Below are 288,358 nucleotides of genomic sequence, written 5' to 3'. Positions count from 1 at the left end.
ATTTCAGGGCGGCCGTGGGATGCGGCTGGCAGGGGCTGGATGGGGCCGGCTCTGCGGTCCCCCCGGAAATCTGTGGAGCTCAGGTCTCGGCAGGACTGAGATGCTGAGTGGCTGCTCCCAGCCAGGGCTCGCTGCTGTGCCCCCAGAGCTGTGCGCCCTCCTCCCGGCTTGGCCCGGCCTCCGGAGCCGCCGCGGCTGTGTCCCGGCGCGGGTGGGTGCGTGGCCTGCTGTCGCTGGGCCCCGCGGGGAGGCACGGCTGAGCCTGCGGCAGCGCAGCGGGGCCGCTGTGTCCCAAGGCGCGTTCGCATTGTTTGCGTCCCTTGTGCGGGCCCAGCCTGCAGGAAAGGGGGGCTTTAGGGTCCTTTTAGGGGGCACAGTTACTGACTGGGCATAGCTGCTGAAGTTGCCTCCTCGTGGCCCCGCCGGATACCCTTTGTGGTAACAAAGTCGACTTCTGCCCCAGTGTGAGAGAGGCGAAATGGCCCTCCCTATCCCTTGGAGTCGCCACCCAGCGCTGGTCTCACGGCCTTGCTGAAACAAAATTATTGGCACGGTTATTTTGCTGTTGCCCAGGGCCTTGTACACCGGCTTGAGTTGGACACAGTTGGCAGTTTGGGAGAGACCTAGCTGCTGACTTTTACTACCTTCACTTGAACTGTGACTTGTTGTTATTTTTCCGGTTATTGTGATGGTGCAATCAATGGCTTTGTGATTTATATTGATAGCCACTCAGACTGACCCCTTGGATTTGAGGGTCAGAGGTGCCGAAGGTCCATCTTTACCCTCTGTGCCCAGGGAAGAGGGTTTCAATCTGGTACATTTGCAGTTTGTAAACTGTGTTTGCTCGTGTGGTTGGAGTCCATCTGGGAGCTGTTTGGGAGGGTTTGGCAGAGCTCCCTGAGCCACATGAGACCTTGCCATTTGGGCTGGCTCGGGATGATTCTGAGTGTGTAGCCAGAGGCAGTGAAGAGCCTAAAACACCTGGGGCTCTTCCTGGGACCAGTGAGGGTGGAACACCAGTTAGGACTCCTGCTGTGTTCATCCCTGACAAAAATCCATCTTGTCCACGCTGTGCTACCCAGTTTACTCGGATGCTGGGGTTGATTGACCATCTTAAGAGGACCCATGGGCAGAAAAGGGTCATCTTTAAATGCTCTAAATGTGGTAAACAAAATCTTAAATGCTACAGTATTGCTTTTCACGTCTCACAATGCAAAGGGAAGGTGCATGTGGCTCCAAGGGGTGAGTGGATCTGTGAGGTGTGCCAGCGAGGTTTTTCTACCAAGATTGGCCTGGGCCAACACAAGAGGTTAATGCATCCTCTTGTGAGGAATTTGGAACAGATTGTTGCCTCCCATCCCAAGGAATCATCAGCGAGGGGAGCCCACAAGAAGGTGTGGACTGAGGAGGAAGAGGCTCTTCTGGTGCAACTGGTGGAGAGGTTTGCCGGTAGCAGAAATATCCAAGTCCATTTTTCATGTACCTTCTCACAGTCACACTGTGTCAAACACAGTCTATACTATTTGTCTATACTGACACAGCATTTTAGTCTCTTTGTCCTTTTATACAACTGCCCACAGCATATGCTGCTCTAATCCTTTCAAAGCACTTTGTGAAGATAGTGAAGGCACTCGGGGATAATCTCTGTGAAGCCACTAAATTGGTCACCACTAAAGCACTGAGGGACATGAAACTAGGCTCCTGTAATCTGCAGAGGGAGCCTTTCTCTCATTTGGAAGCAGGGTCACCTGCAGACCCTCCAAACAAACCACAGCAGTTTGCAAAGCCTCTGTTCTTCACTGCAGGATGCCACCAGAAGAAGGAGAAAACTGCAAGCCGATCAAGGTATTAATCACTCCCAGTGTGTGAAGACTGGGGTGAGGGGAAAAATAATAATCAAAAAGGATACTTAACCACTTTGCTACTCCAGATGAAGTAATTTAGACTCAAGTTTTTAGTTATGACTACAACCTGATTGTTGAGAGAGTCCATTTCTAAACTACAATCATTGGTACCTCAGAAAAGACTAAAAGTATTCCTGGCTGACTCAAATCCCATGCACTTCAACAAAACAAGATCCCATTTTTCAACAGTATGGGAAAAATCCCACATCATACTTGGAGCTTACTCCAGGACTGGAGGGTCCTTAGCAGTCTAAAAATATGATCCAAAGTACTTACATTTTTTTTCAACCTGTACTGGAAATTACCTTCCCTTCTTTTTAAATTAACAACTATCCTGCTGGTCAAGTAAATTAATAGATTATTTTTTCTGCTTTTTTAAAGTCACATTCTCAGGCGATGACACCTCCCTGTTTGTTTTTTTTCACTGCGCCATTTTTTAATTTGTGTGTGATTTTTCCCGAATTTCATTTTAACTAAAATTCCACTCATCTTCAGTGAAGAAAAAACAGATGAAAGTACAGCTATGTAAGCAACATATCAGTATGGTGTGGGCGTGCCTGTGAGCCTGTAGGTTATGTGGTGTCACCTTATTTTAAAGGAAGTTTTCTCTTTTGTCAGATACACACTCTTCATTAGAGATTTTTGCACAAAGCAGTAATGAGGATTCAAGGAAGTCTTCTGTCTTTTGCTGGCCACAGGTTCACAGGCTGTATTAATAGATAGGATTAGTGAAGAAGAATAGGTCAGAAGGCTGCAAAGCTCCTGTCCCTTGAGATTTCCTTCTTTAGATCATTAGTCTTATTGAGAGCTCCCTTGAATACAGGGAGCAGAAACTGAGGAAAAGGCTGGAACCATTTTATTCAACAAGACATTCTGGGGAAGGGTGATTTCTGTATCAGAAACTCCACTGAAAATGTCTGTCCAGTTCTCTGCACAGGCACCCTGGAGGAACAACAACATCAGTTTTCTCACCAGAGAGGCAGCTGTAACAGAACAAGGAGAGACTATCATAGGTTTCTACCTGTTGGCTTTAGGTAGGTATTTGGCTTGGGTGTGAAAGGAAACTCTTAAATAGATGTTGTTGAACCCAAACTGATTCATTTGGGTTTTATCCCTAAAGGAACAGGATGGTAGAAAATGTAACTTTTTTTCAGCAATTGTAAGATCAGAGAAGTACATTTTGCTTTTGTTGAAAAGAGATTTATAATCAATGCAGAAATCTTGAGGAAAAATATATTGTCAAGCCTGTAAACTTTCAACTAATGTTCATTAAGCTTAATATGTGGGAAGATAAAAGAAGTATCTTATCAGAAGTATTCCATGTTTTCTTGTGGTTTAGTAGCACTGAATAAATGTTCCCTGATTTTCAGAGTTAGGGCTGTTGACAGTCAGTTGGCATCCTACAATTATCTTCTGGAAAGACACAAAATATATTTTGTGGTTCTTAACTTTAATTGTTTGTATTGTTCTTGCTTTAAATGCTGGATGCATATAGAAATTGACTTCTTCAAATAGGATCTAAGAAAGATCTAAGTACAAGAACCTTATCCTGTGTTAGCAGTCACAATCCCAAGTGTTTCTTTTAATTCTGCTGGAGGACAGCTAATCGTAAGTATATAACAGGGATTTGAAAATGGTACTCAGCATAAATGCACTCTGATACCACTGTAATTTTGGGTTGTTTGTTTAAATATTATCTATTTTGGGCAGACTTATTGCCAAACAGAAGGAAACTTTAAGAAAGTTCAAAGAGTGCAATCATGCTAGGCAATAAAAAATTTCAACTGTAGGACCTTACAGAAAAATAGAGGAAAATTTAACTTTTATTTAATCTGCTCTTCTAAATAGCATGTACAAAAATGTTTCTATTTTTAAATTATTTGCCTAGCTGATTTTTTTATTCTTAACTTATTACATATTTCAATTCACTTATTAGCCCTCTGATTACATTTGACAAAGGCTTGTGGAAGGTAAAATATTAAATGCTAAGTATTTTAAAATGTTTGCATGAGACTTTCTTATTTTTATCTCTAGAAATTAAGGAAAGTTGTGCTTAGAACAAAAACAGTGATTCTAGTAGAAATATATATGGCTTCTGTCTTAGGAGAGTGGTTGTAAGGTAAATCAGAGGTATTCCAATTTATCCCCATTCTGTTCACATATGTGTATCCCCTCATGAATGGCTGGGAAATGTCTGCACCATCAGCTGAAGAGTTAAGCAATTGCACTTAGGACTAGAAAGAACACCTTAGGTCAGCAAGGCCAGTCCCCTACAGAGACAATGTATAATCCCATTTACACAGCTATTATGCTCCCTCATATAACAGGCTAGGGGTTTTTTGGTGTTGTAATCACTCTTCCGATTGCAAGTGTGTTCCTGATTTTGTTTCTCTCTTGGATGGGAGCCTTCACCTAAGTTCTTAGCTAAAGTGATCACAACAACTTTATACAAATTTTGGTCATTCCTTTCAATTGAAATAAACTTTTGCTTGCAAATGACACCCTATGGCCAATCTATGTTCCTGAAGGAACAATCATACCTTGAACTCTACCTCTGTATTCCTATATTAAGCAATTGAGGGAATTTTATTTATTTATCTCCTCTCATAAGATCTTTTCCCCTGTCATCTCAGCAGCCTTATAGCCAGGACTGAATACAGCATCCAAGCAGGGTCTTGCCATCGCTAGTCACATTCATATTTACACTCTATCAACTCTACTGTACTGATCCCTCCCAGTATTGATTCTGCATCACACTGGTGGTTCAGACTTCTTCCATCAGTAAACCAGCAGAGATGTTCTCCTCCTCTGCTTCCTGGTAGTGATCTTACATCTTCCATCAAATATCTAGGTGTCTGAGCCTTTGGGCTATTGGGGTTTGATTTCTTCTGATCCTTCAGCCAAGCTTACAAGTGCTTTGCACATCACAGCTGCTGTTATTGAAACTTACCTCAAGATTCAAAATTTAAGTTCCTTTTCTTGCAGAGTATGTACAACCAGCAGAAGCACTACTCCAAGTTAAGTAGTGTAGATCTGGTTAAAATTGATGGATGTAGGTATACTTTTGGAAATGATAACTTTTGAAAAAATCTGTTAGTTATACATGAATCTGGAAAGTCCTAATTTCTTTTCTCCTCAAAGGTCTACTGTCACAGTTCTGCAAGCACTAACCACAGCAATTTATAGTTATTAGTTTTATGTACACCAATTACTCATTCTACCCCGGGAGCTGTGATGTGACAGAACAAGTTCTCTGTCATACAAACACCCCCTCTGGCAGCAGAGAAAAAAGGCCAGTCCATGTGCTAGCTTCCTGTACCTCTAGTGCTTTAGGGCTCTGGCAAGACTGTCTATATTGGCAGGAGTCTACGGACACTTCCATACACAAAACCCCAAAGATGTTCATATTTGATACTCTTGGGTTTTTGATGTCTTGGAAAATGGCTTCAGTGATTACACTTCTGTAGTTACCGAGTATTTTCTTCTCTTTTGAATTTAAATATGGCAGTGCAGCTTCTTGCAAATTCTGATGTACTTTTCCAAAACCAAGGAGATGTATGTGATTGGTAGTAGCATTTATCCAGAAGATGGGGTTCCTCTGAATCTCTTCACCTTCGCAGGATAAAGTCCTAAAAACCTAACTATATTTGGCCAAGTCTTCCCACGGTCACTTATCTTGACAGAGGTCATGAATATCCAAGAGCCGTGGTCTAACACCTTTTGCTGAGATAAGACCTCTGTGTGTCTCCTCCTGGAGATTCTCACAGGTGACAGGTAGCACAGCTGTCATTTGTGACAGACAGGACACTGATGTATGCATTGTATGTGGTACAGCAGCCAGGCCATTTTGGGTCCAGGTGAGGGCCTCTTCAGCACCCTGCATGGGAGCCTCAGTGCTGACACCACGAGCAAACCAGCAGGAAGCATGTGGTGAATTTTGCAAATGCTGATGGACATTGAGATCACAGCGCTCCTTCTTGACACCCAAGCCACTGTTCCATCATTCTTCTTGTTAATGCTGTGGCCAGGGGATCAGCAAAGTGGGAGGAAGGTGCAATGCCCATTTGACAGCAGTGATCCCCTCTTAGAGGGACTGTGTGAGTGATAGCAACCGCTGTGTTACCCTGTGCTAGGTCACCTGCGTCAGCATCCTCTTTCTGAAGGCAGCAGTCTCCTCCAATCCTTCCCTTCCATGAGCTCAAAACTGTCTCCAACAGACAGGTGAAAGCTTGTCCTGCTGCTGGGATTACATCTGACCCCTTTTTGCCTATGCCATAAGTGGTGCCGTACTGTGGAAAATCCTTGTACAGTTTAAATTATGAGGCACAATTTAAAAGCACTGCCCACTACTGCTGGCTTCTAGACATAGGGAAAAAATATAAATCATTTTTTGCTTCATAATTATTAACAGAAACTCCTAAATTGGGGTTTTTTTCTGCATTTATGCATAATTTGCTCTCTGTTTGCTTCCTCTCGTTTCACTCTTAACTGGACCTGTTAGAGTAAATACAAGGCATAAAAGGAAATTTTATGTCAATAGGAGAGAGTATTAATTAGAGGTCAAATTCTGGGTTTTTTTGTGAGTGCTTCCATCAGAAAGGCATGCTGAGTGCATTACCAATCTCATCAGTACAGACCACAAGATCCAAACATGCCTTTAAAAGGCACACACTTCCGAATGGTAATAGTAAACTGTTACTTGACAAGTGACAGAATGAGTGTTATTTTGGGATTTTGTTTGACAGATAAATCTGAGAAGGTGGGAAAGGAAACAAGCTATTCAAGGAACATTCATACCCAAAATGATTGCATTTATTGAACAAATAATCTGTCCATGCTTTGTCAAGACTAAAACAAGATGACTCTTTTCCTTCCTGCCAGAACTGGCAATATGCCCTGGACAGGATGTTGTGTGTGTATAATTGGCAGCAAAGACTGAAAACAGAGTAGGGTCACTTCACAGTTGCAATAGTTAATGACAGCTTTGCAAATTCTCTGGATTTTATCACTGCTTTAATTAAAGTTTTCTGGGCAGAAAATCTTTTGCAGCAAGCCTCTTCTGATAGGCATTTATGCTTGTGGATGTGTAGTTGTGTAACTGATTTCATTCATGCCTGCCCTGCATTAAGATGCTCAATCCAATTTCTGTTCTAGAGGAAGGTTATTTGCTGAGGAAAGAGCTTAGTTTGTCTTGTGACACTGAGCCTCACCTTTTGCTCTCACTTCTTGAGTTCTTCTGCTTAAGGTTTCATATATATTTTAAACTGTGTATGGCTGAGTTGTAACACTCATTCTTCTATTTCAGTCTTGCCAGGTTTAACGAGTAAAGGCCATGCAACAATGTCTAATAAGAGCAAGTCTAAGTAGAAAGCATAATAGCCTATTTTGGCTGGGCAGGGGTAAACTAATCTATGGGAAATGTGGATGACCAGCTCAGAGCTATCAATTCACTTTTGCCAAATTTAGTTCTTCAACAACATTAACAATGAAACTGCATGCAGCCTCAGGTGCTTATTGCTTGTTCAAGGACCATCTCAGGTACATGAGAAAAAAATAGGGCGTGTCTGAACGCACAGAATGGAGTGATTTGCCAGAAATACTTTTAAAATTACAATGTATTTTTTGATATTCTTAGAGTTAATCAATCTCAGTGTTCTTAGTTGCTTTCTGCAGAAAGATTTTTCAGTCTCCTTAGTCACTCTTTCTGGCTACTTTTCTGGTGCTTTCTTTGCGTGGGCTGGTGGGCATCACTCTGACACAGGAGTTTGTGAATAGCTGAAGGGCTGCCAAGCAAGCTGACTTTCACCAGCTTGCTTGGCAGCTCTTCTGTTCCTCTGTAAGAAGTCATGGATAACAGCACTAACCTCCCTTGTGGAGTGCTTTTGACATTTGTGCATTAAAATGCTCTCTTAGAGAGTGTTATTCCAGGAGAAGGATTACTACTGAATTATATAGGAGCAAACAACATTTTTAATACTGCTCTCCATCCTATTCCTCCTACCTCACAATGTTTGCAAAACTACTGATATATTTGCATTTTATCTGTGTATTTTGCCATGTCAGAAGATCTAGCACCTCTCTGATGAGCAACTCAAGTCAGACTGTGCTCATGGGAAGGATGTTGTGATCCCTCTCTGAACCTTATGCTAGGTGGCAGTGCTCAATTTCTACCTAGCTGCTATTTTTTTTCCTCTCTCGCCACATTTTGACCTCAGTTGAAATCTGTCTTTTTTCCCCAGGATTGCCTTATTATGCTGGGTTTGGATTTTGGGGTTGGTTTGGGTTTTTTCCTGCATACTGTTATGAGTGGATATTAGTGACAGTTTGCTAAGGATGGAATAAGTTCCCTCAGTTGTTTTTTTTTGCTAGCTTCTGTTTTACTGAGATGACACCTGGTAACATGGAGACACTTCAACGTTCAGAGGTTTCCTTCTGGACTCTTGATCTACCTCTGATGTCCCCTGAGGCACACACCACCTGAAATGCAGTTGAGGAGATCTCTGCCCTCACTGAGAGTGTCAGTGCTATTGCTCTGCTTGCCTTAAATTTTCATCCTCCTTCCCTGTTATGCTGTCAGGATTTGGGGGAGGAAGAGAGAGGGGTTGTTTGGTTTGAGCCGTTCTTTTAGCTGAGGTGATTTTCTGTTTTGTGGTGGTCTCTTTTGGTTTTTTAAGTCAGTCAATACAGGCAGCAGCCCAGATTAGCACGTGTATCTGATGGCACAGAGATTCAGTGTCCATACTCACTACTCCAGCTGACAGCACCTTTATGTGACCACTGATTTTGTTATTGCATGCTTTACCAAGAATTTATTTTCTTCCTTTTTTTTTTTTTTTTTAATCCAAATTAATATGGTCTACTACCCAGACTGACCATTTTAAAGACTGGATATGCCAGTGCAGGTTCTCCACTGCTTTGCTTAAAAGGACTGTGCCTACCTGCAGAAATCATACTCACTCTATAACCTTATCTCCCTCAATGTATCCCTCGTCTCCAACTTCAGTTTGTGAATGTAATTCCCAAAAATTATCACAAGTCCTCTGCCTGTCTCACCTCTCATTGCTCTAAAATGTGCAATGTTGTTTGATGTGATGTTTTGTTCAAGTTCTTCCTTAAGACACTTTAACTGAAAACTTCCTTACCCTTCAGGCTAGAGGGAGTTTGCTTTGTATATTCCCAGGAAGGGAGGTGTCTGACACTGTGAGGGTAGACCTCCTATCCATTAAAATGCACTGGTAAAATTTTGCTATTTACAAAGGAGGTGCCATTTTATTTTGTCTGCCATTTTAGCACTATGTCTTCATACGGACAGGGGAAAATATTTCATACCTACTGCCTTGATTACTATTTAACCTGGCAGAGGGTAGAACCAACAAATACAGACAAAACAACTCACATATTTGCGTTTCAAGCTATCCTCATTAATTCCCAAAGCCTTCCTTCCCTAGTGCCCTGCTCTGCCTATTTATAATACCTAGACTCAAACAAAAGTCACAAAATCCCTGAGTTGAAGTGCATGCAGTTGTTCAAAACAAGACTTGATTAAGAAACATTGTCACCTAGTGGCCAGAACAAGATATATTTATTATTGCTGATCTTGTAACAAGGTATACATAGAATGTATGTGTGTATCTCAGTGTATCATTGCACCAGTGATTATTTCCGGTAATACCATGGCTGACATTCCAGCTCTTCCCAGTTCAAATACTCTCCACATGTGCATTCACTAAAAAAGGTAGAGCAGCAGCAGCTTGGCAATGCTGCAAAGAGAAACTATTGAAAGTATATTGTTCTGCAGAAGAAGCAGTTCATAGAGCCATACAGAGGTTGTCCCATCAACCACCTCCCTCCCACTCCAAAGTGCCCAGAGCACCTCACTGGGAGGTATCTGCCCAGTCTCTTTCTTTACAGAACAAGTACCTTGTTCTTTGGCATTTCAGCTCCTGAGACTCCCACATGGCCTGGAGATGGAGAGGCAATTTCCTCCTCACCCTTCCTAGCCACAGCAGCCTGGCAGTGAAGGGCTGGATTCTTGACATTGAAGTGGTGCTTCCCGGAGGAAGGCAGCTGCCCTCTTGCTACAACATTAAACCTATCAGCCATCTTTCATCACGCAGACTCCTTTGAATATCCAGAGATGCTGTGCAGAGCCATCACGTCACATATCTCTTTATTGTGTTTGTTCATCTCTTGCTGAGTCGATATACAGCAGCCTTATTCTGGGGTATCTACTGTTTGTGCCTGGGCAGAGGGCTGTGGGTCCACTCTTTTCTCCCTCTCCTGGGAATATTGTAACCTGGCATAAGCCACCAGGTGTTGCATTCCTTACCCTGTTGTAGGCAGCAGACACTCAAAAGGGGTCATGTCTTGCTCTGCCTTGCCAAAGTGAAGCAAAGCCACCAATGTCAGAAGTGGCAGAGCTGGTTTGTGGGATAGAAGCAGGAGCCAGCGGAGGACCAGGTGCTGCCTGACCTGCTGCTCAGCCCTCCACCCTCTTAACTGGCTAAGCCATATTTTCAACACTGAACCTGACACTTATCAATATCCTTTCAGTTAAAAGTCATTAATCTCTGCACATCTATGTAATTTCAAAAAGTGGGATGCAAGCCACTAGGGTCTTGCGCTGATGGGCAGAGCAATAGCTGTGGACATTTGAAAACTCTAGGTCTCTCTAGCAGAGTAAGTGTCTGACTTTCAACAGCTTTACAGTTATCTCCCTTGTGTTTTGCTCACATACTTAGACATATACAGGTCTGACATCTCTGTTCCTGGAGAGTAAGAGAGAATGCAACTTTCTATAAAATTAAATAAAAGAGACTTTGAAGTTCTATTCCAAATATTCTCTTCATATAGATTATCATGTGCATTACTGAAAAATATTCCCCTCTGGGACAGACTTTGCTGCAAGGAGATCCTAGATTGTTCTAAGAGAAGAAACCTAGTTGTATTAGCTGCACTTTTCTAAGGAGAACTGATAAAGCAGCCCTCTGGCTACATGTGTGAACTTTCTGTATCCATTATTGTATATGAGGAACTTAACAGCTGTAGATTTTGGCAGATTGTTTGTAGTCTCTTCTCCATTCTACCAATCTTTCTTCCTTCCTATTTTCCCAGGTGTAACACTTACAAGTTTCATCTATCCACTTAAGGAAAAAAACTTCAGGGAAAAAATCCACTTCGGCCCCTTAAATGGTGCATCTTCAGTAGGTGTAGCAGCAGCTCTTTGTCTTTGTTCTGTTTTATTGCTGCACTCAATTACTTGCTCCTACTACTGAAATGCACCCAGCTGCTCAAAAAGGTTTCATGCATAGTTTTCTAGTGGATAATCTGGTTTAATATACCTCCAGTGGAACAAAAGGAAATTTTAGAAGATATGTCATACATTTACACACTCTACAGCTTCTTTATTTGCTTTTTGATTTCATAGAATAATAGAATGGACTGAGTTGGAAAGGACCTTAAAGATCATCAAGTTCCATGGATATAATTTTTTTTTTCCAGGTTGGTTGTCTTGGTTTGGAAACAGCATTGTGATTTTTGTCCTGTATAAACAAAGACATTTTCTGCAGCCTACCGACTACCTCACATTTAACTTGGCAGTGTCAGATGCCAGTATCTCTGTGTTTGGTTATTCACGGGGCATCATTGAAATCTTCAATGTCTTCAGAGATGATGGATTCATTATCACGTCAATATGGACTTGCCAGGTAAGACTGGATTACATTTATTTAATCTGACAAAATTAATCTGACTCAAGGGGTGTAGCTATTTCTGTGGGTGTGCTGTATATAAATAACAAGACAGCACCCAAAGCATGAAAGAAGGTAGTCACAAGCCTTTCAAAAGGAGTGTGTTCTCTTTTGTTACACCTCTAAATCTATGCATTTGATTGGTGCTTCACCAATTTTCCATGGGTTTTTTTTCCTATGTATTCGCAACAGTTATTACTAGTTTGGTGGTTTTTATGTCATGTCAGAGCTCACACTCATGTTGGAAAATCAAGGCATAGGCTGTGCTTGTCTTCAGATCACCTGAAGCCAACCTGCTTGTTGCTTTAAGATAAATGCTAAAGTGCCAGTGTCGACTCCTGCTTGACAAGGTGTGTAGAGCAAAGCCTCCACAGAGCATTTGGGCATAACCATACGTTTTAGCGTGCAATGTTTTGCACTAACTCAGTTGCAACTTTTTAATCACTTTTCTAAACTCTTGGTTGATTCATTGCCTGTGGTAGAATGAGTGATTTAACTTTATGATGCAGTCATAATCTTGGAGGCAGCTCTTTGTTGGAGTATTCAGAAAAAGTTATTACTGTTCATTCCGAAACATACCTGTGTGGGCAGAATATAAATGCACCCCATGGACAGACAGGCACAAAGCTGGCTCCCTGGTGCATTCAGTAACATCTGTGAGAAAGATTATACTCTGTTTCATCAGGGAATCAAAAATCTGAAAATGACAGGATAGCCTACGGCAAGGTATAAGAAAGATCATGATGAAGGAAAAGGGAGAGAAAAATAATCCTCTTTTCTTGGAGGCTTGGTTTTTTGGGGTTTTTTAAGGAGGAAGTTGAGCTGTTGTGCCACACAGATGAAAGAACATTTACAGGTCATGTCCCCTCCATTTCAATGAAAAAGTTCTATTTATGCAGAGAGGAAGACTTCCTGTAGGAGACTGATTAACCTAGGAGCTGTAACTTAATCTAAAAAATTATTATTTTATTGTTTAAAATGTATCTCTATAGTCCATTGGCAGAAAACAATTCATCAAAATGAAGCTAATTATTTCCTCAGCAAAATCGCACTTTCTCTGATGAGATGACCTACAGTTGCAGTCTAAGGTCTGTTAAACAGAAACTCTGAATTCTTCATTAATGGAAAACTTTGAAGTCATCAGATAAATGAACATATACCTGAAAACTGTAAGATTCACACCCATATTCAGAATTAAACAGATGCATATTTTCCCCACTCTTTCAAGGAAGGTTGGAGCTATGACTAAGAAAGGAAAGGTAAAATCTGCATCTCCAGGTTCTGTTTTAGCTTTGTTGCAGATTTCCTGTGTACGACAGGGTAAGCCATTTAGTGTGAAATCCTGACCCTAGGTCAGTGGCGTAACTTAATGCTTATAACTCACAAGGCTGAAAGAAGTAACATTGAATGACCTTTCTGCATTCCTGCTCCAAGCTCTTTCAGAGCCCTGTCTGTACTGTAGCTCCTTTTTTTGGGCTGTAGAAAACAACACACAGAGGAATTGGCAAGGCATGGCACACTGTCTCTCATCTTGGTTTGCATGGGAACTTCTGTCAGCAGACTTACAAATTTCTTTTATTGTGCTTTTGCCTGGGAATACCTCTTTGGCTAACTTGGAGCTAATAAATCTTGTTATGATGATCCAATTTTTTTTTTAATTTAAAAATATTGGGATAGAGGGATGCTTGAACTTTGTGAGATGGATGTGTGCTTAATCTTGCTGTACTTGAACTGCCATTTCAAGGCAAGGAATGGTCCATACCATTTTTAGAGTACCCAGATATTTTGTTGGTCAGTCTGTGTTTAGTAGTAGGGTTTGTATCTTCTTCTTTTAATCAGTATTCATTTGTAAAGTTTGGATATCAAGCAAAGTTTTAAGGTATTGGGATCCAAGGACTTTGAGCAGGACACTAATAATGCATTGGCTTTTCTTAACACACTGATGTGCAAAGCATTAAAGTTTCTACCTTGGTAGTCCTCTGTAAGCTCTAGAGAGTAACACACACAAATCATTTCAAATTTGAATTTATGCTGTTATTAATACTAATTAAAATAAATGGTAGTCTGGAAAAGTCAATTTGTACTTTGAATTAAGTTTGGATTTGTTGTGGCTTGTTGAGTGGTCAAGCTGGTTACGGATTGTTGAGAGAACATCATGTAGGATTCCTGTTTCCATCAAGATTTTGTTCTGTCTTGGGGAATCTCAAAAACATGTGTAAACCCTGACATCCATCTTCTTGATTAATAAACTTGACAAAACAGAAGCCAGTGATGAAAAATAGGTTATGGAAATAGAGTGGCTGGATTCTAATAAGAATATTGTGCAGAAATAGCAGGAAGCTTCTGTGCATAAAAAAAAGATGTGAAATCATCTGTGTGTGTAGGCAGCCAGCACAAAGGTAATTCTGAAAATGTTTAATATAGAACAGCAATAGTGTTTGATTGGTGTAGTCTGAATTTGTAGTTATAGAAGGGGTCTTAACAGCAGAAATAGAGAGAATATGAGGAGTGAAATAGGTGGAACACGAGGAATGAGGACCTTTGTGCCATGAGGGTAAAGCCCATGCTTTCTGTCAGGACCGGCTGAAGTCGGTGTCTCTGGCTCTCCTCATGCACTCAGGCTCCTCTGCAAGTAGCTGGGGTGGCACTTTGCATACATGAGCATGGCTCTTTCCTTAGCATGGCCCATGTGTTTTCCCTTACTTGGTTTATTTTGCTGAGTCCAGAGGATAGCCTTATTTGGTTTTCTGTCATTGTCTGGTTCACTACACATTTGCTCCTATTGATCAGTTTCTGCTGTCAGGAACGCTTAGGAAAATTTTATTTTCCCAAGCTAGCCTGTCATTTCTGTTTATGAAGAAATTTCATGAGCTCACCTCACTTAATCCACCTAACTATTTTGTTTTCCTCTGACTCGGGTCTCCTGTGCCCTCAGGTAACATTTTTCAACATTAAGGTTCACCATCCTTGGCTGCCACAGTTGAAGGGAGTGGGGGAAAGACAGACAAAGAGTACTTCTCTCAAAACAGCCTGGTTTTTGAAAACTCTCTGTAACAAAAGATGTATCTCCAGCTACCAGGACAATCTCACTGCATACCTGCTGAAAAGGACAGAGAGGAGTTCTCCTGTTCTCCTCTTCTCTATGGAAGAAACAACACTTTTCTTTCTCATGCCAAACATTATTTTTTGAGTCTGACAGGGCTCTTCTCTCAAGAATGAGGTTACATGGATACATCTGTATCCAAATGCTGCCTCTGCTGAATGCTCCGTACAAATACAGTTTTCCAGTAGCGGCTTTTGGAATCTGTTTTCACTTTTATACCTCTGCTCTACCACTGTCTCTTTCCTGAAATGGACAGAGGAAGGATAGTCCATCTCTGGCACATTCAATTTTTTAGCCTCTCCTAATATGATCAGTAAGTAAACTGGTTCATATGGTGAATTTTAGGTCAGGGAATGTAACCCAGTGACCAAGAGCCATCTGTTTCCCTATTGACCATATTCCTAATGAAAAGCTATCTCAGAATATATTTTTGTCATTCACATATTTTTTTATTTGTATGTTCTGCTGAACCAGAAGTTGCAGTGAAATCTGTAAGTAACATTGTGTGCAAATGTTCATGTAGGAAGTAGAGAAATACTCATTCTCAACAGGCAAACATGGCTTCTTCTGAACTTTATTTATCAAGTGATAGAAAGTTTTTCTTGTATTTTTCAATCACGTGGCAAATACAACAAAAGATGCAGATTTCAGGAGGCCTCTAAATGCAGGGAAAGGATTATAACCTATCTGAACTCCATAGATACATTGCAGTCATGTCTGAAAACAAGAATGGACTATGGAGTGCCTTAGAATTTGAAATCCTTCATAATCCTGGTACTTCAGGTTAAATTTGTTTCCAGTAGTTCACTTTTCTAATTTTTTAATGATTTTTGATAATGCAGTTTGGTTATTTAAACATTAATTTTTCAAACACTTAAAGCTTTTACTATGAGCATCAAGAAAAATGACTGTTCTTACCATGTGCTCATCCTGTTGACATAGGCTTCTTTTAAAACACATTTCTTATTTCTGACCGTTTTTAACATGTAAGATGTGTCTGGGCAGTGCACCCCAGAGCTCCAGATCACAGACATACCCCCTGTCCCTGACATGCTGACTGACACCGTTACCACAGATGCACTCACCTCACTGTCAGCCTAGGTATTCCCAGTCCATCTGGCCAGCCAGATGGTGCCAGAGCATCCCCAGCAGATCTGTCTCTGCACAGAAACATCCTCTGGAGCAGCCATTTTTTAAAAAAAAGTTCCACTTTGAGGTCTTAGTGAGCACCAGGGTAGCTTGTGTGACAGGATCCAGCTGACACTGACTCTGTCCCTGCAGCCTACTCTCACCATCACATGGGCCAGCCTTTAAGGACCTGCCTTCAGCCTCACAAAGCTGCTTCCTGTTGAGCAGAATAAAAAAGGTACTGAGGGGAGCAGAAGAGAGAGAAATTACTTCATTTCATCCTGTGGCTGGGTTTACTACAAAGCAGGGAGGAAATCTGGTTTTGAATCCTGCAGTGCTTCCATGCTTCAAACAGCGCTTCTTTACTCCTGTCTGGCGTACCCTGCACAGGAGCCCGTGGCAATGTGGTGGTCAGCAGTAAGCCCCACACTGCACACAGGTATCGCTCTATTCTGTGAGCCCTAATACGCTCATGCACAGTTTGCCTGACAGCACCAGATCTCTAGAGTATGTGCATCCCAAAAGGACATGGTGTGGCCAGGAAGTCAAAGTTATCTGGATTTAGTGTGTATGCATTGAGGAGTAAGTGGCCCACAGATGTCTTGGATTTCTTGCGCTTTAGCAGATTTTCCAGATTGTGATGGGTAACTGATCAAGTTGCCATCTGAAATCCCAGATAGATAGGGATGTCTAAGAAAAGCTAAATTAGATGTGCAACATCCCTGTTTTAACAATGTGCTATTGGATAAGGAGGGTTCCCTTCCCTCCAATGGATGTCTTACACTAATGTAGGGAACCTCTTTTAGTCTCTAGCCCCAGTATTTGTTTGCTTTAGCAATTGCTGGGCACCCCCTTATAATGAATAGTCCTGGGTCTGTGTTCCAAAATGAATCCAGCTCTCCCACACAGTCCATGGAGGTAAAGGGGGAATGGGTCAGCAATCCCTCTGCTTTTCACAGTGACACTGATAATTTTTGAAAGGTCTTACACAGTTAAGGGAAGGAAATGGCTGTGAATACCAAGGAATTTCAATCTTTTGTGTTGAGTAGTTAAATAGGAAAAATCAAGCAGAGAGTGAAACATGTCCATCCCCTTGTTCTGTTGGCTTCCTTACGAGCCTCATTTGCTCACCAGCTTTGCCACCTCCCATCTAGGAGCAGAGCTCAGAGCCACAACCCTCCTCTCTCCAGGCAAGTGACCAAAGCCTGCAAAGCTGAGCACATTGGCCCTTGCCCCTTTTTGGAGATTCAGCTTCCAGCCACTCCCTCTTGCTAGCACTTAAGTAACTCCAGTATTTTGGGTGTTATTAAATATCTAGGGCTCTCTCATGGTATTCTGAGAAGAAATGATGTCCATCTTTTGTAAAAACTAGAACTGAATATCTGAAATACCAAAAAGAAAATTGCAACAGTAGGAAATGCTGAGAAAAGTATGACGAAAACACATGAGCTCCTTTCTGAATTTTTGAGGGCAGGGCTTTTAATCTTGAATAAATTATTTTGTGTTTTATTAATAGCATTTCCTCTCTCAGAACATGCATTTATGTCTTTTCCTATGTGTAGATTGTAAAATATTGCTAAATCTTGTCTGAGGAGGAAACAGAGGATTAATACTTTCTTCTTTTAACAAAATCTTCTGTAAATTGTCTGATAAATCAAAAACCCTAAAGGCATTTATGGTCTTATAAACATAAGAGTGAATTTGGAGCACATTGATTTCTATCCATTTAATATAACTCATCAAACAAACCAATTGTTTACATAGCTAGACTATTGACTCTCTTGACTTGGTTAGTGATTTTATGTGTTTTATAAATACCAAGAAAGTGTTTACACATTACTTTGGGTGGAGTGGTACTCCCTCACATTCTGGGGAGATGAGAGACCACAGTAGCTCCACAGTCCATGTGAAGTCCAGTAATAAAAGCAATGCCAGATGGGACGGGCCAAAATTAAAACCTCACAAGTTTTCTTTTTACTGCCTTCCCAGTACAGCTGCTGGGGAGATTACTGAGGACAGACAGCCACTACTGCTAAATGTCTGTACACATTGTTTGTCAGGCTTGTTCCAGCTTAACCCCCCATTCACATTTCTCCATCATCCATTAATTTTTTCCCTTCACTTTTTCTGAAACAAATTCATATCTCAATTATGAACACTGGAATGTATCCTCATTCTTGTTTCTTTGCCTACCTGAGATTTGGATACTGAAATATAAAGTTGCAGAGGTAGTAGTCTTCCCTGTTTCTTTATTTCTGATCTGCCTTCATATAATCTAAAGAGTGTACACACTGCAGTCAAAGAGGTAAAGGCAACTCGTGTAGACATCTGTGAACTGAATTTTAATGAGAAAAATACTTCATCTGCAGGGAAGGGGGGAAAGACTGCCTTTGCACAAACAGAATCATTAGCAACGTAGAAGATCATTTCAGTGTAACTAATGTGACTTCAGGGAAGTTCCGCCAGTTTTCATTAGTCATGAATTCTCCTTCATTTTCCTCTAAATGAGTATTTCTGCAGTCAATTGCAACTAATTAGATAAGTTATATGTTTGGTAGTGAAGATTTATGAATCCCAAACTATCTGTTTCCTTGCTTAACAAGTCTGATGTAGCCCCTGCTGTGACACCCAAGCACTGTGTCAAACCACACACTGCTGCCTGGATTGGGCATCCGTTGCCTGAGAGTGATCCTACAGAACCAGGAATTTACAAAGCCTAAGCTTTGATTTCTGTACTTGCTTTTCCTCCCAGAGGGCCTTGAAAGACCCTTTTCTTGAATCTCTGTGTGGAAAATAGTAGCCTTCAACATCCTTCTGTGCTGATGTCTAAGATATTAAATGTTTTCTTTCAAAAAATACTGTCCATTACTCCTTCATCATTCAAGATCTTCTCACTATAGGGCTGATCAAATAATATTCTTCTGACTTCTCTCTCCATGCTACATCCTCTCACTGGCTTTTAAGCAAAATTTCATATGAAATTAAAATACCGCACTGATACATTTTGTGAATACCTTATATAGTTCTATCTCACATGTACTCATCTTCTCTATCACAAACATTTATTCCATTAAGTGAGTACACTGATAGTACTTAGGAAGCAAATCAGGTCCTGGCCTAGATCTTGTGCTGAGTGAATCAATGACAAGATGACTGCTGCTTGCAATGGGCTGTATATGACAGGATATCCAGGACTTCCACACCACTGTCCCTGCAGAAAGGGATGGTGTTGCATCTGGTGGGTTTCGAGATCGCTCATTAAGGCCAAGAATAAACTGTATTTTTTATACTTCTTTCCGTGCTCTCCCTGATCTACTAGGGCTCCTTGGAAATTCTTGTGACTCTCCTGTTGTTTTGGTACAGGATCCATAGGGGACAGGAGTGTTAACCTAAGAGGAGATCTGCTAGTAGCCATGCAGCTTTTTCAGGTTTTCAGGAAGATAACATGTTCCTGTCTTGGCCACTTAAGGTCGAGCTGGTACCATCACTAACCTGCCCTGCCTTTTCCCTAGGACCTTCCTGAGCACAAGAACAAGTTAAATTCTAGGCATTCAGACAGCAGTCAGAGATGTCCTTGTATAAACCTGAGGGTGGCTACGTAAGCAGATTGCTTCTTGTTGGGAAGCAGTGCAGGGTTGTACTTCGGAGAATGTTTAGGGTCACTTGTAGTCTCTGGGCTGTCCTGGCAAAGTCCATGAACATTGGTACCTCTGATTCCCTTGAGGTGTGTAAACCTCAAGAAACATTTAATATGATATTCTGAAACAGAAAAGAAAATACTTTAAAATTTTTTTTAATCTGATGTGCATGGATTTCAGTCATCTACAAGCCACAAAGCCAAGCCTGGCCTTCTATGTTAATGTAAAGATGAGACAGGTGACTCTTCTTTTATCTATGTATTTGTTTGTTTGTATTAATGGTGATGATGACAACGAACAAGTAGACTCTGAATTAACATCACTACAGTGGAGAGGAGTTTTGGCTCAGGCCCACTGAAATTTACAGTGTAGCACTCATGTTCCCAAAGGGCAATGCTACATTTCCTATCCAGTGCTTCTTAATTTCCCTCTACACTAATTCAAAGAAAGACAATGGCAATTCAGCATTTAACCTGAAGATGGGAATCTTTCCATTGTGTCTAAATCATCTGGTGGTATGAGCTACATGCTCCCTGTTTATTCTTCATGGGGAGGCATGAGAGGCATAAAACCTGCCATGATCCCATGGCATCTACCCAGAGCTAGAAAGCAGGTGAGTTCCCAAGCATTTGGAGATGGAGTATCTGAAGCAAGATTATTATCTGATGAGGCTGTGTAATGAAATTCTGCATCAATTTCTATCTATTCATTAAATGCTGTGCCTTCAAGGGCATCCCCACCAATGGTGGGGTTGTTGCATTCATAGATGTGCTCCTTGATAGGGGCAGGAGTAGAAATTGTGGCCTGAGAGGCTGCAACTGCAGTAGCTAAAGGTCAGCCCAAAGTAAGTATACCTTGAACCTCAATTGATTAACCTGATAGATGAAACTGAATTCCCCAGGTTCACTAAAGCCAAAACTTGACCTGCATACAGTAATAGTGGCACTGAACATCCATTAACTATATAGTATAATTAGCATAATTACATATCTGGACACATAATAGTATGGTCTAAATACTGCATTCATATTTTTCTATCTTTAAAATATATGCCAGCCACAGAAAGATTGAATCACTTTGTGAGTGGAAAATACAGAATGTTTAATGCTCTCACTTAATGGTTTAAACTCTCTAATCCTGTAGCATATCAGTTCTCATTGTTTACTTATACATGGAGGGGCATTTGTGTCAGAGCCCTCCAATGACTTGGGTTGATGCCATCACCTCTAAGCATAGCCACCCTCGAAGCCTGCTGAGACATTTTAAAAGGCAGAAAGCAAACATACCAGAACAATGTCTCATGAGCAAAAGATGTTGTGGGAACTGTAGTAAATGGTAAGTCTCTTTCAGCTCCTGTATCGAAGAAAATCTCAAAGAAACTATCTGAGTGCTTTAGGAACACTATGCATTGTGTGTTTTAAGTAGTCTTTTGTGAAGACTAATTTTGATTATTGAACTCAGTAGTCCTTCTAGAACCTCTGTGAATACAGAGTTACTGTAGTCCAGTTGACACATAATAGTATATTTGAGAGATGGGCGAATTACTTTGTCATCAGACTCAAGTGGAATATTTTTGCACTTACTTCAAACTTTAAGAAATTGTTAAATTTAAAATTAAGTTTTTAATTTTAAAATATCTATTGCAAGGTACCTATAATTGCTTTTACAAATGTGTTTCTTGAAGATTGATGTAAGTGCTTTTACATTTCTTGATGTTGAATGAGGTTTATTGCCATTATCTAATTACATTATGATCTCAGAATAATCTGATTTGTATTTTAAAAAAACAGTAATTCTGAGAGAGCTTATTGTGGCAACTTTAAGTATATGATGTGGGCAAATAATCCCTGTTTGAAGTTTATGCTTTTCTTTATATATTCATTATCTCATTTTCAGTAGAAGAAAAATACAGGGTGCTGTGGTTCTGAAGGAAAGCAAATGGACTTTGGGAAATTGCAACAGATTTACCAGTTGGCCAGAGGAGGGAGTGATGCAGCCTTTTTGGCTGGTGAGATCAATGTTTTGGCCCAGAGTGAAAAGTAATAGCTATTTTGGCAATCTGCTTTTGTGCAATTAAACCTTGATTAATCCAATATTATGAACAATAGGTTATATTTTACTCTGCTTTTAATGAAGACAACCTTTATGAATCAGTGGGGATTCATAAGTTTTAAGGTAGTAAAAGTGAGGCACACCCTAGCTCACAGCTAAATATTTCATAGTGCACTGGGGATTCCTAACTCTCTCTGTGTTGAAGTAAATGAATTTGCATGCAGTAGGAGCTCTATGTATTGTGGGCTGTAAATAGTGCTCCAAGAGCATTAGTGAGATTTAAAGTCAGGCACAAGTACAAAGCAGAAAAAAACCACAATTTTTTTCTTCAGTTTTCTTAGCTTCCAGGCAGCATAAAGATAATGAGCACCTTCCATGCATATCTGTATAGCCAAGGGAGCAATGCTGGTAGAGCACTGAGAAAAAGCTTTTAAAATTGCTAATCTACTTCTGCTTCTTAATGGGCAAAAAGGAAAGCTGGTGTATTAAAATTATCATGCAATCAACTTTGTGTTTATGTCAGAATTCATTACTGCCTGTTAACACTGCTGCTACTTGATCATAATTAATAATAGGAAGGAAAAAATTGCATTAAACAAAAATGGAAGAAGTATTATGACTATGGAAGGAAGGAGCTGGCTGGGGGGTAGAATAAAAGGAAAACCAGAACTGTGTAAGGGGAAGAACATCAATCTTCCAAAGTAATGAAATGTTATTTACTATTCTAGTATTTCCTTGGCTGTCATTACATATATCTTTAAAGATGCAGAAAACAAATATCACATCTTTTTGTAACATGCAGGTATTGATCTCTGTCTACAGAAATTGGGACTATGTTAAAGCAGTTTTTCTGCTGTTACCTACTTGGGTGCCTAGCAGTTGCCTTGCTACCTACAGTCAGTGCTGTCTGTTCAAGAGCAGAAAAAGTAGCAGAGATCTTTCTTCCAAATCTAGTAGGTGTAAGCTTGAAGTAAATTGGCTATATCTAGAGGAAGATCCCTTGTTTTCTTCTGAGGACATATGTCTAAGTGACAATGATATAAAAGTGTTGCAGCATTGACAAACTTGCTGGGAAATGGTTTATGCATAGTAGGCCCTGAAAACCACTTCTTGCCAACAAAAGTTTGGGGCAAGAGTGGTCTGAGCATCATGCTCCTAAAGCAGCCTGTTGGATGGTCTCTTGTGGTTAAATGTTCCAGATGCTGCAGCTCCTATGGGCTGTTCTGCAGTTTGAGAGCTACCATTTACCTCCTTTATTCATTTCATCCAAGCTCTTGCCATCCCAGAGCTCCCTCTGCTTCACAACGTTTTCCACTGTCACTGTTCCCAAGCCACCAAGCCTGTGGCCAGCATGGGAGCAGTGATAGCTGCCCTGGGAGGCTGCTGCCACTTAGCCACTTACAATCCATTTGGCCCTGGTAACATCTCTGGTGGTAGCCCCTACACCTGCAGAAGGTCTGATGAAATGTTGGTATTAAATAGTATGCAAACAAGGTGTGGTACTGATAATGGCTCAATCCTATGAACTATGTTGATTTAGATAAAACTGCATTTTTATTTTTTTTTTAGCAAGACACCACTCCAAAGAAAACATTTAGGCTTTTCTTTCTTAGACCCACCTTCCTCCCTTGTAAGTGTGCTCAAAGGTTGTTTGAACTGATCACTTGATATAGTTGTCTCTCTTTGGTCTGACATCAAGGAGGGTAGGAGGGTGGAGGGTGAAAAAGGAGGGGAGAAAAATGGTCACATCTGCCAGTGATAAAACAAACAGATCTATTTCAGAAAAACTCCCCTGCTTTTAACATAGGCCTATGATACACAGTGAGAAGCCTGTTCTGCTCTTTTAGTATTCAATCCCATAGCTCTTTAGGCTTAATTTCAAAGTGTTTATTTGCATCCTTGTTGATTAATTTCAAAGTGTTGAATTTGCATCCTTTCTAATAACAAGTGCAATTCCTTAAGATTTTGGTCATTGTGTTTTCTGCATCTATGAAGCATCGTTAGAGCAAATGGAGAGGTGGCAGCTGTTTGCACCAATAAGGACAATGAAATGCAGAGAAATGCAGAAATACATTTACATATCCAGGTATTTCACCAACATCCACGGCACACAGCAGGCCAGATTCAGCCAAGTGCAGCTTCTAGCAAGTAGCTGAAGCATCCAAGAAAATCTGTTTTAAACATGGTTGCATTCATACACCAAGCATGAGCTGACTGTAATCAGAGTACAGGTGAGTATAGATTCTTATAGTAGCAAGCCTTGCATGTGTTTAAAATGTGGTAGGTCTGTAAAAGATGGCAATAAGAAGTATATAGAGTCAATATGAGGACACTAGTAGCAAGAAAAAGCACCAGTGACAGAAGCGGTGAAGCTGTCCTTTTTCTAACCCTTCACCCAATTTAATATACAATCTGCCAGGGTCTTAGATTTAAGCCTGGATTAAAGCCCCAGATTCAGTGCTGGGATAAACTGAATTCCGCAGGATTTGTGCCCATTCATACAAAGACAGAGTTTGTTCCTGTAGAATAATGATGTGCCTTTCCACCAAAAATTTCAGTATTTTAATGCCAAGTCACTGTCCAGAGATGCTTAATATTCCTGCTTCACTAGGTGTAAAACTGGCACCTCCAAGAGCTCCTCTGCTCTGGACAGTTTAATATATCGTTGCAAGATTCCAAAAAACTAAGGGACTGGCTGTCAGCATTTTGTCTGGATCATTTCCCAGCCACAGAGTGCTCCCTAGCAGATGGCTGCATCCATGTCCACTACACCCAACAGAACTTCCTGGTTATACCCACTCCTGAAGCTCACAGAGCTGTGGCCGTCCCGGGATGTGGCTGAGGCACTGATGCCAGCAGGAGCCATAGATCTGCACGGTTCTGCCTGTGTCACAGGGAGGGGATGAGGATCAGGGCTTCAGAAATAGCAGGAACCAGCAATACCAGACATTGAGACTCAATGTACTGCATCTATTAAGATTTTGGGGTCCAATTAAAAAAAAAAAATCTTTTTTTTTTTACTCTGCCAACCCTTCACCTACTACATTCTTCCCTCTTTGGCCTAAATTTCTTAGGATCAGTTTACATGTTTGTTCTGTATAAGCAGGGCAGCTGTATCCAGGGCATTTTTGCCTGTTCAGGGCTTTTCTTCTTTCCAGTTCAAAGTTTTTCTCCTTCATTTAACAAGTCATTTAAGGGAAGCATAGATGTAAGGGTGTGCTTGTTTGCTTATTGTATGTACATGACAGAGCACTTATATAATTTCTGAACATTTACTTGCTCACTGATCCTATAGAAGATAACTGCACCTGACATTTTGCATTTCCCTGCTAGTTGGGTTTCTAGAAAAACTTTCAAGTTCATTAACATGAAAATGACAGAAGAAATTCCAGTTGTTCTTTTCCCCCTCAACTCTCTGCAGTAACAGAACATCTTGTACTGCTTTGTTTTTCAGGTTGATGGCTTCCTGACACTTCTCTTTGGCCTGGCTAGCATTAATACCCTTACAGTGATCAGTGTGACACGCTATATCAAGGGCTGCCATCCTGAGAGAGGTAAGGAATAAAGGCAAGTCCAGCTCTGCCTTCATTGAACCTGGTGCAAATCCATGCTTCTCTCAGTCACTATTATCAGTCAGGCTGGCTATACTAAATATAAATTAAACACATTGAAAACCAGGACATAATATAGTCATTTACATTACAAACATGTTCTCATAGAATCCTTCAGGGTTGACTTCAGTAAGAGCCAAATTATTACAAATGTGCTTAGGTCACCATAGGTAAATTCATCCTTGTGCCAAAGATATCCCAGGTACTGCTGACCCTCTGTATTCCTCAAAATGTTACTCATTATAAGTTATACAAGCTCCTAAGTTATACATCCTGGTCTGGATCTCATTGAAAAATATTCACTCTTCTATGAGTTGAAGTTTGAGAAGTTTCTGGTCAGGGATCAGATCAATTTTCATGCCTTTGTTGCAAGTGGCTTGCACCATCTTTCGGGCAGGAACCTATCAATGTCTGCAGGGAAAGCATGTGTAAGTACATGGGCTGCATCAGATGAGGTTTTCTCTTTACTAGTACAAGGAGTATTTGCTGTGATAAGAACTTCTGCAGGGAGGTAATTTTTTCCACAGAAAGTTCTTGTGCAGTTTGGTGCAATGATAGACTTGTTGAAGTTAACTCCTGCTGGAGCTGATAGAGTTTGGCTGTGATGTAATCCTACATCTTCTATTCATTGCCTGTTAAGAAGTCATATTTAAAACCCACATTTTCTCTTTTGTGAAGCTCTACCACATATCCATCTGATGGTGTGCATAATTCATGTTTGAATCTCAAGTAAATTTGAGCAAGTACCCAGTACAACGTTACAGAAATGTTGAGGAAAAGAAATTGGTGGATGCATAAATATTTCCCACATAAATGAAGAAATAACCACTGTGCATGGCAACAGCAGGACAGATTATATCTTTTGTATCAAATGGTTTATACAGGCTGGGCTATCTTCTCCTTTTTAACAGGCAAAAACCTTGATGTGAGTAAGAAAATCCCCTGAATTTAGATTTATCTTGTTAATTTCTATGTAAAATACAACTGTATCCTGCATTTTACAAAATTGCAAAGCATAAGTCTAACACAGAATTCACTAATTCCACAGCACTCATTGTCTCCTGCTTAGAAAACATTCATTTCACTCTTCAGTGGGAACACGAGACTGACAGATGCTTTCAAAATCAAACTTTTCTTATGAATATGCATTTTTCTATTCTATTTTTTTTTAATAGCTGTTGTACTTATTAGTTGGTGGTATAGGAGTGCATTTGGATTTCAGAGATATGTTTGCCTTTCCAAGTACTGTTTTCTGACCCAGGCATGCCATTGCAGGTCACTGCATCAGCAACAGCAGCATGTCGGTGGCTCTGGTTCTCATTTGGGTGGCCGCTTTCTTCTGGTCCGCAGCTCCATTGCTTGGCTGGGGCAGTTATACAGGTAACAGGTATCTCTCAGTTGTACTTACTTGGCACCTTTCCACTTAACAAAGATAAACTTACCTTTCTTTCTTGCTGTTTGTGATAAACCAGACCAATTATCAGTGGAACTGAGGAAATCATTCATTGTGCGTGACGTAGGCGCAGAGCGTTGTCTGCTTTGCTATCAGCAATAAGAGATTTTTTTTGAAGATATCACAGGAAAGACTTGGACCAAGTGCATATTGCCTATGGAAAAAGAGAGGCCAGAAATACTTGGCATGATTAATCATGTGAAATAAAGAAAACTATCAAAAGACATCCTTCAAAATCTGTCAAGTTTAGGAAACTAGCAAAGAACACAAGTTCCAGCAAGTTAAACTTGAAACTATAATAAGATAAGCCAGAAAGATTTGGCAAAACAATTTGTTGAAAATATGAAAACTTACATAGCAAAGGAACTCAAAGGTGTTGGAAAGTTTGTGAGTCCAAGAAAGAATTAGGGTGCAAGATAAGGCCATATCAAAAAAGGAGGGTGAGGAAAAAAAGGGAAAAATTTGTGTAGGGAACACTGCAGAAATTCAGTGGCCAAGAAAGTAGAAAGACCAAAACATTTCTTCAAGGGGGAAAGATGGAGAAATTGCCTCAATTTAAGCCTGTAAGAATTCAACAAACCAAATATCTGGGACCAAATGGTAAAGATACAGAAGTCCCAACAACTGAAATCATGTGATGACATTGTCCAGCAGTTACCCATCTGAATTCTGTAAGCCACTTCATTCTTTGAGAAGTCATGAAATCTATGGAGACTTACTGAAGGAGCTATGTGCATATATTCTCTTATTTACTAAGTATGTAAGCTTTGAGATATCTCTGGACCCTTGAAGTATGGGTGTGAGAAAAGCAGCCATTCCTATGCTTGGTTAAATGTTCTATCTTTACAAACCAAAATATTCCCAAGATATTAGGCTCAATAGACCTTTGGTTTGAGACAAATTCAAACTGTTTATTAGACTGAGTTTTATGTCATATTTTTGCACTCTGGACTGTAATAAACTTGGTTGGTTTTGGCTGGTAATTTTCTGTGTATCTTCTGGTGATCTGTTTTCTTTTTACATTAATCCACCAGCTCTTCATTTATAGGGAGACTTCTGATGTCTGGTTTTGGCCTTAAACTGGAGCCAGGGACTTTTGGAGCAACACTACTTTGTCAGGACATTCAAGTGCCTCCATGGACTCTGTTTGAATTCAATTCCTTGACAGTGGTTTTCAAGACTGCTTCTAGGACTGCTTTCCCCTGCTGAGACTCACAGCAATTTTGAGTTACTGGGCTGTCTCTAAACACGCCTCCAGTGAGGGCACCCACAAAGATGTGGGAGCCCAGCAGCAGGCACCAGCAGAGCACAGCACATTACAGCTGGCTGCCTTGGGCCTTTCACTGCCACACAGTATCTTCAGGGGCCCCCAGGACCCCACCAATTTTTGGGAAAGCCACTTGTTTTTGTCCCTGTAGAGGGGGAAAACATAGCTCTGAATTCTGACTTGTAGAAAATATGCTGGATTTTCTTTTCCTGTCATCTGAAGGCTGGTTTCATTTTTCAGGTAAAAGTTTTCAAAAGCAGAAACCCAGAATTAAGCCAGATTTTATGGTTATATTTTTTGAATCTTGAGGTCTACTGACGAAAAAGCCAAAGGAGAGAAATATCTATTTCTATTACAGAACACATTCAGACAGCAACTTTTGGAACTTTTGGTGATAAAAATACTGAGCTCTTTTTGATTCTCATTTTGATGAGAATCACAAAAGAGATTTTAAGCTTTTGCTCATTTAATTCCTCCTGTTTAAATCTCCTATCACCTGTGAAGAATTAAGGGAATTTTTTTTCTTCAAAATTATCACTGGATATTAAGGAGAGATCTGCTGCTAAATCATGTAGTCTTCACCTGTATTGTACCTCCGGGACCTGTTAATACTTGACTTTCCTTAATTTTGATTCATGATTATTTATTTGTAATTTAATTTGTTGCCATAGCCGTCAGAAAAAAAAAAAAGCACAGCTTTTTCCACTTAAAAAGAAAAATACGCAATTCACAATCTATACAAAAACCTCTAAGGTTATAGAATTCTAGTTTTCTATGAGGATATCATTGCAAACACATCAGGAGACCTAAACAAGTCAACTGTAATTCATAAAAGTGTTCGAGCCAGAGACTACACATTGTTCCCACTGCCTTTTCCTTAAGCCCCGCTCAGCTAGTGTCTCACTCACTGTGGTAGACCCTGCAATGTGCCTGACATCATTTTTAAACATCTGCATCTCTGTGTTGCAGGATTATGTGTTTCCCATTTATCAAAAGGTCTCATATCTTTCTAAGTATTTATATGTTCTGTCTTTTCATAATCTTTATCATTAGCTGTATCAATTTAGTCTCATGGCTCACACTGCAGTAGAAGTTCCATTACCTCAAGAAGCCTCAATTTTTTTTATTTCCTGCTTAGTTATGTAAGTAGTGATTTTTTACATTTGGCATATTGTCTATGGAATGTCTTGTTATGCTGTTACAGAGCTCTTATGTACAAGATAATGTTCACGTGTGCAATATGTACAGAGTACTTATCACTCAAGGATGAAAAACATTTTTTTTTTAATAAAGTGCCACAGTTTTCTATCCTAAACCAACAGTTTGTGCATTATGGATTTACACTGGGAGTACAAACTCGACAGAATGATAATACACATTAAAATTTGTTACGGTCTAAATGGTTTTGAAAAATTGTTTATGTAGGAAGTAATGTTACGTCTCATTAAATCAGAAAGATCAATTCTGTAGTGCTTAACAGAAGAAAAATACAGCATTTTAACTAATAAATTATTTGCTCAAAAGCAGAACAATATTCTAAAAATGCTAACCAACTTATTCTTGATTTCCAGATCGCATGTATGGCACATGTGAGATAGACTGGGCAAAAGCCAACTTCTCTACAATCTACAAGTCCTACATCGTCTCCATTTTTATCTGCTGTTTTTTCCTGCCTGTCACAGTCATGGTCTTCTCATATGTGTCGATCATCAACACAGTCAAACTGAGCCATGCCTTGACAGGACTGGGTGATCCCACAGACAGACAGAGGAGAATAGAGAGGGATGTCACCAGGGTGAGTTTGGATTTCATATCAGGTGGGATTTATCTCAATGAAATCTGTCTTTCCAAAAATTGCTCTCAACTAGAACAGAAGAGAATAAAACCAATCAATTGCATTTCAGTTCTTTATAACTCTAGTGACAGAGTCTGAAGTCAGTGAAGAATACAAGGTTTGTTTAAAATTTGTACTGCATCAATTGGTTAATATTGGTGCTACATCACATTTGAAAAGTGATCTAAATATAATTGGAGTGGGTCATACAGCACAAACCCCAAAAATTTGGTTTGGCATATGCTCTTTCCTTTCAGAAGTTTCATTACTTCTGAGCATACTCAGAATTTAGAGTGGAGATTTCAGTTTACTCACTGTTAAGTCTACCTGAAACCCTCTGTATACATATAAACATATGGGAATGCAGCTATTTTTGTTCTGTTAGATGAGGCATTTCTCAACCACACCACCATGCCAAAATTCCGTATGTAGCTCCTAGGTCTTCCTGACTGCATCAAAGCAAACCATTTGCTTGTCCATATTCTCCTATAAGCCATAGCTTCAGGGCAATCCAGACCTTTCCCTTCCAGCCAAGTGTTCAAGTTACTATTCTAAGTGTTTTTCTCCCCAGATGTAGTCTTCCAAAATAGATTTAACATTATTCTTCTTCTGTCTTTTAGGTTTCTATTGTCATTTGCACAGCCTTCATTATTGCATGGTCACCATATGCCGTCATCTCTATATGGTCTGCCTATGGTCACCCTGTGCCCAACCTTACCAGCATCCTTGCCAGTTTGTTTGCTAAGTCTGCTAGTTTCTACAATCCCATTATATACTTTGGAATGAGCTCCAAATTTCGAAGGGACATTTTCATCTTGTTCCATTGTGCCAAGGAAGTCAAGGACCCTGTGAAGCTCAAACGTTTCAAAAACCTCAAACCGAAGCAGCCACAGCCTTCTCAGAAAGAAGAGAAGTATGCACCAGAAATGCACCCTGCACCAAGCCCTGATTCCGGGGTGGGAAGCCCAACCAACACCCCGCCTCCAGCAAAGAGGGAAGTGTATTTTGGTGTTTTTGATACACCATCCAATAACCCCAATATTGAATGTGATAGATTGTAAGTTTTGTGGCTGCTTAATACACACACACACACGTTGTGTTCAGGAAGACCCTCTACAGAGCATTGCTTGAGTAATTTACTGATTCCCGTTCCATCTGTTTCTTGCTATAGCACTGATGACTATACAACTCAAGCAAATCAGATGGTAAAGGGATATTTTCCTTCTATGTAGGTACAAAATGCTCCAAAGAAAATTAAAATGTGGGCAGCACACCCAGTGCCAGAAACACTTGATTTTCACATGCATGCAGGAAAAGAAAGACTGACTTCAGAAGATTAGGCATTAGCTAGCAAAATTAACTAATCATTTCCTATCCAAATTTTATCAATTCTGGACTGCATTTCCAAGTATGTCTTTTGCTCCTTAACAGTCACAGACATATATGATTGTTTTAACTCTGTGGTACTTCACAGCCATGGCTGTAGGAGAAGATTGGCCCTGCAGAGATTGCTGTGGAGCTGCTACAGCTCCAAAGGCTGCAAGGTGGTGGAAAAAGCCCTGCTCCTCCTGCAGGGTATCCAGGTGTGCCCACCTTAGGGCTCCCAGGCCACACAGGCACCTCATGGGAGTGTGTCTGATCACAGGATCAGACAATACATTGTGTTGGAAGGAACCTTATACATCAGCTCATTCCAACCCCCATGCCATGGGCAGGGGCACCTTCCACTAGACCAGGTCACTCAGAGCCCCTTCCAGCCTGGCCTCGAATGCTTCCATGGATGGAGCACCCACAGTTCCCTGGGCAACCTGTTGCAGTGTGAAGAACTTCAGTGAGGAATTTCTTCCTAATATCTAATATAAACCTACTGTCTTCCAGTTTAAAGCCTTTCCCCCTTGTCCTATCACTTGTAAAAAGTTCCTGACATCTTTCTTGTAGGCTCCCCTTTCGTTCTGGAAGGCTGCTGTGTTTCCCGAAAGCCTTCTCCAGACTAAAGAGTCCCAGGTCTCTGCCTGTCTTCATGGATCGCCTTCATAGGCCATCCCCTGGTGGCCTGTGCCTGACTCTGTGTGTGTCTATGCAAGGACTAGGAGTTGTAATTATTGAAAATACTGGTCTGGTGTTTTCTAGTCACTGTAGTCTGAGCAGTGGCTTCATATTTTCCTCATTGGATTGCAGAACTATTTCCACCCCCACTGACCTTCCTGGTGAGCAGGGCCTGACTGTGGCATTCTGATTCAGGAAAGCTAATTTAATTTTACTGATCTGTCTCCAAAGTGATTGTTTTTCTACCTTCCTCTGAAGGTGGACCAAGAGATGTACAGGTAATGAAACCAAAGCTGACTTAGGTTTTAAGAGTACTGATGAGGTGTGGCATTGGAGCTATTTACAAAATATAATCCAACACTTCACTTTTGCTTCTAAAGAAAGTGTTGTTACCTGCCTATGGGTGAAAAGTGACTTTTTTTAAACCCAACTAAGTAGCAATTAAGGATAATGATTTAAACAGCTATCCTGTAGGCCTGAATCAGTTGCCAGACTACCGGATGTTACAATATCCAGTTATATCACCAAGTTTATTTTACAGAATCAAAATGAGAAGGTATGTTTTCATAATTCCCCATCTTGTAAATTAACTGCACACTCTATGTTAGCCATGGAAATTGCGGGTTCATTTAGTGCCATTTGCAACTTAAACAGGGAAAAAATAAAAAAGAAAAAACAGCAACACTCTTTGCTAACCTCTGGTGTTTACGAACTTTTGAAATCTTGCTGTCTGGGTGTGCTGAAATGCAGTTGTTTTGCAAAAATATGCTCTTCCAGATGCATTTCTTGGAAAAGTTGCTAAGAGAGCCCACCTCCATTCCCCTCCCTTACTCTGTTTGTTTTGAGAAAAATAATCTGTGTTTTGACGTTAAAAACAAATAAACAATATATAAGCAGCACTGGGGAACTGTGCTGTCTTTCATGGCCATAGATCTGAACTACAAGAGTCTTCATTTTTGTGGAAAAAAATTTGGATATGGTTGCTATTTCATTACCATAAATAATTAAAAGCAAATGAGTAAATAGTTTTCTTCCAGATAGAAGTGCGTGCTGTAACTGCAGAAATAGATGAAATTGATTAGTGAGAAATCCTGTACCAGCTGGATAAAGCCAGGCTGGGCTAACCAAAGCTAGCACACTGTTTTGAAAGCTGCTAAGTGTAGCACAAAACCCACCTTAGTAAGCATGATGGACTGAGACTCCTCACTGCTGACAGTGCTTAGATTTTGCTCCACAGAGAGGCAGCAGTGCCATGCAGCCCTGTTGCATTCCCAGAGACACCCACAGCCACAGGTGTGCCAGACACCTGCCCAGAGGCACTCTGTGACTGTAGGTGCCAGCCTGGCTTGTCATCTCTATTTCTGCTAATTTACAGATACCTAGAGAAAATTGCAAAAATGCTGTTGATCTGCAGGATTCAGACTTGGACATAGAAAGGTGTGGAACAGGCGAGGAGGAAGGCAGAGCACGAGACCATTTCCACAACTGTCCCCAAACTCCAGCTGAAATCTCTAGTAGTTCATACACCATTGAGCACATATGGTGGGGTTAGACTGGGGGAAGAGGAGGGAATAAAAAAAAAAAAAAAAGCCATAATAGGAGCAGAGCAGAGGAAAAATATAAAAGGGGGGAAACCAGATGAGCAGGGGAGCAAGAGGACAGGAGTCAAAGGATATGTACCTGCTGAAAGACAACTAGAAACAGACAGCACAGAAAAAGCCTTTACTGTACTGCCCAAGACCTCTCTCCTACAAGGCCTAAAGCTCCAGTCCTTTGTGGATACATGGTGATACCACAGGATTGCACAGCTGTAGAGCAGACCAGCTGGTTTCACAGGTTTCACAGAGTGTCTTTGCAGACACTAGCCTGTGCTTCAGATTCAGCAACAGCTGGAGCACATATGTCAAGTTAATCAAGTAAAAAAATCTTCCAGCCCTAAAGCATCAGTGCCCTGTAGCTGCACCCACAACACCAGCAAGGGGCTAAAGGCAGAAAAAAGGTCCAGAATCCATTACTGGAGTGCATGTAAGGGAATGCACATCAGCATTTTAAGTGTGGGAATCAACACAAATCCATTTGTAAAACACTTTTCCTGTGTCCTGGACTTCCTCCCCTTGTCTCTGGTCCCTCATGTGCCCAAACAAGGCTGGTCCCTGCTGCTGCTGCATCCACAGCCTGCTGAGCCAATGCTGCCACTCAGGAAGGAGGAAAGAGCTTGGTGACCTGAGACAGGCAGCAAGGGGTACGTATGCTGGAAAGGGTGTGAGGTTTCATGACTTTTACTTAGCAAGAATGAAGAACAAACAACATAGTCCCAGAGTCAAATCACTTTTCCCCATAACCTTGCTGCTCCTCACAGCCTCAGATTCTCAGATTTTCTTTTACAGCTGGTGATTTTTAGCAGCAGAGATTTGAGAAGGCTGTTGTCTTGACTGATATTCTTGTGGAAAGGAGGCTCCTCTGGAAAACTGCAGGTTTGAAAGCTCTCCATCTGAGATGGTCTTACAAGGGAGGTCCTATTTCAATGTGGTTTGTATTGAATGGCTTAGTGCCAGCCTGCACAAATGAGATCTCATGTCTATTGCTAGTGTCCAAATGGTCTCTTGTCATGAGATAGGAGAACAATATTTAGGTCTCTCTCCCGTTGGCATAGAAATTCCGGCCTGTAGGCTCCTTCTGTCTCTCTTGATCAGCCCTGGATTCTACTGTGAGATTTTGTAATTGTTGGGGTTGTTTTCATGTATGGCACACCAAAACAATAGCACCTCTGACAGAAGGTAGTAGGCCAACCAATTCTACCATTTTTGAAGGATGCTGTCAGCATTTTCTGGCTTGTTCCAGCAGGATCTGAGACAGAGATCTTATCCTAGATGCAAGTAAGCCACCCCAAATTTCCTTGCTAGTTGTTCATTTTCCACTTCTGTAATCGTAGCCTTTTTGACATTGCTGAAACACCCTGGCAAAAATGATGTGCATAATGAAGTCACCTTGAAAAATGCTTGAAGCCCTTAAGTCAACCTTTAAATTATGCCTTTAGCTACTCTACATATTAATCTCCAACCATTTTCCAACTGTTTTGATTAGCTATTGATTAGTACACTCAGCAGGTGAGTTCCTAATGGCTACATAATTCGTGTGTATCAAAATCTCATCAGATCTTACTTGATTACTTCTTATTATCAATATTATTCATAAATATCAACACATCAGTATTATACCAAAATCACAGCAGTTATTAATCATGAAGTGCAGTTATTAATACTCACATGTACAACCTGGCCTTGCAAGTGGATTACCAACATCCCTGTCACAGACACAACCCTTTCACTGGGGCTACAGAGTTCAAACAATTAAGTTAATTCAGGATTACTTCTATTCAACTTCCACATTTAAAAATAGCCTCTTCTGGACTGGGGAGAGGAAAAAAATTTATGGTAATCCTGTGTTTATTTATGCCAAGAAAACCTCTTGGGCCTACATTTCCCCTGCTAGCATTTTTGCCAAGCTGAAAACCCTTCAGGATGTTGGCACATTGAAATACATAAGAGCATTTCTTAATAGCTTTGACATTCCTAATGCAAACATGAATAACTTGAGTGTGTAGTTGGAGAGAGTGGGATAGCCTACTCCAGTCCAGTCCCTGTTCTCAGTGCTGTTGTGCATTTTTATCTAATGACTCATGTAAAAGTATCTCTTGTAGCAGAGACCAGAAAACAAGAAACCCTTCATCCCCCCTTAAGACAGTGATTTTATTACAGTGTGAACTTGCACCCCCTTGCTGGCTCTCTCTTCACCCCACAAGTTTTTCATTCTTGGCTGCACAGACTGACACAAGAAGAGAGATCCAAAGTGTGCCCATCCAAGCATGGCCCATGGTTTAGCACTTTCCTCAGAGGAGACAGATAGAGACAAAACCCTTTCCTGAGGACAGGGTTCAACGAGAACATTGTTCTACTGCTACCCTGGTGAATAGTTTCACCTTGGGCACTAACAAAAAGGGTCGGTAACACAGCCTTGGCTCTGTTTTCAAAACACCCTGGGAAACCAGATATTCTTGCAATGCTGTGTTTGTCCCTCTGCCTACCTCTCAAATTGATGAGGGCATGGAGTCCAAACCTTCTTAGTAAATCAACAAATGCAGAGGATTTTTGCAAGCGCTTCAGGAACTCTGCAGACCAAAGTGAAGGTGCCTGCAGGGTAAATTGGCTCTGTGGTTTGTTTTGGTCTGGAGTGCCTAATACCCATCTGCAGTAAAGACTCCCTAATCCCTTCCTGCATTGATGGTGAAGGAATATGAAAAGCTACAATCTTGTGCAGTTGGGGAAAAAAACCTGTAAGGTCCTCATGACCAGCGTATATTCCTGCTTCCTGGGAGATGGCAACCAGGTGATTCCAGATGCAGCAGGCTAAAACTGAAAACGTGTTCTCCAGAAGAATGGAGTAAGGGTACTCGTGGATACAAATATCCACAGATCCTGCAAGGAACTTTGTGCCTGGAAGACTCTTGAAGAGCTTCATATACCCAGACTCAGATTAAAAGAGGTAAGTGAATTGCATTGAGTGCAGGAGAGAGCAGAAGCTTGTCCCAGGATTTTCTTTATAGTTTTGAGTACCAACATAGGTATTTAACACATATTTCTTAAAGGACTTTCTTTTCTGGGTTGGATTAGTTCTGTATCATCATAAAAGAGAAGCACAACTGAAAATGTCTTGGTCTGCAGGAGAAGCACAAGAATAAATATAAGATTCAAAGACTGTCCAATAGTACTAGAGTAGGAACACTGATCAATAAGAAAATTACTAAATGAAATTTAATAAGCCTATTGCTAATAGAGAAAACAGGGCCACACTGAATAATAAAAATAAAAAAAGAACTACCAGCTGTCTGTGCCAATAATCATCTTCTTTGATGCTCAGTGAATGAGACAAAAGCCCTCTGGGGATAACAAACATACAGCATTTAATTATGTAATAGGATGTAACCTAGTAAAAGGAGAGTGGAAGGACTTAAAAAATCACTGCAATAAATACTCTCCCTGGCTGATATCTGACAGCCTTCTGTAGCCTTTGACACTGTACACCAGCCAGCCTGGCTGCTGGAAAGAACCACTGCTAGAGCAAATCTGGGATGGTCCTGGAGGGTGTGGCCAGAGGCACCTCTGCTGGGTCCAGCACAAGGTCACTGCAAGCTGCCCGAGCACAAGGCACCTCTGCGTGTCACAGCTGCCACAGTATTTGCAAAACAGAGTGTGAAGTCAAGAATAATGTCTGGCAGCACAAGTGAGAGCATGAGCATCTCTTTGTGATGTGACCTGGCAAAGCCTTATCATGTGCCAAAGACAAATTTCTGATGGATTCATATCACATTAATGTTCATACAGTGAATTGGGAGAATTCAGGGCATATTTTGCACCACTGGTAAATTGCTGTGGGAAATGAACAACACTAGCTACTCTGAGAACAAGCTAGCCAGTCATGAAATAACATGCAGTCTGTACAAGAATTTAAAGGGAATAGAAAATGAGCTTTAGCTCATCCTTAACTGATAGCATGTTACCTGACAATCTAGCCATCAGCTTCCTTAGCTGAAAGGCAGTCAAGTACATCAGCATTATTGTGTGTCCTATCAGAAAAAAATCATCCCAGGCAAAGGACTTGTTCAAGAATTTGAAAGCTTAAGTTCTTAGCTTCAGAGATGAGAGCCATATCTGCCCACAGTTTGGAGGAGTTGGTGCCAGACCATTCCACATCATTGAGTCATACACTTTGGAAAGTGGATACACCTTATTCTTTGAAAGATGGTACACATTCTTTACAAGGAAGTCCTAAGTATTTTGACTTCTGAAGGAAATCAGAGCTTTTACAAGAGATGAAGCACATGAACTCAGGAAGTCTGAGAAAATGTGACTTTTAGGGGGCTGTGAGAAAAAAACCTGGCTAGCACTAGGATAACTAGACAGGTTATGCTGATAAACAATCTGAAAAGCTTGACATCAGACATTAGAGCAGATAAGAGGAAGACTCTATCAACTCCTGGGCTGCAGCACACTTGAGTCTTTCTCAGGTTAGTTTAGACCTCCTGTTTGCTTATGCCCCACTCACTGGCTCTCTGTAATGGTTTGTGGTGTCCACTCACATCTCTGTTGATTCACCATGACCTGAGGAGAAGCAGCACGGCAGTTCCCCATTTCCAGTCTAACAGAAATTCCATGTTTCAAGTTTCATGATTTCAACTTGTTTTATTGGCACATCCCATAATAACCCACTATCGGCAGGTGCTTTGGCAACAGATGGGGAGGAGCACAGACAACAGTCAGAAAGTTAGCAGAGGTGAATACACCACCAAAACACTTCCTAATAAGGGCAATTTTTGCTGAATACTTTTTCTCACCCAACCTACTATGAGAATGGAGCGTCACCATGGAATAGCAAAACATGGGGAGCTCCCACAAGGTTCACTCTCACGTGGTCTTGTACAAAGAGCTCTTTAAGCATTTACCATGCTAGCAGGAAGAGTCTAGTGCATGAACCAAAAAAAAAAAAAACCACAAAAAAAACCAACAACAACAACAACAAAAAAAAAACCAAACAAAAAGAAAAAACCAAAAAAAAAACCAACAACCCACTATTGAGAGTAATCTCTCTGAACTCCTCCTGCAAAGATGCCATGGATTTTGGGGTTTTCTCCCCTTTACAAGTGTATGCAATAGAAATGAAGCTAACAACACCAGTTATATTGCCACAATCTATTCCTGCAATTATATTTCTGGCCTTATAAAATTATAGTCTCCAAATAAGACCCACTCAGTGAATCTGCTCAATAACCTAAAGACTTTTCCCTAATGCTTCCATCTGCAAAATCTGCTACAGAGTTTCACCCAGCAAGTTCAGTTGTAGTTCAGTGGGCACAGTCAGGTCTAAGGATGCTAAACATATGGTCTCCCAACTGTAGATCCCAAAGGTTTTGATGAAGATGACATGCCTCATCTGCCTCTAATTCTGAAGAACTGGATTGCTTTCTGAGAATATACCCAAAGAACTTCTGCCATAAAAAAACTCTGTCTTGTTTTTTAATATAGTAAGCAAAGTAGAAACTAGCTATTATATGGGCAGTTGCAGTCATTAAAGATGTTTAAATTATTTTCCCTGCTTAATCATAACAGTAGGTTTACCTCATCTGTTGGACTCCCAGACCTACAGCATCTCACTGACCTACCTAACCTTCAAAGCACAGAAGTGTCCTGCCACCCTTACCTACAAATTAAAATAGGAAGCCCCCATTTTGAACTGAGCATTTTCATTTGTCAGGTTAAGGTCAACACAGCAAAGACATCTTTTACAGACATCCCACATGAAAACCAGCTCATTCCTGTTGGTCTGTAAATCCCTGTATTAGCACAGGTTGCAAACAGAGGATGAACGACCAGATCAGGTAGCAAGGGGACATGCTTCCCATCTCTGGCTGCCATCCAAGTATCCTTCCATGACACCTGGGTAAAGCCAGCAAGGATTAAGTACTCTCAGCAGGACCAGGAAACTGGCCTTGTCTCTGTAACTGGCCTCCCCCTTCAGCACTGCTCTTTGATTTACTCACAATTATTTTAAGCTTTGTTAACCGGACGTGGTCAATTTGACTTCCTCAGCAAAAAGCTTAAAAAACAAATAATCCAATTAATGGAAGAAGCAGAGTGTAAAAGGGTTTTGAAAAGGTTGAAACAGCCAAGAGGAGCAGCTGGCACATCCTTGGTGGGATATTTCCCTACAAACAAGGGCACACAGAAACCCCTTTTTAGCACAGCAGAGACAGCAGTGTGGCTTCCTCTTTGAACCTCGCAGTCCTCATCACTGGGGCTCAAAACCAATACAACAGAGCCCTGTGTGCCATGCAGACATGCAGACCTGCAGTTAAATTAACTCCAGGGGCAATTGCTAACAATTGTTAGTGCTGCCTACTTCCGATCCTATGATGACATCTCAGCAAGGGCTTATATAAAACTTCTCTCTGGCTCATCAACCCAGCTTTCACTAGGCAGCAAAAAAGAAATGTCAGAAGTTATTTAAGAGTATATCTTTAGCTCTGAAATGAGTGTTTGTGCTTTAGCTGAGGTGGGAGAGGGGAGTGGGAAGAGGAAGATTGAGAAGTGTTCATGGTTATTCATATGGCAACCATGGAGAATATGTGTAGGGCTATTCATTTGAAATGTTGCCTTTGATAATGGCATTCAGCTGCAGAAATCCCTAAATATCACTTAGAGAGAGAAAGAACTCCTCTGCTTGCCTGGAAGAATGAAAATTCAGGGCTTTGGTTCAAATTTCTTGTACCACTTCTCCAAGCCTCAGCCTCACTGTGTAAACTCTTGTGATAAAATAGCTGTGTGACTACAACAAACCTCACCATGGACACCTTTTTTCAGGAAGAGTCACCACAGATATTAACCCTAGAAAATCCATGATGAAATTACTCCCAGCCCCAAGTAACAACTCAGTGTTGGTGTTTATGGCCACAGCAATATCAGAAAATAACCAGGCCTGAAAGATTTGTTGTTGATGAATTGAGGAAAAAGCTGTTGGTCTTGTCCATTTGCTCCTGACACACCCAAGCAGCCAGGATCATGCCTGCAGCCTCCCTACATCTTCTTCTCACAGTACTGAAGGAAGGAGAAATACAGGGCATCAGAGAGGAAACATCCCCTCTCCTTCATGTCCTTGTTTACATGTTTGTCTGTCCCTGGGAGCAGGGGGAGAAAAGGTCATCCCTTTATCCTAGAGATATGAGACAGAAATCATATTCCCTTGTAAGCAAGAGCAAAATGATTAATTGCAACTTGCAAAGACTTCATCCACATAGTCTTAAGATGAGGCCAAGTGATTGAACATGTGAAATGTTGAGAAAGGAGAACACCAAGGCCAAGAGCTTGGGTGCTGCAGGATAAGGTTAGTCTCTCTTATTGTGCATAAAACTGTTCCCAAACTTTTTGAAGTTTTGTAGATTAGAAACAATAACCACTCTGACAGCAGTAAATTAGACACCCTCCATCAACAGTTTATGGCATAGAACATGCACATACCACTCCACTCTCCCACTGATGGGGTGCCTGAGACAGCCCTTAGTCCAACCAGTTGATTTCCACTCTGCAAAATAGCTGATGGTAGAAGTGAGGATGGTGCAATGTCTTCTGAAATGCCAGCCCAAGTACTAACATCTAGTTCCTAACTTCCATCTTTTTCATACCAACTGACCCTGTAGATGCTCACATGCACTGTCACAATTTCATCCAGATGAAACACCAAAGACATTACAAAATGTTTTTAAAAACCTCTTCAAATAATAGAAAATAAAGAGAGAGAGAAACAAATGAAATCTAACATTTGTACCAGTTTCCTTCAGGTGCTGCTGAGCTCTTGATCGCTCACTTTCTGAGCACTTCTTGTTTGTATGCCTTAATTTGCGTGAACCACTGTTGTAGAAGAGCAGACATGATGATGGAAAAATACACTATGCAGATGTCTTTTGAATTCAGTTTATCTCTTGTCTTTAATTTCTTGGATCCTTAGCAGACATCACCCTGATTTTGTGCCCCAACTCTGTGACCTTAAGAAAAAGTTTAGCCTCGGAAATATGGAACAAACTAAGCAGGGATTTTACTCAGAACTAGCTAGGCACAGTTGTTTGGCAAAATGCATCACTCACAGTAACTCTAATTCCTTCCCCCACCCCTGCATGTGAAAAGAAACAAATGAAACAACAGACTTTAGAAAACCCCAATTAGTTTCCACAAATTAACACTATTTATTTATTGCATACAAATCAGGACTTGTTTCAATTTTCTTACTCATTCTTGTAAACTGACTTTTTTCTAGATGATAAAATGCATTCACTCATTGGAGAAAAAAAAATTTAAAAGCAAGCTGTAAAGCATTAATTTTCTGAAGACCAAAGAAATTCACTTTAGAGCAGCAGAATCTTTAAAACGTAATTTCCAAAAAGATTAGTGTCTGCTTAGCTGGACTAGAATAGTTGGATGGAAACAATTGTAGTTAGCACTTGCAGGTTCTTTTCTGGCTTTCTCATGCACTGCCACGAAGGAGACTAAGTGAGCCTCTGATGGTCTCCTGTCAGGTAACTCCTGTAAGTAGTGATCCAGGGTATATATAGATAAGCTATCCTAATCCACAGCAGTGACAGCTGGATAGCAGAAAGTCCGTGAGGAGGACATGTGAAAGGGGAGCTCATCAAACACAGCAGGGGCTGTACACAGAACTACCACACCAGAAGCCTCAGCAGCTGCTATTTACAGCTCACCTGGGCTGGCAGCAGCAGCCTCCCTGCTCCAACACACTGGAGCAAACAGCCAGGGCAGTCAGGGAGCTATAACACAGGCTAGCATGTAATATTTCACATTGCAGCTGGCACAGCTCGGTTTCCTACTGTATTAGCTCACTCAGGAAGGGAACACCATTTTAGGCATCTCTGCAGGCCTGACACCTCCTTCTCTTATACTGGTGTGAATCAGGACTGTCTCCTCTGTGCCCCCTGCAAGTGCATTGCACAAACACAACATGCCAGATGTTTTGGACCATAAATGTCTTTCACTTTATGGTAAGGGACTTACAGAAACCACCACTAGCACTGAACAGCTTAGGATAAACTCACCATGCAGAGCTCAAAGCAGCTTTGGGATACTGCTTTTGTGAGCTGTCAGTGGAGACACAAAATAGTTGAACCAGGACCTGGACACACCAAGGCATGGCTGTGGCTGTGACTCACTAAAATTAACACAACAGAGGCCTCACTCAGCCTGGACCTTACTTTTCCCTGGCCTTCTGCCTGGGGCTCACAACCCCTACTGGGATGCAACAAAAACAGCCATTAGATTTTGCAAACAGAAGACCAAGCACTGATCCCAGCATACATCAGGGTGTTGAAGGGCTGAGGATGAAGCAGCAGGAAATCTTTCCCTTTTGCCTGGTCCTGAGCTGCTTGTTCCCCAGCAAATGCATTTTCACAGCATGTGTCTTCAGAATCCTGAATGACAAGGTGGCCTTTTCATAGCCCTTCTAGGACTGGGTCACCAACCTGGTGGATGAGGTCTTTGTGGATGTGGTCTCTCCAGACTTCAATGAAGTGTTTGACACTGTCTCCCACAACATCCCCCTAAAAAAACTGGCTGCTCATGTCTTGGACAGGTGGACTCTTTGATGGGTAAAATACTAGCTGGATGGCCAGGCTCAGAGATTCGTGGTCAATGGAGTCAAATCCACTTGGCAGCCAGTCACTAGTGGTGCTCCCCCGGGCTCAGTTTTGGGGCTGGTCCCATTTAACATCTGCACTGCTGATCTGGACATGGGGATTGAGTGCACCTTCAGTAAATATCCAGATGACTCTAAGTTGGCTGGGAATGTTGATCTGCTTGAGGGTAGGAAGCCTTTGCAGAGACCTGCATAGACTTGATCAATGGGCTGAGCACAACTGCAGGAGGTTCAGTAAGGTGAAGTGCTGGGTCTGCGCTTTGCTCACAACAACCCCCTGCAGCACTACAGGCTGGGGGAAGAATGGCTTGAGGACTGCTCTGCAGAAAGGAACTTGGAGGTACTGGTTTACAGCTGGCTGAACATGAGCCAGCATGTGCCCACGTGGCCAAGAAGGCCAGTGGCATCCTGGCATGTTTCAAGAACAGTGAGGCCAGCAGGAATGGGAAAGTGGTCATCGCCCTGTCCTCAGTGTTGGTGAGGCTGCACTGTGTTCAGTTCTGGGCCCCTCACTTTATAAAGGATGTTGAGGTGCTGGAGCATGTCCAGCAAAGGGACAGAAGGCTTGTAAAAGGACTAGAAAATATGTCTTATGAGGAACAGCTGAGAGAGCTGAGTTTGTTTCATCTTGAAAAGGCTCAGGTGGGATCCCATCACTCTCTACAAATACCTGAAAGAAGACTGTCGTGAGCTGGGAGCCCGTTTCTTCTACCATGCCTGCAGTGAGAGGACCAGAGGGAATGGCTCTAAACTGATACAGTGGAGATCCAGGTGTGATATCAGAAAAAAATATTTTGATTTTTTAGGGTAGTAAAGCATTGGAATAGGTTGCCCAGGGAAGAGGTAAAGTCACCATGCCTGGAGGTGTTTCAGAGGCCTGGGTGGTGGTCTAGCAGTTTAAGGATTACGGTGATAGTGTCAGGTGGACAGCTGGACTTGCTGATCTTAAAGGTCTCTTTCAATATTGAATCTTCTTTGATTCTATGATTCTATTAATGTCTGTGGGATTGTGGACATCCCTCATAGGGCTGATAAGCCTGGAACCTGTCTGCAACATGCTTTTCCTTTTTTTTTTTTGGATTAAAAATAGCCAATCATCATAGAATAGATTGGGTGAAAAGGGACATTTAAGCATCATTTACTCTAATCCCCCTACATTGAGAAGAGAAATTTTCAGGTCAATCAAGTTGCTTAGAGCCCCATCCAGTCTGACCTTGAATGTTTCCAGGGATGGGGCATCCACCACCTCTCCGGGCAACTTGTTCTGGTGTTTTACCCCCCTCATTATAAAAAAACTTCTTCATTTTATTAAATTTCAATCAAGATTTCTTCAGTTTAAAATGTCTACCCCTTCACCTATTGCAACAAATACTGCTAAAATGTCTGTCCCTGTCTTACTTGTAGTACAGAAAGTACTGAAAATACCTTCTCAGACTTGGTTCTGTAAGCTCTGCGCATCTCAGATTTCATTTCTGTAAAAGCTGTTTGCCTTTTTTGTTTCTTCTGATACTTTTAAAGAAGATGCACGGGATTTAAGTTTCTCTCTCCCAAAACTATTTTTCACTTTCTTTCATTGTTGCAGGTAGAAAATGTCAATTATTGAAATACTTGGAAAGCATTTACAGTAGTTTTCACAGTATAAAATACTCTGAGGAGTTAGCAGGCATAAAATGTAGAGACTTTCCTCTTACAATTCTTTGGGAGATTTAATGCTGGCAATTATAAGAATGCAAATGGTGTTTCCAGCTGAACTGTGCTTGTGACTAAGCAATTTATTGGAAGTAATTTACTTGATTTGGTGATCAAAACACAGAGCTCACCTTATGATAAATGGTTGTGTCACTGGAGGTGAGGACTGGAGAACAGAGCTTATTCAGACAGATTTATTCTTCTAATAAGATTGGAAGAGTTTTTCCTTTCTTTTACATGTAACAAAAGAGCAATATTTCTTCTCAAGGCTTGATTTCAGAGAAGGATTTAAAATTTCATTACAAATTTGTGTGGCCCTCAAAAGCATCATAGAAGAAAGATCATTCTCTTTGCTATTCTATTTCTACATTACTGAGTTTGTAGTTAATTGAATTGCTACTGCGTTGAGTAATGTTTATGCAGACTGTCTCTCTTCTGCTTTTTGAGTGGAAATTGATCATGAAATATAGCTGGCATATAAAAAGCATAGATACAGACTACTGCACTGCAGAAACTTGTGTCTACATCTTCTGTTCCTTAGGGAACACCTCATCCCTCTCTCTGGCTGGAAATGTATTGCTCTGTAGGGCTGGAAAATTGATGCGTGGGAAAAAATAGTGAAAATGAGCAGCAGAAAGGGGCACAGGCTGCATTCCCCAACCCTGACCCCTTTGCACATCTATAGCAATAAAACCTTGGTCACAAATATCCTGAGGGGGAGGAAGGGAGGTGGGTTTCCTGCCTGCATCCCTGCCTGCTCAGCTGCCCTGGGCAGAAAAAAGCCTTTCCAATGTCAGGCTGGTTCACACACAGCAGGATAATTTTTTGGATGGTTTTAGTGACTGAGAGCAGTCTGGAGCTTCAATACCCTTACAGTATTGTTCACAGCAATGAACAGCTTGGTGGTGACTGGTTAAAGAAACAGAGGAAACACTCTCTTTCATCCTGCTGGAAGTGAAAGGAGGACAGGGGCAGGACAGGGATGCTGGGAAGGAAAAGTGCTGGTGTTTTTGCCAGTCTGCTGGGGTCTGTGTGCCCAGGGAGGCCCTTGCATCACTCCATATCCTCCTTGTACCTAGATCAAGTGCACCCCCAGCACCTTCCTCCTGCCCCATCCTTCCAGTAGGACCCCAGCTTTCCCTTCCTATTACTCCCACTCTGCCAGCCTCCAGCACCAGGACCCTAGGGTCTCACTCCTTTCTTTCCCAATTCAATTCAGCCGTGCTGAAACACGGGACATTCTACCTCCAAATGCATACCACCTTCCAGTGATGCTGTTGCTGGTACCTGGAACCGCATAAAAAGAGATTCATATGGGTGCAACACCATCCAGGGGTTAAGGGAGCCTGTGTATTCCCACCCTGGCACAAGCCCACTTAACTGGGAGAGAACAGTCTTAAGCCTTACATGGCAAGCCTGTGCACAGGGTCACATGCAGAAGGGCTTTTCATGAGCTCTGGCAAATAACAGTAAAGAAAATACATTAATCCACCCACTAAACACCCTGGCAGTTCTGGCCCTGCTGCATGTTTGGACACTGCTGCTTGCCAGGGCAGCACTCTAATTTCTGCATGTTGCCTCCACAAACAACCTGAGTTTTGAACACTCTTCAGCGCCAAGAGCCAAAGCTGGAGGAGACAAGGGTAAGGGCACCACAGAGGGGATGCATTCAGTTGCTGGGAGGCAGCCATGAGCTCTCTACTGTGAAGTGGCTTTTACTGGCATCACCTATTTGCTCTGACACCTGATGAGCATAAACAGAAAATGCATCAGGAAAATAGTCAGGAAAACAGGCAGAAGACTGTTACTGGGTTTACATTTTCCAGGCCTGATTTACAGTGAATAATTGAGTTTTAGTGCCCAGGTAAGTGGCACTGGGATGCAGAGTGAGACCTGGTATTCTTGGCAAACAGAATTAACAGTGGCAATGATAGCACGTGGCTTGCACTAGAAGAGGGCAGACAGGGAAAGCATGCTCAAAAAATCATTTGTATTTTCTGAGGGCTCTGGTCCTCAGCTGCAAACTTCAACACTGAATCCAGCAGTGCTGAGGCTTTTGATTAACAAAGAGAACTCTCCTGAATACATGATTTTACTCCTCATAAAAGAAATCTTATATGGTTTTATATGAGGGAGTCAAGCAAATAAACATATCCCACTTAACCCGGGAAGACTCAGTCCCTACCTACACTCATTCTGGATGAGCAAAATCCATATGCTGCACTTCATACAGACCCAGTTCTGTTCAGTCATGGTACACTTCTGTCTGCAATAACTGCAAGTTCTGCTCAAAAAAATCCTACCTAAAATTGATTTCCATTGTGGCAGCATTTTGGTGTCGGAAAGCAGTGTGGAGAGATACAAACATCACAGTCTACCTCCATAATGTCACAGCTTTTAAAGCTGCTTACACCTCTTCAGATCCAAAGGTCTGTGGACACAATCAGGGCAAGCTCCTCTTCAGTACAACCCTTGGCATTTCCTGATCCCAAATGTGATGGAGGCTTTTCCAGCCCCTGCATTTACTGTTCACTTTGGTTATGTTTCAACATAGCATTTGTGGCAACCTCTGTTCTAAATCAGGCATTGGGAATATGGGTCATGGGAAGTATGGGTAGATTCAGCTGCATGGTGAAAATAATTAAGGTTTCTTGATGCTCATGATAGCTCTGTGTTGCACTTCAAGTGCCAAGTGCATCCTTCACCTGTTTTCTTTTTTCCTATAGAGATATATCTTGAATTAATTAAAGGAAAGCAGTGTCTGAGAATTACTTCTTTCTGCTACAGTCCAAGAACTATAAGCAAATGCACCAGACTTGTTGGTCCTAACTAGGATTGTCTGCATGTCCACAGTTAATGCAGTACATGTTAAAATGCTCTGAGTGTACAAACACTGAACAGAGAGTAGTGACTTCTGAGTTTGCTCAACTGCCTTACTAGATTCTCCTTCCAAGACCAAGCTAACTTTTTCTTATGTCTTTCGATAACTGTAGAGGTTGGAAAGGTTGAAAGTTTCTAAAATTGACCGCCCAGAGCTTTAAAAAAATCCCAACAATCGAAACCCATGACAGTTAAAATGGTCACTGTTCAACTGGAAAGACTCAAGCTCTTCACATATCAAGCACAGAAAAAGGGTCCCTTTCCCATTCCCCACAACAAATCTTCCTTGAAGCCTGTGAGCCTGCCCAGTTGGGATAGGGATAGCAGGCTCCCAGCACCCCATTGTCCTGCTATATGCTGCAGAAGACACAGGGTAAGGAGTTTATCAGGTCTGTCTTGAACCCGGCAAACCTAACAGGGCTGATTTTGTTATCTTTGGTCACTTTTTTTCAGTCTGAGGCACACAAAGACTTGGGACTTACTGACAGAGCCCAGCTTTTCCACAGTCTCAGGAAGCACGGCCTTTGCCATCTTCTCTGAGAAACACACAGTGTGGTTTTCATATATACACACTGTAAGTTTGGTATACATCCATTTAGCCAAGCATGCCAACATTATGCATTCATTTGGTCCATGAGGTCTCCTCATTCATTAAAAAGTAAAAACAGAGCCCTGGCTACCCAATTGCTCTAATTATTTAAAGATGTTTCTGACGCTGGCAAGAGCTACAGCACACATAATTCAGCCTCCCTACCTTTCTCAAAAAGTAGACAAACACATCAATGTATTTTATATAAGCCTTACAGGACATTGGTTGTTTTATTTACCTCAGGCCCATTTCAATATAAGTGCTTTAAGAAGCTAAATCCAAACAATGTTAACTCCCTAGTTGCCTTGCCATCCCAATTATACTTTTAACTTCCTACTCTGTTCTCTCTGATTTTTTTTTTTTTCAGGTGTAAATGGTTTTTAAGAAGAATTTGCCTTAAGTTTAATAATGCATAAGTTAAGATTTTATTTAATGGAGTTTGAGAAATGTGGGAAAACTGCAGAATTTGAACTCCACTTACTAGGAGTTAACACTAACATGTGCAACCATGCTCTCTTTGAACAGAGCCAGCACTGCCAGGCTGTGCGTGACATCTTGGGCTGTTGTAAGATTCTGCTCTCTGATTCCTGTGGTAGTATTTGGTTGAAAAGGCTCGAGGGTAATTGCTTGAGAGCAGAAAACTTTTTCCTTTCCCTTTAAGCACCTGGATGGGATTAGATGTGACATGGCTACATGTTGTCTTGCAGGAATCATTTAATTTGCCTGTTTTCTGTCCTTGTATGCGGAGTCAGGACTGCCTTACTAAGCCCACACCGATCAGCTGAGCAGATATATTCAGCACTTTCTGTGTAATGAACACAAGCCAGTTAGTTCAGTCTTGGGTCTTACATATTTCCTAGTCATAACCTGGAGAGCAAATGATTTCATGGTTTTAGAAGAGTGGCCACAGCCTCATGCCAGACGAGCAATGTGCGCCTTGGGTCCCCCAAGTGGGACAAAGATCTGGCATGTGAGAAACTCTCTACCTTGGGTAGTGGGAAAATATTCCCAGACAAAGTTTGGATTTCTCTAAAAATTACGCAGGCATATCTTGTTTTATAGCATACCTGAAGAGTATTTTCTTTGCCTATGCCTACAGCAGTGGAGCCAGAAATTCCTCCCGAGTGTTGGGGAGATGAACAGAATGGGTTGGGCTGCAGCACACACCTGCTCCACAGGACCTATATGCTTGTCAGCCCTTTGCACAGACCTCTTGGAAGCAATTTATGGCCTTTGAAATCACCATCCTCTGCTCTCACTTAGATTTTGACCTACTCTGTGAACCTACTACACAGTAAAACTTCTCTCTTCCTCTTTCAACAAAAGCTTGACCTATTCACGTGAGTCACTACAGAAAGGCCAGCTATGATCAAAAGATAATGGACCAAGTCAGTAATGAACTTGGACTGAATTTAGACATGTAAGCACAAGAAGTGCAAAACTACAGCTTTCTCTGATGGTTCCCTCCCAGTAGCCTCTTCTCAGATCAGGGGCCATGCCAGTTGGTGAGAATCAAACCCAGAAGATGTGAGTTTAATTGCATTTCAAAATAGGGCAGGCTTTCCCTATTTCATTTACCCGTGAATGATTTCCTGCAGAAAGAGGGAAGCATGAGGAAACTTACATTTTTGTGTTGGCTGAAATATGTAAGTCCACTAGTTATGTTATTAAAAAAAAAGTTTTGTTAAAAATTATTTGAGTCAGATTTTAAAGAGGATTAGATTAAGTGCAGTGAGCTTCCCCTCAGTGAAGTCAGATTTTCAGCTGCTACCACCTAGCTGTTATCCAAAGCAATGGGTAACAAACACTGTATACCTTGAAAATTCTGCATGACAGATGATCTCAAAATGCAGATTTATTTAAGGGTCTGCGACTAAGGTCCATCAGCAAGTGTCTAGTCTTCCAGGTTGCTGCTACCTCTGAAAATACCAAACTTCCTTACTGAGTCTTGGCCAGATTATCTCCTCTGTCAGAGCTAACACTGCCTACATACATCATATCTCTCTTTCTGCTGGTTTATCTTCCAGAGTGAAGGTAATATCTGAGTAGGTCACTACATTTTCTTCAAAAACTAAAGAACCTTCTCAACTCTCTTTGACTCTCTGGTCTTATTCACTGGCTGCTTCAGGGGACAGATGAGAGGTCTGCTTTGTTTTGCTTTCAGGCTTTGTTTCAATGGATCATGATAAATCCTGCTTTAACTAACATGCACATGAAAATAGAGCACAGTAAAACTTAAAAACTACTACCACAAATACTACTAAGAGTTAGCTGAAAACTAAGTGAGGTGGAGGCCTCAGACTGGAAGCAATGGTGGAACACATGAACACATATAGATAGGGAGTGCTTGTCCATCCCCTAGACAATCATGTTCAATACCTTTTGTCTTCAAATTAGTGGCTTCCTGACTGCACAGCCATCTCTTTTGCAAACAAATCTTTCCCTGTGGCAAATCCCAGTACCAAAGTAGAGCCATTCAATATGATCTACCTCTTGTTTTTGCTCTTTGTGTTGTCAGCTCTTGGGTGGCTGGAAATTGCCTCTGTCAGGAAAGAGCACAGGCAGCGACACTCAGAAATGTAGTGATAAAAAGAGACAGTCAGTGCCCTCCTCAGTCTTTTGTTTTGATACTCCTCAGTTCTCCATTACAATCGATAATGAGAGGCTGAATACCCTGAATAATAACAAACCAGATAGTTTTCTTTTTCTGCCTACTCAGTGTTTCTGCTCCACAGTTCCTGGGATGCTCATTTCCAGGATGCCAGGTTAGCTCTCAGGCAGCAATGCAGAAATGTGCCACCCAACTGGCAGCATTCTTGACCCTGAGCCAGGAGTGGAGCCATCAAGGCTGGGAGAGTAAGGTGGGTGCAGAGTGGACAGGGCTGCACCATTGCTGTGTTTCTGGAAGCAACAAAGCTGTGCTCTCACACCACTGCATTTGAGCAAAGTCCTGCCAGGACCACACTGGCTCTTTGCCCGTGGTATAATTTACCCACAAATAAGATAATTCATCCATAGAAAATGAAAAGTGGATATATCAGCTGTTTCTTTTGTAAAACTGCCACCCTGCAGCAACAACAAAGAAGCATGACCTTGGTCATGCACTGCTGCTCTTGCTTTGACGCCTTGTCGACAACGTTCCACATGCCAACAGCTACAACCCTCAGTAAGCTGACGCGGGCAGCAGAAGCTGAGCCTCGGGAGGACTTTTTGCCTGTACCAGTCATCCCAATCCTCTGCTGTGCCTGGTTTCTCAGCTCCATCACTCAACACCTGTCCAGCTAGTTTGATGCAGTCCTGTTGCAGGTGCCTGTGCCACCCAGCCATGGTTTGGTTTGCCAGAAGCTCGGTCTTCAGTCCTCTCACTTGCACTGGTTTGAGATCAAGATTCTTTGGTAACCCACTGACCTGAGACTGTAAAGCAGTACAGGCAAATCCACATCTACATAGATTCCCATGGATTTCTGAAAATAAGCTGCTGGAATGGAAAGTAAGTGGCTAAAGATCAGTGAAGGTCTGTGCCCAAAGATTTTTGATATACCAGCATCTGCAGGTAAGGAGTTGTCATGGAGACTTCAGTCTTTCACCAGGCACTGGGAAGTGGCACATACTCACTTAGCAACAGAACACCAGTATTTAGATAATTGTCCCCTTGTATCTATATGCCTTTAAACTTGTAGTCCTTAAGGTCTCAGTCTTTTGTCCCTCATTATCTGAATAATTAAACCTCACAAAGCCTTATTAAAAAGGTGATGATATCCTGAAATTGTTAACTTTAATTAATAAGACTTGGGGCAGTGGGGGTTGGTGTTTCAGGTTTTTTCAGTAGATCTTCTAGGTAGAACTGCTAACAGATTTGCTGTCTGAAGAGGCTTTTTGCCTCTTTTTGCCTCTCCACTGCATCCTGCTTTGCACGGACTCACCATGGCAAGCCAGAGCTCCTGTATTAAGAGAATCAAATGAATTATGAATCATTGTATCTTAGCATCACAGTTGGAGCTTGTTGATAAACTATTCCTTTTAATATGCTGAGCTGTTACATAGTTTCTGCAGGTACTGGAGTAGATATTTACAAGTAACAGGTAATCACCTCCCCTTTGAACTAAACACAGGTAGGATCCTGTTAAATCAGGAATTATAAGTCTTTCTAATGTGTGTTTTGAAGTCAATCTCCTGTATTTATGCTAGATTTTTTTTCATCCATAATGACCTTAGATTAAACAGTGTATACTCACCCATGGATATTATCTATACACTTCCAAATACCTAGATGGAATTGCAAGTTATAATTTACATTCTAGTATCCTGGAATAAGATACCAGCACTTGCTGTGATAATCCCATAAATGCTATGCTCTTGATTATCTTAATACATTTTTCTTCTTAAAGTTACCCAAGAATTTTAGATCTGCATACAGATACCTAAAGAAACTAGTCCTTCTGTATATCTCATTTGGCCAGGTGACACTTAAAAAGTACCAGTTTATTAGCCTTTGAGAGCATTTTATTAAATTCTTACATCCAACTTCATCAGAAAGAACCCCCATGCCATACTTCTACTTCTCTGTGCCCAGACTTGCAGAGTTATTCTGTCACTAATCCTCTGTCTTCAGGGAAACTGCTGGGGGAATACGATGCTATTCACATAAGTAAATGCATCACAGTCTGTCTCTTCAAAAGATATTTTTTCTCTTTAAACCTGATCTGCCTCTAACTAATCTGGTAGCTATAGTCTTTAAGGCTGTGTGGTTTACTCTCATCTACTAGTTCTAGTCATTTCAGTACAGTGGTGAACTGCACGGGGAGACTGAAAAAAAAGAGCCACAACATCAGTTCAGTAAAGCTTCACTTCCCAAAAGAGAAAAACTTGACAAATCTGACAGGCTAGTGCAAAAAGAGCATAGAAATCCCTACCAAAAATATGTGGGAGGGAACGTATATTTAAAATAGGACCGCCTAATTCAGCTGCTAAATCAGTGTAAGGAGCTCTGTAGTCTGTGTGTGAGGGAGGGAGAGGGAAAGACAGAGCGAGAGAGACAGAGAGGGAGACAGGAGCAGAGGGAGGAAGGGGGGGGAGAGAGAGAGCAATGTGCCTTTCACAGAGCTTGGAGCTTGATGGGAATGTTTGATTAGCTCCTCTCTGAAAGAAAAAAGGTGTCCAGGCCTCCCTCTGCTGCCTGCCTCTCCTTCTCTAGAATAATGTTGGCTGGAGTTTGGGATACAGAAAAGCTTGGAAAAAAACTCACTTTCATACTGTGTGGAGAAAAGGAATAAAAAGTTGCACACCTCAAGCAAGGTAATTCTGATGTTGTTTTTCTGCTATATTTACTTGAGGGGGGAGGGGGAAGTTGTGTTTTTTTGCCTGTTGATAATAGTTAAATATTTTCAGTGCTGAGAAACTGTAGGGACGTAATGTTTTATTTAGCATTCCAGCTGTGTGCTTAGGATCAAAGACCTAAGAAGATGAAGACAAAAATGTAGAATGAAACTGTACTTTACTCATATATACTTCATAAAGTATTTATGAAAGCATTAAGCCCCTACTGTTAAAGTGGACACATATACTCACTGCCTGAACAGCAAGGGCTTAAGTATGTGATAAAGAATGATGTATATAAGCCACACACCAATAGACATTTATTCAAGGCTTCTGTTCAAACAGTTTGTGATAGACAATGCAACTTGTTTCTCAGTTTAAAACTGTTTTGGTTTCAAGGCTTTTTCACAAAGTCTTTTGATCAATAGGAAGGTGTGTGTTGTATCATTAATAAACACTACCTGACACCGGGGAACTCTAATCTCCAAGGCACAGAATGGAAAATGGTATTATTCCAGTGATGTGTGTTTCTGTGGTGTGAACTCTCTTGGTAATGGATAGACACAGATGTATGAACAGTACAGTAGCCTACACTCCATACATCCTTTTGTGCTGAGTGCTTGTTTCGGTGGTGAGGCTCCAAAAATGAATAGCATTGTCAAGCCTGCCACAGCCACTCAGCTCTCTGCAGAGAGATTAGAGTCTTGATAAGTCTCTTCAAAATGTGATTTCTCTCCAACCAGTACAAACATGAACCAGATGCCCCAAGCTAAATATCAACTCTAGTTAATATTTTGTTCCTAGAGTTTATGGGAACTACACCACATTCAGAGCAAAAAGCAAAATTACACATTACAGAGGCAAGTCCTCCTTAGAGCACACTGTTTTTTCTCTAACCTCTCCAAAATTTAAACAAAACATCAAAACAAGAAAACACACACAGAGAAAATTTTGTTTAGATTTCTTTTAAAATACATTTTACTGAGAAAAGCCATGGAGTTGTTTATAGCTAGTGTTTTCCTATATACATCCTGAAGTTAAAAACACTTTGCATTTGTCTACACTCAAAGAAAATCTGTTTTTCTCTGTTACCATATTCTTCAGACTTTATTCAGTCCATCTCTTGAATGAAAGTCATGGCTGTAAGACTGATCTCTTTCAGATATGCATAGAGAGCTCAAGCAAAAATAACTAACTGCACTACAAACACATTGATTTTCAAATACTAAGTTAGTATCTTATATTAAACAAATTTACTTTGCTTGCACGTTTTACTTAATCCTTTGAGTTGCTGGGGTTGCTCTCACTGGGATGACAAAAAGGACTTCTTGTCTTTTAGTTATTCAGTACATAAAAAGTAGGTTTTTTTAAGAAGAAACTTTGAATGCACTGCCAATACTGTGTTTCCACTGTAGTAGTAATATTATGTTCTTAACTTCGTCTTTAATTGTTCTTTTACTGAATGTAAGACACTGCTTTCCCCAGTGGTATAATTGCAGCTCTTACCACTGACTGGTTGAACCAAGCAGTTTTACTGGCTACACCAGGTTTCCTCATACTTGGAATGTAAGAAAGATACTCCTCTTGGATTCTCTTTTGTCTAATAAGGATAAGAGCCTACAAAAGCCTCTCCTTTAGAGGAGGCATTAACGAGGTGTTCCCTTTTCACCTAGTTACTGACTTTCACAGAAGTAGTAGGAAATTAATCATTACATTCATTTTTGTCAAAATTAATTGGAGTATTTCTAAAAGGGCACTACCTGAGCCACAGTGTGAACACAGAAGCTGAAAAACAGGCCAATTACTTCATGTGAAATGTCAGAATTATTTATTATTTCTGGCCATTGCTTCTTAGAAAACATTGCTAAAAATAAACCTGATGTTTATGTAACAATGGCATCAAAAACTTGACTGTATCTGGTCTGCCTGGAGAATTTTGAACTTTTTCCTTTCCCCCCCTGGAATAAAGCTCTAGTCAGAGAACACTTCACGTGGCATCCCAAATTTCTCTGGCCAAGCTGTGGCACCCTCACAGTGCCTCACAGTGCCTCAGCACCCTCACAGTGAAGAATTTCTTCCTAATATCTAATCTAAATCTATTCTCTTTCAGTTTAAGTGTTGATAGGTAAGTCATTTAAGGCACCTGGTTGAAATGAGCAAGAAAAGGTGATAACTCAGTTTACTACCTGCAACTCTGATTGTATTCCTGAACAAAGCCAGTGCTGTGGCACTTGTAGACATGAACTGCTCCTGCAATGGGACGGGCAGGGGCCAGAGCAGCGAGGTGTGTGTTGGCCCGTTGCAATTGGCTGGGGTGGCAGTGTCTTTTCTGCATGGGTAATGAAAAACAAAAGTCTGGAATTCCTGGCAGTCCTGGAGGGATGTTCTGGCCCCCCCTGAAGCTCTGGGTCCACACCAGGACTCCTCCAGCCTGCTGCAGCATCAGCTGAGGTTTAGGTTTCTCGTTCAGGGCTCAGGGAGTGGACACTGAACATATAATATGTCCTTCCCTCTGAAAACCTATCCATCTTACAGATTCCATTAATCTGTGTTGAAAAACAGAAACGCAGAATCGCAAAACTGATGGTTTGAGGTTTGATTTTTTAAATAAAAGAAAAATAATAATCATAGCATGTCTTGTACAGAAAGCAGGGAGGATGCAGCTACAGTAGTCACAGATCTGCCCTCCACATCTTTTTCTTGCGGAGTAGATTTTTAAGTCCAGAGTCGGAGAGAGAAATAGGTGCTTAACACCTACTTAGAGCACTTCAATTCCTCTTTTGAACTTGCCGGGGCACAAGGAGCCCCCTTGTCCCAGCGCTGCCTGGGGAGCCTGTGCTAGAGCTCAGCTGGGACCTGGGACAATGCAGCCCCTGTTCTGGGCCCGGCTGTCGCACAGAGACTATAATTATCTCTCTTCTAATGACCAGCCAGGCAAGATAACAGTTTTCATGCTATGTTTAGAAAACAATGTCTTACTACAAATTGACGGTTCATTCGTCCGTAAAAGAGCCTCTCTAACAGTCCTAAAGCAGCTGCCAGTCTTTTGCATCCCAGTTCCTTTATTTGCTGCACATTTCCCTCTCGGAAAACCTGGGTAAATGCTGCACAGGCAGCGCAGCTTCCCACTGCCACACAAGAGGCCCAGAAAGGCGCAGAAATGCCCAGAAAAGCTGTGATTGTTTAGATTGTATCTCTGTCAGTAAATTAAACTCTGCCTGTCTGTCTTGCCGGAGCCTGCACCGCCCTCATGAACTCTCTAAGCCCCCTGGGCAAAGGGGCTGCAGGCAGCGCTGGGAGCGCAGGGCGGGAGTAGAAGTGCTGCGCGCTGACTCGTGATGGTGCCCGGTGGAAAGCAAGCTGATGTGTGAAGGGACTTGTTCAGATACAACGGGAGCATGTGTTACTGATGAAGTTTTCTTCCAGCACTGTGGCCCATAGACACGTCAGGATCTACTGAAATTCCGTAGGCTCCAAAGGCATCTGTGGGGTAGCTGTACTGGCCAGCTGTGATTGCGGCTTGTGTGGGTGTAGCTGCCCCTTGCAAACATCGGGAGCTGCCAGGTTTGGGCAGTCCTGGCAGCATGGCACTCATGGGCTAGCTACCCAAGTATTTGCTCTAGGCTCTGCAAACATTCTGCGCCTAACTCTGTTCTGGGGCAGCTCTACATTTAATGCTGTCTGAGGGCTGCTACCACATCCTCTGCAGGTGCCCTGCCAGCAGAGAACAGAGCCCATTACCTCGTTCTGCCGCCAGCTCACCCTCATCTCTCTTGCCATCTTCTCTGTTCTCCTCTCCAACAGGACTTAGCTGGGTTGCCTTGGGCTGCCTTTCCCCTTTGGACTCATTTTTCAGTGACTGAGGCCTGAAAAAAAAAACAAACAGAAAGTGTTGCTCAGAAAGAAAATTTCCCAATGGCTAGGAAGCATGAATATTTTTCCTGAAAATTCATGTTAATAAAAAAAAAAAAAAAAAAAAAAAAAAAAAAAAAAAAAAAAAAAAAAAAACACAACCAAAACCAACCAAATAAAAACAACCACAAAAACAACAACAACAAAAAAAAAAACAACAACAAAAAAAAAAAAAAAAACAACAAAACCACAAAACAAACTACCATCTGCAGCTTTTTCCTTCCCTTTTTAAGTAGAACATCCAAATCTATATCTCATTTCCCAAACTGGAAACACATTCCCATTCAGAAGAGTGTTTATAACCATCTCTGGCCTATTCAAATTATCTAGGTTTAAGCAGTTCTTAACATCATTCTTGCTGTAGTGGCTGAACTGACTTCCTAGCACCCATGAAGTCCATCCCATCTTTGTTTTATCTCCAGAACTTCAGAGTGCATTAAGAGGTCAGTGGCACATTAAGAACACAATCTGTGTCAGTGATCCTTAATGCACCTCATTCAACCGAGCGTCCCACAGACACAGATATAAAAAATACATTCAGCTTGCATTTGCAAACTGTTGCTCAGCCTATCACCTTATAAAATATCTTTGTAAATGTAACACACGTAACACAGCAGCCAGCAGTCCTTCAGCTGGCAGCTTGTTTCATATGAAAAAGGCACATAATTGCCAAGTGACAGTTACACACGCGCCAAAATTTTCGGCAAGATTCTGAATGTTCTTGTGTAGCTTCATGCAGTCCTTTAATGTCCCCACCAGGATGATCTGGGGATTTCCAACACCTTCAGGATTGTACACAAAACTGTGGAAATTTTTACCCCTCAAAAATCACTCATTTACAGAGATGTTTGGACACGGCCATGTTTGTGCCTCTCGATCTCCCTGCCAGGTTCCTTTAGGGACTCAGAAGGCTCCATTCTTTCTTGTTTCCCCCAAATACATCATTTACCCTTCAGCCCATAGAACAGGGCTGAGACATAGAGGAAAGCTGGCAGCAGGGCTGTGTATTCTGGCTGTAGAGAACTTCAGTGAGTCAGAGCTACAAAAGGGTAAGGACTCCCTGACTACAGGGATATTTTCACAGCTGCCAGCCAGCTGAGGATGATGGGAGTCCATCCTGATTGCCTTGGTGGGAGCCCATCCTTCTCACCTTTTTTGCAATGCATCTTCAACACTTGAAAATTTGGTCCTTCTGGGCTTGGTTGAAGAAGTTTTAGGACATGAAGCATAGGAAGAAAGAGGCTATTTGGAAATGAGGGAGCATGGGAAGGAGAGGAGGAGTCCAGATGAGAGGAGTGAGAGGTTAGAGAAGTTTAGAGCGGTTCCAAGGGAGCAACCTCGTACAAATGTTATAAGAGCAAATATTGACATCACATAAGTCATAAAAGCCTGCTTGCACCCTGTTGGAGAAAGCTTTTCCATCAAAGTACACCTCAAAATAGGTAGTAATTTGGGACAGAAACTCAGTCTTCCGTTGTCTACATCTTCTATTTTTGTTGGTGAAATCTGTATGTAGAAAGAAATACATAGGTTAGGCAATAATTAGATTTGAAGTAGAAGCTCATATGGTAATCTCCTAAAGCCAAAGTTCAAAATTCCTGAGCATGGAAGTAGATTATGCAATGCTGAGGACTGTAGGCTTAGTTTGTTTTCAAAACAAAAGACCACAAATTGCAAGTTCCTGCTCCCAGTCCAAGTGGTTTCCCTTCTTGATCTTGGTCTCAGAAACAGAATCCTGTGATCCATCTCTATGCAAAGCAGCAGGTTTTAAAATACTCTAATATGCAAAATTAGTAAAACAGTGTTAGCCTGGTTCTGAGACACATTTCTCAGCCATTTCTGGCTGCACCTACACTGTCACAGTATCCAGGACTGGGCTCTGAAGGCCACTTTCTCTGCCACCATGTTTTCTAGCTTTTCATTTTCCCTCCAGGGCACTCAGATACTGAGGAATGTAGTTTTGGAAGCTTAGCTATTCCTCATGCTGTCCACATGACCCATATGTTAGAGAGACCACTCCTGCCAGTTGCTAAGGGCTGCCAACACACATGCCATAAGGCTGCACAGCTTGGCCCTTACTGTGTCATGTCTCTCACCAGTACCTCCACCAACAGCATGTCTTCAGGAAACCAGCACAACCCCTAATAGCCTCATTTATAATGCTGGCACTCATTGAAATCCATAGCTCACTTTCCTCCCAAAAGCAGCTTGGAGCCCTGAGATGTCTTCTTCAGTCATCAAAAAAATGGAAATGTTACTCACAGGTCCACAGTTTTCAAACTGCTCCCCAGAACAGCCCTGTCAGGTGAGAGACATCAGCCTGAGTGCCCCTGTTGGGTTGCAGGTGGGCTGCAGACCAGCACCAGCTGGGAGGGATACAGCTGGAGCAGTCCGTAGCAAAGCCAAAGCAGCAATGACCACTGCCTGGGGAGGGTAATGGGCAGGGTGGCCATGCAGAACGTCTTGGGATGTGGGGTCGGGCATCCTGGCCCACAGCAGCTGACCCTGCAAGGAGACAAGCCATTTGGAGGTCCCAATAAAGCAGCAGTAGAAAGATGACTGAGGGGCAGAAGGTGGTTTGGGGCTGTTTTCTGATTTGCCTTCGGTAGCAACCTCCCTTGTTGCACAGGTTGTTTTTTTCTAAACTAAAGGTATCAGAAAGATATTTAACTGAGAAGGCTTGGAGAAAACACTTCCAAATAGACGTAATGCAGTTAGGAAGAAATAATATTTTTTGAAAAGTACAAAATATATAAGGGAAAATGTTATGCTGTGCAAGGAGCATGAGACTATCATTTTTAAGAGATTGCAAAACTGAAACTAATTTTTTAACTTCAGTTTACTGGAGTCACCACAGAAGTGAATTTCAGCTTGGTTTTTCAAAATGCTTTCTACAGCATTCCCATGCTTCCCAATTTGCTGAAGACCTTTCGTGAAAGATGCTTCCTTGATAAAGTTGTCATTACTAGCCATCAATGAATTTCATCACTTCCTGCCTTACTTCAAAGAAGTGCCAAATGCCAGGGTAGTTCCAGATTTATTTTTTTTAATTACAAATGTTTTCTGAATCCTTATCCAACCAGTCCTTGGCTTTGGCATGGGATATCACTAGTAATACAAACAGTAGGAGATGCTGGATCAATAAAAGTTTTCTGCGAGCTGTTACAAAAAATTTACTAGCATGCTTAAGGATGAGTTTGGTTTTTGATCTAGACATACAATTCACTTTTGTAGTAAAGGGTTATGTGTAGCTTTAAGCAGAGAGTAAACATCCTACAGTTTCTCTAAATTTCTGCTTCTAAGTTTCCACCTAAAAAAAAATGTTGTTTTGTTTGAACATGCTACAGAAATTCCAAAACCATCCTCAGGGTTATGTGCAGTTTTTTCAGTGCCTTTAACAGAAATTCTTTGCTTTTAGACTAAATATGTACCTTCAGGGGAATTCTGACACACGACACTAATTCTTAGTTTGCAGGCAGCACAATAGCATGGTTACTCAGTGCTCTTTATTGTGCATCCAATCTGAGAAACCATGTATTGCACTTTAAAAAGTCACTTTGACTTGTTTAAACCATTTGCTGGAAATATAAAATGGCACATTTTCTAAAAAAAAAAAAAAGGAAAGAAATGTGGCCACAAATCTAAATCCCATGCTACAAAGCTAGCACAGCCCTCCGGCACTGCTGAATTTCAAGTATTTTTCCCTGCGCTCTATTTCTTGGGAAAATGGCAGTGCCAGAGGTTGGTGGCACCTGGCTAGGGTCTGAATGATGTTAAGCAGAAGTAGTGGTCAAAATAGAAAAGCAGATAAAGTTTGCCTGAGAGTGAGTGGGGCAGATACGTGAGCAGACAAAAGCCATGGTGGCGGGGAGAACAGAGGGAGGAAGTTTTCTGGACAGGGATTCACAGGTTTAAGCTAACAGCAATTCTCAATGAGGCATGAAAGCTGTGCATCAAAATGAAAAATTAAAGAAAAATACATTAGCAGAAACCAGGAAAGTACAGTGTAATGGTCCCCAACGAAATCATAATCCAGACAGTCCAAATTATATTTTCTCTGTGGGTGGGTGACATATTCTAAATGTATCTCTTTTTTTGCTGGAAGGGGCAGGTCAGACCAACATAATTGATGGTTTTCTTGCTGAGACAGATGAAAGTGTATAATCATTGCAATTTTATTTAAGCTCTGAGAAAGGTCTGGCAAGTTAAATCACACTGTAGTCTTAAATAAATTACTTTCTCCTGAAAGAACTCTGTGGAATGTAGAGAAGTCATCATCACTGTTACTTCAACCTTATGTTTTAATTTCAGGGTATTGCATGAATACAAAATGAGTACTGCAGAGCTGCTTGCATGTTTCTATTTGTCTCTAAATTTCTTGGTATATCATCTCTTCATTATACCTACCTGAATGAGAGCTATTTTGAACTGAATTCCTCTTGCCAACCTGCATACAAACATTTGTTCAACCACCTCAGAAAAAAATTACTCCTGTGCCCAAGGTGCAACTTAGGCGAAATTCAGACCCCTGAATCCACCCATACCTCACTTCAATGACTTGAGAGTGACTTGATAGGTACCCCACAAGAGGTTACTGGCTACCAGCAGTCCCCACGGCCCTCTTGTGAGTCAGAAACCTCACAAAGCAGAGCAGGCACCATTTAAAACATTATCTCGCAGCCACAAAAATCAAAGTCTTGCCATAAGAAGCAAGTGGTGAGGGATAATCAAGGATAACTGTCCATGGCCTCAGAGAGGCCTCATCACAAAAGAAGTCCCCCATCATCAGACTCCAGGGCACAAAAGGTTGGGAGACCCCAATTTTCTGTGACTAAGACCCCTGTGCAACCACTAATTACGAACATGGGGTCAGAAAGAAAGCAAGTAAGGAGGGGGCCAACTTGCCACTTGCCTGGGAGCAGAGGAGAGCCAGAGTCTCCCTTCCTCCTCCTCCCCACCTGAATGTGCAAACCATGGGGCTGCAGCAAGGAGTGGCTGCCCTGGAGGTGGGGAACCACCACTCCCCCGCTGTCCCCAGGCCCAGGGACTCCTTTAATAGTGGTTCCTTTGTTCGTTTTACTAAACACTCAACTGCTGAATGTGTGACACACACTCCTTCTTACAACCCCTCCACTACACAGCAAAGACCTGCAGCCACAGAAGCCTGGCTTTCCTTGTCAGCTTTCTGAGACACAGGGTAATTAGGCAGAGTGTACTACAGTGCTCTGAAGCTCAGCTCTACTTCCAGGAAGCATTTTTGGGTTCTTCCATATATGAAAGAAATATGAAAGGTGAGCGTTCCCTCACCTTTTCTCATAGCAGGTGATGAAGTCTATGATATTTTAAAATTCCTGGATGCATATATTCTATTTCAGACCACACAGTAAAGTCTATCCTCCCATGCAGACAAGCTCACCTCACAAAATAGCGCTTTGGATCTTACATTTTGTGACCTGGCCTGGTAAACCTACAGGTCAGTCTAAGCCTCTGAAATGAACTATAGCTATCAATTCAACCTTTCTGCCTCAGCAAAATTCAGTACCTCCTGTTTTTCAAAAAACATCCACTTACGTACTTTTTTTTATGTACAGACTTTCAGAGCAATGCAGTGTGCTGAGGGTACCTAACTTCGTCCCTCTGACAAGAAACGGGGTGAAACGAAATCACATGTGGCAAGTGCTGGTCACATCACCCTGTGTGCTCCAAAACAAACAGTTCTTGCACTACCCAACAAGGTACAATGCCATGGGTACAGAGTATGAGCATGAAACAAAGAAAGGGTTAAACAATAATAAAAAAAATTTAAAAAGCTGCAACAACAACAACAACAACAACAAATCTAAAATGTTTTCCTCTAGAAGATGATGATCAGCTCTTGTTTATCCGAGCCAGTTTAGCACACCTACACCAAGCCCACTTGATTTTCCCATAAAGGGCACATATTTAACTCAACCCACAGTGCTTTGAGATCCTGCTGCTAACTCCACGCTACTTGCTCAGATAGATTTCAAACAAAGTCCATTTCTGTTTTTCTTTATGGTGCAGTGTTGCTGAAAAATTAGAACCCCCTGAAAAGGGAAACAATGACACACACTATTGTGGTACAAAGAGAGTATACAAATTAATTTCTGTGGCACAGGAGATTACAGGAGATAAACTGCTTACTCCTGCAAAGCACATGGTCCAAGCAAAGAATTTCAGCTTGCATGTGGAATGGACAGCAGTGCCTGACACCAAAAACCAAGAACTTATAATCTGCACTTCCTCCAGAAAATGTTACAGTTTGCCATACAGTGACACTTATGTGCATTTAAACCATCTGTTTGTTTGTAGTATTTAGCAGCTCTCCCAGATCTTTATGAAAGTCAAATTGCTAATAAAAGGTCAGTATAAAAATTTTACTTTATACACAGAAAGATTAGCTTGCTAATGGTGTCTCTTCACTAACTTCAAGAGTTTTCAAGTGTTTGTGGTCAGGAAAAAGTAATCAATCTTTTTTCAAATAAGACTTTGATTTTGAAAGGTAAAATATCAGCTGCACTGGGAAACACAGAAGGAGATACTCCTTACTACCTTTGTACTTAGCAGAAATTGAAGCACCTGTTCATATAATGCATATGTAATAGCTTCTCTGGCATAAAGGTAACTTCTGTTATGACAGTCTGAAAGATTCAGATGGGAAAAGGTACTCTGATAAACAGAGATCCAGCATACAGTTTAGGAGATTTAATAGTGTGTAGTCACAACTTCCCAGTTCTGACTGGGACTGTAAATACTGCCTTAACAGAAATCTGATTAGGAGAAGTCTCAGGAAAACTCATGCTCCAGACTACTACAAAGTAGGAACTTTTCAGTTTGTTTTAATGGGATCTATTCATTTTGTAAAGGAACAGAAAAGGTACAGCTTTGTATTTAATAGCAAAGTTTCATTCTTGATCTACAGATAAAACATCCCCAAACCTCTCAGTGGATCTACACAGAGTAAAAAGTCTGTCGTAAGCATGGATTGGAGCCCTGCTTTCCCTTCCTTTCCCAGAGGAACAAAAAAACCCACTGCTTTTTTTTTCCAAGCTGTTGCTCTCTTTACCAGTGCGAAGGAGCAGATGCCACGCTAGTGCACAGTAGAGGAGATCTCACACAGCTTAAATCAGGTGACACCCTCGGCCCCAAACACAATGAACGCACGCAGACTTCCCCCTACAGAAAGCCTGCAGCTTCTGTGCCTGATACTTAATAGTCAGCAATGTAAATCCTCCCGTGCATTCCCCCATGTGACAGCCCAAGGTCTGAGGGCCGGGACCACCCCTTGGAATACTGTCACCAGAGCTGTGTCACAGGATGTCTGTGCATTTCTCCTGACATGCCAGAAATTTCTATGCCTAACATAGAAAATATGATAGTGGCAGGACCAAGTTTCTTTACTATTAAAATTTGTTTCCATGAGCCAAAGTACTACCACCAAAGATACAGAGTCCATAATAAGATGTTTTTCTGTTTAGCTGTGACAACAAAGCTGTTAAGTAAATCTAACAGCTTGTCTAAATGCTTCCAGTATCTTCCTTGTTGATAAACATCTGTTATTGTAGGCTAAAGTGTCTGCTGAACTCTGCTGAACCCCTGACAGGCTTTAAGTCTTAAATCCTTTTAGATTTACTGGCTTCTTTCCACAGTGAATTCATAATAATTTAGGAACAAAAGCTCACTTTCTGTTGCCTTGAAGAGAAATGCCTACCAGCCAACTAGGTCGAGAATGCAGCTGCAGCCAAGCCTAGGGTCCTGCTACCCAAGAGGACTGGGATGGCTCTTGGGGTGGCTGGCCATGCCCTGGGGACAGCAGGGCCTTCAGGAAGCAGTGGGAAGTGGGAAGTCTTGTGCAGCCCTGGCAATATAAGTGGTTACATGTTCTGTAAGACAGGAAAAGTTAGGCAGTGTTGGACTTTCCCCACACAACCCGCAGCAGCCCACCCATGAAGCCAGATTTTACATGGATGCTTTACCATCTCAGACCTCTTCTACTCTAATTAAACTGGTGATGAAAAACATTTCAGCACCAAGCCAAATACTGTCAGGAAAAATTCACACAGACCTCTTGGACTTTAAATAAAAATGCCAATGCTGAATTTGTTCATTGCAAATTTTGGGAATGCTCATATTAAGATGTCTTTTGCAAAGTCTAAGCCAGTGTTGGTACAATCTTAAATGGTGCATGGTAGTTCTGCAAGTGAATTACAACTCTTATTCTGCCTCTTCTTTTTCTGTGGTTGACCTAAAGTGAGGATTCATTGAAGGGGAGCAATTGTTTAATACCCCTGAAGTGTTAGTGGGTTGTAACATAAAAGGGAGGAGAAAAGCATCTGAGCTAAGTTTCTCTGAGCACTCTTCTACATCTTGGTGCTATTTCTTTTAATAGTTTCACAGTAGAAACAAAATTCAGTAAATGCTTAAAATGGATTTTTTTTGTTCCAAAAGATGGGCAACTCTTTTTAATAGAAACTAACCCTGAGAGCTGAATATCACCAACTAACTGCTCTTGCTGATATGGCTTGTACGGCCTGGGGTCACCCCCACTGCACTGCCCACCGTTCTTCAGAAAGACACAGTGACTGTGTCGAGCCACGTTCCATAGCCCCCAGATTCAATTCAGTGGCTTCTGAGAAACCTCTGCCACTTTCAGCTTCAGCAGCCAAGCAGGAAACGTTTTCAGGGAGATCACCAAGGAAAGACATTGTGCTGTTAGGAAGTGACACCGTTAGTATGTCCTGGCTCTTGAAGTTCTCCAACTGTAGCACAGAAATAAGAATCAGAGGTGGATCTGCCCTATGTAAAAAGAGTTATAAATTATATAGACCCAGAACTGGCTGAACTCAGTTTAGATTAGCATACTATTTTAGTCATCCTCGTTCATAGCATGTGGCTTGCTTGAAAAAGAAGAGCAATTAAAGTAAAAATATGGAAACATTTTATATGAAGACAGAATGCAGATTTTTTCTCTTATTCTCGTGTATCTGCCTTGTTCTCTAAATTGCTTTCTGGGGTTACCAAAGCCCTGCTTCTGAGAATATTAATTACTATGTGAAAACAGATGAAATCTGCCATTTTTCCAGGAAGCAGATATCTTGCTTTGCCTAGTCATATGTAGCTTTAGCATTCTTATTTAACATTCATATTTTCTTTCTGGATTGCTAGCTCTTTTGGGTTTTGGTTTTTTTTTTTAAACAAATCTTGCCACTTGTAAGCATGTATAAGTTTCTCTAAAGATCAAGTTTATTTTGATCCTTGATATTCTCCCTTTCAGACTTTTTACTCTATTTATCAAACATTATGTAGTACTTTAATGACTATGATTAACTATGAGTGCCCAACACAAGAGTCCCTCAACAATCATGAAATAATAGCAAAAGCAGCAGGTGATGCTCAGGAGGGGCTGAGAGGGGTTATCTCTAACAAGTTTGAATTCTTGTAGCCTGGCCAAGAACTTCAGGGATGGCAGGGGTCATGAACCATATATGCAGACCCAGAAAAAATGTTTTCCAGATGTTCTGACAGAATCCTCGTAATCTCAGGTGCTCACATGCATGTACACACACACATATCCTCAGAAAATGAAAGAAACCAGTAATTTGGCTCACAAATGATGGAACAATTGTAAAATACTTCACGCAACATCTTTCAGGAGTAAATGGATTTGTTTGTGTTCCCCATATCTATGTGAGATAACCTGGTGTGCTTTGATGTGCAGAAAATATGATTCTGTGATTATTTCTTAGAAGAGCAGTGAACAGATTTGAACAGATGTCAGAACAGGTCCATGCCCATCATGCCCTCTCCTGACACTGGCTTCTGAAATAAGTGTGTGAAATCTTGGTTTCTGGAGCAAAAGACACGTTTTGGAGAGAAATAAAAATTAGTCCGTGGGAGTGTGATAGCCCAAACACCACTTCCTCTGGGGATATCAGTTGTTCTAAAAAGTGTAATAAGAGGATGCAGCATATAAGGACTGTGAAAGGTTAAAGAAGAGCACACAGTCCCTCTGCCCCCACCATTCCAGTGTCCTCTGCAATACCTCCAAATGCAGCCTGATGTGTTTCTCTTTTCCTTTTCAGAGATCCTTAGCGACGCATCCAGATTTTGCTTCACTCACCATGAAGGCCACAGTCCTTGCAACCTTCTTAGGTAAGAACAGCTGATGTGCTGCAGTGAGTAGGGTCTGTGCTCTCCCATCCTGGATGCCCAGTGACTACTGACTAATTCTCTTCCCTTTGGACTCCATGGCTGATGAAGCTCTCAGTGGCAGGTGTAAGCCTTGGCACAGCTTTTCAGATACAGGCTACAAAAAATATTGACTTTGGCATAGAAAAAAATATTAATTACTAGCAGAGATCTCTAAGTATATGACCAGTCACATGCAGTCCATATCAGGTGGGCCTGAAAAGTGTCTGTAATGTAAAGCTTCCCTCTAAAGAAAAATCATCTGTTTCAATTCTCCCTTTTCTTGATATTTCAATGAACAAGATGGTACCAAAAGGTTATAAATGTGTCTTATTTTCTTTCCCCGGCAGTCAGACAGGATCTCACTTTTTGGGAACATGTAGAAACTCCAGAACTTGCAATTCATCTTACATGAATACTCTGGTTGTGACATTCCCAGGCAGTATTCCCTCTAGCTGTTATCCTCAAGTCTGTCAGGACAGTTGTTCTTAGTTCAAATTACAGCAATTTGTGTACTTCTTCTACATAAATTGCCAGATTACTTTCCCTACATTAGATTGTGCTGCAACATTCCAAGTAGTTGAGATATTGCACTTTATTTTCCACTCATGCATTCCTTTTTTTTTAGCTAACTACACTTTTGCCGTGGTTACACAACTGCACCAGTGACAAAAGACCCAAATGCTGCACCTGTGCACTGTCACTTCAGACAGTGTGAGACTGCTTTAACTTTTGAGCGAGTTCTAGGTGTGATTAAGCCTACAGACTCTCTGCAATCAGTCTAGGGGAGAAGAGCATAAAAGAAGGAAATTACTTCTATTGCATATTCTAGTAAGATTAGTTTAATGAAGGATAAAAGGATTAGCTGACACATCACAGAGAGTTCCAATTCCCTTTGAAAGCTCAGAGAAGGGAAAGGTGAATAGGAAAGTCAAGGTATTTGTAATGAAGTTATCAATTACCCATAATACAATGCTTATAAAATAAGCACAGAGAATAAAGAGATTTTGTATGTCATCACTTAGCAAGTAAACATAACATGGTAAGCTACATGCATATATTGGGATGTAACTTTTAATGTGACAGCATATGTCTCTTTTACGCTTTTCAAATCATAATCCTGCTTTACTAAAGAAAAGGAGTGCCCTTGCTGGGACGTGCCACCCTAGAATGTCACACAGCCTGTAATGCTGCCCAGAATCTCTCACCTGCTGCCACCAGTGAGTGAAATGTCACAATACAAAATTACAGAATAGCCTTCCCAAATGATTATTAAGACGAATCTTTGGCTCCTGAACTTCACAGTTGCTTTATGCACAGAGCACATTGTTTCATTAACATCCCCATCACACCAATTGCAAAAAGTTCCCACGGCTTGTGGAAATATTTTTGTGGTTTTCTGGACCCCATGGACTCCGTGGCATCTTTACATAGCTAGTTGCATAGATGAATGTGTGAACTGAACTGATCTTTAATCCCCTTCAGAGAAGTTCCCCACAGCAGATGCCATCTTGACTGCAAAGTTAACACCAAGCAGAAAACTAGATGTGACTGAGAATATTCCTATTTCAGGTTTTCAACCTGTTGATTCAAATTTGAGAAATCTCATGCAGAGGAGCTTGTGGTGACTGATGCTGATAGTCCACATTTTTTCCTGATACTGCGTTTATTTGTTCTAGGTGTGTTTCTTACATGTACGTACACAGCCAAGGAAGCCACAAAGAAGACAAAAAAGGCTAAGCTATGTAAGTGGTCTCAGTAGAATTTTTGGCTGTTTTACAGCAGACATGTCCGGTGCATAAGAAAGGTGCAAAGTGAGATTATATTCTGGCAACTCTTCACAATTGTCTAGAGTCAATGGCATAATACCTTAGCTAAAACATTCTTTTAATGAAAACAAATCATTGAGTAAAGTGTGTGCCACTTAACATTTATAATGGGAAAATTTTGTAATTCACTGCTAAAATGTATCTTCATAGGTCATTAGGTACCACACAAGGATCAAAGCAAGCACTAAGGTTTTCACAGAGAGACACAGACATAAATATGTGAAATGGACCAGCTGTAACACAAAGCGCATGGAGCTGATTAGTGTGAGACAAGAGGTGCATCTCTGTGCACGAGGATGTTTAACTTTCAGCTACTCTGCTGCAGGAGCATTTCTGTCCACAGATTATTTTGCTCATGTAGCTGACAAACAAGCCTGCTGCGAGGTTGTAAATGCACACTTAAATCCCTTGTTTAAAGTAAATTGTACCCAGCAGAAAGTTTTAAAAATTAAGGCAACATAATGGGCTGTGACTTCAGCCTGACATAAAGATGGAACGGAGCTACATGAGCACAGCAGGAGGCTTGGGAAGCATCCCCACCCCCTCCTTCCCACGTGTTAACCACAGGCTGGGTGACTACACTTCTTTCTCTCTCCAGCAAAGTGTCATAACAGATATTTCCTTCAGAGAAGCAAACACTGAAGGTCAGAAATACCCACAGGCCCCCTTATTCCATCCTTAGTTACTGCCACGTCCCTTGGTATAGGGGTCATTATGTGTTCTGTTGTAGAGGGAGAAGACACAGATGTCTTGTATCCCAAAACCATTGATATGAAGGCTTGGGAGGAGGGCATCCCCGTCACTCAGTTACTCACCATTTCATGACAAGTTCTCTCAGCCATGAAAGCATTCAATCTGACTTTACCAAGATTTTGCACTCACAGATGTACCCCAGATTGATTGTGATGTCAAGGCGGGGAAGATAATCAATCCAGAATTCATTGCAAAATGCCCTCCTGGATGTCAAGATGTAAAACACCGTGTTTACGGCACGGACATTTATGCTTCTTTTTCCAGTATCTGCAATGCTGCAATTCACAGGTGAGTGAGTTGAAGTGAGTGAGGCACTCAGACAAAACTGTCATTTCAGTGCAGGGAGCTTTGACTTTTCAAATTCTTTACAGCTCCCACTTGTAGGTTTGATTGCAGGCTGCTGTAGAAAACCTGAGAGAAAGTCCATGTGTGATGGCATGGATCCATTCTTACAAAGTGCTGTCAATCCTGTATTCCTATAGAAATTAGTTGTGTTTGAAGAAGTTTCTCAACCTTTGGAGAAGTGTCTTGAGATTCCCAGATCTCTCATTCGTGCATAACAAACTACTATTGTACTATTATTATTCAAGTGGAAGATAGAGATGGAGCTGCTAATACTAATAAATCTTCAGTAAAAATAGGCATATCACCAGTGATGAATACATATAACTCACATACTTCTGGGATTGGTTTGGTTCTCTGGGTTTGAATTTAATTGCCCTTGACTTCAAAGACTGAGTAATGTGCTTTCCTGCTACATAAAAGGACACTGCACAAGGAAATGAGTAACATAAATTTTGCAGCAAAAGTTTTTCAGAGTTTTATTAGCATTGCAAAAATGTGCATAAAATTCTAACGGAGAATAACTGCACGACCAATACCCACTGCAGCTGGAGGTGGGATGCGCAGGCAGGATGCATCCAGCTGAAAATGCAGCCAGAAGTTCTAAAACCTGATTGACGACTTAGTTTGGAGTTATTTGAGCTACTGCTGTGCTTTCGCTTCTGTGAAATACCTGGTGTGTCGGGCAGAGTGGGGTGGTTAAGGCTTTGGGACTTCCCCCTCGCCTCCGCCCCGCTCAGTGCCCCGGCTGCGGGGCTGTGTGTGCCCTGCGCTGCCACCTCCTGGCTGCGGCTCTGCCCTCGCTGCGGAGGTGACTGCCAGGGGACGGCTTTCTAGCCGCAATTCCTCCCTCACATACTAGTGCACAGCGGGAATTGTCTCGGCATGCAGAATTAGTCCCAAAGGGAAGTTAAAAAATACCGGCAGCAACACTGCAATCTCCCTGCAGCCTGGCTGGCTATATTGCTACAGTGAGGGCTTCAGTTTTTCTCATTTGACAGCTGGCTTTGGCTTTGTTTGCTTGCAATTCCACAGACAGTGAATTTCTTCTCCATACATTTATTTTAACAGCAGCTTCTCACAATTACCGCGGCAAAATACGCTTCTAACATACTCTTCAATCCCGCTTGCAGTACTTATTTTCCTGCCTGATTATTACTGCCAGCCCTACAATTCCCCTGCAGGTGCAGCTGCTTCCCGGTTGACCTGCTGTCCAGGCTACATACACTGAAGGCTTTCTGTTTGTCTCGAGGTACATGTTATAGTGTGTGTTAAACACCATTTGATGTGCACCACACCTGGAGTCTGCCAGGTTTTCTACGGTTTCCAGCAATATTGTGTCCAGTTTACTCCAGGCTGAGGTCAGAAACGTGCTTGGATTTTTGCAGAAAACAGATACCGAGGCTCAAAGAAAACACATTCTGTCACGTGGTTGGCCTGAAAATTCCTCTGAGGACCTCTGCTTGTATCTTGAGTCATTCAATCAAGCTTGCAGGAATTGTAAAGAAGGCAGTAGCTTTTTCTTGTGTGCAACTAGGTCAAGCTTAAACAGGGAACCAGCAGATCAGTGGGAAGAGCAAACAGATCCTGACAGCACTTTGCAACAAACTGCTCTTCTTTATGTGGAAGGAGCACAAATATTTCTTAGCGGCAGGCTTAGTAGTAACATCACAGCCCCACCACCACCCCCGGTTTAAAGGTAAAAGAATCACTTCATACCTCTTGCATTGTAGAACAGTTTTGAAGGGTTTTGTGGAGTTTCTACCCTCAGACACTATGTTTCCTCCTTGCAGTGGTATAATTGACAACACAGGTGGGAAGGTTCTTGTCCAGAAAGTCGCCGGGCACTCTGGTTACCGCGGGAGCTTCTCCAATGGTGTCCGGTCCCTGTCACTGCCACGCTGGAGGGAGTCCTTCCTGGTGTCAGGTACCATTCTGGGGTGGGGCACTCCCCACCACTGATTGCTGAGCAGCAGTGGGCAGAGGGGGAAGCAGCCTCTCGTTTTACACACCTGGTTAACCACCATGAGCCCACCCCAACAGCTTTGGCAGGAATGGGGCATTTGAGACACTTCTTGTTCTGGGCTTCCCCTGTAGCCTGCAAAGAGACCTGCACCCTGCCAGGGGTGTGCTCAGCCCAGCCCAGTGCAGGAGGTGATGGCTACTCTGGACTGAGCCTTGGAAGGCACCTTAATTCCAGCTGTTGATGCATAAAATCTCCTGCTCTTCACCCTGGTAAGCAGTGCTGCTGAGGGAACTGAAAGGCCTTTTGGCCATTTGAAACATCCTCACCCTGCACCTGAATTTGTGTCTCCTGAAATGACTTGGGATTATGTCAAACCCCATGTAGCCCTACTGTATATATGCAAACCTTATATTAAGCCATTTGACTGGTGCATCCCAAGTATGTCAGGAACTCTCTCCACCTCTGTTAGCCAAATAGTTTTGATATCTAATCAGTGCAGGTAAATCCACCTTGCTTTAATGCTCATTCTTTTTTCCTCCCCATAGTATATATAGGAACTCACTTGCATTTACCAACTAAATTCAAAGATTTTAAAAGGGTTTTTTTTGCAAATTAGATCCCCTTTACACCAGCTTCGGATTATCTTACACCTACCACTCACTCTACCTTTGTGAAAGAGGGTTTGCTTGACCTTGCTTTACATAAAAATTCTAAATCTAACTTCTCGATACATTGGGCCAGTTCTTGCTGGTCTTGCACTTTTGGAGGTTTAAGATCGGTACAACCAATTGATGTTAGTTAACTGCACCATTTCTGGAAAAATCAACAGCTCAAGCAACTGAACAGCTACTAAAAATAATGTTCTTTTCATGTGAAAATCTGTAGACAGCAAAAGAGGTCTCAGAAACTGACCAAAACAAACTGTCATCCTAATTTTGCATTCATGTGTTTGGATGCACTTTTTTACAGCAGTCTGCCATGGGTATACCATATTATGAGAAGGATTTATTTTGGATGAGTAGGAATTTCCTGGAATAGCTGAATTGCTACTTGTACTTGTTGCAGTTTTTTTCTCCAACAAACAGCACATTGTAATTCTGGTACATAAGTGGGAAATAGGATTTTTTTTTCACTTCAGCAGCTGGTCAGTTGTCATCCGCTAAAAGTGTAGAAATTCTTCCATGAGACTGTAGGAATTTTTTATTTATGATAAAACGTCTATTCTTAATTAATGAGACACTATAAAAGAAGATACAAGAGAAAGTTACAAGAGTGTTTCAAAGAAACGCTGGGTATGTGTAGGCAGGATGAGATTTGTCCCTTGTGCACTTAATTCTATGCACACTGAGTGCTCTCACTCATGACAGTAGATCTCTTAATTTATCAACTCAAATGGAAATAGCTCAAATATAAATGTCACGTATCATATAACATACATTCTGTATTTTATATATGAACAGGAAGAAAACTTTCACTATCCCTACTGAAATGAGAAATTTAGAATTTCAGAGAAATTTAGAATGCTAAAACCAGGAAGGCTATGCTACTCATCTCAGCAGCCTGAGGCTGAGTGCATACAGATCTTCTCAGAAAGAGAGGAGTTGGGGATGGATTTTTTATGATTATGAGTCATAAGAAGCCAGAGCTGCTTAAAGCATTGCCCAATAAAAATATAAAGTCACCTAAGGCATTAATTTCAGGGCAGCTTTAGACCTTTAGAACTGAGTCTCCTATTCTCCAGCTGAATTCTCTTTCATCACAGCAGACCTATGTGCAATACTGTGCCCTGGAAATGTGCCAACAGCTTATTCCTAGTTAGGATATTGTCACCGAGTTTGTGGTGTTTAAATTGTGAATGAACGTCCACACAAAAGAGCAGGGAAGAGGAATCCTTGGGGGACCCAGGGAATACAGTGGCATGATTTAGGGGCAGTGGAGTAGGAGGTCTGTCCTCTGCCATTAAAGCAGCCAGCACACCAGGAGGTATGCGCACGCTTTGGTATTCACTTTCAAGCACTGAAATGCCTTGGCACTCAGCTGAATGACTCCATTCAGTTTAGTGGGAGTTTTGCAGCTAGTGGGTTAAGAAAATAGTCCTGAACTTCTGGGTTTGCTAGTCACAAATAAGTGTGAGAGGGTGAACAGCCACTGCACTATAGCAGCCACCATGCCACAGCTTGTATTTCAATGGCCAAAGCTGATGTTTTCAGCCCACATGAAAACACATTTTTAAGTATGTTAAGCAAACTCCAACCTAGATGTAACTTTTTTCCAATAGTGAAAAAGACATATTAACATTGCCCCAGAGAACAGGGCCACATTAGGGTCAGGCCTCAGGCCTATGTATGGGTCACAAATGGGATGCAAATTGCTGTTGATCAAAAATCCCAGAATCCAGCCTCCCCTCCTTAGCCGGTGTATTTTCACAGCAGCAGGCTTCAGGTTTGCATTAGAAATCAGTTTAGCACAGAAATATACCAAATTAAGATCAGATTATCATGCTATTGCTGCATCCATGTATCAACTGCTCATACTGAAAACCCATTCTCTGTTTGGGATAAAGGAAAGCATATAAAAATCATCTGTGATCCTGTAACTTTACTGTCTTTCTACCAAATTAGCAGATCTCCCTAGTCTTTACTGGCTCTTGATCCCAGTTTTATCTCAGAGAGAAGTGGGTGTGAAAACCTGCTGCCCTTTACTTCAGCCAGCTTCTGTGAGAGAAGCCCAGAAGGCGAGAAGGAAGCTCTTTCCAGTTTGTCCACTCATGCTAACTTACCAGCTCTGCTCTTTGGTGGATGAGTGTTGACCTTAGTGGAGCTGCTCTCAGCTGATATCACAGTAAATGAGAAATGGAATAGCTTTTTACATCATCACCTCATCAGTAACTCTACCTTCTTTATCTGTGGTTTTGTAATGACATCTGAAATTTCAGAGAAGAGCAAAACAAAGGAGATAAAGACATGAAAAGGGACAAAAGACAGGGACTCTCCAGCTCCATGGACATCTCTGCTCATTAGAGTTCCTCTAGCATGTACCTGTCTTTGTGTGCCATTGATGCCTTGGAGTGGCCACCCAGAGGCTAGACAGAGTCAAGAGAATAAAGTAGGTATTTATTAAAGGCCTTCAATAGATACACTTTGGGCAGTGCAAAAGCCTTGCACAGGCTATACCCCAGATGGATGACAGTCCCCAGTTTCTAAGTTTGCTCTATTTGCATGTCAGAGGTTAATTGTCCAATTATAGCTTCAGGTAATGAAGTCATATTCCCTGGGTTTGCTTCCTCCCGATTCACTTTTGTTTGTGCTTTCTGGGGCCTGAGGCAGAAGGTATCCTTGATTCTCAGGCCTGGAAGGATTGTTTTACTTGACAAAACTGTGAAGGAATTATATGGAGTTCAGAGTTATACACTAATTCAATGCAGGATCTGAAAAATATGAAACCTAAAAACTTAAGGTATCACCATCACAGGAGAAACAGTCCCCAGTTCCCAGGAGTGGCTCAGTCTGCAGGAATTAATTCTGTTCAGTGCTGTTGGTCTCTGTATTAATCACCCGGGATGACAACTGACATGCTTGCAGTGCCATATGTACCTCCTTAAAGAATCCCCCAAGAGAATAGAGGAGAGGTCACCATGACTCAGGTTTTGCAGGAGGTGGAGGTAGGACTCCCCAGAGGTGGTCCAGATACGTGACACAGCACAGCATCTCATAGAGACAGTCACCAGGGTCCGGAAGACCTACATCCCTCAACTCCTAGAGGCCAAAGCAGTATTCCCTGCTGGGCTTTTCTGCAACACTTTTCATTCAGTGATGTATGTGATTGTAAAAACTGTCCCAAGAGATGGAATTGCATGGCCACACGTACCAACAGAGATGGCGTCTGCTCTGGCACTAAAAAGATTTGTGGTTTAAAGCTTAATTGGGAAACGTACCTCATTGTTTCAAGACGGGACTCTCATTTTAGATCTAAATATAGGTACCATATGTTCCCACACACAAGCACAGCCTTCTCTCACTGTTATTACTGCAAAAGACTCTTGCCAGAAATGGCATCTTGCAGAAGTGAGGTCAGAGAAGAATGCTGTGTGCGTGATGAAATGAATCCCACATCAAACATGCTTTCCAAGTCAACTGCATAGTCAGGCATTGGAGAAGGCTGCCTAGGGAAGCTGGGGGTTTAATTAAAAGTTGTACAGATGTCTTTCAGGAATTGTACCCTTGTGCCCAATATCATTTGAGAGCAAAAGAATGAACTAACTGGCCTCTGCAAATCCTCCCCAGTACTGTGTTTTCATGCTTTCTAACTCCTTTTTTATGATTCTGGATTTAGGCACCAGTATTTTTAGTGGTATGGTTTTGAGATTCTGCCATCAGATGAAAGAAATCTTCATGAAAATGAATTGGGAAGTAAAGAAGAGGGGTCTAATTCTGGATGCCTATGTTAGATGAGAAATTTATCAAGAAAACTTAGAATATTTTGTGATGCCTTCTAATACATACTTTTTTGTAGAGGGCAAGCCAAGAAAAGGTGTGACATATCCATCAACTCTTGAATATTCTTCTTCAAAAAGTACAGCTGTTAAATCAGGCAAGTATTTGTGACTGACTATCCCTTACATCCTTTCACAACTATCTATCATAGCTCAGTTGTATAACACAAAGACATAACTATTCAGAGGCAGAAGTTCATGTATCCATTAGTATGTCATCCAAATCACTCATGGTATTTTTTTATCTTAAGCATATGGAAATCATCTCAGACAATTTCTATTTTTTGGTCATGCCATGTTTCACAGACTTCCGTTTCCAAATAGTTTCCCCCTTGCTTTAGATCTGTTACTGAGTATGATGGTGTACTGGTTATATGCAAGCATTTGATGTTATACGTGTTGTTTTCCCCTAATGCTACTCATGTTATCTCTTGGGATAGTCAGTGCTGAGAGTATAATATTATATAGTAATATAATACAAATGAAAGAGATGGTAATGCACAGCAGCTTAACTAAGAATGCTACAATAAAGAAATACTTTGTATAATCATTTTAGTCAGCATCCTACTCTGTAAGACTCAGATCAGTTTAAATAATTTAGTTGTTTGAAGAGGGCTTTGATCAAGTTTCACACTGGTGGGTTGTGCACATGGATTACCTCTGTCACTGAAATGACACTTGGTTTTGCTCCCTGTGACAGCTATGTAAGGTTCAGACTCTTCCTTGGGAATGCAAACAAAAAGGAAATTAATGTCCCATACTGCAGTGCACTTCCCTTACACAGTCCTTTTGCTGATTGCTGAGCCTGAGCCTTCCTGGGCATATCCACTGCAAGCTGTGCTATAAGGAAATGTGCTGTATATTTTCCATGAACTCAAATGCCTGGCATTGGGTGCATTTATCCAAGACCACAGAGAGGTTACTTGGAGACCTCCTCTTCTCCTGAAAAGGTCATCAAGTTCAACTCAGCACTGCCATGTCCATCATAACCATGGTCCTTAAGTGCCACATCTACATGTCTTTCAAATATCTCCAGGGATGGTAACTTCATCACTTCCCTGGAAAGCCTGCTCCAATACTTGACAACACTTTCTGTGAAGAAATTCTGTCTAATATCCAGTCTAAACCTCCCTTGGAGCAACCTGAGGCCATTTTCCCTTGACTGACCCCCACCTCACTACAACCTCTTTTCAGATACTTGTAGAGAGCCATTAAGTCCCCTCTGAGCCTTGGGGTTTGTTTTTTTCCAGGCTAGAACAACTGCATTCCCTCAGCTGCTCCTCATAAGACTTGTGCTCCAGCCCCTTCACCAGCTTCGTTGCCCTTCATCTTTATATTTTCCTTAAACAAAAGCCAATTTAAATCTCAAAGCTGTAGTTGTTCAGACCAAATATGTGCAGCTCAATTCCATGCCTTTACTTTGTAATACCTTTGAATTTACAATAAAATAGGTACAGATTTGTATATTTCTTGATCACATATGCAGAAATTACTTGACCCAAATATTATGCTCTGCTAGAAGGGAGGGCAATACCTTAGGAATCTTGCCTTTCTCTGAGAAACGTTTGTTAAATCACAGCTCATCATTCCCAGCTGTACCACACTTGAAATATCAGCCCAAACATTTCAGAGCAGACCAGAGACAATCACAGCCAGGACTGAGCTCAGCAGGCTGTAAGCAATGGTCTCTCCACCAGTGCCAAAAGCCACGTAATATAAGAATCAGTGTAGAAATTAAGAACATCATCAGTCAGGGTTCTGTCACACAAACAAAATACCAGGAGCTTGTTCCTGCAGCAACCCAAGACACAAGTCTTCACTTTGTTCCTGAATCAAATAGTGTGAATGAAATGCCAGGATTCTAGCAACAGAGACAGTGCATTCATGCAGAGAAAGGCCAGGATTATCAGAGGAGCAAGCAACTGTTATATCAAATCCAATGTCACTGCCTGATTTTGCCCATCCTTGTCCCACAGGTAGCAAAGAGATCCATTGTAAGCAATCTATCTTCCTCAAGCCCTACTTGGCGCTATCAGCCCTCCTTAGATCTGCCACCTCAACTCAGCCATCTCAGCTGTTCTCTGTTGGAAACAGCTTGTCTTTAAGATAAAAGTCTCTGTAATACACACCCTGGGCCATTTTGTGAAAGAGAATTTCCTACTTACTTTTTGATATTAAAAAAGCTACGTTTTTCTTTTAATTTTAGTTACAGAGACCACACTGTTCACTTTGATACTTAAGTCCATTATCTGCAGGAGGCAAAAGCAGTCCTTTAAGTATTACACTCACTGCTGTCAGATTAACAAAAAATCCTGCTTCATACCTGATCAGCTGTCAGAGATGCAATTTTAGTCCTCATCCCAGAGATGCCAGAGATTCATAGTCCCTGACATTTCTTTAAATGCTCCTGGTGGTTACAGTGCTTCTCAAATTCTGGGCACGGCAAGAAAAGCCTTCCCAAAATTGTAACTCTTCACAGCTGATCAAAACTATTAAAAGATGTTTAGAAAAAACAGTACAAAATTTTAGGAAAACATTAACACTGCAGTAAATTCTCAAACAGTTTGATGCTGCCAAAAGAGCTAGAGAATAAAAAAAAAAAAAAAAAAAAAAAAAAGGGAAGAAGAAAATCCTCCAGTACTCAGTCAGATAAAAAAGCAGTAAATAAACTATAATATGTATTCCAAGTATGTTCATGTCGCTGGGCCTCAGAAATAAAAAAAAGAACAAAAAATCTCCCTTTTCCTTCTAAGCCAGTCCATGGCATTCAGGATTTGGCCCCATAATGATCTCAAAATGTCAGGCAAGAAAGAAATACATCTGAACATGAATTAGTGACTGAAATATTGCACATTAGCAAGTATTTCCCAAACAACATACACACATCATGACCCTGGTTCTCAGAACATGCTACTACTCAGAGGAAAAAAATATGATGCATTAAATCTTATGAGTATGGGCTTATTGGTGGCAAACCCCCACACTTCTTGCTCACTTCAGAAATTCTGTTGATACTGACAGGAGCTTTTGGGCTGTAAAAATGCCAAAGTTTGGCATGAAAGATAGGGGGTGACTGCTCCCTTGTAGTCGCTTTTTCCCGGCAGGTGATAAAGCTCTGATTTGACTGCCAAACCTACCTAATTGAATGTGACAGGATGCCTTCCTTTGGGGACTGAAAATCTCTAAATGGGAGACTTGAAATTATTTTCTTTACAGAGCTGCCTTTTCTAATGTGCTCAATTTTGCTTCAGAGCCTAAAAAACCAGAGCAAGACCTTAAAGGTATGAAGAGTGCAGACACCGCTAACACATCAGAAAAAGCATCAGATCAAGGTAAGGGCTGGGGATCTTGGTGCTCTTTACATTATCCAACCCACCTAATCTGCCTGCACGTGCTTACAGGGAGCATTTTGACACTGGTTACACAGACAGCTTTACCTCCCCCATCCAACCTCCTCTCCACAGCCCCTTTCCCACCAAACCAAACTGAAATGGAGCTTGAAGGGCTTCTGCTAATTCAGAGAAGAGGGCACCCACAGAGTTTAATTTCTGCTTGTGCTTTTCATGAGCTCAGGTTTTGTGAACTTGAAAATCTTACATTATGGTTCTTGGCAATCTCCTATGCAGAGCACGTGCCCTGCAAACCCTTTGAAGATACTGTGAAAGAGATGGGTACCCTGCCTGCAGGAGCACTGGGAACAGCTTCCTCTTGTGTTAAAGGATCCACGAGAAACCCAGCCAACATGCACCAAGGCAACATCTTTTCTTTGCTCTTACTGTGCTGCTTCCTCAGGTTTTCTGCTAATGCTAATAGCTTCCAGCTTCCTTGCTCCTCACAGACTGGGGTATAAAGCTGGCCAGTGTGCCTGCTCCCTACTCCAGCAGCACAGGATCACAGGGGAAGACTCACTGTGCCCTCTATTTTCTTTCTTTTAGCACAGTTTCATGGAGCAGTGCACTGTTCAGCCCAAAAAGGGCCATTCATGCTGATTTTTTCAGCTGAGTTGTTTTGTTTTTCTTCTGAGTCCTCTTCCAGCATTATTCCATTAAAACTGTCTGAGATCTGAGTTTTTCACTGCCTAGCATTAGGTGATAATTAATCCACCAGACAGTGTCACAATGATGCCTTCCAAGAGGAGAACATCCAGAAATAGCAGTAGAACACAAGCTTGTGTTGTGCAGCAGTGAATAGATTGTGCACCATTCCCTTTCAATGTAAACAGCGTGTCAGGCCATCCCCAGGGCTATCGGCAGCGAGGAAAGGAACAGGACCAAGGTTAACATGGAATATATTTAGGGCAGTTTTTTTGTAGCTAGATGGAAAAGATAGCACTGAAGAACCTTTTTTGAGAAAATTACTTGGAAGAATCCAAGCTTGTTGACTATTTTTATAAGGGTATTTAGGATGTATATTTTGCAACTAGAATTGTCACTGTTCTCACAACAGATGATACATTTTAAAAGTAGTAGCAACTGTGAGATGAGTCAATCTTAGAGGAGATTGGCACCTTCCAGGTGGTGATCTTCCCCCCTCTCCTCAGCCAAAGCCCTGAGGCTCCCTATTCTGGCTCTGACCCTCTCCCCCAAATCATCTTTATCTAAATGTTGTCTTTCTGTCAAAAACATTTCAGTGCTGCAATTTTTTTCTGGTCTATGACTCAGATTGGCCATCTTAACTACCAGATGCCAGCTGATTTCCATTTATATGGACCTTCTAAGTGCTTAATTACACTGAGAAAAGACGATGCCAAAACAGAACCTGCAACTGGCTGGTTGAACCATTTCATAGGTCTGAGACATCTGCCAGTTTGATAAGTGTTCCTGGCCAAAGCAGAAAAGTGTAGGGGGAGCATTAATGCTGCAACAGGCTGCTGTCAGCACCCTCTGAGAGCAGAGCGTCACGCAGGCACCTGCACTACACATCCACAATGAAGGCACTAATGGCTCCACAGATGAGGGTGCTTGTAGGCATCCTGAAGAGAATGCCAGTTTCTGGATGACTTAAACATTGAGTGCTGCTGCTGACACTTCCATACATGTCACACATCCAGCCACAGCGACATGTCAATGTTCCTACAGGGGACACAGCCCACAAAGAGCATCAGACGACTCCGGTGCCGACGCCAGCCACACAAATGGCCACCACAACCCCCACACCGACAACCGCGATGACAGATCCTTCCACCACAGTGCCACAGCCAACCACAACACCTGCAGCAACCAGAACCACAGCAGCTCCAGCCAAGACTAGACCTGGACTGCACAGGGTCAGAGATATGGGTCAGTAGCACGGATGTTTGCATTGCTCTCCTTTGGACTGACAGCTCTCCTAAAATTTAAGGAACAAGATATACAGCTGGATATACCATGATTTACAGGATCATGAGTTCAGTAATTCAATATAGAAACACTAGGAGTGGAACAAAAAATATGTAAGTCCATCAGACCAATTCATGTGGGAGTAAGCTCTCCATCCCCAAATGCTGTGATGATTTTCAGGTATAGAAGTCAATAAATAATTCTTTGATTCTCACATCTAGACTGAGAGATCAACAGATAGGTGAAGATTCGTTTTAGAATTAATTTTGTGATAACTTTCAATAGATTAAGTCTGCAATATACCTCTTGTAACACCTTTTGAATTTTTGAGATTAAAACACTGTGAAGGAATTCTCATCCTTTTTTTGCACATCTGTTTTCCTTAATCTTTCCTTCTTCATTTATTGTTATTCATTAGCATTGTGAAGATCCACTTCAATAGCTAAAAATTAAAATCTCTTTTTTTTAGGTTCTAGCAGTGTCCACCCAGCGTATGCATCTGTGGTAGCTGCAGCAGCAAGTAAGTATGGTGAAGTAAGTAAGTATGCCACAAGGCATGCAACACAGTGTGTTTTAGGGCAGCAATGATTCAATAAACTTTCAAGCTTCAGCAAGCTTAATGACTGAATCCAAGTCTGGATTTATACTGAAAAAACAGATGCTTGTCCTAAATGTCAAAGATGCTGATCACCCGCAGTTCTGAGGAAGCATTTCTAGTGAGTATCTGCCCATTTCAGCTGTGACAAAAGCTGGGCTTTGCAAAACTTGGGACAAAGATTTTGCTGTTTGAATCGTGTTTTCCTATTACTTCCTTCTGTCATACTCTTTGAAAGGGAGGCTTGATTTAGTTGTCAAATACACGATGCAGAGGGCTGCTGAGCCGTGTAAGCTTAGGGCTGAAAGCTCTGAAATGCTGACATACATTAAAGCACTCTTCTCTCAAAAATCCCGGGCTGTGGTTCTGAGCCTGGCACACATGTGATGTTATTCCTGGCTTGCCACTTGTTATTGACAGCAGAATGGTGGCTGCTCAGAGCTCTGCATCTCAGTTCAGGAGCCTGCTGCCAGTCCAGCCCCCAGCCTGCAATGCAAGTATATAGAGGTGTTTTTCCATACACTGTGCAATTGCTCAGCTGTGCCATCAAGAAAAGGAGAATATTTTTAACTGTTTGAAAGGTTCTGAGCATGGGGATATGATTGCTTTTGAGTGAAAAGGGAGCTGGGCTATCATTAGCTTTCATGCTCCATAGCTATTTCTGAGTGCTTTCAACTCAGCCTTCCTCTCACATTACTGCAGTCATACCCAGTGCCAAGTAATTCACAGCCAAGAACATGGCAGGGCAAGTATCTTGGGTAATTCAGGTCTTGAGGGGAAGCACAATTAAGTAAAATTTAGTTGTGAGTGCAGAATAAAGGCAGGGGCTGGAGGGGTTAATCTTATCAAGTCAAATGTGCAGGTAGGTATGAGCATGGCAGGATTTACAGAAGTGACCACACGATTCATAAGGGTTTAAATTCTGTGGAAATCTGCATCATTCAGTTCCTAATGTGCCTGCCAACTTGGTTCTGCTTGTTGCTTTCTTTTCTATTTCCTATTCCCACAGGCTGAGCACAGAGGAGGACTTTATTGTCTTTACTAGCAATTAGGAAACCCTGTTTGAGGTTCCCCAGTCAGGAAGATTTGCGTGTTGAGAGTAAGGTTTTGGCAAAACTGAAATCAGTGGGAAGGTTGTATTTGTTTTAATAAGACAAGTAATTTAGTAAAAAATTGAAAACAATCCCCCCCCCACCAAAAAAAAAAAAAAAAAAATCAACCAAGGACCCCAAAACAAAATCTTCACTAATTTTCCAATGTTTTCAGTGGTCACTTAATTTAATTTGGATCCATCTTTCTTCACAATTTTCTTTACTAAAGTTCTAAGCATAAATTAATTCCCAAAATATTAAAGTGATCACAGCTAAGAACAGGTTATTGTGAGCTGGAGTGGTAGAGACCCACTTGTGATTTCACAGACTTCATTTCTAGGATTATGTCCAGCATGTCAGTACCTGTATTCCTGAATTCTCCTGACCCCTTCTTGATTCCGAAAGAGAAGAGCTGGATAAATTAAAAATATAAAAAGTCCTAAATTGGTATACAGTTTTGATGTCATGACCACACATAAATCAGTTTTCTCTGTCTGAGAAGCCTTTAGGGCCCACTGCTATTATTCAGGCCAGAGTTTCTGATTGTTGATATTAACCAGAGCTTGGCTTGCCTGAACAGAATCAGATGTTCTCCTGTCCATCCTGGCTCACAGACACTCACAGATCTATCTCTCACTGTGCATTGGTAGTTTGCCTGCAAAAGACACGTCAAAAGTGAACGGCTATGAAACAGAGCACAGTCAGAATGAACACACCGCTTCCATTTCCAGCCACTGGCACTGGCAATAGTTCACAGGAGCAAAAGAAAAGCAGGATTTTTAGAGCATGAGATTTAGATTAGAGCATGAGAGCAGGGGCAAAATTGCTGCCCTAGTTCTTGCTGTTCTTTCCCCTTTATCTTCTGCTTGTCAAAGACAGAGTAACATAAAAAATAATGGAGACTCTGCTCCACTGCCAGACCCCTGCTTCAAGGACTTGATGTGCCAAAACCGCTAAATGAAAAAACACTGATGTGACTAGTGTGCCATATGACAGCTGGTTCCTGCCTGCCTTACTAGGGCTTCTGCCTCTGTCCAACAGCAGTTAACCCTGCACACTCCCAAGGGCCGCAAGCTCACCTGTTCTCTCCCAGCCCAGCTCTTCAAGCAATCTTCTCTTGCACAGCAGCTTGGAACCCAGATGAGGCTTGGGTCTAAATCCAGTGCTTCTGTGAACACTGCAATCATAAATCATGTCATGATCCTTGGTGCCATGTTGAAGCACTGCGCTGGCAGCCAAGCATCAGCAGCAATTGCCAGGGCATCATCAGGTGAGGTGCTTTCCTGCCCTCTGTGTCCAGATGGGGTCAATGGCTGCATCTATTTTCTGTTTTCAAACAGGGACTCTAAGCTGGGCACTGCCTACCATGGTACACTACACAGATTTCATCCCCTGCTGTGACTTAATAGGGCAGTAAACAGAAAAGTACTGAAAGGACATGAGACAGTGGTAGTGTAAGTGCTGGAGAGGGCATCGAAAGCTCTTCTCCAGCAGGAAGACCAGTAGGGCTCATGCCTTCAGGAAGCACTGGACAAACATTCCATCCTGGCACCAGGGAGAACAGCTGGTGTTTATTTTTGGATGCTGCCTTTCTTCACAACTTATCCCTGACTACTTTACCCATCAAGGGTGCTGACCAAGGTGCAGATGGCCAGGCATATTTTGCGCACAGAGTGGCTCCTTTTCTTGTCAAATCAGTTCTCATTATTCACAAGGTTCACTCTAAACTGCACTTAAACCACTGCTCTCATCATTTCCTGCCTCCATGCTTCCCTGCTCACCACAGAACTTGCCAACCAAGGTTTCTTTGCTCCACTACTTTGATTTTTGACACAGTTCTTGGAGTTTGCCTGGGACTGTCTGTCTCCAGTTTGTTACAGACTTCTCCTAGTCCTGCTCGGCCTCTAGCTTTCACAGAGCCCTGTTCTAATGAACACATATTCATTCCCATGCCACAGCCTCACTGGCATCCCAGATTTGAAGGAAGAACAAGCCTTGCAACCTGGAAGTGCAGTTCCAACTTTTCCTCCTCTACCACCACCATGTTTGCCCCAGCCAACAAAAGCATGGCAGGAGGCAACTTACTGCAGGGATGGGGGTAATGTGCCTTTGGGAGGCACAGCAGGAGGGAGCAGCTCCATGGCCCAGCAAAGTCAAAAGGTGCACAGAGAGAAATCCACATTGGTAGCATCAAATTAAAATTTAAAAGTGGCATAAAATACTTGGATACTGAGGTAATCTCTCCTTTACCCTCTTGTACTCTGTTTCCACTGACCTTGTAAAGAGTGATAGGTACGCATTGGGGCTCAGTCGTGGCAAACGTGAGACAAGGGCAGCTCTGAGACCCAGAGTTAATTTTCTACCACCACTTTGGCACATACTGATCTCCTGTGTGTAAATCCTGTCCTGCACAATCCCATACAACACTGACTGCTGCACGCACAAATTTTTCCCTCCAAAATCTGAACACTCAGCCCAGTATAGCTGTTGTCCATCTGGAGCCTTACAAGCTTAGAGTTTAAAAGCCTTGCCAGTTTTGGCAGATGAGCCCATTACTTCCATAAACAGGATCTCTTTGGCATCTGGAGTTTACAAGGTCTCTCAGGACAGCTCCTAGAAATCCCATCAAATGGCTTCTAGTGGCCTGGAAGGTTCAAGTTTGGGTCAAACTCAAGCTACTTACTGTCACCTAATTTTGCAATGTCAAGCTTCCAAGGAGCAGCAATTCCTGTTTTCTGAGACAACCATTCAAAATGGTCTCATTGATGACATCTTATTGATAAAATAACCTCCTGGGCCCACACTCTGTGCCAGTGTTCACAGAGTCTGGTAGAACATTCCCACTGATTTCACCAGGCTTTCAAAATAATCTTTCTGGGAAAACTAATGAATAAAGGCTTGTTAAAGGATAAGTTTGTTAAGAGGCTTCTTAAGAATAATTAATGAAATGAAAGGCATGATTAAAGACATGGTTTTCATCTGCAAATGATTTGAGCCTTTAGTATTTTTGAACAATGGGAATTTAATAACCCAATCACCTTTAAAAAACCCCTTTGTGTAGAAGACACGTCAGACTCATGAATTCTCCCACATTATCTTTCCATTGTCTCATTACTTACGGTCTGCCTGCTTGCTCATATGCACCTAATCTCTGCAGAAAGAGTACTATCTGGTCTGGGGGGTTGTTTTGGGGTTAAAACCTTCCTCACACAACCAGGACAATTGTATGGTACTGAAATAGAGATAAACACAGATCACCAGTGTGAGTGGGAGAAAGAAAATTACAAAGGAGAGCAAATCACAGAGGTAACTGCAGATCTTTTAAATGCAGACCAGAGACTTGTAGAAGTAATATCCATAACTAAAGGGAACAGACAGATCTGTATGACAGACAGAGCAAGACAGCCCTTTTTTAAGCAGGCTCAAAATATATCTAAGAAAGTCTATTAATGACAACTCTATATATGAACCATTAATTCTGACAGCTATAAAGTGAGACTCAGTGAAAAAGCTAGGAAGCAGTAGTAGTGAACCAAACATGGTGTAATAAATCACACTTTTCCACTTTGATGTCTACTTAGGACAGGTTCAGGCCGCAAAAGGAAGAGGACAGAATACAGGTATGTTTTAATTTAACAACAACCAGTAGATTTGTACTGCTCAAATGCTAGAAAACCTTGCGTTTAAGTTCCATGTGCTAACCAATATAATATTTTAAAGCATTCAGGGGCACTTCCACCTCTGCAAGTAACAGGAATAGTTTACGACACAATACAGGTAAAGGCATTACAATCCTCCTCTATTTCCTCCCCACAGACATTTTTACCACTTACATCTACCAAGTCATGTAGTAACACACTGTTTTTCCCTCCTAACCATGTTCATAGCAGGCTGCAGTGAGAGGAGATATCACAGTGGTCATTGTGTGACAATAATGTAACTTTAAAGAAAAAAAGTAAACGAGATTGATTAAAAATGGAATCGTCAAAAAAAGCAGTCAAAAATAATTTATAGATGTCTTTTATAACATTTGCTGTTGCAAAATGAGAGGTGAACATTGTGTCTGTGTAAGTTTGCAGGACTAAGGCCTGACCCAGTTCACAGGCCCCAAGCACAGTCAGCATCCCAGGACCCAGTGCCAGTTGTTCCAGAGGACCAGCTGATAGCTGCACTGTGCAGCACCTACTAACACTTAAACTCTTTTGCCAGCCTCTTTCAGCCCTTTAAAATTAATTCAAAGTTTCCATCTTCCTTTTCTGTGTGGTTTGAAAATGTGCAGAAAGACAATGTGGGGCCACTGCATCCCTTGTGATGATGCTTCTCTCTCCTCACCCACTGGATCTATTTAACCTCTTGCCTCTTTGTCTGATCACGCAGGTCCTCAGCGCCAAGAGCCTGTTGCCACCTTCCAGAGGGCTGCCAGCTCTCCAGTCCACCTGGGTGAGCAAGACTGCTAGCAGCAGATTTTCCACTCTCTTTAACAGTTTTAGCAACCACAAATTAGCATGTGTACTGCACATTGTTTTCCTGCATCCTGGAGGAGGACCAGGGCAAGACTCCTGCACTGAACACCAACTAGCAGCTTCCTGAAAGGGAAAGGCAAAGCAAAGCTCAGTCACAGGTGACCTGTTGTTTCAGGTCATGGGAATCAACATATACAAAGTGTTTTCAGTTTTTCTAATTGGTTAGTCAAAACAGAAAACAAACAACCAGCTCTGTGCAGCCTTTCAGGTCTTTAGTAGAGCTAGATCTTCTGTTCCTGTGGTTCCCAGAAACCTCTAGGCTGACAGTGAAAGTAGAGGTTGCTTTTAATATTGAGGGTAGAAACATCACCTGTACTGTTCTCTCTTCCTGGAAGTGCAATTGACCCTTCCCCAACAAGCAGCCCAGTGAACAGGCACTTTACAAGGCCTACAACAACTTCCCAGGGGCTCCAGAGCTCTCAGGACACCTACCAAACACTAACTCTCCCATGATGGACAGCAGAGTTTCTCAGAGACAGATTTTGTCTGGGAGCACCCAGGGTGGGGCATGGGATGGGAGCTGGGTTGCAGCAAGGCATGCAGGGCTGCACCAAGTCCCCACAAAGTCCCCCTGCAAGCCCACAAAGTCCCCACAAGAGCAGCAGGGCAGGTCCAGCAGTGGTTCCCAGGATGACCCAACAGCCCGGGCTGCCAGGCAAGTCCCCAGCCATGAGGCAGGTCTGACCAGCTGAGGCAGGGCACCAGGTAAGGGAGGCAAGGTCTGGGTCGAGATAGCATGGCACAAACCTAGGCACAGGTACAAGGAGCAAAGGAGAGGGTGTGCACCTCTGTGCTGACCCATGGATGATTCCCACAGCCCTGGCCAAGGCAAGTGCTGCCCTGTACCAGTGCTGACCTCCTACATGGGCAGCCAAACCCACTGGGGAGGGAGAAACTGCAGCAGATGAAGGCAGCCCTGAGGGCTTTGGTGAGAACTGGGAATCACAGGAGGAATATTATGGCAGGGAAGAGCCAAGTGGTCATTCACATTGAGGTTAGGGGATGTTATTATGCAGGATATGTTATTATTTTTCCAGATAATTCCAGCCAAGTAATCTCACCCAGCAGTCTCCTGGTCAAAATGATAATTTGTAGTTGACCTAGTTGCAGCATATTTAAAATATACTTGTCCTAAGATGTACTCCATTCCCTCACTTTTCTACTCCTCCTCATTTCAATCTTCTTCTCTTCTTTCTGTTTTCCATTTGTGTTTGTCTTTTTTCATACCTTTTCAGCCATACCAAAGGATTGCTAATTCCCAAGCTAGCCAAATCTTTGCCAGAAAAACAGGAGAATACTGCTGAGTCTTACTTAAATCAAAGACAGTATTTGACCGCATCTATTTGCTTAAGGTGCCTTAAGGTCACCTTAAAGTGGATAAAAGGCACAAATTTTCCATCATAAATTATTCTGCTTTCTTCACCACAGAACAAGAAGGAAAAGAAATACAAACACATATTTGCTGTATTCCCAGTATGTCCTGATCCTTTTTTTAGTTCAGAAAGTGGCAGCTCAGATGTGTTGCTTTCCAGCAGCAAACTTTTCTAACAATCAAAGGAAAATTCCTGAAGAAGTCCTTGCTTTGGGGTAGCTGGCTGCAAATATGCAAAATATACAGCTTTTTGAGAGACCTGTTTATCCAGGTAAAAGCTTTATTTCTTGCATATTGTCCTGGACACAAAGGCAAGTGGTTCTTGATCCCACCAAGAGTGTGCCAGCAGTAGAGATCAGTTCTGAGAGTTTGGCCATGATGTCGAGGAACTTCCTCTCATCAGTTCAGGCTGCCAGAAAAGTGTGCTAGGAAAATGCCTTTGCCAACACACTTGTGTTACTTGTGCAATGCACATTAACTCCCTTGAAATCCCATACTCACTTAGTCTTGAGTTTTCAAGAGTGTTTCTCAAGGCAATTATACTGAATAGTTTTGGTGGTATCTTTCTTTTTTTTTAAATGAGATCAGTCTTGAAATATCTTAAAAATCAACCCTTTTTTTAATGGGCATCTTCAAGTGAGGGAAAAAAAAAAGCCCTAGTTATAAAAATTATCATTTCACTTTCAGATATACATTTCATGGACAGCTTTCTTCATTATGTGTCCACTACAATATGCAAGAAATAGAGCCTCTTCCTGGAGAAACAAGTCTCTCAAATATTTTGCATATTTGCAGCCAGCTACCCCAAATCCTTGGGATAGCTCTTGTCTTCTTGGTATTTATCTTGTCATTAAGATAGTAAACTACCACAGAATGTTCTAAATGGGTGAAGAAGATTGGTTGAAGAAAAATCAGACATCTCCTACCCACAGGGATTTGGACAGACTAGAGTACCTGTGGACATCTGAGCTGAAGTTGTTAATTGTTAATCTAGAAAAACCTCACCATTGGTCCTACTGATAGAAACCAGTCTTTTTCAGCATCTGCTTGTCTTTCTGAAAAGCATCTGTCTGTCTTTTGTAAGCAGTCAGAGATGTTAAAGAAGCCTGGTTTCTGAGGATGATCCCTGACAATGAGGTGGCAGCAGAAACAAACCTGTGACACGTGAGATGAGCACATTCCATTGCTCTGGTCCTTCAGCTCACATCCCTACATAGGAAGAAGAGAAAAGAGGGCAAATCTTTGTGCAGCTCCTCAGCTGATTCCATTTGCCATACAGCTTCGACTGCTTTAAACAGGTTTGCCACTGCAACTCACAGAGCACCATCTTTGTACAGAAGACTCGAGAAGTGCAGGGCCTTCTTCATAATTTGCTCTTTGTCTGCTTTTTCTTTTCAGCTGGTCAGGATGAAAAGCAGCCTCATATGAATCTTCCTTTCTCACAGTCACTGGGTGCTCCTCCAGCCTGGGAGGGGGAAGCACACTTTTGCAGATTACTCACAAACTGGTTTAATTGAAATTTGCTCTTCTCAGTGACAGCATTCAGGAGACATGTTGGCCACTTTGATAACAAATGAGCATCAGCTCTTCTCTGTGGGTAGAGTCCTGTTCTCTGCAACCATCACCCCTAGCTCCTGTTGGTGCTGTTTGCTCATGGCTCTGCTGAAGGATGTACAAAACTGGCAAACAACACTGCCAGAATATAGGAATATTCCTCTTGGTTTTCCCCTTGTTTCTTTTCCATTACCTGCCCTTCCTTTACTCGATTTCTCCTCCTAAGCAAAATCACAAAATAACTTCTGTGTGCTTCATGATTGACTTAGCCCTTTGTTGTCCTCAGTTTTTTAAACCTTCATGGGGTGTTTAAGTAGTGCTCAGCATAAGGGGGGAAATCACCCTAGCAATGGAACATGGCAGGGTTCCTCCTACCCCAAGGAGACCACACACTTCATTCAGCCATCAGACTCATCCAACAAGTCTTCCTCCCAAAGAGAAGCTGACAGCTCCTCATGGGAAAGGCAATCTAAGGACAAGGTCACTGCTCTCTAGGCTGGAGGATACTGGCAAGCCTACGCACAACTTTGTTGAAGCCTACATTGTAGTTCACCCACTGGCTCTAGTCAAGAGCACACCAGCTTTGTGCAGCTTATTGGGTCTTCAATAGAGTTAAATCTTTTCTTCCTGGGATTCCCAGGAACTGTTTCTGTCCTAGTCAGATGCAAGGACATTCATCTGGCTGCAACCCAGAGCAAAACATCACTTTTGGGAACATCTTTCAGCAGGTTCCAAAAACAAAGACATTTTGGGGTTTATTTATAAGGGCAGCAATTTTGATGAAGGTATCTATGCCTAATAAGCGAAAAGCAATTTTTAGACAATTTCTGTGTGTTTTGGTGCGCTGAAGGGATAGAGAAATCTGTAGGTGAGAGGTCCTCACAGATTTTCAGTGAAAAACAATTTAAACAAAAAAAATATACTGCAGTCTGTGCCTCAGTATCAGTGCAATTTACAGGAACAAGACCAAAACATATTTAAAACCTTAAAAAAGTTTAGTGCTGTGAGGGCAGTGATACAAGGCTCCTAATTAAGGCTTGAAATGTGCACGTGAAAGTTCCCAGGTTTACTGATTTCTTCAGTTCCTAAATTAATTTAAGTTATTGTCTGACTGACCTCTCTATATTGAGTCAGAACTGTGTGATCTCGAGTATTTGCACTACTATCAATAAAAGTTGTTTTTTTTTCTCTTTCATGTGTGAAAGCAATGGAAATAGACTCATGGAAATCTGGACTGAGCCTTTTTGACACAGGTAAATATTAAAAGCATCTGGTAACTAGTCTGGGAATAAGTGGTTTCCATCACACACGGGTAAAGCTAAATCTATTTATTCATCAGGCCCATGACACTGGTGGTAACAATCTCATTTTAAGAAGTAATTACAGCATTTTAAATTGTAAATAAGGTATGTTGTTTCCATCTTAGCAAATTATTCTGTGCTTTCATCACTTTTGAGTTTCTGCTTGAAGCAGGAGCAGAAGAGAGGAGCTCTGGAGAGATTTGGCAGCTACACTACAGGAAAGGGATTCTAGCTACTGAAATCCATTTGTAAATGAGAAGGTATTTTGGGAATGCCACAGCTGAGATCACAGTTTAGAGCTGCAGTAAGTGAGGAACATGACAGATTATCCTGATGTCAATGTACTTAGGGAAGACATTCAGATAAGAAAAGGAAGGTTTGTGTCAAATGTAAAGAATAATGAACATTGATGAAATTTTCTGACATTTTATCCTTCAAAAATGACAATATGGAGATAAGAATATTTTATGAGTACTGGTAAAGGAAAAAAAAACCCTACATTTGTAAGGCTCTCTCTAGTAGTAACAAGACCAAGATTTGTGCAACCCTTAATCAGGAGCAGTTTCCAACTGCAGATTTAACAGCTCCCTCTCCTCGGGAACATTAAAAGCAGACTGCACAAGATACAGACCAATTCATGACGTGGTACTCTCCCTCTTACCAAGGGCCTCACCATCCAATACAAGAGGTCTTTCCCACCACGGGTTTTGATGCTGGAGAGGGCTGTGCTGGTGGCCCTTGTAAAGGCCATTCCCTTAAATATTCTTCTTACTTCAAAGCCACTAGTGTGCTTATTCAGGAAAAGCTGCAACACGAGGGCCAGGGTGCAGAGGGATATTTTGAGGCAGAAAACGACAGATTGCATTACATGCAATGAAAGGTTGGGCATGGGGGAAGGGATGTTGTATTAATAGTTTCTCAGCAACTGAAATGCCAGCATAGACTAGTGTGATAAAGTCTGATGAATTCAGATTGTCACTTCAAAGGAGTGGTTTCTGGCGTGGATGTAATCACTGCTGTCTTACTTAAATGAATGGGAAGTTTAATCAGTATGGACAGCTGTGACAATCAGTGAAGGGAACTTTAATTAGCATGGAGTAGACTGCCCATGCAGCAAGTTGAAATTCCCATGGCAATACCAACAATAAAATGGACTGGCAGAACAGGGAGGCCCATAGAGACTGACCACCTCCCCAATTAGTTGGGGAAGAGTATTTGGTGGGTGACCACATCGTTCCACTGTGCACAAATCAGCCAGCTGGCCCACAACCTTCAAGAACTGATCATTGCAGTGGCAAATAAAAATGAAAAATGCTGCGCTGCCTACACTTGAGTTTTCCATGCTGACAAAGCTAATGTCAGCTGTATGCCTGGAAAAAGAATATGGATTTTACAGGATGAAGTTAAATGCATGAGGCAAATAGCTATCTATGAATTATCCTTCATCCTTCCTTCTATCCTTCATATAGACTTTAGTTGCTAAAATGGATGGCACATGTTAATTTCTAATTTCACTACACTGTTAAATCCACCTACTTTCTGTTCTGAAAATAAGGCAAGGTGGGGGGGAAATGCGCATATGGGATACCAAGCTGGCACATGTGAGGTACGCAGTGTGCAGGCTGCAGGATGAAGCGTGGCTTTGGTCTGTTGCTGAGGAACTATTATGTGTCTGTGTAATTAAAGCCTGTACTGGAATATACACAGTCAGGAAGGCAGGCCGATGACTATTTCAGGTTTAAAAAAAAAAGCCAATAATTTTCATCCATGTGGTTGACAAAGAGAGCTGTGCATGGCCAAGTCATGTTTCCTTTAATTTCCTTTAATTTAATCAGATAAACTAACCATAAACTTGCACAAGACTTGCCTTCCTTCAAAGGCAGGTTTGGTTTGTGTCAGCAAGACCTTCAGGCTTGAGAGAGGTCAGAAATGTTTCCTGCAGCAGATATCACTGGATGGAACTGTTTAGTGACCCCCCTGTTCCACATCATTTTTTCTCAGTCAGGAACAGGTGGCCAGCCTCAGGCAGTGCTGCCCCAGCATCACCATTCTACCTCTCCCTGCTGGTGTTTCCCCTATCAAAATGGGCTCTCATGGGCAAATACACAACACCAGGTGCACTCTTCCCTGTTCCCTGCCTGGGAGCTCATCTCCTGGGTGCGAGACAAGAGGCACAAGCCAGCAAAGTGCTGGACAACAGCTCCAGCCATAAGAGATGAAGCCAGTCAGAGCTTGGCTTGCCAGCCTGCTTTTGACTGCATCCAGCCTGCTCTGGCACAAGAGGGCCAGCTCCACTAACTGTGGGAGAGAGGCTTTTCTGTCACAAGAGTCAGTGCCAGGATGGGTGGAGAGCTCCTATTCCCAGTCCAGAAAGTATCCTGTCCAAAGTTTGGGCAGGAGCACAGGGAAGAGGCACGTGGGTCTGCAGGCACTGCAGGCACCACATACACAGTGACAAAAAGCAGCACCAGCCCTGGAGCTCTCCTAACCTGACCAGACATAGCAGCGAAATTCTCAAACAAAGCACACAAAGCAATCACCAACTCTTGCTGTAGACAAAGTAGGGCAACTCTCTGTGCTCTTTGCCTGCTTCAATCACAGGCAGCACCGTGGGCTCCCATACAAGGCCAAGCCCAGTGTTCCAGCTAGCTCCACATCCTGACTCTACCAACAGGCAACAGCAGATGCCTGGGGACAAGCAAAGCAGAGGGAAATCACTGCTTTGGTGCTGCTGTTAGCAGCTCTGTTTGGTCCCTGCAGTAGAAACTTTCTGCACTGGCAGCTGAATTTCAAACTGAGAAGCCAAAGCACCCCTGTCTGGTACAGATGCTGCCGTGTGCTGAAGCCTCCCAGCAGGGGTCAGGTACCAATCAAATCAGTTTTACACCAGGTCCTGCATACTCAGACTTAATACAAACATGGTCCCTGGCCCAAAACTATGTGCAGCTTGCAGCATGCAGCTAGAAGGACTAAAAAATGTTGTATTTGAAAGTTATGAGAGGTTAAATTTTAGACTTAACTGGAAAAGAAATAGGAGTGGTTACAGAGTGGGATGGAGCTGGTACTTCCCTCCATTTCCTTCACAGTACTCTGCCTTATTATGGCTTGGCCCTTAATACCTTCAGCAACCAACTTTGGCTGTTACATCTCCCATCATATTTAGGTGATGATCTTCCCTGAGGTCCCTTTATTCCCCTTTCCCACTGATGCTCTCATGCTTGGCTTGCTCATGGTTGGCTGCTGTGGAGAGACAAACTCTGTAGCACCTAGTAATTTCTCATACTTTTCTTTTCTTTATAAAGCTCACACTTTCTAAAATTATACTTTCACTGTGTCTCTGAAGTCAGTAATCTTTCCTCAACTTACTTGGTGATGAAGATTTTAAGGAAGTCTTCCTCCTACTTCTCTTAAAAAATCTAACATGCAGTTTACAAAAATAATAAGCTATTCTGCTGTTCTTTAGACCAACAGCTTTCTTGATGAGTGTTCAGTTTGTAGCTTGTCTGATCATTGCTGTCTCTTCTGAGGATTATCCCAGCTAAATCCCCTTAATCCTGTCATGCTGTACTGAAAAGACACAGCTCTTTGCCCTTGCTTGGAAGGAAGATGCTGGACTGTGGGAGAGTCTTGTCGGACATTCAAGTCATGAGTGAAGTTCAGCATTTTTAGACCTTTTGATGCCAGCCTGATGGTGTCCTGTGAGTCAGTACCTTTCACAAGGACATCAACTCATCTTTTCAAGGCTGCTACCACCCAAATACTTCACTAGAATCCCCTAGTGACTCATGACACTTTCCCGTGACTTAACCATAGCTCTGTTACTCTGCTTCTTTTGTGCTTTGCACCTGAGCAGCTGTGGCTTCCATTGCTTCCTCAGCTGTAATGAGCTGGAGTCAGCTGCTGCCTGTGCTTTTCTCTCCAGACAGAAAAAAATGTGATAAATCTGTTGCTTATCCACTTCAGACATTGTGCAGCTCATTATAAGGCACAGTGAGCCAGTGGGGTGGCATTGCTGGTTTTCAGGAAAAGATTGTTGGGAGTCACCATCCCACACCGTGGCCACCAGCCTCTGCTCCTGAGGAGCCCACTACTTGTGCATGATGCTCCCAAGCCCTTGCAGTTAGGGAACTGACTCCCAAAGGGGAGCACCTCAAAGCAGGTACTAGGAGTGATTTTGGTGACATTCCTAGAAATGTCTCTGCTCTTGTTTTACCCCAGGAGTGTTGTAGATAAAAAAAGGTAAGCTCCAAGGGTGTCCTCCCCACCCCCATTCTCCTCCCACATCAATCCTCAGGCCAGGGGGTCTCTGCAGGGACCCTGTTGCCCATTTCCTTAAAGAGCAATGGCAGCCACCAAGCACATATTGATAGATCCTTTCCTTTCTCTGTTTAGGCTTCAGTTCAAAGGAAGAATTGAATCCAAAGCCGCTGGAATCCATCTCCCAGGGGAATCAGAGTATGTACTTCAGAATTAACTTCATAATTAAGCGACATTATTAATTACATACTGCTAGAATGCATTCAAATTAAATAGCAAAAGGTAAGTTTTCAAGAAAGCCTAAGAAAATCCAGGAGCGCATTTTTCCCTTGCAGAGAAAAAGTGAGCAGTCTCTGCTGACCCCTCATACACAGACTTGGTTTTTGCTTCTACAGGGAAGGAAATAACAGCCAAAATTTAGCTTACCTTGGCAGTGAGGTGGTGGCTGCTCCCTACCACCTCTTCCCAGGCAGTATCAGCTCCAGCCTCCCAGCAGAGCTTCTTCACTCAGGTACTTTGGTGGCAGAGGACAGCAATCCAGTGTGCTGCAGAGCAGGCTCCCATGGCTATACTGTGTGCAGGCACCCTTCCTTCAGCAGTGGGTGGGAGGGAAGGACACCACCTGAGAAAGGGACCCAACGCCTGCCACAGCCAGGAGAGAGACGATGCAGAGGAATCATCAAGGACCACCCAAGTTCAGAGAAGAAAATGCAGGTTCCCCTGCTCTGAAATCTTGTATAGCCAGATTTAAAAGGCAGATTTACCCATTGTTTCATCTTTAGTTGAGGCCCAAAGTAGCAGAAGAAAAAGAAAGCAAGTTCTTAGTGGAGAGACTGGGTCACTTGCCACCTCTTCATTAGAAACCACCCCAAAGAGAGGGTTCACCCTTCCAACAGTGCCTGGGTCATCTCTTGCCCATCCTTGTGCAGCTGAACACTGTCTGAACTCTTTACAGTAACTACTGAACCAAATATCTATGTATTCCCAGGCATTCCTCTTAATATTTAAAGAATTCTTTTCCCTGTCAAAGATGTCAAATACACCTGAAACTGATACAGAAATACGGGAAAGAAGAAGAAGAAGGGAAGGCTGTGCCCTATAGACCCCATTGCCCTGCAGAACAGCAGAGCTTGGTGCAGTGGAGACACCAGCAAGGACAGCTGTGTTTCCAGCAGTTAAACTGAAATAAGCCACACCAGAAACAAAATTTCTATCCCACTGATATCTCTAGGACCATAAAAGTCCCATTTCAGATCTTGCCTCCCTGCAAATCAGAAAGTGCTCACCTCCCTGTGAAGCACCTTAGCCTGTGCTCTTGCAGTGTCCCTCTCATGTCCCAGCACCGAATCGAAATCCTCCCCAGAAACCAAGTCTGTCTATAAGTGTATGTAAATCTTTGCCTGCCCAGACCCTGCTGGCTAACAAACTGCCCACTTTCCACATATAGATCTCATGAACTAGTTCCCTTTGAAGGACAAGAAATTCAGGAAAACTTGGCTGTTAATTGAGGTATTTGTTGTGGGTTCCCGACCTTGCCTCACGATCTGCTGCGAGCAGACACGGTTCTCAGTCACGCTCCTGTAATTCAGCATTATTAGAATTAGAAAAAAGAGACAGCTATGGGAGAAAAAATTGAAGGTAATGAGATGGGAGGCAGTTGCATAAGCCACTAAGAACAATTGGTGCTTTGTAGCCTTCGGGCTACCTAATGATTAAAACACAGTAGTTTGAACAGTCTGATTGGTTGGAGGCATTATCAGAGGGAAATCAAGAGATGGGGATGACCCAGATGCTGGAGGGGGAAAATGTTAATTAGCGCTCTAGTTAAGCCAAATTTTGATCCCACTCCGGTCGCAGACCAAAGTTGAATGTTTCACCACTAACTTGCAGAAATGTGAAAGCAGGTTGGCAGACATGAAGACAGCATTTGCAGCACAAAGATGAGGTTCATCTGTGTGATTAAAGGGAAGAGTTTGTTTGGGTACAGACATACCTTTTACAAAACATATTGCTTTCAGCCCAGAGAGGAAACACACAACAGCACGCTGCTGCTGCTGCAGGCACGGGTACAAGGCTACAACAACATGCAAAAGTACAGCCCCCACTAGGTCTGAACATCCCAAGCAAAATCATCATCCTTGATGTTAGCTCCAGCCCAGAAGGAAACTGATGAACAATTCTCATTCAGAAGTGCAGAGCTGTCAGGATTATTGCCAGTAATCCTGGATTGCATTCACCTTGAAGAGACCCCACAGTGTCCTTCCCCTGAGGCACATCCCAGGCATCACACATTTCAGGAACTTCCCTCCCTTCTGAGACACGTTAACACAGTAACTGTTCCTGTTATGTCTATTATATCAATTAAGTCCACAAGAGTGTCACCAAGGAAATCCCCCTTAGTTTGTGCTCTGCAGGTGGCCAGACCACAAAATCCAAGCACCATGGCTGGTTTTACAAACTCCCATCACCTCTGGGCTGCAAATAAAGTGCACTGAGCCCAAGACATGGCTCTGAGGACACAGCATCTACAACTCAGCTTGCTCCTGTGGGGCTGACCTCCCTGGCCCCCAAAATGCAGTGCTCCCAGACTGACTTTTGTGAAAAGATTCTTGCCCTTTTGTCACACAAACTTAGATGTTGTATGGGACAAAGTCATGCCAAGAACTGTGTTTACCAGCCAGTAAGACAGACTTTGAGCTGCCAACTGTGACTTGTCCTTATCAGAGGCTTTTTGTACAGTTTGCACAGCAGGACAAGTCATTGGATGCAGAGATTTTAGGCCGCCTTGCTGCTTGCAAGAAGCACAGCAATCAGAAAGGACTAAAAATATCTTCCATGTTTCTTTATCTCTCCTCAGATTGCAAGGTTGATTTATCCTTCTTAATGGATGGGAGCTGGAGCATTGGCAAACGCCGCTTTCAGCTCCAGAAGCGGTTCCTTGGTAACATGGCTCAAGCCCTTGGCATCGGCAGCGCTGGTCCTCTGATGGGCATTGTTCAGTACGGGTAAGAGTTTCCCAGACATTCCCATTGCCACAGGGCATGACTGCACACTCTGGCAGCTGTAGCTCTAAGCTGATATGTGCTAAGGCCTCACTCCAGCTAGTACTCAGGAGCCAGGTAGCACAGATCAGCCCTATGGCTTTTGTGTTGTATGTGAAGCAAAACACTGACATTTGCTCTAATTTCTTCTTTTAGTGATGACCCTTCCACAGAATTTAACTTAAAAACTTATGCCAACTCCAAGGATCTAAGGAATGCCATTGAGAAAATTCAACAGAAAGGAGGACTTTCCAATGTTGGTAGGTGATGGGGCTGCTTGCACTTCCTCTACTCAGGGAGGGCTTCAGAGCCTGGGCTATAGCAAGCCCACACCTCCTCACAGAATACAGAGGCTGGGACCAAACAGTGCTTAGTGCTAGGGCCAGGCTGGTGAGGGAGCATTGCTCCCACCATGACCTGCATGTGTTGTTCCCAGGCCCTTCAAATCCATCACAAGTTGACGGGACATACAAGCAGTTCCCAACAACACTTTGGGGATCCTTGATAACCCAGCTCATCACCCCCAGCCTCTCTGGGGCATAGGGAGGGGGTTCAGTGCAGGAGGGCTCGGGAAGCACTAGCACCAGTAGCAGTGATCTCCCTTCCTGCTCACACAGCCACAGAAACTGCCTTCCCCAGCTCTCTGCAGCCTCCAACACTTGAGTCAGCTCTCTGCATACTATTTCATGGGATATTATCAGATAGAGTGCTTCCAGATCTGTAACTCCTCCTCAACTCCTCTTCTATTACAGGAAAGGCACTTTCATTTGTTAACAAAAACTTCTTTCTGGATGCTAATGGAAACCGAGGTGGAGCACCCAATGTGGTTGTAGTGGTGGTGGATGGGTGGCCGACCGACCGGGTGGAAGAGGCCTCCAGGCTGGCCAGAGAATCAGGGATCAACATTTTCTTTGTCACTGTTGAAGCAGCTGCTCAAAGTGAAAAGCAGAATGTTATTGAACCGAACTTTGTGGACAAGGTAATTTGTGGGCTGAGTCTGACCAGGACTGAGTCTGAGCATTTGACCAGGCTGAGTCTGACTAAACTTTCCAACCTACTTCATTCAGGGCATTTCCCTTTCCTTCTTATCACTTATGGTTATTTCTTTTCCTTCTTGTACATACTGTCTTGAGTTTTTCTGTACAAAAACCAGGCAGTAATGCTGACGTCAGAAAGGGGATGAAGTCAGTAAGTTCTGGTTTGAGGTACATCATCGAGCAAATGGCTTTTGACCGACTAAACCTTAGCACACACCAGCAGTTGTACTGAGATGAACGGATTTCCAAATACACAGTATTTGGAAAATGACAAAGTACAACTGCAGCTTGAGCAATTTTGAATTGTTTTTTCCACAAACCTCTTGCTGTGCATCTCCCACTAGGGAAAGGGTGAGGAGCCCTGTCAACCTAATGTTAATGTTGCATTTACAAACAGGTCCCACACAAGCAAAGGTTGGCACAGTCCCAACGTAAGCACATCCTAGTTTTTCAGCTATACTGGATAACTCAAACATTCTCTTTTCACTGTTGATGAAGGCTATTTTTCAGTTACTTGTTTCTGCTGCTATGGACTTCCTGGTAGCACTTGGGAAAAGGGTAAATCCCTGCCATATGCTAAAAAAAAAAAGAGAATGCAAGCTTTGATTGATTTGTATTTGGCATCAACACTAGCTGTCTGATAACAGTGCTTCAGAACAAGATGGTACCCAGGTTCTCTCAGGGCAGGAGATACCTACCAAGTGGGAGACCAGGCTGGGCCAAGGAAACATGGTTGAGTTATCTGGTATTTTCAGAAAACAGATTCCCATCTGAGCTGGGTTGCTCTGCCATGAAATAATCTCCAATGAGTTTCAGAGCTGCTCCAAAGAGTTGCTCTGGTCAGCATATAATTGGATTGTAACCTCATTTGCATGTAATGTTTTTAAAAGAACAAAGCTACAGCAAGTCTCTGCAAACCTGCCAGTGACACAGCAGAAGCGAGAGTAGAGTGGGCTCAGAACAGCAAGGTAAGGAGAGAATGGTGGCTTGATACTGCTGCATCATAACACTAAAATTGAAGAGAGACAGTAAGAACAAATGAGAGCAGGACACCATGAGGAGCCCAGACTGGAGGGAACTGTAACTCCCTTGAAGCTGTTAGGCTTTATGCAAGTCAAGACAAGTGCCTTGGTCTTTTAAAATAGTCAGATACACACACCATTACAAAGCTGATAGATAAAGCCTGGCTAAACAAAATATTGTCACGCAGAGAACTGAGGAATTGGCCTTTAAGAAGCACTAAAGCCAAAGACAATTTGATCCAGCCTGTTTGCATCACTCCCCTCCTTGCCCCACCCTTCCCCTCCTCCACCCCTTGACTTTTCCCATGTCCTCTTGTGCCAGCCCTACTTCCTACCCACACTTACCTGATGCCCATTAACCCTACGGAAGCCTCCCACAGATCTGGCCCTCATGAGTATTTACTTACAAAAGCTAATGGGTTTGGTTTTGTTTTTTTTTACTATTTGGCAGAGCCAACACAATGAGCCTGGGTTTTCTTTGCTTAGAAGGGTATGAACCAAGCTATCCTCAGCTTAAGCCCCAAGTTTCACTTCAAAGCAGTAGGGTTTGTCAGCAGGCAAAACTTTCTTTCTTGTCCTGAATGATGGGAGCTGAAGTTGCTACCTGGCAAACACACAGGCTCCTGTAATGTCCATGGGAGCCATGCTAAGAGCAGCTCTGTGACTTGGATGCTTTTCCCACGAACAATGTGACTTACATACAAAAGCCTGACAGGTGGCAAACTTGCTTATCACAGTTTTTTTACTACTATAATATCAGCTCTATCCCACAGTTAAAAAAAAAAAAAAGCAGGAAAAACTGTCACATTACACAAGTATCTTTGATGTTACGCTGACATCATTTCCCAGGGAAGCAGATGGTGATTGCAGGAGAGGCCATTTCAGACTCCAACACTGCTCTTCCCAGGAGCCTATATTTACAATTTAGCTACATACCCTAGCAGGAACAGGCAGACTGAATTTCCATTGCGTTTATCCTCGTGTTGCCTTGCAGGCAGTGTGCAGGACAAGTGGTTTCTATTCCATCAACGTGCCCAGCTGGTTCAGCCTGCACAAGGTGGTGCAGCCCCTGGTGAAGCGGGTGTGTGATACCGATCGGCTGGCTTGCAGCAAGACGTGCCTCAATGCTGCCGACATCGGCTTCGTGATCGACGGCTCCAGCAGCGTCGGCACCGGCAACTTCCGCACGGTTCTCCAGTTTGTGGCCAACATCAGCAAGGAGTTTGAGATTTCGGACACCGACACGCGCATCGGAGCCGTGCAGTACACCTACGAGCAGAGGCTGGAGTTCAGCTTTGACAAGTACAGCACGAAGCAGGACGTGCTGAACGCCATCAAAAGGATCAGTTACTGGAGTGGGGGCACCAGCACGGGAGCAGCCATCAGCTACGCCTCAGAGCAGCTGTTCAGCAAGTCCAAACCCAACAAAAGGAAGATCATGATTCTCATCACAGATGGCAGGTCTTACGATGATGTCAGTGTGCCAGCCATGGCAGCTCACCAAAATGGTAAGGTCTTCTGTTACTGCCTGCTCTCCCCTCATGTCTCAGCACTTATCCAGGTCAGATAAATGCAGTTTGCTATAATTTGAAGGCACTGGATGAAACCTTATGAAGCAAGAGTAGTACTTTTCTCTGGGTTCCCACTGAGTTCCAACAAGATCAGCATCTGTTTAATAGCTGAATAAGGAACTTCAGAAAAAAACCCTTATAAATCATCACAAATGCAGCAATGTCTAGGAGATCTCAAACTACATTTGCAGTATTGGTCTTAAATTAGATTTACTACAATAAAAACTTTCATGCTTTTTCTAAACTTTGGGTTTCTTTCCAGGGGTCATCGCTTATTCCATTGGAGTTGCTTGGGCAGCCCCAGATGAACTGGAAGCCATTGCATCAGACCCTGCTAAGGAGCATTCCTTCTTTGTGGATGAATTTGACAACCTCTACCGCTATGTTAATCAGCTCATCCAAAACATTTGCACAGAGTTTAATTCCCAGCCACGGAACTGATGGACTCAAGAAGGCAGGACCCTTGGGTGCTGTGCTGAAGGCATGACAAGTGTCACAAAAAATAATGTCAGTCCTCAGTTCAAGAAGCACTGGAAGTGTTTACCTCTGGCACTTTCCAGTCAGCAAGGTTGATTGCAGCTCTGTCCCTATGCATGATAATGCTCTGTGTGTAGACTGTTGATTTTTTTTTTTTCGTTGTGGGCATCAGAAACTCTGATTTAGATGGATAGCAGAAGAGGCAGTGAACATGGAGGAAATAACTGCAGCTGTTTGAAGAGCTGCTTCCAGCATAGAGCCCCAGCTTGCCCAGTTCTCACCTTTGGACACACGCAAGTTCCTTAAAATGTGCCACCTGCTCCCTGAAGTGACCAGGTCCCTTCAGGGAGTGGCCAAGGTGCTGAGCTGCTGTGGTAGAAACACCTCATGTGGCACTGCCCACCAAATGACACACAGATCAGGGCTCAAATACCAGATGGAGGGGGAACACAATTTGAGTACCTTCTTAAAAGCAGGTACTCTCTCCATACTGCTGTCTTGAAATTAAACTTCAGCTAGTGTCAACTCAGGCACTGGGATTTATCCAAACCCTGAGAAACTGGAAAGCGAAGGGAAAGGTTCAAATCCCAGGACCCTACAACTCTGCCTCCTTTACAACCCTACAACCCCAATAAAGCCTCAAATCCACAAGGCAGCCAACATGCAGGAACTGGAACCTAGCCTCCCACAACACTGCATTAATTACTTGATCTTCAGAGGTGTCTTTTCCCCTTGGCTTCATCCTTCACTCTTGGATGGTTCAAGGCCTGCAGGACCACAGGAGTGTTGCCAGGACACAGGAGACTCTTTGAGAAAAAACTGTGGGTTCAAGTTGCTCACAATCATGAAAGCATTTAAGACCCATCACTCTGTCATTAAACCAACACTCAGAAGTGCAGTCTCTAGTGTCAGGAGAGCTATTCAAGAGCTATTAACACGATTTAAGAGGGAATCATCTGAAGTTCTGTATTATACACTGGGAAAAGCAGAATTTCAAGCACTTACAGATACCGTCCCTCAAATTTAGGACTGGCTTTTCTTTTATAGACTGATTTCAAAATGCACCTATTACAGCCTTGGATCTGTCAGAGCACACAGCGGTTTCTTAAGTGGAGAACTACCCATGTCACTAGTCAGTGCAGGAGGAGGGACACACTAGGAGGACCAAAATAATTGCACTCTATTTAGGAAGCAGCAGTTGCTGGTTATGTTCCATCCAGTATCATTAAAGAAAATACGTTCATTAAGCAAAGTTATCAAAGGAGCCAATAAAAACATGAGTGTTCACACTCCTTACAGCAATCAAAGCCATGCTGTGCCAGGCTTGTGGAACTAACAGGAAAGGGAAAGAAATTAAAACTCAGATTTGCCATATTACTTGCAAATCAGGCTCTTAACAGCATTTATAGTTTTAATAACCATGAACCAAGATATTTATTAGCCACATAAATTCTAATTGAATTGCCATAAGGGAAACTCATTTTATCAGCAAAAGTAGCACTATTTTTTAAATCATTATGTTTGGAAATATGACTGAAGTAGCTTATAACCTGTCAACTAAGTAAGCATAACTCAAATTAATGAAAACAGCAGATTCTGCATGATCCCCCTGGTGGAGTAACATAAGCCAGGCTGGGGTCCTCTCAAGAGGTTATCAAAACCAATTTTGGATGAAACACAGTGAAAGTTCATCGCTTCCCCTTAGAAGAAACATTAAGTTCCAGCTTTAACTGAGTATCATCAATTCAACCATTCTACCCAGACTGAAAGCACAGGACACTGTCCACAAATATATTTGTATGCAGAGTTTTTACCACTAATCTCTGCTCCTGCACTCCACAGCAACAGCTTTTGGCTTGAAAAAATTATTAAGGACAGAGAGTTAGGCATGAGGCATGAGCAGAGCAACTCCTGACATCCCCCTTCTCCTGACCCAGCTCCTCACTACCCTTCTGCAGAACACATCTTCCTCTGTCAACATAGGACATTACATGGCCTGGACAAAACTCAAAGCCATAAACTGAATTTACTGGGGACTTCAGTTCAGACACCAGATTTATTGTCTGAAAAGCTGTTTGTTTGGGGCTTGATTTGGGGCTGCCTGAGAAAAAGGCCTAATATCCTAACTTAGACTTACTCTTAATACTGTGGTTTAATTTTTAATGCAGCAGCTAACCACCATACTGAATATCCTCTTGCAGCACCAAAGACTGGTACCCTGCAGAGACTCCTCAGTGCTTCACTTGTGCAGTGACGGCCGAGACATTAGGAGCAGCTAGAGCATATATGCTCTTTAGGATGTGCTAAGGGATATATGCATATGGGATATAATTTTTTCCTAAAGCTTAAAGTTTAAGCAATGACATTAAGCTTTCAAATGCTTTTTCACAGCAAAGTTGCACAGCTATCTTTTGTCAAGCATTTATAAGGGACACTTCAGGGTTTATTGTTCAAATGGTTTATCTTAAGTTTACAGAACAACTATGGTGCTTGTTTTTCAATGTGCATTTTCATTTACTTCTTGGGAGGATCCTGAAATTGTCAAAACTCAAATTGAGAAAGTGGTTTAATCCAACTCTCGTGTAAACTTAGATGTTCTACTCATAAGCACCATAAACTTAAGTGGAAGCCTCAAAATTTTGAAGAATACACCCTTCCATGCAATCACAGAACACACTCCTCTTCACCTTTACCTTTCATAGCAATCAAATCACTTGCTGCCTACTAAAGGCTTGAAATACTGTTTGATTGAAAAAACAAGGTAACTTACATATACAGATAAATGTTCAAAGGGGCATATTTGTTTGAAGAAAGCAGAATTCCTTCTGTAACATATACAAGCTATTTTGAGTTATCAACATAAGTTGCTATATCTTTTGCAATAAAATTGTCTTAAAGGCACATGCAGTGCATGTCATCTCATATGGGGTTAACAAATAAACAGCAAATACAGCCCATGACATTTTAGTTTCTGAAACACAGCTGAGGTTATTACTACATTAGGGAAGACTTAGCAAGGTTGGCAAAGCCCTGGGTGTTTCGGTGTTGTCTTTTTACGTGCTCAGATGAAAAGGATCCTTAGAGTGAGCTACCACAAAATTACCTGTCAGAGGCATCAGTCAACTGAAGCAAAGCCTAATGACTGAAGGGCATCAAAATTATATGTACTTTTCAAGGTCTGCAAGATCATGTCTTATTTGGAACCAGACTTCCTTTGGAAGCTGAAAAAAACCCCCACAGGCTCTACACACTTTCTAGATGTGGGACTGAATCAAAAGAGGATCTAGATGTCCGGTCACTTGATGCTGGGTCACTTAGCTTCAGGTGTCTGACCAGTTCAGTGGAACCTGCTGTCTGGCAGAGGCATGCCCATGAGAAGAGATGGGAGCTGTCCAAACTAGTCACTGAGTACACAGTCTAGAGGGTGTTGTCTCATCACCCTCTCCCTAAGAAATAAGCTTCTTTGCAAGAAGTTGGGCTGGTGGCTTATCAGTGCACAGCAATCACAATGCAGAACACCCACCTGGAAATACCTACTGATGTCCATGCTCTGGAAGCCTTGGCAGAGCTCAGTTTCAGCATCTCTTGCCAACTCCAGCATTAGCCACTCATTTTCAGTGAGCCACCAAATTAAATTAAGCATTCAGCCATCTCTTCTGAGAGAAGAAACTCCAAGTCCTGTTTCCCCAAAGCAGGACACAGCATTTCTGCTGTCACTGTGCCATCCTGCAGAGAAGGTATCGTCCACAGTGTGCACCTCCTGCTCCTCAGCTGCTGCTGTTTGCTGGTTTGGCAAGAGGAGAATTTCTCCATGGCTGCTGCTGACAGGAGGGCAGACAAGGTTCCCCTTCCTCCTTGCACTCCTTCCCTCACGGCTCTCCAGTACACAGGGGGAACCATACCAGTAAACAGGAAAAGCTCTGGAGTTAAGCATCTGGCCAGGATCAACCCAATCTAAATATATTTGGGGATTCAACACCCTACCTGTAACCCCACAGCAAATCATCCACATCATCTATTTAGAAAATCAAAGCAAGCAGTAGGTACTATCAGAAATATGGCCTAGACACCAAATTTAAGTCACTTTTCTGTGGTATACGTACCTTAAATTACTTCATGGTTGAACAAAACCACTATAATTCTGCTAGCTATTTTGTTCTCTCCATGAGCAACATTATGGAAACAACTTGATCCCTTCTCTTTTCTCTTCCCAACTCATTCTGAGACATCTTCGACAGTATAAGGCCATTGACATTTGCTAATTCACCTACATATTGAAAATATTACAAATGCACATCCATGCAGCTGAATGCTTCGAATTCCTCAAAATAATCATTTTTCCTTGTTAAACTGGGGGAGGAAGGGGGATGAGGGTTTTAGCACTGTGTCAGCAACACTGCTCACAATCAACTGTCAGTCTTACTGAACAGCAAGAAACATTCTGTTTTCCCTAACACCAGTTTAACCCATTCTCTGATTTCTAATGAGAACTCTGGTAGTGCAGTTCAAGAATTCCAGCACTCATAGAAATTACTTCTTTTTAAGTGCAAGAAATTGTAGAAGTTCCACCGTATCATCAAATATACTGACTTTACTCACATGCAAATCATCATGGGGCCATGTCATAGGCAAACCCATAAGCATGTTAAGAATGCCTCCCCCATGTGAGGGTCGCTCATATGTTATTCCCTAAATCTTCTTTCCCCCTCAGGAATCTTCTAGAGGCATTCACACTGGCATGAATGAAATTGTACTGTCAATTCATAAAGCTAATCCTCCTTTCCTGTGAGGCAGGAAGATGAGTAGGACCAAATCAGGCTATTTTACACCTATCAAGAAAAGATGAGAACTTCACTTACCCACCCACAAGCTCAGAAAAAACAGGATGGGCTCACTGACAACAACTTGTTCTGTGCAGGTCTGTGTAGGTTCTCCTGCCACCCGCTCACAGTGCCGTTCTGAGCACCTTCCTGCAGAGACACAGCCGCCATCTGTGATGTGTGGTTTGCTCTTCCTCATCCTCTCCCCAAGGGCAGAACCACACGTTTATTTTTACAGTGAATGAACGCTGTCCTTGGGAAGGGCCACGTGTCTGGCTGTGAACAACGCCTGCTGACAGCCTAGCTCCTGCAGAACTGCACCCACTCTGCATGTCTGCTCACCCCACATTCACCCCCACACAGGGAACACGTGTCTCGGCACATGGAAGGATGTGGGGTGTCAATAGAGCCAAGCTGGCATAGCAGTACGAAACCAAGACATATGGAGAACAGAAAAACCAAGGCACTCCTGTGAACAGTAACACGCTGCACAGTTCAGTAGGAATTTCACATGGAGTTACCTCAAGCCCCTCCAAACAAGTCTACTTGTTTTATTCTTAATGCACTTCCCCCTCCTAGCACTCACTCCAAAACCACACGTCTCTTGTGATAAAATGCAGAATTATGAACACAATGCAAAATGTTGAAAAATAGTATTTATTAGCACCCAATTTACATAATTATATGGTACAAATGACACTTGCTGCTGCAACATTAAATAAAGCTGCTCTTAAAAACCATTGCTTATTTCTGGAAGTCCGTGTGATTTTGCTCAGCACAGAATGCGGGTACAGTACACAGATACCCCACTTCACTACTGTCATACCAACACAAATACCTGCATGGTTGCCTCAATGGGGTCTCATTTTAAACGGCACACTAACATAAGCAGATCTATATAATTTTAAATGACAAAATATTTATCTGACTTATTCAGGCAAGTGAATGTAGCTTTAAATATAACCTATCCAAGAAGTTTCACAAAATATGAATTGCTGTGAAAAAGAGAAAATTCAGGGCTGCACTTGAGAAGCTCAAAATTACACTGGCATATTTCAAAATAATCTCCCTCTGAATTTTCTATCTTTGCCATTTTAGATATTTATCCAGCATTTTAAACTACTGAGTTTTAGTAAGAAGTTTAATACTAAGTTTCTGAATAAGCATTTCCATTTAAAGCAAAAATTTATACTTGTAATAATAAACGCTAAACAAATCTTTGGAGATTGAACCACTTTCATTTTTCTCATGTCCCATAATTAATAAGCCTTTTCAAAATCATGAAATATATTACATTTATGGATGCTTACTCCCAAGAAAACTATTTCCTTCATAAATTAGAAAACAGATTTTCTCACTCAAAATAACATTCACTTTTGTACAACAGTTGCATTTAAACAAGGTAATTTTGGTGGTACTGCAATTCTGACACAGCCTTGTACTGAGCCATACACAAAAGACTGACAAGTAGACTATTACTCAACAAGTAGGTACTTCTTATTTGGATCCAAAATTCTGCAAGACACTTGAAGCCCAACATTGTTTCAAAGTAGTCATTCAAAACTGGCATATAAAATCATAACCTAGCCATAGTTCTGCAGGGGAATCTTAATTTCCTTAAGCTGTTTGTATATCAGCCACAGTAGCCTTTTCATATCAACAATCTGCCATGGAAGTGACCCAAAACAGAAGGGAAGCCACTGTAATTACTAACATGTTAGTGGTTATCACCTATAGTAACTTCTCCTAAAGAGAGCTGTCAGGTATCTCTAAGTTCTAGCAGAAAAGAAAAAAGTGTATTAATATAATTAACAACAACAACAAAAAATTCCAGCTACAGTCCACATGGCAAAGAAATTTGTCTTTTTCAACCTGACAGTTAACTGAAGATAATTATGCAAAATACAATGCAAAGCTGACAAATGTCAACAGAGAACCTTACAGCAACAAAAGTCATCTCATCGTGGAGTTCCTTCTACAAGTTTTTTCATATGCAGTATTCAAGGAAAACATATCACAAGACTGCTTTTCAGTTTGCCTGGACTATAAAGATACAAGAAATCATTAGCTAACATGCTCAGTTTACATTTCCAAAAGAAGTGCTAACGCATATGAGACAGTTTTCAAAACTGATGCACATTTGCAAATGTCCAGCTGCAAGGAAACAATTCTAGGAGCCATAGATCTGAAAACAAGCTACATTTGAAAGCACTGTATCTTGATGATAGGAAGCATAAAAAAATAAATTTTAATGGAAAAATACTAGCTTGAAGTCCATCATTTATCCCTTATACAATGTATTTGGCTGCTTTTCACAAGTAATCGAAAAATAATGACAATATTTGGCTTGGCAATAAGTTTTCCTTTCCCTTTCAGAATAGTACAAATCCAGCAGTATAAATCTTTTCTCAACACCACAATCTAATATGCTGGTGTGAGGACCGAGGGTTACTCAAAATAGCCAGGAAGTAATTTTGGGAGCCTGCAATTCAAACTTAAGGGAACCAAAGAAGACTGGCCTGGAGGACCACGTCAATACAAGGCTTTGAGCAGCTTAGAAACACATGCATGGGGTATGGTTTAAACACTGGTGTGATCTTCCAGGATCACAGCAGGGCTTGGCAGCATGAGCAGGGCAAAAGTAGTCTAATACAATCTACACGTAGGCATGAAGAAGTTGGGCTAAGAATATAATATTGTTAAAATGCCTTTTTAGCTCAGCCATAGTTTGGATTTTGTAGTCTAACAAGAAGTCTCTCCTGACAACAAACCAGATGAGCTCCACAAATTATACTATCAACTGGATTTATGACTTCTGTAGTGGAAGCCACATTCTCAAAAATATCTTAAATGATACACCAATTCATAAGCTTCCACAACTGACTACAGAGCAGCAAAACCAACTCAGAAGGCAGGCTAAGAGAAAACACACCAAAATTAAATAAACTGGGTGTAAGGAGGTACAAATCAGCCTTTTGGTGGTGAGAGGGCTAGGGTGAGGCTGAAGCTCAACCACCCTTCAAAAAACCACTCCAAGAGAAAAATCAAAGTCCTTCACGACACTTATCCTGCAGTAAGAGCTCACTGTAGATGAGATTTTAACATTCTCAGAAAATGTATCCTAAAGGAAAATTTAAGTGGAAAGATAAAAAGCACATACCAAAAGGACAGATAACCCACACAGGTATGTTCATTAGCACAGGCACAGACATTTTTTTAAAGGTCAAATTTCTAATCATCCTCCCTCCTAGGAACATTCCCACCAGCTAAACAAGAGCGTTTGCCTGAACAAGGACTATTTACGCAAGAGTCATCCTAGTACTTCCCCACCCTCCCCAGGAGTTGATCATTTGCTCTTCTCTATTTAACACTATCTTTCACAAAGGGGTTATTTTTGGTAAAACACCCTGACATAACCGGATGGAGCAGCACTGCTGTCCCTCAGTTTCTCTGCTCAGTAGGAACGTGGCAGAGGCTTTCCGTGGCAGTTTACAGGCAAATCATTTCCATAACTCTGTCTCTAAGTTACAGACACTGCTGATGCAAGAGTCAAGACTGTTCACTTATTGTTACTCTCTTCATCTAAGCATGTTATCAGATTCACATAAAATATTCTCAACACCTTCATGTCCTTATGGAAAAAAGGAGCTTCATGAAACATCTAAGCATTTTTTCCAAGAAAATCTTTTTATCCTCTCAGTCACTCAACAGTAACAACTATGCTAAGCATCTCTATGATGCTCATGAGCAGCAGTTGCCCAAGAAAACTCATATTGCCATGCCAAAGATTGCCACATCTTATACAAATCAATTTACCACATGGAAGAGGTTAACTATTATATTCTGATTTCTTCCATTTCTCACAGTGTAGTCCAAACCAACTTCCACTAAACAGCCACAAATTTCAGCACAGGACAACCACAATGGCTGCATTTTCTTCCTTAATGCATCTCAGGTTGACTAGGTATTTCACACAGGCACCAAGCAGGCTCTTGGATACCTGGGACAGTCAGTCTGCAAACACACTGTCAAGCCACAGCCTGCAAATGTTTCCAAATACTTGAAAGGCATTAGTAAAACCAAGACTTGATTATGTGATAGTTATGCCCGCTTTTCAACTGTGTGTTTTCACACTTCTGCCCATCAAACACTGCTCAAAGAATACATGAAATTGATGCTCCCCAAAATTACACTGTTAAAACCTAAGGAGGCAGAGAAAGGCAACACATCTGTGATCCAACGCATGTACTGAAAAGGTAGTGCAACTAAGTCCTTTATCTATCATACATTTATTCAAAAGAACAAATCTCTGGTTACTTTAAATTCACAACTGAACAACAGTGTTGTATGACCTAATCACAAAGCTGTATGGTGAATACCACACACTTATTCAACCAAATTGTATGGGACTGCTTTAACATGACGTTATTTGAAAATACACGTCCTAAAATAATAGGTTACAGTACATGGCACATAGTTCTAAAGGCTTCTTGCTAAAGAACATATTTTATCAAAATAAAGATGAATGAGATGAAAGTAGCAAATCTTTTATGTGGAAGTTTTTTCTCTGAGGCCCAAAAATAAATGCAGAAACTAGGATTTTGTAAGAGTGACACAATATATCTAGAACTTCTTCCAAGTTACTCCAAATAATTCTGTGCAAGTGTTTTGGTAACTGAATCAAATATGTGAAAGCAAGCAGCCCAGTGAAGTAAATTAGAGTAAAAGTGAGAGTATTTAAACTAGTGGACCAACTTGCAACATACAGAAGGACTGAAAATTCTCCCATTAAATTAGTTAGTAAAACCAAAATCATTAGCACAGGCTAACATACACAAAAAATTATATGAGCTAACCATTAAAAAATTACCATGTAAATTACATATGGGAAAAATAGTAATGGTAAAATGCTATATACTGATATTGCAGAAAAATGTTTTTTTCAAGAATAAGCCTTGGGTCCAGTTTTGTTTGTTTGTTTACACTTTGAATAAACATATGTATCACACTAATGAAAGTTACTAATTACACTGAACCAGGAAGAACTGAACAGAAAAGGGGAACAAATAAAAATAATTCAGTGCCCTCAGAGGTCAGAAGTTCAAAACTTGTAAGACCCAGGATAGTCATGAAACAGGAATTAAGTCTCTAGCTGCAAAAGAATCATAACATACTAAAAGTTAAGAAGAAACTTGAAAAGCAGCAATGCTCAAATGTTATTTAAAGAAGTTGTAATAAATAAAGAAATACTATTTAATTTAAGTTTGTCAGACATCAAAAGCTTGGTCTTCCTACACAAAAGCATCACGTTAGAGAGGATAAACCCAACCAAATAACAACCACACTTAACAGATGACCCTCAAACTAGTCCAACAAATCAATCATGTGGAATGGTGGTATGGACACCAATATCTGGAGAATTGAGCTTAAAGGATGAAAACAAGAAAATGTTGTGCAAAAAAAAAAGCAGACTAAAAAAATAGCTTGAAGAAAGCAGAAAGGAATGAAAATATACAGATGGAACCAGTGTGTGCATGGAGGTTCCAAATTACAAAGATTATGAAGAATACGTAAAATGGCACAAAAGATGGCTTGGAATACTGGCATGAAGTTACAAAAAAGAGCTACTAAATATTACATAAATCCTCCTGCCAGTGAGATGTAATAATTGAAATAATCTTTAAAAGGAAGCCTAATTGTTTTAGAACATATAAAATCTCACTGGCCAAGACAATATTAGAATGCACAAGTCTACAACCCCACTTTAGCAAGCAGATGGACTAGATAACCTAAATAATTTTTTCAACCTTATCTCCTACGATGATGCTCAGAAGATCTGACAGGCTCATGCACAATACCCTGCAGTCCTACAAGTATGTGAGCAAGTACAGTAAAAAGACATTGACATCAATTATGAAGACAAGCACAAAAATATATATATTCCACAACCTCTTCGTAAGGCTACATTTGTTTTGTTTTGTTTTGTAAAGGCACCTCATCCTCTAGCTATTGCCAGCTTTTAAAAAAATCACTTTTCTGTTTGAGCAAGAGCTCAATAGTGAGAAGGAAACATCTTTCAATTCACATTTGAACAGCCACTTCTTACATTCCAATTGTAATCAGAATGACAGTCTTTAAAAACAAGCATGCTGGCCTATTAGTTTTTATGTACAGCAATTTAAACAATTGTGACTACATATTGTATTGTGTAAGCAAAAACACAACATTCATTTCATACTCACACCATTATCCTTTGTATACACAAACTCAAGAGAACTCTTAATACTAAAACATTAAAATGCACCCATGGAGTCTTCCCTTACTAGACACATTTAATACATGTTTACAATATATATACACATATATAATATACATAACTTTTAGAATTTTTCAAATAAATTTTTGTAATTTTCTCTTCAAAAAGAAATAAAATAATGACACTGAAAGAATATGAGTCAAGTACACAAAACTCTCACAAAGTTGAATGCTCAGTTTTGCAGCCAAGTTTCCTCCTTTTCATCATAACCAAAACATTTTATAAAAACTAAATAATCTGTATTATTATTGTAGTAATCTGTTTCATGGCAAAAGTTCTAATCTTATCTAAGGAAATATATTGCATATCAATATCATGAAGTGACATATGTGAATATTCTGAGCAATAAAAGGTATTCCAGAATATTTTAGCAGTACATATAATGTCTAGCAGGCTCAAACAGCACAGGTCAACCTTTTATTCTATATAATATACTTGCTTTAAACTCTGAGATCAACTTCAAATGTGGTCCCATCCCCAAATGGCACTCTCAAAACAACATAGTCAAACCTCATGTTGATATCGTTCAATGACTCCTGCTTACGAAGTGTCAGTTTAAATGTAAGGATTTATTTATCCGTTTCCAGTCTTAACCTCAGATTGGTATATGAAGAGTTGCACTGGGTTCTTTCCTACTCATATCAGCACCAGAAGTCAACTCCAGCAGAAATTCTGCTTTCCATTCCCATCACAGAAAAACACCAACTTCATGCTTATGAATAGTGATAATTCTGATGATGACACATAACAGAAAAGAACCCACTCACCTTCCTTTAAGAAGGGATAAAAAGACGAACAGATTGGATTAAGTAATTTGTCAAATCAACAGAGAAGCTCTGAATAGATAAACAAAGCACATCTGTTGAATAACTACAAGAAGCGCTCATTCTTCAGGTAACCCAATCAATGGCACATACATCCAGTGAAGCGGACAAGGTAGAAAGTTCCTCAAATGGTGCAGCTGGGAAATATCTACTAGCAGTAGCAGAATCTCTAAAACTGATGGAGTTTTGTACAGTTTCCACCTATTCCACTAAAAGGACTCATACGAAGCATCAGATTTAATCTTCAAACAAAGTATTCCACTGTTATCCGTAATGCCCAGAATGATACCCTTTTTAGCAGGAACAGAAAGAGGAGACGAACGTTTGAGAGCTAAAATTGTAGGACAGCTTCTTTAGAAAGCTTTGTGATAATTTCTTGTGCCCAGTCTCCAAGAATAAACAGCATTAAAATCTGAATAAGTTAAATTTGCTATTACAGTATACACAGACCACGTCAGTCTGTTGTTAATTGGGATTTAGACTAAAGGCTCAGTTTCTAGCCATATGCTAATACAGTCTTAAAAAAATTATATAAATTTTTTTGCAAACAAAATATTTACTGAGAAACATGGAAGATGTAACAGAAACTTTACAGGATTTTAATGTATGTTAGTAATTTGCCTTCCTTTAATTGCATTTATCTTAGGCTAGCAGCCAGGTGGCTGAGATTAACTATCTGCTACTGCTCTCTGAACAAGATCTACTTTATTCATACACCAAAGGGATGACAAAGTGCCTCTCACATGATACAGCAAAGAGCATGTGAACTGACTTTAAATCACTTTTCCAGGTGATTTGAGTACATTAAGATTCTTCAATGAGAAGCATCCTTGGAAGTTTCCCTCTTTTCCTACTCCCTGATGCAATTAGACCCCTTCTTTCCAGTACTCCATTTTATTAATAGAGAATACGTAGACCTAGTTTCACCCAAGGCCTGCCTGGACGAAAATTCACACCCTCTAAATAAAAGCTTTTTTTTTTTTTTAAACTATCTGAAACTGAGAGATTCCAAGCTCTCAGCACCAGCTGAGCTCACAGAAACCAGACCAAACGTCAATTTAGAAAACAGCACCCTGCAAAACTACACACTTACAAACATTCTCTGAATTATAGGGCAAGATAAAACAACTCATGCCCTCCTCTTCTCTTTTGTGCAGCTGGTTAAATATATACAAAGCTAAAGTTGAATGGGAAGCACTCTGTCATACAAACACTTTAGCCAGGGCATCTGCTCCTGCACTGGCAATATAACACTTAGATGGGTGGAAAGCCACATCATGAATGGACTCATCAAATTTTTTGCGATGGGCAGTAAATTCTTGGATGCAGGTCTTGCTTTCAAGATTCCACAAGCGAATCGAGCAGTCATGGCCTAAATAAAGAGAAAACAGTTTTCTTTATAATTTGCATGCCTGCCACCATTATGAGAAAAAGAAAATGAAATCTGAATGTACTTACTGCCAGACATCAAATACAAGCCATTAGGATCAACAGCTAAACTTGTAACTGCATCTAAGTGAGCTACCATGGAGTGGATCAGTTTTCCTTTGAAAGAAAAAAATTATTTAGGTTATTTTCTGCAGTTACTGTCTGTATTCACTGCTTATCACCCTACCACAGCTGATATAAACACATGAGATCTTGTCTTATGACTGAATCATTAAAAATATACAAGTCAGTATTTTAATGTTTACAGTTCCCAAGAACCACATTAGCAGTATCACCAGGTTTATGAGACCTTTGCTTTAAGCTGACACTGAAATCACTGTGCATTTTTAATATCTGCCTCTTAAGTGTATTAATTGCATTCCCAGGTAAGATCTTGAATGGGTAGGAAGGTAGGGGTTGAGCATACTAGAAGCAATGAATATAGACTACATGGGAATAGGGGATAGTGTTAGTTGTCTCAGAGAGAATTAATCTTTTATCACAGCTTATTATAATCACAGCAATAATGTCATGTTAAAAATAAGAACTCATGGGTCAAATGTGGCAGAGGTCTAGGAAGCACTAAAGGAGTGCCAGAGGTTCCTGCTCTCAAGAGCAAAATAATACAGACAATCAACAGAAGAAACATAAACATAAGAACATGAAGATTTTGAAAAATATGCCTTTTACGTTAAATATTAATAAACCCCATACACAGGGTGTTCTAAAAGAATGGACAGAGAGATCCAAGTTGCTTCTCACTTTGCCAACAAAGCTTTAAGTGAGCTGGCAATCTTTATACTCTATTGGTGATGAGAGATTTCTGCTTCAGAGGCTATCCAATTCTTGACTTCCCTCAGCATTTGTGTGAATAATATTGATCACAACAAAATTTGGAATACATTAGATATTACAAAATGGCTATGGCTAAGACCTGCTGGAAAGATGCATACCTGTGTTGTTGTCATAGAATTTGATGTGTCTGTCTTCATGAGCAGTGATACTAATTGGAAGAGTTGGATGGCTGATCACTCTATTTATCTGGCAGGAAGAACTGACTGCTAAGAAAAAACCCACACATATCAATATAAGTAAGTTGCTAAGTTCTTTCAAAGACTGCTACTAAGAAATAAATATGTAATCAATCCAATCTAAAATACTTCTTACATACATATCCTGGCAACTCGCAGCTAGCACCTTATGTTATGCACTTCCCTCTAAAACACTTTCCAAACTACACAAGAAGAGACTTACATAAAACATATGTATGCCAAATAAGGTCCAGCTTTTGGACATGGTTTTAGATAGGCACATCAGGCAAAAATGTGAAACCAAAAACTGAGTGAAAACACCTCATTCACACATTCCTCCTCTTGCCAAGTCAAACTTTCTTTGTAACATACAGGACAGGTAAATAAACACTGCAGGCAATATGTCTGAAGCAAACAAAATCTACCTCTTATTATCTGATATGTATGTATTGAAATTATTATTGAAAAAAAGGATGCTAGACTATTCATAGGAGAGCAAATTTCCTCGCCTTCAGTAACTCTGAAACAGCATGTATATATATATATATAGATATATATATGCACAGAGAGAAAAAAAGTATAGGAATTTTCTGGTTAGAAATCCAGGCACTGGTATGATGCACAGGTTAATGCAAGAGGTGTCTTAAAAGGCATAGGTTATGAAAAAACCCACAAACATCAAAATACAGATATTGTCTTTCATGTTGACTGTATTTAGCTAAACTGCTTCCAAAGAATATTCACATAATTTAATCCAAATTCTTACTAAAACAAACAAAATAGAAGATTCCATTCCTATTAAAAAGGTAAAGATTCATTTTAACACCTTTCTATAAAAATCTGAACCATAAAGCAGTGTCAGCATCCACAGGACACTTAGAAATTATGAAAGTTTAAACTCAGGAAAAAAACTCCACATTCCTAAAAATAAACATCCCTAAAATTACTAAAAGCACATGAACCTTCATCACAGCCAGCCATCCTCACAGTTTGAAAATGCCAAGCAGAGGCTTATACTGAGCAGAAGAGTCCCTAAATTGTGTGGTAGGGCATTTCAGGTGACATTTTCCTCTTGTCTAGTTCTTGTAGAAATAAGAATTTATTTCTTGAAAATGCATGTAAGCTTTATAGTACTGTTACATAACTAAAGATACTAAACAGGGACTGCTGGTTGCCATACCAGGGTCTTGTTTTCCTAAAGGAACATAACAGAATTACAGCAAGGAGTAGGTGAAAAAAATAGAAGGGAGAAAGGAAGGGAAGAAGAAAGGTGGCTTCCACTGAATTGCTTTAACTAATTTAGAACTGGTTTTTTAGACAGGAACAAAGATGTGGGTTAAAAGAAGAAATCCAGCCCAGTAAGGACTAACCTAAAGAAGAGATATGGCACTTTCCATTAGCTCTTATAAAATTACAGTCATTTCAATATTTAAAAAAACAAGCAAATCCAACAAGAATGACTCAGTCCTTTTAAAAAACATAATTAAATAGCAGAATTCAGTGACATAAATCCCTAAGAGTGAGGGAAGAAATATCAACATTTTAAAAGACTCAATGTTCTACCATTGTGGCCTGAATATGAAATCTTATGCTTCAGCTCATTCTGGTCTTTTGTAAAGTCAGGGTAAAATAATGTACTGATAGCAGGCTCTTCACAGTATGCCCTAAAACTTCTAGTATTGGTTGCTGCCATGACCCAAGGCATTATATGGATCACAAGGAGACCTTGTGAATTAATACTCTTTCACTGGAGCTTTGCTTTTCTCCTTCACTGAAAATTTCACCTAAAGCCCAAATCCAAATGAGCCAAGAGAGCAATAAAATTTAGAAGATGGACACCTCTGAGAAAAAATAAAAAATAATTGACATACACTCATAATTTTTAAATAAATTTAACATTAAATTGTTCTGATATTGCCTCTTTTTTGCAATTTTGGACTGAAGAGAAAATGGATATATTGAATCTGCAAAAATCACAAAGCCATATTTAAGAAACTTGTGCTTTTTTCATGCTATAATCCCTTGAAGAGGAATTCAGAGTGTGAGCTTGTTTCTGTCTTATTTCAGAAGTATGCACATTCTTCTGCTACTGCAATACCCGTGAGGTCTGTTGTAGTAGTAACAATTTACTGTTATATCTCAGAACACAGCTTCTAACATAAACTGTCTTTTAATTTCTCATTACACTGCCTAATTCTTTGGAAACATTGAAAAGATTATCAACAGTATCCATCTTAAACAACCAATTTTTTTTTCCTTTGGTTGATTGGGGCTTTAGATACATACTATTATCCACACTGGACTCCAGGGTAAGAATTCGCTGCCGTGTCTCCATGTTAAAAATGCTAGTGTGTCCACTGTTAAATGATGCTACCATGAGGCTTGGGTCACTGCTCACAAGGTCTACTGATGAAGGGATTCCCATTTCTAGAAAACAATGTAGAGAAGATATAGTTAGTGAAAAGAAAATAAAAAAATAATTAAATGAAAAAATTCTTACAAAAAAAGCACTTCAACACCAAAAGGACCACAATTATCAACGGAAATGTTGCATTCTAAAATATAAATTATGCCAATCTAAACAGCTTTCTCTGTATGATAACTATTTTAACCCTATTTTTTGGACATGTGTATCAATGACTTTCTTTACTAGGATGCTGTATCTGGAACTGCAGCTGAGCAGAAATCTACTTTAAAATTAAGAAAGCAAGAACTACCTGGCCCCTTTTCCTTCCTTTAACTGTAACAGCAATTCTCAAAGAAATAACTCCACCAAATTCCATTGCTTCGAGTAAAAGGACATGAAATTGAAGTCTACAACAAGTGACATGACAGATAATAACTTAGACAAAATCAGAGCTTAATAAAAACACCACAGTTCTCCAGGTGCAGATTTTACACACTGGAACTGCCATCATGTACAGTTATATAAATACATTATAAACTTGCATTTCAAAGCTCCTGCCTATTGTGGTATATATTTGATCTCCTTATACTGTAGCTATCTGCACACTACAGGACAGAAGGTCAAATCAGCAAAGCTTGGGCATACGATATATTCCTTAGGACTTTTCTATTCAAATGTCCTGTTCACCACCTGCTATGTGAAAGAACAACACCAGTTGCAACAGACGTCAGGAGGAGGAAGAAAAGATACAGAGTGAGAAACTGAATTTTAAGCAACCTAATATTGGATCATAGATTCAGATAACACAGGAATACCATCACATCCCTGTAAACTCTCTAAAGATTCATGGGAGAAATACCTTTCTGAGACACAGGACCTCAGGAATATTTCTCAGGAATGGCAGTAGTTACCTACAAGTACTTGAAAACAAGCCAAAAAGGACTGGTGTGAGAAGAAAACACATTGTTTCTCAAGTGACCTTTTCTACCACTGCCATGTATGCTTATCTGCAGCATCCGGGTAAGCCTACAATGGTTAATCTGAATGACTTGAATAATGAGTGATGGATATTTTAGGGGGTTTGTTCAAGGTTATCAATAAGCCATAGGAAAACTGAGTTTTCAGTCTTTGGATTTCACAACTGGGCTTAATTCCAGTTTAGAATACAAAAAACAGTCCTAATATTAGGGCTATTATATTGCCTCTGTGAGGGAAGACTACTCCTCCTTCCCCTTAGTTTAATAATTAAAAACACAACAACTCACAGTTACAAACTCCAAAACTCTACCAGGAAGTTTTCAAAGCAGGCAGATAGGCAAGCTGGCAATAAGAAGCCTGCGTACCTTTAGAAACTACCTTTAGTTTTGCTAAAACTAAAACACACAGAATGTTTCTATTTTGCTCAGTCTGTTTCAACTAACAAGCAATGGCATATCTGACCAGCTTTACACTGTAATTTGACATGTCCATTCAGCTGTGACAAGGTTTATTTTGTCTCCAAGTTTTTCTGAAGAGACATGGAACTGTCTCAGCTCATGGGCTGTCTTTAATGACTATCATCTGTAAGAGAGTTTGGCCATGTCAATGAGCTTGTTCTGGAGCACTCTGACTCAGACAGACAGCAACTTCCAGAAATTAGATTCTAAGCATTTGGATTTTCACTTGCGCATGACATTTCAGTAACTAACTCTAAGGGAATTTTTTTTTTTTCAACTAGCACAGTTTAGAATCACTAGTTATTGTTATTTAGTTGATCTGCAAACTCAGAAATTCAATTGGAATCTCTGTGTTAGAGGCACAAGGAACAAATCTGCAAGGTTCAATGACACTGGCCTGAGATGAAACACTGGTTACTCCAAACTTCCACTGAGGAAGAAAGGGCTTTTTATTCTGGACAAACCAAAAGCAAGGGCCTGGTGGAAACTCAAGTTTGATTGTGAATTATGGAGTTAATACACTATCCTCCACGATGCTAGCAACATCAGCAGATCATCTGCAGCAGTTGGCTTTCAGATGTAACTAACTGTCCTCTTGAATGCAAGCATATATTCAGCTAACGTCAGAGAAGGGTCACAAAATTTACTCTTCCCAAAAGCATTCATAAAGACACAAAACTCAGAAAGAAGCACAAGAAGTATTTCTATCCAGTAGCCAAAATTATGTCAGTCTGAACAGTGATGCTCATGAACTTCAGGGTAGGGCAATTTTCTGTACCTTGATTATCATTAAAGATATTGAGAGCTGGAGCAATTTCTGTAGCTTTCCATAAACGTATAGTGCCGTCTGCTGAGCAGGACAGCAAACGCTGGTGAGCTCCACTGTAAACCAGACCCCACACTGCATCAGTATGGCCAACAAAAGCACCTCTTAGAACAGAAGGATCTGTGAAAGAAACACAACAAAACGCATTTCAAAACAAAATCTGAATTAAGTCAATAGCTGTATCTTAGCCTGTGTTTAGGCACCAACCTCTGGAAGATAATTGATAAAAAATCCCAAGATCAATTACATCATATCAATATAGAAGTCTTAATTATTCTGGCATTAAGATGCTGGAATTTCAGCAGCATATATGACATTCAATTACCCACTTTACAGCTAAAGGGACAAAACAATGCTTCAGCAGAAGGGACAGTACTGACTTTGGCAAAACACTCTTCATCGTTAAAATTCACTTTCAAACAGCCATTAATGCCACAGCAGTCCCTTTTATGCAGAAGTTAGCTTTGAGGCCAACTGCATCTGAAGCTACCACACATGCAAAATAAATCATAAAATCCAGACACAAGGCTGACATCCACTTAAATCTAGTGAATTTCACCGAACTGGGCCGTTTTAGCTGTTTCCAGCCAACATTAACAGCTTTGGTCTCAGACTATAAAACCTTTTTATCTCAGCTCCACAGAAATTTGTCAAAGAAAAGAACACTAAAATACACATTTCCTATACTTTCCAATTGATCAGGTTTAGTCCTGTACTTCTAAAACCTGTACTTTAGACTAGCTGTTTCTAAAAACTATGATGAGACCAAGGCCTTTTTAAAGAAAATGACATTTTATCTTGCCATCAAGCAGTATCAGCATTAAAACAAAAGGTTACTTAAGTAATTGAAGATAACATTCAATTTACTGTTTTAAATTCTCAGAGAAGCATTATCTACAAATTATACTATTTTAGTGACATAACATTACGGTCACTAAACTTATCATTCCACTGCTGCGTGAGACAGCAACGTACCATAAGAGTCATAGGGGTCAATGTTTGGGTTGGTTGTGTTCCAGCCATGGATGAGGCCATCTGTTCCCCCACTGTAGCACTGTTCACCATTACTGCTCATCACCACACAGAGCACCGGTCCACTGGAAGAAACAAACACTGACTCTTAACATTTTCATTACATGCAATGCAGTGTCAATCTTAGGAATTTCTATGTTAGATACAATTCACTTGCTGTATGGATTGCAACAAACATTCTCATAATGAAATCATATTTCTACTAGACTACAAGACTTCCAATAAAAATTCCCTCCACAATATCTGGTAACACAACTGCAATCAGGACAATTAATCATTATGCACATGAAATGTGAAAAACATCACAATTTAAACTCTAGGATTTTATATTTCACATAAACAGATTTTTTTTTCTTTTCAAAAGATTTAAGGCTCTTTCATGAAATCATCTCAGTAGATTTAAATTCACTGCATTCATTCTTCTTCAGTTGCATTCCACATATGCAAGTATGTGTCAAAAAGGCAAAAGCTGCAATGATGAACAGAACACCTAAACAAATTTGAACCGTATCATTTGTAGGACTTTCATTTTAAAATTGTGGTGTATCTGACTTCAGACATAAGTAACTATTCAGAAGGAAGAAGAACACATGCAGATATTTTAAACAACATAGGAACTAAGAGTGTCACATGAAACCAGTAGCTTATAAGGTGGAAATTACTTTTTTTAAAAATTCTGTTTCTGTTTAAAAATCTTATTTTTCTCAAAATATGACAGTATTTCTCAGGGAATACTTACTTATGTGCTCGGAAGGTATATATTGGCTCTACATCAAGAGAAGCACTCCTAAACAAAGTATGAAAAAAATGTTAACATGTATACCATCTTATACAATGCTTCACAAAAATTTGCCAGAATCACTAAATTCTTAAAATCCCTGCTACATCTTTTGCAGTGTTTCTCCCACAACTTCCTCTCCCAACATGACTTTTCACAGATCTAGGAACTATTTGCAGTCCTTCAAAACGTGACAGGATTGGTTGTTCGGATTTTTGTTTAAAGACCTTCAAGGTAGTTCACAGACCCATCAACCAAGTAGCTAGGTACATCAATGGAGCAGGAGTGGAGAGACATTAGCTTCACATGAAATGTATCATTAATTGTTCCTGTTGGAGCAAAGGAGTTTTGGACTCAAAGTTTTACTATCAACACTGAAGTGCTTCAGAATTTGCTGCTCTGGAGTTTATCAATCCAAGGGAGGACTGTGTTATGCCCAGTTCTCCTCAAAGGCGTGACGTACTCCCTTAACCACATCAGCCCCACTACAAATTTCCTCTGATTTCCTCAAATTCCCAGCAATTTGCAAGACAGTTTACAAAGGAACCTGGCAACTTCTCAGAGTTTCAGGCTGCTACACATGTATATGCATGTATGTGTATACATACATATGCATTTATATATATAAATGCATCCTATACATTTATATACACATGCAAGCACACTAACAGGCCGCATCCAAGTATTTTCACTAGTAAATTAATTTGTCATGTTATCTACAAGGAAAATATAAAAAAGTGAATGGTTTTCATCTTCACAAACAAAACACATTCACAAACACACATGGATTTTTTCTGGCATTCTTTAGGCACCTCCACCCTTCTCTGAGAGCTTGTTTTCCTAGTCTTAAATTCAGGGAACTCTTTCCATTAACTGCAAGGTCCATTAAGTGAAGCAGTATCTAGGTTTTGGTTTTCCTTCATAAATCAAAATTGTTTTTGAAGAAAATAAAGAAAAAGTCTTACTTTTTTGCTGGGGCTGTTTTTTGTAAATTCCACATTTTTAATGTATGGTCCTCTGAAGCTGTTATTAAGACTGGTTCAACTGGATGAAAAGCGAGACCTCTTATTCCATCAAAGTGACTTCTTAACGTAAACTTGGGGTTCCAAGTCTTTCTCAATGCATCCTTATTGTTGGCTATCTAATAAAAAAAAAATGCCAAACTTGTAATTAAGCTGGAAGGCACAACAAAAGGAAGAAATCAAAAATTTAGTTTGGCATTTTCAGAAGATATCAAATTAAATCCTCACCCACTTTTCACAATAACCTGCTCTCAAACAACAGTCCACTTAACACTAACCAGACACTTCAAAATGAGACCCAAGGTAGACATATTCCATACAAGTAATGTCATGTTCACAGTGATAAAGTCTATGCAGATCTAAAATACTCTCATGTCTGTCAAATTACACACTTCAAAAGCACTGACACTTCAACGAATTCAATTAAGTATTTAAAATTTGATCTATGGCTCATTCACTTACAAAGTTAGGACTGAGTCACCAAGGTGCAGTCCCTGAATTCCCAAAGTACTACTGACATAACACCTCTAAAGAAAAGATCTGAGAGAAACAGAGAAGTCTCTAGAAGCACAGAAAGGAACATAACCTAACTTATCCAGCTAAGGCAACACAAGCTCTGTAATAACGCATGACAAGTAAAGTTTGCCAGAGTAGGAAAAAAAAGGCAAGAAGGACTTGGCTACACACTAAGAATCTAACTGGCAGGCAATAAGGTATTGTATATATAGACACAATTATTTGGCAATTAATGCATTTAAGAAGATCCAAAAAGAAAGCTTTTTAATAAAGTAAGTTACTTAAATATTGCTCCTCTGAACAAATATTGACACAAAATGCTGAACAGATTTTTTCGCTATCAGTCAACAATGTCATGAGTTAAATTTACCTTTCCATAACCACTGCTGATGGTCATCATGGAAAACCAAGAAAACAAACAATTGTACTGATGTTTATCATGTTGAAATCTAAAGATAATTCCAATTAATTTGTATCTTTAACTGCAAAGATGAGAAAACTGTTTTGAGCCACTTCAAGAAACATTTTATCTTGGGGACTGGGGGTGAAAGAGGAGGTTTAAGAACAGAATTGCTTTTTCTTAAGCTTTGTTACATCTGCATTTAACAAAAAAATATACATAAATTAAAAGGTTCTATAGATTTTAAACTAGGAGAAAGGAGCCACAAAAACAGCAGGTTTAGTCCCATCATATTTCTTAGTAATGACATATTGCCTTGCTCAGGGAGACAAGTCAGTTTCTTTGCCAGTTTACTGAGCCAAGTTGGCTCCGTGAAGGAACAGACAAATGCTCGAGCTGGTACAAGGATGGGGCAGGACTGCACAGTTAGCAGCTCTGGCAGGTTTTCTGAGGACTGGCCAAGAAAGTCTCAGCAAAAAGGGTACAAGATGTACAGATATCTGGAGAGGAATTTGGTTGCCTCAACATAAGCACCTAATGCCAATCAGGTGATGGAGGGAACCTGCCTGCCCTCCAACTGCCATACCAGCAGCACAGGTTCTGTGCCACATCTGCAAAAGCCACAAAGACACCTCAGATGGCCTAACAGTGAATTCCAGTCCTGGCAGGATAAAATTCTCCATTTGCTTGTCTTTCATTCAAAAATGTCCTTCCAAAAGGAGTCCAAGATGGGCACTTCATAAACTGGAAAGGAGATGGAAGGCAGTCCCAGCGAGCAGACCAGCGGCAGAGGTGGAAACAGACTCCAGCCCTGACACATCACCCACCTGGCTGCACCACATCACTCTACCCACCAGTCTGGCAAGCTCTCAGGCTGGTTACTCACACTGCTGACAACCTCCTTCTGTCTCTCCCCACCATGGTACAACAGCTACAGAGGTAACCCAAAGCCTGAAAAGCAGTTTGGGGGGATGCCAACCCTAAAATTAGCACCTGATCTGGATTTGCCACTTATAATAATATTTGTGTCCATACAAAATTGAAAATGAATTGAAAACAAACTGAAAACTAAAGACAGCAATGACAGGTACTTCTCTTGTTGCAACACATCAAACAAGGGCCTACTGCAAAGTCCAAAACCTCCAAATCAGTACTTAACATTAAATGCAATGATTTTGCAGCTCACTTACTCTTATCTAAAATGTATTATAATTTTATGAAGATGATTAATCTATCCAGAAGACTAGCGGGAAAAAACCAGCCAAAGTGAACATTTGTCAAGAATGTGTAAAGGAAAGAAAAAGAAAAGGCAAACTTAAGTGTATTGGCTAGCAATCTGGAAAATTTAATCTTGTTAGATACTCTAAAAACCAATATACAAAAGAAAAAAAATTTTCTTTCAAGTAATAAATTAATAATCTTCATAATCAAGTGAAAATCATTCTTCAATTTACAGTCAAAGCACTATGTAAAAAACTGAAACCACGAAATGAGGTAGGCTAATGCTGCCATTTTTTAGAAGAAAATAATCCAGCAAAAATGTCAGTGAGATGCAAAGGACCAAAAATGGGAAAAGTGTCTGCTACTCTTGAAAGCAAATATATTCAAGGATTTATTCACGTGATCTTTCAACTTAATTCTCCGTATGATTCAAAACTGACACTTAAAAATAAATACTAAGCTTTCACTAATCATACCTGACTCACATTTGGCAGCCAGATGTATGAAATAGTCCAAAATAAAAACATTATCCGTAAGCTAAACTTACAATAAAACTTGAAAGAGGAACACCAGCCTTTCATTTTGCTTCAATAAAGTGCACAGTAACCAGAGCAAATAGTTTTGTAAATGGTTTTTTTTAATTGTCAGCACTAGAAAAAGGTAAGAGTCGAGGTAACCATGACTATGAATTCCTGATCACAGGACTTCATACAGGCATTGGACAAATGAACAAATAGAAGTTAGTATTCTCTACCATGCAGGAAAGGATTGGAGTGGATAAAGAAGTGCTACTCCATAAATGAAAGCTGTTAGTTCAGGAGACAGAGACATGAACAAACACAAGATTTATATAGACATTTGCACAATGAAGTCAAGCAATGAAAGCATCTTGTACAGATGGGTTAGCTTTGTTATGTTCTCTGAATTTAAAATCCAGCCTTGGTTTTTTAGGAGTACCTGTAACAGAAATTTATTTGTACATTACCGTACTCCTTTGTGAAGACATAGTTAGGGACAATTAGTTCTTAAAAACATTAGGAACTGAGCCAAATTAGGAGATAATACTGAAATACTGAATATTAGCAAAAGTGCTCTGCATTCATTGCAATACTGATGACTCATAACATATCACATGTTCAGAAACTTGCTGTAGTGGTAGGGCACATGTTTGCAGTGGCACTCTCAAAATGTGTCTAAGCTTTTATTAACTATGTATTTCATTGTTTTACAGATACATACAGGGGTAGAACTTCAAAGTGAGGACTTGCATCTTATGTCCGAAGTCTCAGACTTAATTAGTGATGGGAAAACCCCAGATAATGATTATTTAAGAATCAGATTTACTGAAGGGTAGGATTCTTCCCCATCAGAGAATTAAAAATTATCTCTGAAATCCCTCAACTTTGACACAGCTGGGCAATGCTACAGCAAGATTAATCTGAAGCTGACAGATCACAAAAGAGCAGATGATTAAATTAATACCTCAGGTATCTTTTCCCAAGAAATGAGAAATACAGAAAAAAATTGCATACAATTGAAAAGATGCAATTTTAAGAAAGATATTTTTTTCCTGAACAGTGCAAGAAAAATAAGGTTACACACACAGCCAGAGAAGTGCTGTCCACAAAACCTTCCTAAGAGTTCTGGTCTGGTTTCCTGTTTGAAATGAAACTATTGCCCACACCAGGTAATGTAAACCATAGCTCTGCACCAGCCAAGTTTTAAATACCTCCCAGGTGAGAAGATTCCACTGTTTCTCTGAGCAAGAAAAACTGTTTCAGCTACTATGTAACTTTCTCCCCCAGTGTCTTACCTGAACCTCCCGAGCCATTATTTGCTGTTTTCTCCTGCCTTAATACCTGGCACTAGGGAGAAGCCTGGCTCTGTCCTCCTTACAAGCACCCTTCTAATACCTGCAGGCTGCTATTCAAGCACTCTTCAGCCTCCTAACAGCTGAGCAAGACCAGCTCCCTTAACATCTACTCATCAGTCAGAAGCTACTGGACTGTCTTCAATTTCTCTACAACCCTTTTTGAAGTGGAGTGGCCCAAAACTGCAAACAGCCTGTGTAAAAGGGACATAAACATCTCTCAATCTGCTGGCCATGATGCTCCTAATTTTGCTCAGTCACTGGGGTTACATGTGCCCAGATGTACCACTATCACTAACTTGCTTTCAACTACTTGCACTACATGGCAGGCAAATGAGAGGGGCTTGCAAAGAGCTTGAACGCTGCTGTGTATGGGAAGGACTCCTTTGCCAAGTAAAATTTGTGACATCCTCTGGCAACATAATTTTAACTGGATAACGTTTTCTGCTGAGTCTACACACAAGTAACTTGCATCTGCCTTCAACAAGACAGAAGGGCGTTGAGTTACCATTAATAACCACTTACATCGTAAGTCAGCGAATCTGCCTCATTTGCTACAGTAAGGCCTGCCAGTTCTCCAAGACCCAGTTCATTTTCAAGGGCTTCATCTGTTCCCATAATGAAAGATTTCCCAGAGGATGGAGGGAATGTTAAAGCTTCCACTGCAAGAAAACAAAACAGACAAAAAAAATCTGAAACATGGATTTATGCTACACTGTACAATAAAGCACATTTTACACTTTCAGAACGCTACATATCTGTCAAGTAGCCGAGGGCAAAAAGATCCACAGAGATGCATAGAATAACAGCTATTCTAAAGATAATCACTGTACTTACCAATAAACAGCACCCTCTGAACACACCTACACTTGAGGTGTGTGCGACTCCAGACAGTAAATGGAGCCAGCCACGGGCAGGGAGGGTGTGCTACCATTAATCCATATGAAGTGCACGAGTAACACAGAAAACACCTTCCCCAACTCAACTACAAAATATAGCAAATAGATGCTGAAGAAGCAACAAAAATGTAAATAAAAACAGCTGATGGGAGTAGCCTAAATCAAAGCCCTTCAAGCACTGCTTTTTGAATAGGTTTCTTAGTTATTACCTTTTCATCACAAACACCTTTGACCTCCTCCACCCCAAAGTCTATACTACAGTTCTCTTCTCCTGTCTTTTGAACTCACAATGCAACATTTCACTCAACACACAATATGTACAGGATACCAAATTTGAAAACTCACAAGAATAAAAAAATGTATGCCCAAAATATGGTGCCTCAGCTTTATAAAGAAATACACAGCTAACATTAATACTGAACTCAGACTGGTAACAATCAGCTTTCCTTTTTTTTGTGAGAATCCATTTGAGTCTCTGAATTAAAAAACACACAACTGAAAGGACATGAAAATAGAGCTCTGCTAATACAGCTCTCAGTACATGTGAGAAAAGTTGGAAAGGGAACATTCAACAAAAAATTCTTCCACTTCACAAAGCGTTGCTAAGTTACCCCTTTCTTTCATGAAGAAAATCACTGAGCATGAAGGAAGCAGAACTACTGAGATCTTTGGTAGCTATTCCCCACACCAGGGCTTTTGACGCATCTTAATTATAACTTGGCCGACCTACTTTTTCCCTCTCACTGAAAGACTGCTAAGTGGAACTCATGTTTTGCACATTTTTCAAAACACATATTTACCATTTTAATAGAGCACATTACATGACAGAATCATAGAATGGTTTGGGTTGGAAAGGACCTTACAGATCGTCATGTTCCAGCCCCCTGCCATGGGCAGGGACACCTTCCACTTGATGGGATTTTTCAAAGCACCATCCAACCTGGCATTGAACACTTCCAGGGACAGGACATCCACAGCTTCTCTGGATAACTGGTTCAGTGTCTCACTACCCTCACAGGAAAAAATTTCTTCCTAATATCCAATCTACACCTCCCCTCTTTTCAGTCAAAAACCATTCTCCTTTGTGCTGTCACTACATGCCCACGTAAGAAGTCCCTTTCCAGCTCTCCTGCAGGCTCCCTTAAGGTACTGGAAGGCTGCCATATTTGACAAATTAATATGACTTCATATACTGTATGTTATTATGCTCTATATTATAGCAATTCAAATATTGAATCAAATAGATGACTCAGCATTTTCCAGACTTAATAGTAGTGCTTCATTACAAAGATGCATGAGTGGCTCTCCATACTTGGACTAACCCTATGAGAATTTTTCCTAATTTTTGGAATACATTATGGAAAGTAATACACTGGCAAGCTGCAAGTTGTTTTGTATGATTCACTACACAATCATGCTTCACTACACATGCTTTTGAAAGCTATAGTAAGGCATCTGTGTTTACCTGCACAGCCTCTATCTTTGCACTTTGGAAAAAAGGGCATGCTTGTGTGTGTGTATGTATACATGCATACATTTAAAATTATGTCAATGGGGAAAAAAAATGATGCTCTTATGTCCTCAGAGTTTCTGGTCCACACTTGTCTACCAGGCTTGAGCACAAACAAAAGCAAGTTTTGGGATGGTCATATTACAAAGCCACTAAGTGCAAACTATTTTTTCCATCATGCTCAAAGATATTCAGCCAAGACTTGAACTTAAGTAGGTGTCTTGACCTTACTAGTAGTAACCATAATGGAGGAATGGGAAGGAATGTCATTTATTACGCCTGAAACTTGCAATACTGAATCAGAATTTGTAAAGTGCTTGGAAAGTCAGAGAGGATAATTCTCAAGAAGTAACTATGAACATCCACCCTCTACAAAGGGGTATGCACTTTTTTAATATTTACCTTCATCCGTCCTGTTTATCTCATGTTCAATGAGCCTTGAACTACTGGGCCTAGAAGAAGGTGCAACAGATGGCTGTAATGAAGGGAGATCATCAACATCTCTCAAGTTTGCAAGCATATCTTGCAGCTTTGACCTGTTGGGCCCTAACCAGAAAAAAACAAAAAATTAAAGGGTTTAGGCATAGTTCACGATGACACTCCTTATATCAGATATGCTACAGCAGCACATGCAACAATGGATCCTACCTTGCATTATGACATTACCACAGAAAAACTAATGAGCACTTATTTCAGCAGTAACTAATCATCCAGCATGAAATGAATTTCAAGAAGAAAGTGATAGAAGCAGCTGAGAATTGTGAACGCACAATTTTCCCCATATGTATGGACTCATAGTGCTACTTGTATGGGATGCTGAAGAATGCCGCCAACTGAGTCACACTTTAGATAATTAGAATATTTACTTTGCTAAAACAATAGGTGACATCCATGAATATTTTAGAATTTGTGCATCAGGTACTTTGTGCAGCATATTCTTATGACAACATTATAATTTAAATTTATTTGTGCAGTAGTGTAGTATCGTGAACTATATAATCCGAAACGTTATATTAAAATAAAAATGCAACTGGATTCACTGGCCTACTTCCTGAAGCTACATATGGTGAAGACCCATGCCCTTCTTGACACTTACCTGTGCTTTGCTCCATCATTTTCCCACATCCCTGTTTTGACTGTTTTATATAGGACTGAGGCTGAAACATATCTTCGGTAGTTTTTCCTGTTGTAAGTTTAATTAAGAATGGGAAAATGTCTTACCCATAGTCCATTATGTTTTTTCCTAGACCAGTAAATAATACAGCTATTTTCAAGCAGCTTTAACACAGTAGTGTACTCTAATATATGTATTCTCTCATAAAACCATTCTATGATTCTATTCTCTTATTACTTCACAGGAATGTTTACTACAGCCTTGCAAAATCATGAGTTTACTAATGCAGTTGCAAATGCTACTTTGTCCACCCTAACCATAATGACTGATAATACACTAGATTGTATTTAACTTGTCTGTCACCAAAATATTATTCAATCCAGAAAAACACTAAGAAGGATTTTGCAAGATTGTTTTACTATAATATCTGCTTTATAAAACCAGTATTTTACTTAGTAGCAGTTCAGTGGCTAAGCACCATATATGATGAAATTAAAGTCATAGAAACAAACTTTGTAAAATTTAATGTTATTTAGTTCCTTCTTTTTTCTCCAGACAGCATCCCTCACATTCTTCTTCACTATGCGCAATACTATGAATAACTGAAAACAGGCTCTGATTCTTCCTGATTTTTCTGCATTGATGCCCCTCCAATGATGGTTTGTCCATGGAAAGATGCTTAATTTAACTGCTACAGTAAACCACTTTGTCTCCCAAGATCAAACCAATCAAATCAATCCAAAAGGTACTGAGCATCAGTTATCTTCATGAAGGAGCACTGGATGTCCAAGTGCTGCCTTTCCATCATGATTTTTTATCATAATGATATAAAACATATTCCAATAATGTCTGCATCTGTATTAAAAATTAAATTTTATCATCAAAAATAAAAAGAAAACAGCTGTTCAAGAACAGAATTTCAACACATGGATTAAATAATTTCTGCTAGACTAACACCACAGCTATTTACCCTGAACTACATAACATGTCTGTATATTTTAAAAATAACAGACAAGTCACAAAAATCACTTTCACTGTAATCATATACTGGCATGCCCTGTCTATCTTAAACCTTAAAGAAATTTAGAATCAATTTTGTTAAACATGAACACTTTGGTTAGCCAGCTCAGCTTCTTGTCAGACTTGCAATTAACTTCCAGTAAATTAAATTATTCCAAAGATGACAAAATATCACTTGAGAAATTTAAAGCATGGTAATTATTTATCTTTATTTTGTTTTTAATTTGGAAAAAAGGAGATGTTTAGTTTTTGTATTTTCATGACATAATTTCAGCCACATAACCAACTGCTGAGCAGCAGCTAATGAGAATATCAATGCAAAAAGTAATAAAACAAGGCAGCCTCAGCACGAGGGTCTGACATATTTACATCATTATTCATATCTCTTTTGAAGTGAGAATTTCCTTGGTATTCATAAGCATCTTGCCACAAAGGGAGAAACATCCCTGAAATTTCTTACCAGGCTACATGCAATATTATTAATATACATCTTTCACACATGAATTCTCAATATGGCTAGGTATTTGAAACACAGTCATGGATACAGTGTTTCATTTTAAACTCTCCATCTGAGTTCAAAAAATTTTATGGCTTACCTAGCAAAACCCATTGATTTTACAAAACATATATCTGTATTTCAAGAAATGTAACAAAAAAAATACAGGGCTAGAAACTGTATTTCAGATACTGTTCACAGGTGATTTTTTTTAAATAAAAATACCCAACTTTTTTGAAGGCTAGTCCCAGAGGTATGAAAGTCAATAAATAAATCCTGTGATTTACAAATAAACTGATGGTCATAGTTGCTTCCTATTTCGAGCCCTGCATAACAAATTATGATTACAGCATGACTTTCATGTTGTGAATGTCAAGTATAAACAGGGGTAGAAATTAACCTGTTTTCTCCCACTGTCATCTAATAGGATACTCAAGAGAGTTTCCAGTTTGGTTTCTTTCTTTGTTTATTTATATACCAGACTTTAACTCTTCCTGTGAAACTGGCACGTTTCCAGCTAAGAAAGGATTCTGAAGTCTTCTGTATTAAAGTGTGAAGTATTAAAACAATGCCTTTTACAATTTACGTATCTGAATAACAAAAGTACAAAACATGCTCAAAGCAAGAATTTTTAACTAACCCAACACTTGGTTGGAAGAAGTTATATCTAATCCAACTATTTATCAGGTAACTTGATCGTCTGTATTAATTTCAACCCCTGAGAACTGGTGAACAGGAAAGCAGTCAGGAGCAGCAAAGTAAAAGAGTAAGTAATTTTAGGAAAACATTGAAAGAGAGATAGAATTAAGGGTGTGAAAGATGTGAGATTTATGATTTTAAGGTGCAATGTTTTCCACTTACTCTTCACCCCCTTTTTCCCCTTGCGCTCCTTTTTGTATTGTTCCTTGAGTTTGGTTATAACTCCCTGGTCGACATTCCAGGCTTCAGGCATGAGACACTGGTCTTCCTTTTCTAAACAAAGTGAAACAAATGAAACATCCTTTTTCAATAATGTCACCAAGTGATCTCCACTGAAGGAGGCAACAGCTGCTGTCAACGTTTGTCTTTTATTTTAAACAGACAGAAATAGCACCAAGCTTGTGAAAGCTGTAAAACTGCTACTCACATTCCACTTCCGTTTGCTCAGAATGTTCTTTTAAAAAATTGAGATGAAATTTCACACGTTTAATTCCCATAACCAAACACATAGCTGTCCATAAATGTAAGCAACATTTACTTTACAATTAATCAGGACACATTTTTCATCTTTTTCTTTCCTCCAGGGAAAGAATTATTATATCTAGAAGAAACAGCTATGTTACTCGTCAACATAACTTTACAACTCAGATGTTGTGTTACTGCATTTCAAATTCTCATTTTATTATTTTTGTGCTATGTTGTCATTTACACAAAGCAGTAGCACATTTAAATAATTTTGGAACATAATATTCATGTCATCATGGTTTAAATAAACCCTTAGAGAACTCAAGCCATGAAACTTCACAAAAAGGTGAAGGCTTGAGGTAGTAATCTTTGGAAAAAAAAAGTACAAAACATTTCAGCATACCTAATGAAAAAAATCTCCGCATTTTGGTTTGGATTTGTTTTTTTCCTAAACATCTCCCTCAAACTGCTTCCTCTGTGACACGATACAGAATAGAAGAATCCTTCCAATTCTACAGTATTTAGAGATTTTGAGTAAAACATGTTACGTGAGTTCAAATCCCCCAAACAATTTTTCTGTATCAGGAGGCTGTCCTGAGGCAGCTTAGAAAAATAATTCATGAGAGGAGGGGAGGTAATACAGCTCTTCCTCATATATATTTTCTCATATTTATTTCCTCATATTTTATTTTATGACCATTACAGCTCCAAAATCTTTGAAATGCATTATCTTTTTGCTTTAATTTTCTCATTAAATTCTTAACCTTATTATTTAAAGATTAATTCCTTTCAGACGAAGTTTGCTTTCTACATCAATAAGCTATTCTAGATCTTTCAAAATACAAACAATAATAAACTTATCCTCAGACTAAGCTGCAGAACTTAAATGTATGTAGAGGAAGCACAACATTATCAATCACAGTCTGAAGGAGTCACTATGACTGGCCAGAAGACAAAAACCACACATAGGTTATTAATGTGACTGACTTGTCATAAATGAATAATGCTAAAAAAGACCTAGGGATCCTTTATCAACATCAAATTCAACAGGATTCAGCAACATAATACTGCAGCAAAAGCAACCAACAATATCCTGGGCTATATTAACAAGAATGTAACCAAGAGGGTGAAGGGAGTGACTGTTCCCCTGTGTCAGGCACTTGTGAGACCATAATTTGGACTACTGTATCCAAGACAATATTTTTAATGCTGAGAAACCTTTTAGGTAGAGTCCTAAGTACCTATTATTGGTGTAGAGTAGCAAGTCTAAGGGAGCCACTAAGACTGTTCAGGCAGCCGGAGCAGATGAGCTTCAAGGAGGGGCTGAGACTACTGTGAGAGTTCAGTGATGCCAAAAAAAGGCATCTTATTGTGGCTTCTAACTACCAGATGTACAGATGTAGAGAAAACAGAGTCTGACTCTGCTCAGACTTGCACCACCGAGAGAGAAGATACTTTTTAAGGCGCTCTCTCACTCCTTTGAACCCTTCAGTCATGATCCTAAACTCATGGAGTGTCAGATTAACTTAAGACAAACTTTAGCAGTTTAAGTCTTTCAAGAAAAGCTATGAAAATAAGCATTAGTAAGCTGAAAGAGACTCTAAAATAGATTGTATATGGGCTAAGTCATGTCCTCTTAATACATATACCTCAATTACCACTAATTAGCAAGAATTGCATAAAGAATTCAAAAAATATATAAGAAAATCATACTTCAGAGAAACAAGTATCTAGTCTTTCTGGAGTTAGGTTAAAAGTTTTAATCATGCTTTTCCTCCCTGGCAAGACAAGACTTTTTTTCCCTCCTCCAGCAAAAGAAAAAAGTTTAAATAGATTTTATTAGGTTGTTGCCAGGAAAACATCCAATATATTAATTTTCTGCAGCCTGTCCCAGCATGCTTCCCACATGTCCCACAAATACTATTTAACTTCAGAAGTGGATCCTGCACTACGGCTATTCAAGTGCTTAATAGCTTAAAAATTACCAGAAAACATTTGAGGACCTTTCAAGCCAAATAGGTTCAACAGATTACCGTAACTGAACAGTAATACTTGGAACCCAAAATGAAGAAGGAATTTCCTCTGTTGCTGCTGTCCCTCACTACAACGTCACTCTACTGTACTACATTTAACAGTTTCACTTAAGCTGACCTAAGTGATTTACAACAGCAGTTCCTTGAAGAAGCTAAGTCTTACATAGTTACCATAAACGACACAGGCTGTGAAAGAAGTAATCGAAAAACATGAACACCTCCAACTCAAAAAAAACCCCTTTTGCATTTCTGGAAATGAAAGGACTACTTTTAATAACAATTCATTTTAAATGTTGACTTCTGCTCACTTGCACTCAGCTGTCATTAACAAAAGCAAAAATAAACCAGAATTGTGAATTTGAGAACAAAAAGCTCCTGCTGGCATACTGACTTTTTGATGACACAAGCAACAGCTGCACTGACCCTGTATAAATGGATAAAATTTTAGTATTAAAGAGCAGCATCCAATTTTTTTTAAGAGCAGTATTTCTAGATTTGTTTGGCGAATGACTGCTGATATCTAATGATGAGCAGATACTGACTGCTCTACCTAATGATATTACAACATCCTCTTAAGCAGAGACTACACCACACTGAACAGTAACTTGGAGTCCAGCCAGGAGATGGACATGGCTTCAGCGAAATAGAGCATCTTGGAGATGCTCATATGAGAGCCACAGCTACCATGGCTTATCGGTCTGTCACAGCTGCAGCTCCATACAAAACTCAATTATTTCCCATCATCTTCAATAGCTCCATGTCCACCTATCCTTAAGACTTTCCACAGCAGCTTAAGTAGGAATCAACTTCCCATCAAGATATTTAACCAGTTCTCTTCTTTCTCCCCTTCTCTATACTGAGGATTTAGGCAGAATGATTATGTCCACATAAAGTGGAGATGGTGGCAATCCAGGTTGCAGGACATGAACCTCTAAGGACAGGGAGCAGTTTGGGAAATGTCTCTCTATGACTAGTGAGCCTAAAGATACATTATTCTGCTAAATTATAAAAGAAAGTTTGAGCAGCTGAAGAGTTCATATTAACTAAATTACTAATCTACAATAAGAGTACAACTCATTTGGATTTTATGACTCACATTACTCTCTGCATCAAAGTGGGAGAAAGCAAAGATGACAAAATAACTTTCATATCATAACTATAAAATACAGCTTTATCAGAGCCCTTCATGTGTATGGGTCACTGAAAAATACATTGAAATACCACTCATAAAATTTAAATTCTATCTGCCTTAGAATTAATGAAAAGGAAAAATGACCCGAGGCAGAAACCTTGAAGAATCTTTATACTGAAGCAGTTCACAGAAAAAAATGAGAATATTATATCAAGAGGACTTCAGTCTACCAATTATTTACCAATAATAAAATAGAAATAGAAATAGTAGAAATAATCAAAAGATGTTGTGATCCTGACAGAGATCTCATTCAATGGACTGATCAGTCACAGTATGTTTTTAGCAGACTTTTTCTTTTTCTCCTGGTATGATCCATCAAATTTCCTTACCCCAGTCTGTTCCATCTCCTGAACTTCTCGATTCCCCATCACCATCATCTGAGGTAACCAAAAAGTCAAACTCTTTCAAAGCTTCTTCTGTATCTCTGTCTTCACTGCTGTCAGATAGCACTCTTTTCCTTACAATCTGAAGGGTCAAAAAGTACAGGGAAAAAATGCTGAATTAAGTTACAAACACATTTTTAATCCAAGCAGTACTGTCTTGTCCTCTATGCAAAATCCAAACAGGAAGTTGAAGAGGAAGCAGAAAAGTACACATTAATAAGCAAATCTGGAATAGTACAGAGACTTTGTTCAAACTTCTAAGTGAAAATGAAACTTGTGTGTAACTCTTGTTTCCTGTGACCATCAATAATCAATCACGTGGATAATGAACCTACACTCATCTACACCACTACTGTCTTTTTCTTTAATATAATGTACAAACTGTCTCTTAAAACATTTCTGAAAAATACATAAAACACACGAACAAAAACTCAAGAATGTCACAGAAAAGACTTCAGTAAAACCAAACTCACTTTGCTTCTCTGAAAATACCTAACTTTCAATTCTGAAATCTTTCTCTATGTGGACCAAGACTCAACTCCAGGAAACAAATAAACCAACCCCAAACCCCACAACTGACAAGAGCTGATTTTCTTAGACTTTGTAAGTCATTCCATCCTGAATGCTTTCTCAGATGTTATTGCTACTTAAAAATGTTGCTTTTCATTTTTAAACTGCATTTTCATGTCAGATTCAAAAGCAAATTCTGGTAAAAGAAAAATATATATGATTCAATGAAGAATTTCATGCTAAGTTTTCCACAAAAAATTTACTTTTCCCTCAATAATCAAAACAAACTAGATTCTCTGCAGTTATTTGACCAAATGGTAAGCTGATGCCAGGATACATTAAAACCGTACCACAATTTTTACTTCTACAGAAATTTTCTATTAAGAAATTTTCTATTAGAAATTTTCTATTAAGTAATTTTCTATTTACTTTAATCACTATGTTTTGACATAGATCCTTGCTAAGGGTCAGTCTGTAAAGACTCCAATACATAGTCCCACATCCCACAGCTCATGAGGATGACTGATTGTATTTCCTCTAAATACAGAGAGACAATTTCTAAACCTGAAGCAATTCTAAACTTCAAGCTTCATTTCTTCAGCAGGCTTAGTGAACATACTGTATTACACAAGACTTAACAGAAGAGTCTCAGACATTAGTTCACAGTCCATGAATGACAGGAAAGATCTGAAAAGATCCCCTTTAAAAATGCCATAAAACTAATTGTTTTTTTGGTATTAATTCGTAAAACTGACCATAAAAACAATCACATCCATCATCTCTTATCTGCTTCAATTTTTAGGAAACACAATTCACTGAATAAATGTTAATTTTAAAGAAGAGTACTGATTGCATGTATCTATGTGATCACATGAATAAATCATACAGCAAAGTATAGATCACGAGTGAGGTTAAGGCATTTGACTGAACAAACAAAAAATTTCTTAACTACATTAGAGCTCTTCCAGTTACACCTCTTTTTTCCACAAGCTATAAATACAAATGTATTTCAGTTTTGTAATCTAAGACAATTTTTTACAAGTAACGGTAAGTATCACTAATTTTTAATAAATATTCAAGAATAATTATTGACATGCAATGCTATAAACAATACCTTCAAACTAAGCTGAGAACTGTAAAAAAGGACATTGATACCTTAAAAATCGTGTTCCAGTATATTTCAAAAATACTCGTCAGTATGGAATAGTAAAGAGACAATTTTAGAAAAATTTAATCTAACTTAGAGCAATAAAGATGGCAAAGCATAACTTGTATGCAAAAACTTAGAAATGCATATATAATTCCTCTTATGCACACATGCTTGGACAGAACATCATAAAGATGCATTAATGATTTGCATGTGTACATACACAGTCATATACTTTGCTTATAGGCACCTCATTAATCTCACTTTTTCTGTTCTTCGTAACTTTTTCAATTATTTTTTCCACTCACTGTTGCAGTATCAATGATTGTTTTCTCTCTTCCTTCAATATCTTCTTCATCTTCCTCATCACTAAAGTCTGCAGCTGCATTTTCAAGAAATTTGAAGGTCTCTAGCAGAGAGGCAGAGTCAGTCAATTCAGGTTTCCTAAACAACAACAACAATCACCATCATGAGAGAAAGAAATCACAATGAAGTCTCTTTTGCAATTACTAAGCTGTTCTGTATTATTATGCCCAACAACATACAGGAATAAAATAAGCCTACAAGTAAAAACAGACTGTTAACAGCTAAAATTCTTGTGGCTAAAGAACTAAACAATAGACATAAAGTGTATTATTAGGATCAACAATTATTCTTACTATGGCTGCCATTACTAGAACAGAGACTTCAATTTTTTATTCAAAAAGCATTTTAAAGCAATATTCATCTGACACATGCCCAAAACAACATTAATACTGCTATGCCATTACTGAAAGCCTCAGCAACAAGGACATGAGCCACAGCTACCAAGCTGGGCTCCCACATGTACATCAGGGTACAGGAAAACTTTGCTATTGCTAGCTGATGTTCCTCATCTTGCTGCAAACACCGAACTCTAGACCTATCATTCATTAGCTTTTAAGACATGATAAATATGCCACTATAAAAGGATATAATGGGAAAATTTAATTGAAGACTAAATAATACTTGAATTTACATTAAACAAATAAGGAAATGGATGAAGATTGAGTAAAATTATGACTGTGCTGGCAGAAATTTAGGCAGTGCCTCAGAACAGGAAGCATAAGGGTTACTATATTAACAAACGAAAAGGAATAATCCAAGAAACAGGACTGTAACAATTACTGAAACTCTAACAAAAGTACAGATTAAGCAGTCCTAAAATTATCAACAGGATCTGTGTTTTTTATGCAGAAGACGTACTTCTCCATCAATACCTGAAAGATACAGTGAACAAAATTCATTCATTTTGAATTGTTACAATTCCTCTCAGTTAAACCTGGTACATTCTTTAGATGGCTTTGAAGCAGTGAAGACAAGCTTTACTGTTTTCTTACCTTTACTCAGTAGACAGTTTTGCATAGTTCATCACTAAATGCACGACATCTTGATTCTCACAACCATTGAAACAGCAGAAGTCTCCCCCTCTCTCTTTTCAGAATTGTAGCTCTAAATTGTCTTATGCACTCACCCTTAGTACCAGCAAGTGCCTTCCTTCTGCTAACCTTTTGAAAAGGTTCAATCAGCTAACACACCTATACAGTAAGGCCTTGTAATCCCCCTGCAGTGTGAACACCTGATCATCCATCCATCACCCACTTACTCCAGTGTTTCGTCATAGCGCTTTCCAAAGGTCTATTACAGGAAGCATCCAAGGGCAAAAGCTTTGATGTGTAGTAAGGCATGATAAGCAGCACACTTCCTTCTTTGCAAAGTCTCTGCTCAAGCAGTTCTATGCTTACATGACAACAATCAGCAGAAGTGGCTTCTTCATAGCCCCAGCATATCTGCATTTCATTAAGACAATTTGCTACTCTACTTTTTTTTTTTTTCATTTACTCACCATTATCAGCCAAAAATACCAATAGAGATTTCACTTGACATTAGAAATTCTGCATACACAGCAGCCTCCTAATGTACATAATATACCTCAATGTACATTATGTTTTCATGGTCACCGTTGTATCCAAGAATATTACTTCCACTTTTCCAGATCTTAACTAAGATCTAAGAACAATCTTAAGCATGTTTCAAATTATCCCTGCTTCCAGCAATATTGTGACCTTCATTTCTATGACAAACCTGAAAACACCCTGTAATATTTTTATTTTTCCTAAAGTAATCACTACTTTGGCAACCTGTAACACCTTATGAATCTGCAGTAACAATGTACATTTTCACAGAAATTCTATGGTACGGTTGCCTTGCTGTTTCCAACAGAAAAGTCTTGGTAAGAAAACACTTGTAACATGCTTCATTTGACTAACTTCTTGACTTTCAGCAAATTCTCAGAGTCTGTGTCTACTTTTATTTGACTAAATCATCCAACCACAACTATTTCTGATTTTTTTCCTCTGTATTTTGCCATGTAAAAATCTGCCATGTAAAAACACTATGGCTGATATCTGTAATAGCAATTATCAGACATACTCCAGATAAACAGCAATATATGAAGTAATACCAAACATGGAATATAAAATTTTAATTAAGAGACCTTACTACTAAGAAACAGATAGCCTTCTATAGGTCCAAGTATTTGCAGCAAATCATACCAGACTTGGCTCTGTACTCATTTGCTCTTAAACCTGGCTCTCTCACACTGCAGTTCAAAGTGACTACCAAAAGAGGTTGTAGCTTTTTTTTTATTAACTGCTCTGATTTAAACTATCTTATTAATTATTACACTTTTTAGTGGGCAGGATATATATATATATATATATATATATATATATATATATATATATATACACACACACATAATAATGTATCTGCATTTACATGGGGAGCAGGGGTAAATGGGCATCTCAAGCACTGGGAAACATGGTAGCTTATTTATCATGTATTTCAAAACTCCTGCACAGTACAGAAATGTACAGTCAGCATAGTGCCACAGAAGATTATTTGTGCTAAAACACAACTTCCAATAAATAATTCTTAAAAACCAAAAAGGAAAACAGAAGAGACAGAATATTTAAACTATCCAAGGGTTCTACAGGGAGATAGTTTCAAGCTGACAGACAGGCTGATTTCCCATACTGTACCCCAATAAACTTTAGCTGTCAAATAAAAGGTGATTTAATAATTTGAGCTATTTGTCATCCTTTAGCAGTATATTAACATAATGCATTTTGGATAATGCTGTCAGCATGAATACTTTGGAGAAACATAAAATGTATTGAAGAAAAATGTCTGGCCTTAGCTAATTTATGCTATGTACTGTGATGGATATTTCAAGCTTGCTTGCTTCATTAATTTTCCATCTCTTTTTTTTCATTTTTTCTCTTAGAGGGTCATTCACAAAGCAACTTAAAAAAGCAGAAGGGTAAAAAATATACTCAGAGATAGGGTAGTAAAATAAATAATTTTAAATTCCATTTTAGAAAAAGAAACACAATTTGATATTTCCAGGGCTTGTGTAGCTTTGAATATTTTTTTAAAAAATCAATGAGTGAAAACAATAGAATCAAGCTCGGAAATTGTGGACTGATACAAACTGTGGTATTACAAGTACAAGTGAGGCAAGCTTCAGGGCCTGTCGCATATAAAGAGAGACTAAAAACCCTAAAAGGGTCTCAACAAGGACAATTCCTCTTTTCTGGACTGTCCCATATCACAACATATTTAAGGAAGAACATAATTTTCAAAGTACAAGAACTTCGGTGCAGCTTTTTCCTTCCTCCTCAGCCATACTGTCTAAAGAAAACCAGCTGGGGAAGAATGAACCAGAACCCCCAGACAGCAGGAGAAGCTATGGAACCTGCCAAAGCAGAAAGCACAGAGCAGCCAGACTGTGGCAGGGCCTTCTCAACCCTGTGCTCCTCAGCTGCTTGTTCTGAATCTCCTTCCCACTGCTCCTTCCTCAGTTGGACTCTGTAATATCACTCTTGCATGCCTTTCTCTCCAGCACTTAACTTTGTCTTCTTTTCTTGAAGGTCTCATCCCAGGTGACTCAGCACTTCCTAACCAACCAACCCAACACAAATAATTTAAACAGTATCGTATCTTCTATCCCATACTGTTAACTCTGTCCATTGCATCCTCCTTTCCAGGAGCCTTATCCAGGGAGACAGGCAGTTCTTTGGGGCAGAGATATTACCCTGCCACTCCTGCCTACCCACAATTAGGTACAACAGGACTAACTGCTTCTCATGGGCATAACAATAAGTACTGCCAGAAGGTAACTGTAGCTAGACTAATGCTGCTGGGTTTTCCATCTCACTACAACAGATGGGCAGTGCACAGATTTTGTGAATATCACTCCTGAAACAGGACACTTCTGGTCCCCAAAGGTAAGAAATGTCTTCCTGTTTAAAACACAAAATTCTTGTTACAAATGGGATGGTAACTGAAGTACCCCTTAAAAATATCAAGTATCCCTTGAAATAACATGAAACTGAAATCATGTAAGTATTTTCCTCCTCAGGAGAAGCTGACAGAATTCTGAGAAGCTGTGATGGCTGTGAAATTCTGATGCCAATTTGTATTTTACAGGCTGTTCAATTATTCAAATTTGTGTTAACCCCTCGGCCCCTTTAAGACTAAAAATAATAATATCTTCCCATGAAATTGAAAAAATACAATTTGTGGATATTCCACATACACTATTTAAATAAAGCAAGCCTGGCTTTGCTGGGCTCTGCAGGCCATAACACCAACTCTTCCTTTTTTGCCCACCAGTGACATGCCTTGAGACAAGCATTTTGTGTAAAAAAACAGTTGGTTCTGACAGTGAAATATTGCCAGCTTTAAAAAATGCATAGTTCAGACTGAACATATTTGCTTTCAACATTTAATATTTGTGATCTCAATATAAATCCTATCTCTTAGTGAGTGAAATGCAGAAGCCATAACCTACAGGCAAGGTGAAGTTCTTTTGTGGAAACTTGAACAGCATGCTGATGATACCTTTCCAGTTCCCAGAGTGATCCAAAACATTTCAAATTGCAAAGTCAAGTTTAACTTAGACTAAAGTCACATTATAGACTTGTATTTTCTTTGTAACTAACACACTCTGTATTTCTATCATTACCTTCTCTTTTGTGGATAATAACCCTGGAAAGTCTGTGGTGATGTCCAGAGAGAGTCTCCCTGGACTTCTCCCATGACCTGTCTAATCACAAGGCTATTAACTGCCTCAGTCCTACTCACAGCCTCAAAGGAAAGAGTAGAGGCCTTTTTTGTTTGTTTATTTTATCCAAGACATACACAAGTTATCTTAAATAAAACCAGGATTTTATTGATAAATTCAGAAGCAGGAAGAAATACCACAATAAAGTTAAATAAATACAAGTTCAGCTTAGGCTGAGAAATGTTCCTGGGAGCTTGTGCAGCTGGAAAGAACCTGTTGTGACCCAGGATGTAGAGCTGTTCTACCATACTCTTTCTTAAGCCATTTTCTTTGGTTCAGTTTTCTACAACTATCAAAACAGCTACTGCACAGTCTTCATAAGTTTTATTAATTCCCCACAGAATTTAGTTATCACATTTTAAAACAGTTTTCAATGTGGCTAGTTAAATTCTATCAAACTGTACTCATTAAATAAATGCATGCAAATTCAATGAGTGCCTTTAAGAACAGTTCATTAGATGTTCAACACTGTAAAATGTTTCATAATGCAGCACAGAAAATATCAAAATCATTTATAAAACTACAGAACAATTAAAATCATCAACATTTACACACAATGAACACAGGCCAGGCTAACAGTCTGTCACAACCTTTGAAATCTCCTATGAAGTCACACCACACAAAGCAAGAACTAGTTGCAATATGTATTACAACTGCTCAGCAACACTTACAAAATGGTTTGCATAGAAGTTGGAATCGCAAAGGAATGACATTTAAAAAGCAAGGACCATTTCTCTTGCCAAATCTAGTCAGCTAACTATAATATATCAAGCAAATAAGTTTCATAAGAGTAAAAAATACCCTAATATTTGAGGTACCAGAGTAACTTTTATTTCTCCATTCACCTCCCCTCTCTTTGCTTCTCTCTCTCTCCAACTGCACAACTTCTGTCTCTTTCTCCTCATTCTTTCTGTACTGTGAGTCTTATGTGACATTTCCAAAAACCACCTCTCAAACTCTTAAGCCCCAGAATGGTGCCAATTAAAAGTGTGGTCCATTTGTACTTCTTTCTTCACAAAAAACCCCAATTTATCTACTTTTTTTTCTGCTTTAGTGCATCTGTTGAAAGTGTCCAGATCTGGCCTAAATCAGGTACCTTTGAAATGCCTGTTAGGTCACTGCAAGATGGAGGCAAGGAGAAACAGAAAAAACATGAAAAAAAATCCAAAATCTATTTGCTTTATTCCCTTCACTGTTTTTTTTTTTCCTTTTTGTAATTCAACATCTACTTGCATACTATCTTGGAAATCTTTCTTATGGCAGCTATTACCTCAGGTTTATAAATTCAGAGGTATTTTCCCAAATAAACCATTTTATAAGCTAGTCAACAAACCACATTCATCAGCCAGTATGCAGCATTTTCATTACTTGGGCCAGTGTTAATAGGATTTAGAGATGCAAAAGAGTTATTAAGGTCTTCTGGCATACAAAGATGTTCATTCACTCAAGTGTCAGTTGGAACGACTTGTATATCAGAAAGATAAAGTTTTCAAAATTTTAAATTTCTGAAAAGGTCTTCAGATTTGCTCTCAAATGCTGAGGTTTGATGCCATTTTGCTCATGTAAAGTATAGGCAGTGGAAGCCCTTGGCCGTTCAGTAAGAAAAGAAAAGGCAGCAGGTAAGTTTCAGAGAGAGACTGATACATCACACAGGACCATTTTTCTTTAAGAAGTTTCTATTGGCTATTTATAGTTCTAATGATCAAACCCTTATCAAGAACTAATCTATACCATTTTTATATATAGACATTCCTATCTATGCATATATATATATATACACACATAAGTTTGGTATAGCCTCATTCCTTTCCAGTTCTATTCCTTTATTATATTTGCTTCCATTCATACTAAATGGTAGTCAAACACACACCTTCAAGCAGGTAAACTAATTGGACTTTTTAGGTTTCACTCAGTAAGATAAAGCTACTAAAAATGAGGTAATAAATGAACTAAAGAAACTTAAGTACTCTCATGTTTTCAAGGCTACAAGCTACATTTGCAGGCAGCTTTCATTTCTGTTTCAGTTTGTTGGGGGAAAGCACCCATTCCTCTCACTGTAAGTGTTAGGAACTTAAACCATTATTATGAGGTTATTATTTTAGTCCAGTCATGCCAAGAGGTACTTATCTTTTGAAATGCAAGTGAGCTGATTGAAGAAACTGAAAACTGATTCCCTTTTAAATTCCATGAAATAAGTGAAAACAGGACTACATCTAGCTCACGTTATCATATTAACATTTCATTTATGGATTCAAAATCTTGCAGGGTGCATTCAAAATCCACATGATGTCTTTCTTGAGTGCTAAAGTTTTCAAGAGGATCTGTACATCAGCAAATAAATAGGCAATGTAAGAATACATGTCTGGCCAAACATGCAGCAGCTAGTAACACAAAGTCTGAGGCTACTTCACCTAAGGATGAAGAGAAGCTGATTTGGCTTAAAACAGAGTCAGACAACAGTAGTGTGTTCATCACTGTACCAAAGGAAGGGGAATTTCTCTGATGTAACTGCAAAAATTTAGGATATACAAAACTAAGCTAGAGGTTATGAGGAACCGGAAATTTTAGCAATTTTCTAAAATAACTAGAGCCTAGCAGAATTCAAGTTACATATCCTCTGCTGCAAATAAATATAATTGTATTAAGTATTTGCACTACATTAACCATCATTGCTTCTACATACCAAAGCAAACATCAGCTTCACAATAATCACCCCAAACATTCTCACTGGCCTTTCCCATAAAAAGGCTCAACTCAATGTTGGCATCCCAAACACTGAGTGTCCAAACCTCAGCTGTTGAAATAGGTATAAAGGACAGACAACAAGATAAAACTCATATAATAGGCAAATGCTGCTGTAACAACTTAAAAATCTGTAAAAGCTGTAGTAAGCTGAACAGAGGAAAAACATCCTCCATACCTATCATGACATATACACTTCAAACATGCCTGAGGTCAGAGGAAAAATGCCAGGAATTATGTTTAAAACAATCAAAGGCATAAAAAATATTAAAAAATAAACCAAGTGTGGGTTTCCACTGTGCCCAGTACAGTCAGAAAAAGCCACAGAGGTATTTCTGAGGAAGGCTGAATAGCAGCAAAAAGCACTATGCACAGATGAATACACTTACACAAAAACTGTGCTAAAATCTGACTGTGTTGAGAAGTAGATCAGCTCTTCCATTTTTTCCCTGGAATTTTTTGCAATACTAATTTATTTTGTGCTCCAGCACTTTCATTTCACTAAGAAAGTCTTGGTTGACAATTAAACAAATAATGAAAACATAAAGGAAGTTTTGTTTCCTATTGCCATTACTCCCTCTCTCCTCTCAAAGAAATAAACATACGGCAGCATAAAAGCATCAAATACCATCTCTTTCCTTTCTTTGGAATTTATCACAAGTGTTCAATTGTACAGAAGGCAGTTGAGCCTTCTGTTCTTTCTGCAATTTACACTGCTGTATGGAGAAATCTTTAAGGAAATTAAAAGCTAGTGTGCCTTCCATTTTTCTATTCTGGTAATGCATCATTAAATCCATACTCCTTCTGTTTTTCACGGTACCATTTCCCTTCTATTGTACATTACTTTCATCACATTCACCCACATTCTTTCCAAACTCCTAGTGATTTGTCTTTATCGTTTCCTATTCCTAAAGTTTCTCTTTACTCCAGTCCTGTACTCTGCTTCTCACATTTTTCACTCCATGTAAACAGTTTTCTAAAACACAGACTTCAAATGCACAGATTCAACTGGGTACATGTTATACAGTTCTTCCAAGACCAAACAGACCAAAAATGCTATGAGCTGTCTTTTCTCACTTCAACAGAGGTGTACTCCTTGCTGGACTACATCCATTTTCATGCGTTAATTTCTGCCCAGTGCTCTGCTCCTCAAATGTAACTAAAACATCTTCAGGATGACCAGTTTCCTCAGACTTGTGAGCAAATATTTGACATTAATGTTCATTATATGTTTTGTACAGGAAAATCTGTGAAACTGCACTGGCTTGAGCAGTTCACAGGCTTCTCTGGTGACAGACAGCAAGGCTTTCTCCTATGAAGTGTTTCATTGTACCCATACAGTCACTGAGAGTCTTCAGTCTGCATCTTAGTATGCAACTGTCCCAATGTCTCATAGTCCTGGAAAACACTCACATATGTCCTTAAACTTCCTGGAATTGCACTAAGGTTTTGTTTGGTTTCTTGTTCTTCCAACTTCTCACCATAACTTTCCTCTTCTACCACTACCAAACTGCAGACACTTGTTCACTGCACTCCTTCCAACTGTAAAAGCCTGCTGCAGCTCAATTCCATTTTTCACTTTACATGCACACAAGGAATAACAAGACGCTGCTAAAGGAAGCGCCAGTCCTTTTGCCCTCATAGTAAACAGCCTAGCACTGGTGAGGTTGCTTCAAAGGATGCACCTTCCTCAACTGTAAGCCAGAATTCAGCTGAGTCACCTAAATTTTTCCTAGTTCTGCCAACCAGCTAGGAAAGCGTTGAATTAGGATTTCAAACACTCACTAAAAATTTCATTTGAGTTCAGGAGTAGCATCCTGAGTTCAGAAGCAACATCCATGTGCCTTAGACCGGTGTCTATTCAATGCTGTACTATTCAAAGAGAAGCTGCTCTATACAGGCTGAAGTTATGCTGGCATTACATGAGGCAAGGTAACAGGTAATTATGAGCTTATTTCTCATTTTGCATCTACCACAAAACTGCACTTTGAAACTTCAGAGGTAAGTAATGATGCAGCTGGAAGAAGGTGAACAGTGCCAGACGTCACAGAAACAGTGAGGTAGCACAAGATGAAATAGCTGTTAAATAACACGCAGTCTCTGCCAGGAAGCAAACCACAGAATGCTTCCTGAAAGAAAAATTCAAAGAGGTGGTCTGCAAGTGTGATTGAAGCACCCAGAAGTATCACAGCATTGAGAGGTAGTCCTGTACTTAGACTGATCACAGAATTCTAGTAAAATCCTGACTTTTTTCCTTCCAGTGAGGGAGATCTCAGTGGACATCCAGAAATTCAAAATCACCCAGGCTCAACATGACCATGTTGAAAAAAAAAACCTGGAAAATTTTTCACTGTAAAGCCCTGGAGTCCCTTCTTGTTCATTATGTTATCAAAACACTTCCCTAAGCTCTATAAGGCAGTCTGCCATCTCAGGCATCACAAGCAAGAACAGTTTTTCAAAGTGTACAGCTGACCAGCCCTGCAGCTGACAAGCTAGTACAGCCACAATGGAAGAGAATCCATTTTTCTCCATCAGTGAATATCCTCAGCCACGGGGTAAAGTACAAAGTGTTAAACCTAATGTCAGATCTATCCCAAAACCAAGCAGATAGGAAAGAAATGCAAATATATCCAAAACTGCTATATTAAAACCCCTGCCCCAGTATTTCATCCACCAAGTAACTATCTTATATACATATCCACCTTCTTCAAAACTATGTAAATACACATAAATAAATTTTGAAATGTAAGAGGAGAAGCTTTATTTACACACTTCCCCTTCACCAGAAATCAAACCAGAACTGTTATTGCAAGCTATCAAGCATTCCTTGTTCTCCAAAACAAAGCTGATGTACATAAATGACATGACTTGTCAACTATGTAGCAACACAATATATTTTAGTAGCTTGCAGGTTTTCTAACACATTAAAGTTTTCCATATCACAGCATTATATTTAATTACATAACAATGAACTTCTGCCCTTATGTAACTTGTTGGCCTGAAGTTGCTGCAGCTATCAGGAGGGTATAATGAAATCTTACAAATGCTTTCTAGAAGATAGGATGCACATATGACAGTATTAGGCCTTAGAAAATAAAGGTCTTGAATTTTGCTCCATGAATATAGAAAAGGAAAAAAGAGTGAGGATTTCTAAGGAAAGCTGTGCTACTACTGGAAACAGCTACCTCATCTACTGTTCCTACAATTCTGCATAATTTTCATTATTTTTCCAATTTTGCAACTACAGTATCTTAAACAAGAATGAACAGATTGTTTTTCTGAAGCCTTTTGAGTTAAGTTTAACTTACTTTTTTTTCTTTTTTAACACTGCATGAAAAAGAGAAGAAAATGGAAAAAACGCCTCTAAAGTTTTAACATTACTTAAGAAGTAAGAACAAGCTTTTACTGTATTTGACTGACTTTCCATAGTATTAGAAATATTAAAACACAGAAGTTAGTGCCTTACACTTCAGTCACATTTACGTATGTCAGTAGAAAGCAAAAAAACTTTTAGGACTCAGAATGTATTGAGTGATTCTGTTTTTCAGATGTAGCAAAAAAATTCCTTTTCTTATATAGATTATCAGGTCATAGTCAGCACAGACCAGAAGAGCAAAGCCTGTAACCTACACAATAAAGTGTCCACCAATACAAACAAACCATTAACCTGAAACAACACTTATTTCTAAACACGTAGTAATCATATCTCAAAACGGGCTTGATTTGAGTTAGTGCTGCCATCGAACTGGAAAAAAAAAATAATGGTGCTTTTAAGATGTGAATCTAAAGAATTACTTCCATACTTATTGCTTAATATAATAAAATTAGTTAGAATTGCTCTAATCTCAAACTAGGAAAAAACCCTGAAATCTTCTCAGTAAACAAAAATTTTGTTCAACAGCACTAAGTGCATTTATGCAGAATTATAACAAACTCATCTTGATGCTTACCCGATCATTGCGTTTTCTTTAATCTGGCCCTCTGTGCCATTTACCATTGGCTCTTGATTTCTGTTTTCTTTTTCTGAAGCATCACTTGAGAGGCCCAATAAAGCTCGCACTCGTTTTGATTTCACATCCAATATCGTGTCGGTGTACCCCACTTCTTGTAGATACCTGAAGGAAGAGAACTCATGCTAATCTCTTCTGCACTTGTCACTTCTGCAAAACATGAAATTCCTCCCTGAACTTCTCCCTGAACTCATCCTCAATCCCTCAGCTTAGCAATGACTGAACTTCTCCCTGAACTCATCCTCAATCCCTAAGCTTAGCAAACTATGGTGCTGAGCAAGTGAAACATGCTTGTAAATCATCCTGTACCAGCTGCAGAGGGATCGCCTCTTGCAGTACCAGCCTCTACAGTCACTGAGAAAAAAAAAAAATCAGAGAGCCTAGCAGTCAGAGGTTATACAATACGTTATTCATTCATTTACTAAAATGGATGGAAAAGCACTTTCAATTAAAATATTTACTACTGCTTTATAAAAATCACCACACTTGCATGCACAAGCGTGGTCATTTTATTCTTTGACACATGGAAACTAGATACAAGAAGTAGCAGATATGTTCCTTATGTAAACATTATTAGAAGCCTAGAAAACCTAAATCCTTTAGCTGTGGCTATTAATAAGAGCTGTTATTTATGACGGACTAGGCTTGATAAAATCTGTCTTGCCTTTCCTTTATTCCGCAATGGATCTGCTAAAATTTATCTTCCATATAAAGACTGAACAGCAAAAATCATTGTATGAAAATCTCACAGCCCAAAGTTGGCTCTGTAGTTTTAAAGCTGGCTCTTTCACCAATATGCCATGTTGCCCTTGAGAGAAACAGGAGGGAAATAACGATTTAAAAAAGAAAAAGTAAAAATTGGTTTGTGTCCTTCGCTCTAGAACATGGAGGTAATAGCAGTGAATTGATTAAACTGTCAATACTCTAGACAACTCTGAAGAAGAGAAATACTGTTTTACAGTGACAGCTGTTACAAATCAGGGACATGCACCTTTCCTCCAAGAGCATTCTCCTCCAATTATTTAATATCATTCATATAACCCCATTAGGAGAGAAATACTGATTGTTGGCTACAGAAAAATCAAACAAGTCACCTATGCAAAACAGAGTCTGTCAGTAATATGCACTCTATATTCAGCAGTGTGTCACTCTTGTATGAACTGTGCTGAGATGGAATGACTCGTCTTCAAAATCACTGATCCAAGTTAAAACCACTCTATTTACACTTATTCAACATGCAGGCAAAGATTTGAGCTCTTGCAAAAGAGAAGCCTGCACAAGCCATCCAACCAAGCCAAATTTAACTTTTGTATAACTCCTTGGAAAAAGGTCTTTTAATATAAGTTCCAGACCATCCTTACTGTCTCAGTTCCCTCTCATTTAATCCTCTGTAACACACCAAATATCATGGCAATTAATTTAGTTACTATGATCACAATTCAAAAATTAATTTAGATTAAGAGACATTTGTTTCATTGACATGAAAGGAGAATTAGAAAACATCTACTCTAACCTTCTGGATGCTAGTCTTTTCTGCAACTTAAGCAAGCCAAAATAAAACTTTTCCTTCTCCAATGCCAGCTGTTTTTATTTTACACAGCTCTTAGCAGAATTACTTGTGTCTTTTACTTTTTAATTGCAATTGTCATGACCCACTGTTCTCCCAAGCAGATTGGCTTATTATATTCCATGAAAGAAAAGTAAATGAGATCAGGTGTTTGTGACTTGACAAGGCTTCTCATCTGAAGTTATAAAATATTAAAAATTTTTAAAACCCAAGGAAAAGTAGTGCAGAAGCTCAATTAACTTCATCACACACACTAACTTTTCTTTCAGTAAAATACAACTGAAAAAATATCAAATACCATCACTATCATATTTCATTAGCAGATTCTTTCTTTGAATTCAGTATTTGAGTCCTTTTGTCAATACTTACTGTCTTAACAGCTGTCGTCCTTGTTTCCATATTAGCTGGCTGTTCTGTTGTGGCTGAATCTCTGTCTCATTCCCTTCATCTGAAAAAGATTATTTTATTACATTTTTTTTCTTTTTCCTATTTGCATAAAAGATGCCCATCTACTTGAAAAGACAAACGTGATCTGCCTTAAAATGATTAGGAATGGTTTAATACCAAAATTCAAAGTGCAAATAATGTAGGGAGAAAAAAATGCACACAGCACATAACTGTAGTACTATATACACATAAAAGATTTCCAGGTACATCCTACTCTATGAGAGCAAGTTCTGCTAGTCCTAACTCCTAAGCAGTCCTACTCTATGAGAGCAAGTTCCTAACTCCTTTAGGGGCAGATAATGACAGTCAGTCTGCAATCAAATTTTTGCTTTGGCCTTCCAAGATAATTGCTGCTCACATTAAGTCTGAATACAAATATCTTTAACTGCTAACTGCAGCACAATATTGGTTACAACTTCCCAAGTTTTGAATATGTGACAGTTCAACATAAATCAACAGATCTGCTTACATCAATTTAATCCTTATTTGCATTAGTTTGGTAGAAACAAACAAACAATAGGGGCTACTTTTTAACCTGAAAAGTTGTTGAAAAGTTTTCAGCACATTTTCCTCAACCATAAATTTGTAACCAAATGTTACTACTCGAGGAAAATCTACAAAAAAAAAATCATGCGGCTGTTCTCTTAAAAAACTATCAGAATGCTGGCAACCAACAGCTACACGTTTATTCCATATATAGCTTCACACCACATGATGGTGGGTTTTTTCCTCTCCTCAAGGAGATGCATATGCTTCCCAAGATAAAATGTCTTGGTTTATTAACTATGAAAGCCTCTACAAAACTTTAAAACCTTGTGGTTGAAACACCAAAGGATGAACAAACTTCCTGTGTAAACAAGACTTAAGAACCAGAAAAACCTGTGGTATACTCCTATGAGTAACTTGTTATGTGACATGGGAAAGCTATTATTCTCAGCAGGAAGTCATTTACCTTTAAACAACTCAATTAATACTACACAAAAAAGCCCCACAAACTACCCAAAGAAGCTATCAAATACTTATCAGAATTCACATGCAAGGAGAGACAAATCAATTTTAGATATCTCATATTCACAAATCTATTTAATAGCAACCACAAGAAATAATCAAATGCACAATCATTTTCCAATGACAACTGGACACAGCTGGATCCAATGCACAGCTACCAATGCAAGGCTCGGTCTATAATTATTAAAACATGACTGAGGTAAATCTGCCTGAAAATTCCTTTTGAAAGCAAAACCCGTTCTTCTGAAGGCACTGTTAAGTATATCCAGAGGCAAGAATTCTCTTGTGCTTAGTCTCCTCAAAAGTGATGACTGCTACCAGTAGCAGTGGTTTACAGGTAAGAGTGAAGAGACTTGCATTATGAGGAAATTATAGCAGAAGATATAGTATATATAGTACAAATAGACAAACCGGATAAATATTTTTAAAGTATCCCTTTACCAGGAAAATGAAATCTTTATTCTAAAATTGTGTTACAGACTCACCAAGAGATCATAAAGAAAACACAATGACCCATGTGGAAGAACTATTACCAACATTTCGACTTTTTTCATGACTGGGCAGGAAAAAACAGGGACAGGGCAAGGGGAACATATGGACACACAACTTAAGTATCTATCAAAGACAACTTCAAAATAGCATTAGAACAAAGTTTCTATTTTAAGTCATCAGTCCAGATTTGATATAGAACAAAAATACACATTTCTGATAGCTATATATAGAATACTATGGGATAAATGAGAATAATGGAATTTCAACTCAATTATTTCCACAACGTTGACTTTGCAGAATTAATGCACAGTCTAGACCTCTGCTGGGCAAGCCAGGCCTCACACTGCATTCCTCAGCTGGAAACTGGAGCAACATGCTGTAGCTGCATCCTGAGAAATTATAAAAAACCCCCATGGTTGTCTAGGGCTGTGGTATGATCAGGACAAAGTTTTCTAAAGGTCCAGATACAGACTGAGGTCTTCCACTAAGTAGCATCAAGTTCAATATTTCTTCAGTTATGGAAATAATGCTGATAATTGCATGAAATAAAATTTCTAAAATACTCATTAAAAACTTGGACAAGAAAAGCCTAGCAACTCTGCTAAGTTGATGTGGGGTTGGATTTTTTGTTTGTTTGGGGGTCTTTTAATGAGTTTCTAAACACAGTGAGGTAAGAAATCACCATGACAGTCAGCCACACCATCCCTTCCATAAACCAAGTGAAAGAGATGAGATTTGCAGAAATTCCATGCTCTGCCTTTACATTTAGGTGGTTCCAATTTTGTTGTAGTAGAAGCATCAGGAGACAGACACAACAAACATTACCTATTTTTTCAATGCCTTGACCATTAGCCAGATCTCTGTACTTCTTTTTTATACTTTTTTTTTCCCCACAGGAAAGGATAGGGAGATAAAGGGATAAAAGGAAGTAACCTAAATTCTTAATTTCCCCAATTCAGTGCTTAAATCTATTTGTGTGAAGTCGGAGATGAAAACAAATCAGCTTTCCAGAGACCAAGGCAAAAAACTGAAATTAGCTAAATGCATCTCCAACGATCATTTGAATTCTGCAGAGAACTCTCCCGTTCAAAAACTCTCACTTATGTCTAAAATGCACTTTAATTATTTTTTTCCTGGAATACAACTGGGGTAATTGAACAAAAAAATTATGAACTATATATTTCATTCAGAAGAATTATCCAGAGATAAAAGGATTCTATTGCTGTGAATCTAGTATCATCCTGTTCTAAAATAGCCATACACATCACTAAGGGACAGAAAAACTGCTCTCTCCAAGAGCAGTCTGCTCATTGGGTTTGGATTTTTTTTTAAATCTAAGCTAACTTGATTTATTAATAGACTCTTAGAGCGCTAGGATATATTTTCAATTGTACAAGAGTAAAATACAGGCTTTAATAATTATCTCTATTCTTACTGCTCCATTAAGAGGCTTATTTTATCAATACTATCAATTCAGCATTTGCACATAACACAGTTAAGCTTTTATGCCAGTAATAAACTCACTCTCATTAAATTCTTACCAGAATCATAGTTTGGTGGCTTCATATCTCCCTGATTCAATTCTGTGCCATATTTTAATTTGTGGTATTTAGCCCTGCAAGGAAACCAAACAAAAAAAAAATTTAAAATCTATTACTACATTTAAAGGATATCTTTAAACACATAAATGTCACCTGTTTTCAATTGAAAAGCCACTCCTTTTTTCTAGGCTGGGAACAAAGCAAACCAAGTAATTTTCTGAATTCAGATAGTAATTTTATTAAAATATTTTTTTCCAAGGGTTACATGTAATTGCATAGTGAATACTGAGGAAACACGCAGAGCAGTTGACTGCAGATTTTACAAAATGTTCTTGCTACAGAAAAGGTTCCTTCCCTGTGGACACAAGCAACTCTTCTGCTTCCCTTCCCAACCCCCCAGCCTTTCCTTTTTAGCCAATGTTTATGAAACATTTTTACTACAAATGTCAGTTCAGTGCCATATCCATCATATCTCGTATTGTCACTCCATTAAGCAAACTTCAGTTTTATTCTTCGAAATGCTGTGCTCTCCAACAGCAGCAGGCCCTCAGCTAGAACTATTCTAAACGAAACTTAGCAATGACAGCTCACCCACACCACTCTCTCTCAAAGCTGCTAGGTCTGCCACTTGACCAAGTGCAAAAATGGACTTTCTTCCAAAAACATTTAGCCTTCAAAAGGTCTAATGTAATAAGACCCACAAAGCATGCCATACAATGAACAAGAGTAACTACAAAAAAAATGCTTTTTAATTTGAGAAGCTTCATCCTAAAGACTCAGTATGTACAGACTTTGAAATACACAGTAGAACAGTATTACACATGCACATGTTAAGTTATTGAAGATTCATTACAGTAGTCTTATAACACTGCAACAGAGAAAGTGAGGCAACGTGAGCCTTTTCTAGTTTTGCAATCTGTACCCTCCTTCTCTGACACTCACTGTAACTTCAATAGTACAAAATTGCAACTTTTATACATTCACAACTGGGTAGAAGAGTGGCACTTAACACCAGTTCCTACCCTAAACAAAAGGCTGAGAACTCAGGAAATGCTGCGTGTGCAGCCTGGGAGTAATGGGACAATCAAACAGCTCACATGTACACGCAGTTCAAACGCAAATGTACAAAGTGAAGTGTAGGGTAGCAAAAAAAAGGCTGAAAAAGACAAAAAACAAATTAACCTCTCATATGCACTAACATGAAAAGGAGTTTCATTACCTCCACTAGGCACAAGGGAGCTCTTCCACTTAAAATTTGTTTTAAAAAAAAATAATAGGTTTGACACTTTGTAATTGTATGAGGCAAGTTTTCACTAAAATTGCATGACTACATCAAGTATGGCTGCAGAAAATGTTTTCAAGTTACCTACACCTCCAGATTGCTTCTTAAACAGCTTCATTATATTACTGTTTTCTTTTGCTTTTTCCTATTTCATCAAGAAAGCCCATTACCTCTGACAAAATAGTGCTGAAGAATGCTTTGTAGTTCTTACGTTTCAATTTCGACAGAAATAGCTTCCTACTAATCCAGCTGCATTTTAATTACAATAAACATTCAATTCTGACTGAGAAGGGTAAGTGAAGAGTGAAGAAGTGCCTCTTAGGCATAGCAACATCGAAAGATGAAGGAACTAACTTTCAAGAGCCAGAGCACTAAGCTCTAACTCAGCTGAGCAGCAATCAACAAGAGAAAGGATGTGCTTGAAATGTATTAAAAGCAATAAATGGAAGTTAAACATTTTGGTCAGTACAGAAAAGAATAGCCAGGAGTAGAGAAAATCAAAGCTGAATGCTCAATCAAAATATTTATCTTTCCTTTTCCAACCATCCATTTCTTACATGTTACCCTGGTAAAACAACTGCATTTCATTATTGTTAAATATTGATGCTGTGTATACTTTTCCCCACCACCACTAATGAAAAGCAATGATTAATCAAGAATTAAGAAATCCTCCACTCTGTCACCAACTTTAAAGAGTACAATTGTTTATGCAGTCATGAAATCAAGAGACCTTAATATGTAATCTATTTTGATCTGATTTAACAGAAGTGAACAAATATTAATACTCTGCTCTAATCTGGACTACTGACATATGTTATGTTCTACTTCATTCCTTCAAAGAATTCAGGGAGAAGTTAGTTTGGCAACAGTAGACATTTGCTTTTAGTTCATGGGTTTTATACAAAGTTCCACTATGCTCTATGCGTTCATTAATTTTCTTATCAAGTTTTGTTAATCATTTCCAGCCTAAGTAAAATGTTTGCTAGGTTCACTGAAAGGATCATTCTTTGGACCTTTCCTGTTCCTCAGATCTCATGTTCTCCAAAATCCATCTTTCAAAGATTCAGACTGCAGTTTTTTAAACTTCTCATTACATTTATTTCAATGTCCTAAATCCATGTTTGCTCACTTTTTGATTCACTTCCTTCTTAAATCAAAAGTAATAATCTTCTTTCTTACTAAAGTTTTCCCTACTCATCAAAAGCATTATAAAAACATTTCACCAAAATGAAATTATTCATTTTAAATCCATTTTAAACTGTTAGCAACCAGGCTTTTCTAACTGGCTCCACCTCATAACACAACAGCTTTTAAAGATTTTGTTGTTATTCTTTACTTCCAGAGGATAATGTAGATTACATGGTCTTGCATAACACTGGCCCTTCAAATTTATTTTAGGACCAAGCTAGATTAAGATTTCATCTTTTAGAGGACCTAACTTTGTATATTGCAGGCAGAGACCAGTAGCACTACAGAAAAGGCAGAAGAACCATGTTCTAACGAAGACGCAACTGAAGAGATGAAAAGCCCCAGAAAATAATCCTTATTTCCAATATTGCTGGAAAAGTTAAAAACAAAGTTAGAGAGCTCTGACTGCACAAAATGATAAAAAAACCCCAATGCTATAATCAAACTTGAATTAAATTCAATTGGTATAAATTCAGGTCTCTGAGCAGGACACAGACTTGAAACAGAAACATGAGTATCATGCCAGAGTATGTGACACACTGAACTCATCTTCAGTTGAGGTCAGCTTCTAAAGTTCAGAAAAATATTACAAAACACTCCATAAAATCAATATAGACCTCTAATAGGTTATCTAGGAAATATCTTCTACATTTCTTCAGGCAGTATGAGATATATTATCAGATGATTTTTTTTATGATACAGCTGTAAATGTCACAGGTATGAAAGATAAACAATCTTCTTTCTAAAGTGCACTATGAAAAGGGCTGAACACCATGACTCAGACTCCAGGACTAGAAGGGAGTCTTGACCCTTCAGTTACACGTATTGCAATCAAGGGGTATGAAACGTCTCACAAAATAACCTTTAATTCCTTTCTACACAAATTCAAAATATCACTTATTCCATTAGCACATTTTAATTTAATCTGTTTTTACAACAACAGAAAATCTCCTGCCCACCTGTAATGCTTAATTTTTTCACTTATGCAGAAATCACAGGCTCCACTCATTAACAGCTTTAAAATGGCCTTCTGCAGCTCACCTTGAACTCTAGCTCACATATCCCAGTGGTGTGATACTACCATCACAAAAAAGAGATAAAGTATATTTTGTGTAAAAAAGTATAAAGAAAATGAAAGTTTCTTCAACCTTTTTATCATCTGGTCAAAAAAAGGGACAGTGGTTTGGTGGCAGGGGAGAAAAAGAAATTAAGATTTATTATCTGAAACTTGTTCAACTTCAATGATTTACCTTCCATTTCTGAAAATTACATATAAATTATTAACAGTATGCAGAGACAGAAAAAGGACTTGAAAATGACTACCTGAAGGATACAACTTAATAGAAGGTATTTTCTATCTGAAGACCAGCCTTCCAGTTATTTGAAAGAAAGCTATTTTAGCACTGTGAAACTATGTTCCTGGGTAGATGTCCTTACTCAGATAAGTATGAATATTACCACTGCTCTGGCTTCTGCCCTTCATTACACAATTCTCCTCTTTTGATTAGCAATATTTTCATTAAACTATGTGTCTTCTATTTAGTGCTTGGAAACATTCAACATGGCTGCCACACAAGAATTGCTTAGGAAAATGCTAAAAGCCTTCATCTACATTTCCTAAGACTGAGTGCAGTGAAACTTTTCTGAATACTTCACACAGAAACAAATTTGATTCCAGTCAAAAAAAGCCACTATTTCTTGGAAATATCTGTCGCCAGACCTGAAGCATCTGATCCAGCTGTGCTGAGGGAGCCTGCCAAAACATCCGTAGAAGATCTGGGAGCTGCCGCCAAATCAAGAGACATAAACAAGAATGACTGCCAGGAACAGCACGGCAAGATATTCTATTCAGGGGAGAAGGCGCCAGCCTTACACTGATCAGACACATCAGTGCAGAAAACAACACAAAATTAAATCAACTGTTTCTAGAGACATGGCTCGGGAGTCCAGTTCTTTGGTTGAAATATGTTAAGACAGGAAGTGAGCTAGACTAGCCAAAATAGGACATGTACTTGAGAGAAACAGTACTACGTTTCAGCTAGCTCCTGAAAATCCAGAGGCACCACTGCAATTTACTGCTGGTGGAGCAAGTATTGATAAAGTCATAAAAAGTAACCCTCAACTCTGAACAGCCTCACACTGCAATCTACTGGATGCTGGCAAAACTACATCAAAACTGCTACTGAAAAATGCTAGCACTTAACTACACACTAGCTCCTTCTAAGCTCCTTGCTATTTCAGCTAATAAGACTCTTCAGCAGAAATAACCTGGCCTGCTATACACACAATAAAAAGATAACCTCACAATTACTGACATAAAGACTAAACACTAAACTAAATTTGCCAGAAAAACCTGACAATCAGTAGTAAAACTTATTTTCTACCTTACCCAGGCTAAAATGACATGACATGAAATAGAGAACAACAACAGTGGTCCTGGAGTTGTTAATTTACAGTAAAATTTGAAACTGTTTGGTTGATAAAAGAAATGCGGAGCAGCCACTACACACAGAAGCATGTACCTGAGAAAACAATGTTTCTCATTTCTTTTTCATGGTTTCCTGAGGGCATTGTGAACATGGAGTACTCTGGTCCACAATTTCATATTCTGTTCTGTTACTCACAACTTATTTTTTCCAGTTGAGAGAGACCTGAAACGCTACACAGCCAGAGAAGAAATGAAGGAATACAGGAATAATTCCCTGCCCCCTCACAGCACACCAACATTCCCCAAACTTGATAGGAATGTTTTCCTCCTACCTTGTAGGATCTCATTTTCCACCTCTAAGAACCCAATGAAAAATGCCAGCATCCTGACTACTGCCTGACCGGGCTGACAGCCGATTTAGGGAAATGCTGGGAAAGAGCGCAGTGCTTCCAAGCTCAGTATGTTGCCATTCTTTGAAGTATCAAGCAAGAACACTTGCTGGGAGATAACTCCAGCAGAAATACAAGACTATTTCTTTAGAAATTGGCAAATAAAACTGCTGTTTAAAACTACAAACTCATAAATAGCTGTCTCCAGCACACACACCAGTCACAAGCATCAGATCTGATTAGAGAACCACTGCACACCCGTACTGGAACTGTCACACTGGATCAAATCAGCTGACTGTAGCCTACTGACCTGAGTAACCGAGGCTAATGCCACACACTGCAGAAAAACATGCAACATAAAAGATACAGATGGAAAAACTGTAATAAGAAGCCACCAAGTGTTTTTTTCCTAATCCTGACAGGGACTGCTGCATTAAGTTTTAAATGTCATAATTTAGGTGGATTTTACATAATAAAACTGAGGGACATTTTCACCATCCATATGGAAGCTTGTTTTTTGTTTTTTTAATGTTACAAAGCTTCTCTGACAGTACACAAAAATGTATTTACATAGTTTGATGATTTTAAATTGCTAACTTCTGTGGGTTACGAACATGAAGTGTTAGAGATACTTTTACGTAATCAGGAATAGCTCCACCAGTTTTGAAATACAAGAAATCTTCACAGAATATATATATAACTGAGACTGTATTTTTAGCTGAACCAATGACACTAAGCTCTGTAATTATGCTTCAAATGTAAGCCTTTCCACAGCCATAAACTTCATTATGCATAAATTTTGTATTTTTCTGTGCTTTTTGATGTAATACCAGTACCATAACGAGGCCTGGGCAAAAAGAGTATCCACCTTAAGGATTCCTCCAAGAACTCCCCAAAGCAGAAGAAAATACATGGGAGTCCTAGGGCTACTGTGGGCCAGAACCCTGGCTGCATCCCCATGCTAGTGGATTAACTGGTTGCTACCAGTTAATGGTAGCAACTGGACGGTAGAAGACACATCTTGTGCTAAAATAGCCCACATAAGATGAGCAAATCTGAATGCAATACAGTAATGTAACTACTGGTGTCCTTTTAAAATTATCTACCAGTGATATTCTATTCCTCATTTGCATATGTGTGTATTTTAAATCTTATTTCTACTAAACAAACTATCTCAGAGGCTTATTTTATTAAAGAGAAGCAGGAATTATCAGATAGGAAAATGATAATGTAAGCAATGACTGCATTGCAGCAGTACCATAAATATACTCTTTATTCAAGAATTTTAAAAGACATTTCACTAATTAAAAGAATTTAAACTAAACCTGGCCTAAAATAAATAGGTTGAACAGAGAGATTCTGAATTTCTGCTTGCCTCAAAGGTTAGAATTACAGGAAAGTTCACATACGAATAAAATGGTTAACTGGGGACTTGTACTAAAATGTCCATGAACAAAGACATTGATTAACTGGTAAACATAAACTTTTTTTAATCACACAATTAACCTCCAGAAGACATTCTTGTAGAGTCTCTCATACTGAAAAGACTAAAAACTTAGCAAGATTAAAAACTAGTAATTATTAGACTGAAGACAGTTATTCAAGATTTCACTTGACACGCATTAATAAACAAAGTTATTATGTTGAACAAAATGAAAATACACTGTAATTCTGGAGTATAATCTGTACAGTTCAGTGGAAATTTACCAAGGGAAAGCATTCATTATTGATCAGCTACGGGTTGTGTTAGCATGTTTTTCAAGCCACACTATTTTAGCTGTTGTTCTTATCATAATGCAGGCATTTAGACTAGTGGTTTTATTTAGTACAGTAAAATTTGTCAGTCTGAGAACTGAGTAGAGACAGAAAAAATATTTCTTGGTCTTGTCAAATACAAAATAAAAAATAAAGTTTTTGTCTTCAGTATTTGTTCATCACATACTCATCACAGAAGCAGCATACCTTTCCTGTTTCAGTGCATATTCCAGCATTTTGATTCTTCGCACTAGATCCTTCTTCAGATTTTCCTGTCCTTTCCTTTCACCTTGAAGAAAGGCGATCTGGGCCTGCAAAAACAAGTGTTCAATTTAGAATCTGCTTGCTCAAAATTATTCAGTTTAGCTCTTAAGTGTGTATCTGCCAAAGTCAATTTAATATTCATTTGTAGAGTTCAAAAGGAGTTGGCTTACTATGCTTCGTGAACATTAAACACTTACAAAAAAACCACTGCATAGATAACCCTTCCAAACAGCATGTTCACTACTGATCCAAAAAAAAAAAAAGGAAATAAAAAGATAAGAAATAAAGCAATTTTGGTTTGTTTGACAGGGTTTGTTTTCTCTCTTGGATAAACATTCAATAAAGGATAAGGAATGGATAAAATAAGCATACAAAAAGCCTTCAGCAGATAAAAGTATTTACCAACAATAAGCAAGAGAAGATGATAAAGAAGTTTTGTTCACTAACTGAAGTAGAGTATAATTAGGGTATAATTCTATAGATACATGTCAGATACATGACACTAGTAAAAAAAAACCTAATGTAAACCATGTTCAGCTAAAATAAGAACAAAAGAAAAATAAAACCCTGTTTGTAATTCAGGGTTAAGTGTTAATTATGATACTTACTAAAATAGGTTAAGGAAAGCTCTCCAGAAATACTGTAATTAAGAGAGGAAGAAAAAGGAAAACAGGGAAAGGTATTTTGGTGAGGAAGACAAGGAGAGAAATGGTACATAAGTAAATAAAAGTAAAGTAGAAAATAGACAGCTAACCTCTATCAACTTTAGTATTTAGTTGCCGGTGAAAAATCTCCTTTAAATACAAAATTATGACAAACACAAAATATTAATTCCTTATCATAAAGGAAGAATTACCTGCTTTTCTACTTAATGCACAAATCAAGAGGCAAGTTCTTATGCTTGCTCAACTCACAAATACACTTCTAGGCAAAAATATCAGCAGGCAGTCACCACTTCATGCCTCAGCCTCACCTGCCATTTCCAGGATCAGAAGCTCTCTGCACCTCCCCAGCCAACTCACCAAGCACCTCATCTGTCTCTTGAGAAGCACAGACAGGATAAATGGCAATTGGTCTACACCATCAGCTGTTGAGCATGATGACCTATAACCCTTTCATTTAAATAAATGCCCAGGAAAGTCAGGGATTAAAACTGAGCAGGAATATCCTATCCTCACCTGTTACAACCTTGCAGGCAGCCCCCAGATATATTAGTTAATGGAGATAGTTGTTTCCAAAGAATCTGACTGCAGATTTTTAACCCAAGGTGAGAAAAAATAGTCTCTAAATGTAATTTTCTCCCCAGCAACTATAAAGGGAAGGCACACAACTAACACGGTTGAATTTTGGTGAATTTTGGTGAACCAGGCAAGATGAATGTTACACCAAAAGCCCATTTGTTGGTGGCCAGCAATAGCAGCTGCTCTAAAATATCACACCAGCTGACATAATTTCATTGCTCAAGTACAGTCAGTAAATAGCTTGACAGAGACCTGAAGGATCCTTAACTGCCAGTCACCAACTAGACTAGCCAGTTTACGACAAGAGAAAAACACTGGCTGCTCTCCAACTAAGTCACTCTTCTCCTTCAACAGGGGAAATACATTTGAATTCCCAAAAAAAAAAAAAAAGTCAGTCGAATCAAAAGAAAGATCTCTCACTCTGGCATCAACTACCACTGAATTCTGAAGTCAATTTTATGCTCAGGTTTAAAGAAAGGCACAGGAGAAAGAAATGCTGATGCTGGAGTCAGCATTTCCTACCCTGAGGAATGTAACTGAGTGAGAAGCATCTCAACTCCACAAGGTCGGCATCCCTCCCAAGAGGAGCATCTCAGGCACATACATATAAAACTTAGTTTGCAGTAACTGCACAGACACACAGATTCTCACTCCCCATCTCCACATAGGCCCAGCGGAACTGAACACACGTTCTGCTCGTCAAAAGGGAGAGAACATCAAAACGTACTTTTAAAAACAGAAATCATTGTGTAAATATGTATCTGGCTGGAATGAAGATCATCCAATGCCATCAGGACACAAGCTCAAGTGATCTATTATGTGACCTGCTGTCTGCAAGCAGTTTCAAGAAAGCCAAGAATGAACTTAGTGAACATGCTGGAATGAAGCATTTTTACCCAGAAGGCTGGCGAACAACGCAGCTCACGCACTGCTACAATACAAAGGTCAAAGCAGCATTGCTGTGCTAACAGTTGAGGCTAAAGTCATCTTCCACTGGTAGCAGCCTAAACTAAATTAAAAAATGTAACTTCTCAGTAGTTTTAACAGCTTCCTTTTGCAAGACATAGAGACATCAACGGATATGACTGAGATATGACTGTGGTATTATCATAGCACACCTCCTTCATGTGGACATCTTTTGTTGTCAGTAATACCTCCATACTCTTAATGATGTCTTAGAAGAACTTTCCTTTTTCCTGGATTTTCAAGAAATACTTGGGTTTCTTACTTAAAATGCACACAGCAACAACAGACGAATCTCCAGCCCTACATAAGCTTATTGCTAGGATCCTTCAAGGTTAATAAATATATAATTGACAGACAGGAAGTTATACTGGTACTACCAGAAACTGAGAATAATTTTGCTCTCTCCTTGGAGACTGCATGGTTTCTAGCATATTTTGTTCATGCTTTTCTTCAGAGTAGCATCCTTATGCCTACTACTCACTATTTTTGAAGAATTCTGTCTCTGGAAATGAGAATACTTACATTTGGTCATTTTTATAACATAGAGAAATATTCCCTCTCTTTTCCACAAGATGTTAGCAACCCTTATCTCTCATTTTTACATGTACTGAGTAATTACAATTACATCAGTCTCAGCGGACAATAAAAATCAATTATACATGTAAGCTTAAATGTTATTTGAGAAATTCTTAATGACAACACGCAGGTTTGCTTATATTGCACATAAGGACAGTATTAAAATAATAACTGAAATTTTATATCAATGATAATATACTAGCAGTTCATATGTCTTAAGCAGATTTCATTCTTTAAATTTTCATTCTTTTGGCAATTCACCGAAAGTATGCAAAGGAACCTAAATGTTCCTACCATAAAACAAACACTTTGCAGAAAAATGTAAACTGAATAAACAAGTACAAATTATGACATGTAGCAGCATTTTCACTAGAACGTCTCTAGAACGATACAGCAGCAACTGTAGGATCACTATTTCCAATTAAAATACATAGACAACACCTGTCTAAATGTCTGTGCAAACATTTAAAGTGCAGGAGGTCTGGGTTGAAATATGATGAAAATTGTAACTGAACCGCACAGCTACAATCTTCTTATGTTTTAGGCATAAATGACAGAAATTTACCAATAGACTGAGACTCCACAAGTGACTTCTCATGGCTGCAGCTTTAACCCAAGTCAAATCTGGAGCCTGAGCTACACCTGAGGGAGTAGAGGAGCAAAGGAGATTCCCTTCCGCTTTGAGTAATCTGCAGCACTGTTCTACACTTGTGTTTTGGCCACTCCTGGAAAAGTTTGCCAAAAACTTCAAGAATTCACAAATATTCCCAACAAACAGGTTCTGCGACAACTGACCAAGGTAATAAGGTTAAAATGCATCAAGTTGTAAGCCAGTCTTTGCAAACCTCAAAATCGCCTATGGGGATCCCGCAAAACCTCATATTGTTCCTTGCCTCATGGGTGGGGCGCATCGTCTCCATAAAGCACCCGGCCCCGCTGGCTCCACGGCAAGAATCAAGGCAGGATCCGCCTCGAGTTTATTCCAGGCTAAGTGCTACAAGTTACTGTATTCTAACTCAACTGTGAAATTACATTAAGAGAGAAGGAGAAAACAAAACAAAACCAACAAAAAAACAAAATCAAACCAAACAAAAATAGCCACCACAAAACCAGAGAACACTGGAAAAAGACATGCCTGAAACAGTCTATTTCAGCTGCAATTGAGTCTTTTTTTTTTTTTCCACTTCATCTGACAGAACTTTTTTGTGTGACCAACTGCAACATAACCTAGAAGTGTCATACACATCCACTCTACGTTACAGCACTGTAACTACCTTAACTAGTCCACTTCTTTACTAAGAGGTTTTAAAAATAACACTTATTCTTATATTAAAAAATTTTCAAAGACAACAACATTACTGTTCAACAAAATTCCCCAAAGGACTCCAAAGTCACATTACTTTGAAGCAGACAAAGAGGTGATACAATGTTTTAGGTAGCACTGGGCTAGAAACAACTCTTTCTACCAAAGTTGTTGACTTCCTAATACTGGCTTAGCAGCCATAACAACATAATTAAAGAATGAAATAACATCTTAGCAAGTCCAGATTTTACCAATGTTTAAAAATTTACACTGAAATTTATAATTCCTTGAATCAGCAACAAGCATGTTTAAAATATAATATATTTAAACATCTTTTTAGGCTTATACCTTGAACTACCTAAGAGCAGGAGATAAAAACCCTCTCCTCTTTAACAGGAAATTTTAAAAAATAAACATACTATGACTGCTAAACAACTGGTGCACATTCAGTATCCACTTCTATCAATTTCTGATTTTACAGTTATTTCAAGTTAAAAGGCAATATTTTTTTAATTCGTAAGACTCAAAAATTATAAAAAGCCTTTCTATTCTTCTCTAAAATATCTATCATAATAATTTAAAGTAAATCTCACTTCAAATTTATGGGCATTTAAAGGTCAACAGACATCATTTGACAAAGAGCTACTAAGACACACAATTCTCTACATAATTCTTCCATAATTCAACAACCAGGTCTTCAGAGGTTGAGAGAAAGAGGACAAAAGGGTGGGGGGGAAACTGCAGGGAAAGTATTGCAAAAAATATGCAGATAGCTAAAATAACTAAATACATTATAGAGATGAATCAATCTGGAGCAGTTGTGCTAACCGGTCTACCAAGATCTGCCAGAAGGACTCTGCAGGCTGCCAGGGTACTCAGTATTTTAGATTATAGCTGGCTCACTCAAGCACTACATATTTAAGTATATTTGTAAATAAGTGTAGGCATGCCCCAGGGGTGAGAAGAAAAGAGAGGGAAGGGGGAAGGGAAATATCAATGGTCTAGTACAACTAGGGAACAATTTTAAGAGGCACCATCCTTCACATCACTACACACACCTACTAGCACTCTGTGCCAAGAGAGGCTAGGAAGCTTTTGTAATTCCTGCAGCCACTTAAGATAACAAAACTGAAATGGGCCCACAGGCTGAAACCACTGGCAGTCACCAAGGCATATTTAACTTCACCCCACACAGAAGGCACTTCATCCCATTTATTCCTCACATGCTCCAGCTTGATGATAGCACCTCATGAGACCAATGCAGAGCACAATCTGCTACTGGCACCTTATTTTTGTTGGACTTCTCAGAGATGTCCTAAAACTACCATCAGATATAAACCCAGAAAAACCATCCAAAAGAAATCAAAGATTTAGTTTACAACAACAAAAAAAAAACTATGGATGAAAATGCCATTTTCTTACTTTCTTTGTCTTTTTCAAACAATGTTTTCAAAGAGAAAACACTGTTTCTGAAGAACAAATTCAGTAAGACTGAAAAACTCCTAATAAATTATCCAGAATTTATTCACAATTTATACCTGGCAATACCTTGGTTACTCTAGTGTAGGCATCTCAAAAACAGAAGATTTGTTTTTCTGCAGTTTGAAGTGTTTTACTTCATAGATTTCTGTTCAGATAGCCAGTCTTTCTTTTATCCTCTCTTCAGTGCTGCCTTTCAGTGTTCTAGCAATTTTAAGCATCAAAACAGTTGCCGAGCAATGTATAGTCAGCTTATTTAATCATTCTTCATAAGCAAAAATTTTCCCACCAGTCATTTCTGTGGTACACATACTCAAGTGGTGAACATTAACTTTTTTTCGACCCAAGAGCACGTGCCACGTACACCAATACAAGCACAAAGAGAGAGCAGCTTTTAATTCTATTATGTAATTCTATAAGCAACACTGTAATGGCATGTCACAAAATAATCACATATTATGAGCTGGAGTCTAAATTGCAAATGCTCAAATTCCTTTCCACTTGCTGTACAAGAACAGCAGAAATGCAGTGACAGCAGTCAGCACCAGGACTGATAAACAGACTCATGGCCCACATTTAAACAGACAATGGAGTCACAGGCCGAATGAATCACTTGGGGTATGGCAAGACAAGGGAGAAAAAATCTGGAGGAGATTTTTAGATTTGGCTTCAGTAACAGAAAGAGGAGTGAACCAGACTTGACCACACAAGCATTTGCAGAGGCAATTGGCACACTCCAGTTCCTCACTCCTACATCCAGGATCAGCTACTCCTTGTATTCAGGCATGCATGACCACTCTGAACTGACTTGGGCATCAAGTGAAACAAATACAAAGATAAGTGATTTTGCTCTTACCTCCTGTTTACAAGCTAGGATACGAATATCATGCATGCCATTTTTGCTCCAATGCTTTTGCAATCCTGCCCTATGTGACTGCACTAAAGGGAAACATATTCCTGGCTAAGACCAGAAAAAATGCAGTCTTTCCTCACTGCAATCCTTAATTTAACTTCTTTATCACTGGGTTATTTTCAAAAACACTCAGTAGTAGTGAGCATATAGCGAACTTTTTTCAAATAGGAAAAGAACATCTGGATGAGTTCATCTACAGGCCCACACAGAACAGGTCACTCAGATAAAATGAACTTTTGTTTTCACATTTCAGATAATTTTTATCTCTAGTTTATTGTCTGCAAAGCTTGGATTCTGAGCACTCTGAAATTATTCCAAAGAACTCTTTCAGGTATCCAAGCATTTCTCAGCATTTAGAACTAAAACATAAGGATCCATCATCTACTTCAGTTTTTACCACTTTTTAACTACAAAACGTAGAAAGGAGGACTTGACAAGGATCACCAGCCTTGTTAAGCCAAATAGACGAGTAGGTTACTGGCCAATACTTACTTTCTCAGAAAACTGTTTACTGATAACAGTTACAGCTTGGTATTTGTACAGTCTTACTTCTTTTAGCATTAAATTAAGATGAACCAAAAGTCTCAAGCAATTCACGTGATCTTCCTTGGGGAATTTTACACAGACCATTCTAAAATTAGTTAATAAAGTTTCCGTGTCTACTGAAATGCCAATAAAGGCTAAGTTATATTTGCAACTTGTTGTTCAAACAGTGCCAAGTTACTTATCTCTGATGCAATAAAACTGCCATAAGCCAAGACCCTCAAAAGAAAAAGAAGGGCTACATTTTGAGTAGGACAGAGATACCAATTTAATTTAAAATGTGCACCACTAAAGTCACTTAGGATGTTTCACCATATGCTAACCTGACACTGAAAACCAAAGTTTTCCATCTAGAATACAGTAATCTATTCCATTTTTGCTCAACCAACAAAAACAGAAAAATGCTCTTTTCTTTTTGCAAGTATAACTTTCCAAGAGACGAGTTTGAAAGGTTTAAAGACCACTTGGAGACAATGTAACATTATAAAATTCTCTCAGTTCATACAACATCAATATTACAGCACCATTTTCCTAAAGGATTTAGGCTATCTAAGAAACACATTTTCATTACACCTAAACTAAATTACAGGTTTGACAGATATAAGAAGAACTGAAATATCTGATGCTAGGAAATTATCAGATCAACTATGCAAAAAAAAATAATCAAACTATAAAAACCAGGTACACACCTGCAAAAACATTTTCTCATCAGTTTGTACTTCCATTCTACATCTACAAACTTCTGAATTTCTGAAAAGTCACTGAACATTTACTCCCACTGGTCCTCCTCGCTTAAGTAAAAGAAGCCATGAGAGCACATCAGTGATTATATTGGAATTAGCTGGCAAACATGCATATAAGTAGAGGAGAATACAGTTTGCTTCACATGAATCTGTGAAATACAAAGTTTGCAAAAAAAAAAACCTTGTGAAAGGTTATCTGGTAGTCACCAAGGCCCATTTAGCATCACTTTTCCCAAATAAACACACCTCAGTATTGCGACCACAGCTTGTTTTCTTCTGCCTTTCTTCTGATTTATCATATATATATAAAACAATAAAGTTGAAATTATTGCTTTTCCACAGTGGAGATGTACGTAACATTAATCACTGCTGTTTCTTTTGAACTATCTGCCTTATGAGAAAAAATATTTCATAGAAGACTTTTACAGCACTTCTGCCAATTCATCTTTCACTGAGAAAGATGAATTCTCAGAAATTTGACCTAAATCATCATACTTGAAAATCTTATACAAAACTTCTTCAAATTTTATTTCTTTTCCATTTTATTGGTCACACTGTATCTTCAGGACATTTCCATTAACTTAATAACTGATTTCCCCAACTCACTGCTCATTACTTTTTTCTCTGAACAACGTTCTCAGATTATCCAGCTATCAGAACAACTTCTAACTAGAAATTTAATCCAACAAGAGGACCGTTATCTAAAAGCCAACAAACTGTAAATATCAACAATTTCTGAATCAAGTAACAAATGTCCTAAACCACCCTATAAATAGTCACAGCCATCTGTCTGATTTGCCCCTTCTCCTCATTACTTTAACTTGTCTATCTCCAAGGACACAATCTTACCACGTAGCATGCCTGGTTTCATCGCCTGCCTCTTGCAGGAGAAAAGCAGCAGCAAGGGGCAAGATCCCCATCCGTGATCCCCCCCCAGAGAGCTGACATTACTAAATCTGGCTTCCATACCCGATCTCAAGTGCTTATCTATTACTTCCATCACATTGCTTCTATTACAGCTGTTTGCTATCATTTAACCACATTTTATCTCATTTCATTATCTCTTTCCCTATCATTCGGGTGGTGTTCTCTTGTTCTTTTGGCACTGTCTTACAAGGACTATTTTTAACAAAGCTGTAGAAACACAAGCACATTGTATCCACCCATTCTCCCTAATTTCCTTGCAAACTTTTTCAAAGGAAAGTTTACCCAGGAAAAATAATTTTCATGTAATGCTATCAGGTCCCACCACTCCTATGGAGTCTACTACTCCAAAGAAACAAGTCACTAGTTAGAGGAAATGAAAACTTCAGCAGTGATGAGGACAAAAGCTAGAAAATTCCTTAGCAGGATGGGGGGGTTGTCCATAAACACAGTTACAGCATAGCAGTTTGTTGCAATTTAGACCATTTGTGAAATGCGGAGAAATGCCAATATCTGTAAATCTGCACTTTTGCCAGAAAAATGTTTGTCAGAAGCAAAACTTTTCCACAGCAACATATGCATTGCTTGCAAAGACAACATTTCTAGCCAAAACAAAAGCCACACACCCACCCACACCCACCTTCCGAGCTCATCCAGCCTTGTTGCTTGCTGGGACAAGGACGTGCATTGGCAGCGCTCGGCTCTGCGGGGTCCCAGACCCCGGGGCAGAGTCCCCATTGCTCCCCCAGGGGTGACAGATTGCTAATTAAAAGGGAAATAACATCCAAAAGAGACAGTCACTCCCAACCAGTCGGAAGACCCATGGTTAGGGCAAGACAGCAGTATGGGAGGCAGTTCAACCCCTGCTTGCCTCAAGCAAAGATACGGATTTCAAATGCAGTGCCCTGCATGTGCATTTGATCAAACCCTTTGCTATTTTCGGATGGACTTGTCCAACACATAATGACAACTCTGAAATGTCTCTGTGTCAGTCCAGAAAAATGCAGAACAAAAAAAACTGAAGTTTGAAACTTGCAGAACAGGAAACCCTGTGTTGTCAACTCTCCCAAGCAGCTGCTAGAAGAACCTAAGAAAAGGAAAATCACTAATTTCTGAGAAGATATGAAAATAGATTATAATGCCATAAAGCACTGTTTGTGAATACTTAAATGTACTTAAATGAGGATTAATAACTTTAGTATTCATCCTAGTTAATTACTTCTCAGGGCATCACAAAAGTCTATTCTTAGGATAATTTTTCAATCTGCAGATGTCAAAGTAGTGTAAACAGAAAGCAAGCATTAAAAGTTAAATATGCAATCAGCAGATAAGCATCTAGGGGAACCCCATATTAATCTGTTTTCATTCTTATTTGATATACACAGCTTACTAACGATGCTTACATAGATATAAACAGTGAAGTCCTCTTTTGCCTTGAATGAGAAAATTATATAATAGAGGCAACAATAATTTCAAAAGGTTCAAGAAAAATAATTAGAAAATCAGAATAAACAAGAGTATTTGCCAGGGAAAGCAAAATACAGGCACTGATAGGGAGAAAAACCTTGGAAAGGCAGTACTAGACCAGGAACTAAGAACAGATTAAACTGCCCAGCCTGCTAACTCACCTATGTTATGAGCTTGGGTGTGTGTCCCCTGAACAAGCACCACAGAACCCAACAGGAAGGTATTCTACCTGTCCATCACACTTAGCTCCACACAGTTAATTAGAAGGATAAGAAAAAGATAAAATAAAAAAAAAAGCCCAGAGAGGAAGGTAGAGTGGAACTAACCAACAACTACAGAGCAGAAGCCAGGCACAGTAATAATGTGGCATAAGGTATCCCAAGTATTTCAGTATCATGGCAGGTAAGGATCCAGAGATAAAAAAAGTCTGCCTCTTAGAAACTAGATGAATTGCAGGAAAAATAAAAGGCTACTAAGACCACCACAGTAAATAGGTCCTTTGCCCCACAGTCTCCCAAGAGTGGATGGATAATCTAACACTGGAATTTGCATTGGATAAAAAGTACAATGACGAGCACTGCATCTTTATCTCAGGAGAGAGAAACTGTCCAACCTCAAATTTCCATTATTCTGTTAAACATTTCCAAATATACAGGCCAACAAAAGGCTTCAGAAGGAGCACAGACCAGGCCTTTAATTAACACTGCTCATGCTTCAGGTGCACAATTTCTAAAAGCCACCCTGTAGTTGCGGAACCCCTACCACAAACCTCTCACATGGATCCAAGAACATTCATCTGCAAATGGTCACAGCAGACGTTAACGCCTGATGTCTGCAGAGATAGCCAAGAATTTTGCACCTTCCTGAACATGACTCTGCAGCAGATAAATGCTGTTACAGCTCGTGGCAATGCCAGCCACAGCTAATTATAACTTTATTGAGATGTTTTGGCAAGAGCCAAAGGCATTCAAGCAAACAACTTGTGATGGGGTTATCTGCCTGCCACTGATAAATACATGACTTCTGCAAATAGTCTAAATACTCAATTTCTTTCCTCCTCTCTCATCCGTAACACCAAGCTTTTGAGGGATACCTGGGGGAGGAGGAGGGAAGTCATGCTGCTGAAGGATGTGATAAATATGCAAAGTGTTATTACTTTTAATACACTGGCAAAATTTCCTAGGTCCTGTAAAAACAGATTTTTTTCTCCAAAGCAATATTTGATATCTGAATCAGCTATGAATATATGTCAAGATATTTATGGGCCTCCACTGGATATACGACACATGAGATTATTCCTATACACAGCTAAGCTAGAAACTTTCTACACAGTATTTACTGGATGTAGTGAACAGAAATATGATTCAGTTACCAACCAATTTCTCACTGAATCGTGGAAGGTAAAATAAAAATTACTCTCTTGTTCTCATGACCACTTCCTTTAAATTCCTGCAAGGGAACTCTCATTAAAGAACGTCACACCTACCACTCTTCTCAGAGTGGTTGTTTGATGTATGTAGAAAGTAAATTTTAAAAGATGGAAAAACCAACCCAATAACCAAAAAAACAGAGAAGTGGTTTGCATTACTAAAGAGTCTCAAGACTCTCTCGACAAAGACTGTACTTTCAAGGAAAGCCAGAGAAAGAAGAGATGGACAAGAAAGAGACAAAGAAAGGAGACCTAAAAAAGAAACCCATAGACACTTTTCAGTCTCAAACATGGCCAAATGAAAACCCAACAGTGGGCTGCTAGCTACATGGCCAGCGTTAAGGTTTAACGCAGGGATTTTCTTGTAAACAACACCAAAGAGGAACGAAGGTTGCATTATCGACTGTTATTGGAGTTAACGCAACGTGCCCATCACTGAAGTATCTGACAGCAATGGCTCTAGGCCAGCAGCTCCCAAGTTCTTTAACCACAAGATCACTATCAGTGCTTTCATGCATTAATGAGAGTATTAACCCCACCGCTTTTCAAACGAAAACACTACATAACGTGCCCCACAGTACCGAGGGGGATCCAGCCGGTCCCGCGGGCCTGGCCCCTGTGCGGGCGGGGCGGCACCGAGGGCCGGGGGCAAGCGCGGCACAAGCGGCGGAGCCGCGGCACAAGGGGGGCGCAGCTCGCGGGGGGCAGATTTTAACAGGGGTTATGAAACTGGCGACAAGTTGGGGCGGCCAACCCCGAGGGGCATCCGAAAAACCCCGGGAGGAGAGGGGCACAGCGCGGAGGGGCCGCTCGCCGCCGGGCAGGGCCCGCTCCCCGCCGGGCCGCCACGTCCCACCCCCGGCCCGGCCGCGGCGGGGGGCGGCCGCCCTCGGGGGCAGCGCAATAGCCCGGCCGGCCGCTCCCTCTCGGGGGAGACGACAAGCCGTGGCAGCGCCCAGGGCGGCCGCTCCCCTTCAACTGCGCAGAGACGGGGGACACGGAGGGGGAGCGGCCGCCGGAGCCGGGGCTGCGGGGGGGGTAGAAGGTCGCGGGTGTTACCTGCAGCTCCGCCCGCTCCGCCTCCCACTCGGCGCGCTCCGCCTCGAAGCGGCCCCACTCGTGCTGCAGGAAATGCAGGATGCCCGGCACGCTGTATTGAGCCCGGGACGCCGAGAGCGGCGCGGCGGCTCCGGAGGCTGAGACTCCCCCTCCTCCGCCGCCTCCTCCCGCCGCGGCCGCCGCGGCCGCCGCCGCCGCCGCCTCGCCAGGCTCCAGCCCCGGCCCGCCCGCCGGCGGCGGCAGCAGGAGGGCGTTGTTATTGTTATTGTTGCTGAAGAAGACGCCGGGCCCCGCTTGCTCGTCCATGGCCGGGCCGGGTCCGCCTGGCTCGCCGCCGCCGCTCCCGCCGCGTCCCGGCAGCAGCAGCAGCAGCAACAACCTGGGCGCGTCCCGCCCGCCGTCACCGCCTGACAGCCGCCCCCGCCCGCTGCTACGGTGGCCCGGCGGGGACAGCGCCGGGGAGCGATTCGCCCCTCCGCCTCGCGCGGCGTCCTGGGAATTGTAGTTCCGCTGGATGGCGGGGAGGATGCCTCGATCGCCGCCCTCTTCCCGCGCCGTCCGTAATTCCAGGGATGGCGTTCGGACGGCTGAACCTCAGCGCCGGGACGTGCGGTCCGGTCGGCTGGGCGGGGGCGCCGGCGGGAGGGGCCGAGCAGGGGCAGTCCCTGCAGCGGGAGCACAGGTTACCTCCACCTCCACCTCCGAGCGGGATCGAAAGGGCTCGGGCTCTCCCGCAGCCCACCCCAGGAACACGGGAAGGGCGGGTGTCTCGCAGCAGTCCCACGTGCTCCCATCGGGCCCTGCCCTGGCAGCTCCGGCTTTTCTGCTTCTTTTGCTGTTCTGAGCAGCGCTCGGCCTCTCGCTGCCAAAAGCTGGAAACCCTGCCCAAGGCTACGGGGGTTTCTTGAACACCGTTTGCAATGTTGGAAAGGAGAGCGACACAACATTTTTCAGGAATTGTCACGCTGCCTGTTCCACGAGGAAAGGGAAAACGGGAGCCTGCGGGATTGAGGGCGGAAGATGTCGGCAGCGCTGCCCTCTCCGCATGGCACCGAGGGACGAAGCCGGGCTCCTTTTCCACGCCATGTGCGCCCCAGCAGCAGAGCCCTGCTGAGGGCAGACGAACGCGCCGCTCCGTCGGGCTGTGCCGAGGGCCGGCACCGTGTACAAGATGCTGTGTGCCACCAAGGCGGTGCCACGGCGCTCCCGAGGGCAGTCCCTTGCGCCCATCGCCGCGGCCCGGGCGCGCCAGGAGCGGCCCCGCTGCCTTGGCGAGCAGCGGTTCCTGTTCGTTTGGGGCTGCTCCGAATCCGCAGCCGCCTGCCTCGCAACCCTGCCCGCGGAGTTTGGGCTGCGGCTGGTGGACGATCTCTCTGGGAGAGAGCACTAAGGAAGCTTACTTAGAGCATCAGGAGAGCAACGGGGAACGGCAGCGAAAACACGGGACAGGGAGCGTGATCTGGGGGACCTCGGCAAGGAACCCGTGTAGAACAAGGCTCCCCCAGAAAGGCAGGAAACAGCAGAGAGAGAGAGATGAAAGATGTGAAGGGGAAGCGGAGCAAACAGTTTCATTAAAAAGCACATTTAAAAGGCTATCGACAAAGAAAAAGATGAAAAGGACAGTGACAAACAACAATAAGCACTACGGCCATTTAAAGTTACTTCAGTTTTTTTAATCAAATGGAACTTGATGCCAAAATATTGTGTAAAACCACATGATTATAACTTTAGTATCAGGAGCAAGCAGAGAAGTGAACGAGGACTAAACTGGGGAAGGATGTATACAAACGAGAGTTGTGCATGTTGTAGACAGCCACACAAAATACAAAGAAAAACCTCTCCCTTCTCTATCCCTCTACATCAATCTACTGCCATTTTCTCTTCTGCTATCTTTTTTTTGTATTGTTCTACTGACTTCTTTGTTATGCTTGATTGCTACATTTCCCTCACCACTTCTGAGACTTTCAGACATCTTGTCAACTAGAGTCTAACCACAACTTAAAAGTGCTGAGATAAAACTTAAGGTAAACAAAACACGATTCTAGACAAAATCTCTCCAAGAAGTCATTAATTCCTAGACTACCTGGTGGAGGGGAAGGAATCTAAAACAGGTTATAAACTTGTTTTCTGTTTTACTTGCAAAACGTTTGTGTTGAATTTTGAACTGGAAGAGTCCTTAATACTTTCAAATGTTAAACTGGTTCAGAACCTGTAAGCAAAATAGATTTGTAATGCTAGAAAGACTTATTAGAAAGGGATGTATTTAAATCAATTTGATTCCCACTACCTATAGTAAGATGAAAAATTAGTAAAGTTACTTTCGTTCTCATGTACAGCACATTTTTTTTTACATCTGCATATATCTTTACTCCTGCAGAACAATGGAACAAGACTTGATTACCATCTCTACGAAAAAAAAATTGAGATTAGAGTACGCAGCACTTGCTGTGTCCTCACTTTAGTACTAAAACATACACTGTGAAATAAAAGCATTTCTGATTTTATGTTAAATATTTTGCACCCAGCCAACTTACCATAGGGCGAAAGAGCATTATCTTGACCATTTTGCATAGGTACTCAAAGGGATATTAGATAAGGTCTTAGAGGAAAATAGAAAGCCTAGAGGCAAGTATCTATGCAAAAATAGTGATCTACAAATATTTTAAGCAGATATTAGTCATATTAAATTCTATTTACTATCCCTTTGTTATATTTGAAGTTGAAGCATCTGAAATATGCAGTTTTTACAGAGTATACAGAGAAACATCAGAGATGAAACTCAGCAGGCCTAGTGGAGACCTATGGTTATGTTACTTCTCTCTATAAAGCAAAATGTATAGAAAGATCCCTATAAAAGCCCATAAATTCAAAAGCTGTGTCAAAAGAAAATCATGTAAGTCAGTCTTATATACACAGGAAAATACATGGTTCCACACTTCTGCCAATAGGAAGGTTGAGCAGCAGACAGACACACTGGGAGTCCCTGGCTGTGCATGCAAGGGTAGCACAGCACGAGAGCCCTAAGCCCCAAAATCTGCACATCAGACTCACTCGGATGTGAGAGGAGCCACATGCTTTTGAAAAAAGCCTGGAAAGGGAAGGAAAAACTGGAGGAGTCTGGCTCTCACTTGTGTTCTGCCCCCTGAATCAGTAAAGTGCTCCAGTAATCTCTGCTTGCAAAGTTGATCGAGGACTACAGGTATGATGTAGCCAGAAAATAAAATCTAGCAGGAAGGTTAAATACTTATGAGTCTGGACAAAGGGCAGAGCACTGACTCATCAGTTATTCAACCAGTTACTGGCAGAACAGAAAGACTGCAAACATAGAGCACCTTACAAGGGCCAAGATCTACACTTACAAAAATGCAGATAGAAGGCAGTTCTCCTTATAAACTCAGTTTCCAGTGCATTCTTTAAAATTTATATCCGAAGAGATAGGGGATTAGATTCTTTGCATCCTTTATTAATTTTCAAGCATGGAAACGGATTTGAAAGAGATATACACCACATAAATAAGGACAACTCATTAAGACAGCATGCTTGATCATTCACCTTAAGAAAGGCTGAAAATTTTCAATTATTTTGTTGTGGGGTTTTAAGGTTTTTTCATGCAAGCTGAAACAATCTACGAAGTCCCTTTCCCTATTATTTTTTTTAAATAAAAGGAAAAATTCGTACTTCTACACTAGAAATTCCCCATGGTACAGGGTAAGTACTTCATAACAGTTTTTCCTCTTCTCTCCATCCCCACTGTGTTAGTGTGTTGGCACAATGGCGGGATAACAATCACCAGATTTCAAAAACCTCTGGAGGGTTTGAGATAACTTTTAAAAATAAATAAAACTATTTAGATACAGAATAATTTTTGGTGGATAATTTATAACAGAAATTCATAAATATGATCACAATTTCCTAAAAATCTATACAAATACATGTAACACCACTTACTTCCCTTGTAATGCATGGATTTCAAGTAATTACACAAAGCTCCATTAGACAACCTTTCACATACAAATTACACAAAATTAGACATGTATGCAGAGATAATGTAATGCTTCTGACTACTTGATGGTCCAAAAATAATAAAAGTAATTCAAAAAAAGCTAGTTTTCAGTTTAATTGTTGGGGTGGAATGTACTGTGGGTGGTGGTTGCCTAGCAGCTGCTTTTGCTTTGCTGGCCTGACTTGCTCGGACTGCAGTTTCTAGACGTGTTTTCAATTCAGGGGCAGCTCCCATTACTGTCTTGAAAGCATGTGGGTAAAGTGGACCAATGTGCATTAGATTCTGAAGTGCAAACTCGTGAAGATCCTTAGATGCTGTAGATGCAGAAGCAAAGGCATTTTCATTCAGTAAATAGGAGATCAGAGTGGGAACAAGAAGGGCAAGCAACTGTACTCCTAAAATGAAAGAAAAAAGATGTAATTATCATATCAGAGAATGAACCCAAAAAAATTATCAGCTACTACACAGGTAAGGAAGGGTAATATTGTTTTCAGAACTGACATTAGAAACTGTAATAAAAAATTATCAAATTAAAAGAACTGAAATGTAGATGGCTTCCTGTGCTTTGATCAGTCCAATCTGTCTTACCAGGACTGGAATTACAATTTCTATTATTGTTCATTACAGTTATATTGATCCTGATGCTTATTTTGAGATGCTTTTGCACCATCCAATTGAAGATCACTGATGAAAGATTTTAAGATGTAGAATGCCTATCATATTAAATGATTGCAGAACACTTTTCAGGCAGATAGAAATGCTATTCAGTTGAATTTGAGTATCCACCTCCCCAGTGAGCATAAGTGAACTGATACCAGAATGCAAGTGTTCACAAAAAAACCAGGGACAGTCATCTGCTGTTATTTATGTTGTACTGGTGTGGGAGATCTTAATTCAAAAACTAGCAGGGCAGATATACTTCAGCTAGCATGACCTAGTAAGGCCACGGCCCAAAATGGCAAAGGGATCAAGAGGGTTGACCTTGAGAACAGAAAAGGCAGCTAAACTTAAGACACAAGGCAAACTTTTGTACCTAGGAAGAATTTAAATACACCTTTAAAATGTGTAACCTGGTAATTGTGCATTTTAGGCTCAAAGAACTTAAAAATTATTGGTGACTCATTTATCTAAATTGTTTTAGATTACCAGAGTATTAATTATTTTCCTTATAGGTTCTGACTAATCCATACTCATGGGGTGAATGTCTCCAGCCAGCAAATCAGATGACCTGTTTCCTCATTTGTTTCAGTTACTCTCTCATTTTCATTTCATGTGTGTTTCAAACAACTGTTCCAGAAGCAGAATGCAGCTCAAGAAATTTTATATTCTATCAAAAAAGAGAAACTCCAACAAGGAGTGTGTTGGGGGGGAAATAACCACAAAAACCAACCAAAAAAAAACCCCAAAAAATAAAAAACCCTACACAATACTACCAATAGTAGTATTTTTACAAGGAACTTTTTCAGCATTTGAAGTCAAGTGTCAAAGACAGTAAGTCTTCAGAATGCCCACTGTTTCAGCTGAAGAGTAACTAACTCAAAGATAAACTATGAGTATTGTATTCTATCTAGTGAATCTTGCTTAATCTACAATCAAGATACTCTGATCAGTATAGTTCAATTTCTTGGGCTCTTAAACTAAAACTTGTTGAGCTGGTAGAAGCAATCTGATAAAAGTCTACTAAAATAATTAAAGTTAACAATGAGAAAAAGTAAATTGAAACAGCATGAAATACAAATTTCCAAACAGAATAAAATATCACTTATTACTGCAGTTCATGTTTAGATTTTTTTTCCCTGCCATCACCAGAAATGCAAAGGTTACAGCATATCATGCTGTATATGCTATGCAAGTTCATGTATACAAAAGTTCTAGCACTGGAATTACAAAAGAATGTTGCACACACAGTTCATTGTGATTATGCCATTGAGTTCCTAACTGCAACATTTTTAGTGTTCAATATTCTATTTTAGCATTACTCATTTCTCTAGAAAACCTAAATACTTACTATTCTGCTCCTCACCAAGGGCAACCAATGTTTCAAGGACTTTAATTCCTTCCTGGACTGCTAAAAGCTCCAGATTGTTGTTCGGGCGGCTCCTTTCCACAGCTTTCAACTTCTCAACCATGATAGGGGCCAATGAATGAATATATGGAGTCGACAGGGCACGATTGGTGTGTTGGAACACAGAAAGCAGAAGCTGGTAACACTTGGCTTGAACCTAATCAAATCAAGATAAATACATTGTCCTCAAAGTTATTTGTTAACTCAGGGAATATAATAAACTCTGTTATCTCTGATTAAATAATAAAAAAAGAGACTACTAAATGGGAAGGAAACATACTAAGTAAGAGGCAAGCAGCAACACAGCCCAGCTAATAAAGGAGTATTAGCCCAGTGTTCAATAAAAGGAAGGACAATTAGAAAGAACATGCAGGTACTAAGTAGCAGTAACAATATAAATCCTGAGAAAATAAAGGCATAGTTAATGTCACACAAGTCAGTCACACCAGTTCACAGTGAACTGCAGCTTTAGGTCTCAGAACTACCAGCTCTAATAGTAGCTTAATCTTCAAAATCGTGATATGCTATTCCAATTCCAGAAAGGCAACACTGCCCATAAAAATGACTCAGAACAAAGTGATCTTATTGTTCTAATATAAGCCAAGGCTGTCCAAAAGTGTCAGGCCTTTCCATCCTTGCTTCTCATTCTCCATTTTGTGCTGGTGTTAGCCTAGGACTATATGAGCTGATCACAGAATGCTCTCCTTGTCATCCTTCTATTTTATTTTTTATCCTCCTCCCTCTCTGTGGAAAGCAGAAATTATAAAAGCCAAAGTTTGGGAAAATAACCCACTGATGATCTTGTTCAGATGAATTTATGAATACGTTTTTTGGGGCATACAAAGATCTTCCTCCAAAATCTACCACAAATAACCCAGCATTTTTGAAAAGGTGAAGCCTCACAACAAATATGAGGATAAAGCATTGCACGTGTTTTCTAACTGCACTCAAGTCCAAACAGGATGAGTTATCGAGCACATGCTGAACAGAAATGTTCTAGAGGAAGTACTACTGAACAAAATGATCTGTGAGGAGATCCAGGGATTAGTGGAAACACAGATATATAAATAAAAATACTGAATAAAGATCATAGATTATAAAAACTACTGGTAAGAAAATATGAGTTATGAGCTCATATTACTGTTAATTCAACGGAATACAGCTGCAGGTTTTCTATACAATTCAATATTTAAGGTCTGAAATAATAACATGTCTCATATCATTTGTATGCTTTGTAACAGAGCTCCACAGAAGAATGTTTTTCCTTAATGCCTTACTCACCATCATCTCTGACCTTTTCAACAAATTTTACCTCTATCTCTCCATACTGTTACAAGTAATTCTCTTCCTTTTCTGTCTTTCTTTAAACTTCATTCTTTAATAGCTGTTAAAGATGATTAGATTAACCTTTGAAATAAGGAGTGAAAGTATTTTCTTAAATGCAGCCATATTTCAAAAGAGTTTTATGACTGTGTCTGACAGCAGAATTTCATCAAAGTGTTTTTCCTTTGAACTGTCTAATACAAAACTTTGGACCATTGTGCATTCACGGAAGTCTACAAAAACTCCTGAAAGGTAAAATCAGAGCTTCTTCAAAGCATAAGAGTCACACTCTCATGTAAAATTTGCCCAACAGCGTTGAAACACTTGGATCTCTCAACTGAGTTATCTTGTTGGAACAAAAGGGAGTTGAGCTCACCAGACTTCTGGTTATTACTATACATGATATTTGACCTTTTCATGTGGTAATAGTTTCAAAAATACTCCTGTATTTCTTTTAAGGCATCAGTAGTTTCTTTGGAAGAGTCTTCTCCTTAATCAGTTCAATGCACTAGGTACAATCATGACCATGCTTTTATTACAAACAGGTGTCTATCACTGACTGCCACAAGGAATATTTTACATTTAAAAAGCCAGAATGAACACACAAGTGTTACAGAGTATTTGCTCTGTACATTGCTGAGAAGAGAGTGGACACCATCTGGCTGCTCTCCAGACTTGCTCTGTGTGTTACAAAAATAGTGGTAAGTTCCAGCTGACGGGCAGCTTTCCAGCAGGGTAGTGGGCGACCATGTACTTCTCTCTCACTGTTCATGTGTTTATACAGAGCTCAGAGAGAGTACAACATAAAAGTTTCACTTAATACAACTGACATTTCCATTCACACAATAAAATTCTAAGTAGATTTCCACTCTTTTTTAGAGTCAGGCTTCAGAATCAACTGAATTTTATGTTCATGCTGGAAAACACCTGCCCTGCTATAGAGAATTATCAGTCTACACAGGATTTTAAATGCCTCACTGTGACCCTAAACACATCCGCATTTTTTGCATGTTTTTCTTCTCAGGAATCCCTGCAGTGTTTGCTTGTGGAAACATCACAGATTTTTCTCCTTGGCTCCCACCTGCAGATTTGTATACCCTCTCAAACTGATAGATACATTCATGGCTGGAAAAGTTAAGTTTAACTACCCACACAGTGCATTAGCCTGCTTGAACCAGGTCAGTCTACAACTTTTTTAACTTTCCTCTTCAATGACTAAATAATTCAGAAGGCATTTCACAAAGGCAAGCCAAAGGAAAGAAGTGGAATCATGAAACAAATGAATCATGATATATAGATGTTTTGATGGTGCCCACAAAATTGTATTTTTGCTCACAAACTGAGTTTTGTATGAACACGCAAAATAAGCACAGGTTTTGCACAAACAAATATAAAATTGATCAGAAATGTGGGCTGTAACTTTATCTATGGAAAAAATGGTTTAGTTTGTATTATAAAAGATCAACACTAATGTAAAAATGTCACCCCCTTTATTGATAACCAACCTTTTAATCTGATAAAACTTCATATACCAGAGACTGGTTTTGCCTTTTAAAAAGCTGAAGTCAAGAACCTGGCACAAAGCCATGAACACTTCATCTAGAAGCACTAAGTTTGAGTTTCAATAATGCATTGTTGAAAATTCTAGTTATCCTGACAGCAGTACCTGTCCCTGAAGTAAAGGCATCACAAAACATTCAGGAAATGTGTTAAATATATCACGATTAGTTTCTGCTGGCTGCATATCATTCACATTCCTATAAGATGATCTTACCCAAGGATCAGAAGAGTTCAATGCACTTCTAAATCTGTTCATACATCCATTTTGTAAAGACTGCACTCCAATTATTTCAGTGCTTGCTGACCAGAGGAAGAGAGCAATAGCTGTAAGTATGCTTACTTCATCAAGAATAGGTTTAGAGGCTTCTGAAAAACAAAAGCAAACATGCTGTTAGCTTATTCCAAAAAGGCTTTAGCATTTATTTAGTAAAATCCAGCAAACACAGATAAAACTCACAAAGAGGAAATATATGTACTTTAAATTATTTGCAACTGCACATGCATTTACTTATTACAGAATCATTGTTGACTGTGACTGACAAAAATCGGAGCAACCCTATTCTAACTTTTGTTTTAATAAAGTAAGTCAATGTTCTGAAACTTAAGTATCAAGGAAAACATCACCACCCACACTTTCTCGGACCAAGTCATGCTTTTTGTTTTCAGAGTGTAAACAAGAGAAAAAAAGATATTTTTAGATCTTTTCCACATTAAAGGTGTACTTCACTTTTTTAAATTATTATCTTCAGCTGATACAGCAGAGTAAGAAATAGATATCCAGCATGGCAACAACTTCTACTTAACATGAGGTTTCACAGAACAGACTAGTTGATCTGACAGCCAACTGTCACCAATAGGAACAGTCCTACTTTAACCTTTCCTGCTTTTCAAATAGCCTGTATTTACCATTGTCACAATTTTTTTTTCCTTGCAAAATCTCTGTCTTCACAGATCTCATTCATGAATTCACAACAGGAACAAAAAAATGTATATATAAACTATTATAATATATATAAAAAGCACTGTTCTGCTGGACTGGTTGGCCACATTGGTTCTGCTCTCCCCTGAGAGGCACAAAGAAACAGCATATATAAAGTCAGCAAAAAAGAAAAACAGCATGACTGCCCTTTACAGATGTCAGCTAGCCACTCAACTGGCTTAGCCATAATGTGAAACCTCACTTCAAAAAACTAGTCCAAGCATTTTAAGTGACAATTTTTCTTACATTATTTAAATTATTTTAAATCTACATTGTTTAAATTTTATTGAATGATGAGGTTTGAAATTGAATGCAGTAGAGCTGGCTTAGATTTTTGTATGTGTGATCTGCCACACTACACAGAAGATTGGAAAGGAAAACATACGCTCTTGCAAGGAACCAAGAAAAATTTCTGATGCCTGCAAAAAGGTCTCCAGCCAGTGATGTTTCTGGAAAGAGGGCCTTTGAAACCTCTACAGTAACTAAAGGCTGGAAAACAAGTGCTGATGTGACAAATCAAATTAGAAGTTTGGCTTGGTTAACACGAACCTAGTGATCCTCCCCCTTTGGACATTTCAGAATCATTTGCAATTACCTCCTCATTCCCTGTCTCTCACATGAGTAACTCCATTCAATCCTCTCTTCATTCTCCACAAATGGCTCCTTGGCAATGCAATGGGATGTTTTTCTTGCTGACTACCACTATGCAAATAGCAAATCTTTGTGTCTCTTTTGCTAACTATGCAGCTAAGACTATACATCTATTTCACTTTTTGAAGGGCAAGGCAAAGCATGTACGTGAACCATAAGAGGTAGTCTGCAGTTCTCTGAAGAGACAGTAACCATTGTGCTGGTGAGTAACCGGGATTTTTTGGCCAGGATTTCTTTCTCACCAAAGAAAGCTTTTAACAGTGTTGTGAGTATCCTACTCCAGTATGAATCTTTCCACAATTCTCTGTGGCTGTCCTCCCATTCATTCACTTTAACACTGACTGTCATTAAGACTAAATGACTTGTGCCAGCATAAAACCTGAGAGGCTGATGCCAGATGCATTGCAAAAGGGAAAGCTTCTAACTGGAGGTTATGATCAACACTGTCAAAGAAGACAGATCAAAGACACATCTGAGGTAGGAACTCCTGAGATGTAACTATTTTGTTAGAGCCAATGTTGTGCTTTTCAACAATAAAATCTGTTAAGTAACTGAGGAGTTTTGCTCATTCAGGTCTTATATTAATTTACAGGCAGATACCACACTTGCATTTTTATTACAGAAAACTAATTTTTCTTGAATTTTAACTCCTGCACTGGGAAACCACTTACCAGGCTGAGAGTCTTCCAAGATAGATGCCAGAGTGCTGCGGATAAGACCTGTCCATTGTTTCTGAGTTTCATCAGTCTTGACTGTTGGAAGAGTAACAATCGTTTTTATCCCTTGAAGAGCTGCAGTGACTGGAGGTGGGACCTGATTATCTGCCGACTTTACTGCTGTTTCTTTCAATACCCTTGTTATCAGAAATAGGATAGTGGGTAAGATTGTCATACACCCTAAAAAAAAGGAGAAAAAAAAATTAAATAGAATTTTTAAAGTGTGGTAGATAAGCTCTTTGTCTTTCCCAATATGGATGCATATGGTTGGAGACAAAGGAGATGAGATAAACTGCAATTCAGGTAACAAGTAATATGTGTCCTCCAACATTTTATCACCAAATTCATTCAGCAGTGCTACTGAAGTGCCTCGTGACACAAGTGATACAAGCCAACAATTGAAATGCTGCTGTCAGTTCAGGAATGATGATTTAGCTACTACAGCTTTGTCCTACATGGCATGTGATACAAGGTATGTCATCCAGATTGCTAAGTACCTTAGAAAAGGATCTACATATCACTAGGGTCTGATAGACAGCAAAAATAAGAGGTCTGGAAACAAGTATCCAGACTAAGGTGCAGCACTTTCCAAGTAAGGTGGTGTGCCCCACCTCACCAGAAGCAAAGAAAAGGAAGCTGTTTGGGAGTCTCAAATCATGGACAAAAGCTGTAGCAGTTTCAATAATACATGCAGACTTTAAGCCCCTACAGGACTGAAAGAAGAGTGCTGTTGGGTTTAGGCATGCAAAATCAATCTACAGATCACTTCAGACTGTCAAGTCTCTTTCCGTATCTCTTCTATGCTTTGTTTTTCCACATCTGTGGAAACACAAATCCTGCCATTTTCCTACTTCTGAGAATGCTGTGAGGATAAACACATTAAGTAAAACAATGATGACAGGAAGGGACTGCTCTTTAAACTAACAGTAGTTTCTGAGCTACTTGCAGTGGCCACTTGCCAAGTGCTGGGAGTAACACCCTCACTCCAGTCAACACAGAAGTCATACAGTTACTCTTTTTGCCCACCCTCTTTCCCATCACCCTCTCAAAAAAAAAAAAAAATCAGGACTCAAATAAAAACAGGGCATTACTCCAACTCAAAATCTGTTGTTCCCTAAAAAAGTGCAAGGCACAAATTCACGAATTTCTGTTTGAAGACAAGCCATATTGTCTTTTCAGCATAACTTTGTCCAAATATGTTATTTGCAGTGCACCTCATTAGGGAACTAACTTTAAAATGTCTTATCTATAAGAGTGGGTGAAACTTCCCAAAGATTCTTGAGACAACAGTCTAGCAATTTGCCGTCCAAAAAGCAAAAGTCAAAGAGCACAGCTTCCCATGTAATTGTGTCCTTTACCCATAAACTTCACTCAGTGCAATTATCCCAGCTTACACACATCCTTTGTGACAGTCTTGCTGGGCAGAAGAAAGCTCCATTTAGTTTATAATCACATTGGGAATGACTGACAGCCAACGGCTGCAAGGCCAAGTGTACCACAGATGAATTGTGCTGTTTTTTCCTCAGTAGGATTGTCTTTTCATACAGCTGCTGCTTTTCATGAACTTTTCAGGAATTTAATTGTCTCCAAAATGTCTGTGTTCTTTAACAATATGATAAAAAACTGACCAACAGGTTTCAAAAGCGTGAAAAAAGGGGGAAAAATCCAACAATGAAATCAGATTGGTACAGGGGCTTAAAATCTAAGTGTGTTATTGAAACACTCATACAGCCTTTGTTCACAGAACTAATTTCCTCGGCAAAATCTGCAGCACACATGCAAACTTAAAATCAAATTTCCTTTATGCTGCTCACTGGAAAAGCCTGAATTTTCATTTAGTTAAATGTTTAGTTAAATGAATTTCCATTTAGCTAAATATTATTAACGCTATGAATTAAAACATTCACAGCAAAGGTATTTACAGTTTGTTTTTAGCATCATATCCTCACTGTGCTACCACTCACACATTCTGTTACAATGCCTTACCTGCTGGAGAACACAGGGAAGGCAGGTCAGACAGAATATTAACGGTGGCAGCCACAAGACGAGCACTTTCCTCAGAGAGGTGGGATTTGGCAGCAATGTGACTTGGAGAATCCGACACTTTTGAACTCAGATGGGGCATGTGTCGTACTAGGATGAACATGAGCAACTCCATGGCTGCAAAGACTAGAGATTTTCCAGGCACAAGACCACCGCTCTCACCTCCCTCTCCTAAAGCAAGAGGATTTTCTTTTTCTTCATTATCATCTTCATCTGAAAAAGGAAAGAAATGTCTGAGGAGACAGTTAAGATGCCGTTCCAAAGATTACATGACACACTCTTCACAAGTTAAAAGTTAAAATCAAGAAGAAAAAGTTGCTTTACCGTAAGATAACACAAACATGGATCATGTCAGACTAAATGTTTTAGTTAGAATGACTTAAAGGGGTTTAAAATGCCTTATAAATACTGTGATTCCAACAATACTTAATAAAAATAATTCTGGAACTAGAAAACAAATGTAGTCTTGCACAAAATAAAACTACAGCTAATTATTTTGCTTCTCTTAAAAACGATCATAAAATTAACAGCAACCAATGACAAACAAACAACCAGGACAATATTTTTTTTAATTAAATAGCTATTAATTAAATGTTCCACCCTGACAAAATCTTATTCTACCCTAAATTGATTATGAAATAAGAGAACAGAAAAGCACTGTAGGATTCTATGTCTATGTCTATCTCAGTATATTCAGTTCAAAAAAGGCTCTCTTTTGATGGCAGCTTGGCCAGCTGCAGTCTTTCCTTCTCCCATTAAACAGCAGAAGAGATTCAGTAAGGCAAAGCTGGCCTGAACTACCCCTATAGAGCTCCTATGAATTTAAATGATTGCTACTGTTATCACATTCATCAATCTGAAAAAAGCAGCTTACTGGGCTGACCGTCAACAATTCCATTAATTCATATGAAGGAACAGAGCCTGCATTTTCAGTTGTGCTGGTTCCTCAAGTTCCAGCAAAATTTTCTCCCTGTTTTTACATGGAAAATGGGCAAAAGCTATCAGTTGGGTTTTTTTTTTATCAACAATACATTGTGCCAGATTAAGATAGTAATTTTCCTTAATAAGAGAATTTTCTCTGGGGTTTACTTCATTTCTTTCAGGTAACAGAAAATCTGGCAGACCTACCCAACTTAACCAGGTACCAATGAACTATTTCCCAAGTTGCCTCTTAGAAACTAATTTACCTAGCAAAGATGGAAACAGTGTATCTGAGATTTTTTTAAAAAATTGTAAAGGAATGAATGAACAGGGAGCCTCTTAAAAGGAAGGGGTCACTAAAAGTACCTAAGAAAGTAGCTTTCAGACTGCTGATAATCTCCAAGCATAGAGACCCCACATCCCTGGGCACCTACTCTTCTGCTTCTCCTCTCCCACGGTGACCAATTTTTTCCTTGTATCCCATCTGGATTTCCACTGCTGCAGTTTGTGTATATTGCCTCTTATCCTTCCACCACATGCCCTTCAGAAGACTCTGGATTGGCCTTGTCTTTAAATCCCCTCTAAGAAGGGGGTTTGCTATTCTATCCCATATTAACCCTCTCTTCTGCAAACTAAGTAAGTTCAGCTCCCTCAGCCTCTCCTCACGGGTCACACACTTCACCTCCCTAAGCAGCTTAGTGGACTTCCATTAAACTTCCTTCATGTTTCTCAACATCTGTCTTCCTCAGAATGAGGAGGAAGGGCAAAGAAAACTAGACGCTGCTCCAAATGCATCTTCATAACCGTATCCTTAATCCACTGGTCATGCTTTTCTAACACAGCCCAATAACAGAGGCATCAGCATTGCATAGGTTTCACACAGAGATTCACACACACAACTCCTCCTCTGGCAAATCTGCTATGCAATCTGCCAGCCCACCAGCCTACACCAATGCACATTCCATCCCGAATGCAGGATTTTGCATTTGTCTTTGCTGAATTTCAGCAGGTTCTCTCAGACCTGCAGTTCAAAATTCCCCTAAAAGGCAGCACCACCCTCCAAGCACACCCACCACCTGCCCAGTTTGGTATCATCCACAAATTTGCTGAGAGTACATTCCCTCCTATCTGTCCTATGTGCTTAACAGTAGCAGACCCAATACTGATCTCTAAAGAACACCAGTTGCAACCAGCTGCCAGTCAGACTTGAATCACTAAACTCCACTCAAGCGTAGCAGTCCAACAAATTATTCTCCTACTTTTCAGTCCACATCACTCAACTTGACAATGATATTGTAGAATACTGGGTCAAAAGCCTTGCAGAAGTCTGAATAAACAATATTCACTACTCCACCTCCAAAGTCATTTATTTCATCATAGAGGGTGATGAGGCATTAATTGCCCTCAGTAAGTCTGTGCTATTTCAAATCATATTCTTCTACTTCATGTACTGAGAAGTGGTTTCAAAAGAAATTTACTCAAAAACCTTTCAACAAGCACAGCAGGCTTACTGGCAAGTTCACTCAAACCCCACCTTCACGCCTTACTCAAAGTTAGTCACAGCATTTCATTTTTGCTATTGATTGAAAAGCTTTCTTGAGCTATACAAAGATGATTGCAACAAACTTAGCATGTCATCAGCCAGCTCCCTCAGATGCATCACATCTGGTTCCAGGGTATGGCCAGCTTTTTTGTGAGCAGTCCCTAACTGGATGCTCACCTGCTGTAGCTAGCACTGCTCTCCCTAGGCTTGCTCATTAGACACAGACACAGGAGGAGTAAGCAAAGAAGATAACAGTGCCTTAGTTTATCCTCCAGTGTGTTTTGTCATTAGATCACCCAATCCATTCAGCAGCAGGACCAAATTTCCTCTGCTGACAACATATCTATGAAAGTTGTTCTTGTCACTTTGGACATTCAACACCAGTCTCAGCTCCACCTAAATTGTGCTTTCCCAATTCCACTCCTCCATACCCAGGAAGACTTCAGTAGTCTTCCTTGGCAGCTTGACCCCATTTCCAACATCCATGCACTTCCATGTCACATTTGAGCTCAGTCAGAAGTTCCTGTTCAGCCAAGTCAGCCTCCTGCCATGATCATTGTGAATGAGCTTTATTTTGTCACCAAAGATGAACAATCCCTCTTACCTTTGCCCTTCAGGAAAGCTTACCACAAAATTTCATCTGCAAGATCTCATCTGCAAGCTCCCTGAACAAGCCAAAGTCTGCCAAGTCAAGCCAAAGCTTTTGCTCTGCTACTCATTTTCTTTATTTCCCTTGAAATTATGACCTCCACTATCACCTAGCTGGTACAGCCAGAAGTACTATTAACCTTCGAAACCATTTCTTCTGTGTAAGTGCGGAGCAAATCCACTGAGCCTCACCCTCATCTGGACTGTCCAGCATCTGGACTGAAGAAGTCTGTGCTTCATACACTTCTGAGTGTTAGCCTCCAAGCAGTGTCACCCTTCCAGCACAGGGCTGGATGTTAAAAGCCTTTCATGAGACTCCCATAGCTTGACTGGAATGCTTCTTTGGGTTGGTTTAACATGGCTTCATTCACCTCCCCTTCTTGATTAGGCAGCCTGTGGCTCCTGACTGGTATCACCCTTCACTTCCTTTCAGTGTTATCAGCTCTGATCTGTCAAAGTAGGACAGCTGGCTCCTTTCCTCTTGCTAGAACTCTTTCAGTGTTCTCCAACTGAATATCTGAAGATAGAGCCTTTTGTTGCTGGAAGTCACAGTATTGCAGCTGCCACCTTCATGCAAGAGTCATCCTCCAGGGCCATATTCCAGCATAGTCTATGGCTATCTCTCCTTCTGAGAAACATGGGACTTCAGCTCCTGCACGTGCAGGACCTCTGAAGAACATTTCATTCCTCCATTTACCTTTCCTGACACCACAGAGTCTGCTCACCTTCACAAGTATTTCCTTCATGTCTCATAGGCGAGACCAATGTCACTTGAAGCTGTGGCTGCACAGACAAGCCTCTGGAGCACAGGCACATCAGCATTTTCACCTGAATTTCAAACCTGGTCATTAGACCTCTGATGTAGCAGAGGTGATTATCCCTCAGTCAGCAGACTTGTATGCCACTGCCACCATTATGCTGACTCCAGCAGTCCTGTACAGTCTTGAGCAGCACTTCTGGGCAGCATGAGCATGCCTTTCTATGCCAACTGCCTCGCTCCTGTTGCACACCCTGTTCCCAGAGATCCTGGTAGCTGACACGCCCTGAGTGCCCTCAATAAGTGAAGTAAGAACCCAGGTGCAAGTCTGCTCCACTTCCTGGCAAGATCTCCTGGGCAGGCAACTTTCCATACTGGTTTCAGGAGCAGTTCACTCACCTCATGGATGTCACTTGTGCCAGGGACACATCACAATAACCTGTACTGGTGGCTAAATCATTCAGCTTCCGAAAAAAAGTAAATGAAGTGCTAAGGAGGCAGCCAGTAGAGAAACATTAAGGAAACTGAGCAAGGTATTAATTAAGGGGTGTGCTGGGTATAACTTGCACCACTCTTATTCCAGAAAAATTAATGAAAATCACAACATGAAATGAGAATGATCAGAGGAAGAAAAAATACAGCTTACAAGATTTAAGAAGTCAGCAGGTAATTATGAACACAATCAAAATTATCTGTACAATACACAGCATTTTCCTCCTAAGTGTAACCATACTCTAATGCAACTGAGTTCCTTTCCCAATATGAAAACCTGTTGCTTATTTACTCTGCAAAGCAAGCCGTGTTTACAGAATCTTACTTAGCGTGTTCCTTTTTTCCTGCAAATAATCTTGAGCTGCTCTTACTATCTGCTGGACAACTCCTGTAACCAGTAGCTGGACTGAAGGAGGATCCCAGGTCAGCAGGAGTCGGTGAAGCACACTCAAGAGCTCAACACCAAGGAGCTGCAGTGAAACAAAATACATAGAAAAATATTCATTAGGACTAAACAATTCCTAATTGTTATGTCACTTGCTTATGATGAACAAATACTTTTCTTACACAAAAAATAATTACAGCTCCTGTAATCATCACAAATAAAAGTCCAAGACCTGGAAAAAGCTGATTGTTACAACATGCTCATACATTACCTGATCCTCTGCAATATGGATCCTGGCACAAGGGGAATCCAATAAAGTATGTAGTGCTTGTAAGCAAGACGTGACATGCTCTACAGGCTCTTCAGGTCTTGGGGAACACAGAAACTGTATACTAACACCTGAAAAGAGCAATGGTTAAAAAGAATGTTCATACCATCATAAAATCAAGTTTTAATTTAAATTTTTTTATAAGTATAGCAGGTTCTTAATTTTAGAAAGACAGCTGTTTTTCTCAATTCTTCTTCCTTTCACTTAAAAGAGAGTGTATGCAGAAGAATTGCATTCACTTCTTCTTCTGCATCATGTCTTCCCCAAAATTTGGCAGGATAAATAATGCACAGCGACAACAAGCAATTTAAGATTACTGAACAGAAATTCATACTTTGTTCTAAAGGTCTGTAAGTCAGAGATATGAATCCTTCAGTTGTAAATTGAGTTTCATTTTCTTGAACTCCTTTAAATGTAAAGACAAACTAAATGAAGTTAAGCTCCAAAAATCATGCAACATTCATCTTCTACATATGGCACTTAATTCTGGATTTAAATGTCTATATCTCAGCAAACTTCTGGCATTCCTCAAATATGAGATTACATCCACCTCTTAAAGCTGTTAGGTAACAACAAAGGGAAACAGTGAATTCTACTCACAGGTGAAAAACTGGTGCAAAAGCTACACCATGTGACCTGCCAAATATCACTCTCTACTAAGCAGTGTTTTATAGGGGTGTGTATTTTAATTAACCTCACAGCTTTTGCATCTTTGAAACGTAACATTTCGTATCACCTGCATTATACTACAGTGTAGAACAGTTCCTACTCATTTTAGTCAATTACTTAAATCACAATAATCACACTGACAAATATTCTGTCAAAGCTACAAAGAACACAGAAGGCAGAGAGATAAGAGGGAGGATGAGACACAGATTTTCAAAACTTTACTGTCCAGACATGTAATGAATTTTAAACTTCACAGATTTCAAGGAAAGTATCTTTTCTCATTTTCATAGTATTTCATACCATAACATGCTGCAACTGAATTCTAAACTTGTAACTCTTACCCAAAATTAAGTGCATTCGATCTTTGTTTATTTCTGGCAAAGATTTAGTGGTAGGTGGAGTTCCAGGTGTCTGGTTTAGCATAATGGATGTAGCACGTTTCTGAGAACTGGGCATTGCTGCAGCAGTCTCTTCTGTTGACTCTGACACGTTAAATCCTGTACTGTTTAGCCAAAGTGCCACTGCATGTAGTATGGGAGCCCAGGAGTTTCGGTAATGCAGTCTAGCTGTGTCAATTGTTTCTGGAGTGTAAAATGCTCCTCCTGTTAAATTAACAAAGCAAAGGTAAATTCTAAAATTCTCTGCAAGTAACAGATAATAAGCATGCACTCAGAATTTATCAGTATATTTATTCTGGGTGTGCTTGATCACAAACATTATCAGGTATAATACTTTTTAGTGGCAGTACATTCCAACTCTCCTTGTGTAGTAGCAGTATTAGTACCTCTCAAGAGAAAGTGCACTGGCCTCAATAAAGCAGTAAAAAGAGAGCAAGAAAGGCAGGCACAGTCATCAGATCTTGCAGCATTTTTCATATAGAGAATTCACTCTTAATTCAGTAAAATACTGTAAAACAGTGTCTGCTCTAATCTCAGGGGCTATGTTTTTCATACAACCAAAATCTTTTTGCATTTGATACCAAAGTATTACAGGTGAAGAAGTACTCTTAATTCCACAAAGACATACTTTTAATGATCTCAACGATTTGAATAAAGAGCATATTCATTGCAAATTGAAGGAAAAAAGATTCAAAGTTAGAAAATATTTCCATTACATGCTCAGGTAGGAATTTATCACTTGCATAAAAAACATGCATGCCAAATAATTTACAGAATAATTCTGAATGTCCAGCTACAGTTTCTTTCGGTTTTGAAGAACACAAGAAGAAATTTCAGTGCATACCATCTGGTGGAAGCTGAGTAGCAAATTCAGCTGGTAAAGTTAAAAGAGCGTAATCTTTCAGCGCAGCCAACCAGAGACGGCTCAGTGCCGGCAGTTCAGGTTGTACAAGCGTTATCAAACTGTCTGGTGGCAACTCATCCATGGTACCAAAATCATCCTCATCCTCCTCTGTGCTCTTTGAAACACGCTTTGGTTTGGTTTCTGCTTCTTTCTTAATTTTCATGGCAACGACATACACCTAGAAGTAAAACATGTCAAAGCATGTGCTGTGAGATTCTAAAAAGAAAGGAAAGCAGCAGCCTTTCCCAAGTGAATGTAACAGATTCCATGCAGATAAAATTCACCAGAAAATAACTGGAAAAAAAGAGATTTTCAATACAACTTCATTTTATTTAAATCCTTTCCTTTATTTCTACCAGTATATATATAATGCTTAGGTTCATAAATGGGACTTTCCTAAAACAATCTGGCCACACGCTTTCTTCCTAAAAATGCGTCAATTATAAACACTTGACAGTGTTAACTAACTAGCTGGTTAGCTAGTTAACTAACTGCAATATTTTCCCAGAATATATTTTAAGGTTGTTTGATTTTTAGGGTTTTTTGTTTTCTTGTTTGTGGGGTTTTTTTTCAAGTTTAAGAGCAGTAAGATGGGAAGAAATTCAAAATCCGATATGGTATGAGTGCGTACTTTTACACAGAAAAGTGCAGCAAAACAAAGAACAATCAAGCCTCAATGTAAATATGGCTCAACAGAATGGCAGAGAATGATACTGAGTTTAAAACATCCCAGAGAAGAACTGCAAGAGGTTAGGAGAAAGGCATGTACAGGCAGCATGAGGTGTGAGGCTGCTATTACACTGTCAAACGTTTCCAAACTTTGACAGATTTAATGGTCATGGTTTACCTCAGCCCAAGCTTTGAGAACAGCGAGTTTTTCCATAGTAGTGGCGCTCTCTCGGTAAAGCTGGCTAGAAGATCCCTTTCCTGCTTGCACTTTATCCAGGGAAGAGACAAGAAGGTTGTGAACTCGGCGAAGATCATTCAGGTCACTTACAACCCCACTTCCTATCCAGGCGCTACATACCTAGACAACAAAGTTTAGAATCACTCTAAACTAGCAAAAAAAAAACCAGCAACCTTAAAAATGAAAAAAAATTTCATTAGTAAGAAAACCAAACCCAAAACAACCAACAGGAAAACTTAGCCACTGTCTTCCTGCTTAAGACAAATAAATGAGGTTTTCCTTTTTTTTCTCCCCAGCCACAACAACAGAATTGCTCAGGTGAGTGGTTACAAAGGCTATATTTGCAATGCATATTACAAGAGAACTTAAGAGACATGGAAAATATTTTAAAATTTTTTCAATCCTCCATAAATAGGTTATAACGATTTTTTTATTCTGTTCCCAAGTGTCTGGTCAAACCATTCAGGTAATGACTCACTGCATTCTCTGTGAAGAATATATTGGGCAGCAATCAACAACAGTATACCTTAAAACCCCTCACATGGCAAATCAATATACAAGGCTACACACTAGTGGGAAGTTTTCAAATTATTTATGTCAAGAAAACACCTAGAAATTATTTGAAAGATTGAGCTATGATTGAGCTATAGAGCCCACAGTTCTATACCTAGAACAATCTATCCACAATGGTGGACAGACAGTTGGGTGTCTCTCAACTTTTCATTTTAATTAAATGGATCCAAACAGGTACTTAAAATAACAAACATCACATTGATAGGCTGCTCCTGACTAATGCTACATATTGGCACTCATCCTCTGAAACACACTTGTGCCAGACCTAATGCAGGCAATAGTAGAACTCTGGTGCAGCTGCTTTTCTACAAAGAGAAAAAGGGACAAATTCTTTCAGAAGAGCTGCTCTTATTCTGGAGATTATTCCACAAGGGTGAGGATTAGAAGCAAAAAAACTCACTGAACTCAAGCAGTTCAGGTTTTACAGACTCTTTTTATAAGGCATCTTTAAGCTATCTCCAATTTATTTATTTTGCTTTTAAAGAACCAGTTCCATAAAATCCTTTGGGGAAGGGACTCTCTCATGATCTGGAATGATGGACATATTTAAAGTAACTTAAACACAAACACCTGAAGTGTCCCAAACAGGTACAGGACAAAGCTGTTGAAAACTTCTCACAAAACTGTTCTTCATTTACAGTAAGAATAAGACCAGCTTCAATCCTGCTGCTGAGCAAGTCAACATCTGTTTCGCTAATGACCTAAAACTATAACAACAACCAACTCCTTCAGGGAAGCTCATCTCTGTCCATGTAACTTCTAGAGAGAGTTAAATATCCAAACCTAATCTCTAACCATTTGATCCTGTAAGTGAACACATCTGCTTGGAAACTGGTTGAATAGAGAAGATCTTGACAAGTTATAAGGAATGTTAAATGTTCTCACACAAACTGCCTCTTCCTTTAAATGTGCAGAAACATTCTGTAGATCAGGATGAACATATTTTTTCCTACAAGTAGATACCAAGTTACGCCATAACTGAGCAATCCTTGCAAGTTTTGCTGAAAATGAAGAGTGTAAAAGAATAACAAAATCTCACTCCTGATAACCCAAATTTACTAAACAAAACTCAGAAACACAGTTATCATTTTAAATCTAATGTTTGCGTAGCAACAAAACTGCTGTTTTAAACCACAGTAGTTTCTTTAGCTATGAAAACCACATACTACTACAGCTATGTTGCTGATAGTTGATTTAAATGGCAGTACACAAGATCACACACAAGAAAACAATCCCACATACATTCAGAAAAAAAAATCTTTTAGCAAACTTTCACTGGCAAGTTGTTACTATGACTATAATGAGAATGCTCAGATCTTCTAAATTCTAAAATAGAGCATTAAACTGAACAGAAGTTTAGTGTTTAAAGGTAAATTGTCAGTAATCCAAATAATCTGATCAGACTGAAAGACAATAAATAAACTTCTACTGGTCTCATTAAGCAAAGGGGTTTTTTCCTTTTTTTTCTTCTTTTTTTTCTTGCAGGATTGATATGAAGAGATAGCTAGTTCCAGATACATTTTTTGATGTAGCTCCCTAAAAGGACTTATGCACATCTGAGGAACAAAATATATTACTAGGAAACTCAAAAGATGTTGCAAAAGTATGACAGCTAAAGTTTACAACATCTTCCAGCCATTTGATGCTATTTCTCTTTTGCATCCTTCTTCCAAAGAGGAGGAAAATTAGTTTTGCTTATAGTACGTGAACATTTTCCACTGTACCTGACAGGCCTTTGCAGTTATATCAGATGGCGTATCTTGGGAAAAAGCTGGCCTCAGAGCAGCCCCAACCTGTTGATAAGAAGAAAATTTAGAAATCCAACAACAATAGGGACACAGTGTTGTTTATCTCATCTTGCTTAAGGCTCAAGGACAAGTACAGAACAAGCAAGACAAAATTGCCAAATTTGGCATTGTAGCTATGTCCCAAAATTATCCTTGCTGTCTAGCAAACATTTGCAATAGCAGTCTTTAAACAACAATAACAACAACTAAGTCTTAAACTACTTTTTTTTTTTCCTGCTTGCCCCATTGCCTTTTTAAGTCTCAACTGCCTTTGTGAAATATGTGGTATTATCTTCCCTCTGTTAATGAGTATCCTTTTAATCACTACAGTATTACAGGTGCAACTTCTGTTAAGGATCAACAAGCCAATGACAATTTGATGTCCAAAGGAACAGCAACATGAAATTAAATGTTTATGGTTGGATTTGCATCAAGTCCACAAAGTGACAAATACTGACTGAAAAATGCCTTTTAGGCAGGTGCTATATGGCAATATTTTTCTGAAACAAATGGAACCTAGTCCAAGAGAAAGAAGCAATGGTTACAGCACTACAGAAGGAGGAAGAAAAAGGCAGGAAGTGAAAAGGATGAAAGCCTGCCTTTAGAAAGTATTTGGAAAGATCTTGACGACAGAGAGAAAACAAAAGGGGTGAAAGAGTTAAGCTATGCAACAAAAAAAAGCACAGTAATATCCCCAAATAAATCTTTAATTGCCCACTTCCCAGTGACATACATTTGTAGGTTTCATTTGAACAGAAATACATTCAGTAATTCCCAAGAAAACCAATTTATTAGATTAAATCTAGAATTGAGAGAGGAATATTTTCCAACTGTTAGTTCGACAAATTAATGGCCACTTTTGCCAAAAATTGAATGTAACTTACAATATTTGGCTTTCAAGCTACTGAATTTTAATTTTATCAGCTACTAATTTACAATAGATAGAATGAGATACAAAAATAAAATCTGAAGAGGTGAGTCTCTGTAGCACATTTTCACATACAGAAAAATTTCCTCACAGCTTTTTTTCAAATTACAAAATGTTCTCAAAGCTAATACTGTCATATTGGCATAAATACACTATTTCCTGAACTTATGAAGGAGGTCTCACATTCGCCTGATACTGCTCCAGAATCACATGGCCTGGAAACTCTGGCTCGGGAACGGATGCAAATTTCTTGATAATGTCCTCAAGAGCTTGAAGCCCCGCCATCCGTAGCTGATTGCTGTGGTCTGTGGCAGCCATGAATGCCATTCGGATAAGGTCAGAGAGATGGAGGACTAAGAAGTCATCTTAGAACAAAACAGAAAGAACTATTTAGTAACTTAAAAGACAGCTAACATGATGAATACTTGCAACATTTTCCTCATTGACATGAGTAAGTTTTACCTATTTGTTTTCAAAAGATGACATTTAATGCATGGAAGAAGTAGGAAAGAATGCAACCTAGTTTTCTTTCTTGTTTTCCACTTCCCCTCCCCCCCAAAGTGATTCTATGACTTTTATTCCTAGGACAACCTTAAAAACTGAACAGAAATTGTGTAGAATTAAGTATGTAAATGTGGCTAAGTAGCTTAGAATATATTAAAACATTTAGTAAAGCTAATTTGAATGACCCCCCAAACATACAGAAAATCTTCAAGGCAATTCCGGCTCCTGCTTGAGTCCTATGCTTACAGTGACCCCTGCTGATGTCAACACCTAAATCTGAGTATGCCTCTGGTTCTCCCCCCAAAAACCACATCCAAGGCTGTAAAGATGCAGACAAGAAAAATACATGGCTTGGTAACATTTCTGAAAGGATTATTCTTCTCTAGGTATTCATTTTATTTCTTACTCTCAATTTGAAATTACCACATGTTGTACAACTAACATGAAAATAAATTATTTAACAACATCCGCTGTGACTAATGAAACCCATATATTGCCTAAGCTATTTTCAAGTCTCAAGGTAAAAAAGGAAAATGTTTTTGTGGCTGAAACTTTTCAGAGGTGAATCAGTAAAGAAAAACTGAAAATCACTTTGAAACTACAGTGGTAAAAGTCTGCACTTTTTCAGACAATCAGAGACAATAGTAAAATTTGAATATTTTAGAAGCTGCATTTGGAGGGGGCAGAATTTTGCTGAGTTTTCCTTTTTACAATGATACAAAATACACCAAAGTTCACTTCAAGTAAATAAAGATAAAATTTTCCAGATTATGATATGCAATTCTCTGCAGGACCCTATAAGCAGCAGTTATTTCATTATTTTCTTAGTAATGCAATGCCATGACAAAGTAAACTTTCCTGAAATTGTTCTTTCCTAGTCTTCAGTGGCCTTGGCCTCCAATCAAGTCCAAAAACAGATTCTCACAAAAGGAATGCACAGTGCTGGAACCAGGCTGCACTAAAGCAACACATGCTGGTAACTCTCCATATCACAACAGACACCCTCAACAACACAGACACCAAAATCCATTAATGTCACACATTCTAGGATGCTCACAATATTCATCCTACATACACAAAGTCCTCATGAGCACTACACAGGTGAACCCAAACAACCACAAACAGGGACAACTCAAGGACAGACACCTCACACCACCTGAAAAACATTTCTTCACAAAACTACTATGCCATCTAGGACCTCTCTGTTTTGATCCTCTAACTCATAAAACTATCTTTGGAACATGGGGCAACATGAGCTTGAAAACTAAGACTTATCACTCTCATGGATCCCAAAAGAACAAACCTTATAAGGTTCATGTCTTTTTATAACTCCCTCCCACATCCCCCTCTCTCTGCAACCAATGCCATGGCAATAATTACCTAGCTTGATCCCTCCTTTTTTCTTTTCTAGCATCTCTCCAGATTGGAGATGCTAAAATAATCTCAAGTTTAATTAATTACATTAAATTCTGAAAACACTCCCAGCTTGCCCTTAGCTAGAAGTTCATTGCTTCTGTTTCAGAATTGAGAAAACCTTTGCATCTGTAAGGTTTTTCCCCTTAAGCAGACCAGTCTTTCAGGACTGGTATGTTCCAGAAAACCTCATTCTTTGTGCTCATGGTACTGTAACTACAGTGGTTATAAAGACACAGTTTTACTGATTACTGTTGTGCATTTCCTTTGGTTTTGACCATTTGAATGAAAGAATAAGTGCTTATTATTTTTTTTCTTGGTTGTGTAATCTTAAGCTGTAAAGAGGTGTCAAAATGAAAATTAAAAAATGAAGAACAAAACCAAAGCATGCAATTACTTTTTGGGTTTTTAAGTCTGGCTGAACGAGCCAGTGCCAGGTCGAAGTGTGCCTTGTTGGCATTCTCACACAGCATGATAACTCGGCACAGACAGTCTGCTGCAAACACTCGAGTGGCCCAGCGAGGTGCCACAGAAGGCTTGGACTTGTCCTCTTCACCCAAGGTGGTAAACATTGTGTCATCATCCATCTCATCCTTCTTCTCCAACTCCTCATCCTTCCCTCCTCCCAAGGGAGCAGCAGTGCTCATGTCTATGACACAGAACAATTAAAAGGAAGAAAGACATGCCACTGTTAAAATCCACAGAAGGCAGTTAAGGACATGAGTTCAAGTCTTTCCTTATACTGAGATTCAGAACAGACTAATTCTTTGGTAGAAAGATTTGACAAACGTCCAAAAGCAAGAGTGTATCATTAAAAGAAATGGTTTTCACTTCTGTTATGGCTTAAATTACCATTTATTTGCCTTACATGATATGAGATAAATTCCTGTAATATTAATTCTCCACAGTTACCAACTATAGCTGAATCCCATATCTAAATCGCCCAGTTTTGTAAATTAACCCATTAAATTGCCAATAAACATGGTAAGGCTCAGAATTAAAATAATTATCAGGCTCAGAATAAAAGAATCAGCTTAACTTTGAATTATTCTACTCCCACTTCAAGTGGAAGACAAAAAGCAAGTTCAACTGAAACAAAATTACAAAGCTCCATGCCATGGGACAGCTATGCAGGCAAGCAGGCCACCGATAGCACCCAAAGATGAGACTAACATTCGAAAAATTATTTCCTCTAGGTGTAGGTTAGAGACTTCATTTCAGAAAATAAAAATTATTTCAGGGATTACATAAAAAACCAAAAGCTGAACATGGATCAAAAAAATCCCTCACCAAACATGCATATATACTTTTGCTATTCAGAAATGAAAACATAAATCCTCAATGGCAAGGTCTAAATTAGCAAAATACCAAAATACTGATAAAAATTACCCCAGTAATAATTGGAAGAGAATTAAAAGAAATTGTTGCAATGCATGCTTTTTAGAAATTAAGGCATGCTTCTTAGAAAGTCTAAATTTAAGCAACTGAAGGGCCAAAACATTCAATAAAGAAAAAGGCTATGGCAAATCAAACATGGATGATGTTAATGCATAACAACAGAGCTTTGAGAAGGCATCCAGGACCTCATGTGGCTGATTTGTAAATCTCTGCTTAAAAGCAAACCACATTTTGGTCATATGCCAATTAGTTGGATCAAAGGAGATCAAAGTGAAGCTGCTGGCTTACAATACACCTGAGAGAAATTTATTTAAATATGGTTTTCTCCAAGACATGTCACCTACTAATAAATAAATAAGAAATTGGACAACCATTTAAAAATTTTAAGATCCATCCCACATGAAATAACAAAAAGACATGCCAATTTAAAACTCAGGAAATGAGGTCTTTCTCACTGGGCAGATTTGTGGTAACTACAGTGCATTAAGAAATTATTGGTAGCATTACTCATCAGTAAATGTAAAGCTGACAGCATTTAGAAACAGCTTCAGGATGAACTCACACATGCCAATAAACAAGCATAAATGCAATGGAAATGAGCAGATTCTGCGTCATAACCATCCTACAAGCTGAAAAACAGGAATAAGGTCTCAGAGGACAAAATCTGTGCAAACAAATCTGCAAGGCTGAACAACAAACAAAAATTTCATCACCATGGTAACCCAGCATCACATCAGTAATTCACAAAACCTCAGAAAAGAAAGCTCAGAATGTGTACAGGAGTCTTCTCTCTGTACAATCATGATGTACACAGTCTAAAAAAGTGTCTGCTTTCACTAAGGTACTGAAATGTCAGACTTAAAAATACTGTTCTTCTCCATTGGAAATCATACTTCAAGCAGCTAACCTTTTATTTACGAGTAATATTCTGAAACTTAACATCGATAATTCCTTCTTTCTTTGGCAGTTCAATTGCACTATAATCAAATTCTGTATGCAATATAACCTGCATCTTAACTAGGATAAAAGAGAAGTTCCAAACCAATATTGCCAGAACACGCTAATGCTAAGGACACTCTATAATTTATGGGAACCCAACAGAACACTTACCACTGGAAGCTGCAAGGACATCCTTACAAAGCATGAGCCAGTGAGAAAGGTTTTCCACTGCCAGAGATGAAAGCATGTGACCCAGAGTGTCATGGATATCTGAGCACAATTTCCGATCGGTCTCTCGATCCAGCATTCCAAAGAGGACGCCCTCCAGGCCTGTCTCTGTTATATTGACCCCCTGATGCCGGCAATGAGCATCGCGCCGAGAGCCAGCCCCTGGTGCAAAAGGATTCATGTCTGCAAAATGAGAATGAAAAAGCTTTTCTAAAATCAGGAACTCGGTTTTAAAATTCGATGCAACAGACTTGAATTGGTCATTGTGTACCTGTGTGTGTATAGCTTAATCAAAGATCACCAAGATGTTACTGATATTTTTCTGAATCAATGCTAGAAAGATTCTAATATAGCAATTAATTTAATCTGCAAGGCAAATAACACCCCCAAATATTAGTTAAAAAAGTAAAAAAAACCTCTCTTTAAGGCACATAGACCATGAATTTGTAAAAAAACCTAACAGTATTGGACTCTAAAGACTCTTCCCAGAGACAGACGTCACTCGCATCATTTGAGTAAGCTCACAATTCTACATTTGTATGAAGACTGTGCTGATCAACACTGTTGAGCCTCCTATTTTTCAAAATAAAATTACAGATGTAAGAATTAGACCAGCCAGCAAAGTCCACAGGCATTGCAGATATGCTGCTAACAGAATATAACACAACCAGGCATCTGGATCAAACAGCACATCATTAAGTCAATTTTCAAAATAACAGGAGCTATAATACCAGAAAATAATACCAGAAAAACTGTAAAATGCTTCCACTGTGTATATACTGTGTTCCCTATTTGATTGCCAGCCTTAATGAGAGAGAGGTTTAAGTCTGAATTTCACATATAGTTAAATTATAAACAAAATTCCAAAGGTAAGCAGGGGTGTGGCCAGAAGTTACTGAAGTCAGAAGGGACAGTTAAGGGTTTTTCTCACTAAGGGTACAAGGGTCAAGGGGGTTTTGGCTTTTTCCTTTCTTTCTGAAGGCAAAGCACACATATGCACACATGTGCATTCAACTGTTCCAAAAAGGCCACGTGAAAGAAATACATACTGATGGCACTGCCCTCTTTGTCTCCAGCGTTCTTTGCCAAGCTCATGGCATATTCACACACCTCTGACGCTTCCCTCTGAGCAAGCTGCCGCAAACACGCAACTGCAGCCCGGCGCAGCAGCAAGTGAGAGCTGCACAAATGAACCTGAAAGTCAAAACCACTACAGGTGAGTGAACTGCTGCACCCCAGTATCAATAAATCAATGCTGCTAAGGACTAAAAACATTCCATTTTTCAGTTATAAGCCCATGTGTGAGCTGCTGGGAATCAAGTTCTGAAGGGTCAGAAGTAAGCACTTTTCATAATATACAAATATCAAAATACAGCTGACATACACAGAGCTGACAGCTGTCTGGCTAAAGAGATAAAAGCTTAAATACTGGAACTACTGTGCCAGTGTGATTTAGATTAATTACAGTTTCCAATTTTTTACACTCCAGTACTACTCTGCCTGATATTCTGCTATAGATGTAAATCACTTTCTTTTGAACAAAAAAGCCATTATCAGGTGTACTGCACACGACAGCTATAATAAAACCTGCATTTCACATTAGTAACAGAATCTATAGCATTAAGTTATTAAAAGTGCCTCTCAGTAAGACAGCATCAGATTTCTTTGCTAAGCAACACTAGCTTCTAATTCCTTTGAATCACCTTAAGCACAAGCAAATATTTTCCTCACAGAAGAATTGTGTATGGTCTCTATTTTTCTGAGAGGAAGTAGCTCCACAGAAAAGTGAATGTTTTTCCACAGTGGAAGAGGGGAAGAGTGTCCTTTAAGAAACTCTAACTCTTTATTTACTCCAGGGTAACTTGGTTTCAATAAATCAAATATCCGTTTGCTTTCTTGGTATTAGGTTATTATGGGTATGGAAAATGCTTCCCTAAATGAAAGGTTTCTACAGTTTATAAAGCATTTTAATAGTACATCTTTATTCCACATATGAATATACAAGAATTTAGTCCTAAAAAAAACAGACAGTTTTTAAAGATTTTCTAAATATTACAACTGAGGTTGTTTCAATGACCTAAAACACAGAACATCTGGGAGATTTATTAATATAAAGGGTATTCCATGATTCAAGCTACAAAACAAATAACTATAAGTTATGAAGCCAATGCAGGAAGAAGGAATTAAAACAAGAATGTGGAACTGCATGGTTTAATTTTGATACCTGGCATTAATTCCATTCTGAAGAGTTGGCTAATGGTGCAGGTAAGGCAGACCTTGCCTACATAACTATGCATTTGCAGAATGAAGAAATGCCCAAAACAACTCAGAGGAAATCCTACCAAACTAAGAAAGGAAAACAGAAACAGCTTTCATTTAGCAGAAGACCATAAACTAACAGGAGAGATACAGGAGAAAACTATGGGAAAAGGTTTCAAAACAGCACTAATTATTCACATATGAACTTCATTGTCTGTAACATCACCCACTGGTATTTACAGAGTGAATGGCTGTAGGGATTATCTCTCATGATGTACATCATGTTCATACAAAAAGAGCTTATCTACTTCTGGGTGTGTTACACCCCATCCATGCAAAATTTTGTGAAGGGACAAGTGACAGGTTCTGTAAATACACTGCACTCCCAGGAGTGCCTGGGGCAGGGTGGGGTTTGGGTGTGCACCTAGCTGAGGAGAAGCACCTAATCATGAGAGGATGCCCTAGGGAAAATCGGGATGGCATACTAAGAAAAAAGGTCCAGTGTTGACATAAGTAGGATTGCATTCCTTCAGGTAACCCTGAGTCATCAGCGCCACAAAGAATGGTATAAACAACTTTGCAAAACATCTAAAAGACATTAGGGAGAAGCTTTTCAAATATCTCAGTATTGGATTACTGAACCCTCTAAAAATAACTTTTACAATAGAAATCATTAAGAAAAAAAACCCACCAACCTACACCAAAACCACATCCCCACCATCTTTCCTCTCATATTCATATCTGGTATGTTTTGGGTTCAAGCCTTTGACTTACTTCCAGGCCTAAGTCAGGACTTGGTGACAGAACACTAATGAAAGAAGGTGGCAACTTTAACAGCAGCAGCACAAGAATTCATATGTCAGCCCCCAATATTCTGACAGTGGTAACATAAATCCAAAATCTGCTACCTATCCCAAACTTGCTCACTTCCCTCTTTGAATGCAACTAGTTGGAGCAAACAGAGCATTTCAGAATCTTTTTTACTCAGTTATATTATTAATAAATGCCTGCTATCTTACACTATTGAGGGTGAAAGAGAATCAGCCCCTATGACTTCAGTTTGGGCAGCATTCTGAAAATATGTAAAATGGCTTGGGGACTCCAGTGTTTTTGCAAATATTACTTGCTTATTACATATGGCTATCCTCGACATCTTGCTAAATATTTCCCCTGTCCTCTGCTAAGCACATGCATTAAACTTGGAGGACCAAAAGGGATGGATTTGATACTCACACAAAGACTGGGAACCAGACTGGACAGGTTGACATGCCGTGGTGCAAACATATGAAGCTGCTGAAGGCAGGATATAGCAGCTGCCTGAACAAGTGAGTCTGAATGGTCTTGTGTGATTGCACATCCCACCAAACAGGAAGAGCGGATTGTTGAAATCGTAGCTCCGTTACCTAATCATGTAAGAGGATATCCTTAACAGAGCAAAACTTTCTATCATATCTGCAGACTTTAAACCTTTGAGAAGCAAGAATTATTAAAGCTTCAATATCACAAAAAAGAGTTCTCAAATTAACATGCAACTTTTCTCATTTGCCATGCAAACTAGAAACACTACAGAATGTTTCAGTATCTCTTTTTTAGCTCAGTTAAATAACATTCTGTCCAAATGAAATTCTGGATTGATAATCTCCAGTCAGAAATATTGTGAGCCTATCTCCCCAGGCCATGAAACCAGTTAATTATCGGAAGTTAGATTTTAAAAGTCTCTTTCATTCCATATATGTATAAGAAACATTTCACACACTGAACCATTTCCTAAAATATGAGGTAACTCTTAAGCTCGGATCTATATATGCAGACAATTTTAATTAGCTCCAAGAGATGAGTACCACTGCTCTACTAGAACAAACATTTTAAAAGAACAGTATTTGATTTGAAGAACAATCCCATTCTGCATTTTAAGAATTAACCCACACCAGGTTTATAAAAGTATTTTCAATTACAGAAGCATAACCTGCATAAGACATTCTATTTAAGCTGTTATTTTAAAAGTTAATCATATTCCAGGTCAAAAGGTTCAAGATACACAAGTTCAATTAAACCATCTAGAACTATGTCATAACTAAAATCTTAAGTTTAGCTATTTAGACGTAAAATTCTATTAGAGGCTCTCTGACATTGCATCAAAGACCATCCCATAAATATTCCTAAAAATCCCAGTTCGACAAAGTTACAAATCTGTGGTTTTAACAGCTGAAGCAAAAAATTTCAGACACAGTGTTTGGCGTGACAAGATTTTAAGTCTCTACAATAAGGTACAGAGATCTAAAGATATCAAGAATGATTGGAAATTAGTTATAGTTCACAGTATCATCAATTGTGCCAAACTTAAGCTCTCGCCATCAGTTTAAAATAAAATAAAGACGTGTTAAAAAAATGGAGGAAAAAGCCTGTGTCTGATGCCCCACAAAAATACATACAGCAAAATATGCAGCAAGGGTTTCATGGCTTACCTACCATACAAATTTACCATTAGCCAAAACACCATACATCACTGCAACTTCTTTATACAAATCTCAAACTGCAGTCAGAAAAGCCCCAAGCAGTCATAAGGAGGATCAAAATGAGGTGGTTTGCAGGACTGTAACTGAAACAGCCAACATTGCCTTCCCCACCTGCAACTAATAAAAACTCATGCTCTTCCATTTAAGGTTATAAGATCATCTTTATACAAGGTAGATTTTTTTTTCACTTCAAATTCCTACTAACCTTGCAGCTCAGGCCCAACAGTAGTTATGATAGCCCCAAGGCACCTGCCCAGGCACTGATGTACTTCTGTGTGCGATGGCGGGACAGTTAAGAGCAGGGTGAGAACGAGCGAGAGCGTCGGCTCCACGTACCCACGGTACATTGGCCCACTAGAATCCACGATCAAGGCAAGTGAATGGAGAGACCAGGTCTACCAAAAACACAAAGGAATGTTTTTCAGTAATGCATTCAGGAAATTAAACAGTTTTTTATGCAGTTGGAGCCTAGCTCCATACTCCCGTTCTTAAGCGTGTCTAATTCCCTACTCTTGACTCCAGAAGTGTTTCCAAATTTGCCAGACCTCAAGCAATCACCTGAGAGTTTAAACATATCTAACATATTGTTTAGTTATCAGCAGTTCTGGGGATAATGGAAATAAGGTGACAAAGAATTTGAGAAAAAAATATGCTTAAGCACTTCAAAGAAGAAAAATACAAGCACAAACACATCCACCTAAAACAAAAAGAAAAAAAGTGACTTCAAACAAGAGAAAGAGCTAATCATTCCACTATAAAACTGGAGGCAGAGTCTGAAATGGGCAGCTTACAAAGCCCTTAGCAGAGATGGTCATTTATATTCCAGTAGGAAAATATCTTCATGACAATCTGAAAGGTTCACATGCAATTCTAACTTTCTTAGTAGCAGGTACAAGAGAAAAAAGCAGTATTGTTCAGTCAGTGTTCTATAGCGTAAGGGGTAAAATGGTGAAAGATAGGCCTATTTCCGTTGAAGGTGAGTAAACAACAAAAGAGCAAAGTAATTTATTGTAATTGTCTAAGCAAGAAGCAGGCAAGAGGATGGTCCTTTTAGATACTGACATTTCACTGGAAATAAATTCCACTGACAGACCTGAAAGCATTAGTTATCTCCCCATAACACCCTACTAAGTGATCTTACTTCAGAATTTTCTCACATTAAACACATGACTAAGATAAAAGAGTATTACTATTACAAAGCTAGACTCTTAGGAATAAGCTGGAAAACCTGCCTTCAAAATTGCTGCTTTTTAATCCTCTCTGATGCAATCCAAAAACCATTAGCACTAGCAATCATCTAACTACCTCTACAGTCCTAATCCTGTGGTAGCACATTACAGCTTATCCTTTCATTCCTGTAAACTTCCATACAGTTTCTGTGTAACCACACTGACTCAGTGAGGGATGAGGTTTAAAAGCTTAGTTTTTCACAGTGGCTAGGTGTGCTATTCTCAACAAAAAGTAAGGGAGATATGCAAGTTCAGCCTGGACTTCCCCTTTATATTTTTCTTTTTTTTTTGGTCATAAAACATTAACCTTTCCAATTTTTTTTGAAATTACTGATGCGCAATTGTATGCCTCAAGTTATCCACTCATACTTGAAGTTGGTTACATATGCAAATTGCACTTTGTCTTTCCTTAAACTAAGGAAATTCAAAAGAGACTTAAAATTGTATTTATAGATTTTTTAATACTATCGCCAAAAAAACTAGGCTTGTTTTCCCAACTGATAAACCTTGTAACTTTGATTTTTTTTTAATTGCTCTGAGGAAAAGAAATAAGAAGGTACTCAAGTACATGTTCTATCAAGTGAACAGTAAACCAAGGTGTAAGTATGATTCTTTATAGTTATTGGGGACTTCAGCTTCTCAGGCTGTGGGTATGAAGTGCCACTACTCTCCAAAACCATTACTCTTTCAACAGCATGTTTAGTCCCCTTTCTACTATACCAGCAACTTTAAGCAGTCAAGTCGTCCTCTTGTGAGAATTCACAAATCTACAGTCCACAGTAGATAGAAACCCCTCTCTATCTTACACTTGGCTCCTACTGATTCCCCTTCTGCCCCCTAACTGCAATTTAGCTTGCAACAGATTTCTATTTTCATAATATAACCCTGCAAAGATGATGTCCTGTGTATGTGATACTTGACAAAGGAAACTACTGCTCATCACCTGAGACTCCAGTAAGCACTTACATCAGCTAGCTACTAAAAGCTTCCTTTTGGGCAGCTAAGGCAATATTAGCACATGTTGCTTTAAAGGCAGTTTGGAATATGCCCACAGTGCATCACTCTGGCACAGCTGACATGGCCTTCTGAATTAACCTGACCACTTCCAACTGCTTCTCTAAATAGCTATGAAGTTACATTTTAATTACACTGTATCTTTGGGATTCTGCACTCTGGGAGTTTATAAGAAAAGATTCACTTTCTTCATGCTCCCTGGCACATGCTACACATCTTATATGTGACAACATCTACTAAAGAATATCTGAACAAGTCATTTAATATGTAATCTTCATCTTGAACATTTTAAGTAATTTTGCAGTGATTGCTTCTTTTTTTACCTGGACTTCAGGAGAGGTTCCATCTTGTGCCAAAGCCAAGAGAATACTGACACTAGTTTTCAAATGCTGTCCAGAACCTATTCCACCAACATACCGATGGAGACAACCCAGAGCCAAGGAATGGCCTGTTCTTGATACAACATCTCGAGCAGATTTTAACCTATCAATGTTTAAATAGAAAGAAATCACTTCATTCAGTAAGTTTGTTACACAGAATCTTAGCATTATCACAACAGTGCAAAAGACTAATAAAGCTTCACAGGCCATCTGACAAAATCTTGAGAAGCCTAAACAACAGCAAAAACAATGTACTTACTCTAGATTGCTATTAATCCAGGTCACATATAAAACATGAGGAAAAGAAGGTATTTTAATAATTATTTTCTTTTTTTCTGGTCAGAACTTGACCTTTTAGATGAAGAAGAGTTTTGACAGATATAGAAAAAGAATCCAGATTTTACGAGTGATTCATAGCAGACTAATTTAATAATCATTCCAAAACCAGTGACGTAAAAAGGAATCAAGAATAAAAAAAATGACAACACACACTGAGAAATGACCATCTGGCAAGTCCAGGTTTTTATATAGCTGTTTTCTTCTACAGCTGATTTTTATGGCTTTTCCAAGAGAGCCTTTTTATTTTTTTAAACAGAAAGCCTTTTATAATGAAACTAAAACAGAATGAGTAGCACTTTGAATGATCTGGTTGTAGGAAGTTATATGCATTGACTTATTGAGTATTTTCCACAATACTGCTTCTGAAGACATGTCACATACATCACTTGGTAATTAGAAGCCTTTTCAGTGGGTGAGAAAGAGAGATAAAAGAAGGGATTTCCTAATAAGGACAAAGAAAGACTTTTTTCCCCAGGTTGACTGTATATGAGAGACATGCATGCTCTTGGCCATCAGCGAACAACAAAGTAAATGCACATCTCAAATATAAAAAAATCACTTGACTGTCAACAGAATGACAACCATTAACAACTTACAAGTTAATCTAGATAAGAAACCAAGGCAAGTCCCAGTAATAGAAATTCAACGAAAGACAGCAAGAATGATGTACTTTATTACAAGATGAAAGGGTGAGAAAAATTTAATTACTCAGAGGTAAGAGAGCTGGACTGGGGCTATGTTCATGCACCTGGCCCAGCCAAAAACATGGGCTGCAGCCCTGAGGCAGTTGCATTCTGATTCAGAAATATGCTGATGCCTTAAATTTAAGCAAGAAATTGGAAACATACTGTCTTGTTACTTCTACCAGATATCTTTCTAAAGACCCAAGACAAACAACAGAATATGAAAAAAATACGGGCCAGTAAACCACTATTACATAATTCACATTACAGACATACTTAATGTAAGCTGTGCTTCTCTATCTGATACAGTTTAGTCACCTCCAGGTAACTCAGCAAAAGCTGTTCATCAGTATCATTTCACATTCCAAGTGTTTAACAACTCAGCTTTTATTCCTCACATGAAATAAATCCAAAAGAGAAGAATTTGTTTAAAGGTTTCTTAGATCTATGTAACCATAGGGATCAAGCATGAAAGAAGAGACTAATGAATACGGTATTTAGAAAAGGAATCTTCCAAACTACATTAAATTACAAATTACATTAAATTGCGATTTTATTTCATTTTCTGAAATAAGATCAACTTACTTATCAAAACTGTATTGAGCCATTCTAGCAATGAAAGAGGCTTCTCCAACCACTTGAGCCATTCTGCCGAGAGCTTCACCTGCTGCACATCTCAAAATAGGGTTAGGGTTATCAAGGGCACCCATTACAAGTGTCAAAGCAGATTTGCGGACTTCTTCTGGTCCTAATGTGCTTTTATTCTCAGCTAAACCCTACATTAAAAATTAAATAAATAAATAAATAAGAAGAAGAATAATCCAAACACCCCAATGTAGATGAGAAGAAAATATATTTGAGACCATCAAGTGAAAACTGTGCACTTTTGCTTTTGTTTCAATTTGTGGTAGTTTATCCTAAAACAAACTGGTTGAAAACATTTGAAACTCAAAATCAACAATAACCTGGATCTCATGATGTTTGCAAATATTTCAATTACCTATTTCACATACAGGAAGACCTGTTGCACCAGTCTTTTTTATCAAATGCATTACCTACATGCACCCTAATCCTACCAAATCTGATCTAGCTTTACATGGGACACCTCAGGAAAAAATAAAAGAGAAGCTTTAAAAATCTAACAGCAAAAATCTGATAGGAAAACCACAGACCAGTTACATTTCTACAAGAATCACTTAAATTGAAGACATATAGAAAGTATTTTTTCTTTATAATCACATCCTTGCAAACATTTATACAGCCTCTTATATGAACAATCTACAGAACAGTAACACTAAACAGCGCTTTTGCAGTTTCTTTTACTCTGGGAGAAATAATTAAACACATGTAAAACAAAAACACTGCATGTACTATAGAGCAAGAATTCAAAGGCTCTACCTTAAATCATAATTTTCTGAAATCCTCACTTCAGCTCAATTTTGACAATTTTTTGACCACTTGGCATGGCATGGGAGCTACCAGAAATCTGCCTTGGAATCTCCATTTCAACTTGTAGCAATGCAGATCATGTTTTTAAGAACAATGCAAAGAACTAAGGTGCTGTTTTGCCAATGTATTCTGCCAATCAACCAAAAACATGGAGCTCCAGTAACAGCTTGAACTGGGCAGCCATTATTCCTAACTTGCTGTCTTACTTTCTGACTTGATAGCATCAGGTTGCATTTCCAAGTCTAGACAGAGAGCACACAGCAGCAGCTGCAGTCAGTGGGACTGGGCATAAGCACCTAGAACTCGGTGCAATAAGGCAACCAAAATGTAAACCCAAAGCTATTTGTGGATTCGGTTACACAAGCCACATCGGCACAATAATCAGCGACTTGAGGGGTTTTCTGAGTATATATGATAAAGTACTTAAATCCATGAATCCAGTGCAAGTAAAACCACAGGACTAAAGAAGAAAAGACTGTCTGAATACTATAGAATGCTGAATACTATAGAATGCTGACGACTGTAGAATGCAGTCGTGAGCGTCATCTGTTCTCTGTACTGACACATAAAGACAAGAGCCCAAGCTAGATCTGGAAAAAAATTCAATTCTGGAGTTTTCAAATTTTTGAATTTTTGAGTAACTTTAGTAACACTCTTCTAACAGCCCTTTGTACTGAACCCAAACTGATGAACTTGGGCTTTCATTACAAGTTTACAAGTCCTACCTTCAAGGCACTAAGAACAGCAGTAAAGATATTAAGCTGCACAGCTTGCTGGCGAACACCTTTAGCCTGCTTGACACATTCAGCAAAGTGATCCAACATCTGTAATCTAAAACAAAGGAAAAAACATAAACAAAGGAAAGAACATAATTGAAGTGATAGCATTTCAAAACACAAACTAAAGCACAGCTGGTAAAAATCATACACAACAAAAGGGTCTTTTAAGTTCAGTAACAGAACTTAGGCTTCATGGGCTGCAGAAGGTATTCATCATAGGTAATAACTGCAGAGCTACTCTGAACATCCCTTTGCTGGTTCTTCTACTTCATCCACAAATATTAACTCTTCCTTTGAAGAAAACACCACCAAGAGGAAGTGAATCTTCAGGTGCATATGGAAGTGAATCTTCAGAAAGCTATAAGGACCAGAGTGGAAAAATGCTGTCTTTCCACTATCATTTAAAATAGTGTTACCCTTCATATTTGTTTTTCTGTTTCTATTTTTTTTCCAATTTAATGTCCATTCCTCCCCAGAAAACACTACTGGGAGGAGGAACATTCCCTAGAAGATACCAAAAACAGGAGTGTAATGAATAATCTGCATTCTTAATTACTCAGCAGTTCCCAAGCTACACCTTTTCAGTTAACAACAGGTATAGACCAAGGTGAATTACCCCAAGCTGGTCTCAAGTCTATCCTGCATTTATTATAAAATAAGGTTGACTTCTATGAAAAAACTGCTCCCAAAAGATTTGCACTGAAAGCTGATTTTACTTTGAAATGCTTCTTGGAACTGTTTTCACTCTGTGCTCAGGAACAAACTGCCTAAACTGAGTAACAAAATTAGTCCTGACAACTCATAACTCTGTAGAGGTAATGTGAAACACAAAGGAAAATACGTTGAATTCCATTTCCTCTTTTTCATTGTGCATACAATTCCTTGCTGACCATAAATCAAATGGTCTTATTTGTGCCAGCCAAATGAAATTCAGTAGAGGCGCCTGCTGTTTTCAAGGTTGATTTGAAGTTAATTGCAATCAGTACTTTTGCAGGAAATTTTGGTTGCAGAGATATGACTACTGTTAAATGCAGTATGAAAAGAAAAGAATCTAGTCTCCATCTCTGAATACTAATCTTCAAAAAAGATAAAACTGAGGAAATCACTTTATTTCTAAAGTGACTACACATATTCTGGATTCCTGAGATACAATGGACATCAAATACTAAACTCTGAATTTAAAGACAGTTGATACCTTAGTCAATTCTTATTTCAGGAAAACAAACAAAAAAAAGTCCCCAACACAACAGTACCCAGAGAAACAAGGCATTAGGTTCTGAAATTGAACACTGATGTAAACCGACCTATGTTTGTAAGAGACATGAGGAAAAACCACACCAAAGAGAGCCACAGATGCATCAATGACCGATACTCCCAAAGGAAGGGGACCAGGTACAGCTTCACCAGCAGGGATGCGGAGATAAATAGAAGAGGGATCGTGTTCCAGAGCACCACTTCCAGATGCACTGTTTGGCTGAAGCTGCAAAATTCCACACAACATGAATACCTCTGAATATACCTTTGCACATAAAATTTGGAACTAGAGATAACCAAGAGACATATGCAGTAGTTAAAACAAGAGAATAGCTTACAAGCACCTGAATACAAGCGCAGTATCCTCATGCATACACATTAGCATTTACAGGGTCAGCTGAATTCTGAAGGGTCAAAACCATTAACAGCTAGATAAACATACAAACTATCACTTGCACCTTTTAGAGATGAAAATTAAGAGAAAAGCAGATTAATTCTGGTACTAATAGTAGCTTCTGGACCATTGAATATGAAGTACCATTTCAGAAAGAAGGTTATTCAGTCACTCTCTGAGCACAGAGTTACAATACAGTGTGTTAAATTATCAGTTTTGGCTATAATTATGCCCTACACGGAAAGAATTAAAAACAATACTAAAACTATAAACTCTCCTATCATCAAGAAAATACTTCCTAACCATCATTCTTTCATGAAACACTATTAAACAATCATCTATTTTCTCTGAAGAAAATTCTATATTCTTATCAATTATTTAATCATGAAACAAAAAATCTAGTAGGTCTGTATTCTTCTTAGAAAGCCAGAAAACACAGCAAGGTTTGTTGACACCTCTATATCATTAAAAAATAAAATGTGACTAAGCACAAGAGAATCATAGAATGATAGAAAGTTAGGGGCTGGAATGGATCCTAAAGATCATCTAGTCCCAGCGCTGCCCTGACATGGGCAGGGACATCTTCCACTACAACAGGTTGCTGAAGGCCTTATCCACCCTGGCTTTGAACATTGCCAGGGCTGGGGCATCTAAAACTTCCCACAGCAATCATTCCAGTGTCTCACAACTCTCACAGTGAAAAATTTCTTCCTAATATCTAACCTAAATTCCCCCTTTCAATTTTTTACCTGTTACTCCTTAACCTATCACTACGGTTCCAGATGAAGAGTCCCCCTCCAGCTTCCCTGTAGATCCCCTTCAGATACTGGAAAGTTGCTGTGAGACCTCCGTGCAACCTGCTCTTCTTCTCAGGATGAACAGCCCCAACTCTCAGCCCATCATCACAGGGGAGGTGCTCCAGTCCTCTTACCAACTTTGTGTCCCTCCTCTGGACCTGCTCCCAACAGTGCCATGTCCTTCTTATACTGGAGACACAAGAGCAGAGGAGCAGAACCACCTCCTTTATCCTGCTGGCCACACTGCTTTTGATGCAGCCCAGGATTCCACTGGCTTTCAGGGCTGTGAGCACACACTGCCAGTGTTCCATGACAGACTACAGATCTCCACTTACCAAGAGCACCCCTGTTTTACAGGCAGGAAGTGAAGGAAAAAAAAGGGGCAGGAGGGAGTGAAAAAGCTCTGTGCACTGAAGACTGACTGCACTGAAAGTCCACTATGTCCTCCACAACAGACAAAGGAAGTTTGTAAGACTCTTTTTGGCTTGGACATGATAATCTTGGCTCAGAAAGCTTCCCACACCCTTGGTATCAGCCTTGGCTTTTGGATCTGCTCCAATCAAACCTTCTGACAAACCCTCCCATTATTTGATGGCTGTTGCAGAAGAGGAGTTTTCAGCCAACAACACTGTGTCAACACTTTCAAATGAAATGTAAGATTTCTTACTACACCTATAAAACCAGTTAAATCTTGTTTTGCTGTAACACCATATGCAATATTGGTATTTTGACGACAGCAGTTTCATTATAAAACACGTTAAGTGAAACCTACATTTCTCCTATTAAAAAAAAATATATGAGAACAACTTCTAGGCTACGAAGATTGGCGGACAGGAAGAGACATTGAGTTAGGGTTTTTTTAAAAGAAATGAGGCTGGTTCACTGAGCACAACCATATGAGCAGCATTATGCAATTTATATCTCAGCTGTAGGTGGTTTTTAATCAAAACAGTATCCTGTAGATGGAAGCACTTTACATCTCAAAAAGCTCTGAAGTAAGACTAAAAACAAGGTATGAAGCTCCAGTTTTAGAAGGCTTCCCCACACACACATCAAACAGACAGGGCAGATAATTCATTCTTCCAGCTTTTTTGTTACCTGATCTTCAATTGACTTATGATCTGTTTCCTGCAGCCAAGAGCCAAGCAGAACACTATCATCATAATGACAAAGAGACCTTAGGAGTGATGTGGTTGTATTAGCAGAATTGTCTGTCAAAGTAAATTCTGCTACCAGCTCTCGAAGAAGCGCATTAAATGATCCTAGAAAGACAGACATTAAAAAGAATCATCGCTGCTTCTTAGCCAAAACATTTCAGCTAGTGATCAGAAGTTATAAATGTACCATTACTTCAATTTTAGAGGTAGCTAACAGAGAAGTAAACCTGACAACACTAGAGCTAAGAGCAAGGCTTCAAATGGAACTGTAGGCCCTCAATTCCCTAATCATGGGTACCCAAACACCTAAATAATAGGTATGATGGGAAACCACTGGAGGTCATCTAGTCCCACCTTCTGCTCAAGCAGGGTCCACTAGAGCAAATTACTCAGAATTGTGTCCTGTTCTAAACAACAGATTGGGCCATCCTTACAGAATGACAATCCAGACATAGAAAAAAACCTGTTCATCCACATAATTATGCAAACATACTGAATTAACAAAAAACCCCAAAGAAACCCAAAAAGTTAATCTTGTCAGACTGTGTGACTGTGGCTGGCAATTTACTAATAGCAGATCTTTTTAACAGATCAAATCAGGCTTAAAAAGGAAAACAACCACACCAACCAAAAAAAAAAACCTGAATATAACCAAAACTAAACCTCCATTGTCACATCTGTTTTTCAGTATACTAAGAAATGAAGTTCTCTATCTTTTAAGTAACAATGACTTAAAAAAAACATGATTTGATCTCAGACCATGATCTCCATACCTCTCAATCCTATAAAGGGGACCATAGCTGCTACACTCTAAGTGTTACTCCATGAATGCTTTGCAATACTCATACTCTGCAGTTATACTGTCAAGATGACATACAGAGGATGAGGAATATAGTACAAAAATTTTGGAGATTTCTAAAATTGTATTTTGATTCTTAAAGCTGATTCAAAGCTATGCATCACAAGTATAAAGTAGAATTTTTACTTTAACAAAAACCATTTAAAATTTATGTACCTTCATATGTCTTTGGAGGCAATAAAGCCAATATATCATAAAGTCTTAAACGAACCATAGCTGCACTGGCTTTGAGATGAGCTCCATGGGCTTTAATTACTGATGGAATGCTATAGAATTAAAAATGAAAAAGAGAAACCAGAAATGTTGCAGTTACAGAAGAGAGAATTTTCAGATTTCATTTCACAGGATATAACTCTAGGCAAGGCAAGAAAACTGTGTTCAGAGAACTACTCTGAACAACATTACTCAATTAATGACAGTCATTTTCAGAAATAACTGTACAGAGAAAACTCTAATTACAAACTCAACAAACCCACAACATATGCTACCATAAATCAGTCACATGCACTTTCTCAGAAGTCCTGTTTTAATTACAGGTGGGGCAGAAGGAAGGGGCAGACACCAAACCACAAAACCCAACTAGTGTTCTAGTATTTCAAGACCAGGAAAAGACAAAAGTGAATAAAGAGCAGAAACTGCCTACTTACTGTGACATCATTGTCATGGCACATTCTATGGGTGTCATCAGTTTCCTGATCACATCCTCAGTAAGGAGCTCAGGGCAGTGAGCAACAAAGCTTCTCATAGCTAATAACAGAACAGTTTAAATTAAAGTTTCACTGAAACAAACAAATATAAGACATAAACAAGACAAATCCTGAGACTATCAAAAGAGCAGCAATTAAAAATGTTTATTCAAAGACTGTGTGATCTGTTCATAAAATTGTATGTCAAAACCAGGACATACTGATGAAAATCTGACACATTTTACTCATTTTCAAAGAAAGAGGGGAAGTTACAGGAGTTCTCTCTACAATACTTGGAATCATGTTTTGGTTTACTGCGCAGGTATAATCCTAAAGTCTGAATTTCTTACCACACAGAGCTCCAGCACGGCCTTCCAGTGTTACTTGCCATGTGAATGAATCTCCTCTTGCCTTCTCTGCTTCCAGCTCCTTCAGAGAACGTGGAAACACATTTCGCCATAGCAACAACATCTTAGGCAGATGATACCGGACAACAGAAGGACCTAGGTAAAACAAAAAAGTGACAGTATAATAAAAATGTGGATTTCAGTGTGAAAAATCTGCTGTGAAGGTTTTGCTCTTCAAACTATTTTTATCTTATTTCACTTTTCTTCCTTTTTGCCCTACTTGGAACAATGAAAACCAAATGAAATTCTTTTCTCATTCCTAGGTTGAAAGTGTGGCAAGTAAGTACTATACATCAACTCTGCTTGTGGGTATCACTCCTAAAACAGGAAACAGACTACCTTACCCACTGTCATGTCATACAGAACCACAGTCAACTGTCTTTTTACTATCTTGTATTCTGGCTTCTTATTTTTTTATATTAATTTTGAAAGCAGGTTCTTTAGCCTGCTCTACCCTGCTCATAAAATAAATAGAAAAACAACTGATAGTTATTGATTACGTAAACTAGTTTAATAGTCACTTTATCATATTTTACCACATTAAAGAAACTCAGAACAGAACAGAAAAGAACACCATTGCTGCAATATTCAAGAGTATACTTACAACGTCTCAAAATGCAGCTTGTGATACTTCTGTAATGGCAGATACAAACATGAGGCTGGCTTTTTTAAAAGAAAACCAAATGGCTTTTAAACTGACAACACTTCTACATAGTGCTGTTGCCTACCTAGAGACACACATGCAACTTGTTGGAATACTCACTGAGTTTCATTTACTGTCCATTTCTTCTGCACCACAGTATTAAGGAAGGAAGAGTATGGGTAGTTTTGCCCTTTCAGAGAATGACTAAAGGCTGGGCTTCTAAAACCAGAACAGGAATTTTTTTTTCAGGTATGATGCCTTCTACCATACATCAGCTTAGATAAACACTAATATTTCACTTCTCCCCAAGCCCAACACTGCTGAAGCAAGTGCACTTACACTCTGCTTCCCCTATATAAATACTCTTGTGCTGGATAATGAGCCCATTATGTGTAAAGACCATTTGCTGGAGTGGATAATCAGAATGTCGGACAAGCTTTAAAATAAAAAGAAAAATCAAACCAATTTTACAAACCTAAAGTCATAAGTGCTCCAAGTAAAAGCCATCCAGCTTGAGTCCGCTGCAAGGAGAGCCTGCTGTTCTGTGCAGCAGTTCGTAACAGATCCTCAGCAATACTGACCACCATCTGCACGAGCAGCACAACACAGGGGGTTTCAGAAACATAAATGAAGGCACTGCAAGCTACTTCTACTTGTTCACTCTTACAGTCTAAGATGTTCTCAAATCATTTGAATTGACCCTCCATAAAGAATGAATGCAGATTACACTTCATGCTGATGATTAGTGGTTTTCATATGATAACACAGCCAGTAATATTCTCTTCAGCAATTATTTCAGCAATTTTTTAATATTTCAATTTCTCTTCATCAAATTTGAAAGAGAGGAAAAGAGCTGTTAAATATTGCAAATGAGATTCTAAAACCATGTGCTCTGGCCACTACTCTCACACAAGGCACAAGCTCAGTTTCAATAATGCTTTAACTCCTTAGCATGCCACCCATTTTGCAAAGCTATTACTTGTAGATAAAAAGATATCTTTTAGTACACTCACAGATGAAACACTCACTATCTCACCTTTCCTTTGGCATGAGGAATGCCTAGAGGACACTGATGCACACCACCTAACAAAGCAGCCATTGCAAAACTGTAGCCACTAACAGCTTCAGGGGAGGTCTTCAGATTGTTGAGTCTTTCTGCACATCTGTCTAAAAACGGAGTCAACTGAAAGGGCAATGCTACAGCTACACACCGCAAGCACCAGGCAGCAGCCAGTCGAGCAGCCATGCTGGGATGAAGAAGAACTGAAGTTACTGTCTCCAACAGACCTACAGAAATGAGAAGTTACAGTCTTTAACTTATGATGCACTTTTTAATATACATATCCTTTTTAATATACATAGACAAGTAAACTGAATCAATACTAGACAGCCAATGTGAAAGTTAAGAAAGTCAGAATTAAAGTACTTGAATTTGCTGACTTTGCCTTTTCAGGAAAGATGGTACTTGTTACTAGCATTATGCTGCTCCCCATCAGGTTTTGTCAGCAAAGGTGGAGCCGTCAGAGCCACAGCACTGACTCCTTCTACTTAAACACTGAAAAGAGGCAGCAGTGCTATATAAGAGATAGCCATCAGATGAGACAATTCCCATAATATTTTACAGATTGCCAATAAGAGAGCAACAAGAACACTGATCTTTGGGTTTGCTTCACATTGTAGCCAAGCACATGCTGCATATGTCACTGACTCCTGTACTCTGCTTCTGACATGGTGCTGTCCACCCCGCAGCAAGTTTACATCCTTCTTCACTCTCCAAACTTCTGTGCCTACCTAATCCCACTTTCTAACTGTGCCCTTCAGTTCAATTTGTCTCCACACAAACACTTCCTTTAGTCCAAATCTTCAAACCCCCTGCTGCTGCTTGTTTTCTGTGGAGCTAGTGAACAGCTTCGACCTGCTGAGTTCACTGCAGCTAAAAGAAAAAATACTGAAATACGGTCCCCTCGGTTCTTACGGGACACAGTTGCCAGAAGGAATAAATATGAGCAGTCTTCCCTACTCCAAAGCTGGCATAAAATCAGTATGGGAAGAATGTCATATGCAACACGACAACAATCTATATGATGAAATGTCTAAAGAAGCTCATACTTCCAGTGGAAAAAACATAGGCCTCCACAAACTCAAAAAACTTAAAGCTGTAACACTACAGAATAAATGTGGATTCAGATACTGAAACAAACAAGAAGAAAATCCTACACCAACCCTAGTCAACTGCAGCCAAAGAACTACTTCTTTTAACAGGGCCTCTACCAACAGCTTCATCTCAACAAAATACTTTTGCCTCTCCCCAGAAATTTGGTAAAGGCAATGTTTTCCAGGAGCAAATATTTCAGACCTTACATAGCAAAACAACTTCCTATAAAACCATTATTGTAAACAAACCAATACCAAAAATTACCACTTCACTCACCCTTAGAAAGAGCTTCAGAAAGACTCCTATCCAAACAGCTGTTTAATACTTGGTCAAACTTGAACTAAAGTTAGGGTGCTACAAACAATGAGGTGGGCAAATGTAGTTATCTGGAATACCACAGGAAGTTCCAATTTCACAGATTTATTACTTTCGTATTAATTTATTATTTAACTAGATTTAATGATATTTCACATTCATTTTTCAAATGCCTCACTTAATCTATTTCCATTTATTTGCATACCAATAGAGGGCTCTTGAATAAGAGGAGATGCGGTGGCATTCAGACTCTGAACCAGACTACCCAGTTCCTGGAGGGCACACACCATTACATGCTGGCTTGCAGCTACATCAGCAGCTCCTGATTTATTTTCACTGTTAGCATCATTCACTACTGCTTCTGCAGAAAAGAAAACAAGTGTGTCTTGCTTAACTACGATTAGAATCTCACCTGAGCATTCACAGGACAGAAAGTGACAGTTTCATTTTGACATCAATCCTACATTAAAACACCACCACAAGTCTGGTCATAGTGAAAACTAACAAAACCAACATATTCAGCAGGGAAAGAATTTTATAGCTATCAGCCAAACACAGTTGTCCAAAGACCATAAAAAACAGATGACCAGCAGTTATTATGGATAGCAAAGCACTAAGAGGTAGGACAAACAGTGCAACTGTTTGTATGTGTGCATCTATACAGTAACAAAATATACAATCTTGACATATCTAGGTTCTGCATACAAATTTGCATGCATGTATGTTCAGTGAAACTAAAAAGGAGATCTTTAATAAATAATTAATCACAATTTCTAGTCATCTCAGGGTTATCCAATTGAGTTCCTTAATCCCATAATATTTCTCCCACAAAATATCCCAGAAGCAGCAACTATCTCTTCAAAAAGGGACTTCAATACCAGCTTAATGTTTGTGTGTCTACTACAGAAGAAATTTAGAGAATGATCTGCTGTATATGAAAGGAAGCAATTATTACCAAGTAAAAACCCTCCCCATTTTTCATCACATTTATGAGAAATCCTAAAAAATATGGAAGTTCTTCAAACTATCCAAATACACAACTGAATTTCCTGCAACTTTGACAAAAGTGGCAGGAGGAGTATTTTCTGCAACTATTTTCTGTTGTTTCCTCTCAGAAACTGCATTTTCAATAGACTTGTTTTCCTGGAAGTAGTACTTAAAGTAATGAAAAATCTTTTAAAGTTCCATGCCCACCCCATCAAAAAATTGTTACAAGAACCTGCAAAAGTTTCTAAATCAAATTCATTTCCGTATGTTATGCATTACTTTAAACTCCAATTAGATGGCAGCAGAAAAGAAAGGTATGTTTGGTAGATAAAACAATGAGTATTTCCAATTTACTCTTTCAAATCTCCAGCTTGAGCTACTTCCTTTCACAAGAAACAGATGCCAAGAGAGTTTTGTTAGCCCTCTTAGTAATTCCATATTTTGCAAAGGGGTCATATTCTTCAGAGTACATCATTTTTATCACAAAATCCAATTGAATATTAGTATGGATATTAGCAGGGGAGACACAAGGATCTACAAGATCTTGAGCTACAGGATTTTTAACACTGTTAGCAAAGAACTCTGCATGACTTTCAACACAACCTATCCCAATAGATAGATGGCAAATGCATAGTTGTTTTCTTCTCCACTTCCATTCTAGGCTTTTGACAATGCATTTGCTATCTGAGATAACAAGCCAGTGTCATACAATCACTTTTGAAGCAGAACTCAACCTTTGAACATTTGAAACAGAAAGCAGATGAACCATCATTTCCCATAAGAACAAAATTACTCCTCACAGTAGAAGAAAGCTAAAAAATGGCTGCCTCAGTACAACAACAGTAACTTTCAAGTGGTCTTGAATGAAGAAAAATGGTTCTCACCCACTGCCTTCATTTGTTTACCAATGGCTTGACATATTTCTTTGGCAGCTGCAATCTGTGCTTTCTCCCCTAGCAAGCTGCCCACAGTTGCTCTCAGGATAAAGGACACACATCTTCGAGAGTAAACAGCCTCCACGTGGGTCTGAGTGGCCCGAGGATGGGAGACCAGATCAAGCACATGGGACAGAAAGGTGGCAAAGTTGCGCTCCAGCCACTGCCCTCCCAGTGTCGTAACGAAGACAACGTAGGCCTGCAGATCCAGACGTCACACAGCAACCCGATTAAAACAGAAACAAAAGACTGTGCGAAACTACAGCCAGGCTCGAGCATAATGCACAATAGCAGTAACACCAGTTAGCAATAAGCAACTCTAACCTAATGAGGTTACTCAGCACAAACCAATTCAGTAATCACATCTTGCTGCTGAAACTCAACTTTCCTCAGTACCAAGAGTAGCCCCTGTATTGTCATGCATAAAATACACTCTGGACGACAGCAAAAAAACCCAGTCCATTGCTTTAAATGTGCCTCTTTCTAAAAAAGTTAAGAACATCATATAAATAAAAGCAACATCAACATGTTCCAGATCACAATGAAAACCTGGACTATTCACCAAGTTCCCCTGAAAAGGGTTAAGACAAAATAAAGGGTTCCACAAAATAACCTATGATGAAAGAATCTGGATTCTGGGAAGGTTCTGCAGCGCACTGAAATACACGTCAGCATGAGAATGCCTGAATTTGAAGAGATGCTGCCACCACCTTTCTCTCTCAGACAAGTGGAGTTTCTACATTCATCACATTTCATCTACTTATGAGAGATATATGGAAAGAAGAAATGTAGTTTAACTAGTCTGAGCTGCAGCTGAGAAGGGAGCCATGAAAGGGTAACAGAGCATCCTCTCTAAAAAGAAACTAAATTTTAAAAAGGAATTAAGGTCTTTAACATACTAAGTTTTCAAATATTTTTTCAAGGTAATCTCACCTAATATACACTGATCAAGTAAGTTTTCCTTAGCTCATATTTTAATCCATTGTTACTGCATTTCAATAATAGAAGAAAGTAGAGTAATGATACCTCATGTACATCTCACAAAACAGAAAAGTCAAATTAGACCTGTAAATTGACTTATACAGAAATAGAGAACAGAAACATGCATTTTTCCTACTAAAAAGAATTATGTATAAATTTTACTTCATTAAAAAATTACAAACCTGGGTAACACCAACTCGCACTTCCCTATTGACAGATCCTCCTACTTTTAACATCTCTCCACCACTCTTCAGGAATCCAGATCCCCCTCGCAGAAATCCTGTGGCCATGAGCTCCAAGACCTCCTCAAGTGTGGCTCTCTTCACATTTTGCCGCATCACTTTTTAAAAAGAAAAGTAATAATTTGTTCCCAAAGCTCCAACCAACACAAGCAATGATCTTGAAACCAGACTTATTAATTCAAAATTGTCTAGCAAAAACAAATCTACCCAATATTTCAGGTAACAATTTACTTGCATACTTAAAAAATAAGCCACTTCTCCCAAGCGGTTTTTGATAGTTTGCTCTGTCTTTTCTTTGTATGACTACAACAGAGATTCTGCACTCTTTTTAGCTTATTGCTTGTAAAAACAAACAATCATCTACAAGCTTCCATCTAATGGAACAACAATGTGTCGTGCAGCATTGTCACGTAACATGGTACTGAAGGTGCAACTAAGTCTGCCCATGTAGACATGGAATCCAGAAGGGCTCGTACCTGTTGCTTGTTTTGGTATCAGTGCTGTAGCCATGACTGTCCCCAAAAGCTTTGACACTGCAACTCGCACACCATAGTTGGAGTTTTCCAGAGCTTTAAAGCACAGAGTTGCAACGTTCTCTAGTTCAGCTGTCCACATAAACACTGCTTCATTCTGTAATTCCAGCAGACACTGTAGGAAAAATAGACTTGCTAAGCACCAGGAGACCATTCTTACATTTTATCTACGTATCAGGCTGCAATCGTCAGGTTTATTCAGAAAATATTTTAATATGAAAATTTCAAGAATTAATTTACACAGACTCTCCGACATGCTAATTATCTTAGCTGAGTAAACAATCAGAAGTGTCATGGAAGAAGCTAATACATAAATTAAAAAATTAAAAGAAACCTCTACACAAGAACCATGTTACCGAAAACCTCTCTCACAGATAACATATTCTATCTCTTTTTTATCAAGTGGGGAATACAGTACTACAGTACCTGAAATTAGTCAAATGTCTGAGCTTGCAGTGCAAACTAGTAAGGACTTATCTTGTCCAACTAATTATCAAACTTCCCTTCCTGAACAACAGGTCCCAGTTCAACTGCAGGTACTCCCTAGTCACAGCACAAGAAATAATGTGGCTGGTGAGAAGGCACCGACCTTAGCCACGGCACAGCGCACAGCCATCGATCTGTCCGTCAGCAGAGACCGGGCATTCTTATAAATATCACGGTGACAAGAAGCTGCTGCTCCTCCCAGTCCATTGAGGACTTTCTGCAAACTCATCAGGATTTCACTGCGGCCCTGAGACTGCACACACACAAAAACATTGGTGCAAAAATGTGGACACAGCAGTTACATTAAGAACCAGGTGTATACTTACACATTTTCCTGCTTCTATGCAGGAATGTTTTTGCAAACATTGAAAATGAAGGCATATATAACTGATAAGTAGCTGATTTTAAATAGAAGTAAACACCACACACAGCTTTACCTAAAGTCCCTCAGTTGTGACATAAAGTGAGCCCAGGCAACCCAAGAAACTGGCTCTAGGTAAAATGCTTCTGCACTGCCCCACTATTTATCAACTGCAGACTTGGGGGAAAAAAGAAACAGCAGCTGATAAGAGAGAATGGGAAGCCCAAGTAAGTTAGCAGCTTCGTGCTATACCTGCACACAGGCAGGTACTTACAATCTGAGAGCACACACACACACACACACATAAATAAATAAAATATATAAATAAATAAATAAAAGATCACACAGGTACAACAACACAGCTGAAGAAAACAGCTGCCACCACAAGACTCACACAGTCAGTATTCCAACTTGTCCCAACAGAGCTATTTGCATAAAATTAGACCCACTGACAGCCCAGGATACATTCTCTCAATAATATCACACATTCTCTCTTTTCAGAGCACAATGTATTCTGCTCACATGCAGAGTAACAACTTCCCCACAAAATTCAAGTGTTCATTATTAATTTTTAACAACTAAATGTTTATTCAGAGTACATTGGCAAAAATCCTAACACAGGAGTTAGAAATGACAGATACAGTCATTTCTGAATTTTAATTACTGACAGCACTATGAAGAACTATCACAACATTCATATGATAAAGTCTAAACTCTCTGCAGTAGACTTGAAATTAGCTAGGTAAGTGATTTGCATCCTTCAGTGCAGAAGAAAAACAATCTTGACAATCTGGCAAACAATGCTCGAGGAAGCAGGTTTCAGTTTAAAACGGAATTAAGGCAACATAAACAAACTGAAACTTACCTCTGCACTTTTCAGAGACTTTAACAGATTATTCACAGTTTCTGGAAACGAACTACCTAGCATTCTCCCCATTTTTTCATAAAATGCTCCAACACATGCCACAGCAGCCCTGTGAGAAAACAGAGAAAAAGAGTACACATATTAATGTATCATCCAAATGAAAACAAATAGTTAAACAGAAATGTATGTTCTAATCAGCATTGATGAATAAAAATCTATTTGCTATCCAGGACGTATACTGGCTGTTTATCACAGTCCATCTAAATAATTTTTTGTTTATCAAAAAAAAGCAACAGAAAAGTAAGCAGCTTTTAAGAATAGAAATGTATTTGAAAGGGTATTACTATAGGATCTACACACAGTGTGAAAAATTCTGGAGAAAACAAGATAGGCTGAAATCTCAGCAAGATTAGGGTTTTGTGTTTCAATAAACTGTCTCTTTTCCAAGCAAGAAAGCCTCTAGCCTGTAATATAACCTGACACATTTTTGTAGATACTGAAATATGGGTTTTTTTAAAGACTAAGAACTTAAAAGGCAAAAATTATTGCATAACACAGGAAAATTTACAGGCACTTTAAAATCTCTGGATCCAATTATTCACATTTTTTTCTTGCTCTGGCATTTGAGATTAGGAATATTTAGTTATCACCACTCTGCAGTTATATACACAAACTGTTCCAGGACAGTCACAGAAGCAGCTCCTGAACACATGCACTTTTTCATTACAAAGGCATGAGGCTATTTTTTAAATCTGCAATTGCTTGCTAAATAGTATTTTAGCAAAGTTACATCACTAAGTCATTACAGCCTCCTCTTTAATGGGCACATGTCCATTGAAAAACCTTCTGGACTATGACTTGGTGGCATAAATTTCAGAGCATATTATAGTAGAAAACACTTCCCACTTACACAAGTTCCTCACACAGCTGCAACAGCTAGAAATAAGAGGACAGTATCTGCCCAAACAGTGACTATTTCATATTTTATTGTCAAATCCTATTGTTGCCATAATGTCTGAAGGCAAGACCAAATTTGGGTTCAGGAGACATCATGAACACATGAAGCATTACAAGGGAAAGTACCAAAAAAGGTTTCAGTGGAAGTTTTTTGTGGCATCAACCAAATTCCAACCAATGGCACTGCTCCTATGACTAAAGACAAACTGGATCACAAATCCATGCACACGCACATCCACATGTAGAGAGAATCTGCCTGAGAACCCGTGCAGCTTAGCGGGTAGGGGAATAGAAAAGGCAAGATTTGATGGGGAAAAAAACTTGAATATTTGGTTGCAATTGTCTAGGCCCAGATAACACTCTGGTTTGACAATCTGCAGGTTCCACCTTTAATGGGATACCTGAGCACCATCAGCAGCAATTCCACTGGTGGAATGCCTTCATTAACAGTTATCCTCTCCATGCCACAAGCAGGTGAAGAGTCATAACACAGTACCTTGCCTAGAGAAAACCATTTCACTTTCACAAAGACAGGAATGTGCCACCTTTGAGTCCTGCCCTCCACAACCTCAATCCAGTGCCTTTCTCTGCTATCTATATCGAGCATATGTAACTCCAAACAACCACATAAAATATAAATAAACATAGCATGAACATATACAGGCAGAGTCTTCTGCAATATCCAGGACCACTTGGCTTAAAAATCATTCCCCTTTCCCCAAAACATACAGTTTGGTGGGCAGGTAGGCTGCAGTATCATCTTTGCTCTTGATGATGTCGTTACACTTGTCAAGCGTCTGAAAAACAGTAAATGTGTCTCCAATGCTGTAGAGAGCAGCCAGATTTTTCGCAAGCAGCTTCCGTGTGGGTGGCCCAGGGGAACTGCTGATGAGTCCTGTTAGCTGTTCTACAAGTTTCTTCTGTTTTTCCTTGACATCTGTCTGTTAACAGATCAAAAATAAATACGAAAAGTAGTTTAATCCACAGTGTTGCTTCTAACACCCAGAAAAATCTACAAGAAATGGAAGTAAACTTTATAATCCCTCCCAGTTGTATGTAACTCAGCAAACTGCTTGTCTCAGAGAGACATGAGATACATTCAACAACAGCAGAGAGAGATGCTAAATGCTCAGAATTAGCTGCTGTCCTATTTAATTTTTACTTTTTAAAAATACTCATCAGCTGCCTACTGACTGCCTACAATTAAACATTTAAAATCTACAAATAAGCAGAGACTCTTCAGGCTGACTCTGAAACCATACAGGTACCATCTGGCCATTACTTGTCAACTTTCTCTGGCATGAAATTAATACTAATGCTTTTTTAAAAGAAGTTTAATTAGAAAGAAGGGGAAAAAAACATTAAATTACCTTGTTAGCAGCTACCAGCACTTTATCCAAAAATCTCAACCATTCAAAGATAAAAACTGGCCTCTTTGCTTCTGTGATTTGAGCTAATGCTTCCTCATTCAGTAACAAACTATGAGCCAGCTCCATAATGGGTTGAATTCCAATTTTATTGCAATTTTGTGTCGAAACTCTAAAATAAAAACGTAAATATTAGTATAAAGTACACTACATCAGTAGAAAGCTTTGAAAATCAAATGAAAATATTCAGCTTGCTTAGACTTAGCTAAATAGCCCCACATAAAAGCTACTCACGCATTTACAAACTGAGTCCATTCATTCGGATTTCAGGGAACTGAGCTGTTAACGGTGAAAAGAGCACCTACAGGCAATTTCAGGGCACCAACTCTCAGCCAAGAAAAATATACCAAAGACCTTGCTTAAAGAAGGGTAAAGGAATCATCTCACTGACTCTACTTGCATGGAAGAGAAAAAAGATTATTCCAAGTCAAGACCCTTGAGCACACTTCCAAAGTTTGGGCATGAACCTGGCCCCCTCCTCAACACCCTTCAACAGCCAAGCTGAGAAGATGAGCCTAGCACAAGCAGGAATTTCCAGCCAATGCAAGTTTGGGAGAAGCAGGAACAGAGACAGGATTTGGCATCGCTTGACCTAAGATTTCCCTGATCCCACTAGTCTTGCTTTAAGTGCTAGACAAGCAAGCTCCCTGAAATCCAGCAAGCCTTAGGGGTGACAGCCCAGAACACAAGCAGCAGCCAAACTACTGCAGGTCTCCCCTGGCAAAATCCTGCAGATGGAACACTGGTGATCCTGCTCAGTCAATGGGGGCTGGCATCAAAGCACTACTAAAAGCACACCGAAAGCAAACACTCTGCCAACTTCATCTTAGTAAACCACCTGAAGAAAAGTGTAGCTCTTTAACACAGAGCTGACAGAAGGAAAAAAAACCACAAAATTTACCCAAAATCACAACATTAAATCAATAACCTTCAGCTAAAAGAAACCCAAGAAACAAAAAAGCAACCCAACCCCAAAGCCTGAACAGAGACGCTGAAACTAGGATCCCAGGCAAAAAAAAAAGAAAGCAACATAACTACAGAGTATTATGTAAGACATCAGCTTTCAACAGGCATCATCTTTTGACAGCTGTACTGCTCTACTTTTGCTCTCAAGAGTTCTCAGCTGCTTCCTCATTCATGATCAAACTCAACAAATTCTTAAAGTCAAATGAAGTGGCTTAAATAGATTTTTTTAAATAATCCCCAACTGAGAAATTAGTAATGTGACATGTTAATGCTGTATTATAGTTCTAAATCCCCCTTAATGATTTGGTCCTGATGAAATAAAAGCATCACAATGACTTTAATGTTAAGGTTGTTCCCTACACTTCAGCACTTTGCGTATTTTTCACTGCATACAGTTCCAGCAAAGGTGGAAGAGCCACATATAGAAAGAAGCACACATGGCCCTCCCTAACTTCTCCAAAGACATTTTCTGTTGGGTTTCTTTGTTTTTCTCTTTACATTTATAAAGAACTGAGAAGGCATTGCCTGTCAGTAACTCAGACGCATCACCTGAAAACACCTTTACAAGAGAGCAGAGACACAATGAATGATGGCACCGCGATTCTTTGGACATCATCCCAGAGATCCGCACTGCTTGTCACACCCACACAGCAATTAAGTACCATAAGCACTGTTGGACAGCACAGCTCATTATTCCTTTTCCTTCCCACATAAAAGGTTTCATTTGCCCTTGGCCATAAGAGCCATGGACACCTTATGCACCTTCCCCACACTCTCACACCGCTTCATCTAAAATGTAGGAAACACAGGCTCTAAGCAACACAACGTGCACATACACTCAGCTGTGCTGGTGAAGCACAAGGCATCACACACAAGAACAATTCCACAAATATTCAGCTAACTGAAGAGTCAGTCTAACACGGAGCTATGTACGTAGACAATCCAAAGCTCACTGACGCTGGCCAAAGGTTTGCTCTGAAAAGCAGTGAGAAGCCTACCGGGTTCCACCGATCCTGGCAAGGATCTTGCTGCGAATGTTACAAGAAATAAATACACTGTGATCTCCCACGAGATGCAGAGCCAAAGCCGATCAAAGTCAACCAGCAGCCAGTGAACTATGCTGGAGCATTACAGAGATTCGAAAACGTTCAGAGGTACTGAAATTCCTTTCTCTTCCCCAGCTGTCTTTCTACGCCTAAATCAACTACTTGTATCTTCACCACGCGTGCACTTCAGTGAAGTGAGAAAGCCGAGAAACAGGCAACTTTAGGCGAAGCCACACACTGCTGAAGGACTCCATCTGGTCTAAAGGTTTTCGTTCCTGGGTCCCCCTACCTGTATCGGCTACTTTAGGAAGCTGTAGCAGCTCTCAGGGTATCACGCCCGGCTCCGAAATCCCCTCAGGAGGTACCGCAGCGGCGCAGCGCGGGCCGTCAGGGACGGATGCTCAGGCAACGACGCTGAGGAGCCGATGCCGAGCGAACGATGCCCGCTGCTTTCCCAGCGCTCACCCCCACGCACAAGCGCACAGCGACCCCCGCACGCCGCCAGCGCCGAGGGGAAGCGCGGACCCTGCCCCCGCTCCGCCGCAGCCGCCGGCCCGCACCGGCCGCCCACGGTCACTTACGCTCCTCCCGAGCGGCGGCCGCGTCCCGCCAGCTCCGGGCTGCACCAGAGGCGACACCGCGGCCCCGGGGGCCGGTCACGGTCACGGACAGGCGTGGGAGCGCTGCGCCGCGCTCGCCCTCGGCCGCGGCACCATCACCGGCGGGCCCGGCCGCTTCAGCCCCCGCCGTGCCCAGGCGCGGCGGGCGAGGAGGGGCGTTGAGGGGGACGCGAGCGGCTCTGCCCCGAGCCCGGCCCCGACGCAGCCCGGTGGCGCGGAGGCACCGCGGCCGCGCAGCAGGAAGCGGGAGAGGCGCAGGCGCCGGCGGGCGGGGGCGGCCCCGCGCAGGCGCCGCGGAGAGGCCGCGCCGGGTCGGGCCCGGTGGGTGCGCGGTTCCCGGGCCGCTCCCGCCGCTGGCCCCGCTCCTGGCGCTTGGCTGCGGCTCGCGGGGGCTCCTGGGCGTGGAGCGGCGTCGCGGCCGCCCGTGGTCGGCGTAGCGGAGCCCGGGAAGACGCGCTGTGGGCTTGGGGGCGGGCGCGGGTGCCCCGAGGCTGGCAGGGGGCGGCCCGGCCCGGCGGGTTCGGGTGTTTTCGTCCCTCGGCCCCTCCGTCCCCCACCTCGCAGGGAACGCATAGAGAAATAAAATGCTCCGTAACACGCACTGAGGGTGTCCATAGGGGAGGCGTCGGCATAAAGGCGTTCTAATCATGGAGGGAGATGAAGAGGAAGACTATATGTCTGATTTATTTATTAAGTAAGTAGGTTGTTCTTTTTTTCACCCCTCTTGAGGGATTGTCAACCTTTTTTAACAAACAAAAAAGCACGCTAATACTTGCTGGAATTACTAACTCGCAGACAGGATGTCAGGCCAGGCTTGCCCATGGTGAGGCGGGTGAAGGAAGCTATTCAGAAAGAAGAAAAGCAAAAAGAAGCCAATGAGAAGAACAGACAAAAAAGCATAAAAGAAGAAGAAAAAGAGAGACGTGACTTGGTACTGAAAAGTGCATTGGGCAACGAGAACAAAGGCTTTGCTTTGCTCCAGAAGATGGGCTACAAGAGCGGCCAGGCTCTTGGCAAAAGTGGTAAGTTTGCCACTCTCTGTAAGTGTGTGTCTGTATTCAGTTATACCTTAATATTTTACCAACTGTAGCTGTCACTTCATTTGTTGACAGGTCAATAAGTGCCTCTTGGAGTGCCATAGCATTACAGAACTGTGAAGGTGCTGTGACAGAACGAAATAGGAGAGCAAATCCCTAAAACTGAAGTAAAAATAGCACAGAGTATTGAGGGATGCAAGGGAAGAGCAGCACTTGCAGCTCAGTAAGTGCACTTGCGTACCTGCGTACCTACAGGAATTGCATTAAGGATGCTTTCATGGTTTTGCGAAGCTAATAGTGTTCAAAAAAACATCAGACCCTCTTGAAATTTATAGTTGGATTTTGAAAAAGAAACAGTGCACACTGGCCTGCCTTTATGAAGCCTTAATAGATGAAGTAAAATCAGTAAAACAAGGAATCAATAACTGCTGTGCCAGTTCAGCGTCTCTGGCAAACAACCACAATGAACTGGCCCAGACATTCTTTTTATTCTTCATCATTGTTGTGAGATTGCATAATGAAAAGGCTCCAGAAGGTAGTAACAAAGCAGTCTTCATCAGAGGCATCTTACACCTGTCACGTCAACACTTTTTCTTTCAGTTTGGTCCTGTCACGAAAAAGTACAGAGGATTCCAGCAAACAAGCCAAAAAAGAGAGGGAGTTTCTACTACAGCTGTGGTGTTTGTAGTGCACTAAATATATATTGATGGAGAAATTTTCAACTTCCAAGCAAAAAAAATCACAATAATGGCAAAAGCAGCTTGCCTACTTGAATATACTGCAGAAATCATTGTTTGATAAAAACTCAGGTTTTTAAATTGACTTTTTTTTTCTCTCACAGGAGAAGGCATTGTTGAACCTATTCCTCTGAACATAAAAACAGGTTTGTGATGCTTTCGGATTTATTTGGTTGGATATCAGAGCTTCTCAACTGCTTACATTCATCTTTTGAACTTACACAGGCAGAAGTGGGCTTGGTCATGAGGAATTAAAAAAGCGAAAAGCTGAAGAAAAACTGGAAAACTATAGACAAAAGCTCCGTATGAAAAAACAAGAAAATGAACAAGCTGCAGATCAGTTCAGGTAAAGTCATACAACTGATATTCCAAGGAATGTCTAAATAGCAATTCTTTTTATGCTTGATGTTTGGTTATTCTTCCAATGTGCTAGTATTTTTGAATGTTTTGAATGAAGGGTGAGAGTTACAATAGAGTAATTGTTTCTTAGTTCTAAAGCAAAAGTAGACAAACACTGTAATGCTAAAAGTATGTGCTGCACCATTTAGTTTTGTAATTGTTAATAATGCAAACAATATACATACTAACTTTTCTCAACTTAAGCAGCTTTGTAAATTGGAGAAACATATATTTAGAAATATAAAATCCACTGATATTCCTGAGCACTGTTGGTACAATGATTTTAAAAGTCAGGGTACATTTTTAAAGATTGTATTGGTTTGGTTTGCCCCTGATTTGCTTGTAATATATGGAGAAGAGAAGCTGAGGAAAGGCTCTATCTTTTGCAGTGTTTAGTGAACCACTTTTTTATGTCTTAGGAAAACCTAATGAAGAAACAGTGTAGTGTGGTCAAAAAAGGTATCTTGAAGGTGTAATTCCCAAGAAATACAAGTGTGCTCCCACAGAAATAATGTCAGAATGACTTCTTAACTTCAGTGTTGTTCAGGTCTGAGAAAATTAGTAGGAATAGAGTCTTAGATTTTGGCGTTTTATAAAGCTGTGGACTGTAATGCATCTGTCACTGTGTGTCTGCCTGCTTATTTACCTCTGCTTTTTCTTAACAGAATAAGATTCAAAACCAAACAAGAAGAACGTAAGATGGAAGGGGACCTGAGAAGAAGCCAGAGGGCCTGCCAGCAATTAGATACGCAAAAAGTGAGACCTGGGGGATTTTCTGGAGGGTTGGATGGAAGACTTAAGAGGTTAGAGATACAGGCTGCAATATAGTGGTTCAGTTCTTGGAAGTTGTTTAAAATTGTAGGGTAACTAGCTTAAGTCTTGATGTTTGGCAACACTTTAGTCTTCTTAAAATATTTCAAAGTCTATGTTTGTACCATTAAGATAGCTGAAGATGCACAACAACCTCATGGTATCTTACATGAGGACCTGTGGTTTTGCTTCAGGATTTTTGTAGTTACTTCTGAGCTGTTTGCATATATTCCAGTAGCCAGTATCAGGCCTTTCTATATAATGGTGCTGCTTGCTTCAAGTGAGGGAGCAACATCATCACACAGTGATTGACATTGGGAATGGACTCTGGAAGTCATCGTGTTCAGCCCTCCTCCTCAAGCACAGTCACTTAAAGCAGGTTGTCCAGGACCAGGCAGATCTTTAGTTCCTCCAAGAATGGGAATCATCATTGAGGGAATCAGCAGATTCACCTAAGTAGCGTTAAAAAACCAAACAAAAACCACACAAAACTAAGTACCTTCCACTTGCAAGGAATAATGTGAGTTATAGCAGTGAAGTACATAAATTTTTGCCACTGGAAAACTTGAAGGTTTTTTTCTTCCTCTGTTAACCAGGTAGAGGTTAATACCACCTCACAAGTTCTGCTGAGACTGTTCTATACTACTTAGTTTGCTTCAAATAAAGTCAGTTGAATTAAGCTTAGATTGTCCTTGTTTACTTTTTTTCCTTTACCTGAGGTGAATTAGGAAGCATCATGTGATCTCTTGATAAAATAACTTGGGGCATGTCCTCAACCGATAAACGAGGGTATCTGCTCACAGGCTTGGTGTGAGATTACATTGCTGTATAGCCTTGCACATACCAAACACAGATGAAGTAGAACTAGGTGTTAGCATTGGCATGCATTCCATTGTTTAAAAAAAAAGTGAGAAAAAGTCTGGTGGACTGCTGTACTTACCTACAGCTTTAGTAATTCCTGGTTATACTGTGCATGCAAGTTTTAAAGGCTAACAGCTCACTTCCTAGAAATTAGTTTTATCCAGCATTTTACAAGAAAACCTACAAAGACAGATTAACGTTCATTTAAATCTCTTGTTATTTAAGGATATTGATGTTCCCAAGGAGACCTGGTTTTGGATAGAACCTGAAGAGGAAGACAAAAAGGATGAGGAAGACAAGAAAGATGAATGCACAAGCTCAGACTTAAGTGTAAGTTTAAGCTCTTCAACTGAATTAATTGCTCAATTCAAAATTAATCTTCCTTGAAATAGTGTGTATCTATACACACATGTATAAAGGATGTACGTATACATGTTTCCCACACTGTAGTAAAGGGCCTCTTTGCAATCCCAGAGCAGTGACTTTTATAGCAGTTACATGATAAATTATAAAATACTAAACTACTTATATATTGCTTATGTATTTTGAGGCTGATCTTTGAAAAAATTAGCCTAGAAATTAATTTTTTTTTGCCTTAGTCAAGATACACAAGATCACAGTTATTTGCTTTTGAGTTTTAATTTTCATTGGAAATTTAGAGTCACTAATTTCTGAAAATGCTTCACAGATTATCTCAAGATGGACATTGGAAATACATATTTTTAAGAACTAGATTACACAGCTGTTGTTAGCCTTATGTGTTTGATTGGCAGAGATTAGATGTGAAAAAAAATGCACAGAAGATACCATATACATGAAATCAGGTAGCTAGGGAATAGTTTTAGCTCTCTCTGTTCAGTGCAGGTTTCTTAGCTGGAAAGAAGGATAAGCAAACAACAGCCATTAACTTTCCAGAGATCACAAACTCCTGTGCACTCTTCTAAAAATGTGAGAAACTTCATGTGTCTTACTGAGCTCAGTATTGTAATGTGTACAGCATTAGGTTAAACACTTTGTTTTAGCAAACCAGTAGCTCATAGTGGTTTATGTCATGTGAGGCCCGGGTCATCACATACCTGTATATATCTCCAGGTATCAGAAAAGCTACACATCCTGACAGCCTATTTGAGAGAGGAGCATTTCTACTGCATTTGGTGTGGAACAACCTATGAAGGTGAGAGTGAACCAAGCTTCTGTAGGTGCTTTACTTGGCTTATGCAGCTAGACTCCAGCGTTAGAATATATCCTTGGTTCTTCTCTTACTGCAGCTTCCAAATCTGCAAAGCAAATTTACCTTCCAGGCAGCTTTGTGCGGTTTTTGCTCAAAGCTTTGTACATATTGTTATTGTGATAGTAAATTTCTAGGTTTATATGCAGAAAAACTGAAAACAAACAAACAAACAAACCCACACACAACAAAACACATACCAAAATTTATTTGAATTTATATTAAAATTTAATTAGTTTTGAGAAAACATAGTTCAGATATTAAAACCAATACCATAAGAAGCTGCAAATGCTGGTATGTGTTTCTGAAACAATTAGAACACCATCCACTTGCTCAACACCAAAGAGAACAGAATTTGTCTTTGCTGTTTTAAAACAAATTTGAGAGTTACTAACTTATAAACCTTGAATTCTATTTAATCTGTTCTACATGGTTTCTAGAAATATTTCTAGCAACCATTTTTTTTCCTTCCCTGAGCTGCAATTACTCACTATTTTTCCTACTTATCCTGTAGACTCTGAAGATTTATCTTCAAACTGTCCTGGAGACAGTGCTGCAGATCATGACTAAAGCCAGTCTAAAGGAAGAAGCCCTAGATAAGTATGTATAATTCATAGTATCTTTTAAAAGGCTTGGAGCTGTGCCATAGTCAAGAATTCATACCAAAGCACACAGAAGAAGAGTTTAAGTTGACAAGCTAAATTCCTATTTTCTGTTTGATGCACAATTTAATAGCAATTAAAACTTGGTATTTGTAATTGAACGAACATAATTGAGAAGTAGGTAGAGTCTTTCACATTTTTGTTTATGCACTGCCCAACTGGTAATAAAATTCAAGTATGAGGAAAGGCATAATTATTGGCCAATCACTTTATTGCATAATGTGTTAAAAGGTTGTTTCATCTTTACAGAGATGCTTAAATACCAGACTGGTTTTGCTTACTATCTTAAACTTGGTGGGGAAAAAAAAAACTTCTGAAACATGACAGTGACATTACTTGAACCAATATGCTGTTGTATATAAAGATGTATATTTCCCATAATTGAATAGAATTAGATCATGATGGTGGGTTTTCATTTTTTTTACATAAAAATACATTTTAATAGGCCTTTTATTTTTAGGAAACAGCAGTCGCTACTATAACTAGCCTTTTATAAAAACTTAATGCTGAAGTATACAAATACTATGCAGGGCAAATATATCAAGAACTACTGGTGGAAACTTCTGTTACAAACTGGTACAGTATTACTTAACAGCAAGAAGGTAATGATACTACTTTGTTCTGCCTGAAAACTGTAAAGGAAAGGCAGCCAAGAGATTGTCCATTTTCATATTATGAATAGTTTCATAGAATTGTTTCGATTGGAACAGACCTTTAAGATCATCAAATCCAAATATATGTTAATTTTATCCCAATAGATTAAAGGGAAGAGAAAGCAGAAATAGTAGTATTTTGTCTGTAAGGATATATAATTTCTCACAGATCTTGACCACTGCAAAGAAATACTAATTAGTTTAGCATAGTGAAATACTTCATGAATTCCAGTCAAGGATAAGTTTAGGAAAGCATAAAGCCCGAATAGAATTCAGTCTGGCCAGGGATGTCAAGGAGATCAGATTCAAGAAAATCTAAGGAACCTAGAAGTGCACAAGTCCACGGAACCTGCTGACACGCATCCACTGGTCCTAAGGGAACTGGCAAATGAAGTTTCTCGAGTTGGAATTGCTGGAATAGAGAAGGCTCTGTGGAGACCTTAGAGCAGCCTTTCAGTACCTGAAGAGGGCTGCTAAGAGAGCTGGAAGGGGACTTTTTCCAAGGGCATGTAGTGACAGGACAAGGGGGAATGGCTTCGAAGTGAAAGGTTGAGATAAGAGATTAGGAAGAAATTTGTTACTATGAAGGTGATGAAGCACTGGAACAGGTTTCCTAGAGAAGCTGTGGATACCCCATTGCTGGCAGTGTTCAAAGCCAGGTTAAACAAGGCCTTGAGTAATGTCTTATGCTGGAAAGTGTCCCTGCCCAGGGCAGGGGGTTGAAACTGGATGATCTTTAAGGTCCCTTCCAACCCAAACCATTCTATGATTCTATCTATGTCATTCATGATAAAGAGGAAAAAAGAAAGCAGTGTAAGGCCTTAAAAAGTATGTACAATCATATTCTTATTTAGCAACAAATACTTGCACCAGAACATCAGTAATTTCCCTAAGAATATAAATACCTTCATTTGTATAATTTCTTTTAGAGCAGTCACCCACTTTTAACCCATTTAACATTTCAGAAAAAGCATACAGTACTTCACATATTACCTATTTTTTTGCTTAGAAATCTCTGCTCATTTGCCCTTATGGAGTTATGTTGACCCTGCATCAATGAACAGTTTGACAAGACAGAACTCAAAGACAAGCACCTGAAGGACCAATGTGCCTGTCTTTTCACCCTGCTTCCCCACACCACACACAGTACATCAAGTTCAGGCAAGGCTGAACTCTGAAGGATACAAATGAAGAGTAGCAGAGAACCTGCTATTCCCTTTTGTGGGGCTGGCAGTGGGCACACCAGAGGAACTAAGTACAGTTATTAAGGGTTAGGCATGCCTCAGTATCATAACAAGGGACTAAAATGTAGAAGCATGGGAATGCTTAAAGTGCTCTTTCAGCCTAGGATTTCAAATGGTTACTACTGAGGCAAGTTTCCTATAATGAGGAGAATTTTCCTATATTAATAGCACCTTGAATGTTCCTTTACAAAAAAGATGACCATAAAAATCTCAAGCTTTCAAAAATTGAGATTTGTTCTAAATTAGATTTCCTAGAAGCTGAATGTTTAACATTTAAAGAAATCCTTATTTTACACATTTAAATTCTAGAGCACTGAAGGTGCTAGGTCATCAGCAGCTGTGAAGAGATAAGAAAACTTAAAGTACTGAAATCCAGTGAAGAATTCCGTGCACCTATTCCTAGTATCTCTTCTGCCAAAACTATTCTTGGTACTAATGGATCATTCCAGTAATTATTAACAATATCACTGAACAACTCAAAAAGGTTTGAGTCACATACCACCAGACAGCAGTTCTTCCATAAAAAGCAATAGATGCAGCACATGCAGGGATTTGGCATAACCCAGTTAGCACTTTAGCACATCAACATCATCTTCAAGGGGAAAAGGACTTGGTACTTATTGTACAAAACAGTCCAGCTCATCCACAACCTATGTTTCCAGGTAAAAACTGCATGTGATTTCTTGCAGACATGCCCTGTCCCAGTTGCAGCCGGCCTACATGAATGGTGATGTAGCCAAGGAAAAGACACATCCCAAGTCTTGCTATTGCTTCTCACAACTACTGTCATTTCATAATTGTAATAAATTCATCAAACTCTGGATTTAAACACATTGTGAAAGGACAGTCAACAGGAATAATTTCTAAGTGCCTTCTCTTTATCAACAGATTTAAGAAGGTCAAGTAAATGAGATATAGTGATTCTTCCTGAAGGGTGTGTTGAAAGCATCTTTTTGATTATGGATGCCTGAAAAAAAAATTAAATGTCAATAGTTTGTTTTGTTGGTTTTTTGGGGTTTTTTTATTAATACAGTACCGAAAAAATATATTAAAATCCCATACCTCTGTTGGAAATTGGTTGATGAAGTACTGTGGAAGCTCACCTTCTCTAGCAGAAGACCATACCTGAAATTAATAAAAGAAAATAGTTTTGGTATGCTTTCATTTGTTATATTTTGTATCTCCACCTTAGAACCCATTTAGTTTACTGAAGTAGTTAGGAAAACACTAATCTACAGTAAATGTAAGGCTTCAAAAGGTAACTGTAAACAGTTTGAAAGTTAGGACTTTTTTCATTTAGTTGTGCTTTCATTTGGTTTTATGGCCTTTTCATCAACTATTATCCATTCTAAGCTTAAAAGCTTCACACACAACAATGACATGTTTGTTTCAATCATCCTCTATTTCAGAACCATTATCTTTCTTTCCTTAATTTAAAAGTAATGGATCTATATTTTCTAATGACATTGAAAGAAAAGAAAAAAAGCAAGACAACTGAAGTTCTGTTTGCAAGCCAAGCAGGTGTGCTTCCTCCTTTTTATCCTATTCAGTACCACACATTTATTTCTACATCATTGTATAAAAAAATGCTACATGGACTTCAAAGCAACTAACAAAAGATTTGTCATTTCATGCTTTAGAAATGGCTTTTAGTTAATATTTTTTTTCTAGATGACAGTGTCTCTCACAACATCCTGATAGGCAAGCTCAGGAAGAGCAGGCTGGACAAATGGATGGTGAGGTGGACTGAGAACTGGCTGAACAGCAGGTCCCAGAGGGTCACACTCGGCAGGACAGGGTCTAGTTGGAGGCCTGTCACCAGTGGTGTCCTCCTAGCTTCAATACTGAGCCCAGTATTGTTTAACTTGTTCATCAATGACCTGGTTGAAGGGGCCAGATGCCTTCTTAGCAAGTTCACTGATGACACAAAGTTGGGAGGAGTGGCTGATATCCCAGAGTGCTGTGCAGCCTTTGGAAGGACCTCAACTGGAGAGATAGGCTGGGAGGAACCTTCTGAGATTTCACAAAAGGAAATGCAGGGTCTTCCACCTGGGGAGGAATAACCCTAGGCACTAACACAGGCTGGGGGCTGACCTGCTGGAAAGCAGCTCTGTGGAGAAGGACCTGGGGGTCCTGGTGGACAATAAGCCATCCATGAGCCAGCAGTGAGCCCTTGTGGCCAAGAAGGCCAGTGGAATCCTGGGGGGGGTGCATTAGGAAGAGCAGTGCCAGCAGGTCAAGGGAGGTGATCCTGCCCCTCTGCCCAGCCCTGGTGAGGCAGATATGCAGTGCTGAGTTCAGTTCTGGCTCCTTAGGGCAAGAGAGACACGGAGCCCCTGGAGTGCCTCCAGTGGAGGGTAGCAAAGATGATTGAGCCCCTGGAGCATCTCTCTAATGAGGAAAGGCTGAGGGAGCTGGGCCTGTTCAGCTGGAGAAGAGGCACTGAGAGGGGACCTCATCAATGTCTGTGAGCATCTGAAGGGAGGTGCCAGGAGGATGGAGCCAGGCTCTGCTCGGTGGTGCCAAGCAATAGCACAGGAGGCAACGGGCAGAAACTGATGCACAGGAAGTTCCACCTGAACATGAGAAGAACTTCTTTACTGTGTGGGTGACTGAGCACTGGAACAGATTGACCAGAGAGGTTGTGGTGTCTCCCTGACTGGAGATACACTGGACACAAGCCCAAGTAATGTGCTCTAGGGAACCCTGCTTGAAGAGGTAGGCTGGACTAGACGACTTCCACTGGCCCCTTCCACCTTCACCCATTCTGTGATTCTGCAAGTGGCCTTCTGGATAAACATTATTCATTTGCTGTTAACTAGTGTAATGTCTGCCTGAAGATGACAGTCGTGTTCTTGAACTTAGCTGTGTATCCTGAAGCATCAGCTATCCCCATAAGCCTGGCATAGCAAGCCCTTTACAACTGCTATCCAGTAAAACAACAGCTCCCATGAACTTGGAGTTTTTTCCCTACTCTTTAGCAGTAGCTTCAGGCCTGTGACCCTACCTGCTGGGGATGATCAACTGAACCATTTACTCCGCACAGAATAATCAACTTTGCTTTTTTACATGGTGTTCTTACAGCAGGGCTTGCCAGCACTAGAGTTTATTGTGTTTCATTAAGTGAAATTCTTTCTGATCTAATGGAGCAGCTGAAGACCATCCTAGGACTTTCCATCCACATAACTTTCCCACCTGCCTGCAGAGCACAAGATTTTTATAGTTGAAGGAAATGGTGCTTTTCCAGATGTAAACACCATGGAACTGTGCATGCATTTGCAGTCAACTGTGAGCAGGAACAGAAGGACTGCGGAAGTACTGCAAGGTGGCTGGAGAGAGCCAAGTTGAACAGACACACTGGTATGATCTTCTCATATTGGCAAAGGGATCTGGTTAACAGTGTTCAAAATCTGAGTCCAACCACAATTACTTTAGACAAGACACCCAGCAGCTACATCACTGTTCTATCAATATGCAGGTTTGCACATAAAAACACATACAGGATACCTTTTTTTAAAAAGCTTAAGTAACATGGGCTTTCTTTTTGAAATAATAATCTGTTTCACTTTTATTTTCATCTTGGAAAACTGCAAGGGTTTTGATTTGGTGGAAACTCTTCTTGCTCCACTGTGCAGTGAAGACAAGACCATGGCAGAGCCAAAACTCACCCATCCATAATTTTTATTTTCTAAAATTAGAAAAACACTCCCTTTAAGTTTATGATCCAAGAAACAGACTTATAAGAAACTTGACATCCTTTTTCGCATGACATTATCCTTTAGTGTGCTCGGGCTTTGGTGTATATGTAGTAGGACAGAAGTGAAATATACTGTAGTATTTCCCTCAGTTATGACATTTCAATGATGTGTGAGGACTTACAGGCTTTATGGAAATGAATTAAAGAAAAAGGGTAAATAAGAGACAGTACTCTAACAGATTCCTTCTGGAACGCTATCAATATGTGATACCAGAAGCAAGGCAAAACAACAACAGAGAGTTTTTAAATTTAAAGATTACATACCTTACTTCTTTCATGACCGGTGATTGCCGAAAGAATTTCAAACCAAATTAATCCCAATGCATAAATATCTACTTCCTTTCCATATCTGGCACCAGTCTAGAAAGATTATAACAGAACAATACAAGTATCAAATCCAACTGGAGAATAGCACTTCCTAAAGCAAAATTTGAAGTCAGCAGAAATTTCTACCCCAAGACTACAGGACTGGCCCTACTCAATATTCTTCTTAGCTGTTAACCCTTTCTGCCTTAGACCTGTTAAATAGTGACTATTACGTCACACTGAACACCCTGAAATTAAGACTTCTACAAACCTATACAGATAAAGCATGCCAATATTGCCCTGTGACAAATAATGAAACAAACAGAGAAACTCAAATGATGCAATTAACAGGGGCCCTAAATTCAAATTTAAATATATGTCTGGCAGCCTGCTTTCACAAGAGCATTCCTTACAGCATGCAGTATCAGACTGAATGTTCACACACAGCTAAAATCTTGACCACACTTGTGGTGAAGCTTTCTTCAGAGTACAGTTATCCTCTCATACAATCATACCAGAGAACTTTAGGCAACTTGCTTTAATACTGAGATTAGGATTGAGAACATCCAATGCTGAGTTTATAGCGCACATCTAATTACAGAGACACTAATACAGCAGGATAATTACCTGTTCTGGTGCCATATACGATTTTGTTCCTCTGTTCTCAGTCAGAGTCTCAAATGCCATAGAAGTCACAAGACCGAAGTCACCTATTTTTATTTTATTATTATGTGATATGAATATATTCTGAGGCTATTTTCATATATATAAATAAAAAGAAGAAGAAAAAAATCACCAAATGACCAAGGTTTATCATCAAGCATAATCAGCCACAGAAGTGTTTCCCATAAAATGTGATGCTCGTTCAGAAAGTAGCATTAAGAAACTGATGGTGTGGAAAGAGGAAAAAGTTAAATCAATTTTTAAAAACACAATATAAATTTCATGTAGTACATTCTGCAGTAACTATCTTTTCTCCACTAGCTCAGTCATAACTGTGTCATGCTTTAACTACTCTTCAAATACACTGTGCATATAACATTCTATATCCCAAAGTGCTTTTCACTCTCCAATCCTAGCCAGAACTTGATACACTTAGGCAAAGCATTTAGTCTTACACGGAATTCCAGTCAAGTCAGAGTTTCTTCTAGGCACAGAAGGATTATGTGTACTAAATCAAATGCAGAGTTAAGGCTTACTACAGGTATCTCAGAGTATCATGTTTACATTTTCATTAAACTTCCCCCTTCTAAATTTGACAGTGTCACGGTTAAGGCCAGTTGGCTACTAAGCACCACACAGTGGAATGGGAGGGAGAATCAAAAGTAAACTTGTAAACTCTGTTAAAACAGTTTAATAACTGAAACAAAAGAAAAATTTAATAATCATGTTAAATAATAATGATAATAAAAGGATGAAAAAAACCAAACCATAACAAGGAGAAAAAAGTTATGCACAGTACAATTGCTCACCACCCACTGACTGATGCCAGATTCCCTTCCTGAACCTGGATCAGCCCCTCTTCCATGTAAAAACATAGTCTTTGACTTAAAATAAACACTACCTAGTAACAACCAAAACATCAGTGTGTTATCAGCGTTACTATAAAATGGAACCCAAAACACAGCACTCTACCACCTACTGAAAAGAATTTACTGTATATCCTAGCCAAAACCAGAACATGAACATGAAGTCAAACAACTAAAAATAGAACTATATATGCTTCAATGAAGTTTCCCAAAGAAGATAAAGAAACTACACTTCTGAATGTTTTTAAAACAAAACCAAATAGCCTCATGCTGTCTTTTAGTCAAAGAAGCTCCAGTGGACCATAAGGCCAGGAGATACCTAATAGTCAACAGGAAGAGATCTTCCTGTAAAGAATGCTCTGTGTAGTTGTTCTGTTCAAGTCTGACCATGACCACCCATATTTAATATAGTACCTATAGCTGGCTGTACTATTTAATGACTCTGTTCCTACCAGACACAACTTAATCTCATTTTGAACCTATCCTGCAACTTTTATTCTGGGCTATGGTGATCTCAGATGGCCATGCACCTAAGCTGACAGCAGATCAAAGAGGAGAGGAAAGCTCCTCAATTCAAATACAGGTAGAAGAGTAGAAGAGTTAGCAGTATAACTTGGTTCTGGTCAGGAGAGGGTTAATTTGTACAGTAATCAGTAGGGAATACATGGCTAGGACAAGGAGGTTATTCTATAGCACCTCATGTCATTTTCTGGGAACAGGGAAGGATTCGCTTCTGGGTCATGGGAGCATGGCATGATCAGGCAGAGCTCCATAGTGAACTTGTTGCATGTTAATCACCCTCTGTTTTTAGGCTTCTGGTTTTCATGTTGTTACTGTTTTTGTCTGTGTTTGTTTTCTTATCTCATTGCTGTTTCTAGAAAATTACTCTTATCTCAACCTGTGCTCTGTACCTGTTGTGCCTCCTGTTCTCCTCTCCAGCATACTACAGGGGAAGGGGAAGTGAGCAAACAGCATGTGAATTCAGTAGGAGCATTAAATTGGAGAATACCACTCCTTATGGACCACAGCCTCATTCCTACCTCAGCTTGTAGAGCATGAGACTCCTAATCTCAGGGTCAAGGGTTTGAACCCCATGTTGAGCATCAAATATGGCCGGGGTGTGTAGGGGATCAAGGGAGGCACTTTTGGGTTCACTGGAGCTGCCTGCTGTGAAGGGACTTCAGTCCCAGCTGTGAAGGTCTCTGATGGTGGGAATTTGACTGCCAGAGTGGTTCCTGAGTAGTCAGGCAACAAAGTTAACTTAACCCTAGGAATGGCACCACACTAATGATTTTTTTCACTGAGTGAGTGACTTAAAACTCTGTAAGCAACATTATAGCTTCCATCCTGAAGCCATGAAGGCTTTGTCCCTTAGAAAGTTTATACTGAAATAAAATCTTATGAGTGTGCACACCTGGAGACTGAAACTCTCTCCAAAACTGTAGCATTCAAACATTCATATGCATACACAAGACAAAGGTAACTAGAGCATGTTGTTATCAAACACAGCATGTATCAGGATAGATAAACTATCCCTTTACAATATGGCAAGAGCTAATTTCTAGACTCAACTTTTCTTTTTCCAATAGGCAGACTTGTGACCCAGTAACACACTGAAAATGCCTGTTAGCTGATGACTACTGATTCTTTGAACTATTGTATTCTGAGATCTTCCAAGTTCACCTGATTTTAGGATGAGGTTCAGCCAGCTGCTGAAAGAGAATCAATCACTAGCAATATCCAAAGCACACTAGGGTACATAAAAGAGTAAGCAAAGACTATAACGATTTAACATTCTCTGAAATTCCAGTAAGTATACTACCTTTAACTTTTTCTTTTTGGTTTTTTTTCCTTTATTTACCTATCCTACATACCTTGAGGTCTCGATGAATTAACTCTTCAGAATGAATATATTCCACTCCTTTCACTATTTGTAAAAAATTGTTTTGTGCCATTTCATGATACTTTCGGTGTGTGCAAGTTTTTACAATCCAGTCTTCCAATGTTCCTTGTTCACAGAATTCCATTTGAATGAAAAGACAGGGAATTCTCTCTGAATACCGCCTTCAAAAAAAAAATTACATACCATATTGAAATTGGCCAGATACATTCCTCCCAAGTCATCTTGAAAATCCCTTTTTGCTAATAATTATTTTTGGAGTTACCCAAAACAAAGTCTTCAAGTCCCTTAATTTTAAGAAAGATCCTACAGCAATTTGTATCAAATAAAAAAGACTGCAACCCAAAGAATCTCTGCTCAATTGCTACATATTCCTGGAATATTTCTGAAGTTTTGCTTGCTTTCTAGTTTCACACTGGTAGTTTTCTGAAAGCCCGAGTTCTATTTCCCTCATACCTAGAAGTATGTCCTATCCAGGAAGAAATACCACTGTCCCTGGCTCCATCTGACCTTGTAGGAACAGGTGGAAGACCCTGACACATTTCTGCTCAAGAGATCAGCCTTCCTATCCTGCCCAGAATGGCCATGTTCTTCTTTCCAACTCTGTCCTGTCAAGAAGGTAATGCAGTGACATTGTTCTGCTAGTCACAGGAACCCTTCTGAGGACTGGAAATCTAGATGAAATATATTCACCCATCTGGCAACCTCACACATTCCAGAGAAGCCCATAAGATAGGCTGAGGCTGGAGATGAGATAGTGAGGGGAAGGAAAATACAAAGAGAAGCATGCACTGTTTTTTCCTAGGTACACCGTGTGGAGTGCCCTTGAATAAAGCTGCTCGAAGCACTGAAAGAACAAGAATTAAATGGCTCAGGATTCTGTAGTCTTGAGGTCAGGGCACAAATTCCAGTCTGGGACCTCAGCTTTGAGGACTTTTTTTTCTTCTACCCAATAGCTGTTTAATGTAAAATATATATGTGATGTTGAGGCTCCAACATATTAATGGTTCCGTTTTGACATACGTTTTTCCTTCATTTTACTGCTCACTTAATGAGCACAATAATGGAGAGGTATCACATCAACCATAATTTTGAATCCATTAATATTTTATGGCTCTAAGTAAGTATGGCAGCCCATCTGAAGAGTATGAATTCACAGCTAGTAAAAAAAGCTTACCACATAAACTTGGAAAAGTTAATCGTCTAACATACAAGTAAAACTCTCACTACTGTTTTACCAGAAGTCTCAGTGTCAAAAGGCTACCTCTAAATTAAAAAGCATTTCCTTTTGTATTCCTTTTCTAAGCAATCAAATCTGTTTCAGGCATCATGGTTAAAATACTAACTTAGGGAAATAATTAAATCTATGATAGCTACTGGCTGACCACTACTTATTATAAAAAGGAAACTTCTGATCAGGAATTTGGTAGCCAACTGTCAGACAGTTTTTTCTGTTGTTAATTCTTGCCCCAAATTTTGAGTTCTGGATTCTTACTCTCCTCTATAAATTCATTATGTTCCATCTATTGAGAGAGGAGTGAAATATAAAATTCTATAATGTACCTTATTAATCAAGGAAAAGAAGATTAAATATACTTAAGGACATACAACCTGCTGCTGGAAATACTCTGCTTTTTCTCCTAGCAGTATGATTGCATGTGTGTACTTTTATATTTGTAAAATAATTGATAACCAGTTATGAATAGCATGAAGTTCACTACAGCTGTGAAAAAAGTTTGTGAATGCAAACTATTATTTTGTAGTTACCTTGAGTCTGGGTACTTGATATGGTCATCCCCTTTCCAACTGCTATGATAGCGCACTATGTTCTCATGTGAAAGTCTTGCCAGTCCTCGTGCTTCGCGGTCTACTTTCCTGTCAGGAGGGGGGAAATAAATAAATTTTAATAAAGGCATTTCCCTATTACAATATAATACAAAGTTAAATAAAAGATAGGCTATCAAGTGGTAGGATACAGACAGTTTTACATTAATTTAGAAACAAAGCATAATATTCCCCTTCATATAAGTTCAAAGGTCAGAACTGAAGTTACGAATCTGATGGGTTTTCTTTCATCTGCTCAGTTATTCAAAACGCAAAAAGTGTGTTCACCCCATTAGGAATTAAATCTCCACTGAAAAAAAGCTGATAAAGCAGGTAGCTGCAAACCCACCAGCAAAGCAGCAGTCATTTCTTGAAGAATCAGTAGAAGGTTTTCAGTATAGTTCTCAGGATAGCAATATCAATGAAAATAACACGTATTTGCAAACAGGACAAGAATCCAAAGGGAAATGTACATATTACACAATTTAAGGGACAAATATCTCCAACAATTAAAAACCTTTTCAATAGATAACCTAAAAGAAATTAATTTTTTCAACTGCTGATAAAACACTCCACTAGGTAACAGAAAATTACATTTTTAAAAAAAAATCATCTTTCTCTGTTGAGATTTATAAAAGATAAGCAACACAGCATGAGAGTAATGACTACATGGGTCAGATATAAAGCATTTTCCCATTACAAAATCAATTAATTCGATTTTTTCTATTTTCCATAATTATAGTTATTTTGCATTACTGATATGGATATTTTCCTTGTAGCCTGTCAAAAGTAACAGGGCTGCTTTCAATGTTTTAATAATCACCAGGTTTTATTGAAACACATTTTGCAGTATTAGCAACCAGAGCCCTACTGTGTCCACGGAAAAGAGAACTTAACACACCTACATTTTTACAGCTCCAGCAGAAATTAACCCATTACATGCAAAAGTTAAGAGAGGTTCAGGACCACTTTCAGCTTCACTTGGAAATAAAGAAAACAGTTCACTAGAAAGGACAGATAATTAATAATGAAAATCACCTAAATGCTCCTAGTATTGTTGAAGAGAAAAAATAAAGTATTAAAGTCTTGATTAAGGTTGTCCTAAAAGACAGAAGTAAACATTCAGTACATACTCTGTGAATTCAACTCGTTTGATTGCATAGGTTTTCCTATCACACTTCGATGTTGCCTTGAAAACATTCCCAAAACCACCTTCACCAATGGGCTTTATTTCTTCAAAAAGGTCGAGAAATCTTAAAAAAAAAATAAAAAAGGAATATCACACTTAATTATACTTAATTTTCAATTAAGAATATAAAAATAATTTTGACAAATTTAATACATCTACTGCAAGATCATTCTACAGTCATCATTTGACCAATCTACAGGTCTAAATCACAGCCTTGGAGATTAAAACAACAAGGGAAACTGATTCTTCCAGGCCTGTCAGGTAACTACCCTCACATATGAATGACATTAGGTTGTGAGCTTTAAATACCATTGCTTGTCAATTTCTATGCTAGATTTGAAATTTCCAGGAAAAAAAAATCTAATATCAATTTTCTTTAAAAGTTCTTTTCACAGCAGTATTTTCCCTCCTTCTACCACAAATAAAGAAACAAATCTAGATTCATACATACAGTTATTGCCTTATAAATATTAATTTTAAAAAATCCTTCTTACGTTTTATTGACAGTGTGTGGACTCCCATTCTCTTCTCCGGTATTTGTGCCAACATGTGGCAAACTTTCATTTGAATCTGAAGTATTGTTTTCTTCTTCCTTGTTTCTAACAATAGCAAAATTAGGTGCCAACTTTCTTTAACAAGGATAAAAGCAAAATTTATAATGAGCCATTTTTCTAACACATGATGAGGTAAGAAATATATCTCCCAACAGCAGCATTTCTTTACTAGCGATAGAAAAAACAAAGTTATTTAAGGTATATAGTGTTTAGAGGAGATAGTAATCTAGAGATAAACACATACCTTTTGGCCTTCCGAACAGAACTTTGTGCATTTCTCTACACAGAAAACAGAAAAAAAAAACCTAACTCAGGTATCCTGATTATTTTCATTGTAGTCTGTTTAAAACACGTCTGATAATGTTTCTAGGAATTGCCTATAAATATGATCATACCTTAGGTAAACAATGTCATAAGAATGAATCTTAGCTCAGTGTTTTTCACGTATGCTATGCATAACGTCATCATTGCAAAAAATGAGCTCAGTTTGACCCTTTTCTTGGGACTACTGGCATTTGTTAAATGCTACGCAAATTTGATCCACAATACAGAAGGAAATGACTAATGGTTAGCACTATTGAACATTCTTAGGAAAAATGCATGTATTTTCCAATGATTAGTGGATAAAAGAACAAACTGATGTTACACTCTGACAACAAGCATGCCCTATTCAGGGTCTAAAATGTAATTATGAAGAAGACCATTTTCATACTGTACCTGAGAAAGTGAAGGCTTTTCACATATTGCCATGTCTTCCATTTTTTCTACCAACTTTGCAGATGAGTCAGCAAAGCAAATGCTGTTTTTACTGAAAAATAATGGACTGTTTTTAGGTGAAAGTAGCACAATAATAAATAAAATTATTGCCACAAGAAAAGAAGTACCAAAAAAATCACAGTTTTTAAAGCAAAACCTGAAAAGGCATTAGCAATCATGACTGATTTAAACTACAAAAATGTCCTTCTTGAAAGCAATTAAAATAACAACACTTGGTAATATTCTCCTTTATTTCTATTACAAAATCAGTCTAACATATCTAGAAGATAGAAGAATGTAAAAGTGGTAGTGGCACTACAGCTACTGGTTCTTAAATCACGTATCAAACTTAATGTATGTTCAGTTTCTTTTGCTAAGCAAATTTTTCCCTTTGGTGGAAATGAAGATTCATGTAGAATGAAAAAAGGGGGGAAAAAAAAAAGAAAAATGGGAGAGAAGAAAGCAGAATATGGAGTACAGGAGAGTACTGAAACTGAATTATACTGAGTTCACAAGAGTGTCTCAATAGAAAAATGAGTGTTAAAATAGCATGAAATAATGCTATTGAATGAGGTAGGGCAATCCATTTACATCACAGGAAAAAATGCTTCTGAAAGAACTACCTGTGATAAAACATGAACAAATCAGAAAGCTCTAAACTTACTATAAGCTATCCCATACTGACTCACATAAAACTGCACAAGTAGAACAAACTTTGCTCTGAAGTTTAAGGAACAGAAGTTAAAATTAGATTGCTTTATACTGCAATAAAACAATAAAATTATATATTTTATTTAGAATTGGAGCACATTATCCTCGAAGATTACTAAATATATTGTTATCACATTAGCAGTGAACCCAACTTACTCTGAGTCAGACTCAGCTGGCACTTGAGAGGAATTTCTGGTTTTGCTAAATCTACAGCTGCCATTAGCTCTTTCAGTTTCCATCTGGAGAAAAAAAAAAAAAAAAAAAAAAAAAAAAAAAAAAAAAAAAAAAAAGCCAAGAATGTTTAACAAAATCACATAAACAAATCTCTAGAGCAAAAGATGCCACCCAGAGAGGGCAGAGGGAAGATTATAGGGTCCTAAAAGCAACTTGGTAACTGCACTAAACATTCAAAGCCCTGCAGAAAAATGGCATCTGCCCAATTTCCACTCAGAGAGAGGGAAAACACAGGGCCCTGTCACAGTGAGCACACTATACAGACACATTTACAAAAGTAGAGTCTGGATTCTATTCCAGACCAGGATAAGAGTAAGAGTTACGAAAAGCAAATATCTTTGTTGTTTGCATGTGCAATTGCTGTGTGGAAAATGAGATATGGGTAAGGCTTTGATATATGTAATCAGCACAACTGAAAATCTGAGTCAGTACAAATTGACATTCAATGTCCTCAGCATGAAAACACGAAAACACCATAAAACTCATAACTAAATTAGGGTTGAATAAAAAAAAAAAACTTATCCCAAATACTTAGTAGAGGTTCTTCCCCTTCCTCCCACTACCTATGTCATAAGAGCATTAAAGTAATATTAAAAGCAACAATTACAGTTGATATAGACCACCACCTCACAAAAAGTAAACAAAATTTCTTTTTTTTTTTTATGTTTCCTGGTATTCAATCACAGTATCTTGGACACAAAAACACTGGGTTTATGTTAAAATGAGAACAAACAAATAAACCCCTTTTTAAATAAAGAAGTACTGGACCTTTACTACTTTTTGCCAGATTACATTTTGTTTGTTACACAGACATCACTGAGAATTAATAAAAATTAAAACCAAAACAAAGCAAACCAAAACAACCCAACCTAAATTTAGACTATATGGTATACAAGTCCTGTTTGAGGTAATAAATTTCAGACTTCAATGAAAATAAAAAGATCCATGGGTTTGCAACAAAGGAAGATATTAAGAAAGGCTCCTAAATCTATAATAGGATGTTAATTAATTACATGGTTGACTTAAAAACAACTCTTAAAGCATTGAAAATTCACAGTAACAGCCAAATAATTTTAGAAGTACTTAAAAGTAAAAAAGGCTTCATTCCTCCCCTATACTGCCATTCTTTTCTTTAAACTACCCTCCATTTAGTTAGCTCATATGTTCTGTATATTTCAGAAGTGGATTTGGATCACTATTGGAATTCTGATAGTTTTTTGCACATGTGGAAATAACAGCTGCCAACATGAAGACAACCACTCTGCTCTCCACATGGTGGTGTCAGCAATTGTTTCATAGGACTCTGCCTTGGAACACTACAGAAGGCAGGTCATGTTGATTCTGACTTCTGCTTTTGCCTCTCACATTACACAATAGATTTTTTGATCCAACAGAAGACAGTAAAAGAAGTATGTTCATAGTCTGCCAGCTCAACAACACTTCACACAGAAGACAACTGGTATACAAGATGGAATTTTAAAATTTTTAAAACGTGTGCATTCTTGAATGACAACATATCAGACCTATTCTGAAACACAGAGAGATATCAATTGTTAGTAGTTTGTTATTTTAGATCCAGAACTGAATACAGAAGCACAACATAAATTCTACTAACAGTAGCCCAACGAACATACTAAAATATGGATTGTTTCCTTCTTCAATGGAATTCATGGAATATGATTTTAAATACAATAAAGAAATAGGTTCAAAGATGTAAACTTCTGTAATAAGGCTAAATACAGCACATACTCTCAGAGAGCTTTCCTTATTTACCTTCTCATATGCTTGTTTTGCAGCAGCTTGTTTTGCAGCAGCTAGGGTAGGTCCAGTGCCCCTTCCATAAAAATAACCACTAATAGTACAGCTAATAGAATACCTGTAAAATACAACAGGGAATTGAGACTTATACCCCATATAACAAGTCTCAATTTAATGATCTTTAAACACTACAATCAAGCGACACTATGGAATGGAAATATGAAGTATACATCTTCAGGACAGTGTTTTCAATATACATCTAATTAATAATGGTAGGTAAATAATTTGTTGTGCCTTAAAGATGACTCACTGGAGAGCAGCACTGTGGAAGGGCACCTGTGTATCCTGGTCCCTGACAAGTTGAATATGAGTCAACAGTGTCCTGGCAGCCAGGGGGGCCAACCATGTCCTGGGATACATCACCAGCCAGACAAGGGACGGGATTGTCCTGCTCTGCTCTGCACTGGGGTCGCCTCATCTCAAGTGCTGTGTACACTTTTGGGTGCCATAATATAAAAATGACATTAAGCTATTGGGGAGTGTTCAAAGGACAGCAACAAAGATGGTGAAAAGCCTTGAGGAGCAGCTGTATGAGAAGCAGCTGAGGTCACTTGTTCTGTTCAGCCTGGAGGAGACCTCACTGCAGTTCCACTCACTTCCTCATGAGGGGAACAGGAGGGGCAGGCACTGATTCTTCTCTCTGGTAACCAGTGACAGGACTCAAAGAGAGAGCATGAAGCTGAATCAGGATAAGTTTAGGGCAGATACCACAAAAACATTCTTCACCCAGAGGGTGTCTGGGCACTGGAACAGGCTCCCTAGGGAAGTGGTCACAGCACAAGTCTGACAGAGCTCAAGAAGCTTTTGGATAATGCTCTCAGGCAGATGGTGTGACTCCTTCTAAAGACTCAGCTAACATAATTAGGACCAAGGATAATTAATGGTAGCATTAGTAAACACAAAAAGTATTGGAAGGAAGCAGAAAGGTAAATTGTATCTTACGTGGGAGCGTGGGGATCTCCAGTAAAAGTTCTGTTAGGATAATCAACTATGTAACCTGTCTTTTGTGAAAAGCTATTTAATAGGCAGATATAATTGTCTGTTGCAGGCGATGAGGTTGTTGAGGTTGTTTGAGTTGTCGTTAACTCTGCAGCTGCCGTATTTGAGGGACTCTTAAGCTATAAAACAAACAAAACAGGTAACTTGAAAAATTAAGCTTAAAAATACATTAACAGTGCACAAGAACTAATACAGCTGCAAGGTTTGTCCACATTTCAAAACACTCTTAAGAAATCCCAAGTTTCCATTAAGTGAGTCCTTTGTGGCAAAGGACAGACATCCCAAGCATAATTATTACATTTTGAATAAACATAAACGTGGCTTTCCAAGTACTACACTTCTGCCTTTAACAACCTCTCATCATGCCTCATCCCACCCCTTTCAGGAAAATACAGGGAACGAGCTGTGAAGAAGGGATGGCAGCAGGATGTTTCCATTTAGTAAGGGCTGCAAATGCTCCTGTGCATATACAAGAGGGGAAAGCAGGACTTTTCAGCTGTCTCATGATTAGTCAACATCAGTAAAATATCAGCAGACATGCAGCAATTGTGTTAAAGTAATGACAGTGACACAATAAAACCCATACAGAAATAGGTAAGGAAAGATTTCACTCAAAAGGTGCTAAGAAGCATTCAGAGTCAAAAAGAAAAATAAAGAACAGCAAATAAAGAAGGACAAAACACTTGGCAGAAGACTAAGGAGCAAAATTCAAACCTAGACTTACTCAAGGAAGGATAGAGTATATAACTAGCTATACTGTAAAGAATATAATGAAAAGGAAAAAAAGATTAATTAGAACAAGTGAAAGTAAGCAATTTCATTAGCAGAGCGGCAACTGGCACACTGAGTAATGCCCTGCAAATGTTTTGAAGACATTGAATCATTGACCAGTTGTCAATATATAAAAAGGCCACTGCCCAATTTGGATACACCAAGGCAGCTTAACAAAGACAAATACATTTCCTTATCCTCCTATGACAGCAGAGGAGGAAACACAGTATCAGATATCAACCCTATATAAAAAAAAAAAAAAAGGAAAACAATTTGATGATAAAAAGTAGAAAAGTGATGAAGAGGACAGAAACAAAGACAACTTGAGAAATTAGAAACTGTTACAAAATAAACATTATATCAAAAGTCTACTTTGAGATATTCATCTTCAACATTTACTACATTACATGTGATGTACACTGCTTAGTGACCCCCAGAACTTAATCCTACTATTTACTCACCTGTTTCTCAATCATTTCCCATGTTTCTTTTGCTGCTACTGCTTTTGCTTCTTTTTTACTTTTACCAGTGCCTCTACCATATTCCTCACCACTTATTTTGACAACAACTGTGAACCTGCAATGAAGGAAACTTGTCTAAAACATTTCTACATTTTCCCCACATATATAGTTTAATAACCTTGTCAGATTTAACTTTGGGGTTTATTATCTACAAAGCACTATAGGATAACTATGATAAGTACTGAAGCATTAATGTGTTTTTCTTATATCAAACCAATGATTATCATAATTCTTTAGTATAAACACTTTTTAAATTTTCCTCTCTAGTCACAAATGTATGCACTTTATTAGTTCCAACACTACTTTTAACTGGTTAACTGCTTTTTAAAATCAAAATAATTTAGTTTTTAAAAGCATAAGAATGGATGAGGTCAGCATCGTTAGAAGCAAGGGTGTGAAGCCCTAACACCAGGACACATCTTGGCAATGTGACAGTACACAGAGGAAAGATTAGCTAATTTTGATTTCATGAAACCAGATGTGACATTACACTCACTTTTAATACCTTGTAATGTACAATGCTTAATACAAGCAAAAAACACGTCTGGTGCTTGTGAGACATGAATTTAAAGGTAGCCATAAAAAAAACCCCACCAAAACAAACAAAAAAAATCCCAACAAACAAACACAAGTCCCAGTCCTGCCTTTCTCTGCTCAACTGCTGATCCCTTCCCTCTCTGTCCCTCCATTTCACAACTGTACAATTGTGCATGTCCTGCTCCCCATATGGCAATTCCATGAGTCAGAATGGGAATCTGATGCAGCTCAGGACTGAGAGTACTAGATCTGGCTGGGATGGGATTAACTTTGTTCAGGGCAGCCAGAATGGTGCTGTGTTGTGACTTTGAAACTAACACGGAGTTAATGTTTTACTTTACTGCTGAGTAGTGCTTGCACAGCACCAAAGTTTTTTCTTTTTCCCACTCTGGCCTTCCAGGAAGCAGAGGAGGGACATGTGTGAAGCTGAGAAGAGACACAACCAAGGCAGGTGGCCAGAGGGATATTCCATGCCATATGGCATCACACTCAGCAACAAAAGCTGGGAGATGAAGAAGGAAGAGGGGATACCCATGGCTATGGTGTTTACCTTCCCAAGTACACATTGGACATGATGAAGCCCCACTTTCTTGGGAACATCTGCCAGCTGATGGGAAGGAGTAAGCAACTTCCTTATGTTGCTTTGGTCACACATCCATCTATGCTTTGTCTATTAAACTGTCTTCATCTTGATCCACAAGTTCTTGCTCCCTTTCACCTTTCTGATTCTCTCCCTGTCCCACTGGGGGGAAGCAAGTAGTTAGCTGGGGGCTTCACTGCCTCCTGGGGTCAACCCACCGCTGTGCCCTAATAAAAAATGGTTGGATTTCAGACAAATCAGTCCTTACAGATCTCACTTGTCCTGCAGCTGCAAATCCCCTAATGTTTCTGATACTGCCTTTGCAACAGGGGAGAAAACAACAACTGGATTTCTGCCTGTGGCAGCAGCACACACTTGCACCAAGGTAAAGTGACCATTAGAGCCTCAGAGCACCTCTGTGCTTCAGATTGCAGCACAGCATGTAAATGCTCACAGCCAATAAGATGGATTCACACAGTCAAGGTACAGTACCGTGAGCTCCTCTGTGGGAAAATTGGTCTCAAATAGTGTAGTGACTTTAGGAACTCACTTTTTTCATTATTCCAACCTCATTCTCCAGTTCCCTTTAATGAAGTGTTCAGGTGGGAAACAATGAAGATGTAGAATGAAGTGCTTGCTCTCATTGTGTAAGCAAGGCTTAACAAGAAATCTTAAGGGGGCAAACAGTAGGAAAAGGCACTCCCATAGTGTGCCATATACTCTACACAGAGGAAACAACAAAAAAAAAACCAAAAAAAACCAAAAAAAAACCCAACATGTAAGAAAGGTTGTTTATGGGAAGGAGTTTGTCAGTCAACCCACACCTAAGTGCTGAATAGGTATGGGTTGACTGACAAACTCAAACACGTTCAGCTATGACACTGCATCAAAATACACCATTTATTTAAGCATCCTGAGGAAATCTGCAGTGAGTCTCCATGACCAAGTTGAGGACTACCTCCAGGAGCGATACATGAGTTGGTCCTAAGCACAGAGTCATTGACCATGAACCCCAAGGTAATAAGCAATTCCCAGAGTTGACAGGTTTAGGCAAGACTGGCCTAATTGTCCACTCTCTGGGTTCCCATACCAAGAAAGCTCAGGACTGAGCCACCCTGGTCTGCTTTAACCTTCCTACATTGTGTTCAGCACTGGCCCTGTCAGACCCAGTACTGGAAGCAGCCACAGCACTAGAACCGTGACAAGATGGAAGGTATGTCTGCATCATGCCTCAGACAACTGCAAGGTGAGTAATGAGATGGGACACAGCTCAGCAGAGTTAGGGAGCTAGCTCACAACCAGCAGTGGTCACTGCATCCAGAACACCAGGAAAGAGAGCATAAGGGGACTGAAGGTTCACAGCACACACCACTACAGCCAGACACTTGACACTGTATCCTTGGAATAGCCCAAGTTATCCAGGATTTTCCTAGATACCACTGTCACACAATGAGATGAATTTCATTTGTTAATGTAGCAGAACACACAGAAAGACAATGAAAAACCACAACAAATGGAATAAACAACATGGAATGTATGTAAGTTCTGTCAGTCCCATGCCATCACTTTAGAAGAATGAAGATGCTGCTGTGCGATCACAGCTGTGCTCTTTACTGCAAAAAGAGTTACTTTTCTAAATTACATGCCACATGGGTAAAAAAATAAGATAACTATTAACATTTGAGATCCAAATAACATCTATTAATTTATTCTGAGATGGTAGACAGATTTAAGAATAAATCTGCATAGACAGTGCTATCTGACAACATGCAACATATCAAAAGAAATTTATTAATTATTAGCATAAGGCCTGTCTTCATGCAAACTAGCAAAAAAAATTTTAAATCATGCAAAGAAATATTACACATCTTGAGTACCTAAAACCTCCAGCAAGGGAAAAAATACACTGTATCGATGTTAAAAAATATTCCACCACCTGTAATTGTCTCTAAAAGAGAAAGCAAAACTTCTTAAGCAAAAGACCCTCTTCTTGTAAGAGATGTTAAAAAATATACTACGCATGAAATATGTTAGTATGAATACAGTTAATACACCCAACCTTTCTGATTTGAAATCAACAATGCTTTGTAAACACTTTGCTCTGTAGCATTGAAATCATAAAATGAAATTCTTGCTGTAACCCAATCCAGCTTCTGAGATGAGATGCATAACATACAATACAGTTACTAGTAAGTGACAGGTGCATTGCTGATACTTTCTGAAAAAGAGCCATCACTCTTGAAATAAGTCTTCTCCTTAAACTGTATCATGTGATGTCTTCCCCATGCACCTACCATTCAATTCATTGTTTCAACCAGCTTTCCCACTACACAGGTGCTTTCAGCAAATTAATACTTGTGACTGCAAGCTTGACACAACTTGTTCATTGCAGGAAGAGCCCTGCTAGTTATTGACACGCAGAGTAAACTTACTCAGGATCATGATCTGGGCCCGTTACATTGATGGTGTCATACTCCACTCTCAGTTTACGCACTTGACAGTAATGGTTGATATTCTTCATATACTCACGATCCATTTTGACACAATCTTCAATAGATGCTGCAAAGTAACATTCAAAGTCTGTTGCTCTAAACATGGAATAAAGGCAGCCCCTAACCCTGGTAGATAGGTCACTGCTAAGACATAAAATAGAAATTTGGTGCCAGTAACAAAGTTCACGGGAAATTAATTCGAATTTCTAATTCAAATGATGGGTCTGCAAACGTTTTGGAAGTCAGTGCTTGGAATAAGAGGTTTAGAAAGCAGAGTGGAGAATTCAATGATTAAGCAAGATTTCTTGGCAGATTTCTTGACAGAAAAAGATTGAATGATTTACTGATTTCTGTGGAAGGAAAATAATCAGTAACGTTTCTTCAGAATTAGAACCGGTTCCTGCATAAGGGAACCCGACGGCACGTAACATATCCCTTCGATCAGCGACGGCGCCAGGGGTAGCCACAAGCACCAAAGATGACCCCAGGCCGCCGTCACCGAGCGTGGCGGGCCAGGCCTCTGCAGCCGGGCTGCGGGCACCCCGTCCCGCGTGGACTCCTGCCCTTCCTCCCGCGCCCCCGCCCCGCCGGTACCTCCGAGCCGCGGCCGACGCTCCGGGACCCGCGGACGCTCCAGCAGCCGGCCCGACCCGACTCGGCGCGCTGCGCAGACCCCGCCCAGTTTCGTTTCCCGCTGCGCCAGCCCGCGTTAGAACGAAAACGAAACTGAAAGGGAAGCAAGGGCGGGAGAGCCGCGCAGGGAGCAGGGCGGCTCCGGCCGCGGGGAGCCGCGCTGCCCGGCACAAGGAGCGGCCTCCGCCGCCTGCGCTCTGCCCCGCGCCCCTGAGCTTACGAGGGACCGGGGCTCCGAGGCAAGCGGGCGGTTCGCAAAGGCCTGAGCCCCAGCTTTGCCCCTGACTCGCTGCCGCCTTTTCCCGTTACAGCAGCCACACGCTATAGCTCCGCAGCGTGGGCAGCGGAGAGCAGCGCGCACCCAGAGACGTCCAAACCCCTCAAGCCCAAGAACCCCCGGGGTTTTATACCCTCAGAGTCTCCCCCAGGGCGTCAGTCCCGCTCTTCATGCTCGTCTTCTCCTGCCTCCCCGCTCCGTGTTCATCCATCGCACTGGCGTCGCCTTATCCGAAAGGTCGGCAGTCACCGGCTGTTACTCTCAATTGTCCGTTCACCGGGCTGCGGTTACCTGTCTTCATGTCCTTTGTTATCCAAAAGGCTGGGAATTCATGGCCTCTTGTCTGGAGCTCCAACCAGGAGCCCAATCTGCATTTCAATCTGCGGATTGCAGGCCAAGACACCTGTGTGAGAAGTATTCCTCAACACATTGAGCTTGAAATATATTATGGGTATCACTGAACATGAATGCACTTCATAGTAAATCTTTCACTGGGATAAAGGAAAAAAATCAGCCACCAAATTAATAATATATTCTGTGGCAGTGGGAAAGAAAAATCTCCAAGATTAGTTTTCAGGGGCTAGATGTAAAGGATGGAGCAAATGACTTCCACAGTGCACAGAGGTCACCTACTCCTGATCACCCAGATTTGATTTCCATCCCCTGCTAGGTCTCTCTCCAGCAGAAACCAGGCAGCTGTAGAAAAGGAAAACAGCAGTAAGCCTTAGGTCTTCCTCAGTATGAGGAAACAACTTGGGCACCCAGGAAGCTCACCCGCTCTCTCATAGTGCTAACACAACCAAAAAGGAACCCACTGAGACACCAGTGGAGATGCAGGAAAAAACCACCCGAGAGTTCCAAATGTTGAACTCCTAAACATAATTATCTAGTATCAAAAAAGGAGCAATTCCTTGTTTAAAGATATCAAACTGACATTCTTACATTATCACTTCTAGAATGTGCACTCTATCGCATGTTTCAGCTTGTTGCCTACTCAGATTTCAAATGACTGTTCTTTTCCTGGTTCTCAGCTTCAGCGAGGGGTTTCCAGCCTCCAGTGAGCCTGCAGAACAAGGAACAGGAGAACAAGAACAAAGTAACACACTTGCTGATAGATAAACGGTGCAAATGGTCTTTGAAAGCACAAACATTAGTTTTATGTAAATGTACCTTTTTCCAAAAGTACACGTAGGATCCACTGTTCACTGTCTGCAATGCAGGGCTCTCTGAAACAAATGCCATCTTCCTAAGTAGAATGAATCCTAGAAATTCAGCTACTTTTAAATCACTCTTCTGTGTAAATTCTGAAAAACAGTAATTCAGTAGAAGCACATGAAATCTACATGCCTAACACCTTTTGTGTCTTATCAAGCAAAACTAGCACATTTTATTAGAACCAACTAGAGTAATTTTATTAAAACTCCTCTTATTGCCTTAACTACAGGATCCTTAGCCATCTCTGTTTCTTCTCAAAATTCACTTCTCTCCTTAAAGACTTGTCTTCTGTAGTTTTACTTGCCATATGCCAAGATTTTGGACACAATTACTTTGGCCTTGCATGTGACTCAATGTCTTCCATCAGATAAGGAGATTGCTATCAAAGGTGCGGGTTTTTAGAACTGAAGGTGACCTGGAGTGAACCTCCAGTTTTTTGGTAAAAGTTTCCTCTAGGTTCATGAATTGCAGGTAATTATTAATGTCTAATTGACATTAGCAGTATTAAACACAAATCAAATTAAGAAAATTTGCTAGATGGCTGTTAAAAATTACCTTGTGTTTCTCAAAACATTATCAATGAACAAGAGCATGTTAAACTTCTCCTTGGGGAAAATCATCAATTCTGAAACAGCCTTTGATATATACACCTAAATATCTTGTTCTATAAAGCTGTTCAGGCTTCCGTTGGAATGCCTTTGAGATTCATTTGCTCTATAAAATATTGACCTTTGGAGTTACAAATAATCCATTCTTATACGGATTCTCAAAATAGTGGAGTTACAGTGGAGTTATTGACTTTGGCTTTATTAGGAACACTTGCTGATGGATGATTCAATCTCCGTGCTGTGGCTGCTGTGTCCAGAGGTAACTGCAGAAGGACAAGCTCCAGAAGGTAACAGGGAAGTTGGGAAAGCTGAACTGAACCCAATCTTTTCCGTGCGCGTTCTCCTCCTCCTTCGTGCAGGTCCCTGTTCACGGAATACTTTGGAGTGAAAAGCCACAGACTTTGGCATCTTTGGGCGCCACGCTGCGACCCCGTGCAGGGACCTGTTTGGTGTCGTTCCCTAAGGTTGGGCCAGGCTTCCCCGGGGCTGGCACAGCCAGCCAGACTGCCGCCAACAGCCGGGAGCGGGCAGGCCTGCGCGGGTGGAAGCGCTGCGGGGGGAATTCTTTCACGGCAAAGCTATCCCCTGGCAGCATCTCAACAGGTTATTTTCCAGCCAGCGGCCAGCTATGCCGTTGCCTCATCCAGAAAGCATTCCTACACGGAAGGAAAAAAACCAAAGCAAAACCGCAAACATCGAAGCACACACACCCCAAACGCGGCGGCGCGGGCGCACCCACGCCCGCCCGGGGTGCCGCAGAGCCGCTCCTGCTGCCGGGCTCAGCCGCCGCCCCGCCCACGGCCGGCACGGCGAGGGGCGCGCTGCCGCTCCAGCGGTGGCCGGGGCACGGGAGCTCCCGCGGCCTTTCTTCCCTGCCCGGCGCCACCCCCAGCCCCCACGAGCTGCCGGGATTCGGGCAGGGTCTCCTCATAGCCCATTCCAGAGCCCTGCGCGCCTTCAACCCTGCTTTTCTGGGGGGCGGCAGGGGCACCTGGGAGCGCCGAGCTCCGCCCGCCGCCCGGCGCGCCCCGGGCAGCCCGCTCCTCGCCCGCGCTCCGCCCCGCGGGCCTGACGTGAGGGGCGGGCCCCGGGCAGTCCCGGGCGGCCCCGCCGCGCTGTGCCCGGCACGGGCGGCTCTGCCGGCGGTCAGGGGCGCTCCCCTCCGCCGTCCGAGCGGGGCGGCTCTCGCAGGAGGCGGCGCCATGGGGCTGCACGGCGTCAAGGCGGTGTTCTTCGACCTGGACAACACGCTGATCGACACGGCCGCGGCGGGGCGGCGCGCCATAGAGGAGGTACTGCCCTTGTCCCCTTCCGACGCGGGGCCCGCGGCTCCCGGGCCGGCGGCGGTGCCGCGCGTGTCCCGCTCCCTCCCGCGCTGACACGCGGCCGGGCGCCGCTCCCGGGAGCGCGCCGCGCGCCCCCGCAGCGCCCTGACGCGCGCCCCCGCGTCCCTTGCAGGTGATAAGCGCCCTGCAGTCCAAGCACCACTACGGGGAGGGAGAGGCCCGCGCCGTCTGCGATAAGGTCCAGGCCAAGCTCCTCAAGGAGTGCCACGATCCCGCCAAGATGTGCATCACGGACCTGCGGATTTCGCACTGGGAGGAGGCGATCCAGGAGACCATCGGCGGGGAGGCGAACCGCGACCTGGCGGCCGAGTGCTATTACCTGTGGAAGACGACGCGGCTGCAGCACCTGACGCTGGCCGAGGACACGCGGGCCATGCTCACCGAGCTGCGGAAAGGCCTCCGCCTGCTGCTCCTCACCAACGGCGAGCGGCAGACGCAGAGGGAGAAGATCGAGGCGTGCGCCTGCCAGCCCTACTTCGATGCCATCGTTGTGGGGGGAGAGCAGAAAGAGGAGAAACCGGCGCCATCCATCTTTCATTACTGTTGCGATCTCCTGGGGGTGCAGCCCGCGGAGTGCGTGATGGTCGGTGACTCTCTCGATACAGATATTCAAGGAGGCCTGAATGCTGGCTTGAAAGCAACGGTGTGGTTAAACAAAGCAACGACTGTCCCGGTAGATACCTCCCCCGTACCTCATTATATTATTTCTTCTGTACTGGATCTTCCAGCAGTGTTACAGAAGATGGAGCACAACACTAATGCTAAGTTAGAAACTGACCATATGGCTGGTAGCAATGAAGCACATTGATGATGGTTCCAGCATCAATGGTCTCTACCTGCTGAGCTGTTAGGTGACAGATGCTCTTTTTAAAAGTCTGACCCTAGGAGTTTGAACTCACCTATGGTCTCTTTTAAACAGCAGAGGGATGAATAAGAGTACAGTTGTCAGTGAAAACCAGACAGAAGCACAGAATTATATTAATTTAAATTATGCAAGTGCAGTTAATTTAAAGCAACTGCCTCTGTCTGGAAATTATTCTGACAGACTGTTGCAGAAGTCTGTCTGTCTCTGACCTAAGTTGACAGTCTCTTGTATTTATAGTGGAAAAGAAAATTTGAATGTTCTGAGCTTTCACATGCTTTGCTGACTTGTAAGCTTAGCAGAAGCTTCAGTTCTGACCTTGTGTGCAGTGTGTAAGAGAAGATGAGAGAGTGTGGTACAATCTGGTAAATCCTCACAACTGATCTACAGTTTATCTCAGGAACTGGAGTGAATTTTATTATTTCTCAGACTATTAGAAATGCTCTACCTTTGATCTTTTTTACAAGTTTTAGAATTTTTTGGACTTTGCAGTGCTTTTCCTTTTCTGGAACTTGTATCTCTTGCCAAAAGTACTTAAATGTACATCAAAAATTTGCTTTTTTATCGGGGACCATTTATCAGAGGGACTTGATGAATAAGCTTTTACTTTATATTATCTTGGTGCTTATGCAGATATGCAGTATACTTGTAATTCAGATTATGATTTTTGTTGAAATGGATAAAACAGGGATATTTTCAATAGTGCTGCTGTACTGTCAGACTCTTCAGAAGATAATATAATTGTTCTGTCTCATTTTATCAGTGAATTTTGATCAGACTTTTTGGAGAAACTGTTTTTGGTCTTGCTCAGGTGTATGACTACTCAGATTCAACTGTAGGATCGGTGGCTTTTCTGACTGTTTTAATGGCACTGCTATATAATCCCTCCTTACTCCAGTTTGCATGTGTAATTCATGTGATTTATTCTGAAGAAAATACAAGCTAATTGTCTGTAAACGGCTCTCATTACTCTCTTCCAGGAAACTGGAGAATTATGTCCTATGTGTTACAGTACTGTATACAACTTTATAAGGTATATGTGATATTTCCACTACATGAGATGACTCTCTAAAACAGTAAGGTTTCTCTTTCCAAGATCATTTCATTAATTTATTTTTTCTGTCCCTCATATTCTTACTACATAATGGGGAAATATTCTCATATTAAATGGAAATGTAAACACTTGTTGGCAAGTCTGTGGTTTTCAACCCTATTTGCTATATATTCACCAGGATGAGTATCAGACCGTATATGAGAAATCAAATTTTATATTTTAGGATAATTAATTCCATGACAGATCTTTTGAGAACAGGGGTATTAGGCTAGTGGCAGAAGAGTGTCTGGCACGTGGGCAGCAACTAGAAGTACAGAAACCTCCTGTGAAATGCGTGTGTAGAAGAAACTCTATATACAAAAAACATTCATGTCAAATTAAACAAAGGAACCTAAGTTAATGCAGTTAAGTCTTGCACAGGATGACAGTCAGTTTAGAAGAGGCTGTTACTGGTTTGGGTTAAATTATTTGATAAGGGGTTTAGGTTGGATCAAAATATGTTGCTCCTACATTGAGGAGGGGGGAAAAAAAGAAAATAAATACTAAACTTGGAACCTCTTTCCCAATTGTCCATTAGAAAAGGTGAAGCAGTCCACATTCCTTGTCTTACCTGGCCAAGACTGCTGAGACATGAGGTCAAGGAAGAGTACAGAGACAGACCCCACCTATTCCTTTGAAGAAATGGGCATATACTGAAAACAATCCAATTACGGTAATACAGTAACACGAACCCGTGGCACTGACTTGTCACACCTTCTGAAGGAACAGGCTTAAGACTTTGATTTCCATTTAAAGAGCATAGAAGCAGTCACTGGTTTAGCTGATGAGCGAAGCATTGCTAATAATGTTTCTTAGAACCGATGATTGAGACAAGAATAATAAAGATCATTGAGCCTGTCAGGGATACTGTGTAAAAATAGAAATGTATCCAAAAGATTAGAGGGATCCCTGAAGCAATCTAACCATACCATCTAATACAAAAGCAACAACTTTGCTTACAAAAGCATCCCAAAGGAGCTACAGGGTAACTGACTCTGCCTTGTTTGCACAGCAGCAGGGTAGTAGAACTTGGGTCAGAATGAGGTTTCTGATACAGCTGATATTTAAAATAACAAATAGTAATAATTCGCAAGTCTGTCCATGGGCTTGAAGGAGATAGAGATACATAGATATATATTATATCAGGTTACCATTTTTTAATCTAAGTTGAGGCTCATATTCTCTTGCCACTGCATCATTCTGAAGTGACATGCTGAGCCTGCTTATTGTATAAAGGGTCTCATGTTTTAGAAGAGACTGCTCTTTGTTTTGCACATGGCCAGCCATTTCTTTTCATCTCTGACTCTGAAAAACCACAGTAACTGCACACTCAGGTGACAGTGTGGTCTGTAGAGGCCACACCCAAGTATATTTTCCATTTCTGAGTTCTGTACCAGGCTGAATGTGGCTACTGGTGTCCAGAGAGGGAAACACTCTTACGATGCTTCTATAAAACAAGGAGAAACAACAACAAGACTTTTCTCTATCTAGGGCCATTCTTAAAAGCAGTTACCCAATAAACTGGATTAGGTGTCTGTAGTATCTCTAAATACTCAAGATGTTTTTCTTGGATAGAACTGTTGCAGAAAGTAAATTGGAATTTACATCTAGTAAATTGGAAACATAAATGTAGTGATGAGATAATTTCCACTTCAGAAGCAGGAACAAATCAATTAAACAGTCTAGTAACAGTTCCCATTAAGTTCTGGTTTTGCTTAGTGTTATGCTCTATTAGGCAAGTTATTTTGTTTACACTATATTGCCAAAACATGTGAAATAAAAAGAGGAAAAGGAAATTCCATCTATATTTTTAAAACCTTTTTTTTCCAGATAAATATTACCTTCTGAGGTTAATGTACAGTAACTTTGACTTCGTTGAAATGAACTGAAACAATAGTTTAATACCAACTGTATTCTGATTCTTGATTTAAAATAACCCTTGTATTAGTCTAATAAAAGTGTTTTTGTGGAAGGGGCTAGCAGCGGGCCTGTTAGCTAAAGGAGCAACAAGAAGCTGAGAAGCAAGAAGAAGCTGATAAGGAGCTCTCTCCAAAGCTGTTACCAAGGAGACCGAGAGAAGAGACGAATTGAAGAAAGATAAGGAGAGGACTTTGCAGCTGGACAAAGTATTTTTAGAGAGTTAGCTGAAATCACTGTTACTTTTCACCAATGGTGTTATGTTGATTTATTGTGGCAAATAGTTGGGGTAGAAGAAGCATAAACAATTAGAAAGTGTATAAAAGGTCAACCATTTTCCATAATAAAGAGTTGCTATCTGAGACTGCTTGTCATCTCTGCTTTGTGTCATGACCGCCTCGACAATGACATATTTTGTTTATGAAATATATGTTTGAACACTCTGAATTGCTGTGGATAAATACAACAAAGGGCAAGAGTTCTGTTTGCTTTTTAAAACAGCACAGAATTAGGATTTGAAATCTGTGACCTCATGTTTAGATGTGGTGACTGGGTGTAGTTTCTGTAATTCCAAACAGCGCTTTGTTTTTCAGCTTCGGCTCTAAAACGTGCCAGGTTATTGTGAAGCCTTTAAAAAACAATTTAGAATCCTGCCTTAATTCTGTACTAACAAAACTCGTCCTCTGGAAATCGTTTGAACGTGTTGAGAAGTACGACAAAGAGAAAGGCGATGTATCTCTGCTGTACGTAGCATATACTGTTCTTTTGTGCACAGCTTTTGCCATCAGCCTTGCAGTAGGATTGTCTCCATTATACCCCGCTTTCTAGATCACACTGTGCACATACAAGAGGCACAACAATGCAGAGATGATGTCAGCTGTGCCTAAAGCTAAAACTGCAACTTTTTGCTGTGTTGTTTGGGACCTAGAACACATTGCCCGCTCCTATATCATGTTTTGACATTTTATTTCATCTGCTAGAAACAAGGTTGCATGAGAGCTTTCTGCTGAGCATCCCTCAAATGCTGGGGAAAAAATGTACTTAAAAAATATGAAATTAATCTATGGTGCTAATATATGAAATTGCAGCTCTTCAAAATGGAAGCTATGTTTCTCAAGTTAACACTTTGCCAAAGACCAGAAGATAATGTCTCTTAGGGTCTGATTTAACACGGGAAAATATTGCCATTTACATCAGTGTACCTTCACAAATTTAAGTAAGATTTGCATGCTCATTTCTGTAAAATAATCTGCAAGTGACATCTGCTTTCCACTTTTCCTTCCTCAGCTTATTCATCTTCATAATCTGTTTTGTCAGCTGCATTTCCATATCTTTCTGAATCACAACAATATCTCACATTTGGGATGAAGTTGTCAGAGGACCACAATAAAAACCAGTGGAATGCAGCCATCTTCTGTTGCAAGGTCATTTTAAGTATTAGCTTTGCAGCAAGTGTGTGCTGCAAGCATGTACATGTTTTAAATGGTCATTCCTGCAAACAAACTTCCATTCATATCACACAGACTAGGCACATTTTTCATTAAAAAAAAAAAGGAAAAAACTAAAAATGTTGGGGGTGAAAAAACAAAATGGAAAAAAGTGCCTCCAAACAAAATTCTTAGTCATCTACAGACTCCCTGAGGAAGTGACCTTTCAGTGTAACAGAAAGGCCCAATTGGAAGTGAAACCATTATATGTCAAAACACATCAATGAAGCAAATATCTCTTTTATTCGTTCTTCTGCTACGTGAGTATTAAGAGTCACAGTAAATTCTTCTGATTTAGTCTTATGAATTAGGCCAATGAGTATCCTTCAAGTTACTGTGCTGTTTTCATCTGTTCACTAATGTGTTGTAGGTCTGTCTGTTTGATAAAATCAAGCTTAACAGTTTTCATTTGTGCTGCTGGTGGAGTGGTCTTTGCTGTTAATGATGTGGCCTGTTAAATTGCACTGGGGTTAGCATTTATCAGGAAGTCTGCAGTGGGTGGACTGACAGCCTTTGTTTTCCAAACTGTTGATGCCTTCCATTGTGTTTTGTTACAGACTTTAAATGAGAAGGGTCCTGAATGTTCTAAGTCCTTTTTTTTTCTTTTCAGGAAGAAAATGCATAAACGACACAAACAGCTTGTTTATTTTCCTTTCAGTAAATTAACTGGGTAAAAAGACTTTTCTGCTTCCATCCCTCTCATCTGAAAGTACTTTAAAAGTGCCTAATAACTTTGTGTCTAAGCTACTTTGATATATTTGTTATCTTTATCCTGATACTTCGTGACACATTATAGTTTGTTTAAAAAACTGCTGCTGCTACTGCTGCAGCCAGGGGTTCATCTTACTACTAGTTTTACGCTGTATTTCTAGGCTGTACCTCAAAATGAAAACAAGCGCCTACTTTAGAGACAATTTACTCTGAGGTAAATCTGTCTAGATTCACAGTTCACAGTTTCTATTTGTTTTATTTTGAAAACTGTACCCCTGCTTAATGGTGCATACAACTGACTTTCCATTTGTTTTTTTCTGTAGAGCAGCAGTGTTTGTACAGATTTGCAGGGTAAGTAGCATGCAAGAGATGTAGGCAAAACACAGAAAAAAACCCCTCTTTGTCTTTAGGATTTGCATTTCCCATGATTTACAAGCCTTGGCAGTTTTTAGGTTGACTTAACATTGTTCTCTGCAGCTGAAGTTCTGTTACCAGTGAATGATGAGGAAACAAGATGCTTTTGAATACTGTGTAATGATTTTCAAAGACTCGGCCAAGAAGAATTGTAATTGGCCTGGATCCTCCATTTGACACTGTCTCTCACAACATGCTCATAGTCAAACTCAGAAAGAGTGGACAGTATGAGTAGACAATGAGATGGATTGAGAGCTGGCTCAAGGGCAGATCCCAAACATTTGTGATTGGTGAAACAGGGTCTAGTTGGAGCCTATCACCAGTGGTGTCCTCCAGAGGTTTAACTTGTTCATCCATGAGGTGGATGAAGAGGCAGAGCAAGTTCAACAGGTTCACTGATGACACAAAGCTGGGAGGAGTGTCCAACACCCCAGATGGCTCTGAAGCCCTTCAGAAGGATCTCGGCAGGCTGGAGAGATGGGCAGAGAGGAACCTTCTGAAATTCTGCAAAGGGAGATGCAGGGTGCTGCACCTGGGTAGGACTAACCCTAGGCACCAGTACAGGCTAAGGAACAATCTGCTGGAAAGCAGCTCTGCCGACAGGGACCTGGGGGTTCTGGGGACAACAATCCATCCATGAGCCAGCAGTGTGTCCTTGTGGCCAAGAAGGCCAATGGAATCCTGGGTGCATTAGGAAAGGCAGTGCCAGCAGGTCAAGGGAGGTGATCCTGCCCCTCTGCCTGGTGAGGCACATCTGCAGTGCTGAGTTCAGTTCTGGCCCCTCAGGGCAAGAGACACATGGAGCTCCTGGAGTGGCTCCAGTGGAGGGTAACAAAGATGATTGAGCCCCTGGAGCATCTCTGTAATGAGGAAAGGCTGAGGGAGCTGGGCCTGTTCAGCTGGAGAAGAGGCACTGAGAGGAGACCTCATCAATGTCTGTGAGCATCTGAAGGGAGGTGCCAGGAGGATGGAGCCAGGCTCTGCTCGGTGGTGCCAAGCAATAGCACAGGAGGCAACGGGCAGAAACTGATGCACAGGAAGTTCCACCTGAACATGAGGAGCAGCTTATCAGGTATCAGAAGGTTCATGCTGGCATAAAACATTTTAAGGATATTCAGAAATAGACTCCAGTGTTTCCTATTTCTCTTTTGTCTTAAGAAGGACCAGGGCTACATTTGAAGTTGTACGTACTTGCTCTATAATTTGGCTTGCTTAAGAAAATGGCTTTTTGTGTGTGTGTGTGTGTGTATTGCTGAGTGTTAAGTGATGTCTTTAAGGAGTCAGGGATACTAAGAAGCTATTCTTTGCACATTAAAAAATTCAAATGTGTTTCAGGATTTTTTTGATTGATAGTTTAGGAGTGAAGAAAGAGAAAATAACAGGACCATTTCTTGATTGCAAGCAGCCAGTGTTTGGAGTACAGTTGAAAAGAAACTCCTATCATATGGGTATTTAAAAGTGCACCCTCCTGATTATACTCAGAGTTACTCATGTAATTTTCTAAAAATCTTTTCAGCTTCTTTTTAGTACAATAAAAATTTTGAAAGAAATCAATACAGTTAGTACTCTGCTGGAGACTTAATGCTCACTTTCAGTGTTCTCCCAGCAGGTGGCATTAGAGGTTTGTTAGACGTAGATACAACCATAGTTTTTTTGCTGTTTTGTTGTTGGCGGTAGTTTATTTATTTATTTGTTACCACTTTCTTTCTTTTTTTTTTTTTTCTTCAGACACTATTTTAAAAATAAAACATACCTGGTACGCATAACTTAGGTCAGAGCAGTCTTCTTTTCAATTCACACTACTCTCCAGGTATAATAAATTATTATGAGATCCCATTTTGCTGGGCACTGTAAACATACATGGCAAAATAGCCTTGCTTAGAGGAGGTTTTGATATAGGTGGATAAGTATTATTTTTATTTTAAGTATGAGGATCTGTGGTGTTTTTTGCAAAATACACAACAGCCAGTTGAAAATGAGCATCGCAGTCAGGATCAGCAACAAGTTTATTATAACATCATGGTGCCAAACAAAATCCAGCTTTCTAAAGTACTGGTGCACCCCTGCTTGAGCTGAATTTCCTTTAAATCATGAAGGTATTGGATTTATTTAAGAGAAAAAGAAGTTTTTCTCCTGCAGCTACTGCTGCAGTAGCATCTTTATGATTTCAAAAGCCTCCTGATAAGCTCCTCTTCCTATAAATATGAGCACAGTAGCACTGTATTTCTATGACTTCATGTAAAAGAATTACTATATAAGCTGTTATCTTCTACTGCATTGTATTTTTCTCACTCTGTGGACTTCTTGTCTGCATCCCCAGACCAGCAATTCAGGCTGGTTCTACAGTCAGCATCCCTATTCTGTTTGGACTCCTGAAGAAGTGGGCTGATTTTCCTTCACATGCCCAGTGTTTAGCATCTGCCCCGGCTACTCTCTTAGATTTTGGCACACAGTGATGGCTTTAGGTCCCCGCCTGAGGAAGCCTGGTGCAGGGACAGGGATTTCTGCTGTTTCCTCAAGGCTCAGCAGGTGGCAGCTGGGGACCAGTTTCTCAGCAGACGCAGCTCACAGTCTGCTACAGCCTAGCGCAAGTGCCCCATCTCAGGCTGCCTCCTTCCCAGCCATCACACCGGCCCTGAGAGCACAGAAAAACTGACCAACACCTGCAGTGGGCTTCTGCATTTCAGAAATCTGTGCCACATGGTGTAGTGGGTTTTATACAGCAGACTTGGCTCCCAATAGGTGCTTGCTGGGTAGACAGGACAGGTGCCCAACATGCTGGTGAGCCATCTGCAGCTCCAGGGCTGCCAGACTTCCAGCAGCATGGCTGGACCTGCTGCTACTTGTCCAGTCAACCAGAGCAGGGAAATGTATAAGAATCCCTAGGTTTTGTCCTGACAGAATTTATAAGATGACAAAGAGAACATGCTGAGAGAATAAAGGGTGTTCCCACTGTGAGGTACAGAAATACTGCTGTCTCCATCTTAGCAGAGACAGAAACAAGACTCAGCAAAACAGTGACTGGCTAACACACAGTAAGCTTGGGGCTGGGACGTGGCTCACAGCCTGATATGTCTGGCCCTGGTTAATGGCCTTGGCCATTGAACATGAGGCAAAACTTCCCCTGAAGCTCTCCAAGCTGAGGACAGCAGCATGGTAGCAGGGCCTATCCATAAATTAAAAATAAGCAGTGCTTTGGAGTGGCTCAAAACATTCACTTGCACTCAGGAACTCTTCTCACACCTGAGAGCATGGCTGTACAGAAGTATTCCCACAGGAAAGCCCCTCTGACAGGTACTTGTGAATTAGAGTACACACAAAAGCCCACATTTCTGCACTGGCTGCATCTTGTCCTAAAAGCACTTGGAATATTTTGGGGCTGTCTCGATAGACCTAGCATTAGAGGAGGTATTTTCAAATGTGAAATAATATTATCAGATGTTTGCACAGAGAAAATGCTCTTACACAATGCCCAGGATCTCTCCCTGATGCTCAGAAGGCAGGATGCTACCTTGTCTAAATGACTGCCTGTGTGACACACACACCAGCTGTGGGGAATACAATGCTTTTAATGGATCTTTGTGCCTTAATCAGGCCAGAATGACATGAAATATCAAAACTTTGATGCTTAAAGTCTGGAATAGTGAGTATAAATGATCAGTGCAGCTGCATCATATGACTAACTAGAAATTTCATGCCTCATGCTGTATTTGTTGTCCTCCTTTTGCTTTTCCTGCCCATCCATCTACTCTCTCTTTTCTCACCCACTTTTCAGGAGATGTTCGTTAAGTTTCCTTGGGTGACCAGTCTTACTACACATTTCTCCAGTGCCTAGCATAAAATAAGCCCAGAAGGGTGGCCAGTGTATCTTGCCTAAAGTAAGCACACTGAATATTTTTTTTTGTTTCAACAAATAATATTTCTTTATTGTGCAATGAAAAGCAGATCTCCTAAAACTTCACTGCTTTTCCTTGCACTGAAGACAACAAATTTAGAAAGTGGGAAGGCAAAAATCCAACATGCTTGCAGATTTCCACAGGTCATTTCAGAGAAATAGCTGGTATTTGTGCTATCCTAACTTGCTGTATTTTGGCTCAGATTCCAGTTGTGCTTTCAGTGGAGTGCATTGAGAAAATCTTTGTTAAGAGTAAAGTGTGCATAACTACGGAAAGCAGTGGAAAAGTCTGACCTGCTGATTGTGAAGTTAGTGCTATCACGTGACCTTGACAAACATTTTAGCTAATATCTTACCTCACTGTAGTGAGACAAAGCAGGAGTGATGTCCTCTCTTACAGATCAAAGTCAGTGGGAATTCCCTTTGAGCAAAAGTAGCAGCTGTTACTTGCACGAGGCTGAAGGATCATGTTTACCTGGAATTTCCCAAGACAAAACCCATAGATGCTGGCAGGTATTTGTCAGCATGTGGCAGTATGGCATGCAGAGGAACACAGTTCGTATTGAGTGCTTTAGCCTGAACACTGCTTGGATGAAAGTGGAGAAATCCTGAGCACTGACACCCAGGACTTCTGCAGGTGAGTGCAAGGCAAGTGGGAATTACATAAATTCGGGAAGAAGGACGTCCTACCTCTTAATTGCAGAATTAATTCTCACAGCAAGCTGTGTTTCCAAAATATAAATGGTTTCTGAAAGGATAAACTTATTTGTGGAGGGAACACCCAAAAGAATATGCTGAACAGAATGGTCTGGGTACAGCTTATGCCACTTTTCAGGCCTGTTCATGGTCTTCTGGATGGCATTCCATTCCTCAGGGTGTCATCTTCAAACTTGCTGAGGGTGCACTCAATCTCTTCATCTATGTTGTTGATGAAGATATTAAACAATGCTGGTCCCAGTACAGACAGACCCCTGAGGAACACTGCTTGTCACTGACCTCCATCAGCTCACTGAGCTATTGACCATTGCCCTGGAATGCAACAATCCAAAAAATTCCTCATCCACCGAACCAGTCCACCCGTCAAACCCATCTCTCTCCAATTTAGAGCGAAGTATATCAGGGATGACTATGTCAAAAGCCTCACAGAAGTCCAGACAGATGACTTATGTAGTAAACAAGGTACTGCTGATGATTGGAGACAGAAATAAGACATTTTTAAATGCTGCTTTAAAATAATATATTTCTGTAAGCACACACTAACAATTCACCTCTAAAAATGTGATATTACTGGACTTAACTTTTGATGTGAACTTTTCACTAGGAAGAATTTCTCAGTAAAGCTATGCACTGCACAAGTACCAGTTGAAAACCAGCTGTCACAAAGCAAGGGAAGCCCTTGTGAGACTCTTAAGATTTCAACAGGTGCAAGCACTATCCATCTGTTCTCAGATTTAAACTTAGGTTTGTACCTGTTTTAAGCAGATTCTCAGCAACTCACCTGCTTGATAAACACAAGCACACATGGCTTTCAGAATAGGTCAGGTTAAAAGGGACCAGAGTGGCTTATCTGGTCCAGCCTCCCTGCTCAAAGAGGGGCACCCCAGAGCACATGGGATTTCATCCAGACAATTCTGAAATATCTCCAGTCAGGGAGACACCACAACCTCTCTGGTCAATCTGTTCCAGTGCTCAGTCACCCACACAGTAAAGAAGTTCTTCTCATGTTCAGGTGGAACTTCCTGTGCATCAGTTTCTGCCCGTTGCCTCCTATGCTATTGCTTGGCACCACCGAGCAGAGCCTGGCTCCATCCTCCTGGCACCTCCCTTCAGATGCTCACAGACATTGATGAGGTCTCCTCTCAGTGCCTCTTCTCCAGCTGAACAGGCCCAGCTCCCTCAGCCTTTCCTCATTACAGAGATGCTCCAGGGGCTCAATCATCTTTGTTACCCTCCACTGGAGCCACTCCAGGGGCTCCGTGTCTCTCTTGTCCTGAGGAGCCAGAACTGAACTCAGCACTGCAGATGTGCCTCACCAGGGCTGGGCAGAGGGGCAGGATCACCTCCCTTGACCTGCTGGCACTGCTCTTCCTAATGCACCCAGGTTTCCACTGGCCTTCTTGGCCACCAAATGCAGATGACTCCCTGACTCTGTTCATTGTTACAGCTCTGGTCATTTAAATTTATTTTCAAAACATTCACATGTACCTTTCTAACTTTCCCATTTTCCTCCAGGGTCTGCAAGTACTTTTCTGCTGAAGATTTTTCAACAACTTCTTCCTAGATTGTCTAGCCAGCTTCTCTAGGTTGTGTATCTTTTACAGCTAAATTGAACCAGAAATTTTCTGTATCTTTTCTTCAGGAAGAAATGCAGACTAACAAAAAATGGCTTGTGAATGAGATCTGTCATTCTAATATCACTGATCAGCTGATACAGCAAGTCATCATTTATCTTAATAAGTGTTACTACATATATTTCTACTTAATATATTGAGCATAAACAATACAATTGTAACATAATTTTGATGAATAAACAGAGTAATTATTATTTCTAGCATCAAGTATTGGCAGCAGTGTGTTTATCAGCCTCTGTTTGGTGTGAGACTACATGCCAGAAGTTCTGTCGAAATATTTACACTTTCACCTACATTTTATTTTTCATTACTTGTTTGCTGTAACTACCTCAAAGTTAGTTTCTGCAGACCCCTGTAAAAGCATGCTAGTCCAATTCCATATTACTTGAGAGACAGTGATTCAGCAGTAATGGCTTTTTTGCATACATAAAAATCAATTTGTTGCTGTTGCCAAGCTAAACAAACTGTGGCCTCTCTCCAGAAAAAAAAGAAAAGAACTCCTTATTTGAACCCAAGATGTTGTTGTAAGTTTATCTTAATGAGGTGGTTATAGTCTTCAGCACTCATTTTTTAATTATTTGGAGGAATCCTCTGGGAGTCAGTGAAATGGCATAGTAGGATATTTATCTGGGCTAGAAAAATCCAATTATCAGAAACAAGTGGGCAGCTTTTCTAAACAACATCCATTACATTCTGTAGGATCCCAGTTTTAATTAAAAGAAACAAAGCCCTGGTGTTCTGGGTACAAAGAAGAACTCCAGACCTTCCAGTCTGGTTCAGGCTCAGCTGCCAGTTCTGTCTTCCCCTGGCTTTATCTATATTCAAAGTCACACCAATTTAACTCCCAAGCAGTTTTTAATCACAGTTGATGAAATAGATGCTAACTGCTGCAGAAATGCACTTAATTTGATTTAAATAAGGTTTATAGGAGCCTAGTTAATTGAGTTTATCACCACCTCCAACTGGTGTATAAAACTCTTAAAACTGAATAAAAAGAGTCTTCAGATTGTATGACTAAATTTAAATTATACAGCATTATTTTGAAGGTAAATGTTCCCTATGCTAGGGACCCCCAGTTTTGGAAGAGGATTTAGACGGCCAGAATCTCCATGGAAAGACCAAAAGAAGAACTCCACAAATCACCAGCTTGGGGCTGAGGATCATCAGGGCCTAGGTTTGCACTGAGAGCTGCCCCTTGCACTATGAAACCATAGCTGGACAGGAATTTAATGTGCTGTTAATATAATCAGGATGAGCTTCAGTGAGTAACAAATAAAAGAGCTGCAATGTGTATGAAAAGGACTGGATAAAATATTAAATTAAACCAGTGTGCCATGACAGCACAGCAGCAAAGACAATTGTTTTCAACAGCTGACAGGCATTTCCATTTTATGCACTGGGAAAAAAATGCAGATATGTGCACATTAAAATATACCTGGCCCTAAGGGGATATAGTTCCTACCCAAAGGAGCAAGAGTTCTAAATAAACTTTCTAAATTGCAAAAGGAAAAATTCACTGATTTATAAAAAAATAGTTCAAAGTGGTGAACTGCCCTAATGGTGATAGGATACATTATTCTGATGGGTACATTCTTCTGCTAAAAGTGAAAAATAATTTCCTCATCCCAGATGCAAGAAAATCTTATATTTTGAGATTTTTAACTACGTTACATATTTTGTCATGGCATGTTGGTAATGTATCCTCAGACTCAGCTAAACACATCTACCCACAAATAAAGAGAGATCTTTTTGATAAGGATATCTATTTAAAATTAATGCTGTGGGTCATGAAAACCTAATCTCTTTTTAAAGAAAATTATAATCTGATATGATTAACAATATTTTTGCCCTTGCCTGTTCAACCTCAAATGAATCTCAAATTATTTTGCCTGTAGTTGGGATTTCCCCTTTATCGACAACTACATACAATCCTTTATGTAACCCATTGGTGTTGAAGCCAAGACACTATTCACTATTTTAAGAATCCAGCAGACAGGACAAAAATCCTACAGCAATATCGAATACAGGTAATTGCAGTGAAGGAAGTTGCACAAATGAACAACTGATGAGTTTCTTTTAGCAAACTTAGTATGTCCAGAGACTTCACCAGCACCACTGCCAGGGGCTAGCAGTATCACCCATCCATAGCCCAGGTCACAGGTGAAGCAGCTCCTATTTTATTTTGGGGCTCAGATCACCTAAGTGCCCACATTGCATATGTTTTCATTTGCTGCTGGGCTACAGTCTAGGAAAAACCAACTTGTTCCATTGGTGACAAAGCCCAAAGCGTTTTCTCTGAAAACCAGTAAGAGTGCATATTAGTTAGCTAACTATATTAATTAGCAGCTCCTAAAAGACATCCCTCAGTCTCAGCTCTCACCAGGCTGAACAGAACACACCTCTTCCTATGTCACTTACCCCACACCATGAGGAGGGTGGCCCAACTGTTATGCCCCAAGATGACGTGTAGTTTTACAGGACTCCCAATTCCTCCAAAGTAACTGAAAGCTGCATTTACCATTCCTTCTTCCCTGCAGTATTAAACTTTGACTTGATTAGGAACTGTAAATGTCACAGGTGAGATCTGAGTTGGTATCAGCTGGAGTAGGCCCACATAAGACGGGGAAGAAGCTTTGCTGGTGTACATCAGCTGAGCATCTGACCAAACTTCCATGGCAAGGATGTCTCTTCTGGTTCTTATTCTCTCTTTCTCCTTTTCTCTCTCCTTCATTCCTTATTTCTCTTCCTTCCTTCCTTCCTTCCTTCCTTTCCTTCTTTCCTCTTCTTTCTTTCTTTCTTGCTCTCTTTCTCTCTTTTTTTCTCTCTCTCCCCCTTTCTCTATTTCTCTCTCTCTTTCTTTCTCTTTATTTTAATCTCTCTTCCATATTTCCTCTCTTTCCTCTTTTCTCTCTTCCTTCCTCTCTTGCTCTCTTTCTTTCTCTCTACACAACTGATATTCGGGTGTTTTCTGACTTCTGCCATGGCACTGCAGGAATTACCACTGCAAATCAGAACAACAGTGTACCAAGTCCACTCCCCTTTCCCGACAGCTGTCAGCACCAGGTGTTGTGGGGGACAAGGAAGGAGGCACGCTCAGCAGCTCCCACCACTCTGTGCAGTGCGCAGCTGTGAGTGCAGCGAAGAGAGAGGACGCAGACTTCTTGCACACAGACTATTTCAGCTCTCTGGAATATTTAATTTTCTTAGGTAAGTACCTGATTTGATTTTGTATTTTACTAATTCTGTCTGTCAATTCTATTCTTAGTGTTCTCTACCAAACTGACATTCACTTTAGTGTCTCCTGTACATATGCTCTGGGAAAGTAGTGATCAAATGAAATTTTAAAATACCTTTGTGTAATTATTCTTTTAGGAAAAGACATTGAACTGATGTCTAAACCATACTTGTCTGCATGTATCTGTAGTGTTACACCTTGCATACACCTTCTCTTCAAACCTGAAGCAATATAGTCATCTCTACTTTTCTTTCATATGAAAGGCTCTTAATTCCTTTACAATTATTCTTATTTTTTTATTTGTCTTATATTCTAATTGTGATTCTCATTACTGAATTACCTATTGCCAGTTCTTTCTCTTGATTTTTTTTTTTGTTCTACTTTTAAAAATCCACCAAAAATTTCTAAAAATGGTAATTGCATGAAAATGAGGGTAATGCAGAAGCTATTACACTCTGGAGCAATTTACATGGCTTGAACAAGTTAGCATTTTCTGAGAATACACTTTGAAGCTACGTTTCATGGGAAAATGGAAAGAACTTAATTACACTGGAGTACAATGCTATGTTGTCACCCTTACCATCATATTTAATAGCAGAAAACAGTTTGATAGCTTTAGTTTTCATCTTAGAAATAATTGAAGTGTTACATCACTTTTAGATACAAGCAATTTTTTTAACTCCTTGTTTATAAAAAAATGTAATCTCAAGTCTAACAGTTTGGAAAATGTTTGAGAATACTGATTACATCTGGGAAACAGTTTGGAATATTTGGTTTCCAAAGAAAACGCTGAAGCTGAGTTCGACTAAATTATTTTTTAAAAGTAAGAGATGTCAAACCAACACTTTGCATTCCTTGTGAAGGCAACTGTGCTTTCATTTTTCCTGTCTAGTGAGGGAATTTAGAAACCATTAATTCACACATTTCTAGTCTTTTTTCTCCAGTCTAATAAGCACGTAATTTAAGGAAAACTACATTAAGACAACAAAAGCAAGTGAGTAATTCCTACAGTATGGATTGCAGATAATTCAGAACGATATGGAAAGTGGTAGTGCTTTTAGGTAAAAACATGCTGATAAAATAGTTCCTCTCTTTCACCCTGTAGCAGTTTTGTAGGGTCACAGGGGCCTTTAATAAGAAAAAAAAATCCTAGAGAAGCACTGAGTTCCTCCAGAACACCTATTTTGAATGAGAGAGAAGTTGTCATGACAGCATTATCATCAGAATGCTCTTTGCTCTTCTCAGGCTCTCATGACTTTCCCAATAATAGGAAAGCTCACCACCACTTCAACGGATATTGAAGGACCACCATGGCCACTTGAGGAGTTAGACTAAGTAATCTCCTGAGAAAAGGACAACTTGTGTTTGAACCTTTTCATCCTAGGAAAGCAGCATGATTTTTCAGTGTTTTGATGATGATGATGATTAATTACTATTATTACTATTGTTTCATTCACATTATACCCATGCTTAGATGTGCTGCAGGGGAAAGAGCTCACAGCAGGGGAGCCAATAAAGGAGAAGAGCCAAGGTGTCTCTTCCACCTTCTTGCCTGTTGTCACCTGCACCCCAGGACAGGCATGTCAGAGTGACCCAGGTGGTGTCTGCTCTTGAACTGCACCCAAATTTCAGAGAAGCCCAAAACCGTCCCTCCCTTTGTTTAGGAGACAGTAGTGAGGGTTCTTAGCTGCAGGAACACCCAAACAATAAGGCTGGCTAATGCACATACGGTGTATTTAATTTCCCGTGGGAGTTTTGCTGCTTAGGGGAGCATTGTACAGGCAGATATGGCAGAGGTATTGCCAAGGCTTATTTAATTTAATTACAGTGCCTCATTACTGACAAACACCCATTCTAGTCCATGAAGGGTGTAGGCTATTTTATAGAAGGCCTTGTGGCTCCAATTTATTTTCTCCTGAGTTTGATCTTGCTAGGTATTTGAACTAGATGCCATCAGGCAGCAACAAATGCTTATTATTTTATAATGAAGAAGGAAGGTTAAGCAGGAGGTGGAAAATTTCTGAAACAGAACCTTAGCTGAACAAGAAAACTGAAAGAGTAAAGTGTGCAAGGTGTGGATATATCCATCTCTCTCTCTGTATGTGTGTATAGACAGACATAACCTATATATATGGACAGATTCCATAGTTAAACGTAATTTATTTTTATGGCTTCCTACATCAGAGCTGGGTTTTCTTAAAGCATTCTGTCTTTGTAAGACCACTGGGTGTTCCCAATGGTATTTTTCTTCAAGACCTTCTTTTCACAAACGGACCATGCCACTGGGTGAAACTTAAAATTAGGGGTAGGAGAACTCTTCTAAGGAGTCACGAGCCCCACAGTCCCTGGTAGGGAACAGTAGTGATGGACTATTTACTGCCATGCTTGTATCTGATCACTAATAAGTGATCATGCAGTTCACAGTGTCGTTGTTCAATATAATAAGTTTGGGGATAAAATGTGTACCTGTAATTTTACTCACTTTGTCCTTCCCTACGAGTCTTGTAGGGCAATGAGAATTCCAGGTTTGTGAATGCCAGCTTGCCCCCAGCCATGCTCAAACACTGTGCTCATGCCCCCAAGACCACAACAGAGGTCCTGCTGAACTGACCAAAGCTCCTGAGGATGACAAATCCTGATCTGCCACCTTTTAAGATTTCCTGCCTCTTCTGCTAAACATGAAGTTAAAAAAAGAAGCACTGCAAGACAGAGAAAAACTAAAACCACAGGTATGGCCAACCTGCAGTCTACAGGTGATATGAGAAGGCCTTCTGTCAGATGTTAGATGTATTCGTAGCAAGGAGAAGTGTAGCAGGAAGGAGTGTTTGGATTTAGGAATAGTAACTAAAAGCAGGAGGCTGCAGCAGTAGCAGCAATGCTCTGAGTCTCCCTAGCACATTGTCTGTGTGCACTCAGTGAGCTAACGAAGCAGTCCTCATGGTTTATCACTG

General features: G+C 40.0%; 7 protein-coding genes across 22 annotated transcripts; 4 read left to right on the top strand and 3 right to left on the bottom strand.

The window, feature by feature from the left end:
* The first annotated feature begins 2,681 nt into the window (after positions 1 to 2,681).
* LOC119698559 (opsin-5-like) lies at positions 2,682 to 32,715 on the top strand. Its single transcript, XM_038130563.1, has 6 exons — positions 2,682 to 2,938; positions 11,406 to 11,611; positions 25,029 to 25,128; positions 26,461 to 26,565; positions 29,477 to 29,700; positions 30,360 to 32,715. The coding sequence occupies exons 1-6, from the start codon at positions 2,818 to 2,820 to the stop codon at positions 30,798 to 30,800; spliced, it is 1,197 nt and encodes a 398-aa protein (XP_037986491.1). The 5' UTR covers positions 2,682 to 2,817; the 3' UTR covers positions 30,801 to 32,715.
* Positions 32,716 to 53,203: 20,488 nt separating this feature from the next.
* On the top strand, positions 53,204 to 113,158 carry VIT (vitrin). 6 transcript variants are annotated; one of them, XM_038130555.1, is made up of 19 exons: positions 53,204 to 53,488; positions 67,525 to 67,594; positions 69,310 to 69,375; positions 70,344 to 70,500; positions 72,348 to 72,481; positions 77,033 to 77,110; positions 80,264 to 80,344; positions 82,091 to 82,291; positions 82,800 to 82,850; positions 87,598 to 87,636; positions 87,737 to 87,793; positions 88,394 to 88,456; positions 92,671 to 92,718; positions 97,159 to 97,221; positions 99,881 to 100,028; positions 100,221 to 100,324; positions 100,817 to 101,043; positions 103,118 to 103,631; positions 103,957 to 113,158. In XM_038130555.1, the coding sequence occupies exons 2-19, from the start codon at positions 67,564 to 67,566 to the stop codon at positions 104,133 to 104,135; spliced, it is 2,241 nt and encodes a 746-aa protein (XP_037986483.1). In that variant the 5' UTR covers positions 53,204 to 53,488; positions 67,525 to 67,563; the 3' UTR covers positions 104,136 to 113,158. The 6 variants fall into 6 exon arrangements, with proteins under 6 accessions (XP_037986483.1, XP_037986482.1, XP_037986486.1 ...); XM_038130554.1 differs by having other exon boundaries at positions 70,329 to 70,500; XM_038130558.1 differs by lacking the exon at positions 87,737 to 87,793.
* A 777-nt stretch (positions 113,159 to 113,935) lies between these two features.
* On the bottom strand, positions 113,936 to 178,925 carry STRN (striatin). Of its 6 annotated transcripts, none has more exons than XM_038130549.1 (19): positions 178,472 to 178,925; positions 165,772 to 165,875; positions 158,523 to 158,596; positions 155,404 to 155,482; positions 153,408 to 153,572; positions 141,875 to 142,010; positions 139,856 to 139,991; positions 135,999 to 136,109; positions 133,604 to 133,690; positions 132,910 to 133,053; positions 130,624 to 130,760; positions 126,035 to 126,210; positions 125,031 to 125,078; positions 124,235 to 124,356; positions 123,212 to 123,379; positions 120,877 to 121,017; positions 118,513 to 118,617; positions 117,590 to 117,676; positions 113,936 to 117,503 (listed from the first exon to the last, which is right to left on the bottom strand). In XM_038130549.1, the coding sequence occupies exons 1-19, from the start codon at positions 178,775 to 178,777 to the stop codon at positions 117,334 to 117,336; spliced, it is 2,496 nt and encodes an 831-aa protein (XP_037986477.1). In that variant the 5' UTR covers positions 178,778 to 178,925; the 3' UTR covers positions 113,936 to 117,333. The 6 variants fall into 6 exon arrangements, with proteins under 6 accessions (XP_037986477.1, XP_037986476.1, XP_037986479.1 ...); XM_038130548.1 differs by having other exon boundaries at positions 118,513 to 118,620; positions 178,472 to 178,921; XM_038130551.1 differs by lacking the exon at positions 135,999 to 136,109 and having other exon boundaries at positions 118,513 to 118,620; positions 178,472 to 178,922.
* A 1,197-nt stretch (positions 178,926 to 180,122) lies between these two features.
* HEATR5B (HEAT repeat containing 5B) lies at positions 180,123 to 237,348 on the bottom strand. 2 transcript variants are annotated; one of them, XM_038130545.1, is made up of 36 exons: positions 237,216 to 237,348; positions 234,566 to 234,734; positions 233,925 to 234,136; positions 232,239 to 232,347; positions 231,116 to 231,265; positions 230,470 to 230,641; positions 229,934 to 230,091; positions 228,720 to 228,969; positions 227,054 to 227,209; positions 225,415 to 225,665; positions 224,854 to 224,965; positions 223,679 to 223,831; positions 223,290 to 223,389; positions 222,799 to 222,908; positions 221,725 to 221,888; positions 219,486 to 219,661; positions 218,128 to 218,233; positions 216,539 to 216,729; positions 214,875 to 215,034; positions 212,514 to 212,703; positions 211,026 to 211,195; positions 208,583 to 208,727; positions 207,477 to 207,716; positions 205,366 to 205,617; positions 203,235 to 203,416; positions 202,061 to 202,129; positions 199,704 to 199,883; positions 198,797 to 199,034; positions 197,896 to 198,156; positions 196,829 to 196,956; positions 196,498 to 196,642; positions 191,755 to 192,024; positions 189,724 to 189,948; positions 187,637 to 187,788; positions 184,483 to 184,696; positions 180,123 to 182,869 (listed from the first exon to the last, which is right to left on the bottom strand). In XM_038130545.1, exons 2-36 carry the CDS (start codon positions 234,689 to 234,691, stop codon positions 182,565 to 182,567), a joined length of 6,222 nt encoding a protein of 2,073 aa, XP_037986473.1. In that variant the 5' UTR covers positions 234,692 to 234,734; positions 237,216 to 237,348; the 3' UTR covers positions 180,123 to 182,564. The 2 variants fall into 2 exon arrangements, with proteins under 2 accessions (XP_037986473.1, XP_037986475.1); XM_038130547.1 differs by lacking the exon at positions 237,216 to 237,348 and adding an exon at positions 236,924 to 237,187.
* Positions 237,349 to 237,559: 211 nt separating this feature from the next.
* Positions 237,560 to 263,668, top strand: GPATCH11 (G-patch domain containing 11). Of its 4 annotated transcripts, none has more exons than XM_038130571.1 (9): positions 237,560 to 237,948; positions 238,050 to 238,276; positions 239,133 to 239,174; positions 239,254 to 239,374; positions 240,093 to 240,183; positions 241,324 to 241,428; positions 242,191 to 242,272; positions 242,841 to 242,926; positions 262,692 to 263,668. In XM_038130571.1, exons 1-8 carry the CDS (start codon positions 237,902 to 237,904, stop codon positions 242,894 to 242,896), a joined length of 771 nt encoding a protein of 256 aa, XP_037986499.1. In that variant the 5' UTR covers positions 237,560 to 237,901; the 3' UTR covers positions 242,897 to 242,926; positions 262,692 to 263,668. The 4 variants fall into 4 exon arrangements, with proteins under 4 accessions (XP_037986499.1, XP_037986497.1, XP_037986498.1 ...); XM_038130569.1 differs by lacking the exon at positions 262,692 to 263,668 and adding an exon at positions 245,575 to 246,041; XM_038130570.1 differs by lacking the exon at positions 262,692 to 263,668 and adding an exon at positions 245,548 to 245,713.
* Positions 245,696 to 268,942, bottom strand: EIF2AK2 (eukaryotic translation initiation factor 2 alpha kinase 2). 2 transcript variants are annotated; one of them, XM_038130561.1, is made up of 19 exons: positions 268,807 to 268,942; positions 267,444 to 267,577; positions 267,216 to 267,336; positions 265,958 to 266,653; positions 265,304 to 265,430; positions 261,695 to 261,809; positions 260,406 to 260,581; positions 259,419 to 259,521; positions 257,568 to 257,650; positions 256,662 to 256,752; positions 256,189 to 256,223; positions 255,885 to 256,019; positions 255,335 to 255,454; positions 254,145 to 254,252; positions 252,352 to 252,541; positions 249,576 to 249,701; positions 248,907 to 249,002; positions 245,948 to 246,010; positions 245,696 to 245,852 (listed from the first exon to the last, which is right to left on the bottom strand). In XM_038130561.1, exons 5-19 carry the CDS (start codon positions 265,405 to 265,407, stop codon positions 245,733 to 245,735), a joined length of 1,665 nt encoding a protein of 554 aa, XP_037986489.1. In that variant the 5' UTR covers positions 265,408 to 265,430; positions 265,958 to 266,653; positions 267,216 to 267,336; positions 267,444 to 267,577; positions 268,807 to 268,942; the 3' UTR covers positions 245,696 to 245,732. The 2 variants fall into 2 exon arrangements, with proteins under 2 accessions (XP_037986489.1, XP_037986490.1); XM_038130562.1 differs by having other exon boundaries at positions 255,885 to 255,989.
* Positions 268,497 to 271,486, top strand: LOC119698561 (N-acetylneuraminic acid phosphatase). Its single transcript, XM_038130568.1, has 2 exons — positions 268,497 to 269,388; positions 269,555 to 271,486. Exons 1-2 carry the CDS (start codon positions 269,299 to 269,301, stop codon positions 270,248 to 270,250), a joined length of 786 nt encoding a protein of 261 aa, XP_037986496.1. The 5' UTR covers positions 268,497 to 269,298; the 3' UTR covers positions 270,251 to 271,486.
* The last annotated feature ends 16,872 nt before the right edge of the window (positions 271,487 to 288,358 follow it).

This window comes from Motacilla alba, chromosome 3 (assembly GCF_015832195.1).
Source record: "Motacilla alba alba isolate MOTALB_02 chromosome 3, Motacilla_alba_V1.0_pri, whole genome shotgun sequence".
NCBI classification, from domain to species: domain Eukaryota; kingdom Metazoa; phylum Chordata; class Aves; order Passeriformes; family Motacillidae; genus Motacilla; species Motacilla alba.
The sequence above is the reverse complement of the archived record's forward strand: the minus strand, read 5'-3'. Positions and strand labels throughout refer to the sequence as shown.

Bases quoted from the DNA above. Each gene is read 5' to 3' on its own strand.
- GPATCH11 (XM_038130571.1), top strand. From the start codon at position 237,902: ATGGAGGGAGATGAAGAGGAAGACTATATGTCTGATTTATTTATTAA. The intron at 241,429-242,190 runs GTAAGTTTAAGC...ATATATCTCCAG, and splicing joins GCACAAGCTCAGACTTAAGT to GTATCAGAAAAGCTACACAT. The intron at 242,273-242,840 runs GTGAGAGTGAAC...CTTATCCTGTAG, and splicing joins GTGTGGAACAACCTATGAAG to ACTCTGAAGATTTATCTTCA.
- STRN (XM_038130548.1), bottom strand. From the start codon at position 178,777: ATGGACGAGCAAGCGGGGCCCGGCGTCTTCTTCAGCAACAATAACAAT. The intron at 142,011-153,407 runs GTAAGCATCAAG...GTTGTTGTTTAG, and splicing joins AAAGAAAACGCAATGATCGG to GAAACCTGAATTGACTGACT. The intron at 125,079-126,034 runs GTAAGACTTTTT...TACTTTGTTTAG, and splicing joins AAAACAGCCCCAGCAAAAAA to GAGTGCTTCTCTTGATGTAG.
- LOC119698559 (XM_038130563.1), top strand. From the start codon at position 2,818: ATGTCTGTCCAGTTCTCTGCACAGGCACCCTGGAGGAACAACAACATC. The intron at 2,939-11,405 runs GTAGGTATTTGG...TTTTTTTTCCAG, and splicing joins TTTCTACCTGTTGGCTTTAG to GTTGGTTGTCTTGGTTTGGA. The intron at 29,701-30,359 runs GTGAGTTTGGAT...TCTGTCTTTTAG, and splicing joins TAGAGAGGGATGTCACCAGG to GTTTCTATTGTCATTTGCAC.
- EIF2AK2 (XM_038130561.1), bottom strand. From the start codon at position 265,407: ATGGATCGTGAGTATATGAAGAATATCAACCATTACTGTCAAGTGCGT. The intron at 261,810-265,303 runs GTAAGTTTACTC...CCTTCATTGCAG, and splicing joins GGCCCAGATCATGATCCTGA to GTTCACAGTTGTTGTCAAAA. The intron at 256,020-256,188 runs GTATGTGTTTAT...TCCTTGTTAAAG, and splicing joins TCTGTTCGGAAGGCCAAAAG to AAAGTTGGCACCTAATTTTG.
- LOC119698561 (XM_038130568.1), top strand. From the start codon at position 269,299: ATGGGGCTGCACGGCGTCAAGGCGGTGTTCTTCGACCTGGACAACACG. The intron at 269,389-269,554 runs GTACTGCCCTTG...CGTCCCTTGCAG, and splicing joins GGCGGCGCGCCATAGAGGAG to GTGATAAGCGCCCTGCAGTC.
- HEATR5B (XM_038130545.1), bottom strand. From the start codon at position 234,691: ATGGAGCTGGCTCATAGTTTGTTACTGAATGAGGAAGCATTAGCTCAA. The intron at 202,130-203,234 runs GTGAGACCTCCT...TCTTATCAACAG, and splicing joins TGGAGCAGTATCAGGCGAAT to GTTGGGGCTGCTCTGAGGCC. The intron at 199,035-199,703 runs GTAAACCATGAC...TTTTACTTCTAG, and splicing joins TTCTCAAAGCTTGGGCTGAG to GTGTATGTCGTTGCCATGAA.
- VIT (XM_038130554.1), top strand. From the start codon at position 67,564: ATGAAGGCCACAGTCCTTGCAACCTTCTTAG. The intron at 67,595-69,309 runs GTAAGAACAGCT...TATTTGTTCTAG, and splicing joins AGTCCTTGCAACCTTCTTAG to GTGTGTTTCTTACATGTACG. The intron at 69,376-70,328 runs GTAAGTGGTCTC...GACTTTACCAAG, and splicing joins GACAAAAAAGGCTAAGCTAT to ATTTTGCACTCACAGATGTA.